We start from the raw sequence: 288,358 nt of genomic DNA, 5'->3' as shown, positions 1-288,358 counted from the left end.
AATTCACAGAGATCAGCCTGCCTCTGCCTACCGAGTGCCGGGATTAAAGGCGCACGCCACCATGCTTGGCAGTAGGGAGGATTTTCTTATGGCATTGTGACAGTTAATAGCTGGAAACCATAATCACATCTACACCGAGCCTGTGGGTATGGGGAACTGGTGTTCAGTCACTATGCTTATGACCTCGCCACTCCCAACGAAGAAGGAATAAATGCAGGCTAAGCCTGACAAAGCTTAGCAAGCACTTCAAGGATGCTGCACTCAGTGGAAGGCTGTTGGTCCACTGAGAAGCAGGTGTTAGGCAAAACCTACAGCTCCCAAAACAGAGGCCAGAGGGCTTCATACTGTAGTGATATTTTACACAGAACCCTTGTCATCCCTACTGAAATAGCTGAGGATGAAACAATAAAGTGGTTGAAATGTACCTTTAAATAATAAAAGGCTGGGAAGCAGGAGGCAGGTGGAAAGACAGGTAAATTAAAGGCTGATGCGAGCTGGTCATTGTTAGAGCATGGAAATCGGAGGGATCGCTATGCCAACAACGTGATGACTCAGAGCCCAAGAGTGCGGACAAACCAAGGTGACATCACCACTTCCTGCCCCAGGAAGTCTCAGGTGGGGGAGGGGACCTGTGACCCGTAAAGCAGATCAAAGACCCCGGGCATGTTTCTCCCTTCCCCTTCACGTGTGCCTTTTCTCTGCCACGAGCGTCAGAAACATTACCTGCCATTCTGTTGCTCCAAGGTTTTTCCCATTGGTGGACACAGTACTTCCTGGGTGGCCACGCCAGCTCTGGAGTCTCTTCCTTTGCCTGACAGCTCAGGTCCTCTCCATGGGTCCTCGAGGGAGAGCTGGAATCTGCAGCTCCTTCTCTAAGCAGATGAATCCACTTGCCATCCTCTTCTTGGGGATGATATCTATAGGCTGGCCAGAGTTTCCTGAACACAGAGGAAGCCTAAGGGAGCCTGTGCATGAACTGAAAACTGACTTTGGGTCCAGTCTTCTTAGTTCCTTGGGTATGATGGGATGCCCTGCAAGGATGGGGGAACATCCATACATATAAGACATTGTGGAGCTGAAGTTGGAACACTTGCTTGTCTGCCTCCTTTCTTTCTCTTTCTTTCCTTCCTTCCTTCCTTCCTTCCTTCTTTTCTCCCTTTGTAATTTTTCAAGACAGGATTTCTCTGTGTAGTCCTGGCTGTTCTAGAACTCGCTCTATAGATCAAGCTGTCTTCAAGCTCACAGAGATCTGCCTGTCTCTGCCACCCAAGTGCTTGGATCAAAGGCCTGGAATATTTGGCTTTCTATTGCTACATTTCCACTAGGAAGTCACTTCAACTGGTTTGCATTTTCCTTCTTCCTTTATCAAATTAATACAATAATAAGCACACTGGGCTGGAGAGTTGGCTCAGGGGTTGAGGGCTTGCCACACAAGCATGACGAATGGAGTTTAGATCCTCTAGAACCCACGAAAATTCTGGGTAGGCAAAGCATTCACCTGTAATTGCAGCCCAGAAAAGGATATAGGGGATCCTCAGAGCAGGCTACCAAGCAAGACTAGCATATGAACACATGTGCAAATGAACCCTCACACAGTGCACCGTATACATACAAAACATGCACGCAAACACTCATGTACAACACATAAACACACTTGAAAATGGAAAGAGAAAACATAACACATCATAGTCAGTTATAGTGGCACATACTTGTAATCCCAGCATTCCAGAGGCCAAGGCAGGAGGAGTACAAGTCCAAGACCAGCCTGTGGCACATAGTGATATCGTATATAAAATGTAAAACAGTCATCTCCACCATCATCCTCATAAGTACATTGCAGGGTTATGGGAAGGCAGGTAGTGGATGTTAAATGACAAGGTGAGTTCAGAGCACACACTATTATTGTTAGATCTGGAAAACTGCTCAGTATGATTGTATCTTGGTGCCTGGCATCTTATTCATTTTGACCAGTGTTTTGGGGAAAATGTCTCTTTTCTGCAAGTTTTAACAACACTTTGCTTTTCTGAATCACAGTGCACAGTGTGATCTTCGGTGCACTGTTGTCTGTGGCAATCGGGTGTTGACTGTGCTTCATAATGTATGTCTAGGGGCAGAGTTAAGGGGAGCAAGAGCTGGACTTTTCAAAGAGGAAAGTTTCCATACTTTCATCTCCGTTCGCCATCAGCCCAAGACCTGAGTCAGGGGTACCAGATTCCGCAACATTCCAGCCCCTCCTACTCATTACCTAATGGGTGTCTGGCTCTGATAAAGACTGTGTCCCTGAGCTAGGGTCGTATTAGTAGTGATGACTAATTCCACACTTTCCCTCTAGATCCATGGGCATATTCTTGCAATATTATCCATGCAATTAACTGTGCTCTCCAGAGGAGGTTCTCCCTACAAAGACAGGGAAGCACTCAGAAACTGAGCTGACTTTATGTTTATATTCCTAGATTAGTGATTAATTCCTAGATTAGAGAAGCTTTCTTGTCAAGCTGAAGGCAGCTAAGACAGATTCACAATGGGTCAATGTAGACACAGTAGATGTGTGGCCCTAAGTAAGACATCTGCATCATCCCCTCCAAGGCTCAGTGAGTATCACAGAAAGAGCAGGAAACAGGAGTTGGGGAGGTATGCAGCAAAATCATGTCCTGTGGACATGACATAGCCATTACATTTAGGAACTCAACATCAATCAGGGTTACCTTCACAAGACTGTACAAGACCCGGCCTATCACCACTTTATCCTGCATGGGGTAAGAACTCACAGGAGGAAGAGATCCTATCCCTCATTGAGGAACTATGGCAATTAATGGGTACTTGGGGGGATGTTGTTAAAGAATACACAATAAACTAGGGCCAGCAAGAAGATTCAGCAGGTGAAGAAGCTTACTGTCAAATCTGACTCACACCATGGGAAGAGAAGAACAACACATGGTGGTAGGAATCTAAGTCATACTTCGAACCTCTATTCAATGGCATGAATGCACACACACACACACACTCACACACACACATGTGCGCGTGTGCACAAACACAAAGACACACAAATAAGAATAAAAATAAATCTTAAATACTTACCATTTAAAAAGCCTACTTGAGCCGGGTGGTGGTGGCGCACGCCTTTAATCCCAGCACTTGGGAGGCAGAGGCAGGTGATCTCTGTGAGTTCGAGGCCAGCCTGGTCTACAAAGGGAGTTCCAGGACAGGCTCCAAAGCTACAGAGAAACCCTGTCTCGAAAAACAACAACAACAAAAAAAAAAAAACAAAAAAACAATAAAAAGCCTACTTGAGCCAGGTTGTGGTAGTGCACACCTTTAAGGTCAGCACTTGGGAGGCAGAGGCAGGTAAATTCCTGTGAGTTCGAGGCCAGCCTGGTCTACAAGACCTAGTTCCAGGACAGCTAGGACTGTTACACAGGGAAACCCTGTCTCGAAAAAAAGCCTACTTGTAGCTTGTTTGTCTCTTCATTACCATTTAATACAATATTGCTTTGGGAAGACTTAGGACACTGGTTTTACTGTTTTCTGTTTGTCCCCACTCTCCTATTTGTTCCCATTCCTCTGACCTCTTTTAGGGTCTTTGAATTTTCTTTCCTCTTCAGAATTCTATTTAAATACGTCTATTGAAGCTGGATGTGACGACACATGCCTTCAATCTTAAACTGGGGAGACAGAGGTAGACAGATCTCTGAGCTTGAAGCCAGCCTCATCTACATAGTGAGGTCCAGGACAACCACGGTTATATACAGAGATCTTGTCTAAAATAATAATAGTAATGATAATATTATAATAAAGGATAAAAACATTAAAATTGTCTCTTGGTCTTCAGCTGTGTTTGTCTATTTTGAGTTGTTGGCTTTGTTTTGTGTTGTTCTGGGGCTACAAATGGAATTGATGTTTACTATAATAATGTTTCTTTTGCAGTATCAGTTCATTTTCAGTTGCTGTAATAAAATGTTTCAGACTGAGTACTTTGTAAAGAAGTTTATGTGAACTGCTTGCCTACCACACACAAAGCCTTGGGGTCTATGCCCAGCCCCATGTAGCAGGGGGTCTAATGGTGTACATCTAGGAGGGGGATCAAAAGCTCAAAGTTATCCTTCACCTCATAGTAAGAACAAGGCTAGCCTGGGTTATATGAGGTGCCATATATGTCCATTTAGTTCACAGCTCTGGAAGTTCAAGAGACAGCTTCTGTTTGGCTCGTGTGGGGCTCACGACTGAAGGCATTACAATAGCAGAGGAAGCCACAGACTGGGGACAAGCTAGTTTAGATGTTCTTAAGCTGACTGAGAAATCTACATCAGTCACGTCTTCGGCCTTGCTTCCAATGGCCAACCACTGCCCAATAGGCCACACCTCTCAGAGGCTGCACAGCCCTTTAGTATTTCACTAGAGACAACACTTTAACATGAATTGTGACGTCACGTTTGAACCATGCCCATACTATTCCTTCTGCTTCTTGTAATTGCAGAATGCCTGCAGCCACAGCCGCCATCCCTTGTTTACCATTGTGCATAGAGAGCCTAGAGAGAGCCCTACAGATGATGGGGTCATTTTTATCCTTTAGACACCAAGAAATTCTAAGTTAATAGAAAAAGATACCATTGCTAAAATATCATTTCTCGGAGGAAAACATTCTTCATAAAATGCAGAAAAGGCCTGACCATTGGCAGCTAGCTCCTCATAGTACTGCTCCTTCTTATCCATCCACAAAGAGCTGGATTAACTTGTATTATTGTTAATGTTTACTCCTTTAGACCCAACTGATCTGATGCCATCCTGGGATCATAAGTGGTTTTTAAAAAAGAAACTCGGGGGGAAAAAAACATTCATTTCATTCTTGGTCAAAACATTATTCACTTTGCCAGTAGTTTCAAAGCCTCCCCTCTATCGGGCAGAAGACTTAGCATCTTCAACAAAGAAATAATTGGAATGCTGATCAGAAGATCGTCTTCAGTGCTCCATTGGCTCTTTCAATTTTATGAAAAACTCACTTGGAGGAGATTTTTACAACAACCAAAAGAGAATTGGAGATGCACCGAGTGTATTTCCAAGGATGCCGCTGTTATATAACTACCCTAGTAGTTATACATGTGGCTGGCTCTGTTAGGCCGCTTACCCAGCATGGATCTGCTCTAGATCCAGCCCAGGGAGCGGGCGCACGCCTGTGATCCTGCACCTGGGAGGGGAAGGCAAAAGGCTCTTTTCATTGGTTTTCTTTTCTTGTTTTCTTTCTGTTGTTGCTATTGCTTTGTTTTATTTTTTGAGACAGGGTTTCTCTGTGTAGCCCTGGTTGTCCTAGAGCTCACTCTGCAGACCAGGATGGCCTCGAACTCAGAGCTCCACCTGCCTCTCTGCCTCCCCAGTGGTGAGATTGAAAAAGCGCTTCACCATGGCTTGGCTTTTGTTGTGTATGTGTGCAGTGTACGCGTACAGGTGCACACATACGTGTAGGTAGACATGCGTAGAGGACAGAGATCAACCTTGGGGTCCTTCAGCTGTCATCCACCATTTTTAAAATTTACATTGACTTATGAATACATATGTGTATGTTGGAACCAGAGTAACAGGGACTCTGTGGCTCACAAAGCACAGTATATTCCTAATTTGTCTCCCATACAGAGAAAGTTTGCTGACCTCTGTACATATGTATGTATAGAACATTTTTATTAATTCTTCAAGTGACCTCTGATTTTGACAATGGGTTGAGATTCAGAGATTCAGTTAAAGATTTGTGTGTAAGACTGGGAAGGCGGCTCAGTCAGTTTTAATCATTTGCCTTCAGAATAGTGATGGTATTTCCTCAATCCGCTCAATTCTAGCATCCATCTCAAATGAGAAGTGCGAAGCTGCTTCTCGCAGTGAACTCTTTCTCGCTTTCTGGGAAGGGGAGAAGCATCTTGGGCCCAGGATTAGTAGAAAATCCCGCACTGATACACGCCTATCCTACACGGGCTTATGAAGGACATCCGGAAAGTCTTTCAGTCTTGCAATTACTGTCCTCTCCGGAGGCTTCGCAAATTTGTGACTTTATGTTCTTTTCCTTCGGCCGTTATCGTGCCTACAACAATCTTTTGTCTTTTATGTATTCTGATTGCTTCTCAGCTATAGCTTTATAATATCTGAAGGCATTAGTAATGGCTTTTAAAAATTATTTTACACATATTATAGTGTGTGTGTGTGTGTGTGTGTGTAGGCAGAGGAGAACCTCCAGGATCTGTTCCTTCCTTCTGCTCAACCTCACGTGGTCAGATTCATACAGCCCGTGATTTTTACCAGCTAAGCCTGCTGACTGACCGTCTTTCCTTCTCTTCTTTTTCTCTATAACCCCTCCCATTGTTTTTGTAAATTTCCCTAGGATTTCACTAGTGCACCCATCACTAAATAAGTAGGCTGACCTCAAAAAAGCAGGAATAGGAACCAATGGCGTGAGTAAGCGGGTGAATGTGCTCGGTGCCAAGCCTGATTGTAGCGATAGTTCATTTGTGTTTTAACAAATAAAGCCTGCCTGAGGATCCAAGTGCAGAGCTAAGTCACTAGATGCCAGGCGGTGGAGGCTCACACCTTTAATCCCAGAACTTGCGAGTCCCACGCTTTTAACCCCAGCACTACGAAGGTGGAGACAGAAAGGAATATGGCTAGGCGGAGAGAGGAATAGAAAGAGGGAGGAATTAGAAGCTCAGGGCAGTCTGAGAATTGGTAGAGACAGGAGCATCCCTTCAATGTGTGGATTTGGTAGAGGTGAAATGTCTCTTTAGTGACTGGCTGCTCTGTTTCTCTGATCTTTCAGCTTTCACCCCCTAACATCTGACTCTGATTTTTTTATTTATTGAGACCAATTAGGATTCGTGCTACACCTGTGACCTGAGTTCAAGCTCCGGAAATCATTGTGGAAGGAGAGAGCGGACTTGGATGCCTGGAATCCACCTTAAGAAGAGAAAATCAACTCCAGCAAGATTTCCCCTGACCTCCCCACGACCCATATCTCCCCAACCGATACCCACAAAAAAAAACGAATGACTGAAGGAATGATTAAAACATCTGCACCCTGATAACCTTCCTGTCTCTGCTTCCTCTGTGTGAGGATCACAGGCGCGCACCAACATGAACAGAGCTGCTTTTCTTAATACTCACTGTGAAAGTGTTCATGAAGTAAGTTCCATGTTTTGTCACCCATAGCCCCGAGTAACTGAAAGGAAGGAGAAAACATGTCTCCCACTGATTAGATTACACTAGAGCACTGCCTCTCACCAAAGATGGAGTCCGGTTTCCTTCAAACTAGAGAACAGACTAAATAACGGTTTAAAAAAAAAAAAAAAAAAAAAAAAGTCCTCACGGAGGTACGGCTCCCGAGGAATCCAAAAGACCTAGCAGGCTTAGCTAGAGAGAGGAAACATGGACTCGCTGGTGTAAACTGTTTCTGTACAGGCAGCCGGGGACTGCTTGTTTAAAAAGTCCGTGATGGGGGCCAGGAAGTGGAGCCCTTCTTACAAGCCGCAAGGGAAGAAGGCAATGACCGATGGAGATGGCGGGACCCAACTGGGCATCAAGGGAGGGAGAATGAGCAGCGGACAGTTAAAACTCAGAGGTTGATGCATTGGAAATCAAGTCATACAGCCACACCTGGCCAACTGGAACCTGGTGTGCTGTCACAAGTGTATCAAACGACCTTGCTTTGTTTAAGAAGAAACACTGGGGATATGTTGGAGCCCAGATAATCATTTAGTGGACCCAACAGTGGCCAGCAATTAAATTCCTTGTAGCTTTGAAAACTCATTGAGTGAACTTCTGTTGCAAATTATATTTCCCTTAAAGACTAATAAAGCTTAAAAATCAGCAGGCTATTCCGTAGTGCTTGCGTTATAAGCCTAGTTTCACATTATCACCTTATCAAAAATCCAACACCAAAGGCTATATCAATAACACAGCCCAAAACGGAAAACTGACCAGCAGTAGATTATTCAGTTGCTGCACTGGTTTAAACCAATTCACATGGCACTGAGATGGAATTATCTCTCTCTCTCTTTTTTTTTTTTTTTTAGTTTTTCGAGACAGGGTTTCTCTGTGGTTTTGGAGCCTGTCCTGGAACCAGCCTGGTCTCGAACTCACAGAGATCCGCCTGCCTCTGCCTCCCGAGTGCTGGGATTAAAGGCGTGCACCACCACCGCCTGGCTGGAATTATCTCTTAAGATGCCTTTTATTAGCCAGTAAGAGCAGTAATGCAAGAAAGGCTAAATTCTTCCGATGAAGTGGTAATGGTCTCACAAAAAAATTAAAATTCTCAGGGTTCTGTTGAGATGGCTCAGTGGTTAAGAGAGATAGCTATTCTCCTAGAGGACCCAAGTTTGATTCCCAGCACCAACATGGCAGCTCACAACTGTCTGTAGCTCCAAGATCTGACATTCTCACGCTGACATACATGCCCTCCAAGTACTAAGAATAAATATCTTAAAAATTGAAAATCTGAAGGTGAAAAACATACAAGAAAGGCCTACCAATCAAAGTTGGAACAATGACTCAAATACTAAAGTGTTGTATGTCTCTAAATACAACAGGACTGCGGCCAAGAATGGCGGCCAAGAATTCAAGCAGGTGGCTAGCACAAGGGAAAGAGTCAGTCAGTGTGGATCAAGACCCGCTTAAGAGCAGCCTATGAAGAGGCGAGAGGAACAGTTGAGTGACAGGAAGAAGCAGAAATGGCTTGTTTTGTCATTTAGGGACAACTTGTATTACAATACTAGGAACTTCAATACCAACGAGCTCTGGGAACCAAATCAAGAACGAGGTTCACAGGTGTAAGTTGGGGGCTACTTCATACAATTATAAATTTCAACTAACTACCCACGTCCTTGTTCCCAGAAGCCAGTAGCCAGGGCTGGGGAATGTATCATAGCTGCCCCATTGCTTCCTTTGAAGTCCAAGGCCTGGGTTTGATTCAGCCAGCACCTTATACTTCAAGCATAGTGTCACAGGCCTTTAATTCCAGCATTGGGAGGCAGAGGCAGGCAGATCTCTGTGAGTTTGAGGCCAACCTGGTCTACAAAGTAAGTCCCAGGACAGCCAAGAACTATACAGTGAGACCTTGTCTCAAGACAAAAGATTTATAACAATGATAATAAAATTCTTACAATCCTACCCCCATGCTGCCTTATTATTAAAAGTATACATTAGGAACACAAAAGAAACAATAAAAAGTATACATTAACTGATACAATTATCACAGTGGATGAACTAACACTGGCACACTGGAGATTTTGTAGGTTTCCTTGGCCTTCCCTTCCTCCACCTCATTTCTTGAGTCCGGTACTGGCCACCATGCCCAGTTCCCCCAGTCTTTACTCCATCATTGCTTTGGGATATCAGGCCTTACCCCTAGCTTCAGAGTGTCTTCCTGGCCTCGATAGTATTTTATAGGTGCTGCCTGTTGCCTCTCATGACACAGGAAATATATGTCCTAAGACAACAGGGGCAAATTTTATTTTTATCAGGTCATGATCACTTATCACTGCTGGTGTAGAACTTGGTCCCCTGGCCCAGGTAGTGTCCACAGAGTTCTCCACTTGTAGACATCCCCTGCCCTTCTTTCCTTACAGGAGGAAGCCAATCTTGCAAACCGCATTTGAGTACGCTGGGTTCCCTTCTTAAAGATGGAGTAACTAAGGGTAACTGAACTTCAGATCCTCCTGTCTCCAGAGTTGAGATGTGAGTGTGCACCTTCAATTGCCTGGTTGACGCAGGGCTGTGGCCGGAACCCGGGGCTTTGGACACATTTGCTAGGCAATCCACTCTATCAACCAAGATACACATCCAGTCTAAACTTCAATTCCTAAATAACTCCTGCTACATCTTCAAGGCAGTGTGATCCAAAGGGTTTTTCCTTTGCGGATACCTCACTATGTCCTTGAATTCAGCCCTGAGAGACTAGGATTACAGGCCAGTGCCTGCTGTGCAAACAGGTCTCCGGGCTTTCTCTAAGTCTTTCCATATGAGAATACGGAAATAATGCTCATTCTCTGCTATGGAAGGTAAAGAAGGCACCACAGAAATCTTTTAGGCACTTTTTATTTTCAAAAAAAAATTGTCGTTAATATATAAACATCTCATTCTCTCAAAAAATTCTACAACTATACAGCTGTTTGCTCCGATATTTGCATAGGAAATGACCACAATACAAAAATAAGGGACAAAGAAGCAAAACAGCAGCCGATTTACGCTTTTGATGTAGGTGTGTCCACGTATAAACATCTTGAAGCCTCTTACAAAACTATTTACACCGTTTGTCACCTATTTACACAGTGAAGCAACTTTTCTAACAAACAAAACTATAATTTATCAAGTTATGAAAATTGTTTTCTAAAAAAACTTACTATATTACCACAAAATAAATAATGATAAACAATATTTTAAAAACAAGAATTAAAATTTCAATTAAGACCGCTTTTGGCATTTTGCTTATGATTTCTGCCCTTTGGTTAACAGCATCAACGTCACATTCCTATGAGATTGCATATTGGTAAGCTTTCAACCTATCACTGATATTAAAAGCAGACACCAAGTCAGTATTAACAGATTAAACTACACAGCACTGTAATTTCAATAAAAAATTACTGTGTCTCACTGGATATTACATGCAAAAATCCACATAAATTGTCATTTAACCAACAGTACTGCAGGAGCAAACATCCCAGTCAACATGAACTGCACCAGATTCAATGCTTTCACGAGTGCAAACAGAGCCCGAAGGTCAACAAGGACATGTGCGACAGCCACACCAGCCCTCACCCACTTCAATGATACTGTTTAAATTATGGTAAGACCTTTAATGTCTGTGTATTCTAACTATCTTTAAGCTCTTCAGTTTAAATTCATATAAAAAAATCTTTCATATTTAAAATAAACAATCTTATTTCAATCAGAGAGCGAAATTTGCATTTTACTCATTCGAATGATTATTCCCTCCCCAAAGCAATGGATTTGTTAACTTTTTTGAGAGGTATCTTAACCACAAATTCTACCTTTACATGTATTCATAGTTATTTTCAAAAGAAGTGTGATATCCCCCCCCCCAAACAATCCTTAAAAACTTGTAATAAACCTATAAAGCTGATTTGCGTATTTACAAAATTTTGAATAGCAAATATAGGCAACTCATATAAAAAAAAACAAAACAAAAACAAAACACATTTGTTCAATGGCTATTTGTGAATTGCCAGGTACACTGCGTACCTCCGCTATGGAAATAATCTAATCTTAAAAAAAAAAAAAAACAAGTCCATGTCAAGTAAAATCTTGACAATCTGTCGGATGCCTGTCAACTGGTTTGTTTATACTAAACAATGTCACCAATGATAGCGTGTGCAGTCGGCATAGAAACAGCATACGCACCCCGTGCGCCCCCACCGGTTCCCCATGCTGAGATGTGGCTGCCTGTCTGGAGATGAAGTTTGCTGGACTAAAGCCAGCAGCGAGCACAACAGCAAGCTTCCAGGTTCTCAAAATAACCAAACACTTTGGTATGAATACAATGTATTCCCTGTGGCCTCAAATATACAAAATATACATTTCCAGTTCTTTTGTTTTTTTTTTCTTTTCTTTTCCTCTTTTTATATATGAAGTTAGGTCTGCGGTTTAAAGGGTGGCAGAGCAGACTGCGAGGCGTCGGGCGGTCAGCATAGCGCTCAGTTCTGGTGTCGCTTCATGTGCAGCGCCAGGTGGTCGGAGCGGGAGAAGCTGCGGTTGCACACCCCGCACTGGAACGGCTTGGCACCCGTGTGCTTCCTGTAGTGGCGGGTCAGCTCGTCCGACCGCGCAAACCTCCAGTCGCAGCCCTCCCAGGTGCACTTGTAGGGCTTCTCACCTACGGCAAGGAAGAGACAAGGCAAGGTGAGGGGCTGCCATAAGACCGGGTGCAAAGCCCGCGCTCTGATCGCCCCTGAGAACTGAAGGGCGCTGCCCCTCAGAGCATCAAGTCCTTCCATGGAGGATGCCACCTGTAACCCTCAAGATAAGGACAACCTATGTCTTTCAAAAGCTGGAGAATCAACTGGGCGTGGGCTACCTCACCTTTTATAGCTCTCAGTGCCAGCCTGGTCTACATAGCAAGTGGGAAGCAATCTAGCAATACATTCCTGAGATGGAGGTGAAGAGGAGGGAGGCTGAAGAATGGATATCTTAGGCAAATGCAAAATAAATCAGTGTCTCTATTTGGGGTAACCCTAAACCAATACATTCTTTTTTCTTTTTTTTTTTTCCTTCAGTTTTTCGAGACAGGGTTTCTCTGTAGCTAACCAATGCATTTTTAAAGTGAGCGTGTGCCTTTGGATAATGTCATCTTACAAATAAAGGTTCTCTGTGATCAAACAAAAATAATAATGGCGTATGCCAGGGAGGGCACCTGCTGCTCAGACCACACCTTCGCCACTAAGCTCATGTGCCGCGGGTTAGCCTACCCCTGCTCCTGGGTTCTCAGTGTAGGGCCGGGACCCACAGGCTGTGTCTTTTTTAGAAGTATCTCATAGGTTTCCAATTACTTAGGTGGGGATAACCTGGAGCTCCTGAAGCTTCCACCCCCACCTCCCAAGTGTCTGGACTACAGGTGTGTGCTAACACACTGATATCCTCAGTCTGCTGTATTCATGTCCACACGAGCACACACCTTGGCATATGCTTTGTGCAGGATGAAGCCAAACAAGCCAGAAAAGCTTTTGGTATTTAATAAATTCTTTGAGCAAATCAGAATCTGGTACTGATAAATTTGCACTGGTAAGTAGTCAGACCTTTTCTTCTGTGTGTGGGGTGGGGGGAGGTGGGGACTGTGGTTTCTCTATGCAGCCCCGGCTGTCCTGGAACTCACTGGCCTCAAACTCAGAAATCTCCCTGCCTCTGCCTCCCTAGTGCTGGGATTAAAAGGGTGCACCACCATTACCCAGTGGGTCAGACCATTTAGGCTTGTTGTTTTGAGTGCTGAGACTTGAACCTGTGTCCTTCAGCATGGCAGGCAAGGAGGGACCACACTACTGAGCCCTTGTCTACACCCTAGCATTTGCTGGGATACATGTTTATTGAACTTGTGCCTCAAGTGTTGTTCCACTAAGGTTATCAAATGTGTTCTGCAAGGTGGCACACACCTTTAATCCCAGCACTCAGGAGGCAAAGGCAGGTAAATTCCAGGCCAGCCTGGTCTACATAGTGAGTTCTGGGACAGCCCGGGCTATATATAAAAAGACCCTGTCTCAACCTTCACCCCAAATTTATCCCAGGAACAATTTGGCAATTGTTCAGGCCACAAAAACTTGTGGGATACAACAATTAAGAAAACGGCCAGGCCTTGGGGATCTCGGTTGATACTAAAAACCTGGCCCAATTTCAGTTCTTTTTTCCCAGTCCTTTGCATCCTTTGTATGATTCCTCAGGTTTCCCCCAAATTTACCAGCCACTTAACTTCCAAAATTACTTCATATTTATAATACAATTTTAATTAATTTAATTAATTTTAGAATTGATCCCACTTAAGATAAAGTATCTTCCTATGCAAACCCCCAAATTCCAAGCCTTTGAACACTAAACCTGGTCAAGACTGACTGCATTTATTTATTGTTTGTTTCGCTGGCATTTTCATGGATAATTTCCCCCCAACTTCTTCTAAAAGGGTTTTCGTCTAGCAGACCTGCGGCAGAAAGATTGCTAATAAAGACCAGCTTGGGCTGAAAAAGAACTACTTGGAGTAGTTCTGCCAGCAACTCCACAGCCCTTGTCTAACTTAGAGGTATCATCTTCCAGAAGCTGCGGCTGCTCAGTTGAATGTTAATGTCCACACCCTGCAGCTTCCACAGCACGTGGCCAGTGTACCCTTCACTGGTCCCGATTGCTATTCTGACCCTAAAGTCTCGAGGGACAAAGAAGCAAAGGCCAGAATGGAAGGCATGAAACTGGGCCGAAGGCATCGCACCTTTACTTAGAGGACATTCACCTTAACCTACTCTCTGCTCCCTCATCTGCCTCTGATGGAAGACACACTTACGACTCACTCTTTTTGGTTCCCAGCATTCTGGTTTTTAAAATGCCCATCTCAGCCAGGCCTGGTGGTAAATTCCTGTAACCCCAGTACTGGGGAGGCTGAGGCAGGGGGATTACGAGTTTGAAACTAGTCTAAACTACATACATGCTCTTTGAAAACTGTCAAGTCAAACACACATCTCTAGATTTCTCCTCCAGCACAGGTGCATGCACACACACACGCACGCACGCACGCATCTTTGGGATGGGTGAATTTGAAACTGTACTTTGCTCCCTCATAGTAAACTCAGCCTAGAAAGTTATGCTGACACTCGGGCTTTTAAGCAACAGAGAAGTCATTTCTCTTCCCTTTACACTCTCACAATGCTGGATTCACAGAGAACTCAACACTCGTGGTAACTCTGACTATCGGGCTCAGAGATGTGAAACAAACAGAAGGAAGAATTTCACACAGAAATGTCGAGTGAAAATACATTAGAGTAGCATGACTTTCCTGTTATTCGGTGGAGGAGAGATCTAATTCTGATGTTTAAATCAAGGCAAAAAAAAAAAAAAAAAAAAAACTTCCTCAGGAGTCCCAGTTTCAGAAGGATCATTGAAGCCTTTTGAATTTAATAATTACACACAGAGAACTAAGTTTTCAGAGTTTACTTGAGAAGCAGGGGACACTGGACTCTTTTTGTTCACTGTTTTTACTGGCTGCAAAGCAATAAACTGCACCAATATTTTGTAAAGTTGACTCTACTGATTGGTTGACACACAGTAGCCATTAAAGTTCCTAAAACATTTGGGGTTTTGCTCTCAATTTATGGGCATCTATAGCCTATTCAGCCAAGAATACTACCAGTGTCTGGAAGGGCAGTTACCAGGGCCAAGGCTTACTATAAAAGCAAGGACAACTATCCCCCCACTTGGGGCAGTTTCTATGGGATTTGTTCAAGTGTCAACACTGTTCAAGTAAAACATCGTAGAGGAAGCTGGTACCCCATTTCTGGCCTGGGAGCAGACTTGAGCCTTTTTTCCTCAGCCAGAAACACTACGGTCAGTACTTCTGGGAAAGCAAACTGACTTCCTCCAAGTTATATTTCAACAGGATAGAGCTTTCCAAAGTAATTGGATTTCTAAAGAATCTCTTTCCAATACCACCAATTTGAAATACTTAGTTAAGCCCTTTCAGCATCCGCTGTATTTTTAAGCCCTCGGCTGCTAGCGTCAAACTGCAGAAAGGCAAAGCGAAAACAGTGGCGAGGCTGTACGATGTGGAAACCTTTCTGCTTCATCTCCCAGTGTGCACTTTCTTCCCTGCCTTAGAGCTCGAAGGGACGGCTGAAGAATCCCTAACTTCTGAAAAATATGTGCAAGCTAAACACACACATGCCCCATGCTGATAAAGCTACTAGCATACTGTCTAAACCTTAGCAAAAACACCTACCCGGAAGAGACAAGGCTTCATGGGGCCTCCAGAAGTCGGCTCGAGAGCTAGGTTCATCTCTCCTTCCACTCTCACAGCAACTGCGGAAGTTAGGAGCTGAGCCACGGGCTCCGCATGAAGAGCCCTGGCCTGCACTTTCTTTAATGTCCCACTTAAGTCTCCATTAGCAAACACTGTTACACCCTTTCAATGATTCAAGAAGTGAACACATACGTGTTCAAATTCACTCAGATTCTACAGTCTCTCATGAGAATGGGATAGCTAATGGGATTCAGAGGCCCTTAAAGCCTAGACTGTGTGAGGCGCAGGGTACTCCGTCGCTAGACAGAGCCTCATCTAGGAGACTCTGAAGGCTGTTCCATCTCCAGACGTAACCTTAATGAGGTTTCTTCCACTGGGCTCAAGAACACTTTTCTCTTCTCGACAACTTTTCAAGAACATCCTCAGTAAGAATCTCTGATGAACAGATTTTAAAGATGACCTCTCTCCAGGCAGTGCTAGTACATGCCTTTACCCGAGGGGCAGAGGCAGGCAGATCTCTGTGGATTCAAGGCCAGCCTGGTTTACAAAGCTGAATTCCAGGACAGCCAATACTAGGGAAACCAGAGACTTCTGAACCTGCAATAGAATGGGAGGTTTCTCTGCTCTGTTGAACAGATTCAATAGTCGCATACCAAGGTCCTTTACTAGAAAGTTCTACATAGACTGTTGTGACAAAGGAAATAAGGTAGCTCTAAGGTTTATTACAGTAAATTTATCTGTTTCCTTGTCCATGTTGAAAAGTCATTCTAATCAATAAAGATAAAAGCCCCAAACTACCAGAACTGAAACCAATGTTAAGGGGGCACCACCTGCACTATTGCCTAGTATGATAGATAATTAGGTCCCTAACAATAACCGCCCTCCCTACCACGGACTTGCGGGTATTCACTTCTGAAACAGACTCAAGACCAGATTTGCTTCTAATAAGAAAAGGGGAAAAGAGAAACCATTGAAGGAATCATGGAAAATAGCATTTACATATCTAAGAAGTGATAGGGATTTGGGCTTACTGACTTTTTTTTTTTATTTATTTACTACAGAAAACCCTGCCAGTACTTTTCCATGAAAAGATTTTGGTGCCCTCACCATATAAGCGGGCTTTAACTGGGACTAGGGATGCGTCTCAGCGGCACAGACTGTGCACAGGGTGGAGGACTCAGTCCCCAGGATCTGGTTTTTAAAATGTACTTGAACTGTTTAACGCGGCCCTGGGCAGGGAGGCGAGAGTGTTAGCGGTGGGCTGTATGTTGTGTTCCTGGCTGCCCCTTTGTTCTGCACTCCTCCGCTACTGCCTCTCTGAAAACAATGTTTCAGCCAAGTCTGAGCAGTTATTTTCATAATGAAGATGAGGGCAGTAAGAAGGCTGGTGTGAGGTTCGAGACCACGGGGATCATCAACTATATTCAGATGACAACTCTTCTTCGAGATAAAAGATTAGAATCCCTTATCCTGTAGGTCAGCAGGATAGAGATTCTCTGTAAACAAATTTCCTATTATAGATCTGGAACAGCCCCCATAGTTCTGCAAGGCCACAGTGCTGGTCACAAGCACCAAGGGGTCTTATTCGGGGACCAGAGGGCATCCATGGGCTGGAGCAAAGCATGGAGCGTGACCTTGCTGTGGAGACTGAGGGACAGGCAGAGTGGATCCTACAATGGACCATTTCTCAGCCTCAACAAGTGCTCAGAGTTGACATGAAGCACCAGTTCTCAAAGCTCCTGACAGAAAGATGCCACTGGATTGGTTCTTTATTAAGGTCCCAAACTAACTTCAAGCAAAAACACCTAAAATGTCAGTGAAAGGCTGCCATCCTTTCATGCACCCAGCTCTTCAGCTGGCTCCCCTGCCCAGTAGCCCACCTGCTTCTTTATGAAGTAGTCAAAGGGAATTCATTCTTCGTAGATGTTTTTAGGCAAAACAAACAAAAAACTAGCCACTCTGTGCTTCTAAAGCAGTTCCTTGCCCTTAGTCAGACTAATTAGGTATCCACGAATATGAAGCGCCCAGGCAGATGAGAGTCATTTCCCCTCAAGTAGGAGGTGATTTTTGTTTCTAATCTTTCACCAGAAAAGATGTGGGCCATCAGGTAGAACTAAAAATACTCGGCAAAGGAAAATTCCTGGGTAATTAAAATATATATTTTTAAATACTGTTCTCTGCGTTCCTCCAGCCCTCACGCGGCTGACTGCCTCTCTCTCAATTTCAACAACTGTATTTGATCTACGTAGGAACTCTCCTCCCACTAGTTTAAAAACTAAAGGGTAAAATGAGATTAATTCTTTGGATTCTTCAGAAAACCAGTGAAAAAGTATCTGCTGAATTAAATACTTCTTAACCTTTGATAAGATTTATCATCCTGAAACAATGTTTGATCAATTTCCTATGTAAATGTTTTTCAGATGAAAGAACTCGTCCCTGAAGGGAAGTTTAGTCTTCTCAGTGAGTCATTAAAAAGAAATCGTTTCTAAGCTTTCATGCTCATAAGTACCTTTCCTGGGGTCTAAACCAACAATCCTGTACGCCACTACTCAAAAAAAAAAAGGCTGTAAAGTCAATGTAAAAAATAAATTTCAAAGCTCCAAGTAAACCAGAACACTGAAATACTAACGCCTATCGCCAAATGCTGAACTGTGAAGCTTTCCAATGTACTGTTTTTAAATACATGAAAATCACTAGATACTATAAGTACAAAATATTTCCCTCATGCAAATGTATCCTGACACAACAGGTTAGGAATCCAACTAATGTCCATCTCGTCCAGATCCAACCCGTATGACCTCCAGCATCCACTCTGGCCTGGAAGCAAATCCTTCCTGGTTCTTGTTTACTGCCTTTCACCCCTTTCCACAGTAGTCTAGAGTTCTTCTTCAGTGGAGGAAAAAAAATGCCTGTACTAAAAACATCTCGGATGCCAACAGTATCAAGACTGTGTCTGATAGAGCCTGTGGAAATTAAGTTCCCAGCAAAGACGGGGGACCCTCAGTCCCCACGTCAAACTTAGAAACTAAAGCAGAAGCCAAAATTGTGTACTTTTAAAAACACACGTGGAAGCCTGGTCTACAGAGTGAGTTTCAGGACAGCCGGAGGAGATACAGAGAAACCCTGTGTGTGGTGGTGGGAGGGGGCGGGGGGGGGGGACACATGGAAACATCTTACAAATCAATGTCACTGGATAATCTGGTTTCCAACAGCAGGTTAAGGGACAAGGTGGGGACTTGCCCTGTCACACTGAGGGACAGGTTACAGTCCATCCTCATCAGGAGAATACAGTACTCAAGAGTCCCCTGTGCTCTTGCTCTTGTTGCCACGTTGGTTGTGGGAATTTCTAATTACCCCTTTTCTTTTCCAACCCCTGCTCCCAGGTGGTTAATACAACTGCTAATTCTATATATGCCCTGCTGCAGAAAGCCAAGGACGAACAGTGGAATTCTACTGTCCTCCTAATGGAATTCTGGGACGGAGTCTGGGGTGTAGCTCATTGCTAAGACAGCCTAGAACGCAGAAAGTTGTCTTCTAAAACCAGTACTGAGCATATGAACACAGGAGCGATAAGCCGTTTACAGAAGACAGTTTCTCTATCTTGGTGGCTTACGAGCATAGAATTAGGCTAGGCATTCTTTGAAAGGTGGTCAGGCGAAGACGATGGCACCGTGTCTCTCCCTTGTAAACATCACAAGGCCTAAGAACTTCAATGAAATGTTATTTTAAATGTTATTCAAAATACAAATATTTTGATTTGGGAATAGACCGCTTACTAACCCTGTTGCCTAGAAGCAGCTCTAACTATTTCTAAACAGAAGCATATTAATTTGTGCACATGTATCACAGATGCCATTCACAATCACCCACTCACCCACATAAAGGATGCCTATGAGCCCACAAGCGTGCCGTCCTACGTACAGATAAACACAGAGAGTTACGTCTCGGATCTCGTCTGAACATACGCAGTAGAGCTTTAAGTTCTTTTAGGCGAGTTTCTCTCTAAAGACATCCAAGACCTCCGAACTTAGAAACCTTGACTTCTATGATACTTGGGACTCCAAACGCAGACTGGCATTTTACTGTTGTCCTGGTTTAGGAATAGCTGTGCTGCGTGTCAGGGTATTTGGTTAGATTTCCTCTGTAACTCAGGTTACAGAGTCACTACCTGGAACCCCAGAAATAAGTCATTAAACAGAGCATTGGGGAAAAGTTGTTTAATTGCTTAAATCGGTCGAGACATATGGTAACCTGACATTTGAAAGCAACTCCAATTACTTTCCGCAGAAATGCCGGGGTGCTTCCTTCTGCCAGCAACCATTAGAGAAGCATCTTTTGTCAAATACGCAACATTGCCACGTAGTGTTTGAAGTCCCCTAACAAGTTTTCCAAGTGGGAGGAAATGGGACAGAAAGAAAAGCAAGACAAGGTACTAAATCGGAGATTCTATTCAGAAAAAAAAAAAAAGAAGCAAAAACTGTTTCCTCCACCTGGGCATTAGAAGGAAAAGGAACAAAACAGCACACCAGTATCTGCTGGCTGCCTGTGCACTCACTGGGCAGGAGCAGAGGAAGGGAGGAGACAACGGCAGCCAGCGAACAGGGAATTTTAAGAGGCATTGTCTAGAAACTAGAAATGAGGAGAAAGCCTCAATGCTCTATGATTACCTAAGAACGGGTTTAGCCAGATGAGCGAGTCTGTTACAAACCCTCCCCAAGGCATTTGAAAGACTATCAAACAAAACTTTATTAAACGACATTACGTGGTCTTACTTATTAGACGTTTAAGGCCACGATATTTACCATCAAGTGAAAAAGTCCCCCGCATGGGACCCTAACTAGGCCTAGGTCCTCTGTCTCGGTTTGCTTTTTTATTAGTACAGGCATTGTTCAGACTACCCACTATTAAATTTCTTTGCCAGCAGGTCAAGTTCCAGGATACCAGGTTTAAGCATTCAGAGCAGTAAACCCCGACAGGGGTGGAAGGCTATTTAGATATGGCCTGACGACACCCCGCCAATAAGCAGGTGATTACTTCGTTATGTGCAATTGCACACTTCTTTTATTATGGGACTTTAACCTCGAAAATACATTCCCTCCTCCTTATCTCCCGTTTCAAGGACTTCTGATGAGGGACCAAGAGGAGAAAGGAGGGAGTGAAAGAGAGAGGGAGAACAATAGCTCAAATGTTTCTAAGCTAGTTCTATTTCCCCTTGACCAAAAGCTCAGTGTTTCCCTAATACAACAGAAGTCTGGAAACCAGATATTTTAGGTTTTTTGGTGTTTTTTTTCTTTCTTTCTTTTCTTTTTCTATTTCTACATGGAATCTTCTGGCACGTATCAACTGTATTTTGGAAATTTAAGATTAGACTTTCTTATCATGTGCTGGATTATTCTGTTTGCGATTACCTGCAAACACAAAATAACCTCAGGCCAAAACAATCCATTCCCATCACAGATAAAGCCAGGAGCCACCTTTTCTCGGAAAGGCCTGGTATCTAGCACATTGTCGACAGTACCATTTGGGTTTCAAGAAGTGTTTAGCATTCAGATATCAAGCGCACAAACGCCTGCAACCGCCCCCTCTCAGGGCTCCAGTTCAGCTCTGACCTTTGTTTCAAGGCTTTTACTTTTTAATGCAGCAGTTACAGATAACTACTTCATTTATCAAAACTCAATTTCCATAGTAACATCTAGCCTAGGGAGATTCAAGTCCTCACACTAATCCAACAACCCATTCAAAGGAACTGTTGAGTACTTTGGTTTCCATAGCAATGATGGAATAATACATTTTGCTAGGTCACTGCTTTTATTAGCAAACTTATTCTTTGAACTTCAGGTAAGGAGGCTGTCTTTGAGGGAAAACTGCAGCCACTTTTATCTGTTTTTTTCCTTTAGGGCTTTTTTTTTTTTAAAAAGAAAATTACAATAGTAACATTATCCAGACACTTGAAAATATTATGGGTATGTGGAACCCTTTAATAAAGTACGCTACCAAATTTCATGTTAAACGTGTTTTTTGATATGAGGCTTCAAAATTAATAGCTCCCACAAAGGGCTGCTGTGAATTTAACAAAACAAATCATTATAAAATTAGAGACTAAACTCAAAAGCATGCTTCATCTGAGATGAAACGGAGACTGACTTAAGGCGAGGACTCTCAACCCAGCCAGGGCTGAGGTTGGCCATGGAGTAATGTCAACTATCGCCCTTCACTCTGACCACCCTACTTTAATACCCGGCAGAAGGCCGGGCGATGGTGGCGCACGCCTTTAATCCCAGCACTCGGGAGGCAGAGGCAGGCGGATCTCTGTGAGTTCGAGACCAGCCTGGTCTACAGAGCTAGTTCCAGGACAGGCTCCAAAGCCACAGAGAAACCCTGTCTCGAAAAACCAAAAAAAAAAAAAAAAAAAAAAACATGGGGCAGGCATACATGTAGGCAAAACAGTCATTAAAAAAAAAAAATACCCGGCAGATTTCAGGCCTGTGTTTCAGACACAGCAAATACGCCAAACACAAATATTTGAAGCCACCGGTGTTAAGCACTACCACTTAACATGCTAAGTGGAAAAGTTTTTCAGCTTAAAGGGGTTTTATTAAAGCAAGATGATTTACCAAGAATTTTTCCTTCTTTCAAAACAGAAATAAGCATTGCCATTAAAGTTTTAAAATCCATTAGTAAACACTGCTGTTTACGTTCGGGGGGGGGGGGGTCATTAATTCTCTGGGAGGTGACAGGGCAAGGTCTCACTGAGGGAACCCTCAGCTTGCCTGGAACCAGGCTTTCTTGGGGAACTGAATTTTGAGCCAAGCCCTCGGTGAACAGGTAGGCCATTAAAAAAAAAGTCGACAGAAAGAGGAGATCAAACACGTGTTGGCTTTTAGAAGGGGTGAATGCTACTTATGCTATTTACACAACTCGCGGAATTAGCAAGAAAATTACCTACCCGTGTGAGTCCTCAGGTGAGCTTTCAAATGAGACGACTTTGTATAAACTTTAGTGCAACCTAAAATAAAGGAACAGAGAGAGGAAGAGCAGCTTGTCAATTCCAGGGCCTTGTGAAACCTTTACATCCGATGAGTCCCTGTTTAAATCTGGCTTTAAAGACAATATTGGGAAGCTTCGGTAAAGCAATTTCAAGGCGCCCTCCCCCATGATCTTATTAGGAGGTAGAGGGAGGTGATCCGACCTATGGATCACTTTGGGAGCATTGAACATGGGCAATCCAGCCAAGGAACAAATGGGAAATGTGTGCTTTTTGACAAGCTTCAGTGACTTGAGTTGTCCCAGTATATATATCTTTAGCTTAGTGGATGAGGCGCTGACCGTGTAAGTCCTCACCCAAGATGACTAGAACTTTCCACGCTCCCACTTTGGTTTTTTTGTTCATTTAGCATGTCACGCCACATCCCGCACCGTAGCCAGTAAACTGTGTCCTATATTAATCATAAACTTGCTTACGCCAGCAACCTGGAGATATATTTATTACCGTCAAATTATATTTTGGGTCATGTATCTCATTCGAGAATGTGTACACACTAACGGAACTCTTCCTCCAATCTGTCCTGCCAGCAGCCTTATACTTGCTAAGAGGGACCCACACCCTGAACTTCATTGTTACCACGCTATTGCCTCTCACCCTACTCAATCTCCAGGAGACGTTTTGCAATTGAATGACACAATTTCTTAGACTAAATGAAACCCAAGTTTTATTTACTACTAAAGAGAAAGAAATCCAAGTTAACTTATTTCCTAGAATGCTCTAATCATTAAAAAAAAAATTGTGGAAATTGTTATTTAAGAGCTATAATTGCTATGTAGCCCAGGCTAGTCCGAATGTGCAATCTTCCTGCCTCAGCCTCACTGCTGAAATTAAAGGCATGAGCCATCTCTGACTACATAAGACATAAATACATAAGACAAGCAACAGACCTAAGTACCCACCAGCATAAAATGCGGGACTAGAATATAAGAGAAACTAGGTGATTTATTTTTAACTGTCAAATACACCGTTACTATATATTTTCATGCCTAAGGTTCAAAACGGTGCGAACACACGTACACACGGTACACATGTGCATGCAGGCGAAAGCCCTTGAGCACACCCAACACAAAACACGGGCCATGCTGCAAGCACACAGACCACATACCGGGGTAATCACAGTAGTGGATGCGTCTTTTTTCCAGATCGGGGTTACTCCTCCTGTTGTATCGGACGGGTTGGATACTCGGTGAGTTGACTGGCAGAGTGGCGGGTAAATTCGGATTGTGAATTGCCAGTTTAGAAGCAATCGTAGCAGCATAGGATGGAGGAGGAGTTAAATTCTGGAGCATCTCGGCTTGTCTATCGGGACTCCCAGGCTCTGAGCTTGGTGGTGACGGGGGAAAGTAAGTGGCCTGCTGTGGAAGAAACTGACTTGGCATGGTGTATGTGCAAGGGGGCATGCCCTGGAACTGTTTCATTGCAGTCTGCGGGACAGCAGAAGTGTGTGTGTTGAGGCCTGCCATGGCGGCCGACATAGAAACATTCAGGGTGTCCATTACTGCCGTCTGGTTTGTAGAACTGGGCATGTCTAGATCCGGTGTATTCAATAGCTGGTACAGGTGGCCCTGCTGTGAGGGGACAGAGAGATGAAGATCTGGGGTAGAAAGTTCTTGTTTGATGAAGATGTTGTTCACCTCTGGAGCTGTGGTTTGGTGGGAACTGAATATACTGGTGAACTCGGGGAGGGCCTGGGTCGGGGCTGGAGGAGGGGGGGCCGTCGTCTCGCTCTGGTGGCTGAAAATGGTAACAGGTTCGGTCTTGATCTGTGTCACGCACGGTCTCTGGGATTTGTAGAGGCCAGTTCTCAGGTGAGTGATGTCGGGGAGGAAGACGTTCATGTTGATACTGTAAGGTAAGCCTTCACTGTCAGTGAAGAACTGGTCTACCACGGAAGCGCTGTCTCGTCGGTACTTCTTATGCTCTGGGATTATTGGAACTGGGGGGAGCTGAGGTGTCAGGTACTTCTCCATTTCACATCTCGTCTACAAAGGAAGAGGTACAGGTACACACTGAATCCACCGATTCATTCAGGAAGCACAAATAAACAGCACTTACTAAAAACTCCCAACACCAATCCGGGGGCCAACTCCTAAGGGTTGCTTATAAACAGAAGGGTTTATTTTGTCAATTGTGTAATTATTGGTTAACCAAAAGACTGTATGAGATGTCTTTAGTAAAATCACTCCCCCAAATCATCCCCAGACAAAGTGAAAGAGAGACAGGGAGGGAGGAGGGGGGAGGGGGGGGGCAAAGACAAACCGTATTCCCTTCTGATGCAATCAAGTCTCACCCCAGCCCAAGAAGGCTAAATCTGCAGTCAGTGAGAGTTCGGTACCAGAGTATTGTCAAGCTGCCTCAATTCTGTTCATGTCCGTTACATTTAACATGCTTTATTTGGAAACTAAAACCTTTGCAAATCTTAAAAATAGTATTTCAAAGGGCTTTTATGTGGGCAGAGTTAGGTATCTCAAGTCTGTCTAACATAAAATGTTCTCTAGCCATTTCAGTACCTTTTTTGATTAATAAAAATTTCAACGTTTGGAGCAAACCCTGGTCTGCACTAAAACCAAACAATTACAGCTTCAACACTGGATGTAAATGTTGGTTCTAACCAGCAGATTCGTTAATTGGTTAATGTAATAATGAAATGTTCCTATTCATATCCCTATCTAAAACAGATCTTTAATTATCAAGGAGAAAATCACTCCCTTGGTAGACTGGTGCTAAGACGCCCGTGGGTGGGGAGGCTGCTGGATTGCCAACACAGTCATCAGCAAAACATTTATCATGTCCTCTCCGTGGGCCAATGCTACATTCCCCCTTCCTCTGTAAAAAGCGCAGTCATCCCGTACCCTCTTGCTATCTACTAAGAGACAACTGCCAGAGCGAAAGAGCCAAATATCCCCCCAGGCCCTGATTGTTTAAGAATGTTCCAGACCCACCGCCTGGTCTTTTCCCAGCTCCCTTCTTCCCTCCCAACAGATCGAAAGCTTAATTTCTCCCAATTTCTCTTGACATTGAAAACCAAGTTGGAAAAAAAAAAAAAACAACAAAGCCCAACTAAATGAAATAGTTCACCGAACAATAAACCACTGCACCCCAATCGGCGAACAAGAGTGGTATTTCTGCTTCTAAATTCCAAAAGAATTTCATCTCGGACCTCAGATTATTAGGATCTGGTTGTGGACCAGGACGGACGGGATTTCCCGGATATGCACGACTTAAAAATAAAGATTCATGCTCAAGCCATGTGAGTCACATCTGACAAATGCCACTGTCCTCTCAAAGCACGACGACACTGGCAGACCCCGCGAAATAGGCGCTGGGTGCAAATACACAATACAGCAAGAGGCTATTAAACCAAGCGTCTTGAAATAAACCGAACTAAAACCCTTTCGTGCACTGCGCTCCCGCGGCGGTTAGTGGTTTCTGATTTTAGCTCTTCCAGCTGTTTGCATGTGGGTCTGTTTCCAATTTTTTTTTTTCCTTGGGACTAGCTGAAAGTCCCGGGAAGTTTTTTCTGGGCTATATGACTCCCATGCGTGGGCGAAAGAAACAGGCGCTTGCTCTAATTCGGCTGCTGGGCAAGTGTAAAAGCCAACTGCCAGCTTTCAACGCGACTCCGGGAGGAAATTTACGCGCACACTAAAACAACACCCCTGGCCTTTTGGGGCGCGTGTCTCTTTTTAAGGAAAAAAAAAGCAGTGTTCTAATACAACCTTAGATCCTCTGACTCTAGTTTCCCAAACGGGGCCCTACAATCCATTCTAAGGTGAACCACGGGGGTATGAAACCCCAGTACTCCTATCTGCATTTCGACTTCATCCCAGAGGACTTAGGCAGGTGGACTTCCTAGGCCAGGGCAATCGGGAGAGAGCGTCAAGGTGAAACAATTCAAGTCAAATTAAGTGTGGACACAAGCTTCCATTCCCACGCAAGAAAAACAGACAAGGTGCGCGCGAGCACCTCTGGGCCGATCGAGTGGGCCCCCGCCCCGCTCCCCCATCCACTCCGCGGCGCCCCGTCTGGGAGCGCAGGGCGGGGCTGCCCACCCGGGCACCGGCTCCCGCGCGTCCCAGCCTGGAGCGGCCCCTGTCGCCCGCGCCTCGCAGTGGCGGGACACGCCCGAGCCCGGGGAGGGAGGCCGGCCGCTCTGCTTACCTGGACCAGCTCCTCCGAGGGCAGCCGTGGGCCGGCGGCTGGCGGCGGCGCGGGCTGAGCAGGCGGGTGGTGGTGCGCGTGTTTCAGATCGTCTCCGGGGAAGAGCGCCGCGTCGCGGGCCGGGTTCGCAGCGCCCAGCACCGGCTTGAGCTGCGCGAACACGGGCTCGTCCTGCGTGGCCGGCGGCTGGGGCACGGGTCCCAGGCGGGCGCTCATGGTCAGCACCCGCGTAGCCATGGGCGGTCAGGGGGGGCTGCAGACGCGGGGCACGGGGCGATCGCGATTCCCACCTCGCCCGGGCTGGCTCGGGACGGCGGACTCGACGCGGGGACCCTTGGGCCGGCGGCCAGCGGCTCACGAAGGCGGGCACGTAGATCGGGACTCCTGGGCTCGGCCACGCGTCACCGCCGAGGTCCTCCGGCCGCCACTTTCTCCCGCCCCGCCCCAGAGCTCTCTCGCTCGGCCGGAATCCGCTCCCGCCACCTCCGAGCTCCACCAGCAAGCTGCGAGCGCGCGTACCTGCCCCGCGACTACTGACACTTGACGCCCGCCTCTATTTCACCCAACTCCAGGGAGGCAGGACCAGCTCACGCGACTGGCAGCGCCGTGGCCAATAGTAAGGCCCCAGAGGCAGCAGCTAGCCAATGGGAACGAAGTCCCACGAGGTCCCGCCTCCGACGGGCCGACCGCACCCCTCGCGGGCCACGAGCTTCGCGCGCAGGGCTGCGGCGCAGTTTGTACACAACTTCTCTGACAGATTGGGCCGGCGGAGCACAGGGCGGAGGGAAAGAGAGGAGCGGGCGGAATCTAGGAAGAGGGGAAATCAGGGTGGAGACGTGGAGGGAGATCTCTCCGAACTGTTCTCTGCCAGGATTAGGGCAAAAAAAAAAAAAAAAAAAAAAAGTATTGCACGTCTTAGGTGTTGTGCAAGGACCTGAAACTCGAAAGCTGAAGACCGAAGGCAGTTAGGTGGGGGAGCTGAGGTTTCCAGTCCTCTGCGATGAATGTGTCTTTTTAAGTATACAAACTGAAGTTCAGAGGAAAACAAGAGGCACTATGGTAACAAATGTAAAACGGGTCTCATTTCTGTGTTTTCAGCAGTGGGTCTATCTATCCTTTAGCAGATCCCTTATGCCCTGAATAAAAGCTGTAATGTCAAGCATTTTCTCAAATCCTTGCATACCAACCTTGGCGTTTTTCCCCCTACGGTATTTAAGCAGCTACAAGTTTCCACAGACCTTTCTACCTTCCGTCGCCGTACGTGCCGAAGAGGTGGGGTTGGCCTTATGAATTATGAAGTTTTTAATATTTAAACCATGTTGATTCTAGCCGGAGCATGGAATCTAACTTGAGAACTAACAGCCAGCTCAACTGGGTATTTAAATAGACATTACATCTTTGGCTTATTTTTGCTAGCACTGTAGTCTCCAGAGGGGGAAAGCGGAGTTTAATATTTTCAGATAAGTATAGCCCATCTACCTAATACAGTGGCACCTTTTCCTACGAAACGGGAACCAAAGAAGTCACAAACATTCACAGATAGTCAAGGGCTCTGAAAACTGGAAACCCAAACCTGTAGGAACGTAACAGCTAAATACATTACTACCCACAGGTTGGGTTGTTTTTAATGGAGGGTAAGTGTTTGTTTTTTAAATTTTTTAAATTTTTCCCAGCAATCACCAAAGGAAACTACTTCCCTTGATCCTTAATGGTCTTGTACAGGACTTTATGTGACTGATTACGAAGCCGGAACGATAAACTTTGACAAAAATGCCTGTAATATGACTACATATGCACATACATCGACAGCATATTATAGCAGCACACTCATGGAGAGCACACTGGCCTCTTCACAGGGCAGCACCGCTTAAAAGGCTCCTAGGGAAGAAATGCACCTCAAAGAGTGTATCAGGGGTGCACGTCCCCTTTCCAAATCCAGGTAAGTGAATATGCACAGAAAGTATCACATGCTTGCTTTTTTTCAGCAAAGATAAAATCATCCTGTGAACTCGATTTCTTTTCTCCCTTTTCCTTCCTGTGAGTAATGATTCATTTTTATAGTTGTGGTTGTCGCGTTCAGAGGACGGGTGATGTCTGCTTTCGTGACACCAGAGTGCTTTTTAATAAGTGTCTTTGCACCTGTGTCTCTAAGTGACCAATCTCGTGTGCTCAGCCTTCATCTTCAAAAATCCGGCCTCATTTTCTCTCTTATTAAACCCAATCATGCGATCAAATAGCTCAGAGGCAGGTCAGAGAATTGGTGTTGGATTTAACTTTTTTTTTTTTTTTTTTTTGGTTTTTCGAGACAGGGTTTCTCTGTGGCTTTGGAGCCTGTCCTGGAACTAGCTCTGTAGACCAGGCTGGTCTCGAACTCACAGAGATCCACCTGCCTCTGCCTACCGAGTGCTGGGATTAAAGGCGTGTGCCACCATCGCCTGGCTCTGGATTTAACTTTTTAAAAGAACAGTTGATTTTTTTTTTAAGACTTTTAGTTACTTAATGTTCATAATACAATCAAACCACCAAGTATGGTTTTGATAACACTTAATAGATTGTTTTTCCTCCATTTCCCTTTAAGTTTAATCCAATTTAAACTCAATACATCTTCGAATTTATGTTTATTTTAATTTGCTTTTAAACCTATCTAAACCTTTTCTTTTTTTTTTTTTGTCATTAGAGCTTCTGTGGGCCATGCCTTTTTACTGCAATAAGACCCATTTTTGTTTTTACACTAGAGATCCTTCTAAGTTAAACACTGGCTTTTTAACACGCTACCCTTACAAGGTTTTCCATTGCAGCAAAACAAAAGCCCACAAACTATTTGACAAGCTCTTCAGATCATATTTTTATAGTCTTGTCACTTCTTTATTTTCCCACGTTTAAAAAGACTATATATATGTATGTACGTATGTGTATACCTATGTATATATATACATACATATATATGAGCCTGACCTGACTTTGGCCTGGTTCACATAGCTGATGCATTTACAGTTTTGCTTTTAAAATATTTGTATATCTACTTTTTGCTCAAATATGGCAGGATTTATTTAAATTTCATTGCTGACATAAAGACTTGGGAAATAGGGCTGCCACTTTTAAGTAAGTCATGGTTTCTCTCAAATCCTCAGCTATGCAGTCTCACAGAAACTAACTAGCTTGGTCGTGTGCAATAGTACGGAAATTGGAAGGTAATCCTTTTCTAAGGTGTGTGCCATGCTGTTCTAAGCATACAGAAAACATGTTTAACCAAGGCAAACATGACTGCTGACAACCTGCCCCATCAGCTTCCAAAGAAGGGTTAAAACGTGATCAATATTTTTCAGATTTTCGAGGTTCTACGTTGGCGTGCAGCCAGCCCGTGTGAATGGACAGATCCTCAATTACTTTGAACTTTTTAGGTCTTTGCATTCCTCCCTGCTGAGTAGTCCTGTACCATTAAAGAAGATGGGAGAAAACAGAAAACAAATGTCAGGTTTCAGAAATCAATTAGTGGCCTGGCAGCAGTGTGTGAATTGAAGTGTGCCAAAACAGAGGATTCTGAGGGAAAGGAAGAAAAATGTGGTGTAGTCAAGCGGGCAAGGAGGGGAAGGATGGGGCAGCGTGAATGCTTAGGTCCTTAGTCACCGGGCAGCGCGGATTTAATCTTAGAATAAACCCAAGTGTCACTATCTTTACGGGAATAAATACGCCTGAATGTGTGGGGGCTGAGCCGGCATCCAGCTACGGGGGCGGGGGTGTGCAAGAGGCAGAGGAGAAAAGAGATAAAAACAGCTTCTGAATGAGCCGAGGAGAAGCCAGGAACGATCTGCAGGACAGTGCCACAGTATTCACGAGAACACACCACGACGACAGAAACGTAGCTAGTCAGTTGTTCATTAATCACAGGGAGTCACCCAAATCTCACTGTCACCCGGAGAATATCCACAGGATATTCCATTTCCGTACAGGCGGTGTTGAATTACCAAGTGATACCAGACCACAGAAAAAGGCACAAGAAAGAGCAAAACTAACTCCTGATAAGTGAGCACCCAGGGCCCTAGGATAAGACTATTTAATTAAAAGTGAGTTTTTTATGCACTGTGTATCCCTGGTAGGATCTGGATCAATGGGAACACAGAAGATATTTTATCCTCTAGAACACTTCATATCTTTAATCTTTTTAGTATTTCATTACTACATTTAAAAAAAGTTACCGAGACAGTAACACAGTCAGTCCAAGTTCCCACTGAGATGAGACAAAATGCGAATCACTATGATTCAAGAGCTTTAAAGACAAAGAGACGAGGCGCTCTTTCGTTTCTTTTGTGATGACAGATATGTAATTAAAATATTTTAAAGGCTTCATTTTTGTGAAATTTAAAACGACATATTCCCAAGAAAACAATTTAATATCTTGATTGTGCACTGTCTCCTGTCCCTTGTTTATAAGAAATACATATTTTTTAAGTTTTGGATTTCAATGCATTCTCTATGATATTTCTCAAGGCTCCCAGTGTGCACTGACAGAGTGCAATTTATCCACCCTAGTTTTAAAACACTAGTAGTACTTTTGGGGGAAAAAAATAATAGAGGTTTACCTTTTGGAGGGACTGAGATTGATTTTCCACCTTGTTGGTATGCTAAGCAGACAAAAATGACAAACGGGAATGCCCTAGACAGAGTTATAGGACAGGCCTAGGGCGGCTTCAACTGGACGGTATTTGAATTCTGACTCAAAATATGATAGAGAAGGTGGAGAGACAGTTCCTGGCCTGGAGCACTTCCAGACAACAATCTTTTAGAACATCAGGGTTGCTACCTCATCAGCATCACAATGAGCCAATTGCTAGCCACGCTGTGACAAAAATCAGTCAGGGCACCAGGCTGTGGGGTGCAGGCGGGACTGCTCCAGGTCCCTGTACGGTTCCCAGGGACCATCCCTGTGGACGTTGATTCGGGGATGAAAGGAGTAACAATGGTGCTGGACTAGTGCCACAATTCCACGTGCCGCTGCGGTCATGGACGCCTGGACAGCGTTGCGGGAGGACAGTTGGTCAACAAGTATGAAGAAGGCAAAACCTATGAATGACCTTAAGAAAATAAGTGAGGCCTGGTGGCACACTACTGTGATCCCAGCCCCCAGAGGCAGAGCCAGGAGAATAGGTACAAATTTGAGAGCAACCTGAGCTCATCCAGAGTGACCCAGCAAGAGCTCATCGAAAACGAAGACAGATAATGCTCCATCTAGAAAATATATACTATAAACATACATTTCGGTATAGTGTTGGAAATAACTTAGATATCCAACAATAGTATAGTAACGCATGTATCCTATGTATAGCATATATGTGATATATTTATACATTTACATATATATGTATATATAAAATCAGGGTTTGGTGGGCATGCCACCAATCACATCATTTGGGAGGTTGAGGCAGGAGATTTAGAGTTCAAGGTTGACCTGGGCTACACAGGACGATTCTTGCCTCAACAAAGAACAGTAAGGTGGAGAGGTGACTTGAAGAGTATATACTGTGACTAGAGTTGGGTTCCCGGTGCCTCTATCACGTGGCACACCACCACCTGTAACACCACTTCCCCTTCCCCTCTGGGGAATTGAATGCCTCTGATCTCCGCAGATGTGTGTGCCTGTGAGTGTGCACACACACACACTACACACACACACACACACACACACACACACAGGTGCACATAATTTAAAATAATAGCAAAAATATTTTTTAGGAAAAGAAAAGAAGGAAGGGGGGAAAGTCATGGCTGAGGAAGTAAAAGAGTTGTAGAGGAGAAGGAAATGAAAAACAGAGGTTTTATAAACCCGTGCCCACCGAGGTGAAAAAAAAGCGCAAAGTAGTGGATTTTGAAACCAGGCAAACAGCACATATCTACAGCTCCACTACTTAAGAGACTGAAGGAGGTCAGTCATGAGCACAAGGCGTCTGGATGACAGAGTGAGTCCCGACCACCTCTGGCTACTAGATTCCATTCATTTTGTTTGTTTGTTTTGTTTTTGTTTCTCAAAACAAGGTTTCTCTCTACTACACAGCCCTGGCTATTCTGGAACTTACTCTGTAGACCAGGCTGGCCTCAAACTCAGAGAGTTCCCTGCCTCTGCCTCCGGAGTGCTGGGATTAAAGGTGTGCACCACCACCAAATGTCTATCACTTGTAAACAGAATAAAAAATATTGTAAGAATATATTCTCTTAGCCGGGCAGTGGTGGCACACGCCTTTAATCCCAGCACTCAGTAGGCAGAGGCAGGTGGATCTCTGTGAGTTCGAGACCAGCCTGGTCTACAGAGCTAGTTCCAGGACAGGCTCCAAACCACAGAGAAACCCAGTTTCGAAAAACCAAAAAAAAAAAAGAGAGAATATATTCTCTTTTTGTAGTCAAGGGTTGGTTGGAACTAGGAATGAGCACATGACTTTCCATTTGAAGTCAGCAAGTATAGCCACAACTCGCTCAGACTCGCTCCTAAGCCCACGGACTTTAAGGGTTCACTGGAGAAGAGATTGGGTTGGAAGTCAGGAAGGTATAGCCTGGGAATGATTAATTGTAAATGCATACAATCCTTTGATTTGTGTCTTACACAGCCAGCGGGACCTCCTCCCTGCATGATAATTTTTTGCTCAGGCTGATTTTTGTCTGTCTCATTTTATTTTGTCACTTCGTTGTAATCATTTATTTTTTTGTATTTATTTATTTTTTTTAAATTTATTTATTTATTAAAGATTTCTGTCTCTTCCCCGCCACCGCCTCCCATTTCCCTCCATTTAAAACAGTGTTTTGAGGCTGGCCTTGTTAGTGCTTGCCACTAACAAGTCAGAGGCAGGCAGCAGATCTCGGAGTTCAAGGCCAGCCTGGTCTACAGACAGTTCCAGGGCATCCAGAACTGCACAAAGAAGCCCTATTTTGAAAAACAAAACAAATAAACAAACAAAACACAGACAACACACTGTTTTGAAAAGAGGCAAAAGGGATACAGGGAATCTCAGTACTTGGGAAGAGGAAGCAGGCAGGAATTTAAGGTTATCCTTGGTCATTTTGAGTCCTATATAAGAGCCTACATCCTCCCCCCAATGGCACCTAGAGCTAAGTAGAGTGGCCCTAATCATTAAAGAGGTGCTGTGTGAAACCCCTATCACGTTTTTATTGGTGGATGCTCACCGTCTTCTAATACCCCCTTTTCCCAGTCCCTAAAACTTTTTTAATTTTGAAAATCCAATTGGAGCCGGGCGGTGGTGGCGCACGCCTTTAATCCCAGCACTTGGGAGGCAGAGGCAGGCGGATCTCTGTGAGTTCGAGACCAGCCTGGTCTACAAGAGCTAGTTCCAGGACAGGCTCCAAAACCACAGAGAAACCCTGTCTCGAAAAACCAAAAAAAAAAAAAGAAAAAAAGAAAAGAAATTCCAATTGGAGGTGATTGTGATGACGGCTGCCTTGTAGAAACTGAGTGTTGGCAAACGCTTCTGGTTCTACAGCACGTGACACAGAATGACTCTGTGAGGAGCAGGCCTCCACCATCGTGGCCTCCGTGGACACACAGATGCCACATTTACCACTGACAGACACTCCCAACCTCCCAGCTGCGTTCTTTATCAAACACCCGGCTCTGGAACTTCTGTTGTGGTTCTCAAATCTTATTCACACAAAACATTACAATTCTCATCTCATGAACAACGCAATCATAACTCTGAGGCTGGTGAACTACACGTCACCAACCGTGTGGTTTATCCTTCTCTCGGTATTGTTTTTGGTAAGACATCTCAAATACCGTGTGGGCAAGGGCACCTCAGAAGGTAAAGTAATCTCACTCTGGCTCCTCCCCATGGTTACAACCCCTCTACCCTGACTCCAGCTTTGCCCTTTACTTGGACTGTCTCCTAGAGAAACTCTTGGAAGCGGGCAGAACCCATGAACTCACCCCTTCAGCAAGGTGCTGGCAGCTGTCAAGAGTGAACTTCATGTCCCGTTCTTTTTCTGCCCCCACTTTGCCACAGGTTTTTGTCATGGGTGCCATGGTGGTAGCATGGGAAGGAAAGACCAGCTCAGGTCTTTTATTAAAACCACAGTAAATGGACTAATACGCTATCCAAAACGTAGAAGACGTGAGTTACAGTCACCGTGTTGTGACCCTCATAGTGTTAATGGATTTGAGCAACAGAGGATAGGTGACTAAGTGACATTCTGAAGCAGAAGGAGCTCTCCTACAGAACCCCATTGTATTTCCATAAAGATTAGAGTGTTAAGTATAATGGAAGATGACGCTTTAACAACAAAAATCCTGATAGAGACTACCGTACATGAACAAAATCAGCCGTACCATCAGTAGAAAGAACAGGCCGTGGCCATCCTGATGAGAATTGACAACGGTATGGCATCGATTACATTTTGTTTACCAAAAATTCATACTCTGGGGCTGGAGAGAAGGCTCAACAGTTAAAAGTGCTGGTTGCTCTTCCAGAGGACCTGGGTTCAATTCCCAGCACTCACCTGGCAGCTCACAACTGTCTGTAACGCTGATTCCCAGGAATCTGGTGTCCACACATAAACATACATACAGGCAAAACACCAAAGCACACAAAAATAAATAAATCTTTTTTGGGTTTTTTTTTTTTTTTTTTTTTTGGTTTTTTGAGACAGGGTTTCTCTGTGGTTTTGGAGCCTGTCCTGGAACTAGCTCTTGTAGACCAGGCTGGTCTCGAACTCACAGAGATCCGCCTGCCTCTGCCTCCCAAGTGCTGGGATTAAAGGCGTGCGCCACCACCGCCCGGCATAAATAAATCTTTTTAAAAAAATCACAAGCTGGATTTAATCAGGAGGCACAACCAGACAGCTCAAACTACAGTGAACTGACGACGTCATCAAGAACGTTACATGTGGGCTGAGGGGACAGTGTAGTTGCTAAAGCCACATGAGCGCGAGGACTTGAGTCAGATCCCTAGAATCTACCAGAAAGCCTGGCATGTTGGGGCCTCAAGACATGCCTTTCTGGGGGAAGTCCTTGCTGCCAGGTGTCAGGACTGGATATCAGATCCTCCAGGACAAAGCAGTAGCTGTGTGTGTATGTGTGTGTGTGTGTGTCCTGTAATTTCAGACTCCAAAGGTGGACAGAATTTTCAGGGTGAGCAAGCCAGTCAGATGACAAAACATGACGTGCAGGTTCAGCTAGAGACCCTCCCCCAATAGGCCAGGGCGACAGTGACGCCCACTGTTCATATTCTCCCGCACACATCAGAATACACACACAGACGGAGTGACAAAGCAAGTTTCGGCTGAGGCCACGAACCAGCCTTGCTGAACCAGTGAGCCCAATATTCAGTGAGAGTCTACTTCCAAAGATAAGGTAAGACAATGGCTTGAGAGACACCTGACACACGCATGCCCTCTCAAGTGCACTGCATTCTCAAGTGAACATGAACAAAGCCACTGATATGTAAATGTGATAAAGGGCAGAGCATATCTCTGGAATATTCCTTTTTAAAGGAAAGTTTCTCTGTGTGGTGCCTCAGGCCTTTAATCCCAGCACTTGGGAGGCAGAGTTCGAGGCCATACTGGTCTGCAAGAGCTAGTTCCAGGACAGGCTCCAAAGCTACAGAGAAACCCTGTCTTGTAAAACCAAAGGGGGGGGGGGGGAGGAATGTTCAGTTCTTGTTTAATTTAGATGGAACGGGGCCAAACATTATTACTGAGGTAGTAATAAAAATTTAAGTATAACGTATAATGCTACAATCCTATGTGTTTGGACTTGCTTATGCAACTGAATATGTAAAAAGAATATCCTTTTATTTTAAGGATATGACACTTAAATATTTACAGGAGAAGAGTACAGGATCTGCAACTAACTTGCAAGTTAAGTAGGAGTGTGTGTGTGTGTGTGTGTGTGTGTGAGAGAGAGAGAGAGAGAGAGAGAGAGAGAGAGAGAGAGAGAGAATTACATGGACTGGGACAAGAAAGTAGAATCAGTTCAGCAAATTGGTAATTGAATTTGGGAGACAGGTACATGAGAGAATTTTAACAGTATTCTTGAATTTTCATAGGCTTGAAATAATTTTGAATCAAAAAGAAAAGAACAAAAAGGTCTAAAAGTGAGGAAGACTGATTTATTTCAAACATCAGCTCCTGCTGTCTAGGATTAGACATCCCAGATTCGTATCTGTCACAGTTCAGCTGACAGGAAGCATCAGCAACCCAGGAAGACGGCTGAATGAATCTCAGTTAAAAAGCTTCGTTTTCCTCAAGTGGTCCAGACCCTTCGTTTCTCTACTGTGCGGGGCAGCATGTTAATGAATTCACGTTTGCTATGTTCACATCTCCCAGCTTTGTCTCTACCATGCACGTCTGAATAAAGACCATGTGTATACATGTGTCTGTGCGCGCACACACACACACACACACACACACAGCTAAATCAAATGTCAGAAAGGACATTGTGGCAATCTTGTCTTTTTAAAGTAGTTGGAAATACTTGAGGTGGGCCGGGCGGTGGTGGCGCACGCCTTTAATCCCAGTACTCGGGAGGCAGAGGCAGGCGGATCTCTGTGAGTTCGAGGCCAGCCTGGTCTACAAGAGCTAGTGCCAGGACAGGCTCCAAAGCTACAGAGAAACCCTGTCTCGAAAAACTAAAAAAAAAAAAAAAAAAAAAAAAATACTTGAGGCGGTGTCTCCCACACAGCTTGAGCTGGTTTGAAGTCTACTTGTTGTCTAGACTGTGCTTGAACTCGCCAAGTTGATGTACTTCTGCCTCACGAGGACTGGGATTATAGACTGCACTATCACCAGACTTAATATAGTTTTCATTATATGTAACACTTTAATTTTGAGAAACAAGCAGAGAGTAATCCTAGTACCCTGCCATGGTAGAGCCAGCCTTCTTCTGGCTTTACAACCCAACATGGCGATTGTGTTGCTGACACCAAAGCCAGGATTATGAAGCAAGGCACACCCCAAGTCACAAGCTGGCCTTTCCAATTTGAAAAAGATAAAAATCATTCTCATGTCGCTAGACAATTTTCAGAAAATCTGACTTATTCCATTTTGTAAAAGACAGGGTTTTATGCTTTGTACAGCTGGTAGTCTCCTGCCTCAGCTTCCAGACTGCTGAAATTTCAAGCATGAGTCACCATGCCTTCCCAAAACAGCTAGATCATTATAACCGTGACCAAAGCGTTACTGTTGACGTTTAGAACCCCAGACACAATGAGTTGGGGGGTTAATGACAACTGTCAACAAAAGGCAGGTACGCAGAGATGACGGAAGAAACACGATGAATCTGTGATATTGTGTATGCATTGAGAGAAGGTGGGTTAGCTATTTCCCTGGGAAATAAGTGATTTTCAAAAGTACAGCAAGGCTTTTCCAGAAAAAAGTATCTGGTCTCATTGAAGGTAAAACACAACACACACACACACACACACACACACACACACACCACACACACTCAGAATACAAAGTAACTGTCATGGGGCAACCTACCCATGATGAAGGCAGAATGGACTTTGATGCTTGTGTTGGCCTTGAGGAGAACATGAAATTCTGTAAACTGAAACAGAGCATAGGACAGTTGAAGGGAACCGACTCAGGAAACTGACAGGGGCTTAGGGGAAAACACAAGCTGTAAAGTGCTGAGTGCAGCCATCCACTCCCAACTTGTACATGCTGTGTAAAGAACTGATGCATTAAAGTCAACCTCAGGGATCTTTTGAGCTCACAAGAGGGAAGCAGTCAAGATGACTCATCCTGTAAAAGTGCTTGCCAAGGAGGCCTAGAGCCTCACATTGAGTTCCTGGGACAGAAATGGCTCTTAGCAGTTATCCTATCACACACACACGTGCACACACACACAAATCTTAAAATAATCTGTCAAAATATGATGGTACAGGCCTTTAAATCCAGCACTTGGGAGGCAGAGGCAAGACCTTCGTGAGCTCCAGACCGTCCAGTGCTACATAGTGAGACCCTTTCTAAAAAAGGAGGGGGATGCGGTCAATAAACACCTGACTAATTTGTGTGTAACCTTAAGCTTCATAACAGCACAGAAAGGAGAAAAAAGGAGAAGCCTAGTAAACATGTCCAATTATGTGTTCATTTAAAACGTAACAAAAATTGCCATCTTAAAAAGTGGGAAAAGAGGGGAGGGAAAAAGAGGGAGAAGAGGTAAGGGGAAGGCAATGTGATTAGTGAGGCACTCATGTACAAAGATAGACCAATAACATGAGACTCCCAGCTTACCTGATACTAGGGAAATGCAAAGTAAAAAAGCTATGAAGCTATGATTTTTGAGCCCAAACACCTAAGATAAACAGATCACAGACAGGAGTGATTTGGTTTGGCTCATGGGTTAGAGGTTTCTAAGCCAGGCACAGTCTTGAAGTGCCAGCACTCTGGGGGCAGAGGCAAGAGGAACACTACTCACTCAGATCCAGGTCAGGCAGGGCTACAAAGAAAGACCTTATCTCAACACCCTCTCCTCTGACCCAAAAAGAGGGTTCAATCCATGCCTCACCCCAGTGTTTCTGGGCCTATGGTGAGACAGAACATTCAGTGTATAGTAGGGATGTCCACTCCAGTTAAGGCAGCAGAAAACAGAAAGAGAGAGAAAGAGGCTGGGGTCTCAATATACCCAGTGGTAGACCCCAATGACCCACTTTTCTATGTGCCACTCCCCCAAGTTTTAGTCACTGTCTAAAGAGCTTTGGGAACCAGGGACCAAGCCTTCCATACAGAAGCTTTGTTAGGGCCTTAAAACCCAAACTACAACATGAAGGAACTTAGAAACACACCCAGTCTTAGACTAATTGCTATAGAGATTTGTATTGGTATATATCTTGGCTTATTGATAAAAATTTAAGGTCTATCTTGTTACATGTATATTTCTGCTATTGGTTAAGGTATTGTGATTGTGCAGTTCATTTAAAAATGTTATGTATAATTAAGAAATATAGGTTAATACATGATCATCTATAACAGTCATATTAGTCAGATTTTCTAGATATATAAAGATATATTTCAGTTATATAGGTATTCTTCAAATCTTTCAGAGACCTTAAGAATAGGGCATTTAGGGGGCTGGAGAGATGGCTCAGTGGTTAAGAGTGTTGCCTGCTCTTCTAAAGGTCCTGAGTTCAATTTCCAGCAACCACATGGTGGCTCATAATCATCTGTAATGAGGTCTGGTGGCCCTTTTCTGGCCTGCAGGCATACACACAGGCAGAATATTGTGTACATAATAAATAAAATCTTAAGACTTTTCATGACAATGAGCACCAACTATTTCAAGAGGAAGATGGGTATTGAAGAGGCTCATCATGAAGTTTGTTAGCCATTTGGGCAAGACATTGCTCTTGCCTGGACTGATTGATGAACTAGACATGCAGGACCCCCAGAGAAATGACTTGTCTAAAGGTATGACAATCCTTCAGGGTTCCTGCTTCATGAAAGAGTCTGCCAGACATTCTACAGGACACAGAAGTGACTAACAAACTGCCAATATAGGTTGAACTGTCTTTGAAATTTCCTGCTTCATGAGTCTGCGGGATACTATGGGCGAGTAGGCTGAAGATGGATGCCCCAATGGTGCAGAGGAACTTTGGGTGACTGTCCAGGCAGCAAGATGTCTCTGTCAGTTCTAAAGTTTTAGAAATTGCTTACAATGTACTTCCTGTTTACTTAGGTAATATTATATCCTTCTGGAGTCTTTGATGGGGTTGAAGAATAAATGGTTATAGCTATAGTTTTCCTTAATTATGATAAAAGATAAAAAAGATATAAATATTATAATTAATTCTTATTTGATGCCTGTTTTGTTATACGTAATTTTACTATATTGAAGTTAAAGTTTTCCTTTTTGTTTAAACAGAAAAGGGGAAATGGTGTGGGAGGTCCTTCTGTCTATGTGTTGATTTTATTGGTTAATGAATAAAGAAAACTGGCTTGGCCTATAGCATGGGAGGAGGAAGACAGAGTTAGGAGAAGCCATGGATTTGCCACCTGAGACAGATGCTGGGAACTTTAGCTGGTAAGCTACAGCCACGTGGGGATGTACAGAGAAATAGAGATGGGTTAGTTTAGTATATGCGTTTAGCCAGAAATACGGTTAAGCTATTGGCCAAACAGTATTGCAAATAATAAAGTTTTCTCAGTGGTTATTTCTTGGCTGGGCAGCCGGGATGAACAAGCGACCCTTCCCCCAACAACTAACTATTTCCCTCCAACAAAGCACTTTACAAGTCAATGGTGAACATTCTTGGCTTGGATTAAAAAAGAGCTACACACCTAAAAACAAAACTAACTGAGCCCATAGATTCCACATGTCCCTTAAAAAGCTCATTTAACCTACAAAGGTAAAAATCAGTTCAGTCAAGTAATAAGGAGAACACCACAAAAGAAAACATTAATATCATATAGCTCCTGAGAAAAATGAAGTATCACTTCTGTGATCTAACAAAAATGTATCAGCTCAGGGCTGGTGTGGTGCCACAGTTGGTGGAGATACTTGCTACCAAGTCACATGGCTTGAGTTCAATCTCAAGACCCAATTCTTGGGAAGAAAGACTCAATCCCCCAAAGTTGTTTTCTGATGTCCACATGGGTGTATGACCATGTGTGTGCATACACACACACACACACACACACACACACACACACACAAATAACTGTAAAAAATTTATGTATAATCATAGGACAGAGGGTGGTTCAGTGATTAAGATGGTGCACAGCTCCTGCAAAGGACTCTAGCTGGGTTCCTAGCACTCCCATCAGGTGGCTCCCAACCACCTGCAACTCCTGATCCAGGAGAACTGACCCCCTCCCTCTCTGTACTCCAAAGGCAGCTGTACTCATTTGCTCACACATAGACTCCCAGCCATATAAAACAAGCATATACATCACTTATAATAAAAATGAATCCTTTTTTATTTTTTAGGTTTTACAAGACATGGTTTTTCTGTAGCTTTGGCGCCTGTCCTGGAACTAGCTCTTATAGACCAGGCTGGCCTCGAACTCACAGAGATCCACCTGCCTTTGCCTCCCAAGTTCTGGGATTAAAGGAGTGTGGTGTCGGAGAGGGTGCATGCCTTTAATCCTCAGAGACAGAGGCAGGCGGATCTCTGTGAGTTTAGAGCTAGGTCTACAGAGGGAGTTCCAAGACAGCTAGGACTATACAGAGAGACCCTGTCTTGAAAACAACCAAACAATCCCAGCACTCAGGAGGCAGAGGCAGGCAGATATCTGTGAGTTCGAGGCCAGCCTGGTCTACAAGATCTAGTTCCAGGACAAGCACCAAAGCTACAGAGAAACCTTGTCTGGGGTGGGGCAGAGAAAAAGAAAGAAAGAAAAGAAAAAGAAAACAAACAAACAAAAAAGACAAAAGTCGATAAAGAATTGCTGTAGGTTACAAAGATTAGAGATAAAGCAACTCTGGGCCAGAAAAAGACCATTGGCAAAACACCATGGAAAACCGAAATGAGGTCCCAGGTTAGATAAAACTATAGGATCCTCTTTTCCAGGTTTCAAACATCACATGATAGGTATGCAAAGTTTAACATTAGAAAAGCCCAGGGAAGAGCAGTGGGCGCTGTACACTACTTAGAACCTTAACATAGAGCCCTGTGATTTTCACCACTGGACCTGCAAGTTTCAATTATTACATTTATTAATTTTTGTAGGTGTGTGTGTGAGAGAGAGAGAGCAAGAGAGAGAGAGAAAGAGAGAGAGAGTGAGAGAGTCAGAACAACTTGTGTGAGTCCTCTCTCTCCTTCCACCACATAGACCCCAGAGATGGAAACCAGCTCTTCAGCCTTAGTGACAAGCACCTTTACCCACTGAGCCCTCTTGTCAGCCCCCAAACAAACTGTTTTTGTTGTTGTTGTTGTTTTTTTGGTTTTTCGAGAAAGGGTTTCTCTGTGGCTTTGGAGCCTGTCCTGGAACTAGCTCTGTAGACCAGGCTGGTCTCGAACTCACAGAGATCCGCCTGCCTCTGCCTCCCGAGTGCTGGGATTAAAGGCGTGTGCCACCACCACCCGGCAAACTATTTTCCACTTCCTTGTTTACTTAGTAAAGTATTTAATATTTTGGTGTCTGCCTCCAGGTATACTTCATCAATGGAGCTATACCGTGTCAATTTTTCCAGAATTATTTTTAAAAACAGGAAGAACCGAAAGCAGGTGTTGGTGGTGCAGGCCAGTCAACCCAGCATTCGGGAGGTGGTTGCAGGACGGTTAGGGGTCAAGGTCATTTTAACGATGAATCCAGTTCAAGACCAGTCCAGGCTACACAGGACCCTGACTTAAAAAACAAACAGACAAAAGTGGGGGTGGGCACGGGAGGGTGGGGGATCCATTAACAGAGCTGCTGTCTCAGCCCTGCGACACTCAGCGTGCCAGCAGCACACAGCATCCTGGTGTGTGACAGCATGTTCACCGCTCTGTGTGGGGACTCTGAGGCAAAGTCCAGTATGTTTAAGGAGGCAAGTCACTTCTTAGAAACTCATGTTTCGCAAAGGTACAGGCAATAATACATTTTTATGATAGCTTGGTCAATCTCTTAAAGAAAAGGGAGAGGTTTATGGCAGAAATGGTAATAAAGCTTTAACTACATGTGTGTGGTGAAGTCCACTGGGGCCATTCAAGTTAACTTCTACCTATATTTATGGGCTCGATTGCATAATACACGAAGCTTACAGGAAGTACCCAGGAGATAAGGGTACACAGAAAAGTTATTTAAGTTAGAAAAGAAACCGCAGAACATGTTGGGAACCTAGTTTCTGGGCACGTTGGTAACCAAGTGACTATGCCATTCATTTTCTTTTAATAATTTCCCTATCTTGTGGTGACTATGGAGCCAGTGACTAATTCTAGATTGAGTGTACATCGGAGTGGACAGAGAACTGGCTAAAAAGTCAGTGAATTACCCTCAAAAATAAATACAAACACTTGATGATGTCCAAATCATGTTAAGCATGTGGCCGGCTGAGATCAGGACATCCCACGATGCAGTCAGTGGCTTCTGTCCATGAGCTTCCCTGGGCAGCAAGACCTGTGTCTACTGAGAAATAGGACTTGAGCCCTAGACCTTGTATTTGCTACAAGAAATGGCCCCAGTGGTTAATGTGTAACAGAAAGCTGCTCTTCCTGGACAGTTACTGCATTTTTTCATCAGAGGGATACACCATGGACGCTTTGCTCCTTTAAGATATGGTTTCCCTCTACAGCATTCAAATGACTTTGATACCTTTGCACGGTGTGCCCATGTAGTGTTTTGGCTCTTGCTGGATGCACAGATATTTTACCATAGTATTTAGATTTTTAGGAAAATCGAGGCTATCCTTACAAATGAAGGGTTTGGAAAAGAGGTTAAAAACATTAAAAAGAAGTGGGGGGGAGCCCTACCTACAGTGGTGAGGGGCCCTGTTGAATGATAGTGTTGCAGAAGAGGGACTGCTTTCTCTAATGAAAGCAAATTACCCGAAAATCTCTGTTGTGGAAAATTAAAACTAATGACTCGGTCATGTTGCAATGCAAAATTGCCCAGAACCTCTTTTCCCAGGGTGAGATGCAGTTTATTTTCAAACGTAAATAACGTGCCCATTTCATAATTTGCTTTTCCCCGTTACTGCAAAAAGAACCATTTACGACAGGCACCTCTACCCCAGTCCTTGGCAAGGGCGAGCCAAAAGAGTTTTGTGATTTCCTCTGTGACATTAATAGAATGGAGTAACAGATTTAAAAAAAAAATCATTCATATGTAAAAAGACTATCCTCTCGGTAAACATAAATGCCACCTTGATTAAGTCTGAAACGATTTCTTACAACTCTCCCTCGATCAGTCTCCATGACAAGTGAATTAACTGTGCGAGGGAGGGCTTTTGAGACAGGCTCAGTCACACCAGTGTGTGGGATGACACCAAGCAGAGCTTTTAGATGGAACTGTCGGGAGAACAAAGCTAGGCACACACTCTCCAGCCTCGAGTAAACAAGGTGACTGTTTCTCCCCTCTGCTGTTTGGAATGAACGCCATGCGGTAAAGTTAATTGTGGCAGTAATTAGGAAAGGAGGAAAATGCGAAATGACTGTGAGCGAGGGAGCTACTCAGTAGAGCTGAAACCTAAATCTGAGAGCTCGCGTTTTCCCTAGGGGTAGCTTTTGAATGGTGGGTTTAAATGGGAACACAGTATTGAAAGAGAGACTGTCTGGGGTGGAAGGGTGTGGGCAGTACCTAGCGGAAAGGCTGATTGGTGTCCAAATGTGACTTCAGATGATGAAATGGACCAAACGCGACCAGCTGAAATGTTACCCCCTCAGAAGAGGCCTCCCTCTGCACCCAGGCTTCCGCACACAAACATTTCACAAAAAAACACCACCTCCCCGGGCCTGGTGAAGAAACTCTTCCCCGCATCTAGCATTGCCCTCTCTGCTGTGTAGCAATCCCCTTTGCCCACATCCTCAACAGCATCTCCTGAACCTGTACTGACATCCACCTCACAGAAACAGCAACAACGCCAGGCTAACGCCAGGTCCGCAGAGCATGGTTTGCATGGTCTTTCTTTCTATTATACCTACACACTGGGATTGGAATATTGAGCTAGTTTCAATTCTTAAGATGAGTGGCAGGAGCCCATGATTGTTTAAATCATGGATTATCACAAGGAAGTCCAACCTGAAGTCTTACAAAGACAGATTTTCCAGTCACAGGCCTAGTTAAAGCCGGCAGGTTAGCAAGCAGATGGTCCCCCACCTCAACTTGTACCATCCTGTGTTATAAGAAAAGCCAAACAGTCTAATGATTTTAATCCTATCCTTAAATATCATGTCTCTTGACCCCCATGAACATCCCTGACAACGGGAATAATTACAGTTTTTTTTCTGCTTGCACTAAAATATCTTTCTACTCTAACTCTAATTAGATTTAAAGGAAGAGTAAAGAAGACCTTCCATAAAAATGCCATCACAGATTCCCTCCGAGACTTCTTGCCTGTAATTAAGTCGCATTTACAGATCTGATAGTCATTCCTTAAAAGAGGCATTAACATTACAAAGACCAATTATTCATGGTCAAACAAAAGAGATTCAGATTCCCTGATCAAAGCAGTAATCTCGTTTACAATTGTTATTTTTGAAGTCTCTTCAAACAGAACAAACACACCTTGACTACGTAAACAGCTAGAGCTGTGGGCTAATTTGCTGCTCCTTGATCGGACGGTTCCCCAAAGGGCTCAACTCTAGTCCTGCTGTCTGTTCCCAGCCCCTGCACTTATGCTAAGAACAGAAAGGGAAAACTCACCAACACGGTTTTTAGTAACCAGAGTCTTGCAAGAGAGAGGTCAGACTATAATTTTCATAGAGCTGTGTCCTTTACCTAAAGTGGCTTGTGGGACCGTTGTTGGAAACAATGAAAGGCAAAACCCCAGACATACACATTACATAGGAACTTACTGGCTTTGGGGAGAGAAAATTGGAATTTGTGCTTCATTTGAAGTTCTCTTGGTAGCAGGCCCTGAGCAGACTGCTGACGACTTCATAGCTTTTTCTGTACATTTCAGCAAGCTTAACAGCGCCTCCCAATGACACTCCAGGACAAGAGGAGACCTTCTTCTGTATTGACTAACACACGAGATGATTGTGTCAATTTAAATCAGAATTCATATCTTTAAACCTGACTGGATTGCTGAACAGCCAAGAGGACCAAACAAAAACCATCAAGAAAAAAAATATAATACACTACCAAATTAAACAAATTTTTCGCCTATACCAAATAGGCACCATGAAGCTAATTTTGTGGCTCAGGGAAAGTTAGAACATTTTTTTCCCTTTGCCCAAGCTCTTTAAATCTCCAAGAGACTCAGGGAACAGTGTGTACATATGTTAAACACCTGACAGGAGAAATACCTTGTCCTGAGGCTAGTAGAGGAACTAGTTTGCTTTGAAAACACTCTCGGAATGTTCCCTTCTGGTTAGAGAGTACACACTTGGGTACACAGAAAAGCCAATTGGTTTTCTCCTGGATACATTTGGTACAAATGTTGAACAGCCGAGAATAGTATAATGTCCTAAGATATTATAGTTTAAGGAGTTTGTTTTAAAACATACTATTCTGAGACTATACGTTTTATCTCTTAAATCCTGTGCTATAGCCAGGAGGTAGAAGTGCACGCCTTTAATCCCAGCACTCGGGAGGCAGAGGCAGGCAGATCTATGAGTTCAAGGCCAGCCTGGTCTACAAGAGCTAGTTCGAGGACAGGATCCAAAGTTACTGTGAAACCCTGTCACAAAAACAAAACAAAACAAACAAACAAAAAACCCACCATACCTGTGTTGTTTTGGTTAAGGCAAAGTTTTTTACACAAACACGCACCTTTTCCTCTGTGTTAGAAGCATGTACTTCCTTAGGTTAGGCAACAGCTCAGGGGTGTCGCCTGGAAGGGAGCAGGTTTCTGCCATCTGCTCGCTGTTGAGTCTGTCTATACGAAAGCTCTAGAATAGATGGTTAAAGAGTTGGTTTTTGTTTACATGTGACACCTAAAACTGAACCCTAGGCTTTGAAATTGCTCATGCTAGGCAGCCACTCCAATTCCCAGCTTCAAGAGTTCATTTGTAAGAATCAAGGCAACAATCACCAGCAATCAACATCTTTTCATTAGTGACAAGTTAGGTTGAGCTAAGACAAACTCCTTTCCCCCCTCCTTGCTTCCCCTTCCCTCCTCCCCGCTCCCCTGCCCCCCTTCTGTAATGGTACTATTAGACTTGCAGTCCAAGGGAATGCCAGAGGTTTTAGGGGGTGGGTTGTCTTTAGTCCTCCTTGTGGATAAGATGGTAACAGATGAGCAAGTCCATGAGTCAGTAAAGTGATTTGGAAAAGCATTCTCAGGTAGACTTGGAATTTGAACTGCAAGAACTCGTCAGCATTTTTCTCTCTCACAGTAGGCCACTCTCTGTTAATATTCTTATTCATGATTTGAAAGAAAACACTAGAGGTACATAAAGTTCATTTCATTAGTTTGGCCAATCAATTTATTTTTATTTTGGCTTTTTTGTTTTTGTTTTTTGAGACAGGGTTTCAGGTAGCTCAGCCTGACTTCAAGCTGACCAGATGGAAGAGGCTGACCTTGAATCTCTGATTCCAGTACTCCACCCCACATTCCCAGGATTACAGGTCTGTGCCACCATAGCTAACTTCACACACAATTCTGTCTAGAAAGAACAGCTAGTTTGGTGGGAAGGCAAAATCAGGGAGAGGACCTGGTGTGGTGGGGTGTATCTTCAATCCCAGAGGCAGAGGCAGATGGACTCTGTAAGTTCCTGGCCAGCCTGATCTACAAAGTGAGTTCCAGGATAGCCAGAGCTACACAGTGAGGGCTGACCCAAAACAGCGAGCAGAGCCTTTAATCCCAGCACCTGGGAGGCAGAGGCAGGTGGATCTCTGTGAGCTGGAGGCCAGCCTGTTTTGCAGGGTGAGTTCCAGTCCAGACAGGGCTACACAGAGTAACCCTGCCTTGAATAAAACAATCACCTCCAAAACTTCGAGCAGAAATGAACCATAGTAAGAGAGAAAAGGGGGCCTTTTATTCTTCTATAAAACCAATTTACGCCGGGCGGTGGTGGCGCACGCCTTTAATCCCAGCACTCGGGAGGCAGAGGCAGGCGGATCTCTGTGAGTTCGAGACCAGCCTGGTCTACAGAGCTAGTTCCAAGACAGGCTCCAAAGCCACAGAGAAACCCTGTCTCGAAAAACCAAAAAAAAAATAAAAATAAAAATAAAAAAAAAATAAAAAAAAATAAATAAATAAAACCAATTTAGGATTTGATTCCTTTTTCAGCCTAGTGTCTTGGCTGCTCCGACCCCAGGGACGCAGATGGGTTGAAACAACACAAAGTAGCCCTCGTATATAGCGGGGACACACCAACAAGCTGTGCTAATAAGGATGGCGATGTTCTCGACACACCAGTAAAGGGTTCAGCAGGAAACATCTCAGCTGCTTTGACTGACCACGGGGTTAGCAGTAGTGAGCAGTTTGCCAGTGTTGCCAATTATCGACCTGGGTCTCAGCGGTTCTAGAACCTGGGTGTATTACATCCACGTGGAATAACACCGTTTATGTGTGACCCATTGGTGATAAAGAGCCGAGGAACCAAAGCACAGGGAAAACAAGTGACCTTGCCATGCATGGGGTGAATTCTTTTTAAATATGTCACTTGCTTTCATCTTCCTCCTAGCCTGTGATGTAGGTCTAATTATCCCGACTTCAAGGATGAAGAACTAACTGCGGCTCCAAGTGCTCATGGGTGCCCACATCTCTGCGGAAATGGTGCTGGAAGGGGGGGGGGGAGGCATAAAAACGGGATTTACTCTATTCACATAGCTTCGGGAGACAGGCAAATGCTGGAGGTGAGGGATCAAAGGGGTATTTGATGGAGGGAAAGTTTTACAAAATAACTGATATGAGCTCCTCAAAACAAGCCGCGGAAGATAAAGGAAGACCGAGGAGCTGTCCTAGATTAGACGAGATTGGAGGGTTTGGCAGGCGCTTTCGTGAATAATCTGGAGTTCTCTTGGGCAACAGAGGGCATCATTAGGACAATGGGTGAAATCTGAGGAACATCTTGATTAGATAATAGTATTGTACCGATGCTAATTTCCTGATGTCAACCCGCCTACGTGCCTGGGTAAGAAAAAGTCCCTTTTAGGAAATGTGCATTGTAACCTTTGGCAGCAGGTCTTGTGAGATGGCTCAAAGGATAAAGGCATTTGCCACCCCTTAATGCAAGCTTGATGACCTTAGTTGGATCCCTGGAACCCAGGTAAAGGTGGACGGAGAGAACTGATTCCAGAGTCTTCTTCCAGGAGTTCGCCATAACACACGCTCACCGCCCCCGACCCCACCAAAACAAAACAAAACAAAACTAGTAAATTAGAAAAGTAAAACCCTTTGGCAGAAATAGAAACGATGTCTGTGAAGTGCTCACTACATGCTCAAGGAAACAAAATCCCCACAGGATGCTGACATTCAATCAGGGCAAAGGTAAACAAGCATTGCTTACAAGGTTCTTCCAGCTTTTTGCGAAGTATGAAGTTGCATCAAAATAATTTTTTTATGGAATTACATGAGCTCTTGTTCCAAAAGACAAACAAACAAAAAAACAAAGGAGCAGAGCTGGAGGGGCCATTTCTTTCATCTAGCTGCTCAGAAAAATACTTGGAACTTAAAACCATAAACGATTGGAGCTTGTCAATCCTGCCAGTCGCTGTCAGAATGACGAGGACTTTCTGCTCAAATTGTTTAGTCTTTTAAAGTCTTCTGGGAGATGCGAGGTCTCTATGTTTGCACAAGGACTGGAGAGGAATCTCAGGGCCAGGAAAAGTAAAGGACGCATTTTTCAAGATTCCAAGATCCATACAGATCTCATTTACCACAAAAAAAGGCAGAGTATTTACAATGGTGGACACGTGAGGGGCTCAGCATGTCCCCTCTATCCTCTCTCTTCAAGAATCTGGGTCTGATTCATAGATAAGGACGATAAGAGAGAAGAGATTTACATACCACCTTCCTTAGTAAGAAGCCAGAGGACAGAGTTTTGCGTGAAGGTCAGGTGGACCTTAATCCTGTTCCCTTCCCTGCCCCCAGTGTCCTAGACTTACCTATCTAGTCACAAGGTGGTGAGTAAGAGGGGACAGGAACAGCAGGGACTTCCCAGGAATAGAATATGCTGGTTTTCTCTCTCCTCTCTCTCTCCTTCCCTCCCTCTTTCTCTTTCCCATCCTGAATTGTAAAACCAAGCTGCCTTAATAATTACATCAAAATTCTCTGGCTTCTGCCTCTGAAGCACCAGTGTTCCAGGCTATATAAGCTTTTTACCTTATTTTAAATTAATTAATCATTGAGACGAGATCGAATGTGTCCCAGACCTCCTGAAACAGGGTGACAGTTATGTGCCACGTGGTGTCGAAGACCTTTTGCATGCTAGGGGAGCACTCTAGCAACTGAGTTGCCCACGCGGTTTTGTTTATGTGGCTATTTACTTTGAGACAGGTTTCACCATGTAATTGAAGCTGACCTCAAACTTCAAATCCTCCAGGCTTAGCTTCCCGAGTGCTGGAATTGTAGGCCTGCACATATGGGGTTTTGGTTTTAGAATGTAACATTTTAATTAATTCTGTTGAGAATTTCGTGCATAAAACAATACATTTTGACCATATTTCTCTGGAACTCGTCTGAGTTCTACCCACTGCGCACACACGCACACATACGTACACACCTGGCTGGTTCTTTTGTGGAAAAAGAAATGGGGAGAAAGATGGAGACCTACTCAGACCCAGTTCCTTACATGAAACACAACAGTTTTAGGATCGTTAGGAGGAGGAAAAAGGCAACGAACCGGGGGCTCACGACAGAACACCGAAGGGCGCTTTCTCTTTGAGGTTGGGGGGATGCACAAGAGGGGCTCCGTCACTCCTCATGGCAGAACTATTTTAGCAATGGGACTCTTCAACAACCTGGCTCTCAGGGGGAAAAGAGAATGGGAGGGGGGTTCTGTGCCCTTGGCTGTCTCGCCTTTTTCTGTCCTCCAGTGTAGACCCTAGCACAAGCTGACCCATGCATGCATCTCAGGACCAGTCAGGGGCAGAAGTCCCGTCAAGCCAAGCACACAAAAGAGAAACTTGGTTTTTCCTTTTGTGAGCAGGTTTCTCTGTGTAGCCCTGGAAGGCCTGAAACTTGAAACACAAACCAGACTGGCCCCAGACTTAGAGCAGTCACACTGCTTCAGTCTCCAGAAGAGGCTATAGGCCTGTGTCATCATACCCAGCAGAACTTTGTGACTTTGGGACAAGATGTTATGTTTCAGAGGTATTTACGTACCCGGCAATGAGGAGACAGGAAAATGGCTCTTCCTGCTTTCTCAGATGCACGAAAGAAAGGTTTATTTAAGTAGTTATTAAAATTCATTTCCAGTGAAAATTCAGTATGAAGATATCAAAAAAGCGATTGTTATTTTTATTCTTTTCTTCCCAACATTGATCACAGGTTTGGGGGGTAGGGGTGAGAGAGGAGTGAACGCAACTGTTCCATGCTGGGCGCCACAGGCATTTTGGGGGGTGGGAATATAACAACAGCCACTTTCTAAATTTTTATTTCCTTGATGGTGGGGATGTAGCCTTCGTGGAACACATATTCTGTTTTGGAGGTATAGGCAATAGGAGCAAATAAAAGAGAAAATTTGGTGCAATGTAGTCAAGAAAATAAAACAGGTATTTAAAAATAAGTTTAGATGGCTTGGAGAGATGACTCAGTGGTTAAGAGCACTTGCCGCCTCTGTAGAGAACAGGGATTCTGTGCAAGCTCCCAGAAGGCAGGAGCAGCCTCTTTCATAACTCTATCTCCGACATCTAATGCTCTCTTTGGCCTCCATACATTCTCCATACATACGCTGCACAGGCAGAAAAGTTGGCAAAACACCCATAGCCAGGAAATAGAAATCAATCAATCTTGGCCAGGCATGGAGGCGCACACCTTTAATCCCAGCACTGGGGAGGGAGGCAGAGGAAGGCAGATCTCTGTGAGTTCAAGGCCAGCCTGGTCCACAAAGTGAATTCCTAGGATAGATAGGCCTGCTCAGTGAAACCCTGTCTCAAAACAAAAGAAAAGTAATAAATCAGTCTTTAAAACGCAAACAAATTTGGGTGTTGAAGAGATGGCTTGGCAGTTGAGAGCCCTTGCTGCTCTGCCAGAGGATCCAGGTTCAGTTCCGAGAACCTCCACGGTGGCTCACAATTCCTGTTCCTAGGTCTCTGCAAGGATACCAGGCACCTTCATGGTTCATATACATACATGCAGGTAAACACTCATATGCAGAAAATAAAACTAAATTTATCTCTGAAAAAATAAACAGGAGCTTGATTGATGACTGAACAGTTAAAAGCCCTGGCTACTCTTCTGCAGGGTCCACCTTTGGTTCCCAGCACCCACATAGTGGCCCACAGTCCCAAGAAATCCAACACTGTCTGGTTCCTGAGAGCACTGCACACATGGGTAGCTAGGACAAACATGGAAGCCAAGCATCCAAACATAAAAAAAAAAATCAAATAAGAAATTATAGATAAAAATAAAATAAATAAAAAACCTGGTAGAATAGTGCAAGCCTCCAAGTCCATCACTTGGTAGGTGGAAGCTAGTGGGGTCAGGGTCAGGAGTTCAAGGTCATCCTCAGTTCCAAAATGGGTTTGAGACCAGCTTGGACTTCATGAGAACCTGTATCAAAAAACAAAACAAACAAACAAAACAAAATAGAGGCATATGCACACACACACACACACACACACACACACACACACACACACACAAACCACCTAGATAGATGGACAGATAGATAGACAGATAGATAAGCAGATGATAGATAGATAGATAGATAGATAGATAGATAGATAGATAGATAGATTTTTCATGTTAGAATGCAGCTCAACCAGCAGACTGGATCCTGGATCCTTAATAACTCATAAAAGCAGGCATGTTGGGCAAACTCACAATGCTATCACTCATAAAACCTTGCTTACACAGTGAGTTTAAGGCTAGCCTGTGCAATATAAGATCTTGTCTGAAAGAAAATGTTCTTAATTAACATGTAAATAATGTTATTACTATGTATAAATTAATTAATGGCAACTATGGTGCCCAAGAAAGTGTAAGAATTTGTTTAGTTCACCCCAATCCATTGACCTCATATCCTCTAAAGCAACACACACAGAATCACTAAAAAATGGCCAAGCATGGTAGCACATGTCTTTAATCTCAACACTCAGGAGGCAGAGGCAGAGGCAGGTGGATCTCTGTGACTGTGAGGCCAGCCTGGTCTACACAGCACGTTCGAGGCCAGTCAGAGCTATCTGAGTGAGACTCTATATTCCAAATGAAACAAAACAAACACAAACATTAGAACAGAGAGCTTCCTGTCTGTAGAAATGTTTGCCCCATAATCAGTTTGACTTCCCTCTTTCCTTTTCTGAAATGACAGTTAATAACAAACCCATGACTAAAGTCCTTATATGATAGACGTTTTCTGCTGTATTTGGTTTTATAGCGATTTGGTCAACTGGCTGAACACAGAAATTAAGTCTACTGTTTTTCCTTGCTAGTGAGTGCACGGTGCTGGAGATGGAGCCATCAGGAGTCCTGTATGTGCTAGGCACACAGTCTTCCAACGAGCTGCATCTCCAGGGCTCCTCCACAGTCGATTAAAATACACAGTTGTGAGGACTATTCTGCAGAGAGGCCACACAAGACACGGCTGCCATTCCCGCTCACATGACTCAGCAGTCCCACAGGTCTGACCCCAAGGACTCCACCAGAGGAGACACAGTCTTTTCTCCTGAGCTAATGGACACAGAATGTGCCTTTTAGTCACTACAGGTAATAGGAATTATCTAAATGTTTTCTTTATTTGGTTTAAGCCCCTGTGGAAGTAGTTTGTGTTTGAGGTTGGTTTTGGTGGGGAGGGGGCAGCATCTTAGGGAAGCACAGGTGGGACTTGGACTTGTTCTGTACCTGATGGTGTTCTTACATTCCTGATCTTGGGTCTTGCATCTCCCATTTTTTTTTTTTTTGACTTACAGTTATCCACACCAGCATGCTCAACAATATAAGCCTTTTTTTTTTTCTTTTGGGACAGGGTCTTGCTGGGTAGCTCTGTCTGGCCTGGACTTGGTGTATTGACCAGGAGGGCCTTGGACCTTTGTCAGTCTTCCAGACTCTGCCTCCAGGATTCCTGGGATAATGAGCTATATACAATTTTGTTTTAGTCCTTTATTTATATTAACTTTTTGAGCCAGGATTTCATGCATGTCAGGCTGTCTGGGGATGACCTCAAACTTCTGATCTTCCGGCTTCCACTGGCCTTGTGTTATATTAGGGATAGTGCTGATAACCTAACTCAGGGCTTCATGTCTACTCTCAAAGTACCCCACCAACTCAGTTATGTTCCCTGCCTCTAGATATGTTTCCTTAAAAAGTACTTTTACTTTATATGTATGGGTGTTTTACTTGCATGTATGTCTGTGTACCACTTGTATGTCTGGTGCCCTCCAAGATCAGAAATGGGTATTGGATCTCCAGAACCTGGAATTACAGAAAGTTTTGAGCCTCATGTAGGTGCTGGAAATTGAACCCAGGTCCTCTGCAAGAGCAATAAGTGCTCTTAACCATTGTTCTTGAATCTCTTCTACCTACATCAGTAGTTGAGAAGGTCCATACTGTGTGGGCTAAGCATGTAGTCTGAACATTTCAGACCTGTTTGCAAGAACACGTCTACACATTTAGTGACATTCCTTCTGACTTTCATTTTATTTTTAAAGATTTACTTATATATACAGTGTTCTGTCTGCATGTATGCCTACATGCCAGAAGAGGGCACCAGATTTCATTATAGATGGTTGTGAGCCACCATGTGGTTGCTGGGAATCGAACTCAGGACCTCTGGAAGAGCAGCCAGTGCTCTTAACCTCTGAGCCATCTCTCCCGCCCCATAAAGACTTTCTTAACAAGGCACTACCACATAGCATCTAGAAAATAAAGAATGCTGTGAACTTCCAATATCTATGGGCTAAAAATTTCATTTTAGCTTCTTGGTGAATGTTTTTGAAGGTTTTCTAATTGTTCAAGAGGGTAAGCATGATTAAATATAGAAAAAAATCTATAATAAATGAATATCTGGTATAGGAGAAACAGAAACGGAGGCCTGTCGTGAAAAATTTCTTTACACGTGTGTGAAAATGTGTCACTGTGATTGGTTTAATAAAAGAGCTGAATGGCCAGTAGCGAGGCAGGAGGTATAGGCAGGACTTCCAGGGACAGAGAGGACTCTGGGAAGAAAAAAAGAGGAGTCATCAGTCAGACCGAGAGGAGACGGGAGCTGCAAAATGGAAGAGGGGCAACACAGTGGCAGAACGTAGCCTAGCGTACATGGTCAACTGAAGTTGGGAGAGCTGGTGTGGCCAGCCCACCTTATGGCTGAGCTTCTGTAGTTAATAAGAAGTCCCCACGTCATTCTCTGCGAGCTGGTGGCCCAAAGAGAAATCAGACTATGAAGCCCCACTCTTTTGATTAAAATAACCATTTATTGTGGCTGGTGAGATATGCCTGCTGGTAAAAGCACATGCCACAAAGCCTGGTGGCCTGAGTTGGATTTGGGGGAACTTTATGGTGGAAAAGAACCAACTCCTGCTTAGTTGTCCCCTGATGTCCACGAGTGTACCGTGACACGTGTGCACCCCCATCCATATGCGTGACCGAATGCATGCGCACACACACATAATAAAAACTAAAGTGACTATGCTGGCTGGGTGTGGTAATACACACCTTTATTCTCAGTACTTGGGGCAGAGGCAGGTGGATGTCCGTGAGTTGAAGGCCTACATATGGAACTCCAGGACGGCCAGAACTACATCATAGAGAAATCCTGTCTCAAAAAAGGATAACTATAAACTAATTAAAGTAAGTGTTTTATAAGCTAGAAAGATGAAGCGGGAGGAAGAGGGGATCAGACAGGTACAGTAGCTTGACTGTCTCCTATAGGCTCAGGATTTGAGCACCTGGTCCTGGTTGGCACAGTTGGCGAAGCTTAAGGAACCTTTCCAAAGCAGAGCCTTGCTGAAGGAAGAACGCCACCACGGGTGGCTTTGAGAGCGTCCATCCTTCCCCTACTTCCTCTCCACTGCTCTGCTTCCACTATACACTTGGCGGCTTTGCTCCGCCCATCCGCTACCATGTCTCCTTTGACATCTTAGAACTACCCGTCAGCCAAAAGCAACTCTTTCTTCCCTCATTTGCCTTTGGTCATGGTATTTTAATACTGCAATGAAAATTAGCTAATGCAAGAGAGGAGAGAGAAAGATGGGGAGGGGAGCCGCAGAAGGAGCTGAGACAGAAAGAGCGCTGGCTTCTGAGAATGCCATAGAATTTCTGAAAATTGTGTAATGGAAGAAAATGTCAGTGGTATCAAGAAATTCTAATTTTTCAGTTAATTTCTTTTTCTCTTTTTTTATTCATTCTTTTTTTTTTTTTGAGACAAGGTTTTGTTATGTAGTCCTATCTGGACTGACACTTGTTATGTAGACCATGCTGATCTCCAACTTATAGTGGTCCTCCAGCCTCAGCTCCTGAGTACTGGAATTGCAGGTGTGAGCCACCACACTTGCCTCCTAAGACCGAGAGACAATGTGTACAAAGTGATGACTGAAACGATGCTTATACTGCAGATGAACTTATTTATTTTTGTTGCTGTGGATGTAACCTAATGATAGTCTCACTATAGGAAGCCCTGGTTTCCATCCCCACAACGTCGATAACAAGCAAACCCCACAAAAAGATAAATTAAAAGGAAAACTAGTATTCATTTTGCCATGAGATGAAACCAGGGTTTTTTTTTTTAATATGTTGGGCAAACATTCTATTAATTTGCATGTATTTAAATGACTTTGATAATACTTGTTGTTATTAATTGGGATATATAGTTCATGTTGGCCTTGAACTCATTCTATAGTCCAAGTTGGCTTCAAACTCATGACCCTACTGATTCAGCCTCTTGGGTACTATGATTGTGGGTTATTCCACACTAAGCAATGTATTAGAGATCATATATATCTCTTAGAGAGGGATATCAAAATATCAGAATTAAATGAGGCATGGCAGCTCATGTCTGCAATTCCAGAACTAAGAGCCTGAGGTGAGTTGGAAGTTGGCCTAGGCTACAGAAAGTTCCAGGGTAGCCTGGGCAAGAATAAGCAACAACACCAACAAAACCACAGCAAGAACAGCATCTAATGCATGCTGTTTCGACACTCAGGATGACGTTGAGGCAGGAGGATGCTGTTCAAGGTCATCCTTGGTTACTTAGTGAGACCCCATTTCAAAACACAAAACCAAATAACAAAAGAATGAGGGAGAAGTAGGTGTAGGTATAAATCATTTGCTGGGTGTGTTGGTGTGTCTTGATTGTCAGCTGGGAGGATTGAGAATCACCATGGAAACATCTTGATTACCAGGTTGGTGGGACTGAGAATCACCATGGAAACATCTTGATTGTCAACTGGTAGTGTTGAGAATCACCATGGAAACATCTTGATTGTCAGCTTGGTGGGACTGAGAATCACCATGGAAACACCTGATTGTCAGCTTGGTGGGACTGAGAATCACCATGGAAACATCTTGATTGTCAGCTGGAAGGGTTGAGAATCACCATGAAAGCATCTTGATTGTCAGCTTGGTAGGGTTGAGACTCACCATGGATACAAACCCCTGGGCATGTCTTTGAGGAAGTTTTTATATTGGGGTCCTTGAGCTGAGTAGACGTTGGCTGGGTAAGGAGAAAGCAAACGGCATGCCCGTGTTCACACCCCTCCGCTTCAGGATCGTGGAAGCACTGTGACCAGCTGCCCCACGCTCCTGCCTTTGTTCTTGTCATAACCACAGAGGGACACTTTCAAACCTGGAGCTGAAACGAGCCTGTCCTTAGGGTGTCTTTATCAGTAGTAGAGTGAGAGTGTGTGAAGTCAGTGAGAGTGACTTCACAGGCTCCAAGCTAAGATCTATCTACGGGTGAGCTGAGAAAGAGAAACAAGAGAGACAAAGGGATGGTGGGCAGTGGCAGGGCTGTCCAATGAACCCTATAAAATGAACAGTTGCATTGGCAACGTGCATCCCGGAGACAGTGATTTGCAAAGCTTGATTCTGATCGGATGTGTTCTATGTCCCTTCTATTCTCCCATTCTGTGTGTGCTGGAACAGCCTGCGGCCACAGGAAATCAGACAGGAGGCAGAGGGTGGCATTTTCTGCAGAAGGGGGCTGAAGAACCCAGGGGAATCCAACTGGGGTGGGGGTGGGGTTAAGGAATGAAGAATGCAGAGTGGCTGACCTGGAAGGGGGCTGGGTTTCGAGAAGCAGGTTGTCTCCTTGAGCCCCGAAGCTGTGAGCTAGCGTGGAGTCCACTGTGCCCATCAGCGACCAACTCCAGATGCATAGCTGGATGCTGGTCATTGTGAAGGCCTTCATTCTGTCTCACCTCTCGGGCGGTGGCTGTCAAGCGTTCAGAAACACAAGTCTTCAGGTTTGATATACTTTTCTGTTAGGGTGAGAACCTGCCTCTACTAAGTACCCTCCCAAACTGAGTCTTTGCCCCACCTTGTTTTCTAAAACAGACCAGCCCTTAACACCAGTTCATTGTGGCTTCTCATTAGGAATGCTGACCATGGCTTCAAACAGAAACAGTGAGTCTGAGCAAAGTGGCCACTGGCCTAAAATTTTTGTTATCAGCCAAACGAACAATAATAGCTAACAAGAAAAGAGCCACCAGCTAAGAACAGAGAGACAAATTTGTAGAGCTTTACTTTGCAGTTTAGACCAAGAATGGCCCCGAGGCCCATCCCTTTCTTATTGTTTTGCTGACACACAGGCCCTATTCCTTCTTCTCAGGAGACTTTTCAGGCATAAGGGATTCCACCAAAAGAAATAAAGCTATGACACCACCTTATCTATCCACTGATGGAAGCAGATGGAGACCAGAGGTCACCTAAAACCCCCCTCCAAGAGGAGACTGGAGAACCAAGCATGGTCCACAGGCATTGCGTGTGAGAGGGCACCCACACAAAGGTGGTACCATGGCCACTGCCATCGAAATGTATTGAGTGAAAATATTATCTTGTTGAGTTGGATGTGTTTTTCTGGGAATATAATCCCCCCCCCCACCACACACACATTCTGCCTAGTAGGTTGGCTTACCAATAAATATGTAAGAACTCTTTTGGATAAAGAAAGAGTCTGTAACAGCTCACAGTAGCAATTGTAGCCCCCCAGGAAGCTGAGGCTACAGTGCCAGGTCATAGCCACTGCTGGGGCTGGTGGTACAAGCTTGCAATCCCAGTGCTTGGGAGGTAGAGGCTAGGGAGTCAGGTGTTCAAGGCCATCCTTGACTTTATAGAGCTTGAGGCTAGCATGGTCGATGTGGGGACTTGTCCCTTCCCTAAAGAATAGAAGAAATATGTAATTGAAGAGGGTTTTATGGATCCTTTGGGAAGTTATGACAAACACTCTTTACTGTCCTGGGTTTAGCTTCAGCTTGAATAAAATTCTGGGAACTGAAAAGCGTTTGGTGTATTTAGATAAAATGGCAAGGCTTGTGGTTCATTCTCTCTCTCTCTATCTCTGTCTCTGTCTCTGTCTCTCTCTCTCTCTCTCTCTGTGTCTCTCTCTCCCTCCTTCCCTCCCTCCTTTCTTTTATTTTCTTCTTTCTTTCTTGTGGAGTCCCTGGAGCAGATAATGGCAAAATGGCAACCAGGGCCTCTTACACTTGCTAGGCAAATGTTCTGCTACTGATAGCAGCCAAGCATATATTCTGGTTTTGGGAATGAATTTCTAATGTTCTCTTTCAATTCAAAGGGGAGGGGGCTATTTCCTAGAGGCAGAGCACCTACCTTGCATTCTCTGGTGCTTGGCTTTGTCTCCAGTATAGGGGTGGGTGGACAGCATTCTTTTAGTGAGTGTGGCAGTCCAGCACCTGTTACTTCTGCACTCAGACAACAGGAAAAGGGGTTAGAAGTTCGAGACCAGCATGACCTGAATGCAAGACTCTGTTGCATTTAGTCCTTTTGGTATGTGTGCTATTGATTTGTTTATTCCATGATAGCACTCGCCTTTCAGAGTCTGAGCAGAAGTGTAGTTACCACAGCTAGTACTTCACAGGAATGCACTGCCTTAAAGCGGGTGTAGGGGCATCCCGACAGGGCATTATTATAAACAAGAGGAAATTGTACTTTTAATATATATATTTTATGATATATATAATGCTTGAAAATTCTTGATATTTGTGGGTTCCCCACAACCCCACTTGTTTATTTGTTTTATTGAGACAGACTTTCACTATGTAGCCCAGGCTGGTCCAGTACCCAATATTCCCTGGCCTCAGTTTCCCAAGTGTTAGAATCAGCGTACGTGATTCCTGGCTTGCCTTCTTCATGGCTTGCTCAGCCTGCTTTGTTATCTATAGCACCGCAAACCACATGCCCGGGGTGCCACTACCCACAGTGGGCTGGGCCCTCCCACATGAATCATTAAGAGAAAGCCTCACAGATTTGCCCACAGGCCTGTCTGGTGGAGGCATTTTCTCAGTTCGAGTTCTTTCTTCCCAACAGACCCTGGATGGTGTCAAATTGACAAACGAGCCAGGAGTATAACTTTTAGAAATGAGTTCGAGTTTTCCTTCAGTTCTTCACCATTCAGCTCTCTCGGACAGCAGTGGACCAGTTCATTGCCATCCTCGACTGCAACACATCTTGACGCAATGAATCATCTCATTTGCCCTTGCTTTGGTTTTTGAGACAGTGTCTCACTGTCGTCCATGCTGTCCATGGTGCCAACTCACCATGGACTGAAAGCTCTGAGGCCGAGCCTAAGCCAACCTTCCTTCCTCTGAGCTGATTGTTCTCTGGTGCATGCTAAGCAGCCCCTTCACCACTGAGCTACCGACACAAACTTGGCATTTCTGTGTTCTGTTCTGCTCAAAGACTGGAAGTAATATCTGACTTGAAGACTTGATCTGAGCCAGTTTGAAACTTTATTTTGCAAGAATACTTACAAGCGCTGTTTTTGAGTTCACAGCATCCTACCAAGAGTCTTTTCTGGTCGTCTCCTTTCTACTGATGGATGATAAGATTGATTGGAAGTCAGATGACACAGAGTCTCTGATATCCTTTATCTAATTACTTTGCATTCCTGGTAATGGTTACCCAAATCATTGGCTTTGTCAGAACTTGCTAGATTGTGATTGCCCCAAGTACTTTCTCCTCTTTTGAAAAACATCCTCGGGAAGTAGAAAAAGACAAGATCTCCTGGAGTAAATTGGGAGCTTGGGGATCTTGCAAGAAGGTTGAGGGGGAGGGGAGAGACAGGGAGGGGAGCAGAGAAAAATGTAGAGCTCAATAAAAATCAATTTAAAAAATCCAAAGAAAGAAAGAAAGAAAACATTCTCATTGAGTAAAACAGTTAGTGCGCCTTTTTAAAAGGTGTAATTTAAGCCTTGGGGGCACACGCCTGTCATTTCAGTTCTTGAAAGAGGAAGGAAGGAATTCAAGGCTAGCCTCAACTAAGCCAGTCTGACGCGACCTAGTGTTACAGGGCTTGACTACTAGTGGGAAAGCCTAGTCATCCCCAGAGGCCTCCAGCTCAAACACCATTTAGTGAGCACTGATGGTTTTATACAACAAATATTACTGTAATTGAGATAGTGATTTTCTCTCTCCTCGGTTTCCCTTCACTCTCATGTGTATTTGGAAATATTCATTCATTCATTGTTTAAAAAACAAAACAAAACAGGATTGGGGTGCAACAGTTGTGAACACTTGCTGCTCTTGCAGAGGGCCTAGGTTTGGTTCCCACTATTGTGTGTTTGCTCAGGAGATCCTACACCCTCCAAAGAACTCCATGAAGAGCAGGCATGCATGTGGTACACATTCATACATCCAGGGAAAACACCGATACACATAGAACGAAAATAAATAAATCTTTAAAAAAAAATAACCGTTTGGCGAGATAGTCCATTAGGGCTTGGGACTTGAGTCCTGAGAGCTGGGGTTAGTGGGGGAGCTACAGGAAGGGTCAGGGGTGACGGCAGGTTGTGGATGCATTGCAGCTGGTGGTAGAGTGTATGCTTTATTGAAAATGACATCACCAGAGGACAAGCTAGGGGAGTTCAGCTCTGGACATGTTAAGTTTAAGGGACAATGGGACAGTGAACAGGACTGTCAAGGAGGCAGGTGTTAAAGGGGGCAGTTTGGATGGGAGACAATTATTTGTTAAGTACTGGCATATTGTACCTGAGCACAGGGCAGAAACTTCTCGTCTATGTATTAATTACAAAATGGAGAGAGAAAAGGCCTAGGGAGAGGGGGTTGAATATTTCTGGTAACTTCATGTTCGGATATAAGAGGAGAGAGAGACCGTGCATGGAGGTGCGCACCTGTAATCCCAGCCCTCCGGAGGCACAGGGAAGAGGATCGCTGCAAATTTTTGGCAATTCTTATCTGCAGAGTGATTTCCCCGCCAGGCAGGGCCACACAGCCAAAGCTCATTTTAAAGCAAAGAAAGAAACAAATGAAGACTCCACAGGGACACAGAGTATTACACTTCCGGTGTAAACTGAGGCCTGGCCTGTGGACTCAAACCAAACAAATGCTGCCCCCCTGAGGACTCCTGGTGGGTCCGTCCCTGGGTTTGTCCAGAACTTCAGTCTGCCTGTCTATAAAACTAACCATGTCTGTTCAGTTAATTGGAACATTGACTCCATTTGATAGAATAAAGTGGTCTATTTCTACAGTAAAAAGCAAAGTCAATCAAGGTCCATCCTCTAAAGCCAGGGAGGTAATAGTTGAATGCCTCTCTAGCACGCACAAGGCCCTATGTTCAATCCCCAGCACCTGAGGCGGGAAATAACAAAATCTTTGTTGTAATCTTGCCCTATGACATATCTATGTTGTATGTTGTAGGTTGGTGATGGAGCACAGTGCTGAACTCGTTAGCTCAACACCCTAGGTTCCATGCCCAGTGTGTTCTTCTGCTGCTGCTGCGAGTCCTCCTCCATGGTGCTGGAGTTGAACACTTCTTGCAGGCTAAGCCTTCATTCTACCACTGAGCTACTAACAGCCCCAGACCTCTCCTTTTCCCCACACAAGGGCTGGGATTTTAGGCATGCCCACATACCTAAGCGAACATGTACAATAAGATAGAACAAATCCGACTGCTTCCTTTTCCCACTGAACAGATGTGTGCCTGACACGGCCCCCTGATTAACAATGTTAAGACTTCTCAGCAAACTGTTACTTCACCACAGACAGCAGACTTTCCTGCTTAATGAGAATAGGAAATATAAGGGAAAAAGCCATGAACACCAAAACATGTGTTTTAAGAGCCAGGGGTGTGGTAATATACACCTTTAATCTCAGCACAGGGTGCTAGGTGAGTCTGAGGCTAGCCTAGACTACATAGTGGCCCACCACAGATACACAGGGAGATCTTTCAAAGACAAGCAAAGGGAAACCCCTCTTCACAAAAGAAAAACAACAAGGTTTATCAGTTTATACACTTTAGTGTGTTGTATGTAGCATGCTGTTCATATGTATGCAGGTGCACATGTGCCATGGTGCACATAACGAGAGCACAGGAGCTTTTGGGAATCAGTTCCTCTTACGTTTGGGTATCTGGCATGGATTTTAGATGGTTTTGTGGCCCCACAAATGGTTTTTATTGTTTGTTTTTTTAGACACAGGGCTTTTTTCCCTTTTTTTTCGTGTGTGTGTGTGAGTAGCTTTGGTTTGCTTCTTTTTTTTTTTTTTGGTTTTTCGAGACAGGGTTTCTCTGTGGTTTTGGAGCCTGTCCTGGAACTAGCTCTTGTAGACCAGGCTGGTCTCGAACTCACAGAGATCCGCCTGCCTCTGCCTCCCGAGTGCTGGGATTAAAGGCGTGCGCCACCTAGCTTTGGAACCTGTGTTAGAACTTGATCTGTAGACTGGGCTGGCCTCAAACTCACGGAGATTTGCTGACTCTGTGTCAAGTTCTGGGACTAAAGGTATGTACCACCACTGTCCAGCCACAAATGGTTCTTAGTGCTAAAGAATGTCAGATGTTTTGGTACTTGTATTACGTGATCTCAGAATTTATATAGTCCAGGAAGTTTATTCATCAAAACATTTACAAGCCAAACCCTTACGAAGAACTCTCTATTTATGAAAACTCTACAATCTAGTTAGAGGATAGAAGGCATTTATTTTATAACAAAATACATAAAACCAAAATATAAAGCATGTGACTATTTGTACTTTATATATTGATTATACTGAAATTTGTTAATTTAACATTAGTTAAAATAAACATTAAGTTACTTATATTTGAAAATGTCAAGTACATGATTAAAATGAACGTTTCTCCTCCAACAGAGACAGCGCTTCTGGAGTTCTGGAGTACACACTCTACTCCAAAGCAGGGGCCTGGCTGGGGGCGTGGTGTGGAGGGAGGGGCCTGGATGGGGGCATGGTGTGGAGGGAGGGGCCTGGCTGAGGGCGTGGTGCTGAGGGAGGGGCCTGGCTGGGGGCATGGTGTGGAGGGAGGGGCCTGGCTGGGGGTGCAGTGTGGAGGGAAGGGCCTGGCTAGGTTAGGGTTACATTCTGGCTTTTTCCAGCACCAAACACTAGGCCTTCATCTTTTGATTCTTGGACCATCCTTGTGCATCTGTTTTAGTCTGAAAAGAAAAAAAATGAGAAAATTAAATCAAATGCTTATAAGCAGGAGCGATGCAGAGAACTACATACCAGCACTAAGCATGATTAAGGCTGGCTTTGTAAAACAGGTTGGTAACTGCCCCCTCCTTCTTCTCCCTTCTCCAAGGTCTCAGGCAACCCAGACTGGCTTTAAACAAACTGCCCCAAATGACCTTGAACTTCTGATACTCCTGTCTTCTTTGCCCAAGTGCTTAGAAAATGGCTCTTCGACCATACGTGATTGGTGTGAAGCTGGGCCTGGAACCCAGGGCTTCCGGCATGCCAGGCAAACACTCTACCTTTCTATCGACCCCCAAATTCGAAATTGTTGCTACTTTTTAAAGAGAATTGGTGTGACTTTATCTGGAAAGGTTTGGTAGAATTTACCAGTTAAGTTTTTTGGACCTAGTATTGTTTTGAGAGCTATAAGTCAACTCACATCTTAAAAGATGTAGCGGTCCTGTTTCCTCTCTTGGTTTCCAGGTGCTTGTGAGCAGCCTCTTCAACCGTGTCATGTTTGCTTTAAGGGCCTAGGCTGGTACAGTGATAGGCTCCAGAGGGTGGTTAGGAGAGTCAGTGGCATAGTGCATGTAAAACACTTAAACCTCAACATAAGTACTCCGTATTCCCCGTTGTCCCCCTCTCCGCTATGTGACAGTTTGCTGTTAGGTTGAACTAGTCTCAAACTGGTAGCCATCCGGCCTCAGGCCACCGTTCAAAGCCGCCCCTACTCAGGATGCCTGTCCTGAAACCTCAGGATCTTGTTGGCTCCCTTTTAAAGACCTGGAGCCTTTATGATGGATTATTATTGCTGTTGAGACAGCTTTGCACAGTCCACGGGGGCCTCAAGTCATCTATGCTGTTGGGCTGGTGGCGTAGTCCAGCAGCTGGGAGGTGGAGCATGGACACAATGTGTGCTACATCAGACCACCTCGTCCTCCCAAGGAGGCACAGCAGGAAACAGCTATGCAGCTGAGGATGATCCCCACAAAGCCTGGACTCCTCCAGGACTAGGATCACAGGCACAGCCACTGTGCCTGGTTTTATGTAGTGCCGGGGCTGATTCCACAGGTTCATGCATGCTGGGCAAGTGTTCTACTAACTGAGCCACATATCCAGCCCCAAGCCTCTGTACTTCTCTAAGTTATTACAGTTGTTTACTTGAATCATCTACTTAATAAGCATTCTCTGTGGGAAGTCATAAAATGATGTTCAATAAGGGCTGTTTTAATGATCAAACAGATCTCTGCTGCTAACTTTTCATCTAAATGCGATCTATATTAATGAGAGTATTTGGCAGCTGGCCCCTATATAAACCCAACTTTTGACATTGAATAAAATTGGATATTGGATTTTTGGATATCTAATTAATATTTCTGAAAAAGCTTTAGTTTTTAAAGGTAAAACAGATTGTCTTGGAACTGTATTGATTGGGATTCAAATCACGCTTTAAAGATCACATTTAAAAATAATTTCTGTGCATTGTGGACATTTGATCATAACTAGTACTAGGAAGAACTTAGTTTTAAATCTATTTCTATACAATCTTATTTTCCTCCATATCTTCTTTTTCTTTTTCTTTTTTTTTTTTTAAGACAGGGTTTCTCTGTAGCTTTAGAGCCTGTCCTGGAACTAGCTCTTGTAGACCAGGCTGGCCTTGAACTCACAGAGATCCGCCTGCCTCTTAAGGGATGTTTTTATCTGGGGGCATTGTGGTGTACACCTCAGGAGATTGGGGCAGGAATTCTAGGTCAGTCTAGTCTACAAACTGAGACCCTGCTTCAAACAATAACAAAATAGGTATATTTGGGCTGGGTGTGGTGGCTCATGCCCACTGTCTCAGCACTGAGAGGCAGAGGCAAGAAGATCAGGAGTTTAAGGTTCTTGTCAGCCATGCACTGAGTCTGAGCAAGCCTGGGATACGTAAGACCCTATCTCACTAAGAAAGACAGAGGTATGTTTGTTAGGAAGGTAGTTAGTGCCAAGCATAGTGGTACACACCTTTAATCCCAGCAATTGGGAGCAGAGGCAGATGGGTTTCTAATGTGGGAAATCCTTTTGTATATGTGTTGCTTTTTATTGGTTAATAAAGAAGCATTTTCGGCCAATGGCTTAACAGAATATAGCCAGGATGAAAGAGATATATATAGAGAGAGTAGGTGGAGTCAGAGATGCCATGGAGCCATCAGAAAGGGAAGACACAAGCCGCCAGCTGTTTGGAACCTTGCTGGTAGTCCACGAACCTCATAGTAAAATATAAAATAATGAAAATGGGTTTATTCTAAATGTAAGAGCCAACTATCAATAGGCTTAAGTGACTGGCCAAGCAGAGAGTCTAGATTATGTATACTATTGTGTTTTCTTTGAATTTTTTTTGACTGTGAAGGAACTAAGTACAGAGAGACATTTCATTGTATGGGCTGCTAAGCTAAACCAACATATATACTTTTTTTTTAAAATTTATTTATTATGTATACAATATCCTGTCTGTGTGTATGCCTGAAGGCCAGAAGAGGACACCAGACCCCATTACAAATGGTTGTGAGCCACCATGTAGTTGCTGGGAATTGAACTCAGGACCTTTGGAAGAGCAGGCAATGCTCTTAACCTCTGAGCCATCTCTCCAGCCCCATATATACTTTTTTAAAAGGTTACCTTGGCTTCAAAATTTGGGTATAAGGATTTGTTGCTTTGGAAAAGAGGTTCTTCTTTTGTTTCCACAGAAGATGAGAACCTGTGGAATCCTTCTAGACTAATGTGGTTTGATGGAGCAAGAGCTTCTGAAAGGTTGCCATGAACACCACCTAAAAATACTTCGCCCAGCAAAAAGCAAGAAGCAATTTAGAGAGAACTACACCCAAATTCCCTAAATGATTGTTTATAAATGTTTGTTTACATTTAAAGGGTGTTATGCTATAAAGACGAATAATTTGCACTGGTATGGATCTTGATTTATTGATATAAATTTAAAGCCAATTTTGTTATATTTCTGCTCTTGATTAAGGTATTGTGTTTGTGCAGCTCATTTAAAAATGTAATGTAGCCGGGCGGTGGTGGCGCACGCCTTTAATCCCAGCACTCGGGAGGCAGAGGCAGGCGGATCTCTGTGAGTTCGAGACCAGCCTACAAGAGCTAGTTCCAGGACAGGCTCCAAAACCACAGAGAAACCCTGTCTCAAAAAACCAAAAAAAAAATGTAATTTATAAGTAAGAAATATAGGTTAATAGATAGTCGTCCATAATAGACAAGCTTGAGGTCATGTTAGTCATGTTTTCTCGATATATAGAGACATATTTCAGTTAGAGAGGGATTCTTCAAATCTTTCAGAGACCTTCAGAATACGGCATTTATTTATTTATTTATTTAAGGTTATTTATTTATTTATTTATTTATTATGTATTCAGTGTTCTGCCTGCATGTATGCCTGCAGGCCATTACAGATGGTTATGAGCCACCATGTGGTTGCTGGGAATTGAACTCAGGACCTTTGGAAGAGCAGGCAAAGCTCTTAACCACTGAGCCATCTCTCCAGCCCCCAGAATATGGCATTTAAAATGTTTTAAGAGGCTAGGACTTTTCATGACATGAGACAGACACATCTGCTTCTGGAAGCACCAATCTACTTCAAGAGGAAGATGGGCATCGATGAGGCTATTTATGGAGTTTGTTACCCATTTGGGCAAGAAACTGCTCTTGCCTGGACTGCTTGATGAACTGGACATGCAGGACCCACAGAGAAATGACTGCTGAACTTGCCTAAAGGTGAGATGGTCCTTCAGGGTTCCTGTTTCACCAAAGAGTCTGCCAGACATTTTGCAGGACACAGAAAAAGTGACTGACAAACTGCGAATACAGGTGGAACTGTCTTTGAAATTTCCTGCTTTGTGGAAAAGTCTTCCAGATACTATGGGCCTCTAGGCTGAAGATGAATGCCCCAACAATACAGAAACTGTCCAGGCAGTGAGACACCTCTGTCAATTCTAGAGTTTTGGAAGTTGCTTATAATGTACTTCCTGTTTACTTAGGTACTATTATATCCTTCTGGAGTCTTTGATGGAGTTGAGTAATAGATAGCTATAATTATAGTTTTCCTTGCTTATGATAAAAAGATAAAGTAGATATAAATATTGTAGCTATAATTCTAGTTTGATATCTGTTTTGTTATATGTAATTTTACTATGTTAAAGTTAAAGCCTTCCTTTTTATTTAAACAGAAAAGGGGAAATGGTGTGGGAAGTCCTTCTGTGTATGTTTTGCTTTTATTGGTGAATGAATAAAGAAGCTGTCTTGGGCCTGTCCATGGCAGAATAGAGATAGGTGGGGAAAACTAAACTGAATGCTGGGAGAAAGAAGGTGGAGTCAGGAGAAGCCATGTAGTTGTCGGTGTAGAAAGATGCAAGCTTCCAGCTGGAACCTTGCCTAGGCCATGAGCTTTGTGGTAAAATATAAAATAATAGAAATGGGTTAATTTAAGATGTAAAAGTTAGCCAGAAATATGCTTAAGCTATTGGCCAAACAGTATTGAAAATAATACAGCTTCTGTATGATTATTTCGAGTCTGGGTAGCAGGGAACAAACTAGCGGCCTCTGATAACAGGTTTCTGGGAGTTAGGCTTGCATGATCTACAGAGTTCCAGGTCGCCCAAATCTACAGAGAGACAGTTTGCTTGTTTTGTCTTTTGGGTTTGTTTGTTTGTTGGTCTAAAAGAAAAAAAGCAAGAAAGCAAGCAGTTAAGTGCCCTTCCAGCTTTCTTTATGACTCTTTAGCTACTTTCAATTGGCTGGCATGAATTCTTCCCCTATCCTTTTTCATGGGGAGCGGTCCCATCATCTCCAATCTATTCCTGTAGCTGTCAATTCTCCTCCATCAGTATCTGCTAATTTTGCCCTAAATTAACATAAAATCCCACATCTTCTTCCCTTCCAGTTCAGTAATTCGTCTTGCACTACTGTCAGCAAGAGTCGGGAAGACAAAGCTGACACTCCCAATATTCTGTACTTGTTTCTGTCTAGTGCATCAGGCTGTAGTGCAGACAGTTTCCCATTGCTACGCCATGGGGCACTTGGGCAGGAACCATGTGTATAGAATCAGGGTTTTTGGTTTTTTTGAGATGGGTTCTCTGTGCAACAGTCCTGGTTGTCTTGGAACTCATGGACCAGGCTGGCCTCAAACTCACAGAGATCCACTTGCCTCTGCCTCCCAAGTGCTGGGATTAAAGGTATGCACCACCACCACCCTGAGCCCTGTGTATAGAATAAGGTAAACCTTAGGAATAAACAGATACCTTCAAAAGAATGTGTATAGTTCTAAATGACAGTTATGGTTTGACTATGAAATGTTCACCAAGGGATCATGTGTTGACTACTTAATTCCCTGGTGATGGCACTACATGAGAGGTAGTGTTAACTCTGGAGGTGGGGCTTAGCTGGAGGAAGTCACTGGAGCCTACTTTTCCAAGTATCTGGTCCCTGCCTTGGGCTCTGCTCCCCGACTGCCATCAGCAGCCTTAGCCATGAGCCCCCACTGCTATGATTCTCTGCTTCACATGCTGGGAAACAGCAGAGTGGTCACAGTTAAAACCTCCAAAACCTTGAGCCAGAACATCTTCCTCCTGTGCTCCTGTCAGGGATGTGCACGACAGTGACCCCAGTGAGTAATGCAATGTCCTCTGAGATGAAGGCAGGGTCTCACTATGTGGTCTTCTTTGGCTTGGAGCACAGTGTGTAGATCAGGATGCCCCCAAACTCCTGGGTAATCCTGTTTCTGGTTCCCAGGGGCTGGGATTACAGCCATGGACCACCATGCTCAGTTAAAACTAAGTTGTTTTAGAGACAGACATGCATCTTGAGGACATTACACGGAGTGAAATAAACTAGCCACAGAAAGATTCAATTTAGTGAAATTTACAGGAGCAGAATGTAGAACGGCGAGGAGGAAGAAAAGGGAGTTATTTAATGGATCAAGGTAGAGATTGTGTATATTTGATACTACTAAACTATACATGTAAAGTAGTTAATATGGCTGAACTCATGTATATTTTATTGTTAGCAAAAAAGGGAAAATGGGAGTTTTTAAGCAAAATGCCTTGAAAGATGGGCTTGGTGGCATGTCTCTGTCACACCAGCATTAGGAGGTGGGGATGCAGCTCTGCTTGCACAGAGTCCTGGGTTCGATCCCCAGCACCATGTACATTGGAAGTGGCAGTGCACAGACATCTATGGCTCTCTTCTACACCAGTTCAGGCCATCCTCAGATCCCTAAGACCCTGGCAGTGGGGGTGGGGTCGGGAGTGATACTGGAACAATGTTCTGTTTCCAATGCTAGTTACGTGGACTGCTGTTAAACTGGTCACACATTTACTATATATTTCTCATTTTATAGCCTTCTGTATTTAATAGAGCCAGTTTTCACCAGAATCTAGTTTATCGGATTACTGCCTTTTAAAAATCACTCCAGGTGGTGAGTGTGGAGGTTCATGTTTATATTCCCAGCACACAGAAGCTGAGGCAGGAGGTTTGCTATGAGTTTGAGGCCAACCTGTGCTCCACATGAGGCTACCCTGACTATAAAATGGCACCCTATCTTAAAAACCCCAACACCAAACCAAACCAAGCCAAGCCAAACAAACAAACAAAACCCTCCTCAGTACTGTGCGTCCGGACAGGACGGAGAGAGTCCAGTTCCCGCAGAAGCTGGGCAGGCTTCGCCTTTTCAGGAGGTTAGACTGTCTCAACCCTCCTGCTCCTTTCTGTCTTGCTCTTCTACACCATGCTTTCTGTATTTTGTAATTCTGTACAGTAGTCTATTATGTGCTGTGTAGAAAGGGTCTAACTATGCACCCCAGACTTGCCCTGAACTGCAAGCTTCCTACCTCTGCCTTCTGAGCGATGGGATTATGGCTTATCAGGCCCAGCGCTTCAACATAGCTCTGAATTTTAGGCAATAAAGATAGATATTTTTTTTTTCCTCCGTGGTCCTGAGGATCAAATGCAGGCAGAGCCTGGTGCATGCCGGGTTAACACTCTACCTGTGAGCTATAACCCTACCCTGCTAGACTGTAAGGGATTGGAGTGAAACCTCTCAATATCAATATGTAATTGTGTAATGTTCAAATCAGAGTGAATCCCTTCAAATATTTATTGCGAAAAGAAGAAAGTTTCAATCTACTTTTGTGTGTTGATTTATAGTCTATCTCCATCTGGAATGTAAAGAGGAACAATAGCTTCAGAACCTACTGTGTATAATATTACTTGGCACAAAGAAATGAATGAATATGGTTTGGATGTGTCATGACAGAGACTGTTCAGTTCTATGTACTGGGCATGAGGTTTGAGGTCATACCTAAGTGTTTATACTAAGCAATATGAAAGAACATGTAAGAAAGTAGGGCAAGACCATGGCTGTAACTAATCAGGCGGCATGATTCTTTACCAGAGAGAACTATGGGCAACATTTACAATTCTAAGCAACTGCCCAATTAGCAAGACACAGAAATACCACATTTAGCTTTACGAACTTGAATGCATTTTTATTTTAGATCCTATATGTAGACCTGGTTGGCTGGGAACTTGTGGCAATCTTCCTGTCTGCCTCACAACTGATGGGATGACTGGCATGTGGGGCTACACCTGATCAAAGTCAGCGTTATCACCCAGAGACAACATGTATGCTGAGGCCTTTTGTGGATGAACTTATTCCTTCCTTCCTTCCTCCCTCCCTCCCTCCCTCCCTACCTCTCTCCCTCCTTTCCTGCCTCCCTCCTTCCTTTCTTCCTTACTTTTTTGGTTTTTCAAGACAGGATTTCTCTATGTAACAGTGCTAGCTGTCCTGGAACTCGTTTTGAAGATCAGGCTGACCTTGAACTCAGAGATCCACCTGCCTCTCAAGTGCTGGGATTAAAGGCACACCCCACCACTGCCTGGCTTGGATGGGGTTTTGCTGTGTAACCTAAGCAGGCCTTGAACTTGTGATGAGGTTCTCCTGCGGCAATTACAGGCATGCAGCATCATGTCTGGCTATTGGCAAACTTCTGCCCTTGGTCATATATTAATTGTAATTCATGCTCCTTTGAGCTACATTAGAACTGAATATGTGATTTCTCATCCACCCTAGTATCTAAGTTTCATTTGTTACCACCAAAATGTGAACAAATGCCAAGTGAATAACAGTGGTTTAGAAAGGTTGATTTCTGATTCCCGTAAAATGAGTAATTAGTAATTCATTTCCAGATATTTTAGCTACTGATGTGCTATTACTAGTTTGCTAGTATAGCTTTACCTTCTAGATACTAGAAGTTTTCTAATCCATTACTGATGTGGGAGTGTCATATATCAATCTGTTGATTTCATTGGTTAAGCAATAAAGAAACTGCTAGGCCCTGTGGGTGGAGTAAACAGAACAAAATGCTGGGAAGAAGAGGAAGTGAGGTCAGACTCCACAGCTCTCCTCTCAGGAGCAGAGAGATGCCATGCTCCGCTCTCCTGGGCAGACACATGCGATGAAGCAATCCGCCAGGTTAGACATGCTGAACCTTTCCCGGTAAGACCGGTGCTCACAGATTATTAGAGATGGGTTGATCGCGATGTGAGAATTAGCCTGTAAGGGCTAGAGCTAAAGGGCCAAGCAGTGTTTAAATGAATACAGTTTGTGTGTTGTTATTTCGGGTAAAGCTAGCCGTGGGGGCGGCCAGGTGCTGGGGACGCAGCCCGCCGCCCCTATTACTACACATTACCAATTCTTAGTTAGTATAACATGGACCACAGATCAACAACTGTTTGCATATGGGTTAGATACTGAAATAGATATTTTAAAAGAACTATAACAATAGGCAAAAGTGTTAGAGACTGTATGGGGCTCACAGAGGCATCCGACTCTTTATAAAGACTTTTCTCACATTAAACAGACAATGGATAAAGTGGGCCCAATAATTCAGATATACAATTAGCTAGTCTTTATTTTGGTAATTCTACCCTTAGATGCTTGAGCAGTACTATCTCTATTGGCCCTTCCACCATACAATGGTGCTATGTGTACTAAATTTGATATTCCTCCTTTAGTTATTAATACAATTAGCCTTTTAAGTGAGGAGAGTCCTTAACCATCCCCTTCCCTAACCCTTGTGAGACAGGGTCTCTCTGTGTAGCCCTGGTTGTCCTGGAACTCTCTCTGTAGACCAGGCTGGACTCAAACTCAGGTGATCCATCCGCCTCTGCCTCCCGAGACTGGACTAAAAACACAGGCCATCACTGCCCAGAACAGTCCTTATTTTAAATTCACAACTCACAGAGCTTCTTTCAGATGAAGCCAGTTTTCATTTATTTATGTAGGTAACATTACTGAGACATACTTAATGATTACCTTTTATTACTATGAACATTGCCATAATTATTATGTGCTCATTTAAGCTAATTATATTTATAATTTTATAGAGAAACAGTACAAACTAATAAAAACACTTTAATTGTAGTACAGTGTTAACAAGTCCCGAAACAAAGTACTCCAGATTTGTGAGGCACCCAGAAAGCTGCTGCAGAAACAATGAGAGATTAACTGGGAATCTACCAGATGTAATTCATTAGTTATAGGGGGACTTTGGAGTCGATTAACTGATAAGACAAAAAACCTTTGTGCCATCCAGAAGTAGTCAGCTAAAAACATTAATCTATAACGTGGGGATTCTAAGACATTGAGAAAGTCTGTTAACTAGAAAGAACAGTGACTGATAAACGCGGACAAAATACACCTGGTGGATCACTCCTGGGATCCAGAAAACTAGCTGGAGATCAAGGCTCCAGGAGTTTAACCAGCCCAGCTTCTAAGGAAGGGAAAGGCTGTGTTTAGTAGACATAATTACTCTGCTACAGCCTGGGACACAAATATGGATTTCTAAGTCTTCACAGGTAGGGCCCAACTTCAATGAGTTGGCAGTCGGTCTGGGTTTATAATGGACAAAACATGAGAATGTCTGGGATCGCTCGCCTCTCCTTCCCTCATTCCATACTCACTCAGAAGTTTTTTAATTCAAAGGGCCCACTGCTAAACTATATGTGGAAGAGGCTACAGTATTATTTCTGACTTTAGAAATACAAATCTAATCTTTTTTTTTTTTTTTTTTTTTTTGAGTCAAGTTCTCTCATCCGAATTCTGGGTTGGCCTGAAACTCACTATGTGAGCTATGCTGCTGGGCCTCCCAAGAGCTGAGCACTAAACTGAGGTGTCCGAGTGAGGGGCACACACAGCGTTGCTCGGTGCGCAGGTGCCGCTAACTCTAGGCTCGCACTGCCTCTTTTGCTTTCCAGAGTTTCAGTTCCCTACCCAAGTATTTCATGGAGTTTGAAGAGCTAAGAAGATAACCAAGTTGGAGAGATAAAGAATTGATCTCTTTCTCTTCAGCAAGTGTGTGCTGAAACAGTAGCTGTGGGGAGAAGGCACAGAAAGGCATGGAGACAAAGGGCTGAGTGAGAGGAAGGACCTAGAGCAAGCACAACTGGGGACAGGTAGAGCTGCTGACGTGCACGGGGAAGCTCATGGCCACGGCTGCTGGGACTCCCAAGCTGCCTGTGTGGAGACTGCTCACAGGAGACACCTATGGACCCTGACAATAGGTTTCCATTGTTTGACAGAGACTGGAGCTAAGGCTTTGCGGTGGCTCGGGTCTATAATCCTAGCACTGTGGGGGCAGACACAGGAATGGGAGTTTGAGGCCAGCCTAGCAAAGTCTTCTATGAGACTTTCTAAACACCCAAGGGCTGGAATTGTACCTCAGAGGAAGAATCCTTGCCATGAACAAGTGTGCAAGAAGGATGTTCAGTCCCTAGCATGGGAGGAAAAGGAAAGGGGGTTTGATTATATGATTATAAATGTCTTCCATATCACTGGTCTTGAAAGCCTGATCAATGTGTGTAAGGAGAAGGCGGGGGTCACAAATCCTGAACTTGTTTTTTTCTTTCTTTCCCTCCTGAGACACAGTTTCTCTGTGTAACTCTGGCTGTCCTGAAACTTGCTTTGTAGATCAGACTGGTCTTGAACTCACAGAAGATAATCTGCTTGCCTCTGCCTCCTCAGGGCTGGGATTAAGAGCCTGTGCCATCACCGCCTGGGTTCACCTTGTTTCCCCTCCCCCACAACTTGTTTTTATAAGCATCTAGAGGACTTAAGTTGAGGTTCAAGGACTTACTGAATTAGAATATTAAAATGTTTTTTCTGATACTGAGTCTTGTAGGATGGCAAGTTAATCCTCCCCACCCACCTTTTTTTTTTTTTGAAAACCATAATAAGGGCTGGAGAGATGGCTCAGTGGTTAAGAGCATTGCCTGCTCTTCCAAAGGTCCTGAGTTCAATTCCCAGCAACCACATGGTGGCTCACAACCATCTGTAATGGGGTCTGGTGCCCTCTTCTGGCCTTCAGGCATACACACAGACAGAATATTGTATACATAATAAATAAATATTAAAAAAAAGAAAACCACTATAAAGTAATCAAAAATGCCACTCGTTTTCTGTTGCCCTTTTATTCCTTTTTGTAGTATTTGTTGAAACATATACTTTTTAATATTTCCTAAAGTATTTTCTGCATATTTCTCCATCCCTTTCTTCCAGACAGGGTTCCACTAATTTCAGGCTGACCTCCAATTCACGTTGCAGCTGAGGTTGGCCTTGAATTCCTGATTCTCCTTTCTCCACCTCCCACATTCCAGGAGTACAGGTATGTTATCAAGCCCTTTTAATTTTATTGTAAAAGTTATTTCCAAATAGAGTCTCATCAATTTGAGCATACTGGTCTAGAACTTAACAATCTCCAGTCCTAAGCCTCCCAAGGTGGCTGATGAAGCAGGCGTATACTGTTCTATCTAGCTCCAGTTAATATGAACTGTTTGTATTCTTTATGGAAGAGCCATCATAGTATTTATAAGTAAGTGGGAGCAGGTGCTACTTTTCATCCTTTTATTCTCATGTAAATTAAAACATTATGGTCTGGGGAGACGGCTCAGTGGGTGAAGTGCTTGCCACACACGCGTGAGGGCCCGAGTGTGGATTCCTAGAATCCACTAATGCAGGACGCAGCAATGCAAGTCTAGAACCTCAGTGTTCTATGGATGGCATGGGAGGTAGAGACTGAAGACGCCCAGGAAGCCTGAGCGCCAGGACCAGCAAACAAGTTGTCCTCTAGCCCTGATGAGGAGTGGCTCACATGGTCCCTATGAACATGGACAGACACCTAAATCATGTGCCTATACAAGATAAAAACCATGCAGAATAAATTTGAGTCCCTTGTGATTGTTCCTGTCGATGGGAGAAGGAAAGGTGTAGAATTAGGAGAATTTCTAATCAAGTTCACGATGCTAATTAGAAACATAAAATGCAATACTCATATTATGTACATCTTTAGGAAAGGGATTAATATAGACATTGCAAGGCCTTTGCCTAATATTGCCCAAATTAATTTAAAACAAATACGAATGAGAAGAAAAATATATCTAGTGAGAACCAGAGCTTAAAATTCTAAATATTTTTAGCTGTACTTACAAATAGCGTTGGCTTGGGTATAAACACATTGTCTTCATGTTCTCTTGGCATGTTCAGAATCTTTGATGCTTGATTTTCTGTAACACCTTTTGATTCCACTTTAGAAAGAAGTAAGTTGTTCTCAGAATGTTTACTACACATATTAGTGATGATCTGTTTCATGGCCGCAAATTCCTGTTGAGAGATGAAAACAAGAAAGTAGCAAGTGTGATTTTTGGCAAAGAGACTAACAATGATTGACATGAAAACATTTATTTTAGGGAGAAAAAATATTTGAATAATTATAATACATATATGAGGAAAGTTGAGAAAACAAAATATTAATGTACAAGAATTGTGCACATGACTTTTAAAATAGTAAACATGCCATGACTTTCAGCATTACAAATGACTTTTCTAGGCTAGTGGTTGCTAGTTTTTCTGCATATTGGAGTCACACATGGAACTTCAAAAACAACTCATGGTGTGTGTTTGTCACATCTGTGACTGTGACACAGTGGAGTTCCACTGCAGTTTTCTGGTGTATCTGTTGAGTAGAGTATTAATAGCGATTATTATTCTATTGGTAGAAATCAAACCCAGGCCTTGTGCATGGCAGACAGCCTTAGCCTGGTAATCTTTTCCTCCCTCTTAAACCATCCTCTTACCTTATCAAGTCTGAAATGAAGAAGGCAGAGAAATAGAACACAGAATGGTTTTCCATGACGACTAATCACAGTTTACTTCAAACAGTGAGTTTAGTATAAAGCTTCAGCATTTATTTAGCAGTGGTATTTCTGTAGCCTTTTACAAATGGTAAATGGAGCTGGCTAGAGTTGCCATTTTTAATGTGTCTAGTCCTAGGGGATTGAGTCCAGGGCCTTGTGCACGCAGCCAAGTACTTTACCACTGAGCTACACCCCATCCTGTCCAGTTGCCTCTCCAGAATATTTATTTCCTTACTTGAGACAGCACTATGCTAGGATGTCAGGCTGGCTTGGCTTTTACTTTGTAGCCCAGGATGGCCTTGAACTCAGGACAGCCCCCTCCCTTTGGCCTTCACAGTGTTGTCACTTGGATTTTAATTTGCCTTTTGAGTGAAAAATTAATCTGCTGAACTTTTTGAAGAATGTAGAGTAAAATTTGCAATGATGTCTTCTCGAACCTATTATTTTTCCTCACAAATGTCTGGGTCTTCATTAGTGGATACTTCGATTACTTGCCAAATTGATGCAGCAGATACAAACCCCGGGGAGGTGGCGTGCTCCTCTACTTATCTGTAGAATAACAGTGGGCTCTGAACTAGGTATGGTTTTATCTTCATGCCAACACACCAACGTGGGGCCCTAGAAGGATGCCCTGTTCCATGCTGCTGATCTGTTTATAGACGGCAGCTCCATGTCAGAGCAAGTCCCTACAGGCTCTCTCTTCTGGCTGCCAATCGTTCTATTTAGAACCACCTAGCTGGAGCAGGTATTTTGAAACAGACTGCGGAGTTTGAGCCATCTACTAGATGCCTTACTAGAATCCAGGACACGGACGGGGGAGCAGTGTAATGCTGGACTCCTCCTTCCGACCTGCAGCGCCAATGTCTTGCTCAAAGCACAGACGACTGTGCACCAATACAGTCCTATGGCTATCTGGGCTTTATGAGACTCACTTGGCTTTCAAGATTGAGTTATTTAATCTGTGGTAAAGAATGCAGCCACTGATTTAATGCTAAGTTTATTCAGTTACAATGGATTTTATTTTGTAATTTTTTTTTTCTTGACAAGGTCTCTGGTAGCCCAGGCTGCTCTAATTTCTTTTGTCACCAAGGATGACTCTGGATCCCCTCAGCCTCCCCTGTAGTACCTGTAGTTCCCAAGATTGTCCAGATTCTTATTATGCTGTTCTTTGAGACTGCTTTTCTTTTCTTTTTCAGGTAGGGTTTTAGTGTGATCCAGGGTTAACTAGAATGTTTTACATAACTCAGACAGGCCTCAGGATCTGTTTACTTAGCTTTCTGAATACTGGGATTATACATACATACAGGCTTAAACACCAACCTTAGTTAACAGGATGGATGCTCTACTGCTTTTATGACTGATGCATAGCTAGTATCCTGAAATTTCTTTTATTGGGTATATTGGCAAGTTCTATCTTCTATTCTTTCTTTAAAGCCTGTTTTGCACTTATTGTATATATGTGTGCATGCATGCGTAATGCATGTGAGCCTCGGTTGAGGCTTCAGGGATCAAACTCAGGTCTCCAGAACTCAGTGGTAGGTGTCTTCTTAGCTCACCGAACCATCCCATCAATTCAGTTTTATTGTTTCTTGAAACCATTTGTTCTTCGATCACCTTTCAATAGACATTTTATTAATCCCAACCCTCTACTGTCTTTCTAACATTTTCAAGACTTTTTCTATTATTTAGTCCAGGCTGGACGTGTACCCCAGGCTGGTATGGACTCCCTGATGCTTGAATTACAGGTGAGTTTCATCCAACCTTACTTACTTTATTAATTTTCTCAGCATTATGGCGAAAAGTACTCTGCTTTGACAGTATAACTTCTGTGACTTAGAAATCAAACTTGGCCAGGCGGTGGTGGCGCACGCCTTTAATCCCAGCACTTGGGAGGCAGAGGTAGGTGAATCTCTGTGAGTTCGAGGCCAGCCTGGTCTACAAGAGCTAGTTCCAGGACAACCTCTAAAGCTACAGAGAAACCCTGTCTCGAAAAACCAAAAAAAAAAAAAAAAAAAAAAAAAAAAAAATCAAACTTGGAGTTGGAGGCATCGGATTCATCTTCCTTGAAAATGTCATTTCCTCTGGAATCTTCTGTCATTTAGTTCCAAGCTTTAACAGGATTCCTTCATGTTTCCTGTAGCTTTCTAATATAATTCAGTCATTCATGGTTTTTCTAGACATGGTTTCTCTGTGTAACAGTTCTGGCTGGTCTGGAACTTGCTTTTGTGCTTTTGTAGACCAGGCTGACCTTGAACTCGCTGAGGTCCACCAGCCTCTGCCTCCCAGGTGCTGGGATTAAAGGCATGTGCCACCACTGCCTGGAGTTATTTTTATTTAAAATAATTTCCCATCCCTGAATATTCTTTTTTTAAATATTTTTTTTAAGATTTATTTATTGTGTATACAATGTTCTGCCTGCATATGTCCCTGCAGGCCAGAAGTTGGCACCAGATCTCATTACAGGTGGTTGTACGCCACCATGTAGTTGCTGGGAATTGAACCCAGGACCTCTGCAAGAACAATCAGTGCTCTTATCCGCTGAGCCATCTCTCCAGCCCCTCATCCCTGAATATTCTGAGACTATTTCCCTCTTAGCTTGGCTGTCTGGGAACTGGAGATGTTCCAGCTGAGGGTACAGGAGAGCACTATGCCAGCTGCACTTCGGGATTCGATGTTAGAGGGTTTTTTTTTTTTTTTTGGAAAACATCACAACATTTTGCTGTTTACTATGTTATGGAAAGATTACCTTCTAAAATATTTCTGAAGAAATGAACTTTAATATTTTGCATGCCCTCTTCCGTTCCAGTTACTCACCACTCCTGACATGAGAGGAAGGAACTTAATATCTGTCAGTTATGAAGTCTTTGCTTTGTGCTATTATTTTTATCCTAGGTCCTTATGGTTTTTTAATTTTGATTTCTAACTTCAGAATGAAGTACAGCTTACATGGTTTCTTTCTGCTGCTGTTAGGGCTGTTTGCGAGAATGACAGGGTACATCTGAATGACACAGTTTATCTGAAGAAGACACTGGCTATGTATCCGTCCCCGTTCAGGTAGGTATGACGGACTTTCTAGCAGATCTCACTCCAGGGCCATCATGAAGGATGCAGGATTCTTCCCAAAGAGTTAGTGTCCCTTCATCCTTCCTTATTCCAGCTTATTCTTGGCTGACAATTACTTTAGGGGGTCATTTCCAAAAATTAAAAAATTCTGTCTTTCTGGTATATAAATATAAAATTAATATAATGATGGAAAGGAATAAATTAGCCAATGAAGAACTGTTTGACCACTCAAATAAAACTAAGGCCAAGTAAAAGATAAAACAAAACTGGGCGGTGGTGGCGCACGTCTTTAATCCCAGCACTCTGGAGGCAGAAGCAGGTGGATCTCTGTGAATTTGAGGCCAGTCTGGCCTACAAGGGCTAGTTACAGGACAGGCACCAAAGCTACAGAGAAACCTTGTCTCAAAAAACCAAAACAAACAAGCAAGCAAACAACGGACAAAACAAAACAAAAAAAGACAATATTGTAAGCTGGGTGTGGTAGCAATCCTAAGCACTCAAGAGGCGAAGGAAGGAGGACTGAGGATTCAAGGCCAGTGTAAGCTACCTGTGGAGGCCACCTCCACCCTTCCCCCCCCCCCCCGCCCCCCACAGAGATACTCTCTTGCTGTCTCTAGACTGGCAGAATGAAAGCAACAGACACTCTTATGACGTTTGCTATGATGGTGACTGTGACCGCACAGTCTGTGAGACATTGCTCCCTGGAATCCCAGAGCACACATCTTGGACAGAGGGGTGGCATGCTAGCACAGCTCATCCACCGAGCAGCTGCCTAATGGCACTGCATTCTGATGCCAATGAATTGCACACAGCTGTAAACTCTGCAAAGATGTTGGCAAGGGGACACATAGATAGCATTTCTTGATGAAAATAGCTCTGACAAGTAGAATGCAAACTATGTGCTCCCCTGGAGCACAAGGAAGTGTTTTTATACATGAGGAACAGCATGTCAGGACCAACAGGCCAGACAATTCTGTACATCTTTGGCCTTAGGTTATACAAGGTAGAATCCAACCTGGCTTTAAGTCATGAACATAGTTCATATAGCCGGGCTGTGGTGGCGCACGCCTTTAATCCCAGCACTTGTGAGGCAGAGGCAGGCGGATCTCTGTGAGTTCAAGACCAGACTGGTCTACAAGAGCTAGTTCCAGGGCAGGCTCCAAAACCACAGAGAAACCCTGTCTCAAAAAACCAAAAAAAAAAAAAAAAAAAAAGACTTCGGGTAGACTGTGTTTAATTCTGAACCCGATATGCAGCATAGACTCCTCTTCCTTCTCGCCACCACCTGTCCCTTCCTCCCCCCCCCCCCCCCAGATAGGGCTAGGCTGGAATCAGTTAAGTAGACCAGACTAACCTAGGATTCACCAACCTCTTGCTGCCTCATGAGTGCTGGGATCATAGCAAGCAGCGCCAGGCCTGGTGACAGGCACCACAGTCTTTGGTGACAATGGGCATTGGCTGAGAGTCACAACTCTCAGCCAGCTGTGTGGAGGGTCCTCAGGCCCAGTGCATTCTCGGTGTTCACGGAGCAGACTCACTGCCACTCTGCTTTGCACTTTCAGCACGATATTAAACTAATCACACGAGGGGCCAGGGCGATGGTTCAGCGGGTAAAGGTGCTTACCATGGAGCTTAAGATCCTGAGTTCAATCCTGGACCCACATGGTGGGAGGAGAGAGCTGATTGACACACACAAACTCTCTCTCTCTCTCTCTCTCTCTCTCTCAGCTAGAGTTTTTCTGTAGCTTGGGACCCTGTCCTGGAACTCAGTTGGTAGACCAGTCTAGCCTTGAACTCATGAAAATCCACCTGTTTCTGCCTCCTGAGTGCTGGAATTATAGGTGTGCGCCATCACTGCCCGGCTCATTTTTTTTTTCTTTTGAAGAAAGAAATTTGATTGCTGGCTGGGCATGGTGACATACAACTTTGTTCCAGTACTTAGGAAGTGGAGACAGGAGACCAGAAGTCAAGGTAATTCACGACTTCAGACCTCCGCATTACCTGCCTAGCATATGCAAGGTCTTGAGTGGGCTCCCTACCCTGTCCATGTAAATTTAATTAAAATTTATTTATTCCAGACTGAGTGTGGTGGCACACACCTTTAATTCTAGCACTGGCAGGTGGATTTCTGGTCAATTTCGAGGTCAATCTGGTCTACAGGGCTGGTTCCAGGACAGCTAGGGCTATATAATAGAGAGCCTCCCCCCCCCCCCCAATCTTAAGAAAGTTACATATCCCATATCCTAAGAGTCCAGTAGGAATTCTAAGTTACAAAAGGAAATAACAGGCAAAATAGCTTTTATATGACAAAGTGTCAGAAAACAGCATTAGCACTGCCATGGCAAACTGTGCTTCAGGATTCTTCAGCCCATGCTCTATGAACTTGGTCTCATTCCCAGGCCAGCTTCCTCTTAGCACTGGCTGTGCATCTCAGCAGTGTATGCAAGGAGGTGGAGGAAAGAGGGGACAGGGGTTAGCATCCACTGAATACTGACAACGTGCCAGGCTTCGTATTGTCTATCATGTAAAATTTAATTTTTTTCTTCATATAAAGAGAAGTAGATACGATCTCAGGTTCTAAAATGAGGATTAGTAGGCTGGAGAAGTCTAGTCAAATTCAGATTCTGAGAAATCAACATCCAAACGCAGGCCTGTCGGGTTCAGAGTGTCTGTTATGTACACAATAATAGGAGGTCTTCTGATACACAACACCAGGCTTGAAAGGTAGCTTCGAGTTATTTAACCCAGACACAACTGAATACCCCCTTCTCCCACACTGTTTACATGTACTGAGTTATCATATTGTAGTCCACAAATATGGACAGTTATTATGAGACATTAAAATAAAAAGTCAAAGACCAGACAGGCATGATAGCCCACACCTTTAACCTCAGCACTCAGGAGGCAGAGACAGGTGGATCTCTGTGAGTTCAAGACCAGTCCAGGATACAGAATGAGCTCCAGGACAGAACTACATAATAGAGAGATGCTCTTTCTCGTTCATCCCCCACCCCCAAAAGCCAATTACCAAGAAGAGAGAAAGGAAAAAATTGCAATCAAGACAGGAAGTGGCAGCTATGGTTGAGAGCCTGAGTGGACCCGAATCTCCATATGCAGTTTATATAAAAGGTTTGAGCTAAGTAATGAAACTGGCTTGCTCTAAAATATAGTAGAACTATATAAGCATTTCCACTGAGAATAGGAGGTATGAATCTAGCCAGTTCTAGAGCACAGTCCCAAGTTTCTGCCATTTTGGTAGAAAAACAGTGTTCATAATTTTTGCTTAGTTTTAATTTTAGTTTTTCATTTAGTCCTGACTTGAACCCAATGAAGTATATTATGGTTATTTTGTAGCTGAATAAATGTTAAAGACCAAATAAATAAATAAATAAGATGCTGGGCAATGGTGGCACACGCCTTTAATCCCAGCACTCGGGAGGCAGGCAGATCTCTGTGAGTGCGGGGCCAGCCTAATCTACAAGAGCTAGTTCCAGAACAGGTGCCAAAGCTATAGAGAAACCTTGTCTCGAAAAAAACCAATAAACAAACAAACAAGTAAAAAAGACATCTCCTCTGACCATATGGCCACTAGCTCAGGCTTAAAAAATAAAGACAAATTAACTATATCAATTTAGCTTTTCTCTGGTGAGCTACTAAAATGACCCCAAATCAATACCCCCTACCTAACAAGAGCCAAACGAAGTCAAGCGTGGAAGGCATCTCTAGCCTTGGATGAGCCACTTCCTTTGAACTGCTTGTTGCTCTTTCTGCTATATCTTTTCTGAGCACCCCCATTCATCCCCCTCTTAGGCGAGAGCAGCAATGTTTAATCATCTTGCTTTTGCTAGATTGTCTCCTAGTAGGATGTCTTAGCCTCTGGCTAATTAAAGTCTGGACCTCCTTATTCTAATGTTTTGAGATGACAGGAATGATGTGTGGGGCTATATTCTGCACATGACTGAGACGTCACCGAGAATTCCAGTGTCCAGTTGAGTGACAGTCAACGAGAGGTGTCTGGGCTGTTGACACAGTCTTTGGGACATAACTAACCAGAAACTTCCTTTTTGGAGCCTAGATGACTTTAGGGCCACTTTCACCAGAGATGGTGGTAGAGGATGCTAAAATAAATACACTGAAGTCACTGAAGTCTGAAGATAGTGGAGTGTGGACACGCTGAAGGGTGAACACACCAAACCAAGAACATACTGAAGTATGTATATAGTATATAGAAGTATGTATACTATGAATTATGGACATACCAAAAATATAAGTATACTGAACACACCAAAATATGGACACACTGAGAAGTATGGACACCTTAAAGAAGTGTGGACATGATGAAATATGAAAACCCTGAATATGGACACATTTAAGAACAGACATATTGAAGTGTGACCACAACTAAGAGTAAACATGCTGTATGTAAAACATATGGACACACTGAAGTGTGAACATGCCGAAGAGTAAGCATGCTGTATGGGAGAAGTGTGGACACACAGGACATATGGACACACTGAAGTAGCTTCTGATAAAATCTGCTGCCATTGCTACTTTGCTTGGCCTGTCCTAAACACTATTCATTTAGTTGCTCTCTACTTTCTGGTTGTTACTATTCTGGCAAAATCTACTAGATGTTTTTTTCCTCTGTGGTTCATAATCAGTATGACTATGAATAATACTTTAGCTATTAAACCCGATTCTCCATTGTGAGAACTGTATTTCAGAATGCAGCTTACTTCAGGGCATATGCTGCCTCTGAGTTCTAGTCCAGACATTCCATTCTTCTCTTAGTTTTATTTATTTTTTTAAATATTTTTATGGTTTAAACTTTATTTTATGTGCATTGGTATGAATTTGTCAGATTCCCCTGCAACTGGATCTTCAGACAGTTGTGAGCTGCCATGTGGGTGCTGGGAATTGAACCCGGGTCCTCTGGAAGAGCAGTCAGTGCTCTTAACCACTGAGCCATATCTCCTGCCCCCTCTTTTCTTAGTTTTAGCGTGTTGATATGTGAATAACAAGATCAATGGCCTGATAAGTGTACATTGAAATATCAAAAACACGGTTAATTCTGACTATAACCTAATATCACTGCTAGTATTTTCTCTTGGCCACTGCATATTTCAAGAGACTTAGAGCTTTTTAGGTGTGTAGTGTGTGTGTGTCCTATGTCCTGGAGTTCTTTGATTTGTCATAAGTGGAAATTTTCTGAAACTCAATAAGCCTCTCTGCCGATACAATAATCCGAACCAGACCAAATCAAACTGACTTAGAAAAATCCCAGGTTTAATAGATACCAATGTTCCCAGATGGCTTTCCAGCCTCCCAGAGAGGAGACAGGAAAGGAAGACTGGAAAACCATGTGTTTGTTCTCTGGGGGGCAATTTAAATACCCTGTGGGAGTGTTCTTGAGCATCTCTGGGGAGGGGTCATCATTTGGCGGGTTTTCTTGAGGACGGAGTCTGGACTGAGGTAACTCTAGGGAAGGAGGCTTGGCCTGGAGCCCCCACCAAAACATCCTAGACTCTTTGGGTATATGGATGCCAGGGGTTGGGGTGAGGCTTCTGCTTAAACATTCCAGACTCTTTGAATATGTAGATGCCAGGGGCTGGGGTGGAGCATCCACCCAAACATCCCAGACTCTTTACTATTATTCTAAGAGAGTCATAAAACTAGAGGGTTAAAAATGATTAATAAGAGGTTGTTTACTGACTTCTTAACAAAGACCAGGGATGGCAAATGGTTAGTGCAGAAGTGTCTGCTCTGCGATCCTGACAGCCCAAGTTTAATCCCCATAACCATGTGGACAGCTTGACACAGCGTGCACACCGGCAAACCCAGCACCCCATGCACAACGGGAGGCACATCTAGAGGCCTGTGCTAGGAAACTGGAGGGCCGGCCGGCCTGCAGCATGCAGTACAGCAGAAGTAAGACACTAGGCGGAAGGCAGCAGTGCTCTCCGAAATTGTCCTTTGACTTCCAAATATGCACATGTCATGTATGTCCCCCATCCGCTCACAAATCTTAAAAGAAGAAAAGTCAGACAAGTGTATTACTATTTAAAGAAAATATTTAGCAAACTCCTAAAATACAATGGGAATATATATATATTATATATTTCATTCTTTAAAAACAAAAGACACTCAGAAGTTGACTAATTTCTACAACACATAACAAATATGAAAGTTTGACAGAAAAAGCCAAAAGGGTATTTATACCCAGATAAGCTGTTTTTATGATGACATATTTTATTGCATCACACAAGACAGAGAGCTTTCAGTGCAGGAGACAGCAAAGATATTTAAGAATTTAAAGGAGGCGATGAAAAGACTAAAGGCGGCGAAACCAGAGCAGAAGAGCTCAGAGCTCCTTCTAGGTTCTCTACAGTGTAAACATCATGGCCCCAAAGAATCCAAGTGGCTTGGCATGCTGGTGCGTGTCTGTAATCCCAGCACATCGAGACTGAGGCAGGAGGATGCTAAGTGTGATGTCTGCCTAAAATACATAGTGAAGGCCTGTTATAACAAATTCAACTCATGCCACTCAATGCCAATTCAAGGAGAATTAACTCTGAAGCATTGAAAACGGAGATTAAGTTGTTGTTCCTGGGAAATGCGCACAAACCCATCACACACTCTTGTGAGGCCAGAGTGCAATGCACAAAGGCAAAGGGACTGAGTGGTAAGTCAGAAATATTAACATACTTCCATCAGGCCATGCTGGCTGGGCAGCAAGCCCCGAGACTGACCTGTGTGTGTGTCCTCAGCGCTAGGATTACAACATGTACTACCCTTGGGTTTTTACCTTTGGAGTGCCAGAGACCGACCTCCGCTCTTCAAGCCAAGTCCCTAAATATCAAATATGGTTTAGAAAAAGATGCCTATTTTTTGGGGAGGGTAATTTTTAGGTTATTATTATTATTTGGTGGTGGGGGGGTCAAACCTACGGTTTCATAGACACTAGGAAAGTGCACTGCAGTGTAGTGTGAGGTCTAACTAAGCAGCTTAGGCTGGCCTCGAACTCATTCTGCAATCTACGCAGGCCCTGAACTTGCAATCCTCTTGTCAATAGTCTTGAGCAGCTGGGCCTTCAGGCCTGTGCCGGCAGTCATGAACAAAAAGATTCAACTTTTGAGTTTTAGAAGGAATACACAAAAGGCTTGCCTTTCCCCTGACTCTTAGCCCTGTCTACTCTGTTAGAAGCAATCTGTAACTGTCTTGGAGTGGGACAGCGAGTACAATATCCTTGACTTGAAAGCACTTAAAACAGCACAGAAGAATTTATAGTCGTTCCAGATATATTTATCCCTCGAATACCCTCAGTTATGACTGCACAAAGCTCTATAGAGAACAAAATTTCTTTTTTTTTTTTTTTTTGGTTCCCTAACAGGGAAGAGAACAAAATTTCTAAATCTATATCGGGGCCGGCAGTAGCTAGAGTCAGTGCACACGCACTGCTCAGTCTCCTACCCAGAGCTGCCAAGAGAAGGAAACAGCAACAACAGCGAACCCAAACCAGAACAAACGGCAAAACTGAGCAAAAACAACCAAAGTAACCATACAGGCAAACATTAATGCTGTGTGGGTGTGTTTCTATGTTTTCATTATGACGATTCTTTCCTTGAAACTCATTTACAATTGTATTTAATTTTTAATGTTTTGAATCTGCTTTACCGCTGACTTAATATTTAACTTGTAAAGAGCACCACCACTACTGATTAGAAATAGACAAACCTGAAAAGCAATCACGTTTTCACTTAAGGAAATATTAGCGTACCTACTTAGTGGTCCCCCCGAGTCACGTCAAGTGCAAAAAAGTAACTGAGTAGGTATGTGAGAAAAAAATGTAAAAAGGTATTCTTAAGAAACTTTCCAAACAGTTAACTATGAACCAAAAAGGTGACACACATATAGAACTATGCAATCTGTTGGAACCCTTTATGAAGTGGATTGCCTAAGGGGTACTTGGGACGTGAAATGTCCCTGAAATCTTCCGAGAAATCAGAAAGAACATATGGGTTAGACTCCAGGAACATAAACAAACCATCAAAGAATGATAATTATACTGTGACTTCACTTTTCAGAAAGCTGCCTAACTGCAGGGCTTGTTTCCTTCTGCTGGTGATTTGCACTGCCCTAACAAGTGGTTACCTAGGCAAAGGAAGTCAGCCGGTGAGTGTGGCTTTGTACATTCTAAGGGCTTAGTAAGGGGTCCTTCATTAATTCAGGTTAAATACCAACTGAAGTGACCATGGGAAAGTGAACGGGACAGCAGATTGCTAGGTCTCAGAAGCAGATGTCCCCTGTTCTCCAAATGCTAAGTATTCCTCAGAGACTTGATAAGCAGAGGCTGCTGTTGCTATACTTATCAGGCCTCGGGTTTGCAGAGGAGCTCTATGCTAGACAAACCTTCCAGACATGACTATCTAGCAGCTGCTTTTAGATATTTCTTTGAAACTGTTCTAGGATATGGCAGTCTGTACTTTTCCAGTTAAAACGGTACTGGTAATCAGAAAGAGACAGTTTTGGTGGTGGCAGGGCGGGGGGAGGGGGGAGGTGAGATACGTATTAAATGCCAGTTACTAAAGCTATTTGATAGCTGGTAGTAAATTACTATGGAGAGATAGGAACGAGGTATAATGACTGTAATAGACTTTCGAATGGCTACTTACCATGTGCTAAGTACTGTAGGAAGTAAAGACGTGAAGAGGAATGTGGCACCTTATTGGGCAAGACAGGGGCATAACTGTGCTGGTAGAGGGGTGAGTGCGGACGGGAATCCTAGCAGTAAGGAGGTTCTGCCTGGAACCATGGTGCTTGGAAGGGTGGGTAGTATGATCAAGGTCAACAACTTGTCTCAGGGGAAAAATATTCAAGTTTTCCTTGTCTAGTTTTGGAGGGCTCTGTGTCAAAGAAAAGCATTCAAAACAGCTTTGAAATCGCATGAAAAGAACATTTATAACCCCCCCCCCCATAACACCATCTTTCTCTATTGGTGAGGAAACTGAAGGAAAAGAGTCTTCAGTTAATTTGTTTTTCTTGAGAATGTCTCACTAGGCAGCCTTATTGGCCCTGAATTTGCAACCCTCCTGATTTAGTCTTCTAAGTAGGAGATTTACAGGCCATGCCAACCACAGTTGACTCGAACCCATGTCTTGTTTACTGACTCTTAGCATTTTTTAAAAAACTGCATTTTAAAATACAAGAAAAAGAATATAAACACAACCTTACTCTTACAGTTTCTGTTTCAGACAGGAACACTCTGTAGACCAGGCTAACCTCAAATTCCCTAGCCCAGGCTGTCCCTGAGCTCCTTAACCTTCTCTATTTCTCAAGTGCTAGCATCACAGACATACGTCAACACATGTGGCCCAGCTTACGTAAGAGCAAGGAAGAATGTACGGACAGTTTCAGCAGGGCAGAAGGCAGAACGCAGTCAATGCCAACTGTCCATTGTCTTCACAATTTTACCTAGCATGCTGAATGCTGCTGGAGAAACATGACACATTCTAACACTACTATAAATACATAACACTTTAGCATGGCAAGTCTTTTATGCTGCTGTAACTAACACACAACATTCTTTGTTATGCAGCTATTTAACAATTCTCTTCTCTTTAAAACTCATACACTATTGTGTCTTTTCCATTACAAAACCTCATCATAAGCAGGCTGTGGGCTGGCAAGACAGCTTAGCAGGTAAAGGTGCTCTCTCTCTCTCTCTCTCTCTCTCTCTCTCTCTCTCTCTTCTCTCTCTCTCTTTTCTTCGAGACAGGGTTTCTCTGTAGCTTTGAAGACTGCCCTGGAACTAGCACTGTAGACCAGGCTGGGCTCGAACCCACAGAGATCCTCCTACCTCTGCCTCCCAAGTGCTGGGATTAAAGGTGAGCGAGCGCCACCACTGCCCGGCTCAGGTGAAGCCTCTTAACTCCAGGTTAATGCCCTGAGTTTGAGCCCTAGGACTCACATCCACAAAGCTGTTCTTTGACCTCCGAATGCATGCTATGTGCCCCTGTTCCAACATAAATGTTTCTAAGAAAGAGGCTGAGTGTGGTGCATGTAACCCTACAACTCAGAAGCCGTCTCAAAACCAGGCCACCCTGAGCTATATATGATAAAGAGTTCTAGGGTAGCCTGGGTTAGAGAGAGATCCTGTCTCAAAACCAAACTGAAACAAAATGTCATTAGACAGGAGCTTCTTAAACTCTCACTATCTGTTATGGTTTGGATGAATGTCCCTCAAAGGTCTACATGTTTCAATGCTTGGCTTTGGGATATGGGAGATGGAAGGTCTTTGAAGCCAGGGGTAGTGGGGGTTGCTTAGGTTAGTGAGGCGTGTCTCAGAAAAGGATAGTGGACCCTGGCTCTTTTCCTTACACGCTTTCACTTCCTGGCCATGAGGTGTGAGTGGTTTTGCTTTGAATTAACTCCCACTTGTCAAGGGCTCAAAAGCAATGTAATGAACTTACCATGGCTACACCTTCTAAAACCATGAGCCTAGCCCAAATGAGCACTTTCCTTCATAAACCGCTTATCTCAGGCATTTGTTACAGAGACGGAAAGTCATAACCATAGTCTACAAATGTGCTTTCTCTTCAGAGCAGAAAATGGTGGCAGTCTCTTCTAAAGCCACATGCAGGCCATGTGCTGACCTGAAGCCTGAAGCTGGCAGTTGCTGTGAGTGCCTCTGCTAACACTGGTGCCTAGCTGCCAACTGCCTCTCAGATTTTTAGCGTCTCTACCTGGCTTCGTCCTGGCACCCATCTAACTTCCAGCTTGGGGAGATAAAATATCTTTCAATTTTTTTCTTTCTTAGAGACAGGATTGTACTATGTAGCCTAGGCTAGCTTTAAACTTGAAATCCTCCTGCTTTGTTTAGCCTCCCAAGGATGTCAGATGTGTGCCTCATGCCCAGCGGAGACACTGTTTCCTCTGCCCCATAGTTGGACCTTGTACCACACACTCTTACTCACCGAGCTCAAGGCTTGCCTATTATTTTCCCCTCTGCCTTTCTGTTTATCTCAGTGTGATTTGCCTGTTGGTGCTTTTTTTTTGTTTGTTTGTTTGTTTTTTGTTTTTCGAGACAGGGTTTCTCTCTGTAACAGTCCTGGCTGCCCTGGAACTCACTTTGTTGACCAGGATGGTGTGGACTCACTGAGATCCACCTTCCTCCACAGTTTATGCCCCCTACCTCCCGCAGGTTTCTCTGTGCAGCCTGAACGTCCTGCATCTGCTGGCCTCCGCCTTCAGAGTGTCGGGACTAAAGGCGTGCCCCGGCCACAGTTCATTAATGCTGTGGTCTGGTGAGGCGGGATGCTGCTCCACTGAGGTATTTTCTAATGTACACACATGTGGCTGCTGTTTGCACTCACCTAGCTGCCTTATACAAGTGAGCACTTTTTGGTTTTGTTTTTTGTTTGTTTGAGATAGGGTCTCAATACATAGAACTCACAGCCATCTACCTTCCTCTGCTTCCTGTGTGCTGGAATTAAAGGCATCGACCATCATTTTGCCATTTCTTTCCCTTAGTTTTCTTTTTGTTTGTTTTTTTTTTTTTTTTGAGACTTGATGGTACTACGTGGTCCAGGCTGGCCCCAAACTCAATATGTAGCCCGTGCTGGTGCTGAACTCTTCCATTGTTCTGGCTCAGATTCTTAGGAACTAGGAGTGTAGGTATGTGCCACCATGGCCAGCTAACACACTGGCACTTCACAACTACTGAGTGGACAGCCGCCTTCTGTAGGGGATGATGTAACGGAGGGTGACATCATGGTGGACAGGAAGCAGCCCAGAGTCTGGCCTGACCAGTTGACGGTAAGCAGGCATGCCGACAACAGACCTGGTCTCGCAGTGGCTTTGCCTGCGCTTTCTCAGCTCCCCTTTCTTCTGATGCTCTTCACGGTTCACTGTGTGAGCTGCCTTCCACACGAGTGTTTCTCTCGACCCTGTCACACTGCTTTTGTTCTCATCTATACATTCTCATGAGTTAATCTATTCCCATGTTAAAATAATGCTATTGGTGGGGGGGGGGGGGCAGTGGTGCAGGCTTTTAATCTCAGCACTCGGGAGGCAGAGGCAGGTGGATCTCCTGGTTTGAGGCCAGCCTGGTCTACAGAGTGAGTTCCAGGGCAGTCAGGGCTACATAGAGAAACCCTGTCTTGAAAAAAAGAGGACAGACACAATGCGTTCACCCACAGTGCTTCCAATGTCCAGTTACTGCTAAGACTAACAGCAAATAGTCAGTTTGGTTCCTTTGGCTTCTTTTTGAAAAACTTAACTGTTTAAGGTTTTTATTTTATTTGTTCCATCAAGTATCAATCTTTGTGCAAGTGAAGACATTTAAGAGTAAAACAGATTGTCATCTACTGGAAATAGAAAAGGGTATTGTATGGCATCAAGAACAAAAGAAAGGAGAAAGGCTGTAACACCCGGATAAGACATTCATCTATGAGGGTTTTTGGCAACTAAGATAAAATGAAGCACACTGAAGTACACAGTTTTCATTTTTGACACAACATAAAGATATAAATTCATCACAGAGGCAAATTTTCCTGGAACTAATGCAAGCAATAACTCATAAGGAGGCTTTCCTTCCTCCCTCCCTCCCTCCCTCCCTCCCTCCCTCCCTCCTTCCCTCCCTCCCTCCTTCCTTCCTTCCCTTCTGTCTATAAAGCTGTAAGCATGGCAGATTCACTTCACATTGACCACAATCAGTTTCACCTGTACCATCGGGGTCAGCAATGACTAATGCAAGCAATAACTCATAAGGAGGGTTTCTCTCTCTCTCTCTCTCTCTCTCTTCCCTTTTTCCTTCCTCCCTCCCTCCCTCCCTCCCTCCCTCCCTCCCTCGCTCCCTCCCTCCTTCCTGTCTATAAAGTTGTAAGCATGGCAGATCTGCTTCACACTGACCACAATCAGTTTCCCCTGCAGCAGCAGGACCCCGATGACTACCAGAGGACCGCAGTAAAGACTGAAACACAGAATTCACGGCAGCACTTACATCCCTTCAGTAGTCGAGATTACATTGGATTTTGTGCTGCTCTCTCTCATCACAGCTAAGAGCACGACAATACATGTGCCTCAATAGAAGGAATTAGCTGAGATACCTTGTCTTTTACTGCAGTTTAGTTTCACCGAATACAGAAACAAACAAAAAAAAAGGAGAACACAGAATGAAGAGGTTTCTTTATACAGCCTTTGCCGTCCTGGAACTCCCTCTATCCACCTGCCTATCTGCCTGCCTCTGCCTCCCAAGTGCTGGAGTTAAGGTGTGCGCCACTACGCCCATATAGTGTGTGTGTGTGAGTGTGTATGGTTAGGATTTTATACACACACACACACACTGGATATATATAGCATATATATCTGCCTCCCAAATGCTGGGGTTAAGGTGTGAATCACTATGCCTTTACAGTGTGTGTGTGTGTGTGTGTGTGTGTGAGTATATATGGTTAAGGTTTTATACACACACACTGGATATATATATCTATATATATATCTATATATCTGTCTCTCAAGTGTTGGTGTTAAGATGTGGGCCACTACGCCTCTACTGTATGTGTGTGTGTACGGTTAGGGATGCACACACAGAGGATATATATATAAATCATATATATATATATATCATATATATACGATTTTTCAAGACAGGGTTTCTCTGTATAATAGCTCTGACTGACTGTCCTGGAACTTGTTCTGTAGACAAGGTTGGCCTCAAACCCACAGGGATTGCCTGCCTCCCTGCCTCCGGAATGCTGGGATTAAGGGCGTGTGCTCCATTGCCAGGCTCCAGTATACATTTTTATAACACTAACTCAGAAAATGAAACTTTGTATGATCAGACTCCAGATGTTTTAGAAATGACAATTTGGAATGCCCTACTCGGTGCCTTTTTTATTTACCAGCAATTGTCAGCATGTGACTTGGATCTAGCTCCCGTTCCAAACACGTACAGCCATGCACGAGAGAACTCAGTAGTCTGCTAAAGGCTGGAGCTGGAACCCTAACTCAGAACAGGATCTGAGGGGCTTTAAAGTGTTCATTTGTTTCCTATCTGAACCACTAACTTAAGCTTCTGGAATTTAGCTGATGAAAACCATGATTTACTTAAGTGATACCCCAGGGCCTTGAAGTAGCGTAAATAGCCAGTAGCCTTGGTTGCCTTTAGTTAGGTTTTTGTCACTGGGACAAAATGCCCGAGGAAACAACTGAAGGGAAGATGGATTATTTCAGTTCACAGCTTTTTAGTTATTATTTGGACTCATGAGTAATGTAGTTTTAAGTTTGATGTATAAAATGTATAAATACAATTGCTTTTATAATTTTCAAAGTGTAGCATAATCTTTTAGAATTAAATGAGATTTGCCATTCTGAAAAGAAAAAGTCTTATACAGCTTTATGATGGAAAAGAAATCTTTGGTTATGATCCCTTAACTGAATATATTTAAAAACATACTCGGGCTAACTCAGGTGCTCATAGTGAAGAAACAATTGCTGGAAGGCAGAATTCTAGGGCATAAGTGATGGCTGTACTGATGGAGATGGCCCAGAGTGAAAGACAGAAAGACTGAGTATCTGCCAAGGAGCTTTCCCTAGCTCTGCCATCTGTTCCCGAAGGGTTTATCTACCTCCAGTCTCCTCTAATCTGCAGTCCAGAGGCTCGAGATAGAGCTCAACTGAAAGCTTGCCTAGCACGGATGAAGTCCGAGTTTCGTCTCAGGATAATGGTAGACATATCTTGAAATCTTAGTACTTGGTAGGTGGAGGTAGGAGGCTCACAAGTTCAAGGTTTGGCTACACAGTGAATTTGCGGCTAATCTGGGTTACATAAGACTGTATTAAAAAGCAAGGGTAGGGGGCTGAGATGGCTCAGAGGTTAAGAGCACTGGCTGTTCTTCTAGAGGTCCAGAGTTCAATTCCCAGCAACCACATGGCTCACACCCATCTGTAATGAGATCTGGTGCCCTCTTCTGACATGTAGTCAAGTAAATATTTAAAAAAGAAAGAGAGTGAGAGAGAGAGAAGGAGGAGAAGGAGGAGGAGGAGGAGGAGGAGGAGGAGGAGGAGGAGGAGGAGGAGGAGGAGGAGATGGGCTGAGCAAGCCGTGAGAAGCACAAACAGCAGCCCTCCATGGCCTCTGAATCAATTCCTGCCTTCTGGAATCCTGCCCTATTTGAGTTCCTGTCCTGACAATGCTGAAGGGTTAGCCAAATAAACCCTTTCCTCCCCAGTTTTCTAAATAAATAAATAAAAATAAAAAAAAATTTAAAAAAGCAAGGGGAAAATATCAATTCAGTGAGTTTCACTATTTAGCACAGCCTCCGCCTCAGCATCTAGAGTGCTGTCTCAAGGCAAGCGTTGTCATGATTGCCCCCGCTTGACTCTTCTACCATGGCAGAAGAAGATATAAAAGATACCTCTAAGAGAATTCACCCCCAAAGCCATTTCTTTTTTTCCTGAATGTGATTTTAATTTATGTGTATGTGTGTGCCTGCTTGTGAATCATATACATGCCGTTGTCTACAGGAGCCAGATGTTATTACAACTCTTAGAACCAAGCCCAGGGTGCAACTGAGTGGTTTCTCCAGCCTTTCCCCTATTTCTAGTGAGGACAACCTTCCAGCCCCCCAACACCACTTCTAGGACAGGCACCTCGGAAATGTTTCTAGCGACAGTCCCCCAGCCAATCTCTCTCTCCAATATTCTCTCAGTGATTCCATCCCAAGCAGTTGACACACTGTTCCAGACCAGAAAACAACTTTAGTAGTCTCATAAATCAGGGATTTCTCTTGAAATGTTATATTTTAGAAATGAAATGATAGAAATGTGACCAGAAGAAGCAATGATTACGACAGTATGCTGGAAAATGCTCTGGACTGAAACACTACACTAAGGACTACCAACCGCCGGGGAGGACCAGCTCCAGGCCCTCCCATCACTGTCAAAGCTGGGGAGAACCAGCTCCAGGCCCTCCCATCACTGTCAACCGCTGGGGAGGACCAGCTCCAGGCCCTCCCATCACTGTCAACCGCTGGGGAGGACCAGCTCCAGGCCCTCCCATCACTGTCAAAGCTGGGGAGGACCAGCTCCAGGCCCTCCCATCACTGTCAACCGCTGGGGAGGACCAGCTCCAGGCCCTCCCATCACTGTCAACCGCTGGGGAGGACCAGTTCCAGGCCCTCCCATCACTGTCAAAGCTGGTGAGGACCAGCTCCAGGCCCTCCCATCACTGTCAACCGCTGGGGAGGACCAGCTCCAGGCCCTCCCATCACTATGAAAGCTGGTGAGGACCAGCTCCAGGCCCTCCCATCACTGTCAAAGCTGGTGAGGACCAGCTCTAGACCCTCCCACCAATGTCAACGCTGGTGAGGACCAGCTCCAGGCCCTCCCATCACTGTCAAAGCTGGTGAGGACCAGCTCCAGGCCCTCCCATCACTGTCAACCGCTGGGGAGGACAAGCTCCAGGCCCTCCCATCACTATCAAAGCTGGTGAGGACCAGCTCCAGGCCCTCCCATCACTGTCAAAGCTGGTGAGGACCAGCTCTAGACCCTCCCACCAATGTCAACGCTGGTGAGGACCAGCTCCAGGCCCTCCCATCACTGTCAACTGCTGGTGAGGACCAGCTCCAGGCCCTCCCATCATTACCAACCGCTGGGGAGGACCAGCTCTAGGCACTCCCATCACTATCAAAGCTGGTGAGGACCAGCTCTAGACCCTCCCACCACTGTCAAAGCTGGTGAGGACCAGCTCTAGGCCCTCCCATCACTGTCAACCGCTGGGGAGGACCAGCTCCAGGCCCTCCCATCATTACCAACCACTGGGCAGGACCAGCTCTAGGCACTCCCATCACTGTCAAAGCTGGTGAGGACCAGCTCTAGACCCTCCCATCACTGTCAAAGCTGGTGAGGACCAGCTCCAGGCCCTCCTATCACTGCATAGAACGTGCAATGGGACACTCACCCAGAAAAGCTTGGCAGTTTCTTACCAACACATGCTTTACCCTGAAACCCAGTATTTGAGCTCTAGTATGTACCCAAGAGAAACAGTGGCCCATATTTTGCACAAATATCTACATACAATTATAATACAATTGTCTAGAGTGGTGATATCTGTAGATTTAGTAATTTTTTATTTTTAAATAATTTATTTAACTTTATCTTATATGCATTGGTGTAAAGGTGTCAGATCCCCTGGAACTGGAGTTACAGACAGCTGTGAACTGCATGTAGGTGCTGAGAATTGAAACCAGGTCTTCTAGAAGAATAGCCAGTGCTCTTAACTACTGAGCCATCTCTCCAGCCCAATAATGTGTTTTAAAATGAAACAACAAATGACAAAAATCATCAAATAGCTATAAAATTATAACTAGTATATTACATTGCAATATTAATATAAGAGTAAAATAAAAAATTAAAAGTAGCATAGCATGACTCAAATAGCTATCAACTGGCAAATGAATTAGTAGACTGTGTTGAAGCCATATAACATGATATAAATACTCAGTAAAGTGAAAAAAGCCAGGTGTAAAAGGCTACATGCTGCTAATTTAATTTACATGATTTTCTATAAAAGGTCAAACTACAGGTAAAGAAAATAGGGAAGTTAATGTCAAGGCACGGGATGGGGGAAAAGGAAGCCAGCTCAAAGGAGGCATGAGAGAGTTTTGGGGGTGGTGAGGTTATTTTACATATTGATGGTGGTAATAATAATATTCAAAAGAAACAAGAGAAATTAATGTCCTCAAAGTTGAATCATACTGTTTATATATCTTTTTTTTTTTTTTTGAGGTAGGGGCGCATGCATCTCAGGCTAACCTCAAACTTACTAGGTAGGCAACCTTGAACTTCTGACCTTCTTGTTTCTCTTGGCTGGCTGCCTAAATGATAGGTGCTCAGCTTTATTTGGTACTTGGAATGAACCCAAGGCCTTGTGCATGCCAGGTAAGCAGGCTATCAACTGAGCTATATACCTGGCCCTGTTTATATTATCTAATAAATATGATTTAAACCACAAAATAATCAGCTAGCACGAACTGGACTAGATAGATTTAAAAAGGGAGGAAGGGTGGAAGGAAGGGTGGGCGGTCTGGGGAAGGGTGAAAGAGAACACAAAGGTAGTAGGTTGAGAGGTGGGGGATCTGAGGGAACGAGATGAATGTCATTAAAATATACTGCATGAAACGGTTTATAATAAAGTTTATAAATTAAAAAATTAAAATTTCAAAGAATTAAAAACATTTGGTGAGCAACAATTAAAAAATATAAAAGAGCCTTACAAATCTGCCCATGGTGGTGCACACCAGAATCCTGGCACTTAGGAGTTGAAGGAGGGGAAGAAGCTCACAGCTGTCCTTGGCTAGAGAGCTGGAGGGCAGCCTCAGGCACGGGAGACCCACCGCCAAAGCCCTTGAATTAAAGTCCACTATTGCACAGGAGGACGGAGTGCATGGTGACAGGTGAGACAGGGCACACTGAAGAAACTTAATGTCTTATGGCAGAAACAAATAAAGCAGGTAGTAGTCACACAATGTGAAAATCAGTGACGGAGACATTAGAAAGGCATTCCAGAAATGAGAGCTAGCTCTAGAAATACAAGACATCACAGATCAAATGAGGAACACAGGACCCCGGCAGCCAATCATCTTAGTGCAAACATGGATCTGGGAGTGCTCAGGAGGTGAGCACTGCACATGGTGGGAAAGTACCTCTCGGTGGTTTAGAAGCTGCTCCAGATCCAGTGCCATTTGATTCTTTGTCTGCAGCAGGGCTGACTTTTCTTTATTTAGATTGCTGGAAAGAAAACAAGTTTTAAAAAGTGACCATGCTGTGTGAGTTAAGAGACAGTAAACACAAAGAATAAACATACATTTGGTGGTCTGAACTGGAGACACATGGGGTTTGTAGTCCAGACACAGCAGAGCAGACACTGTAATGTTAACTGAGCGAGTGGCTCAGCTATTGTGTAAGAGGCGTGTGACAGCGCGACTCCTGCCTGTGTGGGTACACATCAGTGTTCCCCACTGCTCACTCCTGAAATGCTACAAGGAGGCAGGAAGAAAGGAGATGTACACACACACACACACACTACAACACAGGGCATTAGAAGTCGAATGGAAGCATTTATCCCTAGAACTTACAGTGGTTTTTATCTTGTCACATAGGAAAATTTTGAAGGACATAATTTAAATAAATCAGTCTTCTCTAAACTTTGCAAAATAAATTTGTCTCCAAATTCTTAGTTCAGTATTAAAATTCTATGACTACATTGTGATTTTCTCATTGGTAAGTTCTGATTTATGACAGAGTCCCCTGTAAGATCATAATAATCCTAAGAAATGATGGTGAACTGCTTTATATTATCTGCAATTTTACTATTTGATATACAGAAATTAATGGGAAGAATCAGATGAAATAGTTCATATAATGTCATTTGTAAAAAAAAAAATCTATGTGACCAGCTCTGTAAGAATTGAGAAAAGCAATAATAAATCAAAATAGCTCAGTTTCTCAAATGTTGAGACAAAAATCTGTGAGGGTGAAGTTAATGAGAAGCATTTTGTTGCAAGACATCTTCAAGTTAGTTAACAAAAAGTCACCAATCACAAAAATATTAGAAGATTTTTTTTTTAAACTTAAATATAATGAGCACTCTGGAAGAACTGGCGAGCCCGAGGACTCAAACAGAAAACATCCCACCTCCTCCCATGAAGTCAGCTTCCCTGCGAAGCACCTGTCTGAGGAGAGCAGGGCAGGTCTGCCTGTTTCCCACTGTGCCATTCACTCAGCTGTGCAGCCTGCAGCAGAACAGGGTTTCCACATCTGTAAAAGCGTAAGCTCCTCATGTATGTCAGAGGCTATGTGAATTACCTGGTGAATGATTACATAAAGTGCTGAACACATAAAACCCTACATAAATGCTGCACACCATTACTAACAGAGATGAAAAACAGGCTTCAGAGGAAAACAGTAATTAAATGCCAATAAAGGCGAGCAGCTCAGCAGAAAAACAAACTAACATGCAGCGGTAGGCGCCAGGGATCCTACTAAGCTGAGCAGCTGAAAAGAACAAAATGGTGTCCAGGACAAAGTGCCACGTTCCACCAGGCTCTAAGGCATGGCAAGCATCAGATGCTCCTGAAATGCTCAAATTCAAAGCTATTTGTATTTCATCTTAAGATGTACACTCCTCAAAATGAAAGTCAAGTCCCATAAACAGAACTAGGTCTTTTCAAGGAGTGTTTAGGTTAAATGTAAGTAATACACACACAACGCATAAACACTTGCTCATGTGCAGTGTGCGCGCGCGCGCTCTCTCTCTCTCTGTTTCTCTCTCTCTCTAACACCAACAAGCCCATTAAATAAAATACAGTGCAATGGGAATGGAATGTTGGAGCAATTAAAGGATTCTGACCGGATATTCTCTAGAAAAGCTTTGGCTATATTATTTAACTCTTCAAGAATAAAGCAAGTGTTCTACAGTTAAGCAGAAAACAGGCACACACTATGGAATCCAGGCTGGGTGGATAACACAGAAAAATAACTGTGCAGTCTGAAAGAGAGCAGTTTACCACATGTATCATGGCTGCTCCAGACCACATTTCTGTGACCGGAAGACCTGGGATATACTTTCAAAGTCTTAGTCTTTGCTATGACATATCTAATTCACAAGGGACACTACTTTTAACATGGGAATTTATAAAACTCCATGTGATGACTGTTAAATCCACAATCCTGATATTATGTACTTTCTCAGCAGAAATCTAGTCTTCATAAAGACATAGTTTATAACAATGGAAACTTACTTTTAAAAATATAAAGCTTCCAAGTGTGACTCATAAAGCTAGAAAACAAACCCCCTTCTGAGCACGTCTATCTTGAATGTTATATTACACCCATAATTGTTCAATTCGCTGTTAATTATTACTTAGGAATTCATGTTTATGGCTCTGCTTCACCTGCTATATGAAAACATATTCCTGATATATTGTACCTTAACTTCCTGGATCAATATACTCTGGCTTAGCCTTGTAAGAGAAGTTAACAATGTAATCTTTTCTTCTCTAACTACTAGTTAAGAATAAACTGAGAACTGACAGCAGGGAAAGAAAGCTTATGCTAATTATTCTCTTTCCATGCTCCCCACAGATCCAAAGTAGAGATCACACTGGACTTTCCAGACTGACTGTCTCCTGTGCGTGGTGGAGGGTTAACGTACTACTTTTAGACTAGATTACTACTTTAATGACAGGGGAATTCAAAGCAGTTACTAGCAACATCTTACAGTGAGCGTTCCAGCAGCTTCTGATGATTTTATTTCAGCACATATTGATTCTAACCTTCCTGGATACTAAGTGCACTGTATAGATAGGTCTGGCAGTGTGGCGTAGCACATTGGTATTGTGCTTGACTGAATAAATTGTATAATTGTTTAAACTTGCAAGGGCTAGCAATAGTACGAATGGCATTGTTTAATTTTAAAAGAAAATAATTCATTTCCGCAGTTCTTTTGATTGTTAAGGTCTCATGTATCCCAGGTTGGCCTAACACTCATACACAGCTGAGGATGACCATAAACAACCTTATTAACTTGTGTGTGTGGAGGCATGTGTGTTATAAGGGCCGGTGTACATGCCAATGTGGAGACCACAGGAAGATAGAAGGTTTCCTCTTCTACCATTCTGCCTTACTCCCTTGGGATTGTCTTTTACTGAATCTGGAGCTAGGCTGGCAGCCAGCAAGCCCCAGTGACCCCACTTTCTGCCTTACAGGTGTGTGTGGCCACATCAAGCCTTTTCAGTTGTTTTTTAAGTGGGTGCTGGGCCCTGAACTCAAGTCTTCGTGTTCACACAGCAAGTATTCTTCCCCTCCGAGCCAGGCTTGTAAGTGGCTTTTAAATGTCATCACCACACCTTATTATTCATACACGAAGAGGCAGAGCTTATGACAGAATTCTAATGCCACAATTACACTACTTTGACTTTTCACAATAGATGACAGTTGCTTCACCTGGCAACAAGATATCACATCCAATATTAGTTCAGAATTTATTAAAATATATTATGAATTTATGAAACACTATTTTGGTAATGCAAGCATAGTGGTGTACACCTTCAGTCCCGACATCAGGAAACAAAGGCAGGTGGATCTGTGAGTTCAAGGGAACCTGGTTTAAGTAGCCAGTTCCAGGACAGCCAGGGTTACAGTGGGACCCTGTTTCAAATAAATATTCTGATAGCTAATTCCACATTGACTTAAGATTACTGTTGCTATAATTATAGCAGTTTTACTTTTTGTCCAAATCCAACATCCTAAGAAATGTTATTTCTCATTTTTAAGATCATTATCGATACACAGATCTGTCAGGAGTCACATGAGTACCAACAACGACAACTGCTTAAGAGAGCCTATGATGTTTAGATGTTATGCTATACATATTAAAAACTGTATCTTAATCCTCAGACAACCAAATCAATTAGGTTAACACCACTTTCAGAGATGAAGAGGTTGGCTGATAGTTCAATATCATCGCCGTTAGTCAATATGACAATTAAAGTGAACATTAATTTAAATAGAACTAAGGAATTTGTTCCTCAGTAACATGTGGGAAGTGGCCATCATACTTAAGAGAGCAGACATGGACATTTTTATTGTTACAGAAAGTTTGACGAGATACTAGATTTACTGATTTGTTCTGGCTGCACTGTAATTCCCGCAGCTACTTACAGAGTCAGCATGCCGCCTCCCTCGGCTTGTACTTCCTCTTACTTCTCTTACTCTTAAATTCTGTGCACACGTGTGTGAGCTGTGTGGGTGTGTGAACATGTGAGCGCGGGTAACTGCAGAAACTAGAGGAGGGGGAGGGTACCCTAGGGTGGGAGCACAGGCAGTGGGAGCTACCACGTGCGGGTGTTGGAAAGTAAACTCTGGTGTTCTCTGCAAGCGCAATACTACTTTACTCCCAACTACCTATTCGTTTCTCCTGCCTGTCCAGTCTGCCCTTAAGAGGCTTTTTTATTTATTTATTTTTTTTTTAAAAAAACAAGTTTATTGGTTGGAGAGATGGCTCAGAGGTTAAGAGCACTGAAATCCATTCCCAGCAACTACTTGGTGGCTCACAACGATCTGTAATGAGACCTGGTGCCCTCTTCTGGCCTGCAGGCAGAATACAGGCAGAACACTGCATACATAATAAATAATAAATCTTACCCCCCCCCCCCGCCCCAGTCCCAAGTTTATTACTTTATTTATTAAGGAGTATTTTAAAAGAGGAAAGGAGAGTCGTATATATCTGTCACCCGGCTTCAACATTTATCAACGCAAAGTCTTACATTTAATAAACATTCTACTTGATCCCACTTCTCTTTCTTTGTTATATATTATTAAGAGAGAAACTGGCGATTTTCCAGGGCAGAACATAGGGAGGCACTATACTATGATGGCTAAGACTACAGAGAGCGACCAGGCAGGAATAAACAGAATCACATGTTATTGGAGGACAAGCTGCTTACTTTTTCAAGGAATAAATTTATCTATGTAATCTTTTCTAACAGCTACATATTATTTTTTCTATGTTAAATGTTTTTGGCCACTTTAATTTTTCTTTAACTTTTTTATTTATTTTACATACTAACTACAGTTTCCCCTCCCTAGTCTACTCCCAGACACAAACTTCCCCATTCACTCCTCCATCTCCATTAAGAAAGGCGCAGGCTTCCCATGGGCCTGCACAAAGCAAGACACATCAAGTTGAGGCAGGACCATGCTCTTCCTCCTAAATCATGGGCAGGCAAGGCAATCCAGCATGAGGTAAGGTCTCCCAAAAGTCACTTTAATTCTTAACAGAATAAGTATTTCAAGGCAAATGTAAAAGAGGTATTTTTCTCCAGGCTTTTATATCTCCTTTCTCAAGTTTATAAAAGTAAAATGATATAAAAATTGCAACTATAATAAATATATTACAAGAAGAAGGCCCATCTTAAGTTTCTTCCTCAGTTTCCCTAAACTAACTAATTTCATAATTAGTGATCATCCAGGGCAGAACATAGAAATTTCTGTTGTTTACAACATGTACCTTATAGTGAAATCCATCAATAAACGGAATCAATTTGTTAGTAATCACATAAGAAACATTCTATTTATTTATTTATTTATTTACTTATTTATTTTTAATTTTCAAGACAGGGTTTCTCTGTGGTTTTGGAGCCTGTCCTGGAACTAGCTCTTGTAGACCAGGCTGGCCTCGAATTCACAGAGATCCGCCCACCTCTGCCTCCCAAGTGCTGGGATTAAAGGCGTGTGCCGCCACCGCCCAGCATAAGAAACATTTTAAACTTTACAGTAATTTTAGAAATAAACTTACTTATTTTGATATTTACAATACATGTGACTTTATTTTATCATAACACCAAAAACTCAGAGCAACAATAGAGCTCTGGAACAATTTTTCTGGTGTGATAGGAATGGCAAGAGACAAAGATGATTTGCATTCAAAGAACCATCATATTTCAGAATTAAGTATGACAGTTCATTTTTTCACTTGTACATCTTAAAAAACCTATTTTCTAATTTTTCTCTTATTTCACATTCATGGTGGTTTAATGATTATTCAGAAAATTAAATTTTTATGTCAATCTTAAATTTAATAACTAAGCTGAATAACCAACTACTCATGATTCAAATCTTGTTCTAGTCATGCAGCATCACTTTTTCTGCCGTTTAAAAAACTGGAAGTGGTGGCCGTAAGAGGGCAAAGGGCACATCATGTAAGGCTGCTTGCTGCCACGTGCACACGCATAAAACAAAAAATAAAACCCCAGACTCATAAACGAACAGGTTAACAAATGTGAATGACTGGCTTGGTGTGTTGATGCATTCCTTTAATCCCTGCACTTGGGAGGCACAGGAGGGCAGATTTTCTGAGTTTGAGGCCAGCCTGGTCTACAGAGCAAGTCCAGGTCAGCCAGAGGTATAAACACTGTCACACACACAAACAAACAAAACAAAAAAAAAAAATAAAGAGTCAGAAAGAAAGAATGTGAGTGACTAATGAATGGAGCAAATCTTTTGCATAAAGGTTTTTTTTCCCCTTAATATAGATCCAGTTTTAAATAAAGGTGTTGGAAAGGAATTTATTTATGGACACTGAGGTAATTCACGGGTTACTTCATATAAAGGATCAGAGGCAGATAAGCCCAGAGTTTTCTTGGCAAAGTCAATACAAATCTCAGTAAATGTGTAAAGTTGACCTGTTTAAAAAGCCATCTTGACTCTCCAGATGACACGTGATTATAATCCTTTCCTCCTGGCCGCCCCTGGCTCAGTAAGGAATCTAGGAGGACAAGAAAAAGTTGGAGCTTGTGCCCTTAGCATGGGCAGTGTTTTGCTAGCAAGTATACCATGATTTTCATGCTCACCACTGCCTGGCTCATGCTAAGACTTCTGATCACAAGGTGAAATATGAGCACCTAATGTGATGATAACATGTTAGTACAGGTGTGTAAAGCCAAGCTGCATATGGTGGATGGAGGGTCAAGAGTCACTCACTGCTTTCTGTCTCGTTTAAGACAGGGCATCCTCCGGTCTCTGTGCCCCATCTCGCCCGAGAAGCACGGGGACTCCCGAGGACCAACCACCTGAGTGGGTCCTGGAGATTGAAGCTCAGGCCCACACACCAGCACACACAGCAAGCACTTTACTTAGTGAGCCTCTCCACAGTGCCGTGAAGTTTGAATCCTTAGATCACTGAAGACTATGTTCATGATTAAATTATTTAAAATGTACAAACCAAATAAATCTACAGCAGCAGACTGACAGTGTCTTTATTATTCAAATAAAAATGTGTAGATGGTTTACCTGATGTCTTTCTCAAGTTGAGCTGTACACTTCATCAGTGAATCAATCTTGGAATCCCTCTGCCGCACAGACTCTATGAGGTATCTGTAGGGTTGCTGAGTCTGATTTAGCAGTGAATTGGCTCTGTCACGCTAAAGAAACACAGATGTCATTAAACTGCAGAAAACGTAACAAACTGAAGTCACCCCAATGCTTCAGTCCTGTAGCAATTTTTCTCTTGACATGGCGTCTGAAACCAGGACTGCATGCCCGCACTGAGCTACACACCACATACCCTGATCTCATGCCCGCACTGAGCTACACACCACACATCCTGATCTCATGCCCGCACTGAGCTTCACACCACATACCCTGATCTCATGCCCGCACTGAGCTAAATGCTATGCCCAGGGTGTACCACAATTCTTGCCCATGAAATGCTAAAAAATCTGTATACATATGGAGGTTAAAAAATGACTAATCAATACAGTCATTATAAATAAAGTAATAATGATTGCAAACACTAAATGAAAATGTAAAATACTAATAGATATTAATTTGGAAGAATGGGCACCCACAGTTTCTATTTGTTCATCTGAGCAACCAAATGACACACACACACACACACATACATACATACATCACAAACACATGCACATACATATTATTTCTTTTAATGAAAATTCACTACATAAAATACAATCTTTCACTTAGACTATTTATTTGCTTGTTTATTTATTTATTTTTTGGTTTTTTTGAGACAAGTTTTTTTTTCCTGTAGCTTTGGAGCCTGTCCTGGAACTAGCTCTTAAAGACCAGGCTGGCTTCGAACTCCCAGAGATTCACCTGCCTCTGGCTCCCGAGTGCTGGGATTAAAGGTGTGCTTAGACTTTATTTTTTAAAATATGTAACAAGCATTCAATGATTATTTCTTCATATCTTCTTTAGTTTTTAAAACATAATTCATGTACCTGAATCATTTTATATGATTAAGAATTTAAAAAACTATAGTTAACACACTAAAAAACCAAAAACCAAACCTATAAAAGTTATCATTTAACCCCCCCCCCCCACCAAAGCAAGGTTTCTCTGTGAGGATCTAGTCACGGTTTTGTCTCTTAAGTGGGAGTTACAGGAATACACCACCACACCTGCTTACACTTTCTTCTTAAGTCTACTTTAGCATCTACACACTTACAAATTTTAAGCTCTATCTGCACTTTAGTACTTCACTATTTCTGAGGAAGGCAGTCTACTCAGTTTCTGAAAACAGTAAGTGAAGCCAGGCATAGTGTCCTCTGCCTTTAGTCCCAGCACTTGGGAGGCGGAGGCAGCTGGATCTCTGTGAGTTCAAGGTCAAGCAGAACTACAGAGCTGTGTAGGGAGACCCTGTCTCAGAAAAACTAAGGAGCCAGAAAAAGTAATCTGTTAAGTGGGCCAGTGAGACAGCTCAGGCAGCAAAGACCCTAGCAGAGAAAGGCGTGTGGCCCCGATGCAATGACGTGACTACAACAAAGGGAGAAAGAGAACCAACTCCAAATTTGCTGTGTGACCTCCCCATCTGTGCTGTGACACACACACATCTCATACTCATAAAAACATTGGAAACCCAAGAGAACAGTAGGTGACTAGCCTCCCTGACGGTGAGGAGAGAGGGTGCAGGGAGATGGGGAGGCGGTGCTAAATGTGCAAAGTTTAGAAAGAAAGAACAAACCCAGGCAGCAGGCAGAACACGGAGTAAGAGAAAATGCTTGAACAGTGGAGAGAACATCTTGGAAGGGCAAGTTTCCCCTTCTAGCTAGGGTTTTGGTGTACTTTTCTTTTGTTCTGATGTTCATTCTTTAAAATCCACTGTGACGTCACAGGAATCTTAGCTTACTAAATTACCTTAGAAACATTCAACTATGGGGCCCAATGAAGTTCTCCTAACCCGTTAAACCAGTTTCTTTAGTCAATTATATCAAACAATTGCCTTGACTTTGTTTTCACACAATTGACCCTGGCTGAATAAACTCAAGTGACAAGTGGCTTTGTGTTTCAAAGTGCAGTCTTCTGGCTAGGCCTGTGAGGTGGGCCCAAAGGCAGAGGGAAGGCTGAGCATTTACAAGAGCTAGCTAGTAAACTTTGCTTGGGAATGAGCAGTGTGAAACTTTCCGCCTCCTTCAGTTGCACAGACTACGGCAGGTACAGCAGCTGTCCTACGCGGTTTAGGCCACTTTGTTTTTCACAAGAGCAACTACACACATTTGATCTGAAGACAGCAAAACGAGCCAAGGTATCAAGTTCACGTGCTGGGACTTCCTCACACTCACAGAAGCTACACTATGACTGTTTTAAGGATCTATTTCTTTATAAATGTGTGTAGGGTCTCGAGTCTCCCAGACATCTGTCCCCCATCCCCCGTTCTCTAGGGCCTAGTCCATACTTGTCCTTGTAGTGGCAGGTGAGTTCACGCCCACCGAGCATAACCCCACTTTCTCCACCCCAGTCTATTTTCACTCCCTGGCGGAGAACAATACAACTCTTAATAAAAAGAGGTGATATTTTGTATTTGTGAAAAAGTTAATTGAACAGAATTTAATTCTTCTGATTAAAAAAATTTTCCCAATACAGTTTCAAGGCCTTTTTTTTCTGGTTACAGTAATAAGTGTTCAAAAAATTTCCCAATCCCTTGTTGCCTGTTGTTAGTGAGCGTTTCCTTATAGGAAGGCCTCAGTAGCCAATGACTCAGGCACCATACAACACTGGCCTCAGGATTCAGGTCATGACATAACAGTTTATAAGATTGTTGTTCTTCCTTGGTTTCAAACACTGGTGTATGACTCAGAGGAAAGTAGTACCTGCTTAAAACATAATTATACTTTGCATTTAAAAATTAATTCAAATTACACTGAGAAGACAATCCAAAATTATTTTTCTCTAAAGATTTGCAAAATATAAACATGACCACATTTTGTTGTGTGTCCTTAAGAAATTTTTTAGCACATTTTCATAAGGCCAAAAGGCGTCTCTCTCTCTTCTGTCTTCTGTTAAATCTTTCTAGAATACCTACTATGTTGTAAAACACCACACATGCTAAGAAGCACCTGGTGGATGCATTTGGCCCAAGACAATGGAGCATGCTAGTGAGCTTCAGTGCTCAGGTGTGTGAAAAGGTTCAAGGCTCAACACGGAAACAGCCAGCCAGAAGAGACTTGTGAACCTGGAAAAATACAGAGTATTTATGATTCTGTGCCTCCTCGAGTCCAAGTACAGATGTAATGGGAATGAAGGGCCCGCGAGAGCTGAGAGGAGGATTTCAACTTCGTCTGTTAGGAATTTCCTTCTCTTTCAAAGCTCCTCCTGAGAAAGTCAAGTTTGGAGTCTAAAAGAATTTTAAATTATTTCTTATACATACACCACATGCATGTTTGGTGTTTGCAAATGTCAGAAGAGGGTATGAAGTCCTCTGGAACTGAAGTTACAGATGATTGTGAACCATTATGTGGGTACCAGGAATTGAACCTGGGTTCTTGGTAAGAGCAACAAGAACTCTCCATTTCTTTCGCCCTCAAGAAATTCAATTTCCCCCCCAAGATAGGGTTTCTCTGTAGCTTTGGAGCCTGTTCTGGAACTAGCTCTTGTAGATTAGGCTGACCTTTGGATTCACAGAGATCTACGTGCCTCTGCCTCCCGAGTGCTGGGATTAAAGACATGCCATTGCCCGGCAAGAAATTCATTTTTAAAGTGACTCACCTGTATAGTAAGTTCAGACTGAAGTGTGAGTATGTGGAGAATCCGCATAGAGTTTTGCAAATGGTTCTTAGCATATTGCCTTGGCTTTAGAATAACTGATAGTTTTCAAGAATGGACCATAATCAAGATTACTGTTTTGGCACTGCTATTATCTTTATTTATTTAAAAACAATTGCTGAGCAGTGGTAGCACAACACTCAGGAGGCAGAGGCAGGTGAATCTCTGTGAGTTTGAGGCCAGCTTGGTCTACAGAGCTATTTCCAGGACAGCTAGGGCTGTTACATTGAGAAACCCTGTCTTGAAACGACCACCTCCACAAAAAAACAACAACAACAAACAAACAAACACAACAACAATAAGCAAAAAGCAAAACAAAACAAACATCACAAAGGACCTGAAAACCAAAACCCAACAACTGTCTTGCTATAAAAGCCAGGCAGCTGGGATTGAAGACAGGCTCCATCATGCTAGTTTGAAGACTTCTCACAAGGTTTGACACAGACTTACTTGTCCCTATAGTGCATTAACCACTCACATGGAAGAAACAGGTACATGTGCTGATCTTTAGTTTAACCAATAATTAGTTATTTTAAGGCAGGGTAACCCAGGCTGGCCTTGAACTTGGGATGGAACTGAGGATAATCTTGAACTCCTCCTCCTCTTGCTGCTACCTGCAAGTTCTGGGATTACGGGCTGATGCCACCATGCCTGGTTTACTTGGTGCTGGGGATCAAAGACAGAAATTGGTGCACATGAAGCAAGTATCCTACCATCTGTGCCCCATGTCCGTTTCTGTGGCTCATCATTAAAGCAAATGGTACTTTTTATAAAGTATCACAGCAAAGCAGCCTCCAAACACAAGAGGTAGAGGAACAATGGTTAATGATTATGTAACCTTGTTAAAAACTGGTTCTGGGGCTGCGTCACAGTTCCTGTGAATTTTGTTTGTCCTGACACCCTCTTTATTTCAAATTCTTCTTTAAAACTTGTCATGAGTCACCAATTTAATAGAGCACTCATATCCAGTTACATGACATCCTAAATGCCAGCTCCACAAAGATGAAGTGCCACATGCAATACGTTCAGAGAAAACCAGCTCCCAAATTCCTTCCTAGGACAAAAGCGGAAGTTCTGTTAATTTTGTTAAGATGGTAAGTTAGAATTTCTCTCTGGAAAAGTTGCTTTCCACATGCATTGGGGGAAAGTGGCAGCAAGGACTGTCAAGCTCACAAGTGACAGAAACTGGTCATGACTGTCTCCCCAGGAAGAGAATTATCACACCCCTGCCCCATCCTCTTTGCCCTCTCCTTCCCTTGTCTCTCTTTCTGCCTTTACCTACCGCTCTTACTTTCCTAGACAGTCTTACCCTGAGTGCTTTATTTATTATGTATGCAATATTCTCAGTATTCTGCCTACATACATGCCTGCAGGCCAGAAGAGGGCACCAGATCTCATTACAGATGGTTGTGAGCCCTGATGCAGTTGCTGGGAATTGAACTCAGGACCTTTGGAAGAGCAGGCAGTGCTCTTAACCTCTGAGCCATTTCTCCAGCCCCACCCTGAGTGCTTTAAATTTGTGGTTCTCCTGCCTCTACCATCCTGGTGGCAGCCCTAACCTTTTCCTAACTGTGTTCTTCAGATTCTATTTGCCATATCTCTCCAAACCTTCTCTCAATAGAATTTACATTATTTATGTATTTATCTCCCTCCCTCCCTCCCTCCCTCCCTCCCTCCCTCCCTCCCTCCCTCCCTCCCTCTCTCTCCTTTTGTCGGGTCTGAGGATTGAGCCCAGGGCCCTGTATTTCAAGTGTTGACCACTGACCTAAAACCCCAACTCCACATTTCTCTTTTTAAAGGCAGGGTCTCACAGTAGCCCAGGCTGGCCTCAAACTTGCCACTTAGCAAAAGACGAACCTCTAGCTTCTACCCTCCAAGTGCTAAGATTATAGGCACGTGTCACCATGACTGGTTATCTACTGGTCATAAAAGAGAGGACCTTGTTACGTTTCGGGTTAGACTCAAACTCCTGAGTTCCAGCTCCTTCAGTGTCAGGAGGAGGCAGGGCTGCTGGTGCCACTTCATTAAGCTTGGCTGTACATTTTAAACAGTTTCACATTGACATCAAAACTGAACAGAAAGTAGTTCTTTCTACATTGACACCTCAACACAGAATTTAGGCTTCATTTTACAATATTTGGACTGAGACAAATATATTACAATATATATCCACAGTTACTCTGATGAAGAAGACTTGCTCTGTCCTAAAAATTTCACCAAACATCAGGCTGGGGAGATGGCTGTGTGCTTGCTATGCAAATGTCAACATCTGTGTTCAAGTTCCCAGAGCACACAAAAGCTGGGAGCAGTAATATGTACCTGGAATCCAGTTCTTCCATGGCAAGACAGGAGAATCCCTAAAGGCTTAGGGCCACCTCACCGGGCATATGCAGCAATGGACAACAAAAAAGAGAAATGTGTCTCCAACAAAGTAGCAAAGTGAGGACTGACAACCAAGGCTATCCTTTGATATTCAGAGGTGCCATGGCATGCATACATCTGCACTTACGCACATATATGCACACAATGTATATATCATACATCTATATGCACACACAGATTTACTATATGCAATGAAGGATGGCAATATGATTCATGAAGTAAATGGATTTAACTGAACCCAACCAAGGAAAGACATAATAATAGAACTCATACACAAGTATATCTAAAACAATATTGCGATTATATTTATAGTTGAGAAAATGAAGTTTGAAAGTAGGCTATGGCTAGCTTTATGTAAGAATGGATAAAGAAAATGTGATACATTTACACAATGGAATACTACTCAGCCATTAGAAAAATGAGATCATGAAATTTTCAGGTAAATGGATGGAGCTAGAAAAAAAAATCATCCTGAGTGAGGCAGAAATACAAACATGATATGTACTCACTTATAAGTGGATATTAGCTGTTAAATAAGGGATAGCCATGCTACAATCCACAGACCCAGAGAGAGACTAAGTAACAAGGAGGGCTCAAGGTGGGGTACTTGCGTCTCCTTGGGAAGGGGAAACAGAAGAGATTTTGCAGGTGGACTTGAGGCAGGAGGGTTCAGACATGGTGGAAGAGTACTGGGAAATACAACTGGAATTGGGGGGGGCATTTGGGGGTTGATGTGGAAACCTAGCACAGTGGAAACACCCAGGAATCTACTAGGGTGACCCTAGTGAAGAGTCCTAGTAATGGGGAATATGGAGCTTGAACCAATTGTCTTTTTTTAAAAAAAAAAATATTATTAGTGTTCTGACTGACTGCATGCCTGCCAGAAGAGGGCACCAGATCTCATTTCAGATGGTGTGCGCCATCATGTGGTTGCTGGGAATTGAACTCAGTGCCACTCAAAGAACAGTCACTGTTCTTAACCTCTGAGCCAGCTCTCCAGCCCCCAATCATCTTTTTTAACCAGGCAAAGCTTCCAGTGGTGGGACTGGGACACCAACCCAGCCACAAAACCTTCGACCTTCAATTTGTACTGCCTGCAAGATGTGCTGGGGTAATGGTGGAACAGAACTTGTGGGAGTGGCCAGCCAATGACTGGTCCAACTTGAGGCCCACACCCTGAGAGGGAGACCATGGCTGACACTGAATGGCCAGGAATCAGAGGCTGGAAAGCCCAGAGACCTAGGATAGAACCAGACATATCTGGCAAAAAAAAAAAAAAAAAAAAAAAAAGTCAATGTAATGATTTCTAATGATTAATATTCAGCTATACTCATTATCAGTGCCTAATCCGACTGTCATCCAAGAGGCCTCTCTCAGCAGCTGATGGGAGCAGATGCAGAGACCCACAGCCAAATACTAAGCGTAGCTCAGGGGAACTCTGTGGAAGAGGGGGAAGAAGGATTGTAGGAGCAGAAGGGTTGAGGACACCATGAGAACATGGCCCACAGAATCAATCAAGCATTCAGTCTCTTACATAAGCATGCACAGACTTAACTGACAGTCAAGGAGCCTGCATGTCTGACCTAGGCCCTTGAATATATGTGATAGTTGTGAAGCTTGGTGTTCTTGTGGGCCTCCTTAACAGTGGGAGTGGATGGAGTGGCTGACTCTTTTGCCTGCTCTTGGGACTCTTTTCCTCCTACTGGGTTCCCTTGTTCAGACTTTATATGAGGTTTGTAGCTAGCCTTATTGTTAGCTTGCTATGCTATGTTCAGCTGATGTCCCTGGGAGGCCTGCTCATTTCTGAAGGGGAACAGAGGAGTGGATCTGGGGAGAGCGGAGGCTGGGGAAGTACTGGAAGGAGTGGAGGGAGGGGAAACTGTGGTTGGGATGTGCTGTATAAGAAAAGAATAAAAAAATATGAAATGGACAGAGAATTCTCAATAAAAGACACAAATGGCTAATGTTTAAGAGACAAACTACTTTGAGATGCATACTTCCCAGAGCAGGACTGGGATTCTATCTCACTCCACAGAGGAAATAAAGTGCCAGTGAGGACGCCAGGAAAGAGGAGCACTCACACACACTGTTGGCACAGACACAATGGAACCCTGTCTGGAGTTCTCTCCAAAAAGTAAAAATAGCACTACCATATGATCCAGGAGACTACTCCTGGGCACACACCCGCAGAAGTCCATACTGCATTACAGAGATAATCTTAAAAAGCAATGAAAAAAGGAGCTTGGCTGGAGGTCATCTACACAGGTGGATAATGCTGATCCGAGAACCTAGGAGATAGGAAATGAAAACCCCAGTACCAGATTAGGAAACTTGCCTGTGAGTTGTTGGCTAAGATGGCTTCAGAGGCCCCCAAATAAGTAGGCTATTATATTGTTCTGGGATGTCCATCAACCTAAATGGTAAGACCCTGTTGGTGAATACACAATACCTTGGTTGCAGGACATGGAAATGACCCCTGCCTTGCTGACTAGCTTTCAGACTGCCAGAAGTTACTATGTAGTCAGCTAGGGAAAAGAGCCAGCATTGTTCTTAGCCAGCTGTAGACCGTTTAAGCTACATCAGTGACTTGTAAGACAAGATCTGCCACTAGTACACAGTGGCTAGACGGTTACAGGAGGGTGAACAACTGTGCTCTGGGTGGGTGTGGGGCCAACTGCACAGTACGGCGTTCATGCTGGTGCTGTGGACCTGCTTCAAGGCCCACGGCTGGTAGCTTAGTTAGGATGACCATTGCTGTGATGACACCATGATCAAAGGACAGGGCTTATTTTGCTCACAGTTCCATGTAACAGTTCATCATCAAAATTAGTGAGAGCAGGAACTCAAGCAGTGAGGGCAGGAACCTGGAGGCAGAAGCTGATGGTTAGGCCATGGCAGCTTACTGGCTTGCTCCTCAAGACTTGCATAGCCTGCTTTCTTACAGACTCCAGGACCAGCAGCCCAGGGATGGCACCACCCACACAATGGGCTGGCCCCCTCCATCAATTACTAATTAAATGCCCTACAGGCTTGCCTGATCTTATGGAGGCATGTAATTAAGGTTCCTTCCTCTCAGATGACTTTTTTTGTGTCAAGTTGACAGTTGGGGCGGTCACTTGCCTTTGTTAAACAGGTTGATAACCCTTCACTTAGATATGACTAAGACATGTTCTCAGACACATCAGGGAAATTTCTTCATGAAGCCAACAGAGCTTAATGCAGACAGCTGGTCAAGGTGCTGAGACTTTCGAGTGACTTTTTTTCTTAAAACTGAAAATAGATTCCCCTCTCAGATCCCCACTCCATCTTCCCTCAGAAAGGAGCAACTTAAACACTAAACCAGAGCTTTATCACCTGCTCCAAAGTTCAGGGTAGGTCAAGGAAGCCGGAGCAGAAGAATGTAAGAGTGGGGGTGTGTGGAAGAAGACTGTGGATGCTGTGTTCTGGGCACAAACTCTCAGCAGCTACGCTTTCATGCCGAGCCTGCACAAGGCTGCGTAAAACAACCTTTGGTCACATCACGGATGGAGAAGAGGCTCGGGAATCCTGCATCTTCCCAAGGAGCTCTGGGTAATGGATGGCTAATGGGACAGGGAGTGCCTTGATCTTTAGTCACAGTCACTGGGTGAGTCACCCACATCCTGATGGAAAGCTCCCCGAAAATGCCCACGCAGGCAGTCATGGTTATACTTAGTGTGACACACACTTGTGCCTGTCCGTGCATGCACACACACACACACAGGCATACACACACGCGCGCGCACACACACACACACACAAGCACGCATACACACAAACACACACAAGATATGAAAGTAGGAAATCTCTGGCATAGAAAAGTGTCAGCAGGGATGGGAGCCGGTCAGGGGAACGAGTGTGATTCGAATGCTTTATAAACATGTACGAAACTGTCACATACTGACAAATTCTATTTGAATCAAACCTTCAAAGATAAAAATAAAGTGAAAAATTACGTCCCCCCCCCAAAAAAAAGGTTGGTTTGAGAATGTTAATTCGGGACTTACAAGCTTCACAAAGGTGCAAATTGGGCTTTCAGAACTGTAAGCTAGAATTTGAGTGAGAAGAGACTAGGTTAGATTAATGGCCATTTACAGGCTGTGAAGGAGCATTAGAGGATGTGACACCACAAAAGAAATCACATAAAATCAAAAGCAGAACAAGGACGGAAAACACACAGTGCAGCATTAGCTCCATGAGGACAGCTTAAAGCAGTCGACATGCCACCTGGAGTTCCCTAAAGAAATAGAGGACGGGGAAAAAGGGTAAATTTACTGACTTCACATAAAAGAAATTCAAGAGAACCCAAACACAGCAAATCTAAAGAAACCACAGCAGACCCACCACCATCAAATTGCTCAGGTCAACAACAGGGCAATCTGCAAAGCAGTTAAAAAGCTAAAAGAACCTCACACGACCTAGTGAGCCACAAAGGCCAGGAGAACATGTCCTATGGAGGGACGTAGGTCAGGAGAACACATCTGTACTGGTTGGTTTTGTGTGTCAACTTGACACAAGTTAAAAGTCATCGGAGGTAAGGAGCCTCAGTTGAGAATCTGCCTTGATGAGAGAGCCAGCTGTAAATTTTCTCATTTAGTGATCATGGGGGAGGGTCCAGCCCATGGTGGATGGTGTCATCCCTGGGCTGGTGGTCCTTCTAGAAGGTGGACTGAGTAAGCCACGGGAAGCAAACCAGTAGCTGCAGCCTCTGTGGTCTCTGCAACAGCTCTTACCTCCAGATCCTGCCCTATTTTAGTTCCTGTCCTGACTTCCTTCAAGGATGAACAGCAATACTGAAGTGTAGGCCAAATAAACCCTTTTCTCCCCAACTTGCTTTTGTCATGGTGTTTCATTACAACATAAACCTAAGACAAATTGGTACCAGGAGTGGGGTGTTGCTATGACAAATTTGACCATGTTTTTGGGAGGACTGTGGAGGGACTTTGGAACTTTGTGCTAGAAAAGTCACTGAGTGTTAACAGCTCTATGGGATGTTCTGTAGGAACTTGAAAAATAAGAATTTTGAGAGCAGTGCAGAAGATGTAGTAGGCCTAGCTTTTGAAAATTCTGAGGGAAGTTTAAAGATCCCACCAGGGCCATTTGTTATTCTGAATCAAGTTTTTGTGGTATTGTTAGATGGGGCTGAAGATTAACTGTGATTAACAAGATCCCAGATCCCAGAACAACTAAAGCAAAATTTTGTTTGGCTGAGATACTTGATGACGGTAGGCTGGAGCTAAGAAATCAGTGGTGATTAAGAAGTGACCAACATCATGGAGGTAAACCCTTCTGGGAAGTGTTTCCTGAGAGCACAGTGAAACTGTGCTTCAGAGGTGGCCATTGTTGTACACCTCATGCTGGCAGCATGAGGTTCAGATTGTGACAGTGCCCTGGTTCTTCCCTCTTGAAACAGGTATTTAATTTTGATTCTTAAAGGAGCCCCACAGGTGAAAGACTTGAACTTTTAAAAGAGATTCGATATATTTTTTTAAAGACTTATTTATTTATTATGTACAGAGTTCTGTCTGCATGCATACCTGCAGGCCAGAAGACACCATCATTACAGATGGTTGTTAGCCACTACATGGCTGCAGAGAATTGAACTCAGGACCTCTGGAAGAGCAGCCAGTGCTCTTAACCGCTGAGCCATCTCTTCAGCCTGAGATTGGATATTTTAAAGAGACTGAAATTTTAATGTGTTTGAGATCAGGAGAACATGTCCTGGTGATGGACAAAGGTCAGGAGAACACAGTGTTGGCAGAAATCATGGAAACTGCATAAGAGATAAACATAGGGAGGCCAGCCTCACACTGGCCCACTTCCCCAGCTCCCTTCTCCTGATTTCCTAAATGGGAACAGAACTTGGGGCCTTGCATATTTTAGGAACATACATTACCTCTGAATTGTATTCCAGTCCTCTTTTCATTTCTTTACATTTTTCAGACACAGTCTTAATAGTTGCTGAGTCTGGCCTTGAAAAAACTCTCTAACCTTACAATTCTTTCCTGAGTAGTGAAACTATATGAAACTAACTTGACATTTTACCTGGGCAAAACACCTTTCCAAAACCAAAAATGAGCCCAGCAACTCCATTTCCACTGAACAGAAAAGGGGATTCAAACATTGATTGTTCCCAAACCATAAACCACAACAGCTGAACAGTAAAGAGAACCCAAGTATTTAGCACTGAATGAACAAACAACCTATGGTAAATATATAAATGTACGTAAGATAGTATTATTGATAAAAGTACAAGGAATATTCTACAATGCAGATGGACCTATAAAATAGTATGTTCAGTAAAAGAAACGAGATACAAAAGGTCAGATCCTGTATGATTCCCTTTATCTGACTATGCTCAATAGGCCAATGCATAGAAGCAAGTAGAGGGCAAATGGACTGAGTGCTGTCAGAGCTGAGGGAGAAGTGGGGGAACTGATTGCTTAGCTGGTACAGATTTTATTATATAGTGATAAAAATGTCTTAGAACTAGACAGAAGTGATTGCATCATACCCTGAATGATGACTCACTTTACAATGATGAATTTTATGACATGTAAGTTTCACCTGGGAATTAAAAACTAATAATGAATCATAAAACATAAAAATGATAAATTGGACTTTATCAAAATAAAAAAAATTATACATCAAGGAACAGTCACAAGAGGGTGCAAGACAACATGCAACCTGATAAGATATTTGTAGTCATTTATCTGCTAAAGATCTGCAGTCCAGAATACGCAGAGACCTCCTCCCAAATGACAATAACAAAAGATGCAACTAAACCGCACTGAAAGTGAGTTGAAACACATTCCTATGGTCGAGAGCCCCTTGTAACTCATACTGCAATTAAGTTGTCACTGTGACTGGACTGAGAGGTAGGATCTGGGTTAGAGATGTTGCTCCTGGTAGAACTTTTGCTAGGTTCTAGCCTCAGCATGGTAAAGTAAACACATGAATAACACCACCACAAAGGGGTAGGGAATTTAAGAGGTGCTGAGACCACAGAGCATTCACAACACATTGCAGTCCCTGTCCCAGGAGTGGCAGAGACAAATGAGAGAGTAAATATGGCTCCCTTCTAGCCTGTGATGCCTTTAGACACACTTCCTAGCCATGGCAATTATGAGCTACATAGACCTTTATTATTTATAAATTATGCAATCTCTACTGTCCTCAATGTGGAAAGTGACTAAGGCAGGCATTTATGGGCTATTTTGAGATAGTCTCACTATGTGTCTGTGATGTCTGATCATGGTTGTCAGCTTGATACACCTGAGAAGAGGGAACCTCAGCTGAGCAGCTCCCTCCATGAATAAACTGGCCTGCCTACAAAGCTGAGACCATTTTCTTAATTCAAAACTGATATAAAAGGCTCCAGCCTACTGTGGGAGGTAGCATCTGTAGGCAGATGGGCCTGGGCTGTAAGAGAAACGTAGTGAAGTAAGCCTGGGAGCAAGCCAGCGAGTGGCTCTCCCTTTCCTTGAGATGGGGTTCTCCTAGTACCCTAGGCTGACCACGGACTCTTAGTGATCTTTGTGCCTTTGCCTACTGAGTGCTGAGGTTATATGTGAGCCACTATAGCAGGTTCCCCTTGATTATTTTATTCCTTTAAGTTTATATCTAGGAGCGTGCAAGAAATGGTTTGTAGCAACAGTAAATTTGCAGAATTTTGTTAAATGGAATCAAACTTAAAATTTAAATAAATATATACAAAGATCAATTCTACTAAAGACAAAGGAACACACAGTCGAATGTTCACCAATACTTATTTTATATTGCCTCTGTGTGAGTTCATAAATGTGTACTGAACCTAGATGATGTATGTGGTGGTTTCAAAGAAAATGGTACCCAAAGGGAGTGGCACCATGAGGAGGGGACGCCTCACTGGAGTAGATGTCATCTTGTAGGAGGAAGTGTGTCACTGTGGAGGCAGGCTTTGAAATCTCATATATGTTCAGACCATGTCCAGTGAGATCAGACCACTTCCTGTTGCCTGCACTATGTCTGCCTGCATGCCACCATGTCTCACCATGATGATAATGGACTGAATCTCTGAAAATGTAAACCACCCCAATTAGATGTTTTTCCTTTACAAGAGTTGCTATGGACATGATGTTTATTCCTAGCAACTGAAATCATAACTAAGATAGAAGTTGGTTCCAGGGACTGGGGTATTGTTTTAATAGACCTGATCATGTTTTTGTTTGAAGAAATCTGGACTCTATTAGTATGGGTTAGGAAAGCTGGGAAATGCTTTAAGAATTTGTAATGGGCCATACAAGTAGGAGCATGGAAGACAGTGGTGCTGATTATGATTTGAATTGTGGGGGGCTGGCTCAAGAGCTTTCAGAAGAGAAGAATATTAGTATGTTGCCTAGAAATTATTCTTGTGATATGTTGGTGAAGAATATGGCTGTTTTTGTCCTCATCTGAAGAGTTTGCTCAAGGCTAAAGTGAAGAGTTTGGATTAATTCTGTTGGCAGAAGAAATCTCAAAACAGACTGGTATAGACTCTCTCATATAGTTATTGGTGGTAACTCTGATAAAGATTTATAATGAAAAGGAGCAAGCTGAGCAAATGAAAATACAGAAGGTACACATTGAGACAAGGGGTACAGGGAGTAGAACAAAGCTAAATCCAGTGTTCAAGGAGAGAAACGGATTAAGAAATGGAATAATGGAATAATGGACCTCAGGGTAAGATCCCACCTACCTAAGTTTCTAATTTGTAAAAAGCAATTAAAGAAAAGCTTAGAGCCGGGTATGGTGGGGTACATCTTTAATCCCAGCACTTGGAAGGCAGAGACTGGTGGATCTCTGAGTGTGAGGCCAACTTGGTCTACAGAGCAAGTTCCAGAACAGCCAGTGAAGGAAATCATTGAAAACAGAAATGGTGAAGATATAACTAGAAAGGAGGTCATGTTCAGCCCCAGCAAGCAGCAGAACGTGATAGCTTTGGTTCTATGGTTCTGGCTTTAGAGGTAAAGACAGAAGAAAGAGTCTATAGAGCTTGCCTGAGACTAAGGGAAGCCGCTAAGGCCAGGCATGTGTCAGGGGTGTCCCTGAATGGAAGTCTAGAAAGGCCATTTCGCAAAGCTGTGAAGTTGAAGCCTGGATTTCCCTGGAGATCCCAAAATACTGGAGATGCCAGAGCCGGGGGATATCTGTTGAAGAAAGCTGCTAACAAAGATTGAAACCAGTCCAAGAGAAAGAAGTGTGTTGGAGTCAAGAAAACTGAAAGGAGTTGGAGATCTGAGGAAAGCTTTGACATCAGACATAAAGATACAGAGTTTGGAGTTTGCCCAGCTGGTTTTCAATCTTGCTTTGGTCCAGTATTTCCTCACTATGCTCCCATACCTGTTTTAGAATGATAATATATATTCTGTGCCATTATATGTTGGAAGTATGTGATCTGTATTTTGATTTTAATTTTATAAGGGAATATAGTTAAGAAACTACATGAATCTCAGAAAAGACTTTGAATTTAGACTTGTAAATAAATTTGAAACTATTATAGACTCTGGGACTTTTGAAGTTGAACAAAATGCATTTTTGCATTATGATACAGCTACAAGGATTTGGGGGCCAGGGAATGGAATGTGGTGGTTTGGAAGAAAATGGCCCCCAAAGAGAGAGGCACTATTAGGAGGTGTGGTTTTGTTGGAGGAAGTATGTCACTGTGGAGGTGGGCTTTGAGGTTTTATATGTGCTTAAGCCAAGTCAATGACACAGACTTTGGCCTTTTGCCTGATTTTCAGATGTCGGACTCAGGTCCACCCCCAGACATGCCATCATGCTGCACTGTGGTGATGATGATAGTGATGATGATGATGATGGTGATGACAACCAATGATGTGGAAGTGTAAGACAGATTTCCTTCCCAAGTTGGTTTGGGCATGGTGCTTCATCACAGCAATAGTAACACTAACTAAACAGGGTTCCAGTTCCAGTGCTAAGCAAAAAACTACCTGCAGCTGATACACTCTGGCAAAAAGAAGACAGGTTTTCTCTAGTGGGGTCTCACTGGGTAGACCAACTGCACTCAGTGCAGGCTCTATGCCAGGAGTAGCTGCCAACACAAAACAAACCCAATGGTAATTTTTGTGGGCTGTTTTGACATTTTTTTTTGTCTTTGTGTCTGATTTTTTTTTAAATTTTGCTAGACCAAAAACATAAAATTGGATGAGTAGGGAGGTGGAGAGGATCTAGGAGGAACTGGGGGATGGAAAAACATTATAAAATATATTGTATGAAAATTTTTCTCAATAAAATAAAAAAAGGATTTTTTAATCAAACAGGAACATAAAAGAATCAAATTGTCTGTGAGAAACTTAATGTCAATCAAACCTGCCAAACGTGTTTTGTCAGTGGCTGGTCTCAGAAGTTAGTTTTGTGTGTCTGTCTCATTTACACTTCCTCATTCTGGACATCGAGTCCCCTTCTCTTCTGTTTTGCCACACTAAGTTGTTTCCGAAGAGTTTCAACATTCAGTGAATTTCAGAAATTTGAAATCATTTTGCAACCGGCTTATTTTCAGACTGCTCAGCAAACAGCTCTAGGCATTAGCAGAGAGTGCACACAAGCAAGCACTCTGATGCTCCCGTGTCTTCGGATCCAGCCACTCACCTCTTGGGAAAGCTGTCTTACTTGGTCCTTTTGATGGTCCAGATCTTTTAAAATTAATGAATTTTGTTTTTCTAACTGAAGAACTCTTCTTGCCAAGTGGACGCTAGGTGAAAAAAATGAAAAGTTTTCATGCATATAAAAGTAGAATAAAAGCTACCTACACTCAATAGATAACTGTGTACTAGAAAACCCACGCATCATTTCCTAATAACATATATAGCAACAGAGAAAACGACAATACAAAGTTATAAAAAACACTGGAAGAGCAATACTTCACCATCTCTGAAAGTAACAACCCTAATTTCCGCACGATAATTGTGATATACCGATCACAGTGATCTTGGTTTATTACGTTATGCTAGTAGCTTGACCGAAAAAGCTATCATTTTAACAAGTTTCCCAGTCACAAATCCGCCAGGAAATTAGCTGAATATTATGCGCAACAAATTTACATTTGGATAAGTGTTTACACAGACCAATATTATGAATTTTATAAAAAAATATAATCAAACGGGTTTCCTATTGTAAAGGGAGGTGAAAGAGATGTGCAAAATATGAAGAATAACTACAGTCCAGGCTACACTACAAGAACCTCCCTTCCTTCCAATGATTTGTATTACCACAATACACACCCCCTCTCTTGACAGGGTCTTAATCTGTAGCCTAGGCCAGCCTCAATTCATGATCCCCGTACATTCTTCAGGACACAGCAGATAGTGACTAAACTGTCTTTAAAATTTCCTGCTTCATGGAAAAGTCTGCTGGATACTATGGGCCTGTAGGCCGAAGATGGATGCCCCAATGATACAAAAAACTTTGGATGACTGTCCAGGCAGCAAGATGTCTCTGTCATTTCTGGAGTTTTGGAAGTTGCTTACTTCTCATTTACATAGGTAATATTATATCCTTCTGGAGTCTTTGATGGAGTTAAAAAATGGTTAGTTATAGTTATAGTTTTCCTTAATTATGATAAAAGATAAAATAGATATAAATATTGTAATTGTAATTCTTGCTTGATAACTGTTTTGTTATATGTAATTTTACTATGTTAAAGTAAAAGCCTTTCCTTTTTGTTTAAACAGAAAAAGGGGAAATGATGTAGAAAGGTCATCTGTCTGTGTGTTACTTTCATTGGTTAATAAAGAAACTGCCCTGGCCTTTTGATAGGCTAGCCCTTAGGTAGGTGGAGGAGACCGAACAGAGTTCTGGGAGGAAGAAGGCAGAGTCAGGCAGACCCTTCCAGAGATGGACGCTGGCTAGAATGAATGCCAGTAAGCCATGACCTCATGGTGGCATACAGATTATTAGATATAGGTTAGATATGGGTTAATCAATATGTGAGAGTTAGCCAATAAGAGGCTAAAACTAATGGGCCACGCAGTATTTAAATAAATACAGTTTCTATGATTATTTTGGGTGTAAGCTAGCTGGGATCTGGGCGGGAATGCAGCCCACTGCTCTTTCTACATAAATATTTTTTAAAAAGAGTTAATAAGAAGCCTGAGCTAATAGCCCAATCAGTTTATAACTTATAAAAACATCTGTGTGATTTTTGGGGGGCTAATTGGCTGTGGGACCTGGGAGGCCGGAAACCAGGCAGGACAGATACCCCATCAACATGCAAAGGTAAGATGATGGTGACCTGGCGATGTCAAGTGCAGTACAGTACACTGTTCATTGCTTTGGGTAATTGTTCTTAGCATAATGCTCTTATGCAGATATGGTGACAAAATGAAAAATAGCACATGGCATACATACTGAATCAAGAAATTCCATGTCAGTATTTAGTGTTAACACAGGGACAGTATCCTAGTAGGAACGTCCCTGGGTTTTAATTAAGGCGTTTGGAGATAGAAAAATAACTCAAAACAGAAGCAAGGCCCTACAGCGTGGGTATGACATGCCTGAGAACTGAAGCTGTAGTTCCAGGGATCTCACCCCTTGTGACCACCACAGGCACTGGGCACACATACACAGCATACACATATGTGCAGGCAAAACTCTCACATGCATACAGTAAAATAATACATTTTTTTTAAAAAAATTCCATACTAGGTAGTAAATTTTACAGATTAAAAATGTTCTAAACATATCTTCCAGCATCCAGATAAGCCCAATCAAAGAGGTACACACCAAGACAACAGTGCTTGGGTGTCGCCCACATGGTACAGAAACATGAGCAGTACATGCAACCAGAAAATCCTGTCTGCTGTTTCCAAATAGTTGCTACTCAAACAAAAACATTACTTCAGATTTTCAAGTTTTATCATGTCAGGGTGCTAATTTTATTTTAGTCTACTTCAAGTATCTAAGCCCTTTTTGGCTTTCCACAGTTGTGTACCAGAAAGAGTTTGAAGAAATTTTAGCAATTTATTTATGCGTATATGAAACTTCAAAGTGTGAGTACCTTATTGTATACTTAAATGCTGATCAGAAATTTTAGGGTCAGGGGGCTAGAGAGATGGCTCAGAGGTTAAGAGTATTGCCTGCTCTTCCAAAGGTCCTGAGTTCAATTCCCAGCAACCACATGGTGGCTCACAACCATCTGTACTAGGGTCTGGTGCCCTCTTCTGGCCTGCAGGCATACACACAGAATATTGTATACATAATAAATGAATAAATAAAAACAAACAAACAAAAAACCAAAACCAAAAGGTATGATGGTGTATGCCTTTAAAAAAATAAAAATAAAAAAATAAAATAAAATAAAAAGAAATTTTACGGTCAGCTGGACAGTGGTGGCGCATGCCTTTAATCCTAGGACTTGGGATGCAGAGGCAGACGGATCTCTGTGAATTTGAGGCTAGCCTGGTCTACAGGAGCTAGTTTCAGGACAGGCACCAAAGCTACAGAGAAACCTTGTCTCAAAAAACAAAAGAAAGAAAGAAAGAAAGGAAGGAAGGAAGGAAGAAAGAAAGAAAGAAAGAAAGAGATTAATTTTAGGGTTATATTTCAAATGAGAAACACAAAGCTACTGCCACTTCTTCACAGGGAACTGGCAATAGAGTGAGTGCCTGCAGAAACGTTTCACAGCAAAGAAAGCAAGGGCCCACATCTCATGTACTTAAAAATGCTTCATTAAAAATTTACAGCAAAAATTTAATTGAATTATTTTAATTGGTGTCTAGGGAGAAATTCTGGAACCCTAGCTTTTCTTGCTGTGCAACTGACTTAAGAATGTGCTAACTGATACAACCCCCTAGTGTTTACTGGACACTTACTCTATGCTAAACACTGTGAAGTGATCTTCATAAACATTTTCTCAGTTTAATGTTTAAAAATTCTTTTGGGAGCAAGAGGCTTAATTCTTTTTCATGAGATTTAACATTTTTATTGACAATAACATGGCTCAAAAACAAAAACTCTAAAAAAAAGCCCCACAGATTTAGGCAGCTATTGAAAATGATTTTGAGCGAGGCATGGTGGTGCACATCTTTAACCCTCTCACTTGGGAGGCAGAGGCAGGTGTATCTCTGTGAGTTTGAGGACGGCCTGGTCTACAAAGAGAGTTTTAGGACATGAGGGATGTTACAAAGAGAAACCCTGCCTCAAAAACCCAAGGGGGAAAAAAGAAAACGATTTTCAATGTTAGTTTTAAGGTTAGCATACAATGTAACACATTTCATCATGACGTCACACACATGCCGCCATGCCTTATTTTCACGTCCATATCTCCTTTCCCAAGCCCTCTCCCCATTCCAACTCTTCATTATTCATTCCCCAGTTACTGTATTTTGAAGAATAGTCATTGATAGAAAAATATTCATGGTGGAATAGCAGGTTAAAAACCAAACTACTAAAAATGTATAATGTACAAAAATTACAAGAAAATTAATGTTTATATAAATTTCTGATTGCTTATTTTGAATAATGGGATTATCAGCAATTTAACCAATATTAAAAATTATATAAATATTTATAATCAATTAAATGTTAGCATAAAATATTCATTATTGGCTGTTAAATATACAAAATTTTAAATCAAATTAAGTATGAAGGAGATACATTATTATAGCAGTTGAGAAATAAGTTCTTTTGAATTTTTAATACACTTTTGCATAAGCTGATAGATAATGACAACTTTATTATGCAAGCACTCCATTTACTGCTATGAGTCATTTTATATAACTCAGTTTAAATTTGCATTGCTTTACTTTCCAATGCCTAGGACTAATAAGTATAGACTCTCTAAAGACTGCATTGCTCATCTTAAATAAATTTCAAGAAGGTACAAGGCAATTGCTTTCTATATAAACAGCTCTTAAGAGACCAAATGTTCACTGCATAATCTTCAAAAGTACATCAAATCCTGTACTTTTGGATTAGGTATCAATATTCAAATTGTGCACATAGTAGGCACTCAATAAAAGTTGTTGAATGAATGGGTGTAGGGATGCATACATGTCCTCTTTGGATGTCTAGACTTACACTCTCTCTCTTCCCTCAGTTTAGATGACCTGAGAAGCACTTCCTCAAAATAGCCCTTTGGCTCACCATGAGAAGAATGCCTGGCACCAGCTGGCAGGGGTATTAATAGCACACCCATTAGGCACTTGTTCAGGGCTCACAGATAGCTCAGCGATAGAATCTTCAGAAATATTTGGACAGTTAAGATCATCTGGACTATGAATCACTTGTGGCTCTTTAAATCTTTGGGGATTAAAAACCAAATCAAATGAAACCAAAAAATCCTATCTTATGACTTTAGAAACTTCTTTAAAAAATGAGAGGCAACAACAACAACAATGTTCTGGGCTATTGAAGCGCACAGCTGGGAACTTCTCTTTCCCTATAGAGACTGTCTATAGGATTCAGATGCTTGGCATTCTTCCATAAGAATTCAATTTTGATTATTCTACCAAACATTTTATACTGATAGAGAAGTCTCTTACTCATGAGTTAGTAATTACTCACATTTCTATTCTTTTCTAGGGAACAATGGACTAAAAAAAAACAGATATATTTATAAATTGCAAACATATCCTAAGTCAGTCATATCAGCCTTTGGGAGCACCAGAAGGGATAGGATTGGCAACCAAGTTTTTTTCAAATAATATGTAACTTAGAAGCACCTGAACCTCTACTAAACAGAATTAATCATTCTAGCTACAAATTGATACTTTATTCATCTATTTGTGATCTATATTTTTCAAATATTCAATCAGTAAACAACTAAGTTCTTGAGCATTTTCTAACTTCCTTTAATGATAGTCATAATGATGAAATTTTCTCTTTATGCTGCTCCTGAGTCACTTTGGAGAGGCGGCTCAGTGGTTAAGAGTGTCTACTATGCTGTAAAGACCCACGTTCTTTCCCAGGCCCCATGATGGGCAGCCGACAACCACTGTAACTGCAGCTCAGCTCTGACGCTCTTTCAGATGTACACATGAACAGGCACACACAGAGATCTGATGTCCTCTTTCCTACTCTCCAGGGACCTGAGCTCACATGTGCAAAAGACACTTGCATAAAAAAACATGTGTGCACACACATACACTTAAGAAATAAAAATTTAAGCCAGGCGGTGGTGGTGCACACTTTTAATCCCAGCACTTAGGAAGCAAGGCAAGCAAATCTCTTGAGTTCAAGCCCAGCCAGGTCTACAGAGTTAGTTAGGATAGCCAGTGTTACACAGAGAACCCCTGTCATGAAAAAGAAAAACAAAACAAAAGAAACAAAACAAACAACATCTATTTTTTGAAATTTAAAACGCCTTAAAAGGTATCACAAGATAGATTTTCTTATTTTCTGTATTTCTGAATTTCTAACTTAGCCCCATAAAACAATTAGACAAACAATTAGACTATCAGTTTTGAAACCTTAAGCATTCAGATAAAGAATGTTTTTAAACTAGGTATTCTGCACCGAGCTAAGGAAAGTCAGAGAATAAGATGTGGTTGCTGACCATGAAGAACTTCTGTCGAGGTGAGAAAATTACAAGAAATGATGGCTGAAAAGAACAAAACATGTTACTGTGGTGATGGAGGAAGGTCATTGGCTAATCAAGGAACTGCCTTGGCCCACTTTATTGGTTAGAAGATAGGTGGGAGGAGTAAACAGAACAGGATACTGGGAGGAAGAGGAAGTGAGCTCAGAGAGACTCAACAGCTCTCCTCTCGGGGAGCAGACGCCTGAGAGAGACACCATGCCCCGCTCCCGGGCAGACACACGCCATGAAGCTCCGACCCAGGATGGACTAGGCTAGAATCTCCCTGGTAAGTGCACCTAGGGGCGCAACACAGATGATTAGAAATGGGCTAAATTAATATGTGAGAATTAGCCTAGAAGAGGCTAGATAGAAATGGGCCAAGCAGTGATTAAATGAATACAGTTTGTGTGTTGTTATTTCGGGGCATAAACTAGCTGAGCAGGCGGCTGGGGTGCTGGGAACACAGCCCCACCGCCCTTACTACTACACTGTGGTGTAGAGAGAACAGATGTTTACAAGTGGAGATGCAGTATTACTGTCATTGTGAGTAGAGAGGCAAATAAGGTTGCTGATACAGGGCCACATTATGGAGGGGTTTGCAAATCTGGCAGACGTGTTCAGATTGGAGGTGGTAAAGTGGAGCCGTTGGATGTTTCTGTACAGCAGGATGCACTCAGGGAGGAAGAGCTAGCAGCACTGACCAGCGCAGGTGTCTGCTGTGCAGTGGAGATAGCTTTCAAGCAGAACTGCACCGTACAGCAGGATGCACTCAGGGAGGAAGAGCTAGCAGCACTGACCAGCGCAGGTGTCTGCTGTGCAGTGGAGATAGCTTTCAAGCAGAACTGCACCGTACAGCAGGATGCACTCAGGGAGGAAGAGCTAGCAGCACTGACCAGCGCAGGTGTCTGCTGTGCAGTGGAGATAGCTTTCAAGCAGAACTGCACCGTGTGCCTAGCACATCCTCCATCACTTCTTTTGGTCTCCATGGAGCCTTAGCTGCAAATGCTCTTCTTTTCTTTTTCTATCTCCTTCCACCTTCCTTCCTCTCCCCCTTACCTGCCTTTCCACCTCCTTCTCTTCTTTTTCTATCTATGTAGACCACAGACTAGCCTAGAATTGACTACATGGCTCAGGTAGAACTCAGTTCTCAAGTTTTAAGACCACCCTGCCTGATGGTGGGGATTAGGAATGCATCATGTCTTGTGGCTAGCCTTGTGTGGTTTATTTTTTATATGAATTGGGATCTAGAAACATCTAGGAGACAACAAATGCCTTACAGACATCTCAGCATATCTGTAGGAGATTATCTAGATGAGATGAGCCTGCCCAAAATGTGGGTGTCACCGTTTCAGGAGTAGGTGTCTGAAAATGAATATAAGAGAAATGGAGCCATCAATAGCAATCATCACACTCTGCTCCCTTCCTGTGATCACAAGGTCACCAGCCACCTCAAGCTCCTCTTGCCACAACTTCTTCATGACGGACTGCGCACCCTCAAAGCGTGAGCTAAAATAAACCTCCTGCCTTAAGGAGCCTCCTTCCGCTGCTCTGTCACAGGAACAAGTAACTACACTCTGTGGATTTAAGTGCAATACATATGCTTTCTCCATATTTCCCCCTTGAATATATTTGCTATATATTGTTATAAATAGCACATACTATACATATTAAAATATATATAAAGGAATATAGGCAGATGAATAACAAACAAGGGATATAGGAATTGAAGGTGCATAGTTAATTAGTTCCAACCTGAAAGTTACTGCTACAAAGCATTTATATTTACCTGAAATTAGTGTGAAAATAAAATGGCCTTTAAAAAGTTACTGCATCTACCACCATGAAAGTTCTAATGTTCACATCTACTAGTCATTAAATTCACTTAAATATAGATGAAGCTCATGGTTATTACCATGTTCTACTTTGTGAGCAATTTAATATTTATGAATATTAAGAACAGATAACTTCATCATTCAACTCAGTACATTATCAAAATGTACTATGCAGTTACACTTAGCTTGAGTAGATAAGATAGATCTATATTGATTTACCTTTGCTGTAGTCGTCTCTTAGCTGTTGTGGGAACATTAGCACCATAGCCATAGGAATAAAGAATCCTCTCAGCCTCATCTTCATTTTCAACTGAAAGATATTAAAATATGTGCTGTGAAATAGTGTTTCTCCTTAAAAAGCATAGCTAACGTGAAAATAAAAAATTATGATAACAAATTAAGAATCCCAAGAACATTTGAAAGGGCTCATGCATAATTTGAGAGAGGTGAAGTATATTAAAGTGTATCCTTGCTTGGAGTTGCTGATTATTTTGAGAAGATATTAAAGGATCACATCTCTTGAAAGGCTATGTTTCCTATAGAGCACAGCAAGTCAGGTTTGTCATTCTGAAGGGTCCAAGGGCTTCCTACCATTAAGTATAGATTATAATTCAACAAAATTATAGATTTGATTTAATAAAGGCTAATTTTGTTTTGCTTTGGAGACAAATTCTCATTTAGTCTAGGCTTCCCTTGAACTTGCTAAGTCAAAGATAGCCCTGAGGCTTGATCCTCCTGCCTTCACTTCCTGAGAACTGGGATCACAGAAATATACAACCATGCTGTGTTTCCATGGTGCCAAGGACTGAATCCCAAGCTTCTTAAATGCTAGGCAGAAAATCTCCCCTCAGAGCTGATCTCTTGCCCATGAAAGACATGCTGGGCATTCATTTGTAACTGCAGAACAATTTCAGGGAAATAATTTAAAAAATATTGCAACTGTCATAAAACTACATATAATGGATCTGAACTAATGAATTAGCTTCTTAATGCATGAATGTTTAAATGCAATGCCATTTTTTTTTACTGGTGTGTGTGTGCATTTGTGTACTCTTAATATTAACAGGCAAAACTAACATTCAGATTTAGAACAAAGCCAAATATATATTGTGAGTGAAGCTTGACTGTGCGTGAGTATCAGTGTATTATGTACATAACTCTGAGAAGTACTTGTGTGGCAGAGTTTTAAAAAAATTACAGTTGTTTTCCTTTAATTTTGTTAGTACTTCTCATCGTAAGCCAGGCCAAGACTTTAGAGGCAGGATTATAGTTAGGAGGGCACAGGAAAGAGATGCTATCCCACTGCCGTGTCTCAGCAATCCCTATGACAGAGTCTAGATCATCTCTAACACAACACTCAAATAGAGCTATCACTGGATACATATTTGATTCCTGTCTGTCTTAAATGGCTCTAAATTCAGAGCAGAGAGAGGTAAAGCTAGTTGGTATAGTTAGATATTGATACAAGTGCTAAATCTGAGTTTAATGCTTAATGGTTAACACCTCATGCAGTAACTACCCTAGGATTCTATTAGAAAAACAGAGGCCCATACAACATGGGAAGTGATACAAGAGAGACTGAATGTCAGTATGCCATAGGAGCAGAGCAGAGCGCAAAGCAACTTACATGAATGCCAGCCACTATTTCTTCTCCTAGAAGTCATTAGCAAGACGTGGAAATTGATATTCAAGAGAAGGCACAGCAGAGAATTATATTTGCAGAGGCATAATCTTGTGGAGTATACAGTGTTAGTAAATGTGACAAATATGGCTAGATTTAACCTGGAAAGTGTTGGTAAAAGGAGGCTTAGCTCTAATAGTGATTGGAACAAAAATCTTTATAGGCTAAGGATTTTGTTCCATGGTAAATAAACTCAGGTCTGTGGCTTGGGAACTCATTTATTAATCATCTTTTCTGAATGATTTTGATGATGACTTCCCTATCTCTCCATAGCAATTGCTTTCGGGCCCTATCCTCAAGATCTTATCCTACTCCAAGTGGGGCTGATTCTTTCCTTTTCTGCAGAAGGTGCACAGCTTCAGGTATTCCACAGAGGTCTCTATTCAAGTTGACACTGGTATGCTGAGGCACACTGGCCTTAGGATGGCCAAGGTTAAGTACCATTATTGGACAATTTCTTTTCTCGTACTGACTGTTTTGTTGCTTTTGTTGATGAGCAAACACAAGTGCACATGGATCTGTTTCACTGTTGTGTCTGTCTTTATATTACTGCTGTAATATAGCTAGACACTGTACCTTTACAAACAATATTAAAGTCAGAGAAAGCCATTCTTGCAATTTTGCCCCTTTGGTTCTTCTTTTACAATCTTTGGATTTCCATAAACAAAAATATAGAAAGAGCATGTAGGAATTGGGATCAAGACAAAGTCAGATCAAATGGACAGAATTCATGATAAAGTTCTTGGCAGTTAGGGAGAGATTCCTTATTTCTCTTAGTATTTTGTCTTTTTAGTGTTGGTAAGCTGACTCCTAAGAATTTATTTATTTTTTGACATTACTAAAGAAAATTCTTATTATTATTATTAGTTTGGTTTTTCGAATCAGGGTTTCTCTGTGTAACAGCCCTGGCTGTCCTGGAACTTACTCTGTAGGTTGACATCTAACTCACTGAGACCTGTTTGCCTTCTGGCTCCTGAGTGCTGGGATTAAAGGCATGCACCACAACCACCCAGCTAAGGAAATTAATTTTATATTATTTTTTCAGTTCAGGGTTTTAAATTTATATGTGTATCTGTGTGTATACTTTATATTTTGGTACATTTATTTAGGTTTAGTAGTCATTTCATTTGAAAATGAAAAGGCCATCTTTTGCTTTCTGGTCTCCTTCCTCGCACCCTCCACCCACGCCTCAGAATCTTAAACTTGGAGTCTGCCTGCTCCATCTTCCTGACCAGTGTATGCAGTCCTGCACTTGACTCTGTCCAAGAACCTAAGTCCGAGTTACACCCCAGCTCTCATCTTCACAAGATTGTGCCTTCCCTCTGGCCTGACTTCATTAGTATGCTCAAACACAGTTTACTGTGCTGTCAAAGTAGAAGCCTGTGCCCTGTTCTCTCTAGTGGGGAACACATTCAGCATTCACTCCACTTGTTTAACAGTAGCCGTGGGTTGTCTGTAGCTATCCTTCAACAGAGAAACACTTCGATTACTAATCTGCTTAGACAAGATGACATATGTCAAGTAAAACAATTATAAGAGTATGGACATTTAGATAATAATGTGACAAAAAAGGGCAAAGTGAAACATGAAAGCTAGACAGATAAACAGGACTCATCATAAAGTCATACAAGCATGCCTGACGCTATGTATTTGGCTGTTTTTGAAGAGGGTTTTGTTAAGTAGTCTATACTGGTCTTGAACATGTGACCCTCTTACTTAAAAGGACTGAGTACTGGACTACTGACGAGTGTTCAGCTCCCACCCAGTACTGTGTGCTGATTTAGTAAAACAACAGAGAGACATTAAGCAGGCACACGTAGGGTCAAGCCTGGGTTTCACAAAGGTCATGTGGACACAGTGAAGAAGCTGCAGCTCACTCTGGGATCTACTGCGGTCGTCAGACACTGACAATGACAGAATGAGATAGCACCTTTAAATAAAATGTAACCTGACATGAAGAGCATCGCAAACCATCAGGACCTTACCTAGATTCTAATTCAGTTCAAGGGAAGTTCCAAACCACTTTTATAAGAAAGCCAATTCTAAACTTTGAACAGAAATAAGGTACAGCCATATTAAATGCTAATTTAAATGTTAATTTAAAACATCCCTTAAAATTTCAGATAAGACAGATGAATATGGTGGCACAGCCCTGTCTTCCCAGCTCTTGAGAGGCCAAGGCAAGGAAGATCACAAGTTCAAGATCAGCCTGGGCTGGTCTGGGCTGTGAGCAATCTGTCTCAAAATTAAAACTTACAGGAACAAAAAGAACAAAAAAACGAAAGAGTCAGTTGCTAGAGTGTTGCATAGAGCCCCAAAGTCAATATCCAGTCCACATAAGGTAAGCAAGGTGCAGCTATAGTAATCCAAGCAGCCGGGGCTGGAAAGGAGGGGGTTCAGCTCAAGTTCATCCATTATACCAAACAAGTGTGAGGCCCAGCACGGGTGACACAAGAAAAGAAATAAAAAAAAAAAAAATCAAGGTAGGATGATGGGAGGGCAAACACATGAAAATTAAATATCGAAGATTATAATCTAGTATGCTATTGAATTCATGTATCACCTCCCCTTTTAGTTATTTCTCATCTCAAAGGTTTGATTAATACAGAGTTGAGGCTGGTTTAGAACTGGACATCGTCCTGCCTCAGTTTCCTGAGTGGAGGATTACAAGAGTGTATCCCAGTGACCACTATCAGTTTCCGGTTTTCACTGCTGTGCTAGGGGCTGAATCCAAAACTTATAAGCGTGGACGAGCACTCTACCAGTGAGCTACATGTCCAGTCTCAAGACAAAAAATTTTTACAAACTTTGTATTCCTAGCTCTTGACAGAAAGAAAATTTAGTACTTATAGAATGAGTGAATTAAACATAAAATCTATTAAATTTAACCTATTTATTTTTTTAGTCTAGCTACTGAAAACTTATATCAAGAAATACTGAAAATAGAGAGTATTCTTTTAAAATGATCATCACTTATATTTTCAATATATATATATTTATGCCAAGGTAGTTTTCGAGATGATGCTAGCTTTCCTCTGTAGCCAGAGGAAGGAAAACTGTCCACAGTGTAAGCAGAGGGGGTGGGGCAGACTTACTTTCTGCTGTCTGCATTATTATTTCGTCAAGCTCTTTTTCCAATTTCTCGTAAATGTCTAACCTTGCCTGATGATCAGAGTTCTGCGCTTCGAGTTCAGTAATGCGTTTTTCAGAAGAGCTTTGGAGATTATAAAATTCTTTAGTTAAAACCTAAAGAGGAAGAAAAGAATGACAAAAGCCCAAAGAAGTCAGAATTATTCAGGTTCCCAGCTAAAAGATGACGCAGAGATATATTAAAGCCATTTCGCCTTTCAGCTATTCAAATGTTAAGAAAAAGTAGCTCAACTCAGAGGACAAAGGCGAAAATGACATTTATTTCTAAGGTAAATAATTCTGATGCTTTAATTCAAAGAACTGAGGGGCAAGGTTAGCATTTGCTTGTTAGAGTTCACAGAGATACAGCAGTGTGAAATCTACCTGGGGTCCCTTCTTAGGCAGCACAAAACTGCATAAAGGCAGTGTGATGAGCTCTCCAGTTTTCCACTGGAGTTACTTGACCTGCCCTGGCCACGCTTTTAGCATTTTTGGTTTCCCAGCAGGCTTGAGTCCAAGTCAAAAAGTAAATGTAAATCTCACATAGGGCAGTAGCAGAAATGCCTTTGCAAAGAAAGGGTTTCTTAAAAAATTCTTTAAAAAGGATTAAGAGATACAAATTCTTTGACTGTTACTACATAAATGCACGTACAACCTGCTGAGTCCATTTGCTGACTTTTTTCTTTTTTAAAAAGTTTGGGGCTTGCCAGACAGCTTGGCAGATAAAGGCACTTAGTGCATTAAGTCTGGTGACCTGAGTTCAATCTCTGTGACCCACGTAAAGGTGGGAGGGAAATAATTCTTTAGGTTTTCCTCTCACCTTCCTGTATGTGCAGTCGCACATATGCCCACACATCAGCACATCATTCATACACACACAATAATAATAAATCAAAAAAATTTTATGGTTATTTTATGGTATTGGAGATTGTGCATGCTAGGCAATAGCTTTGCCACTGAACTACATCCTCAACCCAAGCGCCAGTGTATATAGTTAAATGAGGGTCTATGCATCTACTCTGAAAAAAGTATATTTTACACACTGTAAAATCTTAAAATATCAATTGATACTGTAACACACAGGTGTTTTGAATGGGACCATAGTGAGATTTTCAGTGCCACGTTCGCCACTATTGTAAATAACATTGTGATGAGCAACTGTGCATGAAGCATTTTACATATTTAAAATACAGCCCAACCATACACAGTGCCAAACTGTTTTCCAAAAACAATATGTTCATCTAGAACACACAGATGTTTTAAAGTAGTGTTGAAATGATAGATCAACAAATGGCTACAAAATTATTTTAGTATTTCATACATACATACAAAATCCATACATTTTATAAGCTAGAAAAATTCTATAATTGATTCACATTATAAGTGAGATGTTATTTTTATATGTGTGAGTGTATACACCAGTGGAAGCAGAAGAGGGCAATGGATCTCCTGGAACCGGAGTTACAGATGCTTGTGAGCCATCATGTGGTTGCTGAGAATACAACTTGGGTCCTCTGGAAGAGCAGCCAGTACAGTTAGCTGCTGATGAGACATCCATCTCTTCAGCCCCCAGAAGAGGTTTTTAGTTGACTAATTTCAAGTTTCATTATCTCCCATTTTGTATTGACCTATAATTGCATGCTTTTGTAACCAAGTACATTCATATGCAGAATTTTTCTAGCTTATAAAATGTATGGATTTTGTATGTATGTATGAAATACTAAAATTATTTTGTAGCCATTTGTTGATCTATCATTTCAACACTACTTTTAAAATATCTGTATATTCTAGAAGAGCATATTGTTTTTGGAAAACAGTTTGGCACTGTGTATTGTTGGGCTGTATTTTAAACATGTAAAATGTTCAAATTTAGCTGACATCTAAATATCATGTTTTTAAAAATGTAATAAATGTTTTCTCATTTCTTTAGTAATCTTACAAATATTGACTATTCTTTATCTATTCTTCTACTTTGTAATCTTAAAAAAATATTGATTGTTCTCTATTCGTCCACTTGTACCACAGAATTACTGTGCTGGGTTAAAGATATGCTGAAAATTGGCTCTAGTTTCCAAGCTCCATACTGCAGAAGGGAAGAACTGACTACTGTGAGTTGTCCTCTGACTTCCACATGCCCTCTACCACATACACAAGCATGCATACACATGTGCACAAGAGTAAGCAAATGTAAAATTTTAAATGCTAAAATATTAGAAACAGTTTTCTTAATGAAAACTGAAAAACATAAAATACCAACCTTCTAGAAGGACTGTGTTTTGTCTTATATACACATTATAGTTCTACTGTTTTCTTCACAGTGACTTCATTTTTCTTACAATAAGTATTCCCAGCAATCATGTGCTTTTGGTTGTCAGTATTAATAAAACCTTTGCTAAATTCTTTTGAAAAACAATTTTAGTCACTTTTGGTCACATATGCTGCTATTCATATATCTTTTCGTTTACTGCTCTTTTGGGTTTGAAATGGGCTCGTTACATAGCTCTGGCTGTCATGTGGACCTCAGACTCATCACCTGTCTCAGCCTCCAGCGTGCTGCAATTCCAGCTGTGCTCGACTACTCCTGGCTTTTTCCTTCCTTTCTTGTGAGGGAGAATGTGGCTCTACATAAGTGTCATACTGAGGAAGCTTACACTCTCTGCTCACACTGAAGGAGAATAGCACAGAGGTACCTCCAATTTCTTCTGATACTTTTCACATTCCATCTGGCACTGTGTGAGGTTTCTTGCAGTTTCCTCCTGCAGGAGTTGAACGCGTTCACTCTCGAAGGCCTTCAACTTACTCTGATGGAGAAATTCCGATACTTTGCTTTCGGCGCTAAGCTGGAGCTCTCTGTACCTGAAAGAAGAGAACGTGATGGGCCTTCTAGAGCAGGTGGAAGGCTGATGGATGCGCAAACCTCATTTCTCCTTTCCACATCACCATATTATGATTACACAATTAATAATTTATCTTTATTCAGAAAAGCTTTTATAATTTAGTTAGGCATATGTATGGTAATACATACTAAAATATCTGCTTGAATAGTACAAGAAAATTATGTGCCAAATATCAAATAGTATATTTAACACAGAGAGGAACATTCTCATTATTTCATAAGTATAACTAGGAAAAACATTTCTAATTAACATACAAATCACAACATAGTCTAACTTTGAAAATATTCCATGTTGTGTTCTAAGAGAAAGCAAAGCAGACACAATGTATTCTTTTCATACAGCCCCTATGAGCCCATTAAAATGTTATGTATGTTATTAAAATTCATTTATTCAAATATTGAGCTAGTAACTATAAGCAATAATGGGACTACATTAGTCAAAGAGTTGTTCTTTTTCTCTTAAGAAACTTACAGTCTTCTGGAGAATATAGGAAAATAAAACATGAAAATCCAAAAGTGGTAAGTGATTCAGTGTGTGTGTGTGTGTGTGTGTGTGTGTGTGTGTGTAATCTAAGAACATGCTAAAGGCCACCTCACTCGGCATACTTATCTTTGGCAATAGTGTCTCACATGCAGGCTAGAGAGGGTTCCAGGCAGTGCATATGATACACCTTGTAATGGCAAGTGCTTACAATTTCATTAAAAATACTGTGTTAGGGGTTGGAGGGATGGGTCGGCAGATAAAGTGCTGGCTGCATGAGCAAAGGGCTGGAGTCCACAAAGTCATGATGGAATACATTCCTAGTCTCAGAACTGGGGAGACAGAGACAGGAGGATCTCTGATGCTTGTTTGCTGCCCAGTGTAGCTAAATTAATTTCACGTTCAGCAAGAGACCCTGCCTCGAAAAATAAGGTCAAGAGCAACTGAAGAAGACACTTGATATTGACCTCTGGCCTCTATACCCAGTGCACACCGTGCCCTCAATACATGTGTAGACAAACATGTACACACATATTCTTTATACGGAAAAGCACATATTGGCAAAATTATATGTTGAAATATAATTCATAAACCACAAATCTCACCATTTAAAGGAGGACCAATTCAAGCGTATTTAATAAGTTCACAAAGTTATTCACCACTGCCACCCGATACAATATTTTTAGTGTGTATACACGTGTGTGCAAAAGCATGTGAAGGCCAAAGGTGAAGCAGGGGTGCCATTCCTTGGGAACTGTCCATCTTGTGCTATGAGACCAGGCCTCCCTGAGCCCTCTCACTGGTCAGGCTAGGCTGGCTGGCCAGCAAGCTCCGCAGTCAGGAGTCTTCTTGATTCCTCCCTAGTGCTGGGGATGACAACGCATCTCTGCATGCCTGGCTTCTTGGTGTGTGTCTTTTGAGTTATTTTCTACCCATTCTTCCTCTGGCCTCGGCAACTATTAGTCTTTTTCTTTTTTAAATGGATTTGCTTACTGTGAATGCCTCAAATAAATGGATTCCTAGCAGGATTTGATGTTTTCAAGGTTCCCTCACATTGTAGCATGAATCAATACTGTATTTCTTCTCATGTCACTTTATGGATATACCCGATCTGCTTATCCACTTAACAGCTGGTGAACAGTTGAGCTGTTTCTGCTTCTGGACTATTATATGATGACATATGAACATTTGTATGCAAACTTTTGGAAACGTGCTTCCATTTCCTGTGCTTAGAAAGGAACCCTATTAACTGTTCGAGGAATTGTCAGACATTTCCTAATACAGTTGTATCATTTTACACCCCGCCAGCAACAAAGGGCGTGACAGTTTCACCACATCTATTTGAACCCTTATCAATGTCTACTTTATTACAGATATTCTAACTGGTGTGGAGTGATACACACTAAAAATTTATTAATTCAGTATTTTATTGTAATGAAAATGCCTCTTTACTCTTTAGGTCAGGTTGTATTGCAAATTTAAACGCATAAAACACATGAAATCATCTGGCATGATGTCACACAACTGTAAGCCTATATCGGGGAGGTGGAAGCATGAGGTTAGGGTCATCTAACATTACATAGCAAGTTCAAGGCCAACCTAAGATTTTTTGAGACTGTCTCAAAAAAAAAAAAAATCAAACCCACCCCATTCAACCCCAAACCAAAGGCTTAATGTCAATATTTTCTCTGAATGCTAAACTGCAGGCCATATATAAACTAAGTAGATTTGGTAAGTAATTGAGAATGTGGTGTTGACCTTTAAGGTAATCGATTTTGGAAAGATTAATCTGAAAAATTTGCCTTTTATGGGTCTAGAACACTTTAGGTGTTTTTGACACCAAGGGCAACTTCATCAAGCAATTAGACCAGCTCTCAGCATCACGTGCTCTTCCTCACGACCAGGCACCCGAACGTTTAATTCAGCACTCATGTTCTTTCTATATGAAACACAAAGCTGTAGACAACATTCAGACACCTGGAATTTGAAAAACTATCCAACCGAAAACATAAATGTCTCCTACTGTCCAAGTGTAGTTAGTAGAGCAGTTTCCCTAAAGCTAAATGATAATTCTCAACACTAATTTATTGTCACATTGTTTAACCAGGAAAGAACTTGCCTTCAGTCATCATGTGTTTGTAATAGTCTTGATTGTTTTAATTTCCTAAATTGAACTGTGAAGTGCTGAGCAAACACAATGACTACTAAAGCAGGTCCAACCGTGGGGAACGGATGCCGCCAGAGCTCAGCCCGCAGTTTCAGGTAACTCCCTCCCAACTTGTTCCGAGCACAGAACCTGCTGCCTTCTCCACTGCTGACTCAGACCTCTCAGCTCGTCCTCTCAGGCTGCACACTGTGCAAGTCTGTACTGTCCACACAACAACTTCATGTTTGGTGTTCTACTTCAGCAGGGCAGAAGCTTGGGAGGTCAAATCGCTAAGGAGCTGAATCAGAAGGTCTACTTGGCCTTGCAACCATCTTGTCCTGGGCTTGGTATTGGGCTACATTTGTTGTTATGATGTATTTGTAACCAGCCCTAGTTTTCATAAGAGCCACCTAGACATCAGACACTACTTTAAACAAGAACAGAAAGTTTTAGAACAAACTATTTGAACTATTTAAATATCCCCTCCAACAGATTTAAGAGTTAGAAGAACAAAGAAGAAAAAGAAGAAGTGAAAATTTGTTACTACATAGAAAGTTACACCTCAAGAAAGTGCTCACAGGAGTAGAGGGAAGGGAGGAGGAGCTGAATCGGTTAGTGTTTGCTTTGCAGGTGGATGGCCCATGCTTATAATCCCTGTTCTGGAGAGGCAGAGACAGGCAGATCCCTGCAGCTCCGTGGTCAGGCAACCCAGCACACTACGTGAAAAACCTCATGTCAGAAAAAAGTCAAACAAAACCCACAGTACACCACAAGAACAACACTTGCATCTTTCCTTTAACTTCCACAAGGGCCTGCCTACCAGTGTGCACAGAAGCGCGCGCGTGCATACACACACACACACACACACACACACACACACACACTACAAATTAAGAAAAAAAGGGAGGGGGGGGGAGTGCCAGAAACAAGGTCATGATGCCAAGTAACATTTTTTAGACCTTTCTCCCTGCCTTTTTTTGGGGGAGGGAGGGGCTCTGCTGCCCCAGCTCTTTGAGATAGGCTGTTCTCTAGGTTAGACTGGCCCTGGGGCTCACTTTGTAGGACAAACAAGATCTTGCACTGCTGATCCTCCTGCTACCTCCCCCGTGCTAAGATTATAGGGGTATGCCACTCCACCAGGAATCACTTTCCACTCCTGCCACTCCCACTTTTCCTTCTTCCTTCCTTCTTCACCCTTTTCCTTCCTGTTGGCAACCGAACACAGACTCAAGTGTCTGCTCCTAAGGCTCATTCTTCCCACTATGAAACTTTTATTTAATCTCAGTTCATTCAAATGAGAAATAACTGCTTTTTAAATTTTGTCTACAAAATATTTATGGCTTTCACTACATTAAAACTGGACGTGTAAGCCGGGCGGTGGTGGCGCACGCCTTTAATCCTAGCACTCGGGAGGCAGAGGCAGGAGGATCTCTGTGAGTTCGAGACCAGCCTGGTCTACAAGAGCTAGTTCCAGGACAGGCTCCAAAACCACAGAGAAACCCTGTCTCGAAAAACCAAAAAAAAAAAAAAAAAAAAACAAAAAAACAAAAAAAAAACAAAAAAAAACCCCAAAAAACTAGATGTGTATTTGGAACACAACTACCTAATCTCATTTTGTAGACAAGCAGTGTATGACAAACTACCCAAATGTATTGTAGTCAGTGGTAATGCTCATGCAATCTCCAGAACCAGGAAATGATTGTATATTAGGAAATTTACCAGCTGGTCCAGTTTGGAGGGAGGACAGTGAAATGGCCGAGGCGGAGCACTTGTTTGTATTCAGTAAGATGACTGAGTACAGAAAAGGGAAGGATGGATGCTCCTGCTCCAGGCGGTCTGGCAGCACGAGGGAGGGGATCTCAGGAGCTGCAGGAAAGCACCTGCAGACTAGGGTACCCTGCCTCCCCCCACCTCCCGGTGCTTTAAGATGGGCAGTACACAGAATCCTAGGGCTTCCCAGTCTGGGCTGGGACTGGGAAATCCTGACTGTAGTTTGAATTCTACAAGCGACTGAGGGCAAAGGCTTCTGGAAGACATTCTGTACTTAAAGGCAATGCTTTGTCACAGAAATGTCCCTGGATATCCAGTCTTTGGTGCATTAGCTGTAGGGAATGGGAGCTGACAAGGGCAGAAACTAAAGAATCTAATCAGTTTGTTTTTTTGAATCACATTTGAATTTCCAAAAGCAAAATACATGTTTTAAGGAGTCAGGTTGCTCCAAAGGCCCTATTGAGCAATTTAAAGTTTATGGCCACTAATGTTCTACTGTGGTAGAGAATATTCTTACTTGTTTCCTCATGTTCTGATAATGCTTCTTTTCAAAGGAGAAGACTGAGTCATCCCCTTCCCACGTATTTAGATACTAGCCATGGCTGCCGTTCTGCTCCTGAGAGTTTATGTCATGGGAAGGATGGTGATTGTGAGGGGAGGTCTCGGAAAAGGAGGGAGAGGGAAAGCTTACTTTGCATGGTTTGACTTAGAAGTGATTTCACCAACGGCAACTCAAATTTGGTAAGGGAAATTTAAAAAATAAAAATTAAGTACTTTTTATTTAAACCACACATGTATTAGCCTATAAAAATAATTAAAAATAAATTTAATATTAAAAATAGTTATTAAATTATAAGAACTTATTATTTGACAAGAAAGATTTCCTGTTGTTCAGATTCTATACTAGCTTAGTGCATTTTGTATATAATTTTGAATTTTGAAGGTTAGGGAGCAAGTCTGAGGCTCCATCAGCACACGCTGTCCCACTCAACTGCACCCTAGTCCTACACAGGCACACCATGTCCTCAATTGGGACACTCTTGGGCTCCAGGTACAATTACAGTTACATGTGACAAGAGAAGAAGTAATGAGTGTCACACATGTGGAAGTATTCAATGGCGACAACTTAAGAACAGTTACTATGTATTAGAAACCAGTCGTGGTGGTTCACACCTGTAGCTGCAATACTTAGCAGGTAGAGGAAGAATAGTACTATGTATTAGAAACCAGTCGTGGTGGTCCACACCTGTAGCTGCAATACGTAGCAGGTAGAGGCAGGAAGCTCTTTAGCATTGTAATGAGTTGAAGGCCAGCCTAGGCTATCTAAGATACTAAAAAAAAAAAAAACCAAAAAACAAAAACCTCCCAAGCCAAAACAAAAGAATAATTACTATTTATTAGAGACTAATTCCATGTTGGTGTTAAAATAGAAAATGCTATGTGAGATTGTGACACACATACCTACAAAACTAATCTAAACCCTTTTAAATGAGAAGTGGTGGAGCAATCCAGGAACTTAAGTAGACCCACATAAAGGTACACACAAAGCTCCTGTCAAAATGGACTTTCCTTCTGCACTGTGTGTTTTCCAAATTGAAAAGAAATCGAGTATGGAAAACAGAAAACTCTCATCAATGTGGCAACAATGATTACCACAGGGCACGAGAAAAGAATGTAAAAGGCAGTTGGATATTCGTGCAAACGTTTCTGTCATTTACATTTCTTCAACCAGTTAGTTCTCAGCTGCAAAACGACATCTGTCATTTTTGGCTTACAAGCTAATTCTTAAATGAATGTGAGAGATGTTTTTTTGCAGAGTTAAAAACGCTGAGTATGTTTAACAACTGTACCATGGATTTGTGAGAATTTCAAGCATGTGTTTAGAGTAATTCAATGCAGCTATCATATCATGATCAAATAAAATTGTGAGGTTATTAATAAAATAAACACTATGTAGCAATATTTGGCAACTATGTTAAGGCAAAAAGTAGATTTTTCTAGCTATGCACTTAACTGATAAAGTAAAAGTACTTAACTGAAAGAAATACAAGAAAGGAATGCTGTCTTAAAATAAACCAGAGCATACAGGATAGAGTAAAATATTTCATAACAGTGTTCGAATGGTGTTGCTTTCTGTTTTTTCTTCTCGGGAAACATGACAACACTTAAAATTCAGCTGGAACGATCTTTGAGCCATGAGTACTTACGGTATTTGTGCTTCGCCGCACGCCAAACTCCATCCCACAATCCTGTCATTGCTTATGTGTAGTAGGCCATACAACGAAAAAGAATGGGATACGTGAACCACACCTACAAACATTAGAAGAAGCACCTTTTGTTGTGTGTGGCAGCATAGCCTATGATCTGCCATATCCAATGCTGTGTCTTAGGTTCAGTCCTTAGTACTCCCCATCAGAAGAGAGAAAGGAAGCACTTCTGGAGGCTGCTTGACCACAAACAGCATGAAGCAGAAACAGAAGCAGGGTGAAGGCAAACCATGAACACAATGTGCTGTAAGATTTAAAGGGAGTAAAGAAGTCACAGATGTGCTCATTTCTGGAGAAAATTTATAGACAGGTCCAATAAATCTCACCTTGCAAGAAATGACTTAGAATTTAAGGGGAACACTCTTCAATGGGGGCGGGATTTAGCAATGGGTTTTTAAACCTCTTAGGGCTGGTAACCTGGATCGTTCACAAGCCTTCCAAATGGAAAGGACGGCTCCGGAGCTTGGTTTGATATAGCCTAGCCTGGGAAGACAGCTGAACTATCTCTACAATTGCTAAGAATTAGAAATATCATGGCTCTGACTTGGCCAAATAAATCAAAATCTCTAAAGACTAAAAAAAAAAAACCTACTTGAGTTGGGGGCAATTAAATGAGCTCACACAAGCAAAAGGGCGACAGTGGTGCTTTGCACTATGAAAACATTTGTTTCTGTGAGTACACAGTTCTTGTCCAGTTCAGATATGGGTGCCTAGCATCTAGTATATTAGTGGGAATACTTGAAATTTATAATGAATCCTTACTGAAAGAACAGTGACATTAACTAACAATTTCTGGTGTTGTAAATTTTAAATGTCCAAATAAGTTAAAAGCAGGCCACAAAACTAAACCTCAGAAGCCAATCTGATAAAGAACAAGCTTTTTTTTTCTATAGGATGACAAAGGCAGCGAGTTAAGATGACTATTTCCAGGGTTGGATGTCAGGGTAAGATAAAACAAATTATAGGGAAAGAAAAAAAGAGAAGCAAAAATAATTACAGGTTAGGTATGACTGAGCTATAGGAAAAATAAAAGTTTCTAAAAATGTAGAGTTTGGATAATGATAGTGGTGGTGGAAAGAGCGTGACAACATCCCAGAAACACTGAACAAACAAAATGCAAAGAAGGAACAACGAAATCTGATAGAATCTGAGTTCTTTAATGAGTTAAGATTATTACAAAATTGAGACAATTTTAGGAACCGAAGTGGCCTCTTCACAAGAACACAATGTAGCCTGATATGAAGACATATAAAAACAACATAAAATCAAGAGGGAGAAGGAAAACAGAGCTAACAAGAGTTCAATTACTTTGGGTGTCACATTGCTCATCTCTTCATTTTTCATACTAGAATGACAGGACCAGCCAACTACTTCTCAGCTACTCTGAGACTTTCCAACAAGAAGACAGTAGATATACCATGCCAGCAGGCATTCAGTGAACAGAAGCACTCCAACCACATAGTTATTTTTTCCACTGTTCATCAAATGAAGGCAGTTTATTAACATTACAGGAAAAATTTATGTACCTACTATCTATACATCTATTTATGGCTATAGGCAATTGAGATTGGAAATGAAGTACCTCATATAATCATATGAACCAAAAATATGGAATTAAAAGCAAACAGTTAAAGTGACCTATATTTCATTATTTTGAAAAAATAACTTTGTAAACATTTCGGGGGGGTCCCTCTTTTTTTTAATAGAGTCTCATGACTTCCTATGTAGCCAAGAATGATCTTAAATTCCTGATTCTCATGCCGCCCCTCTCAAGTTCTTAGGAATACGGGCCCTCAATATGATTTTCCTGTGTTCATACCCAGGGTGGCTTTCTTTTGCTCTTTAGGGTGGAGGAAAGTTGATGTATTAATCACTATTGTCTTCTTTCATGTGTTACTGTAATCAGACCCCAAGTTATGGTTATACACAGCATATGCTAAAGCCGTATCTCCAATCTCCAGCAGTATTAAGTATGAACAGAGACAAGCAGAGTAAGGAGATTATGGTGTGGAGGTGCAGAACTGAAAGGTGAAGGAAGACAACAGGAAGGGTGCTCCACAAACTCAGGAGTAGCTGGCCATACAACTGAAATTCCATGGACTTCTGTGCTATTTAATATATAGAGGAAGAACATGAAGTTGGGTAGGTAGGGGTATGGAAAGGTCTAGGAAGAGGTGGGAAAGGGGATAGAATATGATCAATATATATTGCACAAAAAGATTAAAGAAAAAGAACAAGCACATAAAAGTTCTCCACAGGAAGAGAAAAAGCTTGATTTGGGGTTAGGAGTTGAAGGTTCAGGTCACTAGAGTGCGGTAATAAAGGACTAGAGGGTAATAACGGACTAGAAGGAACAGCACTTCCCTTGCTGTGAACAAAGACAGTTCCATGCTTTCCCAGCATTCCCAGTCTGTACATGAGCAGAAGAAAATGCCTACCCTGAAATAACCCTTAAAGAGGATATGCCACTGCTTATTGATGTCGTTTGGGTCCTTCCCACTGAGTATTCATTCACCCTTATTTTGAAAAAAAAAATAGGAGAGAAAATGCACAGCAAAGATGACATGTGATGGAAATTCTGAATGTTGACATTGTTCGCTTAAAAACTAAGGCATTGGTAAAAACGGAAAGGAAAAACACACTGACTGGTTACTCAATACAAAATGGTCAACACTGAAAACATACATACAAGCAGCACTATATGACTGAGCAGGTTGTGTTTATGTATTTAGGAATATAATGTATACCAACAATCAATGAAAAAGAGGCTATGAATTTGAAAGAGAGAACAGAGGGGTAGGTGGGATATTTTGAAGGGAGGAAACGGAATGAGAAAGAATGCAATTACATTACAATCTCAAAAAATATAAACAATTTAAAATAAAAAAGTGAAACAATGGCATGTAATACAATGTGATATATCTACAATAAGCCTTGCAACGCCACTGAAAATAAGTTTTGAAGATTATTTTTACTAAGAAAGCTTAGCAGTTACAGTTTACAGTTCATAAACACACTAGAAAAAACTACTTGAATGGCTCCTCATGAATCTCATGAATACATAGAGAATTCAGTCCCAGCCCCAGCTGGAGGCGGACACAGAGAACAATAAAGAAGCGAGGCTGGCCCAGTTTAAGAAGCCATTAGACAACTGGAAACTCCTCGTGCCGTCTTTCAGGTTGATGAGTCTGAAGTACCGCTTCATGTCATATGATTTTAAATATTGATATGTTACTATATTAAGCAAGAATGCTAAGAGCTGGACTGTATGAATCTACTTTACTACCAATATTACAGTCTAGATTTATAAAGTGAGAATAATGACAGCAATAATATTGCTAGGTTGTGGGTAAGATTAAATGAGTTAATATTAGCAAAATTCTTAAGAAAGAATGAAAAAATCTGAACATTCAAATTTGCCAAGACCTTTTATAAAAAATAAAAATCTCTCATGGGAAAACTACATGGAACTTTTATATATTTTTCTGGTCACATAATTCCAAGTTTTAGTTTGGTCAACATGTTTCATCCTATATTCTTCCTGGATGGAGAAAGTGTGTAAAGAGGGGTGGGCTTCGAGGTTTCAGATGCTCAAGCCAGGCCCAATGTCTCTCTCTTCTCTCTCCCTGCATATCCAGATGGAGAACTCTCAGCTACCTCTCCAGCACTGTATCTGCCTGCACGCTGCCATGCTTCCCACCGTACTGATAATGGACTAAACCTCTGCACTGTAAGCCAGCTCCAATTAATGTTTTCCTTTATAAGAGTTGACGCGGTCATGGTGTCTCTTCACAGCGATATAATCCTAACTAAGACACTTAATACTTCAGTGAGCTGTAGATGGTAAATAGTTTTCTACAAATAAGAGGGACATTACTGGCTAAATTGAACTCTAAAGAACACAGTAACTATCAAGATGGAAATCTGGCTGACATAGTTTTCCTTTAAAAGCATTCATTTCATAGCTTCAATTTTCAGAAATGAAAAATTTGGTGTTCCTTGTTGAAGAATTTAATTTATGTTTATAAGTGTTATTTCTTTTGGCTTACAAAAGTCTATACTTAACAATATACAATCTGAATTCATAACATGCATTTCTCATTTAATGTCTCTTTACTTACTTGTAGATAAAGTACACAATTTAACTAATGGCAAAAGAAGACAAATAGGAAAGAAGATGTTTTGTGGCACTGGTAGACAGAACAGTCTATTCTTGCAAATGAGAGGCTTCTTGCCATAGCTTGATTTTCCTGTCAGCTACTTCTATAAGCTATTTCAAGGCTCACATTTCATTGTGCAATATATGTATATGAATTCTTTACAGGCTTCCTTAGGAACAGATTAGTTGATTAAGAAGACCAGGGTGCACGCTTTCATGGAGTCAAGGAAATGTATTTCTGGAGGTACCTTTAGTCTTGATGACTTTAAACAAAAATAATTTTAGACACGAGGGCTAGCAAGGTGGCTCAGTGAGTCAAGACTCTTGCTGCCAATAAAGTCAATATATTTGCCTCAAAATTCATTTTAGTAGTGTCTGCTCAAAAGGTCTGACTCTGTTTCATGAATTCTTGGTACTACAGTCATGAGGTCTGTAATAAATGCATTAAAAGCTATGGGAGATGGGGTTGGAAATGTAGCTAGCATGAATGGCAGGCATGCACAAGCCCTCGGTTCAATCCCAAGCACTGCACAGAACTGTCTACCAGACAGTACATGCTTAGCACTTGGGAGACCAGGGAAAGAGGATTAGAACTTCAAGTTCATCCTCAGCTACAGAGAAAGTTCATGGTCAGTATAGGATACAAAAGACAACCCCCAGTGAAATAAAAAGGTGTCCTGTGGAACAATCCTTTTGTATACAAAGATATATTGCTCTCATTGTTAATAAAAAGCTGATTGGCTGATGGCTAGGCAGGATTTTTGGGGTAGAGGGAATGGTGGGAAGTAGGAAGGCAGAGACTGAGTTGCCAGCAAGACACAGAGAGAAAACAGGAGGTGCAAGATAAAAAAGATGTAATGCCACATGGGCAGAATGCAGAGGATATAATGGATTAACTTAAGTTGTAAGAGTTAGCTATTAACAAGCCTGAACTATTGGCTGAGCATTTATAATTAATATTAAGTCTCAGATTGGTTATTTGTGAGTGGCTGCTGGGACAGGAAAACTACACCTATAAAGTTGACTTTATATATATATAAAATGTTTTGTGGCACTGGTAGACAGAACAGTCTATTCTTGCAAATGAGAGGCTACTTGCCATAGCTTGATTTTCCTTTCAGCTACTTCTATAAGCTATTTCATAAATACCATAAATCACATGAACTGGAGTCAAGTTTCTAAGGTGGCATTTTTTTCAAGGGTTAATAAATAATTTAAGAATTAGATTATTAAAGTTGAGAAGATAATTTATAGAAATATGTAATTTTAATAACTACTCAAATTATTTGATTAAAAATCCTGGTTAAATTTAAAAATAAAATAAAATGTTATTACAACTAATGGACCCATCTAAATATAATTCATATATATATTTATTTTCGTTTTTAAAGACATGGTTACTGTGTGTATTTTTGGTGTCCTGGAACTTGTTTTGTAGATCAGGCTAGGCTCAAAATTCTGGTTAAATTAAAAAACAATGTTATTTCAACTAATGGGCCCTTTTAAGTGTAATTCTTGTGTATTTTTTAGGGTTTTTTTTTGGGGGGGGTTGTTTGTTTTTTTGAGACAGGTGTATCTTTGGCTGTCCTGGAACTTGCTGAGTAGATCAGGCTGGCCTCGAACTCAGAGATTTGCCTACCTCTGCCTCCTGAGTGCTGGGATTAAAGGCATGTGCCACCATGCCCAGACAATTCATATGGGTGAGTTGAATGGAGGCTTCTTGAAAGTTCTATCCTGTCCCAGCTCCCAGAATATGTGCATACTGCCTTATTAGGAAGAGATCTTTGCAGATGTGACTAAGCATCTGAAGAGGCCTCTGTCACTTTAGCAGACAATAAATGCCATCACGAGTATCTTATAAGTAGTACGGAAAGGCAAGAGCAGAGACTGGAATGATGATGTTGGCACAAGCCAAGGATGCCAGGATCACCAGTGAGAGCTTCCGGAAGGAGACGCTGGCACAACACTTTTTCCGAATTGCTGTTTTTAGGACGTGTATTTGAGATACGGATTTATCTACTGGTGTTTATGACACTGTTAGGGTCCTGGAGATGTTCCACGGAAGAGCACCATCCACGTATGCAATCAGCACGAGAGTTTTTATTATTCCAGCATGCTGAAGTGTCACTGCATACAGAAACAAGATGGCGAAAGACGCTGAGAGGGAAGCATGGGCTCCTTAGCTGAAGGGGAGCTCCTAAGGCAGTTAGATCATTTTAGATATGATTGGCTTAAACAAGTGGCAATCATATTACTGCATTCTAATTGGCCAGGACTAGTCAGGGGCTGGTCAGGGCTACAGTTTTCAATTTTTGGGCAGGCCAGGCCTTGTCCTTGAGCTGCTAACTGTGGCTTAGGCCTAGTCCGGTACTGCCCGCACCAAGCCTCCTCCTTGTCGGGGGTGGGGTGGGGTGGGGGGAGGTGGGGGGGTGGGGGGTTGGAGATTGTGCTTTGTTCGTGGCTCTTTCAGAAACTGCCTGCTCAGTCTCAGTGAACGGAAACTGAAGGCTGGTCTCAGAGAGAAGCATCTGCATGGTCCTCTCAACACCATCAGCTTTGCTTCACACACGCTTACATGGGCATAACAAAAGAGCGGGAGAAACAGAACAACTCAGCCAGAAACAAAAGGAGTATTTCTTTAAGAAGAAGGCAGTGGTGCAGAGGGATCAGGAACTTAAGCAAGTTGAGTCCAGCCTGTGCTATATGAAACAGTGTCTCAAACAAACAAAACCAAACAACAAAAGCAACAAATATCAGACTCCTTAATCCCAGATCTGCTTCTAGTAACAGTGTAATTTGGGACAAGTTACATAATCTCTTTAAAGTCTTCTATCTTTTGTAAACTGAGAATATATTCTTTCTTTCCTTTTATTTAAAATAGTTTTTTTAACCTAATATATACTGCTTAGTTTCTTCTCTCTCTACTCCTCCCAGTTCCTCCTCACCTACCCTTGCATTCAATTCATCTAAGGGACTATATACTATACTATGATAAGATAAATAGAAAACTAACAAATCTGAATAGAACTAAACAAATAAGCAGCAGGAGCCCACAAGAAGGCAGGAAAAACAGACACAGACACAGAGATGCACTTGTTCCCACATTCAGGAATATCCCATTAAACACTAAACTGGAAGCTATAATATATATGCAGAGGATCTGGTGCAGACCCCTGCCAGGCCCTGTCCATGCTGCCTCAGCCGCTGTGAGTTCATATGATCTTTGAACTACTTTCAATTACATGTTTTTTAAACTTTTATGACCTTGAAATGTTAAAAATAAAATAATATAAAGGTCACAACAAAAGTATATTATTAAAAATTAACAGTAGATAGGTGAGTCAAATCAAATATGTTAGAAGATTCATATGGCTCCAATAAATGGTAATTATAGAGTGAATTCTAATTGGTATCAATAATAAAAACCCAGAGTCATAGCTTAGGGGGTGAAAGCTGAGAGAACGGAGAAGCAGAGCAGCCAGTCACTAGAGGGTTCTTACTCTACCACCAGTGCTCAGACCAAACGGGTGATCCTGTCTCTATGAAAGCTCAGACTGAATCCTCAAACTGAACCTGAGCTCCTGTCTCCTCCTGCCTTATATTTCTGTCTCCACCCAGCCATAGCACTCCTGTCTCCACCTCCCTAGTGCTGGGATTAAAGGCGTGGGATCCCAAGTGCTGGGATACCTTTGTGTAAGCTGTTTCTCTTTTAGACAGAGTCAATCTTTGCTTAGCCCAGGTGGCCTTGAATTCACAGAGATCCCTCAGCCTCCGTCTCTTGAGTGCTGGGATTAAAGGTGTGTGCCACCACTGCCTGGCCTCTATGGCTAATTAGTAGCTCTGCACTCTGATCTTCAGGCAAGCTTTATTTGTTGGATTACAAACAAATGTCACTACAGGTACTTATAAAATACAACATGAGTTAGAAACATAAAAATGATCATCTACATACTCATTGACTTTCTTTCTTTCCTTCTTTTTCTTCTTCTTCTTCTTCTTCTTCTTCTTCTTCTTCTTCTTCTTCTTCTTTTTCTTTTTTTAATAGGGGCTCACTGTGTAGAGCAGACAGGCCTCATACTCAGATCTACCTGCCTCTGCCTCTTGAGTACTGGCTCAGTCATAGCTTTAACATTTATGTAGCCATGTAGGTTCTATGTTTTGTAATCAAACTGGGGCATGAACAAAAACTAAACTATTACCTCCAGTGTTGTTAGTATTAAAAAATTAATCCATGTAGAACAATTAAATACTGTTAAGCATAGTAAAGAGTTTAATAAATCTTACCCAAGATAAATTATACCTCTTAGACTTCTTCTTTCACAAAACACAACCACACAAGTCACAATTACAGCTTTTTCAGATAGCGCTTAGCTATCTGAAATGTGTATCATGAAATTTAAAACTGATATTTTTCCTTCTATAAAACATACAGTTCCTATCAACCCTGCCTCCTTCTTACTGAAAGAACTCTTCATGATGACTGCAGAACTGAAGTAGAATTTAGAAGCAGCCTCTAAAACTGGAAGTAATGTTCATCTAAATATGCCTGCCAAGTTTAAAAATGTATTAGGAGTTAAACTGAAACATGTTGAAAATGACTCACGGTGGACCAGAATACACTCTGTAGGAAATAAGAGCCCATTCACAAGTGGGAGAAATACACTCACACTTCATCTGTGGTAATTCTCTGGACTTCACTTCCAGTAAATAACATATTTTAAAATAATTGTGGAAAATATCTTACTTTTAACTTTAGCTTTTATGAGTTGATTTAGTCAGCTGACATTTCAAATTTTTATATAATTTTGTGGTAGTGGGTATATTTATCAAACATAAATCTATAAAAACTTCTCTGAAGCAATGAAGCAGCAGCATTTATAATGCGAGCTACGTAAGTACACGCTCGTCTTCTCTGGTTTAGTACAATCATAACCAACAACTCTGACTCTTGATTTCTTAGAAACACCCAAAAAATGAAAATGTGTACACAAACCATGTGCTGCCTTGAACTTTTAGACACACGCTTAAATACACACACACACACACACACACACACACACACACACACATAGGTATATCTGTAATTATCTGCTCTTAAGCTGCATCCAATAAATAAATTCTGATTAATAGCACTGGTCCATGCTGCTTCAGTTTTCTGAATTAGTTTTTCTAGTTTTATCAATTTTTATTTGAGCAAGAATTGTAAAACAGTTCATGAAAGTATTCAGTATCCAGACAGATAATTAGATCAATAATAACAAATAGATAATCTAGATAATTCCCTTTTCCCAACCCATTTTTATGTTTTTCTTTTCTTGAGAGTGGTCTTGCTAATAGCCCATGCTGGCCTCACTACCTCCCGGTCTCAGTCCTATGAATGTCTTCTGAGTGACAGGTGTGTGCACCACGTCCAGCTTCAAGCCATGGTTTTCAAATGTGATCATCTTCTCTGGAAACAACTGAGATATTCTGGCACATCTATGCCACCCATTCATGGACACTAACTACTTTCTTGGATATTAGCCATATAAGGCCCCCTCTTCCGTCTCTGCCTTTTGGCAGTTCTAGGGCTCTAATCTAGTGTTTCTTACATAGTAGGCAAGTGCTCTACCACTGAGCTGTGTTCTTAGGCCTCACTTACTTCCTCTGGAGCATATCTTTACTGCATATACATTGTTAACAGAAAGGGAGAGTCCAATGCACTAAATTATTATTTAAAACAAATATTAAACAATTTTAGAATAGCTTTAGATCTGCATTATTCCTGCTTTTAAACTAAGTCATTTTTTTAAAGATCTCATGTCGTTTACATACATAGAAAGAAGAGTTTCTTAATCTGTATTTCTTTCCCACAGATACCCAGTGAGTGTGCCACATGCATGTCGTTAGAAAACTTCTCTGTTCGGTCTTTCTTTTTAAAAACACCTTTGCTAGCAGACTTTTATTATAAGATCACAGCTTGCTCTTTTCCCGTTCTCTTTTGGTTATATGCAAACTATGAAGGTTATAGTACATTGCTGCACAGTAGTTAAGGCAGCAGGACAGGAAGCAGCTCCTCATAATACACTCATAGTTGAGAGCAGCCATGAGGGTGGCCCACGTCTTTATTCCCAGCTATAGTAGAGACTGAGGCAGGAGGACCGCTTGAGTCCAGGAGTTCCAGGATGTAGTGTGCTACAAAGATCAGGTGTCTGCAGTAAGTCTAGCATCAATACTGTGATCTCCCAGGGATGGGGGACCATCAGACTGTCAAAAAAAGGATGTGGGGAGGTTGAACCAACCCAGGTTGGAAACAGAGGCCACAGTCAGGAGCAGAGATCAGTGAATTAACATGCAGCATGCCTGTCCTCAGCTTAACTTCTCCAATCTTAACCAGTTCAGAATGCCCCACCTAGGGAATTGTGCCACTCACAGAGGGGATGTCTTCTCACCTAAACTAGCATAATTATGGTTATTTCCCACACACATGCTCATAGGACATGTGATCCAGACAGTTTTTCATTGAGATCCTCTTCTCAGGTGATTCTAGACTGCGCCAAGCTGACAATTTATGTTAACCATCACAGCCTAGGACATACTTAAAGCATAACCATTGATGTAACTACGGGATATATAATATTTCACCATGTCCTCCTTGCCATTGATTCCCTAAGTTTAGTTGCAATTTATATTTTGTCTCTATTTACATTAAATTAATATGCTGATATTCTATGATACCTTATCAATTACACATTATGCTTTGTAAATAAAATAAAAATGGCAGTTAGGGTTTAATTTTATACTAAAAGTTCACTGCCTGTTCTTTCATACCTTGACATTTTGATTTATGAGTTCTTAGATACTTCCTTTGGATGGTAAAGTCACAGTTTTAAGCAGTGTTTTCAGGGTAATTGGCTGCCTAAGTCCTCACTAACTGGTCTCTTCTCATCACTCAGAGTACAAACTTCTCTGAATTAGTGTCTGATTTACATCTTTTTAAATGTTTATATTTATATACTGCTTATTTGTATATTTTCTGATTTGTACCATAGGAATGTTGTTACAAAGACAAAGACTCTTTCATTTTATTAAACACAAAGTCCTAGTGCCTAGAAACAGTGCTTGGCTCAAAGAGGATGGCAAATAAACCCCGCTGAGATTAAATAAAGTGTACTATGGGGGAAATTCCACACAACCAGATTACTTTAGGAAAGGACTTGCACAGTCCGGGTATTAAGTCCTGTTCCCTTAACATTCATGCTCAAGTTACAGAATAGCTGATTCCTGTCTTCTCCTGCACCCCATCCTTGACTTCTTGTCTCAGAAAAGCACTGTCTTTGGCAACAAGTTACAAGTCTTTCTCTAATGGAGGAAGGTCATTGGCTAATAAAAAAACTGCCTTGGCCCATCTGATAGGGCAGAATTTAGATAGGCGGAGTAAACAGAACAGAATGCTGGGAGGAAGAGGAAGTGAGCTCAGAAATCATGCAGCTCCTCTCAGAGCCAGATGCGATGAAGCAAGCCACCAGGTCAGACATGCTGAATCTTTCCTGGTAAGACTGGTGCTACACAGATTATTAGAGATGGGTTGATCGGGACATGAGAATTAGCCAGTAAGGGCAAGAGCTAATGGGCCAAGCAGTGTTTAAAAGAATCCAGTTCCGTGTTGTTATTTTGGGGCCTAAGCTAGTCAAGCGGCCAGGAGCCGGGCTGTGGGAAGAGGCGTGCGGCTCCTACATTTTTCACTTTTATTTCAGTGCTTTTGTTTCCCCCTCATGCCCTAACTGTCTGCACATGGACACATGCTGTTGAGTCCCTGTGTACAGTGCCTTTCTCACGCTGTCCTTTTATTTGCTATTTTCTGTTTATAACATCTTTCTCTTACCAATTTGGTTTCCTGTGTCCCTGTACCTCACTATTTCTCTTTCACTACTTTTAAAGTTGCATGGCCATGCTTCTGTGCCATGTATTTTAACATGATCAGTTTTTCTATCTTCTTCTATTTTTCTGTTTTTGGTTTTAGAAATCTTATGCTTTCTAGGAGTTTCTTTAGTTGTGACTATAGTTGTGAGTATATGAATACTCTAGTTCAGTCTGAATTTGGTGGATCTAATGGAGAAAAAGAAAGACTACAAGGAATAAGAGAATCAAGTAACAAAAATAAACCTTGCAAACTCCATAAAACTGATGAAAGTGATTGGCCCAGACATGGAGAACTTCATAAAAAAGCAAATATAAAATTCAGACACTAAAAATTTCACTTAAGAATGCATTAATGTAGATTTAACAAAGTGTTAAAGTATTTTGTGTCCTTTAGGAACAACACAGATTAGCAATTTCTGCATTTAAAACAAATTATGTGAATTACTTATAGACATGAGAATTAGGAATAATATTATAAAATGATCCATTTTATACAAAGTTTAGATGTGATACTACCTTTTCTAGCTCCCATCCTAATAGGCTTCAGTCCACTAAGTTCATCTAGTATGCCGCACAAACACGTCCTTGCTGACATGCAGGAGCAGATGAAAGGACAGATGAGCAAAGGCAAAGCACACAGAAATAGAAGAAGAGGGGAAGGAAAGCACAGCTAATATCTTCCTCTTGTGAAAGTGGGAGCTGTTTCCATATCAACTGCTGAGTTTATTTTGTTTTTGAGACAGGTCTCTTGTGGTCCCAGGCTGGCCTCAAACTCACAATCTTGCTTCCATCTTCCAAGTGTTGGAATGCAGGCATGCCTGGCTATACTAACTTTTAAACTAGCTCAATATGGTACAAATGTCACTCCGACCACCTACTTTCCTACTTTCCTGCACACTCTATCCTGTATCTTCTACCGTTATCAGAGAAGTTGTGGGGTGGAGACTGAAAACATTCAAATTAAGTCCTTTGAAAGTACTTTTAGGTAAACTAGATGCTCAAAACACCCAAATCTCCCCCCACCCTCTTCTCAAACATGCATTACTTTTACTTTTTGAGATAATGTCTTTTGTCCCTCAGGTGGACCTCAAATTTGCTATGTAGCTGAGGAATAGTCTCAATCTCTTGATCCTCCTGCCTCTACTTTGAAAGTGCTAGGATTACAGGGATATGCCATCATGAATAGCCAGGAAATATTTTTTTTTTCCTTTTTGGACAGAGTTTCTTTGTGTAGCCTGGCTGTCCTGGAACTCACTCTGTAGACCACGCTGGTCTCAAACTTGCAAAAATCTGCTTGTCTCTGCCTTCTGAGTGCTATGATTAAAGGTGTGTGCCACCACTGTCTGGCTCTTTTCCCTTTTTAATTTATTCTTCTCTCTATGCTACATTCCAACCACAATTTCCTTCCCTCTTCTGCTCCCCAGATCCACGCCTCCTCTTCTCCCTTCAGAAAAGGGAAGGCCTCCCAGTGCTATCAACCAAACATGGCATAGCAAGTTATACTATGACTAGGCACAAGCTCCCGTATCAAGGCTGGACAAGGAAATATTTTTTTTAAAAAATAAACTATAGCTGAAAATATTTACAATGCAAATTTATTTGAAATTGTGCGCTCACACTGGAGCTCCAGACTCAGGCTTCTGTCAAGAGTACCCATCTTTTCCAGCATTCCCATTGACTGACTTCTAACGTTTGCTCCTGGTGGGTGGAACCCTCAGAGTAACAGAGATTCGAGACAACAGGACTGGAGCTAATGTTCTGCTTGTGTTTTCAAGTGCCAGGTAGCTGTTACTTAATGTTAGAGACTTTTTTGTGCTAGAAACCAGAACACACATAGGTCTTTCATATACCTAAGAAAAGTTCTTTTCTTTGTAGGCAATTGAAGCCTTTGAGTAGAAGCCTTTTTTTCATTCATGTTTGAAAAAGGCACACTGCTTCCTTATGCTTTTTTAAAGTAATGACACAGGTTGTTTAATCATAAAATGAGGCATTTGATAAAACCTTCTCATATAAAAAATGATGATACCAATTATACATGACGGGAGCATGTTGGACGCTAGACTTAAACATGATTCAGCAAGGCCACATTCATTGTAAAGATCAACACACATTCGCTTATTCTCATTTTGAAAAGAAGGAAGCCAGATTTACAAATCCAGGTATTAAAAAGCCAATCTCCAAAGAATAAAAAAAGTTTTACCTTTGCCTTTTACTTCACATACTAATATAACATATAGCAATTCCCAGATATGCTAGGAGTATATCTCACTGGTAAAGTATTGCCGTGGCATACACAGGGTCCTGTGTTTAATAGCCCAGAATTATAAAAACTATGTCAAAGTACATTAGATCAAGCATCTTGGAATCCACAATGAAAACTTTCAGTAAATTAAGTATATATATATTAATGCACTATTGCTATGCTAGGATGAGGTCTAAGGCTTCACACTATACACAAACTCAACCAATTCCTTCATTCCCAACTCAAATGCCAGCATTCATGGTGATGTGGACATAGATGGCAGCATCCTCTTTAAGTCACAGTCCTAACCTTTCAGGATTTTTGGAAGAAAAAAAAGAAAGAAAAATGAATGTGTAGATCCTCAAAATAATACTGTCAAATGAGTGAGCTTATCATTCCTTCTATGTGGTAACTTAACCAATGTATCATTCTTATAAGCAACTCTCACAGGTAACATAAGGATAAAATAAGGGACTCCATGTATTAATTTACATTTAATAAAAAATAGTACATTTAAGATTTTTAAAATGGCGGACTTCACATTCCTCAAGCCACCCAACTGAAGCCTCAATCAGGACATATGCATTCTGCCTGGATTCCCCGCCATCTTGTCTCAATATCTTATAAGAGAATTACCTGATTAAGTACAGCATGTGGAAAAGCCCCATTGGAAAGTGTTCCTTTACTTTTTATGAATGACATTTACCCAGAAATCTCAATTTTGCTGCTTCAGGTACTTTCAGGTATAAAAACCAGCTTTTACATGTGAACCATTCAAATATCTGTCAGCAGCTTTAATTTGCCACTAAAAGGTATCTTTGAATTTTCCTAGTTTGGTCACTTTTCTTCTGAAGGTTTTCTGGTTTCAAGCTCAGGTGCCAAGATCCCAACAGGATTCTGAAGGAAAGGCCATGGCAGAGCACATCTCCATCTGACACTGTTAGCTCCAGCTATTTTCAGATGTCATTTTAACCCTATAAGTCAAGTCGAACATGTGACAGAAGCCCAGGGGTTTATATATATTCATATTAAAATTCACTCAGCTTATCAATGGTCAATAAATCAAAAGATCTACTAGATTTTAATTCTGATGTTCAATTTCTATTATTATTCTCTGCCTTATAACAATTTTTTAGTGAGGCTTTTTTTGTTTATATTTTTTTTCCTAGGGCTATAGATCCAGTTTAGGGCCTTTCAAATTCTCTGCAATGCTCTTCCACTAAACTACATCCAAATTTTAATTGCATGAATTGCTTAAATTACAAAACACAAAAGGTGCTCACACATACATATACACAAAACATGTTCTCACACATACATACACAAAATGTGCTCACACATACATATATACACAAAATGTGCTCACACATACATACACACAAAATGTGCTCACACATATATAAAACATGCTCACACATACATATACACAAAACATGTGGTCACACATATACAAAATGTACTCACACATATATATACACAAAAGGTGCTCACACGTACATATACACAAAAGGTGCTCACACATACATATACACAAAATGTGCTCACACATACATATACACAAAACGTACTCACACATACGCACACAAAGCTTGACTAAGTATGTTCACAGCAGCTTGACTTTGGTAGCTGCAACTGAAAAGAACCCCATTTTTTTTTCAACAGGAGAATACATTAACAAACTAGTATATTCAGAACGTAAATAAGGAATGACCAATATGCTAAATCAAGAAAATTAGATCAAAGAGAGTCAATAAAGTATGATTGTATTGGCATTTGGTCTAAGAAGAACAAGGCTGATGACAGCAGTAGAAATCAAGGCTGCTGCCTCCAGAAGGGCAGTAGGTAAGATGCACTGAAAAAGTACAGGAACTCTCTGGAGCTACTTAATTTCAACATCATGGTTTTGATATATGTTAACAATTATTTAAATTGTATTGCAACTTGAAATGAAAATCATAGGCCAATTTCCAACTTCGATACATTTTCCTGTCTCACTGCTAGAATTACAGGCATGCTCTACTATAGCTAGCTTTAAAATAAATTTCTCTAAAGGAAAAATGCAAGAGGAACAAGCACTGGAGAATTTTAGCATTTCCATTTCCTTCTTACCTGTCAAGGAGCTGCTCATGCTTTTCTAGAGCATCTTTTTCGGCTGTCACTGCTCGGTTCTTTTCAGCGAGAGCATTATCCCTGGCTTCTCGAAGATTTCTAAAATTCAAACATGCATTTCAGTTATTTTAAAATGCATAAGTACCTATCTTTTAAGGATTCATGAATTTGTTCACAATGTGTAGATGATGATCTTAAGGACTTCGTAGAGGCTAGTGATGCCAACTACACTGCATGAACTGCCTGAATTGGAGACTCTTCTGACAGTAGACAAAAATATAGGTGCAAACAGTCTATTTTTAACCAGAACTGGGTTAGATATTAGAATTTAGTTTCTTATAAATGTGGCACAATACAAGATTAACTCAAAAAAATCAGTAGCCTTCCTATATACAAAGAGTAAATGAGCTGAGAAAGAACTCAGAGAAACATCACTCTTTACAATAGCCATGAAAAATAAAAAATTTCTTGGAGTAACTCTAACCAAACAATTGAAAGACCTGTATGACAAGAATTTTAGATCTTTGAAGAAAAAAATTGGAGAAGATATCAGGAAATGAAAAGATTTCCCATGCTCTTAAATAGGTAGGATCGACATAATAAAAGTGGCAATTTTAACAAAAGCAATCTATAGATTCTATGCAATCTACATTAAAATCCCAAGATAATTCTTCACAGACCTCGAAAGAATAATACTCAACTTCATATGGAAAAACAAAAAATTCAAGATACCTAAAACAATCTGGAGGCATCACCATCCCCAACTTCAAGCTCTACTACAGAGCTATAGTAATAAAAACAGCTTGGTATTGACAAAAAACAGACAAGTGGACCAATGGAGTTGAATTGAAGACCCTGATATTAATCCACACACCTATGAATGCCCAATTTTTGACAAAGAAACCAAAATTTATACAATGGAAAAAAGAAAGCATCTTCAACAAACAGTGCTGGCGTAACTGGATGTCAGAAGAATGTAGAAGAATGCAAATAGATCCATATCTATCCCCATGAACAAAACACATGTCCAAGTGGATCAAAGATCTCAATATAAATCCAGTTACACTGAATCTGATAGGACAGAAAGTGGGAAGTAACCTTCAATACAAGGGTACAAGAGATCACTTCTTTTTTTTTTTATTTAAAGATTTATTTTACTTTTTTTTTCTTATTGCTTATTTACTTTATTTTATGTACACTGGTGTTAGATCCCCTGGAACTGGATCTTCGAACAGTTGTGAGCTGCCATGTGGGTGCTGGGAACTGAACCCGGGTCCTCTGGAAGAGCAGTCAGTGCTCTTAACCACTGAGCCATCTCTCCAGCCCAGTAGCATAGACACTGGGAGTACCAACTAGTAATAAATAGGACCCCCTAAAACCGAGAAACTTCTGTAAGGCAAAGGACATGGCAAATAAGATAAAATGGCAGCCTACCAAATAAGAAAAAGATCTTCACCAACCCCACATCTGGCAGAGGGCTAATCTCCAAAAGATATAAAGAACTGAAGAAACTAGATAGCAAAATACCAAATAATCCCATTAAAAGTAGAGTACAGAGCTAAACAGAGAATTCTCAACAGAGGAATCTCTAATGACTGAAAGACATTTAAGGAATTGTTCAACATCCTTTGGTGTGGGACAATTGTCTATATTATGTCAATTATGTTTAAAAATAAATGCTGATTGGCCAGTAGTCAGGCAGGAAGCATAGGCTGGACAACCAGACAGGAAGTAGAAGCGGGTCAATGAGAACAGGAGAATTTTGGAAAGATGGAAGCTCCCTCTGCAGTCCTGTCCAGACAGAGAAGAGGCAAGATGTAAGTATGCCACTGAAAAAGATACTGAACCATGTGGCTAACACAGATAAGAATAATGGGCTATTGTAAGTTATAAGAGTTAATAAGAAGTCTGAGCTAATGGCCCAATCAGTTTATGATTAATATAGACCTCTGTGTGATTTCCTTGGTACTTAACAATTGTGGGAACTGGGCAGGACAGAAAACCCTCAGATAACAACCCTCTGTCACCAGGTAAGGCAAATCAAATTGACTCTAAGATACCATCTTAAACCTGTCCAGAATGACTAAGTCAAAAACACTGATGACAGCTTATGTTGGAAAGGACGTGGAGTAAGGGAAACACTTCTCTACCATTGGTGGGAGTGCAAACTTGTACAGCCACTTTGGAAATCAGTATGGCAGTTTCTCAGAAAATCGGGAATCAACCTACCTCAAGACCCAGAAGTACCACTCTTGGGCATATACCCAAAAGATGCTCAATCATATTACTAAGACATTTGCTCAACTATGTTCATAGCAGCATTATTTATAATAGCACGAAAGAACCTGAACGCAACCTAGATGCCCCTCAGTTGAAGAATGGATAAAGAAAATGTAATAAATTTATACAACGGAGTATTACTCAGCTGTAAAAAACAATGACATCATAAAATTTATGGGCAAATGGATGGAACTATGTAAGTGGATGCTGCTCTTTTGTTTCCCGGCTGCCCAGGCCCTAATAATCATACAGAATATATATTAATTACAACACTGTTTGGCCTATTAGCTGGGACTCTTTATTAACTAACTCTTGCATCTTCAATTAACCCTCATCTATTAATCTGTGTATCACCACAAGGTTGTGGCCTACCGGTAAGGTTCTGACATGTCCTTCTCCTTTGGCAGATACATAGCATCTCCCTGACTCTGCCTACTCTCTCTAGATCTCTTCCAGCCTGGGATTAAAGGCGTGCGCCACCAGCGCCAGGCCTCTGCTGACATTCTTTCAGTCCTCTGTCCTTTCTCCCTCGTCCTCCTAATTCATTAGCCTTTTTGTGTTGACTTGCTCTTTGCACAGTAATGCTCTAGGACCCATTGCCTCAGCTGTTCCTTTGCCAGTGTCTCAGACGTCATTCTCACGTCAATTCTTGTGACTTCTGCTTGTATATCTTTCACTTAAAGTAGTTTATAAAGCGTTATTAACTGCCCTTAACCTCAGTTTTCTTGTGTATATTACATCTGCCTGATTGGATTATGGTAAGGCTTAATTGAGATAAGCATATCTACACTGTTTAGCCTACCCTTCAATCCAGAGGGGAAATGCTATGTTTCCAACTGACATTCTCTACAAGAAATTAAAAGTAACTAAAATCTTTATTTTTTGTTTAATTTCTTAAATTTTTTATTCATTTTACATAGCAAACAGTTCCCCTCTCTCTCCTCCCCCCACTCCCCTCCCCACTCCCCCACTTGCCATCCACCTCTCAAAGGGTAAAGCCTCCAAAGTCTGGCACATCAAACTGAGGCAGGACCAAGTCCCCTCCCCCCAAGCCACCCCGTATCAAGGCTGAACAAGGCATCACACCATAAGGAATGGGCTCCCAAAAGCCAGCTCATGTACCAGAGATAGATCCTGGTCTACACTGGATACAAATGCCTAGCAATTACACTTGTTATACCCACACCCATACAGCCTTTCAGCAGTGACTGAGTAACAATTTCAGATTTCAAACAGCCAATCACCACAGAGAGACTCAGCAGCCAAAGTTTATGAGTAACAAATAAATAGTTGTAAAAATCATAAAGGTTATTCTTCTCAAAAAAACAATAAGAATATTTTTGTTCATTATTCTCTAAGTAGAATTGCTAGCCGGGCGATGGTGGCGCACGCCTTTAATCCCAGCACTCAGGAGGCAGAGGCAGGTGGATCTCTGTGAGTTCGAGACCAGCCTGGTCTACAGAGCTAGTTCCAGGACAGGCTCCAAAGCCACAGAGAAACCCTGTCTTGAAAAACCAAAAAAAAAAAAAAAAAAGAATTGCTTTTATTGCAAAATTATTTTTTGATGTCATCATAATTGCAATGACCTTCAAAACTATTCTATTATTAAACCATACAAAACATGAAAAATAAAATTGAGAGAACACAACTGCCTAAGTATCTTAAACATTTGTATATTTTATTCTAAGATGCCCTATTTTAGTCAGAAATCACAAATTAGTTCCAATTTTCCTTCCTAATGATGGCTTCATTATTTTAAAATGTGACTTAAATAGTAGAATTCCCATAGGTCACATTTGCAGTACTAGTTAAATACAAACGCTTAGTCCTTAACTATACTTCCTTTCTAGTAGTCACAGTGAGTATTAGAAATAAAGCCAAGCCACCGAGAAGCAAATAACAAGACGCATTATTAGAGAATAATAGACAGTTTGCCATAGACAGCCTGCAACAACCAGTTAAACAAAATTCCAAGGCCATGGGAAGAGGAGATAACTATTTTTTTTTTCAAGACAGGGTTTCTTTGTAGCTTTGGATCCTGTCCTGGAACTAGCTCTTATAGACCAGGCTGGCCTTGAACTCACAGAGATCTGCCTGCCTCTGCCTCCTGAGCACTGGGATTAAAGGCGTGCGCCACTTCCGCCCTGTGAGATAACTATTCTTTACTGTAGTAAGTGACAAGAAAACAAAGGGGATATTTTTCTAAAATGTGGCAGATACAATGGAAATCATAAAAGACAAATACCTAACACAATTCTGAAGAAGACCAAAGTAAGCAGAAGTTCTAGAAGCCCAGGCTTTTAGCATTAGTATTTACCCTAGGTGTTTGCAGGTAAGTTTTCCCTGTAAATTTGTTCTCTTGGCTGTCATACCTTCCATAGCTAGTCTACAACGGGCAGACCTCCTTGAAGTATTACCAATTCGCATGCTTCAAATTAAGTTTGAGAGAGAAAAACCTGAATATATTCTTCTACTGACATGGGTATTGACAGCAAGCATACAGTGCTCAGCACACATCAGGGGCTGCTTTGACTTCATATACAGCAACTGTGGCAGAATGTGAAACGTCTTCATAACCTAGAAGGTTGCACTGCTGGGGAAGGTTGTGGAACCTTCAGGAAGTAGAAGGTTGCTGGAGGAAGTGGGTCGCTGGGGGGTGGGGATCTTGAGGTTTTATGGTGGCTCAACTTCCTACTTGTGCTCTGCTCTCTGAATGCAGATTCTCAGTGACCAGCAGGCCTTCTGCTCTTGCTGCCATGCCATGGTGGTTTGAATTAGAATGGGCACCATGAGCTCATATGTGGGAATAGTTGATCCTCAGGTTGGTGGAACTGTTTGGGAAGGATTAGCAGGTGTGGACTTATTGGAATGGGTGTGTCACTGGGGGTAGGTTTTGAGGTTTCAGAAGGCCCACATAGCCCCAGTTAGTTATCTCTGCCTTCTACTTGCAGATCAAGATATAAGTTCTCAGCTACTAGTCCAGCACCATGCCTGTTGCTACGCTCCTTGCCATGATGATCATGGACTCTAACCCTCAGAAACTTTAAGTCCTCCCAAAATTCTTCCATCTTTGGCTTGGCAATGGTATCTTATCATATATATCATGGCATCTTATCAATGGAAAAGTATGTCTCCTGCTTCCTGTTATGTCGTCTCACCGCAACAAAATGATCCCTTGGCACAGTAAGCCAGAATATGTCCTCGTAAATTGCTTCTTGTCAGGTATTTGGTCACAACAATGAATAAGCAAAGTAACTCAAATAGGAAGTTGTCACAACAACTCTATCAATCATATGTTGTATCATTTCCATTTTACAAATATGTTTCAAGACTGAAATACAAAGACTCAGTTCACAGTCACATCATAAGATACACTGTGGAGCCCGAGTGTCAATCTATTCTCTATCCAGATTCTCGGCTCTGAATCATACAATGCTGCCTTTCTCAGGTTTCTTCTTTTTCACAGACATTTCCCCTTTGGGATATCCTGACATTATGAGATTTGTATTGCATGACCACACCATAGTGCAAACAGATGTCAAAGGAGAATTATCCTTAAAAGGATTGTGAACTATTATGTATTTGTTTCTACAGGCAACAGTGTATATGTTCTTTTAAAAGTGGACTGGTTTGACCAAACACCAGATGCACTGCATCCCTGATAAAGATACAAGAATAAGTTCCACATAATTAATGAATAATCCATTTCCAAATTGTAAATACATTAGAAGATGTAATAAATATAATTATAGAACAAATAGCAGAAATTCAAATGTTCCTCAAAAGAGAAACTTGAAAAATTGGCAGTGGCTATCTATAGCATGTATAAACTAATGGGATTGAGATTTTAAAAATCCAAACTGAATATATTAAAATATAATTAGAGTAACACTGAAATATGTCAGGAACTGCCCAGCTGACTAATCTTCAGGAGCTTGGTTCCTGAACATCCTCTACTGGCTCCATCCACCAAATCCAGCCTGCACACCCAAACCAAGGATACTAAAACCATGAATATAAAATGACTTTAGTACAAACACAATCTGCTTTAAAGTATTTTTTGATCTGCAATTGGATTTGATCTGCAGGCAGGCTATTCCAACAACCCCCAATCCATTGGATCCTGTTACCTACAAGTCCCATTCTTCCCCCAAACCCACCTATCCTCTGTGACATCAGCAGCTTTCTGAGGGAAAGGCTGTAACTGCACAGATGGGAACAAGAGGTGAATAACCAGTTCCCCAACTGGAAAGCCCAATGTCTAGGCCCTAGTCCCTGGGCCAGAACCATGCATGGGCTCTGTCTCAGCTGAACTAGTCAGCCATCAGGCAAGTTTCCTTCAGGCAGGCTGCTCTAACACTGCCCATTGATCAGACCCTGTAATCTACAAGTCCCACTCCACCCCCAGACACCTCAGCAGCTCCCTGAGATCCAGTGACTACACAGAGTGGGCCAAGAGTGGCTCCCTAAGACACAGACTGAGTGCAAGGACTGGACCAAGAGGCAAAGACCTTGCCTGCACCAACTGAAGGTAGAGATGGATAGGCGTCAACACAAGAATACATTCGACAACTTAAAAAGCAACATGGCAACACTAGAACCCAGCAGTCATACAACAGGAAGAGCTGCACATCTTAATCCAGAAAAAGCAGAAGAAAACAACCTTAAATATAACTTTATGAAGATGACAGAGACCTTAAAGAGGAAATGTAAAATTCCTTTAAAGAAGTGGAGGAAAAGTCAAATTAAAAATTGAAAAAAAAAATCAATAAATCTCTTTAAAAAACCCAAGAAAATGAAGGAAAAACAAACAGGGGAAGCAAATTGTTCAAACAGTTCAAGACTTGAAAACTGAAATCGCGGCAGTAAAGAAGACACAAACCAAGGGAATTCAGGGAATGGTAAATCTGGGTAAATGAACAGGAACAACAGATGTAAGCATAACAAACAGAATATAACAGATGGAAGAGAGAATCTCAGATGTTTAAGATATGATAGAGGAAACATTCATTGGTCAAAGAAAATGTTAAAGCCAACAGATACTTAATACAAAACATCCAAAAAATCTGGGACACCATGAAAAGACCGAACCTAAGAATAATTGGGGTAGAAGAAGAAGAACTCGAGCTCAAAGTCACAGAAAATATATTCAACAAAATCTTAGAAGAACACTTTCCCAAACTAAAAAAAGGATATGCTATGAAGGTACAAGAAGCTTACAGAACACCAAAAGGACTGGGAAAAAACAAAAGACAAAAAACAACAACAACAACAAAAAAAAGAAAATGTCAACTAAAGCGAAATACGTGGACAATTTTCATATAGTAAGGAGTAAATATATTAAGTAATGTACAATGCCAAATAAATTATCTTTGAATTTAAAAAAAAAACAAAAAAGTCCAATACCATATAGCAATCAAAATAAGAAGCATACAGAATAAAGAACATTAAGAGCTGCAAAGAAAAAAGGCCAAGAAAAATATAAAGACATATCTATCAGAATTACACCTGATTTCTCAATGAAAATCCTGAAAACAAGAAGGTCCTGGATAGATTGCTGCAGGCACTAAGAAAACACAGATGCAAGCCCAGACTAATATACCCAGCAAAGTTTTCAATCATCGTAGGCAGAGAAAACAAGATCTTCCATTGACAAAACCAGATTTAAACAATACCTATCCACAAACCCAGCCTTACAGAAAGTACTAGAAGGAAAACTCCTCTAAGGAAGCCAACTGCACCCATGAAGACGGAAGTAACAGATAATTTCATACCAGCAAAACCCAAAGTGAAACACACAAACACTACCACTGAAAAATAACAGGAATTAACAATCACTGGTCTCTTAATATCAATGGATTTGATTCACGTATAACAGAATGGATATGAAAACAGGATCCATCTTTCTGCTGCATACAAGAAACACACCTCAACCCCAAAGACAGACACTATCTCAGAGTAAAGGGTTGATGATGTGGGACTCTCCTCTGTATGCTATAAATATGTTTTATTGTCATTGGTTGTTAATAAAGAAGCTGCTTTTGGCCAATGGCTTAAGAGAATAAAGCCAGGCTGGAAATCCAAACAGAGACGTGGAGAGAAGGTAGGGTCAGTGAGGAGCAATGTAGCCTCCACAGAAGACAGATGCCTCTGTTGGAGTCAGCTGAAACTTTGCCAGTAGGTCACTATCTTGCAGTGGTGCACAGATTAATGGAGATGGGTTAGTTTAGAATAGAAGAGCTAGCTAGAAATACACTTAGGCTATTGGTCAGCAAGTATTGCAAATAATATAGTTTCTGTGTGATTATTTCAGACAGGTCTAAGAGGCTGGGAACAGTCTCCTGACTACAGATTGGGGAGCCAATGTGGGGCTGACTACATCCATGTAAAACCACATAAAACAAAGGAATTATAGACAAAAAAAGAACAGAGTTAAGCATAGCTTCTTGGTAGCCGGCATTTTTTTTTTTTTTTTTTGGATGGGTTCTGTTTGCTGGTGGGCACTGCAGCTCCTTTAAGAGAGGTCTTCTTCAAGGTAACAGAAAAAACAAAAGTGCAGTTACGAAACAGTGGCTTCCTGATTCCTGGTTTGTGTTGTCAGCATGAACTCTAGCTCCTTCAGGAGGCCAAACACTTAAATGGGGTCTGTGAGCAGTGTGTTACAAATTGCTTAATGGTGACACAGACCTACTGCAACCCTGGATCTGGGGCAGAGAGAATGGCTCTCAGAGCAGTGAATGTGCCTCTGCCATGTTGGACTGGCTGGAGCAAGCAGACAGGATAGCTGAGTTAGTACCATGCCCGCTTGACATTTTAAAAAAAAAGTGATCCTGGCCAGAAAATAATTACAGATATGCAAAAAAAAAAAAAACAGATTCAGATTTAAAAAAAAAAGACCTCTGAATGGGTCACAGTGTTAGATGAATGTACACAGGCTTGAGAGAGAGGAGAAAAAGAATAAAGAGACAGTAAAAGTAATTTAAAAGAGTATAGTCATAGATTAAAGAAACTTAAAGATAATAAATAATAAACTTATAGAAAAATTAACAGATAAGAAAAATAAGCCACATAAAGATGGAATACACACACAGCTGTGGCATCGAAGAGACTCTTCATAGAGTTTGTTAGCCATTTGGGTAAGAAACTGCTCTTGCCTGGACTGCTTGATGTTATGATGTATAAAATGGATATGCAGGACCCACAGTCTCCAACTACAGATTGAGAAAAGATTTTCCAGTCTAATGAACCTAAGAAGCAAGATATAAGAAAATAGACTTCAAACTAAAATCAACCAAAAGAGATGGAGAAGGACACCTCATACTCATCACAGGAAAAGCCCATCCAGATGAAGTCTCAATCTTAAACATCTATGCCCCAAATACAAGAGCACCCACATTTGTAGAAGAAAGATTACTAAAGCTTAACTCACACATCAAACCCCACACACTAATAGTAGGAGACTTCAACACCCCACTTTTACCAATGGACAGGTCTACCAGATAAAAGCTTAACAGAGAAAGAAGAGAACTCAGAGATGTCTTGACTCAAATGGACTATACAACATTTTACCCAAACACAAAATATACCTTCTACTTAGCACTGCTTGGAAACTTCTCTAAAATTGGCCATATACAAGGTAACAAAACATACCTCAACAGATACAAAAAAAAAAATTGGAATCATACCTCAACAGATACAAAAAAAAAATTGGAATAACTCCTGTATCTTATTGGTTCATCATTGCTTAAAGTTAGAATTCAACAACAATGCGGATTACAGAAAGTCTACAAAATCATGGAAATTGAAAGTGCTCAACTGGATCACCCCTGGGTCAAGGAAGAAATAAAGAAATTAAAGACTTGTTAGAATTCAACAGAAATGAATGTACAACATATCCAAATCTATGGGACACTATGAAAGCAGTGCCAAAAGGAAAGCTCATAGCACTAAGTGCCTACATAAAGGAAGTGGAGAAATCTCACACTAGTGACTTAACAGCACATCTAAAGTCCTAGAACAAAATAAGCAGACTCACCCAGGAGAAACAGACAACTGGAAATAACCAAATTTATACTTGGAATCATTAAAACAGAAACAAAAAATACTAAGAATCAATGAAACAAAGAGCTGGTTCTTTGAGAAAATCAACAAGATCGACAAACCTTTACCCAAACTAATTAAAAGGCAGAGAGTGAACATCCAAATTAACAAAATTAGAAATGAAAAGGGGACATAACAATAGACACAGAAGAAATCCAGAGAATAATTAGGTCATAATTTGAAAACCTGTACTCCATAAAATTAGAAAATCTAAAAGAAATGGACAATTTTCTGGATAGGTACCACATGCCAAAATCAAATCAAGATCAGCTGAACAATTTAAATAGACCTATAAACCCTAAGAAAATAGAAGCAGTCATCAAAAGTCTCCCAACCAAAAAAAAAGCCCAGGGTCATATGGTTCAAAAGCAGAATTCTACCAGAACTTCAAAGAAGAGCTAATACCTATACTCCTCAAATTGTTGCACACAATAGGAAAACAGAAGTAACATTGCCAAACACTTTTTATGAGGCTACCGTTGCCCTGATAACCAAACCATACAAAGATTCAAGAAAAAGAATTACAGACCTCATGAACATTGATGCAAAAATACTCAAAGTACTGGCAAACTGAATCTAAGAACACATCAAAAAACAAAAATCATCCACCATGGTCAAGTAGGCTTCATCCCAGAGAAACAGGAATGGTTCAACACACAAAAATCTATCAATGCAATCTGCCATATAAATCAACTGAAAAAAAAATCCATATGATCACCTCATTAGGTGCTGGAAAAACATCTGATATGTTTTAACACCCCTTCATGATAAAGGTCATGGATAGATCAGGGATACAAGGAACATACCTAAACATAATAAAAGCAATATACAGGAAGCTGACAGCCATCATCAAATCAAATTAAATGGAGAAAAACCACCATTGACTGGCTTCATAAATTTTCTTAAGAAAAACTGTGTATTTTAGAAGAAGAAACATTTTGAGATCCCTGTTGACTAAAATGCTATAATGTCCTATAGAATTAGTTCTATGGTTTGAATGCTTATCCTTTGCAAAAGCCATGTTCAAATTTAATTACTGCTAAACAACAATAATAAAACTTAGAGATGAGTGGGCTCTGAGGGGGAAGCCTTTCTGAGTGGAGCTGACGCTGTGACCACAGATAAGTAAGCCTGCCTGTCTCCTGCTCTCACAAGCTCTCTGGCCTTCTGCCAGGTGAGAATGCAGGAAACAGGCCCTTGCCTATTGAACTTCCCAGCTCTAGAGCAGTGACATAATAAATTCTGCTCATTACAAATTATCTAGTCTCCAGTCTTCCGCTATAGTAGGGAAAATAGGCTAGTCAGCCAGCACTCACTTGGACTCTTTCATTTCTCGCCGTGAATATAAACTTGAAGTAGATAACTTTCCAGTTCACATGAAATTAAACATACAGACAAGAGAAGTCCATATGCATGAGAAATTTCCAAAACTAAATACTTAAGATCCATTAAGATGCTGAGGTTTAAAAAGTGGCAGCAGTTACTATCAACATGAAACTGAATAAATAGTGTGGATGTTCAGCTAAGTAACTTCTGCAGCATGCTCTAGGCTCAGCCCCATCAGTTAGAAATCTCTGCACAGGGTTTATTCTAACAACCTGGCCCCATCCTGCTTTCCCAGCATCCCCCACCCCGAGAACTACGTACAAAGCAGGTATATGTAAACTCTTGCACCCCGGAACTGACTTCCAGCCTATGTGGGGCAGCCTACACATCCAAAGTACTTAAGTAATAATGATGCAAAGAACAACACAAAGGACTACAGGCAATAACAAGAGAGCTGCGACAAAACCCATCTAGAGCTTCTTCACAAGATACCCAGTTACCTGCAAAACCACCTACTTCAGAAAAATCTAGTCAAAAAGACCCAAAAATTAAAAAGAAAAGAAGACTTAAATACTTTCAGAAGGAATTTAAAAATTGCACAGATTATCTGGAAAGATATGAACAATAGAGGACATAAACCGGAGTACTAATGAGGACATTTGCTTCCAAAATGTGGACTGGAACCTCTGTTATCCAGCTCCACGTTCATACTGGGATGGATCAGACAGATTCAACTGATCCCCAGAAGTAAATCCAAATCCAAGATTTAAAGCTGTTTGATGTCACTAATATTCTGTGAAAATTTCAAGTGTGTCACTGAGGCTTCTTGCGTACTGTGGGAGACAGCACATTGTGATCGAGACAGCACTGGCAGGGCAGGAAGTAAAATTATCAAAGCACTGCAGCACTAATGGCCCCACTTAAAAGCATTTTCAGTCTCCTTTGTGCTGCTCTGCACTTCCTTCAAACAACTGCGAAGCCGTTGAGTTTCCAGACTCTGCAGCAGGAAGAGCCTAATGAAGGCTTCCAACGACTCACACTCCGGATCACAACAGTTCTGCTCCGTGCTTAGGAGGCCATCTCACGCTAAGGGCAGTTTTGTTCTGGAGAAATTCAATCACCCGAGTTTACTTCCCCTTTAGTACCTCTCAGAAATGCTTAGGGAACAAATAAATTAGACACGTTAGGCCCTCTCCATTTTATAACAGTGACCTTTAAGGTGATAATCCCATGCTGTCAGTTAGCCTTTATGTAATAATGATTTTATGCAAACTGTCATCATACAAATAAAATGATTTTGACTCCACATAGACAGTGGTATAAAGTAACTAACTATTAGTAACTATTGGAATGCACTTGTCACAGGTACTATCTAGTTCAGACCACACGGGCCTCTCTGAAGCATTACTATTAGTTCATTTTTGTAAAAGAGAAAACTAAACTCAGGGATATAAAGTGGTTTCTCACCCCACTACCAAGTGGTGGAGACAGGATTTAAGATTAGGTTTTTTTTTTTCTCAAAATCTCTTAAAATATACATTCACTTACAGAATTTTGCCCTGTCTTTTTTTTCAAGAAAGAGCCTTAGTATAGAAAGCAGCTCTGGCTGGCCTGGAACCCGTGATGCTCCTGTCTCAGCCTCTTGAGTACTGGTATTGCAGGTATGTACCTAGCTTTGGAAAATGTCTTATTTCTAAACACTTAGGAGGGACCACACCCTTTCACACAGACCTACTAAGGAAGTCATTTATATGTTAATGTTCGACACTGACCTGAGTTTTCCTCATTCTGTCCCCAGTTCCCAAGGAATCTCTCTACTCTTAGCTTCTTACTCTCTTCTGAAAGTGCTCATATGCAAGTGTGCTCGTTACAATTTAACTCATAATGCGAAGAGCATACCGATAAAATATACAGGATAACATCATGTATCTAACTACAAAGCAAGGTTATCTCACACAGATCCAAGACAAAACTAAATATATAAACAGTCTTTGAATTTTGTTTTTTATATGGAATAGTAAACCTTTCTTGACCCATTCTAAGTTGTAAGATTCCAAAAGAACTTCCTATTTATGTTGTGAAGAATGGAAGGGGACAGAAGTTATGACTAAATTTCAGATCTGCCATAATGAAGATTCAGTCACATAAACACAGCGACAGAAGACTGAAGTGAAAAATAAGAAAAGCAAGCTTGTACCAGTGCTACTTGTATGACCCTGTGCTGGCACAGGATTGGGCTGCAGTTTGGCGCCATCTGGTGGTAACTGTCTATCACAGTGTTAATATCTAGGGATCAACCTAACAACCCATGGTTGAACGAAGCACCTACGTCCAATCCTAAATTTTCTGGTTTGGTGTTATGACAGTTAATTTTAATTGCCGACTCGACAACGCCTAGAATCACTTGGGAAAAGTCTCCATGAGGGATTGTCCAGATCAGGTTGGACAGTGTGGGGTTGTCCTGATTGCCTTCACTGATGTGGGAAACCCAGCAGAAAGGGAGGCAGGTTCCTTGGTTTACGGCCCTGTACTATTTAGTGGAGGAAGAAGGCTGAGCACTAAACAGGCAGAAGTTTATTCTCCTCAGGCTCTCAACTCTGGATGTGAGCACTTGCCTATGGTCCATCCCTTGAGTTCCCAACACGATGGGTGTGTGAGCAGAAAGGAAGCTTGAAATGGATGGTACCCATTGTGAACATGGGTCCAGAATAGGACTGGGGAGAAGCAAGGCTGCTTCCAGCTTTCCTGCCTCGAGAAATGGTTGTTGCCCATTTTCCGACACAATTCCGCCATCCTACCTACACTACTTGGAGAGGGAGTTTACACATCTAAATTTACGCTATGATGGGATGTATTTTAAAGGATTCTCTTTGTTCTTGTTTTTTAAGATGGACAACTGAAAAACTGGGAAATGGTCACAATGATTACACAGCAAAGTATAAGCAGTAATGTAGATATCAGTGGTTAAATAATATATATATTACTATTTGAGCTTTTACAAGTATCTGAGATTCCCCACTGTATGCTGTGAATATGCTTTATTATCATTGGTTACTAGAAAAGCTACTTTGGCCTGTGGAAGGGCAGAATAGAACAAGGTGGGAAAACTAAATTGAATGCTGGGGAAAAGAAGGTAGAGTCAGACAGACACCATGTAGCCACTGAAGGAGACAGATGCCAGAACCTTACCTGGTAAGCCACAGCCTTGTGTTAATATACAGAATAATGGAAATGAGTTAAGATATAAGAGCTAGCTAGCAATATGCTTAAGTGATTGGCTGAGCAGTGTTATAATTAATACAGTTTCTGTATGATTATTTCGGATCTGGGCAGCTAGGAAATGAACAAGCAGCCGCTATCTACAAGTATCCAAGAGAAATGGTTGGTAAAACTATTGCTATCTTAGTACCTTCTAAATTTTCTCATATTCTTGTCTTCAGTCTTTACTGAGGAAACAGGAAAGAGATATATTACCAGAGTAAAAAGACCTACAGTATGATAAGTGCTGTTGTAATTAGCTATCAAATTTATAATTTTAACATTCTCATTTATATTTACAACTATTAAAAAACTCATCTCAGAAATGGCATTTAATTTCAGTAAAACTCTTAGGATCGTCAAAGAAAAATATAACTTTCTCAATCGCGCTCTTCTTTACCTGTTTTCTCGTTCATACATTTCCCTAGAGGCATTTCGAAGCTGCTCAATTTCCAGATTAGTTTTCAATCTGATTTGTTCCAGTTCATCATGTAGTTTATTTTCATATTCTGTTTTATAATGGTCTCTGCAAAGACAAAATAAATAGTCATGGTTTTCTTTCATGAAAAAAAAATAAACTATTGTTTTTTAGGTAATATTTTAATCTTGTATGAAATATGTTTAGAAAACTTGACCATTTTAGAAGGGCTTTGGAATCTCTAAAAGCACTGCTCCACACTAGTACCAGACTTGGACCACATCACTGCTGTTGCTGGGTGATCCCCTTCCGTGCCCTGGGTAACGTACAGGCTGAGGCCTGAAGACTCATGTACTCAGATGCTGCATGTTCAGACACAAAGAATAAAATGTAATACCAGATCATCCTGACTCGATAAAGCATTTCCTTCTCAGCACGGCAGACAGAGTCAAAGTGTGGAAAAGGAACAACCCTTGCCTGGATGACACGTATTTCTCGTACATATCTTCTCTAGCCTTCTTGCTCCCCTCCAGCTGCCCCTGCAGCCTCTCCAGGCGATCCTCCTCGTGCGCACAGCGTACGCTGAGCTCCATGTTTTGGCGATTGAGGTACTCTTTATCCTTCTGCAGGAGGGTGACTGTCTGTTGCAAGGTGGTTACCTATAGAAATTCAGAGACATGTCCAGAGCGAGCTGTCACTTCTCAAGGTGGACTTTCCCTGTGTGTATCACATAAAAATTCTCTTTAAAAAGTGATAAACTTGTTTATGCAAAATTGCCCACAATGGTATAGTATTTGTGTTTTAATAAATAAAGCTTGCCTGAAGATCAGAATGCAAAGCAGCCACACCAGTCAACCATACAGGTCAGGCAGTAGTTACACACACCTTTAATCCCAGCAGCTACACTAGTTAGCCATACAGTGTAGATGGTGGTGCACACCTTTAATCCCAGCACTAGAGAGGAATATTAAGACAGGAGGAGACAGGTTTCAGTCAGTCTCAGTCTGAGTACTCTTGGAGGCAGGAGGTAGAGGTAAGAGCCAGTGGCTGGCTGCTTTGCTTTCCTGATCTTAAGCTTGAACCCTAATATCCGTCTCTGGGTTTTTATTATTCATGCTATAATTGCCTGCTAAGTCTCTCTCTCTCTCTTTTCCTGGCAACTACATAAAAAGGAGAAAAATATGATTTTTCCATAATTTTATCCTGGGCTGTTTGTCCACTAAGATATAATAAACACGAGTGAGTTTACTGGGAGCTTACCTCTTTTGATAATTCACTTCTTTCTTTAGCCTGAGCTATGTGAGAGGCTTCAAGTATTTCATGTTTTCTCCGAACTTCAAGTACTTCCTGTTCAAGAGCATCGCGTTCACTATGAAAACAAAATCAAATACACATGGAAATACAGAAACCTCTTTCACAGTTGAAAGGGGTTGAGTGGCAAGAAGCTGACCAAAACAGTGGGGCTTTTGTGTATCTACTTTTCAAATTCAGAAGGTTCAAGACCTTGTTCAGATAAGTAACTATGAACATTAGTGTTACATAAATACATAAAGTACACTAAGCAGTAAATTACACAACTCTTTCTACGGTACAAATTCATTCTCCCCAACTCTATTTTTGTTTTGTGGTTGCTGTTGCTGTTTGGGACATGATTTCACTTAATCCACACGCCCCAAGAACTCACAGCATTTCTGTCTTGGTTTCCCCACGCCATGATTACTAACGTTCACCTTAGGCTTCACTCTTACCTTGAAGTCAAAGATTTTAAATTAAATATAGATTCAGGCTTTATTAATGTACAAAAAATCTATTATAACTTCAAATAACATTGCCCAGCAACACATAGGCACGCATTCAGGGCACTGCTCCAGTCCCACGTGGCTATGATTTAGCCAAACATTTTAGATTTCTCCATCAGACTAGCCTCTCCCACCAAGACCTGGGCCAAATCCTTCAATGGGCATCTATTTTTTTTTTTTTCAAGAAAGGGTTTCTCTGTGTAGCTTTGGAGACTGTCCTGGAACTTTGGACCAGGCTGGTCTTGAACTCAAGAGATCTGCCTGCCTCTGCCTCCTGAGTGCTGCTCAGCTTCAACTGGCATCTCTAAAACTGAGCAGAGAAATACGTATGCTTCTACCCTCCTTTCCCCAAGTCAGAACAGCCTTGGGATTTCACGGACTCCTGAACTGCACAGGAGAACTGTTTTCTTTCCACTGCTTTTTCAATGCCACGAGATGAAAGATGCATCCTGTTCTCTGACATACTTCACCCGAGGCTGCAGATTCTATTGATGATGCAGGATAAAATATGATTAATGAAGCATAGAGCAGCCACCCTGCCACAGAGATTTAGTTGAGATGGTACTGTTCACATCTTCTTTCCCCACTTAGTGCTAGTAAGCCCTTGTAGACAAAGTCTTTTCCTATCAATGGGCTATAACTCATAATAGTCAGCATTTATTTCTATACATAGGTTGTACTATATTATATTTAGGTGCCGGGAGGTTTTTCAGTTGACTATTGTGGTGTTAACTGGAACTAAAAGCATCAATATAATTTTATGCAGTGTGTCCTGCTCTTCTGTCTTCCCTCTCTCCTGTCCCTGTCAAGGAATAATGGCTGATATAGCAATGATCACAGCCCAAATATTAATTTTGAAATAGCACTTCCTGCTCCTCGAAGTCAGAACTCTTTAGAGAAAGGTCAAGGGGACTTCATGTCATGCCAGGAGCTGTAGAGCCGTGCAGCAAAAGTGGCTCCAATCTAAGTTAGTGCTTTTTTAACTGCCACATACAATTTTATGGAGAAATAAATTATTCAGAAACATTTGAATCCTAGAGATGATTTAATAGCTATATACCCATTAATTTAATATAATTGTGAGAACTTATCAAGGGGCATATCCCCAGGTTACCTTATATTTCCATGGCTTATCCTTCTCTTTTTATTCTGTGTAGTGCTGACGATTGAGCCCAGGGTCGCGATGCTACATACAGTAAGTACCAGGCTGGGATTCGGAGTCAGGATTTTTGTCAGAGTCCATGCTGTGTTCAGGAACTCATCATCCTACTTCCTGCTTCAGCCTCTCCAATGCCAGCCGGGATTGCAGGTCTGCAGCCACCATACATGGCTTGTCTATTTTTCTAACTTATTCATGAACCAAGGATTCAGTTGGAACCCCCCCTTTTCTACTGTCCTATTTTGAACATATGGAAGTGCTTATATTTTTTAATAAAGGTTATATTTTTTCTTTTAGTTTTTTTATTATAAAAATAAAAAATAGAAAATACTATAATGAACATACATGATTCTATTAAGCAACCTTGATAATTATCAACTATAACTTGTCTTGTTTCATTTGCTGATGAATGAATCAGGGAGTTCTAGATTATTTTGATGATTATAATTTTTCTCATTTTATTTACTATTTCTGTAGATTTAGAAAGGAAAATAACATCAAAATATGAATTATAAGTATCACCTTACATCTCATTTTATTTTATTCATTATTATTAAATTTATTTAAACATTCTTTTCTCATTTTACATGCCTATCCCAGTTCCTACTCCCTTCTCTTCCTCCTGCTCTCCCCACCTTCCCGCTACCTTCCCCCGACCCCAGTCCCCCATCCACTTCTCAGGAAGGGTAAGGCTTCTTCCCAAGGGGGGTCAACTTTGAGGCAGGACTAAGGCCCTTCTTCCTATATCTCAGCTGAGCAAGGTATCCTTCCAAAAAGAATGGGTTCAAAAATTCCAGTTAAAGCACTAGGGATAAATCCTGGCCCCACTTCTTGGCGAACAGTTGGAGGGAGTGGAAGGGGACAATAGAGTGTGGTAAGGGATGCATATGATCAAAATATGTTATATATATATGTATGAAAATGTCATAATGAAACCCATCATTACATATTAATATATGCTAATAAAAACTTAATTAATAAATAAAATATTTCTGTTGGGTGGCACATGCCTTTAATTGCAGTACTCAGGAGGCAGAGGCAGGCAGATCTCCGTGAGTTCAAGTCCAGCCTCATCTACAAGAGCTAGTTCCAGGACAGGCTCCAAAGCTACAGAGAAACCCTATATTGAAAAACAAAACAGCCGGGCGGTGGTGAGCACGCCTTTAATCCCAGCACTCAGGAGGCAGAGGCAGGCGGATCTCTGTGAGTTCGAGACCAGCCTGGTCTATAAGAGCTAGTCCCTGGACAAGCTCCAAAGCCACAGAGAAACCCTGTTTTGAAAAACCAAAAAACAAAAACAAAACACAAGTGAATAAATAAGCAAATGTTTCTTTCAAAATTCAGCTTTACTCAGGCGCTCACTGAATATAACTCTCATAAATTTCAAGATCAAATATTTACCATATTAGGGAATAACAATAAATACTATTACATACCACATACCAGTCAAAGTGGGAATAGAAATACCAATATATTTCCTAAATTTTTGTAAATTCACTTACAACATTCTAAGATTCATTGACACTACCGAATTTCAAGAATCCTAGCTATAGCAGATATAACAAATGAACAAGTAAAATGAATCTGCCCTATCTGCAAGGATATAGTACTTACTCAAAAATGTGACAATCGTCCTAAAGTTAATCTTTTTTGTTGTTGTTCTGTTTTTTAGAGACAGAATTTCTCTGTAAACTGGCTATCTGTGAACTCAACTGTGTAAACCAGGCTGGCCTTGGAGAAGTGCCTGTGAGTGCTGGGATTAAAGGTGTGCACCACTACCACTTGGTCTCCTTTGCCTAATCTATAGGACAAAACTCAGGTTTAAATGAGATTTACCAAGGGACACATCAGAGAAGCTCATTAAATACAGAACGCTAGAGAGGTCCATTCTAGGTAGAGGGAGAGTTCCCCAGTGCTCGGCAGCAGCACGCTCGGAGAGCGCCCTTACCACGTGTTGTTTCTAAGAGCGAGAGGAGCAGCTAAGAATCACGGGAGAAAATTTAAACACTTAAGCTGACATTACATGAAATTCATCAGATAACACCTGGCACATATTCATGAGGCATTTAACAGAGATTCTATCTTCTCTTACATCTTAAAGGGTGGTGGCAACTTCTATAAAACTAAAGAACGCCGATATAAAACCGCAGCTCATGTCCACCAATGAAGAAGGCAATGGAGAAAGAGCTCTGTGGGGGATACAAAGTCAGGTGACTGTGGTGAGCACTACAGTGAAAACCCCATGGCCACCTACCTCTTGACTTTGTCATAGTTCTCTTGACGGTAGTCGCCTTGCTGAACTAACTGTTTGGTGTCTGCCAATTCCAAGGCCAGGCGCTGACATCGGATTTGAAGTTCCGAGTTGTTTCTTCGATCTTCCTCATATGTCTATAAATCAAAGGAAGAATTACACATTTCAAAGTGAACATAGTAGACCAAATTCTGTATTGAATTTTTCTGCTAAGCTATGAAATGACCTTATAACTTAACTAGAACATGTCCAAATTACTTATTTATAATTGTTACTCAAAGATAGGTCATCTTGAATTTACAAGATTATTTGTACAATAAATCCAAAACTAATTATTACCATGGACTGGTTTGGCTAGATACTGTACATGCAGAGATGAGTACCACAATTTATTCCCTCTTGAAAACATAAAATACAACACTGAAATAGTAGGCTCCAAATTTCCATCAAGAGCTGTTTGAAAGGCACAATTGTGGGAAATCTGAAAACAGTGTTTTGTTTGGTTGAACATCATGGCCTCCTACACTGGAGTTCCTCTTGAGAATGGAAGGCTACTGAGCTCATTATAGGCTTTAGTTGAGAATGCTCTGTACTTCCCAGGGGATCATCCTGTACGTCATTTAATACCTATATCCTAAAAGAAGACTCAGTTCTGCCAAAGCATGCATCATCCTTCTAAACACTATCAATCATATAGCTGTCTTGGGAGAGGGTACAGTTCTGTGATTTAGGAAGGCGGCTTCCAAAATTTAGTTCCAACAAGTGAGTAACTTAAAATATAACATTTGTCTAAACATCAGTGTTTACCTCATGGAATTCTTGTAAAGTTTATATCAAACAATACACGTCAAGTGCTTACAGAATTCACAACACATAATGATGCTCATTAACTATACATTTATATGTTTATACTGCTTCCTCTTGGCTTTGAATTCCTGAAGGACCACAGACAAATCTCTAGTTTCTAACTGCACAGAGACTATGACATAATCCAGAGGAGCATAAACATGAGGAACAAACATTTAAAGGATTGGTAAAGATAACACATCCGAGGAACATGCAGGAATATCAAAGAAGCAAAAGGATAGCAGATGTGAGAGTCAGAACCTATAGGAAATGTCACTCTAAGGACATAAGCAGAAAAGCAGCAAAATTCTGCAAGAACTCAATGGTAGGGACAGAAGACAGAGAAGTGGACACTGAAACAAATGTATCTGAGTGTGTATTATGTCACTATTACTATTATTATTATTGGTTTTGAGACAGGGTTTAATTATATAGTCATAATTGGCCTACAATATGCTATGTAGATCAGACTAGCCTCTTTTTAGCTACTGACTGCTGGGATTAAAGTTATATACCACCACCACCACCAGTATTATTATACACCACCATCACCATCATCATCATTATTATTATTCTAACATAGGTTCTCATGTATAATCCCATTGCTGACTTTGAACTCAGTATTTTTCTAAGGGTGAACTTAGACTTCTTCTGCTCCTGATTCCACATCCAGAGTGCTTGGATTTACCATGATGCCCAGTTTATATCATGCTAGGAATTGAACCAGGGGTTCCTGCATACAAGGTCAATATTCTACCAACTAAGATATATAAATGCCCATCCCATTTTGTGGTATTTTATATACAACAAGGCAGTTTTCTTCTTTCTTTTCCCCCCTCAGTGGGCACACAGACGTATTAAAAACAATTTACTACAGCCCAAAGATTAGCCCTTACCTCAGTGTTTCATGTTCTTTTATTATATATATACTTGGTTGTTGTCCGGGCTAGTTTTTATGCCAACTTAACCCAAACTGGGGTCACCTCAGAGGAGGGAACCTCAATTGAGAAAATGGCTCCATAAGATTAGGTTGTAGGCTGCTAAGGGGTGGTGGTGCACTCCTTTAATCACACACTCGGGAGGGAGAGGCAAGCAGATCTCTGTAAGTTCAAGGCCAGCCTGGTCTATAGAGCTAGTGCCAGGGCAGACTCCAAAGCCACACAGAGAAAACATGGCTTGAAAAACAAACAAATAACAACAACAGATTGGGTTGTAGGCAAGCCTGTAGGACATTGTCTTAAATAGTGATTGATGTTGAAGGGACCAGTCCATTGCGTGAGTTCAGCCCTGGGCTGCTGGTCCTATGTTCTGTAAGAAAGGAGACTGAACAAGCCATGGGGAGCAAGCAATAAAGTAAGTAGCATCCTTCATGGCCTCTGCATCTGATCCTGCCTCCAGGTTCCTGCCCTGTGTGAGTTCCCATCCTGACTTCCTTCAGTGATGAACAGTGATGTGGAAGTATAAGCAAAATTAACCCTTTCCCTCCCCAACTTTGGTCATCCTTTTACACCACAGCAATAGTAACCCTGACTATTCCTAGACAGTTCCTAAAGGTGTGTGTTTTCTACTCCTTCTGGGTCCCTTTCCAACAAAACCAGTTAAAACAAACCAAAACCAGAATGGGTACAGGTACGTGTTTATAGTTTCCTGACAGATATTGTAGGGCTTCTCACCTGAGGATTTCCGTTTTCTCTATGAATGAAGCACCAGGCGATACGATGAAGAAATGGAAAGCTGGAGATGTGTCGACAGGGAGGAAGGCCTAAAACAGCTTCCAAGGAAAAGAAAGGACTAGAAAAAGAGAGCACAAAGGTGCTCAGTGGGAGCTGGTGATGAAGAATGTGAAGAGCTTACTGCTGCTTCTGTGATTTTCCTCCAGCAACACTCAGCTAGAGAAACAGAGCTGAGGCACTCGGCCGAGTTTGATGAAAAGAAAATTGAAATCAGAAGCTATCAACAGGAGAGAGGTTGAAGACGGATAAGGCAGTGAAGAGGAAGAACATACCTATCGGGACTGATGAAATCATACGCATTAGGAATTTAGTTATGATTAGAAGCAGACAACTGAGAACTGTGGGTGAGTGTTCACATGACGTGCACATGCAAAGAAAGAAGCAGTTGCTCCCGTGAAGGTGGATGTATGAAGGTGTAAAAATCCACTGCTTTGGAAATCAGTATGGCAATTTCTCAGAAAATTAGGAAACAATCTAAGACCCAGCAATACCGCTTTTGGGTATATACCCAAAGGATGCTCAATCCTACCACAAGGACATGTGGTCAACTATGTTCATAGCAGCATTGTTTGTCATAGCCCGAACCTGGGAACAACATAGATGCCCCTCAACTGAAGAATGGATAAGGAAAATGTGGTACATTTACACAATGGAGTATTACACAGTGATAAAAAATAATGACATCTTGAAATTTGCAGGCAAATGATGGATCTAGAAAAGAGCATATTGAGTGAGATAACCCAGACCCAGAAAGACAAATATATGTACATACTCATAAGTGGCTTTTATACACAAAGCAAAGAAAAACCAACCTACAAATCACAACTCCAGAGAACCTAGACAACAAAGAGGACTCTAAGAGAGACATACATGGATCCACCTAGGAAGGAGAGAAAGACAAGATCTCCTGAGTAAACGGAAGTGTGGGGGTCATGGGAGAGCCTAGAACTGTAGTGGGGGGAGGGAGAAGAGTGGAGAAAAATGTATAGTTCAATAAAAATAAAAAATAAACTGTTAAAAAAAATCTAAGAATCTCGAGCTAGGAATGCAGCCCAGGAGAAGAGCACATGTGAAGCTCTAGGTTCCATCCACAACACAGAAAGAACTATAACCAAAAGAGTGAGAAGGGACAGTCACATCTGAATGTGACTCTCAAATATGTGACATAAGGCACCTGTCATGGAGAACAGTTTGCATATTTGTTTACACACATGGTGTTGCTTTTATTGGTTAATGAATAAAGAACTGGCTTGGCCTATAGCATGGGAGGAGGAAGGTGGAGTTATGGAGCCACCAGGTGAGGCAGAAGCTGGGAACTTTGCCGGTAAGCCACAGCCACGTGGTGGTACACAGATTATTGGAAATGGGTTAAATTAAGATGTAAGAGTTAGCCAATAAGAAGCTAGAGCTAATGTGCCAAGCAGTGATTTAAATAATACAGTTTCTGTGTGATTATTTTGGGTCTAAGCTAGAAAGAACAAGCAGCCTCCCTGCAACACATACACACATACACATACACACACACACACACACACACACACACACACACACACATGCGTGCACACACGTTTTGTGTTTAGTATAACTGCCACATGAGCAAACATAAGAAATTCCATGCAGAAACACACACTTTATATCAGGAACTTCTTATTTTGACTTTTGAAGTAAAAAATGTCCCCTTAGATCTATGCAGAAGAGGAGGCAGAAAGATTTGTAAGAGTCAGATGTGATGAATGACTTTCAGACACAACAGGATGTTTGCACATATGAAGTCATGGAGACGGTGGCAGCACTCACACATTCTGCAAGGGTTAAGTCAGATGGGGTCCCAGCAACAAGGGAGGAATGCATATGTGCTCTCATTTTAACCAAGAAGCCATCTGCAGTCAATACCCACTGAAAAAGGAAACAACAGTTTGATTCTAATGAAGTCTCAGTGGGTCTATTAACCACACTTCAGGGCAGGCGCTATGCCTAAGAGTAGCTGTCCAATAAATATGAACTTAGTATTTTTTGTAGACTTTTTGTCTCATTTTGCCTGTTTGGGCATTTTTTTGAATTTTGTATTATTTATTTTTTATTTTTGTGTATGTTTCTATTTTGTTTTTTTTTTTTTTGTTGTTGTTGTTGTTGACTTTTTAAGGGGAGAGAGAGGAGGGAAGGAAACCCAAGTTGGATGGGTAGCGAGTTGGGGAGGTTCTAAGAGGGATTTGGGAGGAGAAAAAAAATAAACAATATAATGTATAATATTTTTCAACATAAAAGGTTTCAAAAAATCTCCCCTTAAGTTGTAACTTGTGTACTGAAGGATAGGAATCTGCTTGGTTACTCTTAGAGCCTCAGGGAAGAGCTGGCTATGTGGGTAGAGCTTGCAAGACTAGGACCTGTGAGGCTGAGGCAGCTGAACTTCAAGCTTCAGGTCAGCCTGGGCTTTGCAGTTAGACCTCATTTCCATATTAAAGGCACAGCACTGGAAAATGGAAAATAGCATATTGCCTCAAAAAGGAACCACATTTTATGGCTGTAAAATTTTGTGAATCAGGCAACTGCTTTCTTCCATGTCTTCTGTGGAAAGACACTGAGCTCCAACTCTAGAGTGATCAAGTCTACCTTATGTTCTCCCACTGTTAGAAAGTTGATGACATGTGTTATGAGTTGCCTGCCATTCCTTACCTCCCACAAGATAAGCAAAAGATCGAGAAAGTTTCTCATAATCCTAGCACCTATTACCATGGCTTTTTTTTTTTAAAAAAAAAAAAACAGAATGTTTGTAGGTAATGTTTCTGGAAAAGAAAAAGTAAGACTGGGCATCATCATACAGACCGAAAGAGATTCAAAAAATGTAAATCTTTTCATATATAAAAAGGCAGATTCAAACTTTGCATTTACCACCCCTTTCAAACTGGAAATTTCTAGGCCAGGCGGTGGTGGCGCACGCCTTTAATCCCAGCACTCGGGAGGCAGAGGCAGGCGGATCTCTGTGAGTTCGAGACCAGCCTGGTCTACAGAGCTAGTTCCAGGACAGGCTCCAAAACCACAGAGAAACCCTGTCTCGAAAAACCAAAAAAAAAAAAAAAAAAAAAAAAATTCTAGATTACAGTAAGTGAACCAACAGCCAAGTATCAATTTCTCTTTTGGATCGAGAAAACAATCACATGGGAAAAATAAGTGCAATCTGCGGCGCCGTAGCTTTACTGCTTGACAGCTCTATGGACCTAGAAGAATAAGCATTCTCACTGCTGGGGTTAATGTTATATTGTTTTCCACTTAAGTCATTTGCTATCTCTATATAGAAAATAGTATATCTATAATTACAACTGCATGCTTTCATGTCTTATCTATGACCCTCCCCTTCCCAATACCCACATATGACTTTGAGCTCCTTAAAGACCCGTCTTACCTCTGCAGATCCAGTAACCCTAGTCATTACCCTAGAAATACTTGAAGAGTAAACTAATTATAAAAGATGGACTCTACAGTCTTAACATTAAAACAGGCAGCACATTGACACATTTATTTCAAAATTAATGTGCCTAACAAATACTAGTTTTCCAGCCAAATTTAAAGATCAACTATCACCTCTTAAGCAATATTATATGAAACATATATGGTGTGTGCGTTTGTGTACGTGTGTGTGTCTTAGAGAGGCAGTATGCAGAAAATTTCTATTTCTTGATCTGTTCTTAAATGGGTAAGGTTTGTTTCAGGAAAAATAGAGCTGTATTATTTCAAATTTCTTTATGTATCATGAGCTTTTAAAAGAGGCTTCAATAGGGAAATTTTAACTGTGCAGAAATTGCATGTATAGGAATGGACAGGGAGATACGTGTAGGTGGTCATAAAAAACTACATTTTTCTTTACATATTTCCCTACTGTTTATTTGACCCCCCAAAAAAACTGAGGAAAGTCTTTTCCTACAGTGCTTTCTTTGTCTAGTTATCAATGATCTTCCACTATAATATCATTCATCCTCATCGTCCATTTCTCTTGATTCCAAACAGCAGTTCTTTTAGATCTTAGCATTTCAGAGACAAAATACAGTGGAGATAACCTACTCAAATCTCATTTTCAAGATAAGGGCATGCCAACGCACCACATTCATGTTCATAGCTTCACTATTTACAACGGTTAGGAAATGGAACGAGTTTAGATGTCTATCAACATGTGTGTGTGTGTTTGTATCTATGTGTGTGTAGGGGTGTGCACCACGAAACTAGGAAAAGAGGAGAGCGCAAAGGCTGTGGGAAACAGGGTAATGTACTACGTGATTAGAAAGCAGAAGCAAGTACTAACTTGGGGAAGAAAGGAACCAGCTGGTCAAGACAGGAGGGATCGTGGTGACAGGAAACAAAAGAAACAATGAATGACACAGCTGGATGACAATGCCATGATGAAACACAAAAACCTAATAAGTTCAAAATGAAACAAAATAAGGTAACAGAAACCTAGAAAGGCTGGATGGCTTGTATAGATTCCAGGTTGAGAATCTATGATCTTAAAATCACACGCAGTTTTTCCTTTTCCTTATTTCAAGTTATTTTTTTAAGGATCGGTTTTGCAATAACTGTAAAATCACTAAACAGAAGTCAATTTAATTTACTGCTCAAATTCAATTTTAATCATAGGTTTCATGGCTTCAAATATCACATGTACATAAATCAAAGTTAATTTTGAACTCTCTCCCTTCAAACAATCATTACAATTATCTCTTGAACATATTAAAAAAATCATTTGTTACTTTACAACTGCAATACCAGCCCTTGGGAGGCTGTGGCCAGAAAAAGTTCAAGGACAGACTAGAATACACAGACACTGTTTCAAAAGCAAACCTAAATAAAAGAAAATTATTTGGTAAAGTGACATCAAGTCTAAATGTTTCTATGAGAAGTTAAAAAGTACTCAATGATGAAATGAAATGGCACATTTTAAACAGCAGCTGTGTAACCAAATGGCAATTAGCCTGAGTAATAATGAATTCCCAAGCATCTGGGCAAATGTGCAGTCTCTCACATCATGCAAACTGAAAGGGAAGTGGCATCCTACTTGTCAAAGTAAATGGTTACCAAATAAGTACTCTCCTAGCTACACAGAGCATCTAAGGAGGCTGGGAAGACTACACCATCAAAACTGCCTTGAGGTCAGCGATCCAGTCAGAAGCAGTTTACATCAGAAAGGCATTTAAAGAATGACAGAATCCATTTTAACTGTTTTAGACAAGTGGGAATTCATTCCTCAGAATTCCCATGAGTTTCACATGATCAATACTTTAATTCAAACAGTTAATCGATGAGAAGAACAAGAAGCCCAACTCATCTTTGACTGCTATAGACTGCCTTTTTACCAAGGACCTGCTCTGCTGCCAGAGTCTACTCATTGTCCTTGCTGAGTTCTTTATTATTAAAGTTGAAGACATTTTTAAAGCAAAAACAACCTAATGAAAGAAAGACACTTTCATCAGATGCGGACACTGGGTTATAAGAGTTCAAATCTGTGACTGCTCAACTTTTTTCCACTTAACTAGCCTTGAAAAATGAGTACAGGAACTATCCATAGCTCATTCACTATTGGGTAAGTTCTAGTTCATAGGTCTGGCAGAATCTGCATGGCAAAAACATATTGATGTATCGAATGACAAATTTTATATAGCCAGGTTGCATACAGTTGAAACAAATCCAAAATCCTAGCTTTTCAACAGATACTGATCCAAACATAATTTCTTTTCCCCCTTGAGACAAGGTCTAAATACAGAGCCCAGGCTAGCCCTTTGGCCTCCTAAGAGCTAGAATTACAGGCATTCACCACCATACCCAACTCAAATTTCATCTTAACATTTAAGACACCAAGTTTAATATAATAGCATGTGTCAATTAAAGAATGTGAGTATATCAATGCAACAGAAGTATGGCTTTTCAGGCCGTCTGTGCCTTTTGACTCATCGAGATCAGCAGCACTACACATATTAACAAGTGTAAGTAGGAAAAAGAAAGAATGAAGTTCATCCATCGTTGGGAGTAGAGACAATGATTTTTGCTTTGTTTTGTTAGGAATTTCTGAAGCAAATGAGAAAGCATGGAGCAATGGCAGATGACTGACTGTCAGCACATGGGGTCATGTCTGCTTCACCAGTAAACTGTCATGATCAGATAGTCAACATTTCATTTACACAAACATGGCTTACATAAGTGAATATATGCACACACGCAAGTTATCATGTACATGGAATTTACAGTAAGGATTGAAAATAAAAACCAAATCTTTCTTCTTCTCCTTCCCCCTGACCCCCATTCTTAGGACACAAGCAAGGGTTTCTCCACATTGACACCCATACATGCCTCCAGACTCACAAAGGCAAAGGTGTTATTTCCCCTCTTAACAATAACAACAAAATAGAACAGGTATGGTTTGTTTTGTAAAGCATTTAGCCATACATGTGGAAATCCGAATGCTCTCTAGTTTATTCATGTTTGAGGTTGCGTAATGTTTCATAGTGTAGCCTGTACCCCAGCTTATGCAACCATTTCCTTGCTATTGTATTGCTGGCTCTTACTTTGGTTTTGGCCTTTTCCTCCTTCATGTTGTACAAATAATGTCACAGTAAACCTCATAACCCATAATACTACAAACTAGTACTTTATGGCCCACAGGTGCAACAGGAGCCCCCTTGTTGAAGGATGTTTGTTTCCCATTCAAATCAGCATTGCTGGCTATCTGTCCACCAGCCCGCATCAGTTCACAATCTCACCAGATACAGGTTTATGTTTTTAGTTATAGTCATAATAGTTACTGGATCTTTTGTCTTTGGACAGTCTCAGTTCTCACTGTTATTTTAACTGTATTTCTCAAAATGTTAGTGTGCTAGATAGTCTTTATCATCCTGACAGAAGTGAAGTCATTGGGGAAGAGATGGAACCTCAGTTGAAATATTACCCCCATCAGACTGACATCTAGGGAAGTCGGCTAGGACATTTCCTTGATCAATGCTCAATGTAGGCGGGCCTAGCCCACTGTGAGCAGTGCTATCCTGGGCAGGCGGTTCCAGGCTCTGTAAGAAAGCAAACTGAGCAACCCCTGGGGAGCAAGCCAGTAAGTAGTGCTCCTCTGGTCTCTACTTCAGTGCCTATCCTGAACTCTGGAGGAAATGAAAGTCAAAGCCTTTTTCCCCAAGTTGTTTTTGGTCATTGTTTTGTCACGCAGCAGATTTAAGATTCTGCATCTGGACATGCGTGGTTTCCTTTTGTGTAACGCCCCATGTCTTTATCTATTTTTGTCTAGTTGTCATTAGAAGAGAATTTCAAAATGGTACTGGCATCACATCTTATCATTTGCATTCCAAATAGCCCCCCAAATTTATACTTTAAATATCCAACTTTATATGTGGAATCTTTTGTTTTTTTTTTTCTTTTAGTTTTTTGAGACAGGGTTTCTCTGTAGTTCTGAAGCCTGTCCTGGACCTAGCTTTGGAGACCAGTCTGGAATCTTTTTTTGATCTTTCCGTTTAAAGCTTTTGGGTTCCTATGTTTTGCTAAAAAGTTTACTCTGACCTCTAGAGCAATGCTACCCAATAAAACCTTCTGAATGAGAGACATGTTCTATATTGGAATACGTATTACACTGATGGCGAACCAGCTGAATTTAATTAGTTTGAACGTAGATGGCCGCAGGTGGCAGTGACAGCTGAGCCCAGAGCCTGACTACTCAGGTGGCCTACGGGCTGTCACAGACTGAGACACAAATATCTGTAGTGTGTAAAAAATAAGCCGTCTTTGATTCCTACCAAAATATGTGCATCAGGCCTCAGGGTCAACAAGATCTCTAGAAGTCTCACATTCGCAACCATTTCGAGCTTGTTATTAACAGCACAGAATGAGGGATTCTTAAAGGTTTTTTTTTGCAGGAAGTAACATGGATTCCACTATCATTCTTCACTGTCTGTGAACCTCTTTTCAAAGTATTATTTCTAAAGGCTGATGTGAAAACATACAGCATCACAAAGCAAATAAAACTACCAAAACATTTTAATTATGCATGTCTTCTTTGTAAATGCATAAAGTTAAAACCTAGTGATGTCTAAAGTCTAAGAACTATGGTAATGTTCAAGTAGCAGTGAGCATAAATTCTAAGCATTTAGCTTACTTCCAACCATTAACAGTCATAAGAACTGCTAATCTTTTGGAATTTTCTTCTTATGGTTAAAAGAGAAAGAAATCCTCAAGTCTAGTTATAAATGAAACAATTTCTTTCTTTGATTTCCGAAAAATGTTGACTGTAAGTTCAAAACCTCAGCAACTATTAAAGTAATTGTAATTTTTTTCTTCTAAAATTTTTAACTTACATGGAATTAATTTTGTGCTCTCATAGAAAATGTACAGACAAATTTTCTCCCACTAACAATCTGTTTGCATGCCAACACCACACTTAGCGTCAGTTTTAAGGTTTACACTGAGTTCTTGCATGGTCTACCATACCTCACATTCCCCTAACTATATCTTCTTTTTCATGCTCCTCCTGGGATCCCGGGGCACTTACTTTTCCCATCCCTCAGCTAAAACAAGTTACCCACGCTTAGTTCTGTAGTATATTTTTTTCTCTGAATCTCCCAAATGATCAAGAAAAAAACTGGAATATAATTGAACTGCTCTTGCTTAATATTCTAATCACAGAGCAATACTTTTAGAATTTTGGAAGCTTTCTAAGATATAGTAGTTCCGTGCTCAACAATACAATTTCAAGCTGTTTTTTTTTCCTTCTTTTCATGTGTCTGTGTGGTACGAATGCATGCGTGTATGCATGCCTGTATGTGTGTGGGTGCATGGTTGACTTTTGTGCGTGTACGCATGCACACTGGTAAGGAGGCAGCAGGCTGATGTTGGCAATCTCCATCGACTGCTCTCCCACTTTCTTCCTCTGAGGTGGGAGCTCTTAATTACGCCCATGGCTAGTGGACACACACAGACTCTAATCAGCTTGCTGGGGAAGCCTGCCTTAAGCTTCGTGGGCTACTACACCCACCGGACCTTTACATAGGTTCCCGGGTTCTCTGGTTTGCACAGCAAGTATTGGAACAGCTGAGCCACTGTCCATGACCTTCCTTGCTAGAGACGCACATGAGGACAATACTGCATTCAAAAAGAAGGTGGGGGAACTCATCAAGCACAAAAGCTGAGCTCTACCATCAGTTGCTACAGAAACTGACATGTTCACACAGTTGTTCTCTTCAGCCTGATAATTCATTGCTCTCTGTGTCTGGAGTATACTTTAATCATATAAAGTGTCATTACTGAAGGGACTCTACCTAGCTCAACGTTGGCAAACATGACTCCAACAGCTCTTGCTCTCCCCCATTCCCTCTGTCTTGCTAAAAGCCATTAGATTACATTCCTAACGCTAACCACCAAGATCTAGTCCCTTATTTAGTCAATCCCTCCTCCTAGGGCTGACTACTAAGGTCCAGATATCAAAGTATTGAAATTCAGCAATCAAAAGCCCCTTTGGCTCACCTAATTAATATGCCCAACTAAAACTAAACACCTCAGCCTAGCACAGACTTTCACTTTCCCCTTTCATGTTTATAAAATGGCCATGTGCCACTTCTTTCTCCTCTCTATCCTTTGTCTCTTTAGGGACAGATAACCCTGCACCCTCTCCCTTGTTCCCTTCCCCTTCTCCTGTGTCCTCTATCTCCTGTCCTTGTCTCTTATTCCCTGCCTTTTGTCACTCTGGGGCAAATAAATCTCCTTTGTGCTGATGAGAACTTGGTCTTGGAGGTCCTGAGCCAAAACCCATCCTTCCAATTCTTTTGATATAATGGTAGAATTTCAGCTGGAGAGATGGTCAGCCTTTTTGAGCATTTACTGCTCCTGCAGAGGGCCCTGGTTTAGTTCCCAGCACCCTCACTGTGGCTCAGTATAACTCCAGTTGGTACCTGCATAGATATAGCACACATATTCAGGCACGTGCGTGCGCGCACACACACACAATACATAATAGTAGAATTCATTTGTGAACATTTCATTTTGAATTTTTGTTTCCATAGGATAAATAAAATGAGCTTATAAATTTACTTTGTTTTCTTTTACATTACTCAGAATTTTCTACTGAATTTTCAGTACTCTGGAATACTAGCTGTAACTGTTCTGATGGAAAGCAACTGTGAACCCAGCTGAGTGAATGCCTCTCTGGACCTGGCAGAAGGAGGCTAGCATGACACTTTGGACCTCTTCATACGATTCATGGCAGAGCTTTAAGGACTGCACTTCTGTCTACTTGACCAGCTACATTCTGTTGGCACACTTCACTTCCAGTTTCAAGCTTGTTTTACACTTACATTTACACACACATACACACCTTAATTTCCAATACTTTATTTCTAGTCATTTTTGGTTTTGTGTTATTTTAGCTTTTTTTTTTTTTTTTTTGAGACTGTCTTGCTAGGTAGGCAGTCTAAGCTGGCCTCAAACACTAGGGGTCCTTGGCTTGAGCTTCTTGTAGGCATGTCCCAACCACTCCTCGCTCTTCTGCTTTCTTCAGATGAGGAATGCTTATCTTTATTTTTGTCTTTCTGTGTAGTAATAAAGACATTTTTTTAGGGCCATAGATTTTTCTCTGGTATAATTTTAAATATGCCTTGAGAACTCTGACATAAAATATTCTTGTTTCCATTGCTTTCTTTAAAAAATTTTTTGAACCAAAAGATGTATTTAACTGTCAAGGAAGTTTAATCCCCTTCATCCTCTGTCTTTGTTTTACTAACATGATAAAAATAGGAACTATAAAATGTGTACCTAAAAATATATTTGTTTCCTATGTGATCAAGTCTACACAGTAGTCTTGCAAACTTTCCACTGATGTTTAAAAACAGCATTTTCTCTGGTTAGGGCAGTTGGGCTTTCTTTACAGCAGCTACACCAGAACAGATAATTAGTTCTTCTAGGCCTCATTTATTTTATCCACAACATCCCCACCCGTTCTCATGGAAGCAAATCAAACTTCCCAAACCTTACTGGCTTTTAAAGCTGTCAGGCCATTTACTATGTAGTTTCTGTCTACAACATCAAATTTTTCATTATACATTGGTTATTTTGTTGTATGGTTTTCATTTTAAATTCTATATTACCTGATATTAGTATTACCCTTCTACCAACTTTCCCCATAATTCTTAACCCCTCCTTTTTTCAACTTTTGCACCAAGGAACTTACGTTAAGCCTATTTTCAGCTGGTTTATTTTAGCCTGACCCTGAGGTCAATTTTCAGACTAACTTTCATCATGCAGCCTAGGCTGGCCTCACACTCACCAAACTTCTGCCTCAGTTTGGACACTGACCTCAAAGTGGTAGAACAAATTCTCTGTCCACAACACTGAACATAAAAATCTGCTGGTAACTGAAAGGCTAACTGGATTAAATTATAAAATTCAGAAAAATCAAAAAGGACCAGTGAGATGGCTTGTGGGTAAAGGAGCTTGCTGCCAAGCTGACCACCTGAGCTGCATCCTGGGACCCAGCTGGTGGTAGGAAAGAACTGCCTCGTGTTCTTTGACCTGTTCATGTATGCACACTTGCATATACATGCACATACCATAAATAATGTAATAAATATTTCTTAATGGTATTTCAAAATATGCTTTCAGAGTCTTGAAGAAGAGCTTGTAAACGAGTAGCCATACAGGACTTAAATAAAACAGTCACCAGGGAAACGCTCCAAAGTGAGAGAAGGTTTGCCAGATCGGCTCAAAAGCAGACTAACTAGGTGGGCTGACAGCTGAGCCCAATTCACTACTCTATACCTAGTGAACGAGGTGGGGTTTCAAGACCAGTGGAATCAAGTGGTCAGAGGATATCGAGGTTAGTCCAAGGTATGCATCAGATCTCTCCAGAGGGTGTTTCCTGATACAACATGATGATCATCTTCTTGGCCACTGGGTCCAAAATTTCATCTCAACATCAAATAAACTACTCACATCCTGCCCCTGGAATTAAAATTCAAAAGCACTGATGGGTTTACTTGAGATGTAAAGGAGGAACAAATGTAAGCACAAGAAGAAGACATGTTAATCTTTAAAAGCTGTTCCCTCATATCACATGGATGAAACAAAGAGCTAAATGAGGCTTCTAATCTGATGACAAACTTAAAGCTGATATCATGCTAGCTACATGAGTGTTTCCCTATGTAGGCACTTCTGTTAAGACATTGCATTACATGTAAAATTTCAACAGGTTTTAGAAAAAAGAAATAGATTTTAAATGTATAGGTAAGAAATGAGATTTAGTAATAACAAACTATACAGTGTGACTACAACCTTATCCTCACGTTAAATAGTAAAATATTCAAGATGTTACTTTTATATCAGACAAAAGTGAAAAATATGAAACCAAAGCACTGACACTTGACTTTAAAATGCAAAGATATTATCAATTAATGAACAAATGACACCTCTTACATTTTCAAATGACTCATGTTCACAATCACATACCTGTCTCACTAGACTCATGTTCAAGAACACATACCTACCTTACTAGACTCTTGAGTTTTATTGAAAATGAGATCCTTAGTTCCACTTCAGACTAGAATTGGAATCCATATGGCTGTCCATGAATTGAAAGTTTAAGCAATTAATTTGTGAAGAGGCAAATATATTATTGTTTCCTAATGAATGTTCCATATTCTACAATAATTGTGTCTGATTGGTAGTGTCTTAAGAAAGTATTCCATAAAGGAAATTTAAGCTTATAAACCAAACAGAATAAAAAAGAATTTGAGAAGGCAGTTTATCATCCCTGAAACATAACACTGAAACAAGTATGTATCATTAATGAAACATCTCACTTCCATACAAATTAAATTAGCTATCTTAATCATCTAGAGATACTGATGATTAGCCTCTAGGTAACATTGTGGGAGTTTTTCTCAAGAAATGTAACCAAGGTTCTAAACAAGGAATCTGTGTTTAACAAAACATATTTTTACTTCCTAGTTACAGAACTCTCATGAGATGTGTTTCACTATGTCTTCATGAACTTAGGGCATTAGTGTCAACTGCTGAAGGAAGGCCTTACCTAGTACAGTTCACACTGCCTCCTTCGGAATGAAAGAAGCATGTTGCATCCACTCTATAATAGCAAAACGGCTGCACACACCTTAGCTGCACTGCATATGGCTCACGGGAAAAAGGGGTTTTCTGTGCAAGCATGAAGACCTTGGTCCAAAGGCCTAGTAACCACATAAAGAGCTGACATTAAGTGTACCTTCAACCTCAGTGGTATGAGAAGCAGAAGACAGAGGATCACTGGGGCTTCCAGGCAGACAGTCTAGTTCTAGGTCCAGTCAAAGACCCTGCCTGAAAGGCATGATGCATGGAATGACAGAGCAGGACTCCCAACATTCCCTTCTGGCCCGAGTGCTGTACATGCATGTGTTCATACACCAATCATAGATACACACAAGGGAGATTTATAATAAAAATATCTACAAGCACTTACACATTAAGTAGCACAGACAAGTTTATAAATATAGCACAGCTCAAAGCAGGGTTGAATTCTACTACACTTAGAAATGACAGACTTAAAGTAAAAAGTGAATTGCATTTTGCCCTATAGTATCTACGTATTCCAAATAATTAGAGATCTAGAAAAAAATACATGATAAAATCCCATTAAAATTGGCATAGAAAGTTAATAGGAAGTTATTCCTTTTTCTTTTCTTTCCTTTTCTTCTCTTCTTTCCTTACGTCCTTTCTTTCCTTTTGTTCTTTTGGTTCTTTTTTAAAGATCAAGAATTTTATTTTATTAAGTGCCTGGAACTTTTTTCACCTTCTACCTGCTACAACTTGCAGTTATGTTGCTTTAACATCTCTCAGTGTTTTGGTAGGGACAGTTATGAAATTGGTGTAATGACTGAAGGATCTTTAATCTGAAGAGAACATATTATGGAAGAAAGGTTTTTGTTGTTCATATTTCTCATAGGTATAGAATTACTGAACTTTATTAGGAAAAATAGCATGTTTGATGCTGTAGGCAGATGACTGGAAATATGAAATACAAATAAAAGGCAAGTTAGTTCAGTGCTGGTTTAAAACCAAGATTTTTCAAATATCCTAAAGTAGTTTTTTGTTTGTTTTGTTTTTTGTTTTACAGATAGGTGGGTTTATACTGCCACCATGTGGTTAAAACACACACTAAGACCATTTTGAATCAGGCAAGTTAACAGTTTCAAAACAACAAAAGTTTAATTCCTTAATTACCAGTCTCAAAATTCATAGACGTAGCAAATAACGTCTGAGCTTCTCTTAGTAAGTCACTACCAAGCTGTTGTTGAGATCTCTATTTTTCAACTGCTGCCTTCACTTAGAGGTTTCCCTGGGCATCAGTTGCTAGAAGAGATTTTGTATTTGAACTTGTATTTATATAGAAGGCATTCTCTTTCAAGTCAATAACTTCCTTGATATTTTTTCAATTTCACTAATTTTTATTAGCTATTGGTGTTCACTTATATCACAGCCTTTCTGTATCTTTGCTAAGCTCGGCTTCCCAGTGACCTGCCTTTCGTTTCTAGGCTCCCAACTCCACCTCTTCCTCAGGGATGAAGACTGACTAAGGGTAAGAAGTCAAAACTACTAAAAAACCAACAATATTCTAAAACTTCATATTTTCTTCAAGTTCTGGGAGCGGTGCAGGGGAGATAAAAGAGACGTGAGGGGAGGGTCAGCAAAAACTAATGATATAAGAAAATACTATGAGGCATTCTGATATTTGATAAATAATCAAAAATTAAAAACAACAGAACAGCTTTGTGGATGGATAAAGCTGCATCCAGAAATCACTGGTTACTAGACAAAAATCCCAGAGCTACTTCTGAATGAGTGTCTGGCCACAGAATCCCAGAGCATGCTAGGCAATTGTCACTGCTGTTGCTGTCCATCAGAACGAGATGGTAAAAGACCTTATTGCTGATAATGGCACAAGACATAGGTCAGGCTGGGACTGGGCTAGACCCTTCCTTCCTGCTCAAAATCCCAAAGGTACAGTACTAAAAATATATACTAACATAATGACTTACTTCAGGGTAACAGAGCTTTGAAAGTCGTACCCTTGAAATACGACACATCCTATACATATTTGCACAAAACTTTGTAAGATAACCATTTACCATCAAATAGAAACATAGGGGATCCAATGAAAGAACAGGGCGAACTATTTTTCTTCATTTGAAAAGAAACGTTAAATGACTTGCTCAAGATCACAGAATAAACTAGAATGTTCAAATATGACACTTGGGTGTATTAGAATTTAAAGTCTCTGAGGGCAGTCACTGTCTCTCACTGTTGCTGCCATGCACACTGATGACATACAGGGCAAACACTCGTATCAGTACACATGCTGGAGAGAATTGCATTTGCTGAGGAGTGACGGACACGTTGACTGTAGCTTCCTTTCCATACCACAGACAAGGCTAACCACTAATGAACAACTGCTGTACTCTACTTGTAAACTATAAGCTTGTTTTCCTTCTGGTCTCATGAACTTTTTGGAGAAAACAGCAATCCTATTTTTTTGAAGTTGTTATAGAGTACAATGAATCAGTCCATCACTATTTTTCATTTTGCCAGTAAGTACATGGTGACACTCTGGGATATTTGGGCAGTGTTGTAATCCAACTAATGATCAGTGCAGCCTCTGTAAGTGAAGGGTTGTAAGCACACTAGCCTTATAATCCACCAGCCAGAATAAGATACTTCTAAAATAGCATGGCTGTTACTAATCCTTACATGCCAGCAATAGTGAGGACTGTCCTGCCAAAAGAGAATGCAGGAGTCTCTAAGAAAAAAAAAAGTCAAATACATTCTTTTTCTTCCTACTAATGGCATCCATATTTTATACATTAAAGCAAGGAAAATTATATAGTTCTGTGTGCATGTTTATTGCACAAGAACATCAGATATGGCTGGTTTTGTGGTCTCGAAAGCACTTGCTTATGAAAATGAGTACGACAACAAATGTATACTGTGGATTATGGGCTAAAGCATCTTTATTGTGCCAGTTTTGAAGAGAGATGTGCAACTAGCTCCTGCTTAGCCTCACTAAGAGCTGCAGCAGTCAGTATCCTAGCCCCTGTTCCTAGCACTTTCACGCCCCTTCCCACAAACGCTGACTAGGGCCTTGTGGGGAAGCCACAACATCTTCCCAAGAGTAATAGAAATCAAACAAACCTCTGTCAGCTGCTTCAGTTGGCTTTTGTTTGTGCTGAGTTCTTCAGACAGTTCATTCTTTTTCACTTGTAGTTCATAGATTTCTTTTCTTAATGGATTGACTAGCTCATAGAACCGAATCTTTAAAAAAAGAAAAGAAAAATAAGCAATCCGGAACCCAAACCACAATTGGGCTCTGCCAGTCTGCAGTGGGGCAGGCTGCCCTGGCTGCTCTCCCTCTGCCCTGTATTTACTCTCAGTCCATTGTGGTAAAGATATAAACCGGAAAATTCTGGGAATCCATCAAGAAATTTTATGAAGGCATATTGTTATAATTGTTTTTGTTAGCTCTGTTGCCAGTATCTCCTATAAAGCTCACCACAGATATACATATACAGGAAACACTCACCACAGATATACATATACAGGAAAGACAATAGGCCGCCAAGGAGTCATACTATCCTCTAGCAGACTTGGAGTACTTTCCTCACAGATACATCGTTAATAAATCAAATTGACTTTAAATAACAACATAACCTACAGTTAACTGAACTCCTTATTCTCCACCCTGCTTGTTTTCTCCAAAGCACTTAGGAGACATTTTACATACTACACTTTAATCTGTCGCTTTTTAGCTTCTACACAAAGCAAGCTCTATGAAGGCAGGAATTTTATCTGGTTATATACTGCTCTATCAACTGAAATATCAATTTGATGAAGAGATACACGTTATTCTTTGCTCTTATTTCAGGCTCCTGGCAACATTCTACAATGTTGCTTTCCCCGCAGTGTTAAGAGGTCTAGGGGATGAATCAAAAAGTACCTTCCCATATCACTATTTCCACTCTTCATTTTCCTGTCTTAACCCAAGTGCTGCAAAATACAGGTTCTAAGAACCTAAGAAACCATCAACAAGTCAGGAGCGAGCAATTAGGGATTACTTATTACAAAGGCATATAAACTAAAGTCCTTGACATAAGACTGTACTGCAAAAATACTCTAATAAGAAGTCAAGTGTTAGGTTGGTCCCTAAGGCAGTGAAATCTACATCAATCAGTTAGAATAATATTTCATGCAAAAGTGTGAAAGAATACTAAAACCGGGAAGGAAAAATGTATGTACTTTATTTGAACTATGAATGAAGCTCCAATGATGGCATTTAGAATATTTGTTTTAGACAGTATGTGTTAGTCAGAAAAACTATAACTGACCCATTTCAATCATCAAAAGCCAGGAAGAAAGCTAATGTCTGGTTTTCTTTCAAGTCACTGATCCAGAAACCTCAGTCCATTGAGACCCGAGAACAGCTCCCACTCTGGCGGACAGTAGGGAGAACTGACATCAGACACGCAGAGCACGGTGCTAGGCATTTGACGTGTTTTACATACCCACAGTTAGGATCTATTTTATAAATGGGGAAAAGAGAAGGCTCATAGGGTAAAATCCCACCTAACACAAAATGCAACAGCTGTTAGTGTTCTAGGGACTCCTGGCCCTTGCCCTGTTTTCACTTCTTTTAGGGAGTTCACAAAATAAGAAATATTCCTAGTTACAGTAGGGATTATTTTCTTCAATTCAATTCTTATTTTCCCATTCTCTATATGATGTATGATAATGACAATGTAATTTTTAAAGCAAATAGAGAATGCATCTAATTTTGTATTTTTATTTATGTTTTTAGATAAAGTCGTGCTTTATCTAAACCCTTAGTTTCAAGAGATGCTCCTGGTTCAGCCTTCTAAGTACTAGGACTTCAGACAAGCACCATTATAGCACATCGTACCCAACCCTTCTTGTACATAAATTGTTTCCTTAAGGTTTAATTTCAAATATTGCAAATATACCCATATCAAAAAAACACTTTAGGCCAGAAGGGGGTGCTGATACCACAGTGACTTGAGACTCATACCAAATATTAAGCCTAAGCCCAAGTTCATTTAGGAATATTAGATTCTGAACTAATTAATCTATCACCAAGAACTCTGCCCCACCTTTACCCCTTAACAATCACAAAAGGTCTACTCTCTCTGCATTATTTCTAGTTAATCCCAGACAGTACTAATGCATTTCATCCTCAGTTTCCCCTTAGAGAATATTAAAACCATGATAAAATAACTCATTTTATGGACTATGGAGTCACTGAGATTTTGGTCTTAGAGGTACTTTCCATTTTCATGGGGGTCAAAAAACACTACCAGTTGGGTGTTTCAAAAGTAATACCGTTGGGTATATAGGTCTGAACTTGGTTCTGGATGAGCTAGAGAAGGAGATTCAGTGAGATAAACAAGACAACCCCAAAGGAGAAACAGGTCGGGCGCCCATAAAGGAAATTAATGGATACTGAAAGGAGCAGGACAAAGATGGAGCATGGACTGGTAGGCAGTGAGCTGAGGGGCTGGGAAGACCACAGTCAAATGTCTCCCAGAAGCAGGAGGACTGGAGCTGGATACCCAGAAGCCATGTAACAGAGGCAGGTGTGGCGGCTCATGATTATTATGTGTGCTGAGGAGGCAGGGCGAGCAGATCCCTGGGGTTCACTAGTCTAATTAGTTGGCAAGTTCCAGGCCATTGAGACTCTGTCTCAACAATGAATGAGTAAATTAATAATAAGGCTAACCTGAGTAACACCCAAGGCTGTCCTCTGGCCTCCACATGCATGCACACCCATGTGCACATGAACCAGTCACATAGATAACACATACAAGGTGACTCGAGCAGGAGAGGGTGGGGGACCAAAAGGTCTTTCAACAGGTGCACCAAGTAAATGCTAACAGTTCTACCCTCAGGATAAGCCCAGAGTCCTCGAGAACTTCAAATCCAGTTAAAGGTTTCAGCGGGACACTCATCCCTACCACAGTGGGTCAGTGGAGGGAGAACTCACTGCTGTCTTTCCATAAGACTCAGTGGGTGGCAAGTAACAGTCACTTTGAGACAGGCCACTATTGCAACTTTAGGGGCCTAAGAACTCCAAACAATCATAAGTCACAGAGTCTCAGTTTGGTCTGCAACAACACAGGATGAGGAAAAGCCCCAGGGAACAGGCAGTGAAGATTGGGGTGACTAGAAGTTGACCAGACATGGTTCAGGATGAGAACTATACAGAGCAATACAGTCTTACACCCCCCACCTCCCAGTGACCAGGACCCAGCTCACTGTCTCAGCTAGGACCAGTCCTAGTGTTGGCAGCTCTGGGCCTGATGTTGACAGATGCATCAATCGACTGCTAAAGCCACCAATGTCCCACTCACTACTGCAGAGCCCGAGAGTTCTGAAGTTTTCGCAGTATGACTCATTCCCACAGCTGGATCCTGCCAGCAGGATCCAGCTCTGTAGGTTTGGCAAGTACAAAGCCAGGTTCTCACCTACACAGACCTGCTGGGGATGCTGCTCACATTACTAACACCCCTGGGCGAGATCTCCAACCACTAGACTGTGGGCCACACCAAAAGACTATAAAGTTAATTATACCAGCAAGGATCTTTGGCACACAAAGCGACCAAAGTAAAGAGACACCTGGTATGTGTCCGGTATAATGTCTCAAACAGCCTAAGCCACAGGAAAGCCTAGAGCCCACATGAGCAAATGTGTTTCCATGGCTATAACTGACAGTCTCCAACTTCTGAGGCCCAGCAAGAAGCTACTCTAACACTTCATTTTTCTTGTTCTTCTTTTCTCTTTCTTCTTTTGCTTTTAAACTTTTTTTTTTTTTTACTATTATTGATTTTTTTCCCCTTTTGGTGCACTTTTTAAATTTTTAATTTAATTTTTTTTTTTTTTTTTTTTTTTTTTTTTGGTTTTTCGAGACAGGGTTTCTCTGTAGCTTTGAAGCCTGTCCTGGAACTAGCTCTTGTAGACCAGGCTGGCCTCGAACTCACAGAGATCCGCCTCCCTCTGTCTCCCAAGTGCTGGGATTAAAGGCATGAGCCACCACCGCCTGGCAGCATTTTTTAATTTTACAGTACTAAAAATTTGTTTTATATTCCACAAATATGCATCTAACTTTGTTTACATATTTTTTTCATTAGGCCATAAACTTTCTTTTTCTTATTTCCCCCCATATCTCCCTTTATTTTTGTTCTACTCTGATTACACCTTGCTTAAAATTCTTGCATCTCTCTATTTCTACCCCTTCTTACACTTACCTTTGCTTTTAAACTTCCTCATAACTGAGAAATCTATTTTCTATTCTACCCTCTCACTCACTTCTCTTCCCCGGTAACAGTCTTCCACTGTCTCCTTTCTTTTATTTAGGCTTGCTTCTCCTTCATGCATCTCCTCCTGCCTCCTTTCTTTACCCAGCCAGACTCAGAAGACAAACACTACGCTTTCTCTTCTGTGTTGGACCTAATTTGAAATTAAACGTGTAATCTATGAAGCCAGGAAAGGGAACATGAGGAAACAGAGAGGGAGGCCACCTGTGACATGAAAGAGGAAAGCAGAAGAGGGGACTACTCGCTACAGGGAGGACAGGAGGCATAGGGGAGACTTGGAGAGAACACATAATGGCCACGTACATAATCAAAAAGGAACTCATTACTTTGTATGCTAATGTAAAATATAAAAATAAAAAAAATGTATAAAGAGTGCCTCTATATAATGCCAGTTTCAGTCTGAGAATGGATGGAACTTTGTGTATTTTTTTTGAGATGGGGACTCTAATAGTACAAGATGACTTCCAACCACTACATAGGTGTAGGAGCTGATCTCCACGTCCCCATGCCCCGAGGATGAGATTACAGCATGTGCCACTATCCCCAGCTGCAGTGTTACGGAAGATGCACAACACTTACAGACACATATTCAGGGATAGAAAGCTGGTCTTCAGGAAAGGATTTTAGCTTCACATACTGCTCTTCCGTCGGCTCCAAGTCACGCAGGTTTCGACGGACATCTCCAGCTTTCTCTCTTAGCTGATGATTTGTCTCTTCCAGTTGTTTCTGTCTCAATAAAATGGTTTCCATTTCTTGTTTCATTAGTTCTTGATATTTCCTACATTGAGAGAATTTATGCCAAGTTTTAAAATTACTGAGATTTTTCTCAGTGTTCCATATAGTACTCTTGGCTATCATTAGTGTTGATTTATCTAATTAGTTAATCTTGAAGTGACACATTCATATATATCAGTAAATGTATCAGCCCAAAAAATATTGAAACCAACACTCTTAAGTTGTAACCAAAAATTCAAATTACAAATAAACATTTAATCTGCTACAGTCTTAAACCCTTACATATCAGCTTTGGACTCTAGCTACTACTTTTAATTTTTCTTTAATCCTGTACTGCAGGACATATCTCTTTAATACAGTAACACTGAACCCCATAAGGTATTCATTCAACCACTGACACATCCTAGCAGCGCAGAGGCCAGAAGCTGATGTCAGAATGTCTTACTTAGCTGTTTTTCACCTTTTTAGTGGAGGCCCACAGAAGTGGATCCGTTCTCAAAGTCACAGAGTTCAGACCTATTCTTGCTCCTTCGAGGTTACACAACAGAATGTGTGCCTAAGGTGTGGTTACTCGGTGTATTGTCTAGACAAGATGACTGACCAAAGGTGTGGCTACTGGGTGACTCTTCAAAGGTCGGTCAACAGGACATTTTGACTTAGGGTGTGGTTACTTGATGTTTTGGGTGTTAAGGTAATTATGTTTGTTTGTTCTTTGCAGCCTGGTAAGAAAGTCTTTTGTATTGCCCCCCCCCCACTTTAATTGGAGTATATAAGAACTTTGAGTAGTAAACTTGGGGCTGATCACGGTATCCGCTGGATGCCCTCCTGACTCTATCTTGGGTTTCTCGTCTATTTCTCTCCTTAATCCTCACTCCTCTTTTCAAGCACTGATGGACAGGTCTGCTGGACCGGACACTTTTTAAAAACAGGAGCATACACTGAATCTAGAGGTCACCATGACTGGACCGGCTGGCCAGGGAGCTCCTGGGATCTGCTTACCTCCACCCTTGCTGTTCTGAGACTCTGGGAATATACCACCAGTCTCAGCATTTACTGGGATTTCAAACTCAGGTCTTCCAGCAAACATTTTACCTCTGAGTCATATCCCTAGCCTAGAGAGGAGACCATAAAAAACACCGACAGAAATCTGAGAAGATGGTGTTCATTCATGTTTTTGCTTTGTCTTTAAACCTATCTTGCCTCTGTTGACTTGTTATTATTGATTTATTTGTTTATTTTCAGACAATTCTTGCTATGTAGCTCTAGTTGGCTAGAACTCATTCTACCAGACTTGGCTCATAGAGACTTGCCTGCCTTTGCCTTTCAAGTGCTAGGATTGAAGGAATGAGCTACCATACCTTTATTTTTTATGTATACAGAAGCTTTGACTGTCTGTATGCCTGCAGACCAGAAGAGTGCATTAGATTGTGAGCTACTCTGTGGATGCTGGGAACTGAACTCAGGACCTCTGGAAGAGCAGTCAGTACTCTTAACTGCTGAACCATTTTTCCAACCCTTGCCATTCATTTTTATTGAGTTGTTTCCAATTAATTTCTTTTGGTTTTTATAGAAACAATGCACATTTTTCTACTAAAATGTCATTGTTTATATCACTTTAAATTAAATTACATAGGTATAATTGGCATAGGTACATGAGAGTAAACAATGAATACTTTGTTTCTTTGCCTGTTCATTGAGACAAGGTCTCAACTAGCCAGGGTTGGCCTTCAACTCACTAGCCAAGGATGACCTTGAACTCCGTTGTTTTTTTTTATTGTTGTTGTTGCCTTGTTGCTATTGTTGTTTTGTTTTTCCAGACATGGCACCCTTGTGCAACTCTGGTGTTGTAGTAAGAGCAGCGGGCTGCTTCCTGCCACCTAGCTAGCTTTATACCTGAAATAATTACACAGAAACTGTATTCTTTTAAACACTGCCTGGCCCATTAGTTCCAGCCTCTTATTGGCTAGCTCTTACATATTGATCTAACCCATTTCTAATAATCTGTGTAGCCCACTAGGTGGCTTACCAGGGAAGATCTTAACCTGCGTCTGTCTGGAGTGGGAGAATCATGGAGACTCACTGACTCAGCTTTCTTTCTCCCAGCATTCTGTTCTGTTTACTCCACCCACCTAAGGGTTGGCCTATCAAATGGGCCTAGGCAGTTTCTTTATTAATTAACCAATGAAAGCAACAGATCAGAAAGAAATTACTCCCACACTCTGGATGTCTGTAGACCAGGCTGATCTCAGACTCAAGAGATTAGCCTGCCTCTGCCTCCCAAGTACTGGGATTAAAGGTGTGAGCCACCATGGTCAGACATCTTTAACTCTTAATCATCCTTCTACCATCTCCCAAGTGCTGGGAGTAAAAGTGTGTGCCACTCCACCAGGCTCAGTTCACTCTTGGTAGGTACGTATCCACTTCGAGAAAATACACAGGCATAGTAATTGTCTCCTAAGACAGCAAATCTGGACAGCTGTGACAACACAGAATGGTTTATAGAGTGAATGAAGAAAAAGGTCAGCTAGATACCAATTGTGGGCAATCCAGAGAGCTCCTCATGTAATGTATGGGTTACTTACAAGGCCAGTATTTGTTGAATAAATGTTGAATGTTAACTGTGCATTTGTATACTGTCATAAAGCAACCTGGCCTTTGGTGGTCTGGATGTTAGGATAATAAGCATATCTAACTTAAAATTTCTCTATTATAGCCTATAACAACATGCATAAACAAGAATAAAATTACTTTTAGTTTGAAAATAAATGTTAGGGTTTTGTGAAAAACATATCTTACTTGGCATCCTTCTGTTGAATAGTCAACTGATTGTCTAATCTCAAAGTTAGCAGCTGCTTCTGGTGAAGGGCATCATTAAGTTTTTCCTCCAACTCTTCAATCTGAACAGAGAGAACACAGTTTCCACAGTCAGCTTTCAGTGAACATAACAACAAACACTTAAAAGAAACAGAGGGGGCTGGAGAGATGGCTCAGTGGTTAAGAGCATTGCCTGCTCTTCCAAAGGTCCTGAGTTCAATTCCCAGCAACCACATGGTGGCTCACAACCATCTGTAATGAGGTCTGGTGCTCTCTTCTGACCTGCAGACACACACACAGACAGAATATTGTATACATAATAAATAAATAAATAAATATTTAAAAAAAAAAGAAACAGAGGAAGAATCTTTAAAGATCTGGGTTGAAACTACTGTCTTGTAAATGTTCATGCTAGGCTATCTTGAGATGGCTTTCCCTTAATTCACATGCAAAGCTCACTCAGATGGGAGCTTCATGTAAGCCTCTGCTCATATGGTTAAGTTATTAGTCTGAGCACTGCACATCTTCATCTGCTGCCAAATGGCTGGCTTCAGAAACACCCAAGACAAAATGAGTAACCCCTAACCAAATCACTCACTAGCCCTGTAGCTTCTGATTTGAAAAGAAAACAAGTTTCTCATGACATGCTTGCCTGGACCACTTTAGGTTCTTCACTAATTTCCTTTCCTGGTCAGAAACCTTCATATCTCCTTTTAGCTTACCTTTAAAATGTGCTAACAAATGTCCACCAGTTTTAAGTAACCATCTTCGCAAAAACTTCTACACTGTAGCAGAGGACACTTAGAGACCTTTGGCCAACAACTTGCTTTGTGACTAACCGAAGAAGACTCCTACTGTAAACCCCTACATACTTGGTCCTGTGCCTGTCTATTCATTCCTTTTCCCTTCCTTTCCTTCTTTCTCCTTTAAAATAGATAACTCTAACTGCATCTTCTGCCTTTTCTAGAGAGGCACTGTTTAGAAAGTGCTCTAGCTTCCTCATGGGCAGGACACCTGTGCAGCAGGTGAAGCTCTGGGTTTGATCCTTAGCACCTCAAAAATAGATAAATATTAAAAATTTAAATCAATCTTGTATTGTAGACGGAGACTGTTCATTTGTTACTGGCTACCCAGACCCAAAATAATTACACACAGGAACTATATTAATTGCAATACTGTTTGGCCAATAGCTTAAATGTGTTTCTAGCTAGCTCTTACATCTTAAATTAACCCATTTCTATTGTTTTATATTTTACCATGAAGCTAGTGGTTTACTGGTACGGAAGTCTTTCTCCTCCTGTGGAGACATGGTTTCTCCCTACTCTCTCTTCCTTTATCTGCTTGGAATTCCCACCTTGTCCTATTCTGTCCTAGAATTGGCCAAAAGCAGCTTCTTTATTAACCAATAGTATTCTCAGCATACAGATGTGAATCCCATATCATTATATTTTATGATTTACTTGATTTTGATGTGTGTGAATGTTTTGCCAATGTGTATGTTTGTGTACCATGTTTGTGTCTGGTTCCTCACTAGCCAGAAAACATTACTGGGTCCCCTGGAACTGTGGGCTCGGGAATTTGAACCCAGGTCATTTGTAAGAGTAGTAAGCGCTGCTAACTGCTTAGTCATCCCTGCAGCCCTTCCTTTGTACTCTAAGCTGTGTGTATGTGTGTGAGGGTGCAGGGCAACTTTCAGGAGCTAGTTCTCTCTTCACTATGCAGACCACAGATGGAACTCAGGTCCCGAAGCTTGCATGGTTAAGTATCTTTACCCAGCAATCATCTCATTGGCCCAAAGTAAATATATTTTTCTAGCAGGTCACTGTAGTAGCTTAGTATACATACCACAGAACTAAAATAGGAGAGCAAGATAACAAGACACAGTATAAATGAAACAAAAATACACTTTTGGATGGAGGGACTAAAGCTGGAACAGCTGAGAACAACAGTAAGGTTAGTTCACTGTCAGGAGGAAATCGTTTTCCTAGGAACAGAAGTAGCAATACCAACGCAATGTGTCTCGCAATCACTCACTATTTATTATGGCTAATGGTGTAGGAGGTCTTTTTTTCTATGTATGGTTTGTATTGGTTAATGCTTTGGCTTTGATAGGGCAGAACTTGGGTAGGTGGGGAAAATTAAATGGAATGCTGGGAGGAAGAAGGCAGAGTCAGAGAGCCACCATGGCGCTGCCAGAGTCAGACATGCTGAATCTTTCCCGGTAAGACACTGGCACGTGTTGATATACAGATTAATAGAAATGGGTTAAATTGGGATGTAAGAATTAGCCAATAAACTGGGCGGTGGTGGCACACGCCTTTAATCCCAGCACTCCGGAGGCAGAGGCAGGCGGATCTCTGTGAGTTCGAGGCCAGCCTGGTCTACAAGAGCTAGTTCCGGGACAGGAACCAAAAAGCTACGGAGAAACCCTGTCTCGAAAATCCAAAAAAAAAAAAAAAAAACAACAACAAAAAAAACCCACCTGATTTTCAATATGCAAAGTATAAAAAGGTAGTACTGGAAAAGCAATGTCATGTATACTATTTACAGTCTGACATATCCCTTTCTTTCTTTCTTCTTTTTTTTTTTCTTTTTTTGGAGGCAGGGTTTCTTTACATAGCCCTGGCTGTCCTGAACTTCACTATGTAAATTAGGCTACCCTAGAACTCACAGAGATCTGCCTCCAGAGTGCTGGGATTAAAGGCGTAAGCTACCCCAACTGGCCTACATACCAGCTTCTTAATTATCTTGTTTAAATACAACAAGGTAGGAAAATCAACAAAGTTTGCATCTGTTCTTACCTTTGTAAGATAATCCATTTTCAAATTGTCGATCATCATATTTTTTTGGGATAGCTCGATTTTCAGTAGCTGAATATTATGAAGCATTTCTTTTCTTTCAATTAATTGCCTGGTGATTTTGACTTTACCCTCTCGCTCTTCTGATGAGGAAATGTCATCTGTATGAATGGTTGTTTCCAAACTAATATCTTCAGACTCCAGAGAACTAGAAATGTTTACTTTTTTTGACTCCTTGGGCATTTTTCGAGACATTTTATTATTCTGGATCAATCTTCTGTAGAGTAAAAGGAAATAAACTTAAATATACCGAAAATTGACTACATAACATATAGTGCATTGATGAGTTACTAAAGATTGCTGAGATCACTGGGCACTGGAAGATGCCAAATCTAAGCCCGATCACTACTATGAATTAGTGCTCAAATCAAAGTTAGATTCACTAAATCCTATCATGAACTCAGCCCTTTGGTCAATTTAAATAAATATGTGCATATATATATATATATACATATATACATACATATATATGTATGAATGTGCCTGTGTATATACATTCAGACACACACATAAACTTGGGGCAATAATCTTTGTTTGTTTGCTTTTGTTTTTTGAGACAGGGTGTGTAGCCCTGGGATGTCCTAGAACTCACAGAGATCTGTCTGCCTCTGCCTCCTGCTGGGATTAAAGGTGTGCACCACCATGCCTACAAAGCAAGAATCTTAATTTGAAGGAAAAAGAAAAATAAAGTCGTGTAAAAGAGAAAGGGTAAAGCCCATTCATACCAAGAACTCCAAGCTCCAGGAGAGAATGACTCTGATTTTGTCCGTGTAAGTTTGTACAGAAGCAGTTAAATCTGGAAGGATCTGTGAACACATGGGACAAGATTTGGACGGAGAAAGAGGATATATAAAACAAGAGCGGAGTCGACATCAGACTGTCTGGGGATACACATGAGGTTTATTTAACAAGCAAGAAATCACTGGAAGTCTGAAGACAAGCTCACATCGAGACAATAACATTTCTAAATAACTTGGAAAAACAGAGGAAAAATTCGAATATTCTAAATAGCACATCTTAGCCTTCCGAAGAATTTTTACTAACTCCTTTGTTTAAATAGTACACGATTTGGTAAAATGTCCATAGAATTAGACATTTCAGTTCTTCTAAAAGGAACGGTGAGGAAGGAGGTGTGCGTGGTGGGGGACAGGAAGAGCTACAGTACGATCCACCTCTTTCCTTTTTAAAGGAAGGCGTGAAGAAAGGTGTAGCCAAAGAGAAATCCTCGCCCGAGTTACAAAGGACCAGGGACGGGCTTCTCCTTCTTTGGCTAAGAAATTTATAAATTCTAAACTTGATGCATTTTAGCATCTTTGTAGCACGCGTGAAAGATAGGGAGACAGATTCCTGGAAGCTACCTCTCCAGCGTCAGTAACTCCGCATACAAGGCTAAAACCAGCCTCACCTCGGACACTTGGAGGAACCACGGGCGTCTTCAGGGCTGCAAACCCTCTACAAGTATCTCGGGGTCACCAGACCGTTAGGGAGCAGTCACCAAGACAACCACCCGCCCAGTCAGAGCAGAAGTCGGAAGAAGCAAGGGCGCGTAGGTGCCTAGGCCCTCCCTTCCCGGAAGCCAGTTCGAAGCGGTGCACTTTGGGAGTGGTAGTCCGGAGACGAACCCCGCCCAGCTGCGGGCGGAAATATATACCGTGGCCCAATCGCCTCGATAATCAAGGGACTAACACGACCACTCAGGCGTGGCGTGTTTTCTCGCGAGACGTGCGTATTAGCAGCTCGCGGGAAGAGGAGGAAATGCGAGGGGCGGCTTGCTAAGGCGCCTCCGCTTTTGACCTGACGTGTCTTCGGCCAGAGTTCTGTAGCGGTCGGGATTCCGCCCGGGTCCGGATTCTACGCCGGGAGCCAAGATGCTCAAGTCCAAAACGTTCTTAAAAAAGACCCGCGCGGGCGGCGTGGTGAAGATCGTGCGCGAGCACTACCTGCGGGATGACATCGGCTGCGGGGCCCCGGCCTGCGCGGCCTGCGACGGGGCGCATGCGGCCCCGGCCCTGGAGTCGCAGCCCGGCGACCAGGCGAGCAGCCTCTGCCCGTGGCCGCACTACCTCCTGCCGGACACCAACGTGCTGCTGCACCAGGTGCGTGGGCCGGCGGGCCGCGTGGTGACAAGGGGGCGTGGCAGATAGGGAAACCGAGGGTGGCGGGTCTCGGGGTGCAAAGGCAGGTACCAAGGCCACCCTCGCTTCCAGTTGTCCAGGCCGAGGTACATTTCTCTAACGTTGTTGTTTTATTTATTTACATGTTTTTTTTTTCGGTTCTTGGAGTCGTAGTTTTCGACACGTTAATTTTCTAACTCCTGGTGTCTCTTCTACTTTAGATTATAAGTGCCTGGAAGCCGGGGACCTGGGCTTCTGTGGCCTCGAGATTGCGACCCCCAGGCAGCTTGTAAGTGCCTACGAACAAAAACTGTGTGGGCCAGCAGATTTATTCGTTAATAGTTTTAATACTGCAAACTTTTGTGGTCCGTTTGCGGGTGCTCTTCTCAAGCCTGCAGGGCCGAGTTATCACTTGTTCTACAGCAAAGTGACACTTTGGCCCAACGGAGAGCTGGTGTATGAAACTGTCAAGATTTTAGGCTTGACAGAAACAGTTTCTACGTGAACATGGGGAAAATTAACTTTTTGCTTTTGTCTTTAAGATTGATGTTCTGGAAGACCCAGCTATCAGGAATGTCATTGTGCTCCAGACAGTCCTGCAGGAAGTGAGAAACCGGAGTGCCCCCATCTATAAGCGGATCAGGGATGTGACGAATAACCGGGAGAAGCATTTTTACACATTCACTAACGAGCACCATAAGTAAGTCTCACAAGACCGTAGGCTTACCGAAAGTTATAAGAAAGTGCCTGGGCGCTGGGGAGGCAGAGGCAGGCGGATCTCTGTGAGTTCGAGGCCAGCCTGGTCTACAAAAGCTAGTTTCAGGATAGGCTCCAAAGCTAGAGAGAAATCACGTCTTGAAAAAAACAAAACAAACAAACAAACCAAGAAAGTGCCTGGGAATTCATTTGTCAAAGCTGATCTGTAGTTCCGTGTGCTGTTGGGTTGTTCTTGGCTGTGTGGTGCCTGGGAATTCATTTGTCAAAGCTGATCTGTAGTTCCGTGTGCTGTTGGGTTGTTCTTGGCTGTGTGGTGCCTGGGAATTCATTTGTCAAAGCTGATCTGTAGTTCCGTGTGCTGTTGGGTTGTTCTTGGCTGTGTGGTGCCTGGGAATTCATTTGACAAAGCTGATCTGTAGTTCCGTGTGCTGTTGGGTTGTTCTTGGCTGTGTGGTGCCTGGGAATTCATTTGACAAAGCTGATCTGTAGTTCCGTGTGCTGTTGGGTTGTTCTTGGCTGTGTGGAAGACGCTGCTAAGTGGGACTCAGATAAGGTCACAGTGTTAGTGGGCTCCCACCTTAAACTGGATCTACTAGCTATCACAGTACTTATGTCAGAATCCTCGTGTAAGTTGTGTATATTGAGCTGAATGATGGCTCTTTGGAGATGAGATGAGATCATTTGGGCTCCTGCCATGCCGTGTATATAAATAGCATACAGCTGGCACAAAATGAGTGAGTCTGCAAAAAAGATTTTTAAAAATGAACGTATGATTAATAAGCTTTAAAATTGCCGGGCAGTGGTGGCGCGCGCCTTTAATCCCAGCACTCGGGAGGCAGAGGCAGGTGGATCTCTGTGCGTTCCAGGCCAGCCAGGTCTAGAAAAGCTAGTTCCAGGACAGGAACCAAAAGCTATGGAGAAACCCTGTCTCGAAAATCCAAAAAAAAAAAAATAAAAAAATAAGCTTTAAAATTTAAACTAATATCTTAGAGCTGATTTATTAAATTTGGATTTCAAAAAGCAGTCCTTTATTATAATTTAGGTTCATGACTTTTGAATTAAATGGGTGCTTTCAGAACATATGGGATTTCCCATTATCACAGATAGTGTACAGTGGTTATCTATGACACTTAAAGTCACTTTCTCGACCTTGACATTATTGACATTGTGGACTAAGTAGTTTTTTGTTGTATGAAATCTATCTTACAGGTTGGAGGTGCTTAGCAGCATGTTTGGCCTATGCCATGTGTATACAAGTAGTGCCAAGTTTAATCATCCACATGTTTTCGTACCTTGTCAGATGTAGCTCTTTCTTGTATCTTGAAACTAAGTATTGCTTAAACACGCACGTGCACGCATGCACACCCATATACACAGAATAAAAGTGTCTGTGGGCTGCTCAGTCATTGCATCGCCTTAGACTCCATAGACAGAACCACTTGTTTCCTGGAACCAGACTGAGGTTGTATGGAACATGTTCATCAGATTCCTAATGGAGGCTTAGCAAGATTTCTTAGTTCAAGTGCTTTGAGTAGGACTTAGCAATATTGGAAGACTTTTAGGACACTAAGCAAATCTCATATGGATTTTGTTTCTTAAGTCTGTCACATTAAAACCAAATTCAAACTTAATGACCATTGCATTTACTGATAAGCTTAGATTTATCAGATTTGTAACTAGAGGAGCCCTGTGCACCAGAATGTTACATATGTGGCCCAACGCATTTGTAGATTCACAAAATTATGTTGCAGCGTCAAAAGGTTGGACGCACTGTGGAAGCATTAGTAATACAGTTAATGGTAGGGAGTAAAGTAGTGCTGAGAAGATGGCTTTGAAGAGCATACCTGAAGAAATATGAAAGTGAACTCTCATATTTGAGAGCCGTGGCCTTGTGCGGTCTACCTAGGCTTTGCTATGGATTTAGTGTTTACCACGAATGATCAAAAGGATCATGTAGTGAATGGCCATTGAAACACATGATCACACAGTGATCTACAGTCACTGTAGAGCCTAGCAGTTGACTGGTAATCTGTGGTTTGTTGAGTAAAGTTTTATTATCTGGTCTCCAAAGTTCTATTAATCCCTCTTACCCAGTGAACTATTAACGTCCCTGCTGGGGAATACTATTTTAAAGTGTGTGACTTTTGTTTATGTTGCATTTGTTTAACTCTGTGAAGCTGTGATTTGCTTGTCTAAAACACCTGATGGTCCTAATAAAGAGCTGAACGACCAATAAAGACAGGAGCAAGGATAGGCAGGGTTAGCAGGCAGAGAGTTTAAATAGAAGGAGAAATGAGGACGAAGAGCAAGTGGACAAGGAGAGGAGGCCATCAGGGGTCAGCCACCCAGCTACACAGCCAGACACGGAATAAGAAGAAAAGGAAGGGATACAGGAATAGAAAAAGATAAAAGTCCTGAAGCCAAAGATAGATAGGATAATTTAAGTAAGAAAAGCTAGCAAGAAATAAGCCAAAAGGTCAGGCATTCATAAGTAATAATAAACCCCTGTGTATTTATTTGGGACCTGTGTGGTGGGTCCCCCCCACAAAAAGTAAAACATCACACAACATTTACACAGCACATCTCCATTTGAAGTCTAAATTCCTTTTTTTTTTTTTTGGTTTTTTGAGACAGGGTTTCTCTGTGGTTTTGGAGCCTGTCCTGGAACTACCTCTGTAGACCAGGCTGGTCTCAAACTCACAGAGATCTGCCTGCCTCTGCCTCCCGAGTGCTGGGATTAAAGGCGTGTGCCACCATCGCCCAGCTTCTAATTTTCTTTTTATGAAATCAAACTATTTGAACCTCTGTATTTTCCAACTAATAGCATAAATTTCATCAAGAGAATTGTCTTGAAAACTTCAAAGGATCTTAACAGAATTTTTCTGACCATATAAATTTCAACCAAATATGTATACCACTGGCTTTTTAGCTGCTGTCAAACATTTATGTCTCAGAAGTTTTTACACATTTTTGTTTTTGCTAGTTAACTTTTATTTCATGGTTTGCCTCTTCACATTTAGAGAAACCTACATTGAACAAGAACAGGGAGAAAATGCTAATGACAGAAATGACAGAGCCATTCGAGTAGCGGCAAAATGGTACAACGAACATTTGAAGAAAATATCAGCAGAAAACCAGCTGCAAGTTATCCTTATCACAAATGACAAGAAAAACAAAGAAAAAGCTGTAGAAGAAGGAATCCCAGCTTTCACGTGTAGGTCTGAATGTAAACACTTCTATGCATATTTGCAACTGTATATAAAAATTAGTATTGGGCCATATGTTCACATGACTCAGAATATCATTTTCCTGTATAATTGAATATTATCTTTAAATGTTTTTCAATTTTTAATATGTGAATCTTTTGCCTGCATGTATGTATGTGCATTATGTACATTAGGGATGGTTATTAGCCACTGTATTGGTGCTGGAAACTGAAACCAGGGCCTTTGCAAGGACAGCAGGGGTTTTTAATTGCTGGACCATCTTTCCTTTTACATTTTATTTTTTTTTAATATTTTTTATGGTTTATTTAACTTTATTTTATGTGCATTGGTGTGAAAGTGTCAGATCCCCTGCAACTGGATCTTCAGACAGTTGTGAGCTGCCATATGGGTGCTGGGAATTGAACTGGAAGAGCAGTTAGTACTCTTAACCGCTGAGCCATCTCTCCAGCCCCCCATTTTATTTTTATTTTTTTTAATTATTTTTATTGTATTTATTTTTAGTTTCTCAGGCAGGGTTTCTTTGTGTAACAGCAGCTCCAGCTGTTCTGGGACTCATCTGTAGACCCGGGTCGTCTCCAGTTCACAGAGATCTTCCTACCTCTGCCTCTTGAGTTCTGAGACTAAAGGCATGCACCACTGCCGCCCCGCATTCTTTTTACATTTTAAAGTTGTCAGTGAGCTTAATAAGCAGTTGTAAATAGTGGCTGTTAATTTTCCTCACTATTTGCAGTTGACATAGTAAAAATTCATGTACGTTGGACCCATTTTCAGTCATGATTACATCAACAGATTGGTTTTTGTTTCATGTATGAAAAATGGCAGATGTACTATCAAAACAAGATCATTCATCTTCTCTTGTGCCTAGATAAAATTAGATTCTTGAGTTTTAAAGCATTGACTGTTTTTATTTTTTTTCAGGTGAGGAATATGTAAAAAGCCTAACTGCTAACCCTGAGCTTATAGATCGTCTTGCTTGCTTGTCTGAGGAAACGGTATGTTTCAGTATGTTCTGTTTTTGAAGAAAAGAAAATAGAAAAATAGCCATCTAGGATATTAGGTTTATAGTTACAAAATATTTAAAAATTAGAACATGCCAATAAGCGAGAACAGGAACAGAGTTAGGTTGTAAACAAGGTAACTGTGATTGGCTTATTGAAATAAACTCTGCTAAATACATCAGCTTTGTATGTAAGCTAAATAGCAATAACTATACCATTATTAGGACTGAATGAAGTATAATTGTAAGCATTCGTGTAACTCTTGTTGCTTATCATATCACATAGCTATGATAAGTGTAAATGGTAGCTATTTTAATTTATTAAAAATTTTATTTTAAGACCTCACAAATACGCAGTGTTGTTGTTGGTTTTTTGTTTTTGGTTTTTTTTTTTTTTTTTTTTTTCGAGACAGGGTTTCTCCGTAGTTTTTGGTTCCTGTCCTGGAACTAGCTCTTGTAGACCAGGCTGGCCTCGAACTCACAGAGATCTGCCTGCCTCTGCCTCCCGAGTGCTGGGATTAAAGGCGTGTGCCACCACCGCCCGGATTGCAGTGTTTTTAATAAAACCCAAAGCCTTATTGGATTTCTGTACAGTTAGCAGCCATGCTGAAGCTATGGAACTTCACACTGAATCTCATACTTTAACTGTCAGATATATTTTTAAATGGTTAATCTACCACTATCAAAAAAAAAACAACAAAAAACGGTGACTTTATATCTTCTCTCATGACAGCTGATACCAAAGCAGCTGTATCTAATAGGACCAGATATGTGTATTCATTCTGTTTCTCTAACAGTTGTTCTCCAGTCCTGTTTGTCTTTAACTATTTTGCAAAACTAAAAGAATTCTAAAAGATGCAACTGGGCTGACTTTTTGGAATACATGATTTGGAGCATTCTATCTGATAACTAATTACTAGTTCATGTAGGTGCTTAAAAGTAATTTAAATTTTAAAATCCATTTTTCCCATCTGTATTATACATATCCAGCTAGTCAACAGAATTTGTACTTAGTGGCTGCCATGTTGAGCATCATTAAAAAGATGGCCCTTTCATTGCAGCGAGTTGTTTAGACGGTGGTGGTCTAGAAGATACACCACTCTCAGTTTAGATTCAGTTGTATATTCTATAAAGTAGATTTAACTTGTATGATACTCTTGAAAGCAGTGCATTAAATAAACAGACTTTTGATTTGCTTATTTCACAGAATGAAATAGAAAGTGGAAAAATAATATTTTCAGAGCATCTTCCCTTAAGTAAGCTCCAACAGGGCATAAAATCTGGCTCATACCTTCAAGGAACATTTAGAGCTAGCAGGGAAAATTATTTAGAAGCTACAGTGTGGATTCACGGAGACAAAGAAGATGAAAAAGAGGTAAGTAGGTGTACCAGCTGGTTTGTGTGTCGACACAAGCTAGAGTCATCAGGAGGAGGGAGCCTCAGTTAAGGAGACACCTTGACATTTTCTCAAGTAGTGATCAGTGAAGGAGGGCCCAGTCCATAGCAGATGGTGCCGATCCTGGGTTCTATAGAAGGTGGGCTGAGCAAACCATGGGAAGTAAGCCAGTAAGTTCCCCTTCCTGGCCTCTGCATCAGCTCCTGCCTCCAAAATCCTGCCTTCTTTCACTTCCTGTCCTGGCTTCCTTCAGTGATGAACAGCATTGCTGAAGTGTAAATCAAATTAACCTTTTCCTTCCCAACTTGCTTTTAGGTCATGGTGTTTCATCGCAGCAATAGAAACCCTAACTAAGACAGTATGGAAGCTTGCCTTTTAAAGTTTTTAAAAATTTTATTTTTGTGTATATGTATGCATGCACACTATTAGTGAAGGTTAGAAAACAACTTGGACAGGGTTTGGTTCTCTCCTTGCAAAGAGAGACCCAGGTATTGAACTCAAACTCTCAGGCTTAGTGGCAAGCCTAGGATTTCTGATGAGCCGTCTTGCTGGCCTCTGTATAAACCTTTATATCTTTATATACGGAAATATTTGGTGTAAAATTTTTGTATGAGAATTTAAATTTGCCTCACTTTTTAATTAGCATGTGCATGTATCTACCTGTGAGTATATAGGCCAGAGGAGAGGTGATGCTTTAGAAGTTTGGTGTATTTCCTTGCAGACTTTCTTTTGTCTTAGAGTTCAGCAGTTAGGCTGGATTAACTGGCCAGTAAGCTCCAGAGATCCTTCAGTTTACACCTGATTAGGGCTGGTGACAGGCGTGGAACTACTGTGCCCAGGATTTTTCTTTGGTCTTTAGGCTTTTTCAGATCTGCATGTTTCCAAGAAAAACTTTATGATAGCCATTTCTCTACCTTACCTTCTCTTTCTAGTTGGTAAGAGTAATAAACACTATTATAATAAAGGACTTCCCTTCTCCTCCTGTTTTTTTGAGACAGGGTTTCTCTGAGTAGCTTTAGAGCTTAGAACTAATTCTGTATATCAGGCTGGCCTTGAACTCACAGAGATCTGCCTACCTCTGCCTCCTGAGTGCTGGGATCAAAGGCGTGCGCCACCACCACCAGACTGCTGTGGTGTTTTTGAGAAGGGGTTTCTACTTGTGTAACCAAGCTGTCCTTGAATTCAGTCTGTTGACCAGGCTGACCTCTAACTCAGAGATCGCACTTGCCTCTGCCTCTGGGATTAAAGGCGTGTGCTGTGCCACCATTGCTCAGCTAATAAATTAATTATGAGACTGATTATTTAAAAAATTTCTACTAACTTGCCTTTTAAGAGAAATATCAAATACTCTAAAATGAGATTCCTGTTTTATATATCTGCCTATAATAAATAACTGCACAGCAGAAAGAAGGCTTCACATCACATGATAGCAGCTTTTTGAGTGTTTCGCTATTCATCAGATTTGTCGGACTTGTGGCTTGCTGCGTTTCACCAACCCCAGTCCGTGAAAGTAGTTGAGTTTTCATTTTCACCAACCAGGATCTTGAGATTTAAGTAGTTTGATTTTTCCCAACTATTTAATCGCCATTGTTTATGGTGAAGTCATAAACAAAAACCATATTTCTTGAACATTTTTCTCCTTAAAGTTTAAAAATTAAGACTGTATAATGAATAACAATGCCATTTTTTATGTTAATTTTTAAAATGGTTAAGATTGTGTTATGTGATGTGGATATGTGGGTCAGGAGTGCATCACCAAAGTATGATGGGGAAATTAAGGGCAACTTTCAGAAGTCAGTTTTCTTCTTCCATCATGGGTTCTGGGGACCAAATTCAGATGAACAATGTTTGTGTAGCATGTACTTACTTACCCAAGAAGCCTGGCTCAGATTATTATTTTAAAATAGGAAAACCATTAAGAGAATTAGGTATCATACAGAATATTGCCCTCTATTAGACAACTTTTTCATTACTGCCATTTAATCTATTTTAACACATGCCATTTGCTGGTTTGGCCAGATACTTATACAAGGACTTAAACATCTAAATAGAGCTATTCATGAAGACATTGTGGCTGTGGAGCTTCTGCCCAGGAGTCAGTGGGTGGCACCATCTTCTGTGGTTTTACACGATGAAGGTCCAGCAGAAGATGATGTGGAGAGAGATGAGGAAAGAGCACTCATGGTATGAGAGAATGCAGGTTTTGTTTGTCCGCATTGCTGTGCTATTCAACGTGCATTGTTTTCATATGTGAATGAGATCACAGTTCAACATTCTTCTTAAAGGGTTATTCATTTTTATTTGATATGTATGGGTATTTTGCCTGCATGGATGTCTGTGTAGCATGTCTATGCATTGCCTGCAGAAGCCAGAAAAGGATGTCACAGCCCTGGAACTGGAATTACTGACAGTTATAAACTTCCATGTGTGATTTGGGAACAAACCAGGTTCTCTGGAAAAGCAGCCAGTATTCTTAAATACTGAGCCATCTCTCCAGTCTCAAGTCTACTTTTAATTAAATACAAGTTATGTGTGTAGATAATTTCTGTTCTAAGTATACAAACTCATCTTTTAATGACATTTCACTCAATGAGTTTAAGTATTTAATTTAGAATTGTTTGAGTTTGGAAGTGAAAGTCTGTTAATATTTGGGATATGGTCTGAATTTATGAAGTTTAAGTAAATAGAAATGTAAAATTTCCTGAAATTTTTTTTGCAGTATTAAAATTTCCTTAGAAAATGTGCTTCTGAGCCGGGCGATGGTGGCGCACGCCTTTAATCCCAGCACTTGGGAGGCAGAAGCAGGCGGATCTCTGTGAGTTCGAGACCAGTCTGGTCTACAGAGCTAGTTCCAGGACAGGCTCCAAAGCCACAGAGAAACCCTGTCTCGAAAAAAAAAAAAAAAAAAAAAAAAAACGAAAATGTGCTTCTGTATCTTTGTCTTTGTACATGCTTAATTATTCCATTTCTACTAATATGCTTATAGGGAGATTGAGTTACTCCATATGTGTTGTTAAGTCTATTAGAAATGACCTACTTACCTATTTTATGAGGTAACACTCTTGTATTAAATTAAAAGGGTAGCTCTTTTATTGGTTACATTTAATTTCCTGAAGTCTGACTATAGCATTCATGCTGAATCTAGTCACTGGAGGTAAAATTTTATAGGATCTATTTCTCATGATTTACATTCTTTATTTGACTTTTAATTTGAGATAAATTAATTTGAAGATGCATTTATTTTATAACTGACTAGATCCAACATGACATGTTCACTGTAATAAGTATATAGTAACTAATTAGTAACTACATGTATCTAGTTAGTCTAAACTGCTACTAAGTCTCAGTCTCAATTCCTATACTTAACATGTGTTTTTTTAAGTCCTCATATTAAATTGGAAAACACTGAGTTCTAACACATTTATCAGATACATGCTTCTTGATTTATCATTTATGGAGTGCTTTGTTATGGAACAATAAGCATTGTTCAGTTGGTAAGCTCATGTCTAGAACTTTGAGTCATAAAGGTTCTGAGTGTCATGTCATTATTTGCAACCTGAATGTATTAGTGTCCCTGTGCAGAATCTAATTTGGAAGAAAACTTACTTAGAAGAAAAATAATTGAAGATTTTCATTTTATATTTCAGCTTAAGACTGCTGTAAGTGAAAAAATGTTGAGGGCTACAGGTAGAGTTGTAGGAATAATAAAAAGGAACTGGAGACCATATTGCGGCATGCTTTCTAAGTCTGATATTAAGGAGGTGAGTAGAGCACTTATTAGCACTATTGGAAAATGATTCTCACCGACTGGAACTTAGCACTTCTCTGCCGGGTTTTTCAAATTGTGTACATACAGTCATTTCTCCTGGGTTAGAGTGCAGTAGTACAGTACTTACGTAGCATGTGCTGGAACTGCTAGGATTGATCCCCAGACTGCAAATAATTTTTTTAAATTCTTTTCTAGTCAAGAAGACATCTCTTTACACCTGCTGATAAGAGAATTCCACGAATTCGAATAGAAACCAGACAGGCTTCTGCACTAGAAGGACGGAGAATTATTGTCGCTATTGATGGTTGGCCTAGAAATTCTAGATATCCAAATGTAAGCTTAAAATAGTAATTTTGCCTTTATGTGTTTAATTAAATTAATTACTGTTGACTTTTAGTGAAAGTGTAATAGTTTTATGTACACAAATATGGTTTACCTAGGATAGTAGTATAGATGAATTTTATATAATTCTAGTATAAGTCATGTGGCTAATTTTACTCAAGTCACCTAACAACATTTACTGATAAACTTTATGGAGGAAACATTTGTGCCCTGAATAAATTTTAATCAAATTTTGAAAATATTAAGGTTAAAGAGTACTAAACATTGATAGGCATTATGGTCTAAGAACCAGGCTTTTATATGCAGTTGAAAAATCTTTTCATTTTCACCTTCAGTTTTCTAGAGGCTTGTTTGCATTCTTGTTTGCTTTTCTGTTATGGACATTTTGCCTATGTATGTCTTTGTACCACAGTACATGCCAGGTGCACAGGGAGGCCTGCAGGGGCTGCAGCCAGATCTACTGGACGGCAGTTACAGAGAGTTATAGGTCACCATGTGGGTGCTGGTAGCCGACCTGGGCCCTCTGCAAGATCAACAGAGTTCTTAACCACACATCCTTCTCTCCAGGCCCAAAGGGTGGTGTTTCCTTTTTGGTTTTTCTAGACAGGGTTTCTCTGTGTAGCCCTGGCTCTCTTAGAACTCACTCTGTAGACCAGGATGCCCTCCACCTGAGAGATCCATCTGCCTTCCAAGTGCTGGGTTTGAAGGTGTGTGCCACCACTGCCTGGCCAAAGGGTTTTTAATTTGTTGTTAGAGAAAAATTTTGAAACACTGAGTAAAAATCCTGGAAGATAATTAGTATAATGAAATATTATTTGCAAAGTGTGCCTTTCTGATAATACCTTTTCATTTCAGGGACACTTTGTTAAAAATTTAGGTGATGTTGGAGAAAAAGAGACAGAAACAGAAGTTCTGTTGCTTGAACATGATGTTCCTCATCAGCCCTTTTCCCAGGCTGTCCTTAGCTTCCTGCCCAAGATGCCGTGGAGTATTACTGAGAAGGTGAGTTGAAAAGAAGTCAGTGACTTTATGGGTTATCTGTTATCCTAGGGAGTTTCTGTTCTGTGCTGTTTTCATTAGTGCCTGAACACAGGGCATTTTACAGGTTAGTTAAGCACTCTACCACTGGACTGAGTCCTCAGCCCTGTTTTACCCCGGGGTCTTAAGTTGTCCAGGCTGGCCTGGATCTTATTCTGTAACCCAAGTAGACCTTGAACTTTTATTTCTCCTGCCTCGGACTTCTGAGTATCTAGGAATATAGGACTGAGCCACCAGATCAGGGTGTAATTAATGTAATTTCTCCACGTTTTTAAATATATAGAAACCATGGCTACTTGTTCACATTTAGTTACATCATTTTTAGGTGTTTACTGCTCTAAAAGGAGTGGAATCTGGGAGAATAGAGCCTAAAAATGAGGCAGACTAAACTCTTATGCAGTAGACAACTTTATTGAGAGCATCAGACAGTTTATACTCGAGTGTTAAGTAGAGTCACGTAAGTAAGGTGTACAATCACAAGAACAAGCTGAATGCGGCAAAAATGTGTTTTCCCATAGAGGTATATAAGCAAATAACAATAGCAGTTGTGATGGGTAATCCAAAGTAAACTCAATATCCACAATACCTGGGAGGGGCATGAAAGCATAATCCAAGAACAGTTTATCCCCATTCTTGGACCATGCTCCATCAATTAGGTGATCTGCAAATATTTTGATTTTTTTCTCTGAGAGATGACATCTTCCAGACTGTGGAACTAGTGGCATATGTCAAGTTTCCTCATGGGAATCTAACTTATTTTTGTGGGGATATTTATTTCCTAAGAGCTATGTTGCTGTTGTGTTACTCAAGTTAATATTTTTTCTTTTTAACATGGTATTTTCTAGGACATGAAAAACCGAGAAGACCTGAGACATCTGTGTGTTTGCAGTGTCGACCCTCCAGGATGTACTGACATAGACGATGCCCTGCATTGTAGAAAACTCAGTAATGGAAATTTGGAGGTATATTTTGGCTCAGTACTCTTAGCTAAATGTGATTCACTTCTAGGGTTCATTGTTTCTTCTTATTGAGAAAAGAATATAAAATTATAGCTACAGAAACTAATGGGAACATTAGAGGTTGAGTTAGGAGCTGTGACAGAGTCCATTTTCAGTTTAGCCACACTTTTTCTCATCTAAATTCCGTTGTTAGTCTGTGCTATTAATAATGCAGATTGAGCCGGGCGGTGGTGGCGCACACCTTTAATCCCAGCACTCGGGAGGCAGAGGCAGGCGGATCTCTGTGAGTTCGAGACCAGCCTGGTCTACAAGAGCTAGTTCCAGGACAGGAACCAAAAAAACTACGGAGAAACCCTGTCTCAAAAATTTAAAAAATAAAAAAATAAAAATAATAATAATAATAATAATGCAGATTGACATCCTTTCATTTTAATCTTTTTAAGGTTGGTGTTCACATTGCTGACGTTAGCCATTTCATCAGGCCAGGAAATGCGTTGGATCAGGAATCAGCCAGAAGAGGAACAACTGTTTATCTTTGTGAAAAGGTAAATGTATTAAATTTACAATCTTACTGATCAGAACACTTTGGCATTTTGTTTTGTCTTAATGAACACTGGTTCTTGATGTGTTGGCCAGGACTAGCCTCGAACTCTTGATTATTCTGCCTCATCTTTTAGAAGGCTAAGCCAGGAACTTTTAGTTTCATGAGCAATCACAATAAATACATGATTTATTTAGCTAAAACTACAAGAATACACTGCCCTCTTTCCTGCTCACGTGATGCTATTTGTAGATGGAAATTAAGATGTGTGAATGTGGCTGAGTAACCTAAGGTCTGTTGTCATCTTTTTCAGAGGATTGACATGGTTCCAGAGTTGCTTAGCTCTAACTTATGCTCCTTAAGATCCAATGTTGACAGGTATTTCTGCATTTTTTATAAGAGTGTCTTGTTAACTATATTAATTAATTCCCATAAACAAATAACCGTCTCTTTTTTCCTTAAGGTTGGCATTTTCCTGTATTTGGGAAATGAATCATAATGCTGAAATCTTAAAAACAAGATTTACCAAAAGCGTAATTAATTCAAAGGTTAGTTTTATGATTCATATCTGACATTTCAAATTTTTGGTGCTTTTAACAAATTCTTAGATACTTTTGAAAAAGTTAGGTTCAGCATTGTAGCAGTCCCTAGTTTGTTTCAGAATTTAAAATTTGCTCAGTTATTGATCTATTCAGAATTACTTTATGTAGTAAATGTCCTGTATCCAGGAACTTAGAACCTATGCACCTCAAGTAAAGGTAACCCTAGTAATTGAGTCTATTCCTATTTAAAAAGAGTAGTGTTGGGAAAATTACCATGGTGCATCATGGATAACAATAAGTTAGAGTTAGATTCCAGTAGAACCTGAGATGTTCAAACAGAATGGAGCCAAATTTTTCTTATTTTTGTACCTCTCCCCATATTCTCTAACATTCATCTTCATTTTGTGCTAAATTGTCCTCTATTCTAGACCCTTTTTCTTGTAATGTTTTCAGAAAGTTAACCAATTGTTTTCTTCCAAGTCAGTATCATTCTGCTCTATAACTAGTCTCCCTCTGCTCTATAACTAGTCTCCCTCTGCTCTATAACTAGTCTCCCTCTGCTCTGACTAGTCTCCCTCTGCTCTATAACTAGTCTCCCTCTGCTCTATAACTAGTCTCCCTCTGCTCTATAACTAGTCTCCCTCTGCTCTGACGACTAGTCTCCCTCTGCTCTGACGACTAGTCTCACTCTGCTCTATAACTAGTCTCACTCTGACGACTAGTTCAGGAACTGTTAACAAGCAAGTGGTGTGTGAATTAGTTCAGCCTTTAGAGATTCATAATTTTAGAGTACATTGAGGTAATAATTTAACAAAATATTATGAATTGAAATAAAAAATTAATAAACATAATATTTTTCTAGAAAGGGAACACTTAATATTTAGTAGATAAAGGTGCTCCCAGAAACTTGACTTAACCTGTATTAGGTTACTTTATTCTGTTTGTGAATTTTAATTTTTTATCTTTTAATTTGAAAAAATACTAGTTTTCCCACATAGAAGCAGAAGCAGCTATTTTCATATTTGGATTATCTGTTAACTAGAGATTGCTTCAAACTTTTCTTATCATTTTCACTGCATTTTGAGGACTGTTTGTTGGTTGGTTAGTGTCCTATAAAATATATCTAGACTCTTCTTATTTGCCAGTGAGAAGGGGAGTAATGACCTTTTGCAAAGGATTTTAGAAAATAGCCAGAACCTGCTTTGTGATTTATTCAAGTAGTACCTAAAATATACAAAATATGAAAGTATTATGAAATATTCTATTATTAAAAAATCCTGAAAATGTAAAAAAACTACCATTTCCTTTATTTTAATGGAAATTTGCTTATGTTAAATAATGAATATCTGAGTTAAACTAGAAATCATGGTATAAAGTTAAGAATCTATAGATTTCTCTTGTTACTTATTTTAGGCTTCCTAAAAGCATGGAATATGAGATAAAAATACTACAGTTTAGAGGTGGAGAGGTGGCTGTGTGTGTAAAATGCTTTCTGTGCAAGTCCAAAGACTCACGAAAAGGCTGTGTGGTAGTGTACATGTCTGCAGCCCTAGTGCACTCCGATAGGGACTTAGGAGCAGAGACAGGAGACTCGCTGATGAGCGAGCTATCCTGGTTCATCAAGTAGGAAACACGAATTAGGAAGAGGAGCTAGCTCTTTGACCGCCATACGTGCATGGTGGCCTGCACATTAAGAGTATGGTTCAAATAGTAAATACGTTTGTGTTGGTTGTGAGAATTACGTTAACCTAAGGTTTCTTTCTTAGGCTTCTCTTACATATGCTGAAGCACAGATGAGAATTGATTCAGCAGCCATGAATGATGATATTACCACTAGTCTCCGTGGACTAAATAAACTAGCTAAAATTCTTAAAAAAGGAAGGATTGAAAAGGGGTATGTTCTTAATCTACTAAGACATGCTTTAGTGTATGATTATGATTAATATCAATTATACTGAGATAATATTTGTCTTTAGAGCATTTTGTTACAATTTTGTTAGCTGGTAGACTGTACTTCATAGATTATATCATGGCATTTACCTAACCATAACAGGCATAAGAGGAGGAGTGTCAGCACAAACTTGTTAGGAAGAAAGCAGTTAGAAATAGCTTCAGTGTTGAAAGACTGCTGTGTGTGGAGACCAAGTATGGAGCCTTTCAGAGCTTGGAGCCTGGGCTCTCACTATATTTTGAATGCTACAAGCAATTACAGAAATGCTTTTGCTGATGATGCAAACGCTGGCTCTGGACTGTTCATACAGAGTGCCTGAATTAAGTTCCTGAATGCAAGTGACCATCCTTCCAAACTCCTTGCAGCCACAGATAAGTATGCTCAGCAGCAAGTGTGACCAGTGACTACCATATTTGAATAATTAAATAAGAAATTTAAAACTCTTTACAGATTAGGTATGTACACAAAAGCTGCTGCTCAAAGTTATCATTATTTTTTTTCCCTAATTTCTCCATGATTGTCCAGTATCATTAAAGTTACTTCCAGATCATGCAGAGTCTTTAATCTCTGCACTCAGGAGGCAGAGACAGGTGAATCTATGACTTCTGTCCTAGGCCAGCCTGATTTAAATAGCCAGTCTGAGTCTATCCTAAAAGTGAGACCCTGTCTCAAAAAACCCGAAGAAAAAGAAACAAACTTTGAGGTTGATGTGGAACTTGACGAAAGTAGCATCACATCTAAAAACACTGTTTATTTATATAACCTTCGACTCATTAAGAGCCACACATATAAAGCCCTTAGCATAGCATATTCTGAGTCACAGCAGTCTAATAGGGAATAGCCATCAGTCCTTACGATGTATGAGTGCTAGTAATTTTATCAGTCTCCACTCGGTTGCCTATACATCTTCTCTCATTAACCTACTTATATAAGAGCTGCTCTGGTCCTCCCCATTGTTGCCCATCACAATATATTGTTTTCCATGGAAAGTCAAATACCAGTCTGCCTGTTCATTTAGCCACTTAAAGTACTTGCAAATTTATGTAGCTTAATCAAAATGTGAGAGTTAGGCTTTATATGAATATAGACATCTGATATGGGATTCCCCACTGTATGCTGTGAATACCTTTAGTTAATAAAAGAAGCTGTTTTTGGCCAATGGCTTAACAGAATATAGCCAGACTGAAAGATATATATACAGAGAAATAAGGCGGAGTCAGAGAGAAGCCATATGCCTCCACCAGAGCCTACTGTAACCTTGCTGGTAATACACAGCCACATGGCAATATATAGATTAATAAAAATGGGCTAATTTAAGAAATTATATGCTTAAGTGATTGGCCAAGCAGTAATTTAAATAATATATTAGAATATAATATAGTTTCTGTGTGATTTTTTTTTTTTAGTCTAAGCAGCTTCCCCCAACAGACATTAAACTTAGTAGATGTCATAAAACCTCCCACGAAAAATGTTTATGTACTTGATATACTCATCATTTAAGGGAATAACTTATAGAATGTTTTCTCTGTCCTTGGTTCATCTGACTAATTGCTCTCATTTTTACTCAGGGCTTTGACTCTGTCTTCTCCAGAAGTTCGATTCCACATGGACAGTGAAACTCATGATCCAATAGATCTACAGACCAAGGAACTGAGGCATGTGATTTTTTTAAAAAAAATAATTGATATTAAATATTAATTTTAAATGTAATATGTTGTGTATTACTAATCACCAGAGTATTTATACCCAAAACAGTTGTTACAGTTTGTATAGCTATGAAATTTCCTGGTTTATTAACGATTTGCAAAAGTAAATGTGATCTTTTTAACTTTTCTTATATAAAATTGGGATAAGGTAGTAGAAAAATTTCAAATTTACCTTGATTGGAATTAATTTATGTTAGAACTTAAGTGGTAATAGTTGCAAAAATAGAAAGATGGCACTGATTGACTTCTCAAGTACTTAACACAGTATGCAGAGGTACGAGGGACCCCAGGCATTGCATCTGGAGAGATTGCTGCCCTGTGAGAGGACCCAAGGTTTGTTCCTAACACCCACATATGATGGCTGACTTGTAACTCCAGCTTCAGCGAGATCCCCAGGCCTGCAATCTTGTGTACACACACGTGCCTACAGTCTTAAACGCACACACATTCTACAACATGCACATAATTGAAACATTAATAAATCTTTAAAAAAATAGAGTTTTTGAAGCTAAACTCTTAACTTTGGATCCTACTGTTACAATTTATACAACTTGAAGTACCCGGTCATTTGACTTCCCTATGTGGAGGGTTCTAATACTTGGAAAGCTAATAGAATTTACAAATGTTGAATAACTGAAACATGATTAAAAATTAATGTGTTCCATGATTCCAGAGAAAGGAAGCAGTAGATACAGCATGCAGATGGTTTATTAACTGGCTTAGAGCTTAAAGGAAAGACTATGCAGAAGGAAGGCATGTCATTGTCTTAAGGATTGAGAAGTCAAACTGAATTCAAGGTTTGGCACTGGTGTAACAGTGACCTCTATGAAGAGAATAATATTGCAGATTTGTCAGCTAGGAATCAGAAGTGTCTGTTGTGTGTGTTACTGTGTATGTGGATTTACAGCAGAATGCCTCACCTGAAATAAGCACCCAAATTAGTTATTGAAAATATATTAGTGATATATTGGTAAAATTTGGGGGAGTTTAGATAATACTATGTGACCAAGCTTGTACTTCTCTCAGTAAAGTTTATCTTCATAGCTCTATTTCTGTAAGAGGAGATAAACGTAGTGGTTTTGTTTTATGTTAGTAAAGTTAGGGATGTTTCCTTTTTTTTTTTCCCTTGAGTACAATTTGAAACAATTCTAGCATGCTAGAATTTCCCCGGAGAGACACAGGTAGTAAACCATTAGTATAGGAGCTGAGAAATTAGAGAAATATGAAGTACTGAAAATAGATATGTGCTGCCTGCAAATTTTCTCACTGGGAAATATTTTATCACTTATAAAAGCTTTGGAGTAAATGTGATGATAGCTGTCTCAGCTTCTCTTTCCTTATGCTTTTCCACCTGGCAGAGAAACAAATTCCATGGTGGAAGAATTCATGTTACTTGCAAATATTTCTGTTGCAAAAAAAATTCATGAGGAATTTTCTGAACATGCTCTGCTTCGAAAACATCCAGCTCCACCTCCCTCCAATTATGAAATTCTTGTTAAGGCAGCCAAGTCCAAGGTAAAGTCTTAAAGATTGAAAAGTCACTTGCATTTGTAGCATAATCTACCCATTACACTGAAAAATTAATATTCATGTTTTCATAAAAGTTTAGTTTATGTATACTCTACCAGTAGCTCTTTTTGATATTAAAAAATGTGGTTTGGGGTTTGGACATCTCTTCCTACATATCCATTGACACCAGCTACATATGAACATCCTTTATGTCCAGTAAAAAACACTCAGTCTTTTTTTTAAAAAAGATTTATTTATTTATTTATTTTGTATACAGTGTTCTATCTGCATGTCTGCCTGCAGGCCAGAAGAGGGCACCAGATTTCATTACAGATGGTTGTAAAGCCACCACGTGGTTGCTGGGAATTGTACTCAGGACCTCTGGAAGAACTATCAGTGCTCTTAACCTCTGAGCCATCTCTCCAGCCCAAGGAGCACTCAGTCTTAAAGACAAATGATTTAAACTAAGTTATCTACAGTATCATAGACATAGCTTGCTCTTCCATCTCTTTCTTTTGTACGTGGTGGACTGGCTATTTTTTGTTGCGGTTTTTGTTCTTTTGTCAATTAGACACAAGCTAGAATCATCTGAGAGGAAGGAACTTAAATGCCTCCATAAGACCTCTAGTTGGCAAGCATTTGGGGCATTTTCTTGATTAATGATTCTTTTCAGTCCATTGTGAACGGTGTTAGCCCTAAGCAGGTACAAGAAAACAGGCTGAGCAAGCCAATAAGCAGTGTCCTTCCATGGGTTCTACTTAAGTTCCTGCTTCAGTTTCCTGTCTTGGTCTCCAGACTTGACATCTCTGGATGATGAAATGTGGTAGGGAACTGTAAGCAGAAATAGACCCTTTCCTCCCAAGTAGTTTTTGGTCATGGTATTTTATCATAGTTATAGAAACTTAAGACCCATGGCTTCTATGAAATCCATAGCTTTCAGAGATTCACAAGTAATTTGTTTTCTCCTTAGGTCACCCCAGTTCAGTGCTCCCTGTATCATATCCATACAAAAGAAGGTTATTTATGGCATGCATGGAAAGGGGGACTTTTCAGCCGTTTATACCCCTTTAATTTCTTCATACTTAGGCTTGGCATGACTCTGACTTATTTGGTTTTCCTTGGATTTTGTATAGGCTAATTTTTTCCTATTGTGAAAGCATGTAAGGAATGTCACTATTTGAATAGTATGCTATGAGTTTCTGATTTTATAGTTCATACGCCATCTTTATCCATCTGAACTGCCCCAGCTTCCCAGCCCCAAGGATACTACATATTGGGGGATTTTTTGAGGTTGTCTTATTTCTTACCAAGACATGGTAGCGGAAGGAGGGGTTTGTCTTGCTAAGATAGAGTTCAGCAGAACATTATTCTTCCTGAACTTTAATTGACTTGCTTGCTGCTGGCTTTTACTTCTACTTTCAGTGGAAGGAAAGAATCTGCAGAGGAGCCAGCTATACTGAAAACACTGTATCTTCATTTTCTTTACCGCCTCAGAGATTAGCAAGCATAAACTGGACTATGTCAAAGAAATGGCACTACTGCCTCCACTATTGTTCTCTCCCTTGGAACTTCAGGATTCTTGCTGTTTTGGGACTTTCAGATACATTCAGGAATTTTCAAGCTTTAGTACTGCATAAATCAGCCATTATCTAAAGTTATTTTTAGTGCCTCTAGTTAACAGATAAAATGGATGAATGCTTACTATCTGTACACAAACACTATTTTTATTTGATCTATTTATATTTTAAAGAGAGGATGCTAATTCTGGCTGGGCATGCTAGTGCATGCCTTTAATCCCAGTATTTTGGCGGTGGAGACAAGCCAATCTCTATGGGTTCCAGGCCATCCAGGGCTCCACAGTGTGACCATTGTCTCAGGAATAGGGAGAGGGAGGAAGGACAATACCACTGACTTTGTGATGTTTCATTTGGTGCTTTTCTTCCTTTTATTGACAGAATTTGGAAATTAAGACTGATACAGCCAAGTCTTTGGCTGATTCTTTGGACCGCGCTGAATCCCCTGAGTTCCCGTACCTGAACACTCTTTTAAGGATATTGGCCACTCGCTGTATGATGCAAGCTGTCTACTTCTGTTCTGGGATGGATAATGACTTCCATCATTATGGCTTAGCCTCCCCAATATACACACATTTCACTTCCCCCATCAGAAGGTATTGTGTTTTCCATATAAAACTAAAGGAGGGAGAAAATGGTTAACTTTTTTTCTTCAGTTTTTCAAGACAGGGTTTCACTGTTTAGCTCTGGCTGTCCTAGAACTCACTTTGTAGACCAGACTGGGCTCGAGCTCAGAGAGATCTGCCTGTTTCTGCCTTCCAAGTGCTGGGATTAAAGGCATGTGCCACCGCCACCCAGTGAAAATGGTTAACTTTTAATATAGAAATTTTAAAATTAATTCGTCATTGTTCTTATTTCACCTTTTTTATGTAGATATGCGGACATAATTGTTCATCGGTTGTTGGCCGTGGCTATTGGGGCTGATTGTACTTATCCGGAGTTGACAGATAAACACAAGCTTTCAGATATATGTAAAAATCTCAATTTCCGGCATAAAATGGCTCAGTATGCTCAGCGTGCATCGGTAGCTTTTCATACCCAGGTATTTGCCTTTTGTTTGTAGTGGGAAATTTTGTTTATTGGTATTTTCAAAATTATTTTTGTAAATCTCAAAGTAAGATTTCTAACAAGATTGTGTGTATTTTACAGCTGTTTTTCAAAAGCAAAGGAATAGTAAGCGAGGAAGCCTATATTCTCTTTGTAAGAAAGAATGCAATTGTGGTGCTAATTCCAAAGTATGGCTTAGAAGGTACAGTTTTTTTTGAAGAAAAAGATAAACCAAAGCCAAGGCTTACTTACGATGATGAGGTATGGTATTGCTGATTCTTGTTTTCTTGGGGAAGAGAGGTATATTTTCTCTGACAGTTGGCCAACCATAACTATAAATTGTTAAAATTTTTCTGTATTTATGTAGGTGTGACTCTGCAGCCACCCCCAAATAACCACTCAGATACTTACTAATGCTTCTTATTAACTAGCTCTTACAACTTAAATCAACCCATGTTTCTTATCTAAGTTTTACCATGTGGCTGGCTCATGGCTTGTTACTTGATTTTCTACACGTCCTGTTTCTTTTGTATCTGGCCTGTGACTGACTCCTCGAACTCTGACCTTCTTTTTCCTGGTGTCCTTAGTCTGGTTTTCTCACTCAACCTTACCCTGTCAAGCTATTAGCCAATCAGCTTTATTAAACCAATCACAACATAGTTTACAGTGTACAGAAGGATTAGTCCACAGTAGATTTATATATCTCAAAATGCATGACAGAAAATCCATATTTTATCCCCTAAACTTAGAGAATATTTAATGATACTTTACTACAAACAACTAATTCACTAAGATGAATGATGTCATTCAGGATTACCTTAGTGACAAGATGAAGTGTGCACAAAAATAGACTATATTTGAGGCTATGAGGTTTAATGTGGGTTTTTTGCTTTTTATATTCAATACCTAGAAGCTTAGTAATATTGTGGATTTTTTATTCCTTGAAAATGTTATATATAATGAAATATATCTTGATCATATCTATCCCTCACTGCTCCCCTCCAACTTCCCCCAGAACCCATCACATCTCCTTCCCAACTTCTTGTCCTTAATTTTAAACTTTTAAATTACTATGGAAGGTAAACTGGAAGTAGGATTGAGATTCATATTTAAGAAACGATATTGATAAAATGTTTTTTTTTTTCAAGATACCTTCACTCAGAATAGAAGGTACAGTGTTCCATGTCTTTGATAAAGTTAAAGTAAAAATCACATTAGATTCATCAAATCTTCAACATCAGAAAATCCGCATGGCCCTTGTGGAACCACAGGTGAGACCAAACTTAATTTAATGGTGTGGAAAAGTTAACATCTAGTTTGTTAAGATCTTAGGTATTCCAAATATTGGCACTGGATTCCAGGCATCAGAGAGATTCTAGAGGTCCTTAAGACCATTCCGTTCTCTTGCCTATTTCTTTACTCTAGTTTATAGTATACAAGTTAACTGCAGGTGCTCCATTTAAAATCCTGAATTTTAACCTTTTGGCTTTTGGTGCTTGCTGTTTACTGCAACATAAATCCAATATGGCAAATTGGACACAAGAAAGAGCTGTTACATTACAAACACATAGGCCAAGTTGAAGCTTCTCAGTTTTCTTGCTATGTAGACAAGGCTAGCCTTGAATTTGCAAGGATCTTCCCAAGTGCTGAGATTGCAGGTGTGCACCTCCGTTCTGGCTTACTTCTGAACCATGGTTACTTCCTGTGCATAACTGTGTGTGGTGCACCCTTCTAACTCCATCCCCTCCACTGGAAAGTCTATTTGAAGTTGACAGTGATAGTGCTAAAGGGGAAGGTGAGATACACATTTCTTATCTGATGCTTTTAATCACTTCATTTTTCCCGTTTATACTTTTAGATACCAGGAATAAATATTCCTCCTGATGTTTCAGACATGGATTTCAGTGGGCCAGGAGGGAAGAAGAGGAAACTTGAGAAGTAGCTACATGCAACAGAGAACTTCAAAGACTGACAATTACCGTAGACAACAACAAAATTGAAAGCATACTTACAAACTGGTGTGCATGATAGTTACTTTCAAGTACATTTCAATAATTTTAAGAAATTTGCATTTTTATTGAGTTACTGACTAAATCTTAGACTGTGCTTCTGCAACAACAAAAATTATGCCGAAAAATTCATTTGAATATCCATCACTTAAATGGTGACAGAATAGCAACTTCAGGGATCTGTGATGATCATTTAAATGGAGTACTCATCTGCTCATTGACGAGCGGATTAATTTTTATATAAGTGCTTATTTAATATAGAAAAAACGCAATTTCTGAGGAAAATTAACATTTTAGAAGCAAAGAACAAGCCTTTCTAAATCTTGAGCTGTCAGTGTTTGGCATTTGATCATTTTGCCATTTTAATTTGCCTAATTATATAACACTGTATTCACACATTTTGAAAAGCCTCCTTACTTTACTAATGGTTCTTAGAACTGAATGTTTTGGGATTATAAGAAAACAAAAACTCAGGTATGTTGGATTGGGAACATTGTGATGTTGTTAACAGGTGATAAGTTTCTTAATCTATGTTGCCAGTGTTTCTCTCAAACAAGGCATTATACTTTAGAGAAAGAATCAAAGTAGAAATGTCTGCTTTCTTACAAAAACAGGTAATAGCTTTTGAATTTTAGTTATACCCAATTATATAAGAGAGGAGGGATTGTATTAGACATATTAAAGGAACAAATGAAGTCTCATTTGTTGTACCAGTTTGACTACCTCGTGCCTTGCAAATCCCAGATTAATGATGACATTAGGAAAATTTTACCATTTGACTTTGCTTAATCAGTTTCTGGTCTAGTAAACTACTTTTGTGGTAGTAACCAGCTGAAAAGTCCCAGGCTATAATGTAGGTACAGCTGTATCCCAAATACAAATACACATTTAGTGCTGTTTTCCAATTTCCTATTACAGCAGATAATATCCATGTTAAGGCAGAACTTGATTTAACTGAAGGAAGACAGTCTTAAGCAGCATTTGGCCCATAGCATTGATGATATTACTTTAAAAAACTGAAAAGTAGCCAGGGAGGCTGTTCATCTTAGAACTCCTGGATAATATCTCTCTTTAGATAAATATATTCAGTTGGCCAGTCAACTTCACAACATTGGTTAGTGTTGGAGCATGTGACATGAGCACCGTGTATGTCTGTAAGCAATAAACATACTAAGGATGGAGTACCATATAGAACAAGAATGAAAATGACAAAATAATAGTGCATCTTTATTTTCTAGGACTAATGATGAGTATGCCAGTTTTTACAAAATAAGTAAACACAAAAATACAGTCTTTGATATTTCCAAATACATTTTATCCATCTTCTAATACAGATTTTTTTTAAAAAATATTTAGCAATTTTTCCAATTGTTTCTTCATGTCCAAAGCCCAAGGGGAATTCCACTGTTCCCCAATGATTCTGATTCTCCCATGTTCTGTTCTGTTCATCTCCCTAGCCAAGACTGAGAGAATACTACTGTGGCATCCCACACTCACCCCATGGATGGGAGTGTATAGGGCTGCCCAGTGGGTAGCACCTTTCCAGCATTTACACTTTAGTATTGACTAGAGTGCTAATGCCAGAAACTAAGTCATTTCCTCACAGAAATGGATTTTTAGAGAGTCCATTTTATTTCCTTTCTACCTCTTTAGTAAGTTTTATATCTCAAGATACCTTTCACAGTTTTCATTTAAAAATGTATAGTGCATTCAGTTTTAACATTTTTATCATGATCTAAGAATTGGTAATTCAGGATTATCATTACAAGTTTTCACAAGTAGCTCCGTGATCCTGTAGGACAAGAGAAAGCTATCAGCTGGCATCATTTTTTGTTAAACAAACCACTCAAAACAAATACAAAAATATTTATTGGTTAAAAAATAGCTTGTAATTAATAACTTGGAGCTTCTGTTCCTGTCACTAAGTTCCTTTGCGGACAGACTGTTTTTTTTACATTACGGAGGGAGCTGGGCATATGACATGAAGCAGTTACCCCAGTCACCACCACGTGAGATCATGTACGTAAAGACACGGGCTACTACTGAGTGTGGTCTGTGGTCTTGAGACTATGGGCTGCTGCACTGCGATGGGCCAGCAGCTTTCATCCAGCACCTCTGCACCGTGTGCTCTTGCTGTGGAAAAGAAGAAAACACCTGCTTTTCAGTTTAGGGCCATTCAAAAGTACAACTGCTACCAACTGTTTTGAAATGGGGATGCAGATTTCCTGGCTTGAGAGGGCTAGTGAAGATAAGAGTTTCTGTTGGGGGGGGGGGGGGGGTCCCTCTCTCCCTCTCTCCCTCCCTCCCTCTCTCCCTCTCTCTCCTGCCTCCTTCCTCTTTTTGAACCTAGGATGTTGGGCATGCTAATCAATGCTAGTCTAAGCTTCAGCTTAGATTTTGAGGGATAACTGAAATGAGCTGGATTATCAGGAGCAACTTCATTGAAGTTACTAATATTAGAATGAGACTTGGTTTTGAGACTTCCTTTGATGCACCAAAGGAAAATATGGTGCATTTCTTACTGAACTTGCAGAGAGGTTTATATAAATAGTATCAAATAAATAGGCATAAAGAGTAAGATTATCGTGTCTCGTTCCTAAGATGATGGATTTCAAATGTGAATGTGTAGTTGTAATCATCATATCAAGGTTCATGAAATGTTTATATCAAAAATATATTAGTACAAATATTTGACATACCTAAAATATCTACATTTATTTTCCTTAGAACAATGAAAATCTTTAATGGCTATTGAATTTTAAGAAATACTTCAGGAAAGAATAGGAGAGGATTAATACTGTCCAAATGCATAATATCCAACAGTGATAATACTGAGACCATTATTTTGTATGGCTACACATACAGAGTCTTTAAGTGCTTTTAACCTTTGATTACTATTTTCCTCTCTAGTAGTAATTATTTTCAAATTTATGTTTGAGCTGTTTGAAATATTTCAAAGACAAAAATCAATTTTAGAGGCAAAAGTCTCTGCCTTTCCCGTTTCCTTATGGATGTAACTGCTTGTTGCTTAGAGTAGAGCTGGTTCCCCCTCTAACTCATCCTCTCCCATTTGTCAGCGAGGAACTTTGGAGTGTCTGCTTTTAAAATATCTACTAATGACAAAACAAGATGAGCGCATAAGCATGGTAAAACTATACAAAATGGTGAAGATAGGTTGAAAAAAGCCATTTATTAAATATTACAGCCTATATTATTATCAAATTGTTTTCTCCATACCTTTATATTACAACCTTGAGATTTTATTTCTACTTCAAAGGACTGTGTGACATTTTCTTTGCAGCAGCTTTCTGTCCCAGCATTATCAGTGACATTGCTTCCACAAGTCTGTGTGGTGTAGCCACTGTCCATCTTGGAGGATGAAAAACAAAACACCGACTCATAAAACTGCAAACTCATTCATTGTTCTAATTTACATGAAATATTGTATGAAATGCAAAGGCTAAGTGAGCATATAATTCACTACATCTGAACAATGTAACAGTGATCACAGTAAATGAATTTAATACATGATCCTAAAAGCTCTACACGAAATTGCTTTTCCCTGCAACACTTCATAGGATATTTCTTGGGAAGGAACTATAATTTCTTTAGCATCAGTAGACAAGTCACCAGGTGCTTTTCTGCTCTTTCCAAAATGAAAATAAAGACTACAATCAGTTTTCCTTTCCAGCTTGCTTTCCTAGCTCATCTGTAAATGCCTTGCTTGTACAGTTTCTAAATACCATTGGAGTATTAAAAAATAGGGGGCTGGAGAGATGGCTCAGAGGTTAAGAGCACTGGCTGCTCTTCCAGAGGTCCTGAGTTCAATTCCCAGCAACCACATGGTGGCTTACAACCATCTGTAATGAGATCTGACGCCCTCCTCTGACGTGTGGGCATACATGGAGGCAGAATGTTGTATACATAATAAATAAATCTTTAAAAAAAAAAAAAAAAAAAAAAAATAAAGATAGCCTGCATAAAGCTCATACCCAGTTGTTCATAATGGCACACACATAAGAAGAAAATGGTTACATTTTAAAACATACTGGCTTGCCCCAAAAGTGAAAAAGATTTACACATTTTTAAGTTGGTAATTCTCTTATTATGGAGGATACCTTCCAAGACACTTCAGGTAACACCAAACGCTGCATCCTCTGTTTGTCCTACCTACACATACCTGTGATAAGATTTTTACTTATAAATTAGACACAGTAAAAGTTCAATAAGAATAGAACAACTATAGCACATTTCTGGTTATGTAACACTATCTAACCTAGTTTGGCTTCAAATTCACAGTTTTGCCTCAGACTCAAAAGAGTGCTAAAATTACAGGCATGTGCCACTATGCTTGATTTACAAATATGTCTATAAAAAGTTACAGAATATGATCTTAAAATATTTATTGTACTTTCAAGAATTTTTTTTGGCTCTTTGACATATGCAAATCGCTAGAATTATGTTAGTGCTTTTAGTCAATATTAAGTTTTAGAAAAGCTCTTTAAATACAAGTGACAGGTTAGCCTAGTGGTCAGCTTGACAGCTGAAATGGCTGCTGTGTGAATGATTGGTAGAAGTACGGGCAGTGTGGGGACATGAGTCAAAGGGTGTTTGACATCCCACTGAGGGTCAGAGTTTAAGATATGGTGCTCAAAATAGCATGAATTTTGAAGCAAACTTTATATTTTAAATTTAAACAATTTTGGACCACAGATATCTACTGTACTATAAAAAGCATTTACTGAATAAAAATGCTTGGTCATTTGTAGCGCTATAAGGCCATTTTTATTTTGTCCTTTCAACATCTACTTTATAAGGTGAGGAAGTGAAGGTTCAGAAAGATTAACTCAGTGTTATACATTGACATCAGAGGCTCAAGTTAAAGTTATTTTCATTTTTACATCTGCACAGGGCGGTGGTGAATGCCTTTAATCCCAGCACTTGGGAGGCAGAGGCAGGTCTCTGTGAATTTGACACCAGTTTGGTCTACAAGAACTAGTTCCAGGACAGGCTCCAAAGCTACAGAGAAACCCTGTCTTGAGGGTCGGGGTTGGTTGAGGGCCATTTACTTGTAATATTGCTGAGCACCAAACAACACCACCCAACACACACATAAAGCACTGACCTAGCCCTTCACCTTTCCTTACAAATCAGGAGTAGGGAAGTCTGTGCTGCTTTGATCCCCTGACGGACATCTACAATAGTGTATAAAGTCATACTGTTTGTCACCCAGGTGATCACAAGGAAAATACTCCCTAGTTTTCATGTCTGTATACCCACTTACTGGTTCCTGGGAGTCACAAAGCAAAACCCTTGGGACAAGTACAATAAAATTGAACAGCACATCCCAAGGGAAATCCCTCGTTCTGTTACCAGTCGATAGGTACTTGATCAAGACTGTAAATATCAGATTGCTTACAAAGAGTCTTCTTTCTGATATCACTGCCAAGTGACTGGCTTATGACTCGGTTCCAATACATAACTGATTTCTCAGAAAATTAGGAAACAACCTACTTCAGAACCCAGCAATAGCACTTTGGGGCCAAAGGATGCTCAATCCTACTACAAGGACATGTGCTCAACTATGTTCATAGCAGCATTTTTTATCATAGTCAGAACCTGGATGCCCCTCAACCAAAGAATGGATAAAAAAGATAATGGCACATTTACACAATGGAGTACCACACAGAGGAAAGAATTAATGACATCTTAAAATTTGCAGGCAAATGGATGGATCTAGAAAACACCATATTGTGTGAGGTAACCCAGACCCAAAAAGACAAAGATAATATGTACTCACTCATAAGTGGCTTTTAGACATAAAGAAAAATCAGCCTACAATTCACAATCCCAGATAACCTAGAGAACAAAGAAGACCCTAAGAGAGACATACATGGATCTAATCTACATGGGAAGTAAAAAAAGACAAGATCTCCTGCGTAAATTGGGAGTGTGGGGATCATCGAAGAGGATAGAAAGAGGGGAGAGGAAGGAAGACGAGTGGAGAAAAATATATAGCTCAATAAAAACAATTTTAAAAAAAGTTTTAAAATGAAAGGTTCCAGTTCCATTTTCAGTTATTTCGGCATCAGCATGTCCAGGGTCAATCAGAAAACACGAAGGCGAGGCATCGAGAGCCTCTCAGCACACTGAGTCCGCAGAGTCAGCTGCTCCTGAGTTGGCATCAACTCAGTTAGAGAACATGGACTTGGGATGCAAAGCTGCTGGAGTCCATACTGGCTCTGCTGTTTATTTCCTTTTTAAACTTCAGGGAACCTACTTAATCTCTGATGCACAGCTTTCTTAGGAAATGTAGGATTACACGAAAAAATGTTGACTGTTTCAAGTATATAAAAAGTTAAGACATAAAAGTGCTCTAAGTTTTCTTTCTCCCCTAAAGGACATTAAGGCAAACCAAACCCATTCAAGTTTTAGCATACGAATCCTATGCTAGAAACTGCATTCATTCTTCCTGTAGCAGATCCCAGGACACAGCTGTCTCCTGAGATGATGTCTGAGCCTGGCTTCTTTTCTGCTCATAATTTACTATTCCCAGCAGACAGTGGTTAATAGAAATATGAAATATGAATAATTAATCCTCCTGATTGCTTTTGGTTATTTTTTAATACTACGGTGTCCTAGTTGGTCTGAAACTGGCTTTGTAAAGCTGACTGGCCTTGAACTCACAAAAATCTGTGTCTGCCTTCCAAGTGAGCCCCAAGTGCCTCCCATGTGCGCCTAACAATGTGCGCCATCGTGCTCAACACTCCTGGTAACTTTTAAACTCTCCAATGCTATAGTACTCACATTTAGCCTTTACCGTTCTAACTGTAAACACCTCACATTTAGCCTATTAGATTTCTCACCCTGTAACAGCCAGAGTCAATGACTATCAAATATAAAAAGCCTTACCTGGATATTGCTAAAGACTATCAAATACAAAAAGCCTTACCTGGATATATTGCTAAAGACTATCAAATACAAAAAGCCTTACCTGGATATTGCTAAAGACTCAAATACAAAAAGCCTTACCTGGATATTGCTAAAGACCCAAATACAAAAAGCCTTACCTGGATATTGCTGTTTTCACACGGCAGAACACTGCTTTCCGCGAGAGGCGACATGCACATATGAGAGCTTTCGATATTGAAGGCAATTCCACTCACAAAACCAGTCATGGCTGAATTCCCATCACTCACTGGCTCCTTTATCCAAGTGCTCTCATCTCCTGTGTCTACAGGGTCGAACATATCCACAGTGTCATTTTCCCTCTCACTCTCGACATCCTCCAGCGGCGCTACATCTTTCTCAGAACTAGACTGGCTCCGAGTAAGAGACATGGCAGTGACCACCGAAAGCTCGCCACACGCCAAAGGCTCACAGTTCAAGGGCGGGAGGGATACTGGCGCACTTGGGCCTGGTGGAGAGACATCTGTGGAGGGAGCCTCATCTTCTTCGCTGTCACTGTTGTTCTCAAGAGTAAAAGGGACCCGAATCAGTGAGGACAAGTACTGAGTACCACCTCTCAGTCTCCGAGGAGACCAGCTTTTAATTGGTGAGCAGCCATCTATGTATGGACTCCTGATGCTTGGATTAATGATCCCGGTAGATCTTGCTCCGGATGAAGCTTCAGGAGAATGAAATATATACTTCCTTTGTTCTGAAGGAGAGGAGGAAAAAAAAAAATCACATCACAAAAACTCAGAAAGGGAAAAGTCATTTTTAAGTGGTAATCATGTTCATGTCAGAAAAAAGAAAAAAAAAAACAGTAACAGGTTTGTATATACTGAAGTGAAATTTTAGTGTTAAAAATAACAGAAAGCTAGTATGTGCCTCAACAGACTCAACCTCAAAGCTTGTTTCTATGGCTCTTTCCAAATTTTAATTAAAATATTTTATTTCTTGTAGTAATAAGGGGCGGCGGGGCTTCGTCCCCAGCCGCCTACTCGGCTAGCTTATGCCCCGAAATAATTACATGGACACTGTATTCTTTTAAACACTGCTTGGCCTTTTAGCTCTAGCACTTACAGGCTAATTCTCACATCCCGATCAACCCATCTCTAATAATCTGTGAGCATCGGTCTTACCGGGAAGATTCTAGCCTATGTCCATCCTGGGTCAGAGTGTCTGCCCCGGAGCGGGGCATGGCGTCTCTTCTGAGGCATCTACTCCCAAGAGGAGAGCTGTGGAATCTGAGCTCACTTCCTCTTCCTCCCAGCGTCCTGTTCTGCCGACTCCTCCCACCTATCTTTCAACCAATAAAATGGGCCAGGGCAGTTCCTTTATTAGCCAATGACCTTCCTCCATCAATTTCTTGTGAATTATTTCTTCATAAGTACATTGCACTATATCAAAGTTGTTCATATACAAAGAAGTCTCCTAACAAGTTGGCTTTTAGAAACTGTAACTTAACAACTATACTTGACAAATGTGTTGGACTTATGTAACACACTTGTAACAATACTAAAAGGCAAACAAAAACTAGAAAATAGTATTTTTTAATAGTAAGGAGCCTAACAATACCCAAAATGATAAGCATGCTTTAGTTTAACAGTGGTAACAATAAAAAATTTAATTGACATAAACATTTATGAAGAGGTTAAGTAAATTCCAACAAAATCCTTAAAACTATGGGGCAGGGAACACAACTCAGCGGCAGGAACCTATATTCAATCCCCAGTTTAGCAGAGGGAAAAGAGCCTTCAAATTATCTGTCCCTTTGGATGAAGTTTTACTTCGGAAAATTAACCTAGGTATGGGGTTTCATCCCCACAACCATAAAAAACAAAACAAAAATAAGACAAATAGAATGATACATCTATGAAATGGTTCAGAAGTATGTTTTTGAGGTAACACTAAATAATCTGAATAACTTACAAAAGAAATAAATGCTTTGTAAAAAAATAAAGAACCATGGATAAAAATGTACAAATTTGTTTATCTACATTCCCATATCCCTACATACAAAAACAGTTTTTCATTTTCCAAAATTTTACTACGAAATGATTTCCTAAAATATTAGCTTTTCAAAAATTGGTAAATATTTTTTTTCCAAGAGTACATACATTTCTGAACATACTTATTTTAACAACCATAACCAAGTATATTTTATAGGGTTTGAATACCTGGTTGTCAAAATCTATTACTGTAAGTAAGAAGGTATATAAAAATCAACTTATCTCTAAACTGTGATCTCCTTGAGAGAGTGCGGTAAATACTTATTAAAATAGATTAGAAAAGCTTTCTGAGAATTCTAAACGTTCAGGATAAATTATCTCTCCAACCTTTGCTGTAGTGCGAGGAATTGAATGCAGACATCACACAGCATAGACAAGTATTCTACACTTTCTTTTTTTTTTTAACTATGGCAGTTTTATTTGATAAGGATTCAGTTTATGAATAGGGGTTCTGTGTGTGTGTGGAACCTGATATTCTATTATATTTTATATAATTTTTTTCTTTTTTGTTAAATTTTTAGGGTCTAATTATATAATTGCCGGGCTGGAGAGATGGCTTAGAGGTTAAGAGCATTGCCTGCTCTTCCAAAGGTCCTGAGTTCAATTCCCAGCAACCACATGGTGGCTCACAACCATCTGGAATGAGGTCTGGTGCCCTCTTCTGGCCTGCAGGCTTAGACACAGACAGAATATTGTATACATAATAAATAAATAAATAAATAAAAAATTATATAATTGCCCCTTCCCATTCCTTCTTACAAACACTCCAATGTAGTCCCCTCCACTGCTTCATTCAAGCTCATGGTTTTTTCTTTGTTACATTCCTGTGTGTGTTCCTAAACACGTAAGTACCACCTGCTCAGTAGGATGTTACTTTTATATGTACATGTATTTCAGGGCTCACCACATTAGTATGTCTACCGGTGCTGTCCTGGGTCAGGTCATGTTTAGGCAGCCATGATGCCTAAACATCTAAACAGCTTCATGGATGTAGCTTCTGACATTTCTAGGAGACACAATCTCACATCACAGCAAACTCCCCGTACCTCTGACCACTTTTTTTTTTTTGATGGGGTCTTTGTTTTATTGCTGTGAAGAAACACCATGACCACTACCACTCTTGTAGAAGAAAACATTCAACTGGGGCTTTCTTAGAGTTTCGGTGTTATCAGCACTGTGGCATGCATGATGCTGAAGCGTTGGTCTACAACATCCTGACATTATGATTGGCAGGCCCAGGAAGAAAGAGAAACTAGGCCTGGCAAAGGCTTTGCAAACCTCCATCAAGATCACAACTCCTAACCCTTTTAATCCTTTCAAAGAATTCTACTTTCGGGTGATTAAGCATTCAAATATATGAGCCTATGGGGGCTATTTTGTTCAAACTACCACAGCCTTACGAGGTAGCTCAAGCTAGTTATAAATTTACATATTCCCATAGTGCCCCTGAACTTGTGATCCTTCTGCCTCTGTCGCCCAAGTATTGGAATTTATAGCATAAGCTACACATCTGACTTACACTGCTACTTTTGTTTTTTAAAAAAGAAAGTATCTACAAATTAATACCAAACTATTCATTCCTAACTGCTAAAAGAGCCCCTTTATTAATAAATGTAGATAGTACAATTTTAACTGTATATATTATTCTGAGACGTACCTGAGAGTGGTGTCTTTCCTGCTTCAAGTGCAATTGGTGAGAAAGTGGGTAAAGAAATAGTTGGTGGGCTAGCTATGCTCCCCAAACTGTATTTTCTTGTACTGTTCTCAATGGGGCTAGAAGAAAACTGTCCCTGTGATTTAAAAAAAAAAAAAAAAAAAAAAACTTAAATTAGAAAATCAAAATCGTCATTACTTAGTAAATACATGTAATTTCTCTGTGTCACAGTTATCTTGCCATTATTTGTCTTTTTCACACATATTTACAAACCAGGAATTCCCAAGAACCCACCAATGAAAGGCATCTTGGAACAAAGACAACAAAGACTGCTAGAAAAATCCTGAAATAAAATATCGAAGTATAATGAATTGGGCTCAAACAAATCATTCATTCTATTTTATACCAAGTAGCTGTCTGTGAAAATACCTATAAACTAATTTATTTACGCCATCAATGCTAACTCAGTTACACTGCTAATCTTTGGGCAATTCAGTAAGTAAGCCAGACTGTGATTCCTTGAGACAAGGATCAATTCGCTCACCCTGTCTACCTTAAAAACAAAACTGACGACTGACAAAAATCATACCTACAAACTGACTAAAATCATACCTACAAACTGACTAAAATCATACCTACAAACTGACTAAAATCATACCTACAAACTGACTAAAATCATACCTACAAACTGACTAAAATCATACCTACAAACTGCGAAAAACTGGGTGACCTTCCCGGATGTGATCTGAGTATCTGCATCCAAGCAAATCTACAACACACTAACCAGCCACTTGCTAACACACTTCTTATGGTCCATGCCATCGACACAGGGCCCCTAGGCTACACGGAGACAAATCAATCAGATAGAACACCTCAAGAGATTCTCGGGCAGTGCTAGGAGGACTTCTGGGAGAAGCTGAAGGTAAGGAGTCAGAGATGCTCCCATTCACATCCAAAAAGAGCTTTCTTCTGAGAGACGAGGAACTGAGGTTCCCAGGAGATTGGTCCGCAGCGTCATCAGCTCTAAAATAGTCTCCTGCGTTTAATAAAAACACAGAGAAAGTTGATCACTGTAAGAAGGAACTACACTTATAATACTGATTTTCCAAAAATTCATGAAACAGCCGAGCAGTGATAGTACACGCCCTTATTCCCAGCACTCAGGAGGCAGAGGCAGGCAGATCTCTGTGAGTTCGAGGCCAGCCTGGTCTACAAGAGCTAGTTCCAGGACAGGCTCCAAAGCTACAGAGAAACCCTGTCTCGAAAAACAAAAACAGAAACAAAACAAAAGGTCATGAAACATGTTTGAATTTTGTTTCAATACACGTATGGGTAATGTTTAAAATGTTCTTTATTTTTGGAGTGTTTGTTTATTAGCTGTTACTGACGTTGTGAGTCAGGGTCTCACTATGAACCCAGACTGGACTGGAACTTGTGGTCATCCTGTCTCAGTCTGCTGACTGCCCCCACACAGTCATTAGCAGTAGACCTGCACCAGTAAGGTGTTTATCTTTCATGCCCACAGTAAAGTTCACAGCGATAAAAACACTAACTCAGGCCACGTTCAAGAAACAGGAAAATGTAGGGCAGCTTCCCGTTTAAAGGACGGCAACTGCTGCACGACCATTTACAAACAGCCGACCAAACGAGAAGCTTTGTGTTCTTAAAGGGTCAAGTCACACAGCATTTACCCAATATGGCTTCCAGATTGAAATCCACAGGAAGAGACAGCAGAGTCTGGCAGGCAGCTGGGAATAAGCAAACAGATGTTAAGTACACACACACCAGTGAAGGCAGGTGACATCAGTTCAGCATGTACCTGCCAACCACCACCTCCCAGCATGTTCCAGGATAAGCAGTCATTCTTCAGGGGCACTCTATTATATCCCATGCCAGCTTCGTGATTGGAACGCACTAATGATGGAAGCTAGCTGCCCCTGAGACTTATACTGGAAGTGAACAGGGTAGCCGCAGACACTAGGGGATTCCTCAGATTAACAGAACTTTGTGTTTTCTTTAAACCTTTCCCTGAACCAGAGATCAATTCACAAATCACACACTTCAAAGTGGAAAGCAGCACACAACTGCTCTTTCTAAAATACCACTTTCTAAAAGTCAGTTCTCTTGGCATACAGCTTATCCACAAAGCACACAATGTCTGAATTGAAAAGGACCACACTACTGTATGAACTATGCTTGAGTTGAAGTAGCTTGACCCAGTTCATACCCACCATTGCACTTCTCGGAGGGAAGCGTCAGCTTCTGCCCAACAGGAGAGTCGCCGTTGCTATTAAGGCCTGTGAAACATTTTCAATAGAAAATCATATTTTTATACTCATGGCACTGGGTACAGTATTTATCCCTAGCGTTTGTACCGGGTTTTTGGAGCCCATTCTCTTTGGAGGGAGACCTTGCTCAGCCTAGAAACAGTGGGGAGGGCATTGGACCTGCCTCAAAGTGATGTGCTAAATTTTGTCGATTTCCCCATGGGGCGCCTTCCGTTCTCTTGAGGAGTGGATTGGGTGGGGTAGAAAGAAGGTGCACGGAGCAAGGCGGGGATGGGAACTGGGAGTATGTAAAATGAGAAAAGATTGTTTTAAAAAATAAATTTAAATAAAAAAATGGAAAACCCAAGCAATTTCAACTAAGGTTTGCTCCTTACTGGAGAGGGAGCTAATTGTGCCATGTGGAAACTGAACTTGCAGCAGGCTCCTGACCAGCGCCAGCACATGGAGGCTCCCCTGTGCCGTCCTGCTGGCCCTGCTTTTGCGAATACTCACATTTGCTTACAGACCCTGGGTTTTGCATGCTGAGTACTCACATTTGCTGGGGTGAAGCTCTACAGGCTGTTTCCCATCATGCTCAGTCCAGGGAGAGGGGACAATGACATCTTTAGTGAAAAACTAGAAAAATTCAAATTGTACAATTAGGCGTAAATGCCCCACAAATGGGAAAGAGTACCGTCATTATTTCCATATTATTTCATTATAACCACCATGAATGTCACATATACTAACTTACATTTATTTTAAAATGTTCATATTCAACATAACTGATCAAAGTAAATTTAAAGGTGAAGAAATATATAGAGACCTCTTAATATTTTAAATCAACCATTTAAATTTAAAACTTATAAATAAAGCTAAGAGTATTATTCATACGTCAATTGCTTTTCACTTCTCTGCCAATTTGTCTTGGGATTGGCGACCAGTGTAAGTTGAGGAGGAAAGGAACACATGGAGATAAAGGTACACACAAGAGTAAACTGTGGGATGGACTTAGCCCTTACTGACTCTCGAGATTAGCAGTTTTCAGGAATTTGGATAACCTCTGTTAAAACCATAATGAAAAATAAAATTATATAAATTTACAATTAAATACATTATATTGAATCACTCAAAAAGTAGTACTTATAAATTATTTTGCATTTGTCAATATCTATGTTCTTGGAGTTAATTACACTTTGTGTACACATGAGGTGAAATCTGTCTCCCCGGGGTGTGTAACTACACGTTTCCCCTTCAGAGATAGCGTAGTGGTAGCTGGAAGTTGGAGTATTTACATTATGGGTAGCAGCAATCACAGAAACCATAGTAGGTCTACAAAGAGAGACAGCTGTTACACATGCACCTTCCACACTACCCCGTTCTACTCAAATGAACAAAACCCAACTGTATCTATCTATCCATCCGTTATATGTCTATCCATCTTTTATCTGTCTGTCTGTCTGTGGCTATGTCTTTTGCTTCTAATGCAGTGGACTCATAAACTCATGACATATGGCTAAGGAGTAGCACTCAACATTAACTAGAACCCAAATTTGATGGCATTTAAAATAATAAGTAGAACAGACATTTGAAAGTTTGGTAATAATCAGTATTGCAGAGAGGAAAAAAACCAAACAGCACCATGATAAACAAGGAGCATAAAAGGTTCTGCCTCCTAGGAAGGCAATGTGGCAAAATCCACTCAGACTGAAAATCCACAAAGCTCTGGCTTACCATCCACCAGAAGAACATAAAACACATAACAACTGCAACACTATGGTGTTTATGCATTCTGACTAAAATACAAACATCTATACAGGTGATTATTTAAAAAAACTAAGAAAGATCAAGAAAAAAATAATAAAAACAAGATGCAAAACCAAATGAGGATAAACCTACGTGTCTAACATGTTTAAAAGATGCTATTGTGTATATAAAATTAATCCCAGCTGCACAGGAAAGGCTGCAGCAGTTCCTTTCAGACTGGTTGAGAATGACAGCTTTTGTGTTCTCTTTACATCTGACAGGTCTGGCTTTGACATGTGTATATAAAATATATTTTGGATATAATTACTAATCCTGACCTTCACTCTGATTTTATTCCCTACGAATGCTGCTGAGCTTTCCTTGAAACAGCTTAAAGGATTCTAAACAGAGACAGTATTTTCTAAAATGTTGGAAAGTTAGAAAGGACCTGAGCTATTCAGCTGGGGAAGGATTAAGCGATAGTGTACCAGTGGGAATCAGAGCTGGAGATGAAGAGGGAAACAAGGTTTGTCAGGATTAGAACACCATATTTTCTAAATAAGGTTGTATGTAATCTTAAGTACAAGGGACAGACAATGCCTATGTTAGCAAAACCAAGGAGGAGCCAGTCACCAGGCTCCAGAACAAACCAGTAATGTGAATCCTTTGGGGTACAGTAGAGCCAAGTATAGCTAAAGAAAAGTAACGTGTAGTGGAGACCAGAAAGAAAAGGGACAGCTCAGAAACTGTCATTACGACACAAAGCCTCTCTGGCTTTACTGATTTTACTAAAAAAAGAAGAAAAGAGTGAAGAAAAACCTTACCTTTGTACTTAGGAGTAAGTCATTTTATGAACTATATTCTAAATCTTAAAAATCCTTAAGTACTAACTGCAAAAGACAAAGTCACTGTGAACGTAGAGGACACCAGTCAGCTTCCTTTACCTCAACTTCAACCTGAGTCAGAAGTTTGTGCTACTCAGTATTCTGAATGCACAAGGAAAACAAGCTGTGCTGGGCGGAGAGGGAGATGATGGACAGGGGACAATACTGTTGTAATCTAACAAAAAAAATCTTGCCTGAAGATCAGAGTGCCGAGTTAAGCCTCTAGTAGTTAGACCTGTAGGTCAGGCAGTGGTGGCACACACCTATAATCCTAGCACTCTGGAGACAGGCAGACTAAATCTGTCTAAAAGAGAAAACAGAGCTCACCCTTGTGCTGGGAATCCCACGCCTTTGATTCCAGCTCTAGGAAGGTAGAGTCAGGAGTGATCTGACTGGGCGAGAGAGGAATATAAGGTGGGAGGAGACAGGAGCTCAGATGTAGTCTGAGGATCCATACAGCGGGATGCAGTCTGAGGTTTTGTAGAGAGAACAGCAGTCTGAGGGTTCATAGAGATTCAGTCTGAGGATTGGTAGAGACAGGACTGCCCCTTCAGTCTGAGCAGTGGTAGAGGAAAGAACTCTCTAGTGACTGGCTGCTTTGCTTCTCTGATCTCTCAGCATTCATCCCCTAGCATCTGACTCTGTTTATTCGTAAGAACAATTAGAATTCGTGCTACACCAAACCGTATTAGTCTAGGCAGGAAAGAACCAAACCAGTGAGTTTGAGAGCAAGGGAGCAACTGAGACAGGGGAAAACTATGGGTCTTGTAAACGGCTCACAATGGTGGATAAAGAGAAGGGAGGGGGGCGCAGAGGACCAGAAGGGGCACGAAGAGTGCTAAGGACCAGAGGGGAGCTGTGAGAGTGGAGGAGTTCAGCAGTCTTCCTAAAGGGGAGGGCACACATGCAAATCGCACTGTTGGTTGGCTTAAGGACTGTAACAGTGTTAAGTTACCTCTTCGATGGCTTTTTGTCTTTTGTCTTCCACATCTTTATCTGTTCTATACAGAGATAAAGGAGAAAAATAACTAGGCCATTACTTCAGCTTATGGAACATCAAAAATAATAACCTCTCAAAGAAATAATTTCTCTCCATTGAAAGCTGACAAATGTTAGATTCATTTCCAAGAAAACTGGCATCTTATACCAATTAGTTAATGGCAGGATTCTGAAAAGTCGCCATCCGCCGTTGGTATCTCTTTCCTCTAACCTGAAGTTAAATGGAACAAAACTTGCTTTTCCAAGGCTTGTGTTGATATATCAAGTTACCACCAACAATATAACTTAAATAGTATTTTAAGCAATAGAAATGAAGTATTGCATCTGGTAGAAAACTAACAAATGTCCAAATTCTCTTTTTTCAATTATAGCAATATCATTATAGTAGTTATTTTAGGATAACTTTTATTTTGAAAGGAAATTAACAACCTACTCTTCTCAATAGAGAAGTAAAAATATTAATTCTGAAATATAGTGACAATATAAAATTTTGTCCAAATATATGATTTTTTTTCTATACAATACAGAATTACAACACAAATCTCTCCGCTATAAAATTGAATACAAAATGTCGGGTCCCAGGCACAAGGCAACAGTTGCCACGGGCATGGCAATTAGCCTTGTCAGACCACTTCCTTACTTTGTTCCAAGAAAGAGTTATTGCAATCCATCCAAAAACTGGTAAATAAATTTAAAAACACAATTTCAAATTATTTTCCTCAGTCGCTGTTCATGCATTGAAGGAAAGAAAAAAAGGGAAGCTTGTATGCATTTCGGAAATTTAATTTAAATGAATTTTAAATAAGGGAATTATGAGAAAATAGACTATAATGTTCACCCCCAAGTCCTGGCTTGGATGATAGGCATTTTGAGTCTAACACCTCAGTCCCTTCAACTAACATGGCCATAGCATAACCATATCAGAATGACTGTGCATGCATTAATTTTAGTTCACAGTGAGTTCCAACCTAGCCTCATCCCATTCCAAACCCTCCTGCTAGTTCATCAGAAGAGCTTGAGCCTGAAATCTGCAGCTGATTGCTGGAATCGAAAACCCTAAGGTGACAGTGACAGAGAGGGCAGAGTACCCTGGCCAGCACACTGCTGCACACCAAGGGTGCACACAGGGGGCGAGAGCTCTGAATACTGATGCGTTCGTCCTTTATTCTAATACCCCTCTGTGTGCTCCAGATAACAACGAAGGAAGGCTGACATGGCTCTGGTTAGTTGAGCAGTATCAAAGGCCAGTGCTTTTCCTAACAACGAATCAACACACTCTGCTGAGAGTGGTTTCACTTTCTCTGGTAGAAGTCTTATAGAATTACATCAGTAGGATAACAGTAGAATATATTCCCCCTTTTTCCTTATATATATAAAAAAATCTATCTACTAAAATGCACCAAAATTCTTTCTAAACCCCGATAACACACACCTTATTTTTGTGAATCATATTGCACTGTGCTCTGATTGTCCAGTTAGCTCTTAGGGGCAAGAATAATATACAGTGCCTCGTAGAGCCTGGGATGTATTTTTTGACTGATGGTGTCATTATGTTCATTATATTAAAGAAATAGGCAAAAGTTAAGATATATACTTTGTGTGTGTGGGGGGGAGTTATTCATGAGTTCATTTGATTTTTTTTAATCTTCTCTACAGAATTAAAATTAAAATCCTGTATGCTTTGTCTTCAGCCTATCCCCTTCCAGCTGTTTAGGAATTTAGGTGAGAACTAATTATTAGTGAATCGTCATTAGAATACCAAGCAGAGAGAAAGGGAGTAGCAATATTTGCATGAAGATCTCAACGTGTATATTTCTGTGCATGAGTCCTAAAGTCAAAGGGGAAAAGATTCCACTGCTTTGGACTAACAATACAGCTATCTTACGACAGAAAATTAAATACTGTATAAGCCATGTATTTGATTTTCATGTATTAAACAAATCAGACTGTAAGCCTTGCTCAGCCATCATCAGAGAAGTTTCCTTCTGAAGTAGAGAAAATACAGAGCCCACAGCCAGACTTGATGTAGAGAATGAGAGACCTTGGAGCACTCAGACCTCAATGGCATGTGTCCATCAAATCCCTCCTGTTAGGGCTCCTGCAGGAGAGGAGACAGTAAGTGTGTGAGGACACAGAGAGAATAAGGAAGGCCCTCTAAATCAATATGAGCAAAGCTGTATGAACCACAGAGACTGAAGCAGCGTGCACAGGTCCTATGAGTTTATATTATGGCTTCCAGTTCAGCATTTTAAGGTATTTGATGTGGGATGTCCTCCAGTATATGTGTTGCTTTAATTGGTTGAGGAAGCTGTTCTGACCAATGGTTTAGCAGAGTAAAGCTAGGCGGAAGTCCAAACAAAGATACAGAGAGAGAGAGAGAGAGAGAGAGCGAGAGAGAGAGAGAGAGAGAAGGCAGAGTTGAGGAGATACCATGTAGCCGCCCAAGAAGCAAGATGTGAGGTAACAAGTCACGAGCTTCATGGTAAAATATAACCTATAGCAATGGGTTAATTTATAGTGAGTGGTAGTCAGTAAGAAGCCTAGTACACTGGGTAGACAACTGGAACTGATAATAAGACTCAAAATGGCTATTTCATAAGTGGCTTCAGGAACAGGTGGGCAGAGAAAAATTGGCCATGGGGGGGGGGATCAGCGGGACAGAGAAGACTTCCAGCCACAGTTGGTGTCCAATGTGGGGCAGGAATTCATGGAAAAGCTACTTGCCTGTGACTTTATAGCCACCAGCACAGGCTGGAGCTGCACTCAGGACTCCTGCCCAGTCTGGCTAGACTTTCTTTCCTTTTTTTTCCCAAGCCTCTGCACGACTTTGGGATTTTCCTATTGTAGTGACTCTGAACAGTCTCCAGCTGCCACTCAAACTCCAGAAGCACCTGGACTTACCCACCCTAGACTGGCTGGCTCTATCTTTAGGCTCTCTACCCTTCCTCTTCTCCTCCCCCACACACATGCTTTTCGCACACAATCTCCTGTGTGTTTTGCAGACAGTCTACTCTCCCTCTCTCTGTATCTTTGTTGGGACTTCCAGCCCAGCTTTATTCTGTTAGCCATTGGCAGAAACAGCTTTATTCATCAACCAATAAAAACTACATATATACTGAAGGACATCCCACATCAGCGATTCCTGTGTGTGCAAGAATGGGCCTCTGATTCTTGTGTCTTTTCCTTCTGTTTGTTTGGTCTAACCCCCATGTGTTACGTTTTGCTTCACCCTATTATATTTTATTATCATCTGTTAGAAGCCTGTTTTCTAATGGGAATGGAAAGGGAGGGGGACCCAGAGGGGACACAGGGTAGGGAGGAACTGGGAGGAGCAGAAGGAAGGGGAAAACATAGTCAGGATAGATTATATGAGAAAAAAATATCTATTTGTAATAAAAAAATACAAAAAAAAAAGGACTATAAAACAAAGGTTTTTTAAACTATTGGTAATACTGCCTAGCAATCTGATAATTAAAATCCAGCTCTGGCCCACTAGCTAAGTGTATGCTGTCACTATTGAGGATCACTGGACGGCACAGACGAACCAGTGTTTGCAGACTACGCAAGGGATGAGCAGACTGGGCAGGTGACAGGAAGAGTCAAAGGAGACCGTGTACAGGCCCACAAGATGGCTCTGTGGGGGTAAGCGCTTGTCATGGTATACCTCACTACCTGAAATCAACTTCTGGTCTCCAAGGGGGAACAAGAGACCACTCTCACAAGCTGCCCCCTGATCTCCACGCCCACACCATGATGTGTGCTCTAGCATGGACACGGCTTGATTCCTTGATGATCTGTGTTAAAGCTCAGTGATGCCTATAAGGCTCTCTGTGGCCAATCAATATTATTGCATTAGGTGAGTCTTAACTTGTTAGGGAATTCTAGACTGCCCCAGATAGGCAGCCACGGTTAGTGTTCTCGGGACACTAACCAAATCTATCAGAAACCATAACTATAGAGAAACGTACAATGTTAAAGCCAGGGAGACTGAAATGTTTAGGGTAGTGGCGGTAGAGGGATTGGGGGGAAGTGTATGTGTGCAGGCACATGAGTGTGCGTGCACGTGCTAGGACAAGAAAAGGGTTCCTATATAGATTGGAATTTTAAGTCAAGGTATATTTCTAGACAAAATACTTTAAACTCGCTTAGAAAGGGAAAATAGCCACATTAAATCTCTTCTTTCTTGACATACTTACACATATAATCAGCTTTTAGAAGTTCTTATTTCTCTTTAATTAACCGTCTGTTATGATACTTAAGCACTAGAAAGGAAAACTTACCGAGAATGACTTAAGTAGGAGGCCTGACGATGAATCTCCTCCGGGTCTATTTCTACAGGGTTCATTATAGCCAGCTGATCAATAGACCACCTAAATTTCCCTGGTGTCTAACGAAAGAAAGTAAACATCTATGTGAAGTCAAATTAAAATAGTTCATCAAAATGCTACCCAATGTTACCTTCAAAAATGCAGATAGCTATAACCAAATAATAAAACCAGATAGTAAAACCAAAATAATAAAAAACAAAACATGAAATTGCATTGAAACTATTGCACCTTACCACTGTGTGCGTATCCACATCCATGCTTATGTGGGTACGAGTGTGTGTGTACACATGCACAAGGAGGCTGCAGGCCAAGCTGGGGCGTTATCCCTCTTGTTACCCGAGACAGGGTCTGTCGCTGACCTTGGTGTATTTATCTAGGCTGGTTAAGCAGTGGGCCTCAAGGACCTGCCTGTATCTACTGCCCCTACAGCAGGACTGTAAACATCCATCACCAGTGGCGTTTGTACATAGCTCTAGGGATCCAGCGCACGCCCTTGTGTTTGCACGGCACATGGCCAGCATGCCACCAGTTGAGCTATCTTCTTTGCCTCCCTTATTTACTAAAAGATGCAAAATTATTATCACGAATCAATTGATACTGGGAGGCCAAATCAGATATGATACCATAGAAACTGTATATGGCTCCTGCACACCTTCTCACGGTCCACGCTGGTATAACCTGTGCAGAAACAGTCACCTGGTGTCTATTAGGGTTACTACTGCCATGATGAGACACCCGGATCAAAAATAAGCTGGGGAGGAAAGCATTTACTCGGCTGACCCTTCCACATCACTATTCACTACCGAAGGAAGTCAGGACAGGAACTCAAACAGGGCAAAAACCAAGAGGCAGGCTGCTGCTTACCAGTTTGCTCAGTCTGCTGAACCCAGAACCACCAGCCCAGGGATGGAACCACCCACAATGGACTGAGCCCTCCCACATCAAGTGCTAATGTGAAAAATGTCCAACAGGTATGACTGGTGCCTAGTCCTATGGAGAGGCATTTTCTCAGCTGAGGCTACCCCCTTTCAACTGGGTCTCTGAGACTCGAGCTTGTGTCAAGCTGACACAGAAGTAACCACCACACCTAGTTTTGCAGTTTTTCTAGGGAAGTCTGGTTAACAAATCACAAGAACGTTGTCAGTAACAAGTAACGGTAAAATCAGCTAAAGTGACGAGGCCTTCTCTAATAACCTAAAGAGCACAGGTCACTTTGTGTATTTCACTATTTTGAAATGGCTCATTTTGTTGGATTTATTCCAGTAGCACAGGAGATGGCTCCCGTTTCTGACAACCTGCAAGCTTTAATAGGGCTTGGAGTTTTTAAATGGCTGGGGAAAAGGAAACAGAAGTCTCAATATTTCGTGCCAGAAAAGTAACATGAAATTCAAATTTCGGTGCCCATAATTCCATACCAGAACACGGCCATATGTATCTCCGCACTGTCCCTGGTTGCTTCTGTTGACCTGAGGGACATGAGTAGTGCAGCTGGGACCAGGTGACTTGCAAAGCCTGTCGGGTTCCTGACTAAAAGTGAGTCGCTTCTGTGTTGGTGTGGGAAGAATTTGTACCAAGAGACCCTAACTGGTCCACCGTATCTGATGCCTGAGAGCATTCATATCCTGCTTTCTGAAAGAACCATGAGAAAAGTAGGTGGCATAGCTTCTGTAAGATACTTACATTTAAAATCATTTACAATTACTTCCATTTAAAACCTCTTGTAAACATTAGCCAGGAAAAACTTACTGGTAGTTTTGTGGCTTTAAAGACAGAAGGACTTGCAAGGGTTTGTTTATGGAGGTCAGAATAATCACTAGGACTTTCAAAGGGATTTAAAACAGGGAGCCTTCCTGGAGTTTCCGGTGTTATTTGCATTTTTAACTCGCTGACATCTCCCATAGCCCAGGAAACAAACTAAAAAAGAAAACAGAAGTATACATATTAAAGTTAGTAAGTATCACAGGTATTAATCCTTACAAAATATACCTAACATTTCACAAAGAGTTCACTCCATACCTAATCATTTTGGAGATAGAGTTTACCAGAGAGCATTCTATACGTTTCCTCAGATGATCTAAAACCCTTGGGACTCACTTGGGAAGCTGGAGTGGTAAGGCATTGGTGCTAACATTTTTCAGAGGCAGGAACACAAACAAGCAGGGCAGTTAAATACACTCCGGTCAACTCTGAGATCTGGCCCAGTGAGAGGCAAGTAAATTACACTAAGCACAAGGACCTTTCCAACCAAACGAATTCTATTCGCCGTTTTCTTTATTCATGATCTCAAGATTAAAGAGCACGAACATCTCCAGACACCCCGGCAATTCTAGACAGAACTGCAATTATTCCTCCTGGCACTTTAGTCCTCACTAGAGCAGAGTGATTGACAGGGTCCAGGTGGGGCTTTAACTAGTTTCCCCGAAGACCTCCACTCCTCCAGCACACAAATCCACAATGCATTCCTTCCCAAGAGGGTTACAGCCAGGGGAAAAAGAAAGAAAAAAAAAAAGGAATTTACTTCTGGCAGATCCAAGTTGAGCCGGCTGCCTCGGGAAAGATCAGAGACGTCACTTCCAGCGACCATTCAAGTTTCCAGGTGCCCCTGTCCCTGCTCCCTTCTTCACCTCTGGGCGAGCGCGCAGGCACGGCCTGAGCCAGGAACCCAGAGGTGTCCAGCTCCAGACAGGGGTTCAGGCCTGAACCTCCACGGAGGACGTGCCTACACCCGCGTGGGGGACGAGGAAGTTGCAGCATGCCCTGCACAGTCCAGCACAGGCGCCGACTCTTTAACTCCCTCCGCGCTGTCTCCGGCCAACCAGGGCACGGGGCGGGGCGAGGCGACAGGCCAATCGCGTCTCGCCGCCGTCCGCGAACCAGCCAATGGCGTCGAGGCGCTGGAGCGAATTCGAACGCTAACTCCTCGCTCGAAGTTCCGCGCTGGGGAACGAGGCTCCAAATTCAAATCAACGCCGCCGTGCGTCGGCGCCCTGCGCGAGGGGGCGGGGCCTGGCCGGCGGGGGCGGGGCCTGGCCGGCGTGAGCGCGGCCGCGCGGTAGAAGTGCGGGCCGGAGAGGCGGGAGCTCCATTTCCGGGTCAGGTCCTCTCCCGCCAGCCCGGGCTTTCTCTCCTCCATGGCCAGTGGCAGCGGCGCGGGTGCGGCGGCCTCGGCCAACCTGAACGCGGTGAGGGAGACCATGGACGGTGAGTACGCTTCGCGCTCGCTTTACCCGGCCCGCGCTTCCCAGCGCCGAGCCCCAGATGGAGGAGTCGTGGAGGGGCCCGGCGGTCCCCGCGTCTAAACCCCCGCGCTGTCCTGCGAGAGGGTGGGGAAAGGGGACCCGCAGCCGCCACCTCGAAGCTGGCGACCCGGTGTCTGGAGCGCTGGCCTCCGCGGTGGCGGAGTTTGGCGCGCGCGCGGCGTTCTGGCCTCGCGGCGGCCCGTTACGCGCCCAGCCCGGGTCCCGGCGACCCGCCCCACGGCGCCGGAGAAGCTGGTGACTGATGTCCCCGGGCGAAGGAAAGGAGTCGTGGACCCTTCAGTCACCCCTCAGCCTCCGGGCCCGGGCATCTCAGTAAGGAGCTCTGTGTTTCCAGCAAATGAGCATATCTCCCCGTCCTCATCTCCCAGCCCTGTCGTAGACCAGGTGACACGGGTGGCCGCAGCTGTGGGTGTGTCCGCACGCACGTGTCCAAGGGTCTCTGAGTTGTCTTCGGTCTCTTGGACCCAACACTCATCTTCATAAACCGTAGTCGTCTTATTTGTAAAATAAAGCTGTAGCTGCGGGGTCTGATGTGGGCTAGGTAAAGTGTGTATCAAAAATGATAAGGTTTGTTATTTGCCTTCTCATTTGCATTAGCTGACATTCTGTTTGCACGTACCTGCCTTCGTTTCCCTGTACTTGCGGTGCTTCAAGTCTGTGTAGGCAGTGGCCTTGGTGGTTTCAAGGGCTTAACCCTCTCAGCGTCTTTCGTAAAAGATAACACAAGGTGATGTCAACCCTACTTCCTTGGTTTCCTTCACTAAATGCCTGCCGTCTTATCTTACCCCTTCGCCTTCTTGGAATGGCCTGCACGGGTCATTGCTTTCATATGCTAGGAATGAAACTGCTAGAATCTTTACATCCACTTTTCTTTCCCACCTAGCTGCTGTTTGCTACATTGCTCCTTTTCTGAAAAGTCTGTTATCCAGCCAGTTTTTCATCCTGTGCATTCCGTGGCTTATTGCTTCTTAAGGTGAATTTATGTAGCCATGGAGTTTATCTGTCTAAACACATCACCATCTTGCCATGGGTGCCATTGGGAGTTTGGGGTGGGGGGTGTTCTGAGAGAGGGTCTTGCTGTGTAGTCTAGGGTGACCTCATTTACATTCCTGATCTTTCTCTTTCTGCCTCTGGTGTGTCCTTGGAATGCGGGTCTCTGGTGCACACCCCTTTGCATCACTGTATTTTGAATTCTGTCTGAAGATAAGGCCTTCCTTCCAGCCAGTTTTCTTTGAAAGGAAGCTTCTGGTGGGACTGCTTGCTGTAAGAATTAAGCTCTGGCATTGGTTGCATCATCACCATCTTTTCTTGAGAGGACTTGGTATAAAATGAAAATTAGAGAACATAAGAACACGTAAAAGTGAGGACCAGAGGTGTTTTTGTTTCTGATGGAGGAGGAGTATGTGTGAGGTTTCATTGCATTTAAATCAGTAGGTGCGAGTCAACATGACATTTTCATGCATTTTGAATCCCATTTCTTTCCTCAGTAGCAGTTTTTCTTCAAGATCTATTGTCTTTTTCATCTTCTCCCTCCTCTCTGTGTTACCTAACAGTGACTTCAGCGTTTGGTGTCAGTGGTTTGCTAGAGTAGTGGGACCCACCCCGTAAAGTCTTCATTACAGTTGTCAAATGAGTAGACTTTGTAAAAGCTAGATCATGCGGGGGGGGGGGGGGGGGGACGGACGGACGGACGGACAGACAGGAAAGCTTTGCAGCTTCGAAAGGAGCCCAGTGTACCCCAGCCCAGACAGAGCGTAAGAGCTATGGGATCAGGCACTCCTCTCACGTCCCTGTTACACAGTCAGCATTCACTTCCAACATTTCCTCCTAAAACAGCCAGATTTCAACTACCTTCTGCTTCCCTTTCAGTGTGGCTCCTCAAATTTTAATTTTACTGCTAGTAGTTATATTTCTGATCATTTTCTTTCCAAAGACTTCAGTGTAGAAGCGAGTTTATGTATCTGGTAGTAAGCTTCCAAAAGCTTCCTCAAGAAAGGTGTTGAGAGCCATCAGACTAGTCAGTGACACTAATGCCATCCATCCCATTGCTCATTCAAGAAGGAAGCCTGGGGTCCCTCTGGTTTTCTTGTGTCGCTCCTGCCTCCTAGTCGCCACAAAGGCCTTACAGTTCCCCACTAATTTGGTATTTGACAGCGTCACTGTTTTCTTCAGTCTAGCCCATTTACCAGTCTTTTCCCAGAATTACAGCAGTGTAGATTGACTCCATATCATATATGGCCCATTCGAAAATTAAACCCATATTTAAACTCAAGTATAAACTCCCATTTTATATCTACCAATAATGCCTGAAACTTCTGAATTCCTTAGTAGGTCTTACTGCATTCACGTGTCTCCTCTGTTTTCTACTCCTTTGTCCCTTCCTAAGCCCACGTTGACACCGGCTGTGCACATTAGTGAGCTGAGAAAGTTCCCTCTGCTCTAGAGCCATCACACAAGGTGTGCTTCCCGCTGCCTCACTTCCTCCTGCCTTGTGGTCTTCTCACACTTAAAGTCAAAGGTTTTACTTCAGACAAGTCTTTCTCAAATACTTCTTTTCTTTTTTCTTGGGGGTGGGGGGCAGGGGTTTTAGACCGGGTTTCTCTGTAGCTTTGGAGCCTGTCCTTGAACTAGCTCTTATAAACCAGGCTGGCCTTGAACTGCCTGCCTCTGCCTCCTAAGTGTTGGGATTAAAGATATGCACCACCACCTCCCAGCCTCAAATACTTCTTTTCAAAATCGGTTAAGTCCCCCTGTCATTCATTTTAGATGTATACTGTTCTCTTATTTTACACAGAGTGTGAATCTAGCCTTCCTAGATCAGATTACCTGAGTCTGTATAAATTAAAGAACGGGGATTTAATGTTTATAGTTCTGGAGGCTAGCAAGTCTAAAGGGGCTATCCCCAGAGGACCTTCTTCTCCTGGGAAAAGAGCACATGTGCCAAAGAAAGGGAGCGGCGGAGTGGGGGGAATGGAGGGGAGTTTATTTTATACCAGAACCTGTCGCACACAATTTTAGATTTTATAAATTTTCTATCTGCCAATAGCTTCTCAAACTTCTGAATTCTTTAATAGGGTCTTCCTGGATTTATCAAAAGTAACCTTGGAATCTATAATGTTTTCTTAAGAAAACAATCAAAGTTAAAGTAAAGAAATTCCATGTGTTAGGGATATAAAAATTAGGAAGTAATGTTGAAGTATAATTATTAAATATAGCCATGTTCAAAAACAAGAAAAGAAAGTCTCCATTGATGAAAAATGGAGATTCTTCCGCATAAGAAAGCCGAAGGGAACGACAGAGGGGTTTTGAGGATAGAGCCCAGGGAAGTGTTGCCTACCAGGCAGAAACGTACCATCTGCTGTGACAGAAATGGAGACACATCATCCGTGTGATCTCTGAGTCTTGTCTTGAGCTAAGATGCTTCTATAAAGCTGCACCCAGAGAGCTCGAGGCCAGGGTGAAAGGTGTGTCAAAGAGCTTGTGAGCAGACGAGTTTCCCACAGGAGTCACAGAGTACCTTAAGTAGATGAAAAAAAGAGAAAAGCTGTAATAGGTAATGGCTAAGCATTTACTGAGTCCTAGTTTATGTTAGGGACCGTTCTAAGTGATTCCTTAGTCCTTACACTAACCCTATAAAAAAGGACTGTTGCCTAATATTTACAGAATGGTAGTAGGCGCAAATTGAGATTGGTTCATTATAAGAATAAAGGTGGAATTTGAACTCAGGTGGTCTGCTCTAGAGAGCTCACTGCTGACCATCCTCCTTCACTCTTGCTATTTTGGAAGTCACAGAGCACTCTCCAGTACACAAACGCCAGAAATAGACCAAATTATGTAAAGGCAGATACAGCAGACAAAAATAGTAAATCATTGGAAGTAAACGTTCAGTTAGAAAGCAAGAACAAGTGATTGTAGCACAAATGATAAAAACGCAGAAACAGAAATTGAGGTTCAACCTGAAAACCAGAAAAGCAAAGCTGCCAGGCCACTAGAGAAGTCTTATCTCTACCAAGACTGAGCAACCATAAAATTAAGCAGACAAGCCTCTCCTACCATTTTATATTCCCTCTAGTGTTGGGATTAAAGGTGTAGGCCACCAGCACCTGGATTTGCTTCTGCATTAATTTTGTGGAGCCCAGGGTAACCTTGACCTCACAAAGATCCATTTGCCTCTGTCTCCCAAATTCTGGATTAAGAATATATGTCACCATTATCTGACCTCTGGTGGCTCTAACTTTGCCTCTGGTCTTCAGGCAAGACTTATTTACTAAAATACAAATACTATACCACTACAAATGATCTGGAGGAAATTGAAGTCTAAAAGCCCAGTCACTAAAATCAGCAGGTAACATGAGTAACACTTATGTCACGGAAGAGCAAAGTATCAGTAGCTGTCAACCCTGAAAAAGTAAAACTGAGTACTTCTGCACAAAATGGAATCGCATACTGAGCATACACTCCTACTTTGACAAAACAAAAGCCCATGCAAAACATACAAAGAGACTGAGTATTAGTCACAGGAAATACACGAAGTGATGCTTCTGTCACCCCAGCTCTGTCTTCAAGCCTCATTGCAGCACAGACACGCCAGGTGGGACCCAGTGGACAATTGGGTTGAGCTAAGGAGCAGTGCAGGAAGAGTTAAAACATGAAGGCGGGGAGGGAGGGAAGAAGAGGGGATACCTGAGAGAGCTGCAGAGGAAATTCTGGAGGTCAGTAGCATAGATCAAAGAGCATTGGCTAGTTAACACATTTACCAACCAGAAAATGGAGGGACAAAATACACAGCATATTAGAGGAACACAACACGATGCTTCTACAGAGCTAAGGACTATGTTGTTCTGTAAGTCAGAATAGAAAAAACAATTTGTGCAATAATTAGCATATTTGAAAAGGGACTTACCTTAGTAGCTTAATCAACTGTTCACTGTAGGACTGTGATTCTGCCCAACTGATTTGAGGATTTAGACCTGAAAGGATCAGTTTCCAGGTAACTATATTTACTATTAGCTCAAGAATATTCATAGGAAGATAAAGATGTCCAGTGCCAACAAAGTAGAATTTCCAGTACCTGGCCACTAATCACTGGGTATGTATGAGTTAGGATGAGAAAAATTCAGACCATAGAAAGAAAGAAAGAAGCCGGGCGGTGGTGGCGCACGCCTTTAATCCCAGCACTTGGGAGGCAGAGGCAGGCGGATCTCTGTGAGTTCGAGACCAGCCTGGTCTACAAGAGCTAGTGCCAGGACAGGCTCCAAAGCCACAGAGAAACCCTGTCTCGAAAAATCAAAAAAAAAAAAAAAAAAAAAAAAAGAAAGAAAGAAAGAAAGCAACCCACAGGCATTAGAATTTAGACTAGAGATTGAGAACTGTGCTCCATATACTAACATAGAATGTATATTTTTAAGATCCACATTGAACTATGAGACATGAAAATAAATAATATGAAAAGTGGAGAAAGTTGCATGTTGACACGAATACTATGGCAGTGTTAGTACTCCGAGTTAGTGAGTGTCTTAAGTGTTGTTTATTTTATGTATCTGCGTGTACGTCTTTATGCCAGAAGAGGGCATCAGATGCCACTACTGCAGATAGTTGTGAGCCACCATGTGCTGCTGGGAATTGATCTTAGGACCTCTGGAAAACCAGCCAGTGCTCTTGACCTCTGAGCCATTTCTCCAGCACATGACTAAGTATTGTTAACTTGTCCATTTCCCCCCAAAATTCCATCCTTTCATGCAGTTCAAGTAGGAAGCCCAATAAATTTTTCATGGAAATTAATGAAAATGTTTGACTTTAACCTGAGAATAAAAAGGCTATTCCTTACTTGAAAGTGGCAGAAGAATATTTAACCTGCTGTGTGCAGTATAAATTAGTAATTAATGATATGGCTATGAAAGAACCATGCTGTGTAGATCTCTGGGAACTTCTTTTTTTTAAATATTTATTTATTTATTATGTATACAATATTCTGTCTGTGTGTACGCCTGCAGGCCAGAAGAGGGCACCAGACCCCATTACAAATGGTTGTGAGCCACCATGTGGTTGCTGGGAATTGAACTCAGGACCTTTGGAAGAGCAGGCAATACTCTTAACCTCTGAGCCATCTCTCCAGCCCCATCTGGGAACTTCTTATGTGGTAAAGGTAGCAATAGCAGTCCAGTGACAAAAGGATGTGTCATTCAATAAATTACATTGTATCTACTGGCTTATTTCTGAGAAAAGGATCTTTTCTTCTATATACACTCCAGGAATCAAATATTTAAATGTTTGTGGAAGGGAGAAAGCAATTCTCAAGTGCTGGATGAGAATAATGATAAATTAACTCTGCATGGGAAATACTATCCTAAGCATGATGCCAGGGGAAAGTATACAGCAGGTAATATGTTATCAGTTGACTTGAATTCTAAACACATTGTGGGAAACACCACAATTTAACAAAGTCAATGGAACTGTCCTGTAAAAAAACGGGTTTCTGGAAAAGCACTTATTTACCTAGTTGCTCAACGCTGCTTCTTTTAATGTCAAAAAGGTACTTCAATGAACTACCACGAAATGAAGGTAAGTATGTGACACTCATATATACCGAGAGGCGAAGCACTCATGCACGTAAAATAAAATGTTTGAAAGTGAAATTAAAGTGTATAAGCTTTTATCAATAAAGTCAACCGATGCAATTACTCTATCCAGTTATTTCGGAAGGTTCTACAGCTTTAAATGCTCTTGTTGCTGAGTAGTTCTTTTAGAATTTGTCTTGGAATATAATTTAGTATATACATATGTATCGCAGTTAATCACAATAGTGTTTCAATGGGGGAAGTGTAGGAGCACCTTAATCTTACAACAACTGAGAAGTTAAGAAGTTGGCATTTCCATGAAAAGGCTGTTATGTAACTATTCTTAAGTTTTTAAAACTGAGACACTGGACTGCAAGATCAAGATGGTTCATTAGGTGATGTCCTGAGTCTGATCTCCAAGACCTATGTGATGGAAGGAGAGACCTGATTCTGTAAGTTCTCCCTCAGACCTCTGTGCACTGTGGCCTATGGAAACCCACACGTAGACACACATGCATTAGTCAGTCAACCAGTAAGTGTAAAAAATAAATAAGCTGAGAAGTACATGCTGTTTCTGAATCCTGAAGTGTTGACTCCTTAACAGATCAATGCCCTGCTCCGCCATCAGAGAGAAGCTTCCTTCTGAAGCAGATGGGAAAAAATAAAAAACACCACAGCCAGTCACTATTCAGAGAGTGAGAGAGCTTGGAACGCTCGGTCCTAAATGCAATGTCTCCAAATCCCTCTCTTCCAAGCTCAAGGAACCCCTTTAAAGAAGAGGCAGAAAGATTGTTCAGAGCCAGAGGGACAGAAGAAACACAAGAAAACAAGGCCCTCTAAATCAACATGCTCAAAGGTCATATGAGCTCAGAGACTGAGGCAACATGCACAGGACCTGCGCAGGCCTATGCCTTGTCCTCTGTGTGCATACCATGGCTTCCAGTTTAGTGTTTCTATGGGACTCCTGAGTGGGTATCTGATTCTTGTGCCTTTTCTTGGGCTTTTTTTCTTCAGTTTGTTTTGTTCAACTCTGATGTGTTAGTTTATATGATATTAATTATATTGTATTATATATATATATATTACCCCTTGTTTTCTAATGAGAATGGAAAGGGAGTGGGATCTAGATGGAAGGGGAAGTGGGGGGAACTGGAAGGAGTGAAGGGAGGGGGAACCGTAATCAGGATATATTGTGTGACAAAAGAATATTAAATATTTTTAAAAGTATGTGAATGGAAACTGATTTTCATGTGAAAGCTATTATATCAAAGTGCTTTTCCCCAAATTCTTTAACTCTGCATTGTTTTTAACTTTTGAAATTAAAATGTCTCTCTTCTTTTCTTTCCTTCATACCTTGCCATGTTCCCCTGTTCTTCAAATTTACGGTCTCAATTTTTTTACTAGTTGTTACTGCATGTGTGTGTGTGTGTTTATACACATATATATGCCTAAAAAAACCCGTTCAGTCCATTAAGAAGTGCTCTATGCATTTTTTTTTTTTTAGTTCTTAAATGCTTTTTAAAAATATGTCTATCTTTTTCAGTTCTGCTTGAGATTTCAAGAATTTTGAATACCGGTTTAGATATGGAAACGCTATCTATTTGTGTACGACTTTGTGAACAAGGAATCAACCCAGAAGCTTTATCGTCTGTTATTAAGGAGCTTCGCAAGGGTTCTGAAGCACTAAAGGTTAGATTTGCATATTAGGGTTTTTTTTGCTTGTTTTCTTTCTTTTTACTCATTTTTGTGTCTTTCATATCATGCATCTGATCCCGCCCATCTTCTGTCCTCTCGCTTCCACCCTCTGCCCCTGCAACCTTCTCCCCCCAAAATAAAGCAAAATTTAAGAGGAAGAAAAAAGAAAGGGAAAATCTCGTCATGGAAGCTGCAGTGTGACAGTGAGTCATGCGGAAAACCCTTTATCTATACAGGCTTCCATGCAGGCCTTCATGGCAAAGAACCATTGATCTGGGCTCTCACGGGGACTTCTGGGCATTCTGTTTCTGCCCTGTGTCATGGTCATGGAGACCCCGCAACCCTGGGTCCGCAGGTCCTCCACTCCCATCCCCATGCTCCAGCAGATCAGAGATGGAGTGGATTTTGGAGTGAGCCAACACATAACCATGGTTCTGGACCTGGGTGGTTGCAGTGTTGGTCAGCCTCACAGCTGGGAATGACTAAGAGGCTATGGGAAAGATGCTAACTGAACCAGTTAACTAACTTAGTCATCAGGAGAAAGTCAAGACCAGAAGCTAAGTTCAGATCACAGAAATTCTGACAGGTCATGTTATCTTTTCTTAGGAATCTGCCCGAATTTTTCTGTGTTGAGTAGAATTGTACCTCCTATGAAAAACTCCAAGTCCTAATCCCTAGTACCAACGAATAACCATATTTGAAAATGGTTTGTTTGTCACAGATTACAATGAGTTCATACTGAGTTAGGGTGGCTTCTAATCCAGCAACTGGGGGTCGTTATTCGATATTTGAATACACATAAACAGAAACAAACATGTGAAGACAGGAGAGAAGGCTGTATGTATGTTGGTCAGGAATCCCACTGACCGTGAATATTGAAACTTCAAGTGATGACGGTTATTGACCAACAGCAAAACAGCTTGTTTTTCAGATTGTTGTTTTTCAGAGCAACTCAGGGGTTTTTATTTTATTACTCTTTGATTGTGAAACCTAACAAAACATACTTACAGGGTAAATATCAATTATAAATATTAAAAGGGCTGGGAAGTCCTTACCACACACAACATCACAGGTGAATTTGATCCCCAGCTGGGTTCAGGAATGCATGTCTTTATTCCTAGAGCTGGGGAGGTGGAGATGGAGGTTCTCTGGGCCAGCTGGCCAGTTAGTGTAGACAAAGCAATAAACTCCAGGTCCACCAAAAGAGTGCTCTCTAAAGCTAAGGTGGAAAGTGTCTGTGGAAGACATCCCGTGTTGACCATACACAGACACGCACACACAGAATTAAATACCATATGATTATCTCTGCCAGCACCTTAGAAAGCCCTGTTCCCGCCACAGGCCTGCTTCTCCTCCGTCTTCCTTCCCCTCTAGTCTCCTGAGTTCTGTAGTAGACATTTACCAGTCTCACTAACTGAACGGGATGTCTAAAAGCTACTATAACTTTGTCAAAATTTTAAGCTTCATTTCAATGGAATTTTACTAAGTGGGTTCTTTCATTTAGTGGCATGTTTTGATGTTTGCTTATGATGAATGTAACTGTGCTATGTTTCTTTTCTTGCAAATAAGTTTGCTTCTACAAATACTACAATTTGCCCTCTCTACTATGAGTAGATACAGAGTTGTTTTCGTTGTAAGACTGTTGTAAATAATGATACTTTGAGCATTGTAGTCCATGTCTCCTCATGCTTACATATGTGCATTTGGTTTAGATATGTACTTAGACATAAAATGATTGGGCTGTAGCCTGTGTGTGTTACCAACTTAATAGATGATTACAGTGCCAAGCTTTCCCAAAGTGGTTGTCTTAATTTATATTTCACCAGTGTCATAGGAGTTTCCTTTGCTTCACGTACATCAGTGTTCATTACTGGGAGTCTTAGTTTCAGCCATTTCTCATCAAGGGGCATGCATGGGTCCTCTCTTTTTATTTGCACTTCTCTGTACCCTTAACATTGAATGCATTTCACAGGGTTTTGCCCAGCTTCCTTTCAATTCATTTCCCTTCTTTGTCTTTTTAAAAACTCAGAATATAGCTTTCACAGCAGAATGAAAAAGAACTGAAAAGGAAGACTAGATGGTGGTTAAGTGAATACTTCCTAGTGCTACAGTAGACATTGGCTCAGGCTGCACTGGCATTCCCCCCCACTCCCCGCATACAGTGGCAGGTACTGCTGTTGCTATTGGTAACATGCTGCCAGGGAAGCAGAAGCTGTAGCAGTGTAGCCCAGCTGTTGAGAGTTCAGGAGTTGACCTGGCTTTTCATTTGCAAAGATTGACAAAGAATATGTAAGCCAGATTTTGTTGTTGGTTTTTTTTTTTTTTTTTGGAGACAGAGTTTCATTATGTATCTGTGGCCTGCATCAGACTCACAGAGATCATCCATCCTACCTCTGCCTCTGGAGTGCCACCATACCTGGCAAAAATATTTAAACTCTGTTCTAACACTTTTGTGTGGTAAGTCTTGGAGAGAAAAGCAAGGAAAACAATGTCTTTTGCCTGTGAGGGAAAAGGTTATACCTTTTATATTATTGCATTATTTATAATTTTCCCAACATTTTACCATATTTTCTTGAAATAACTAAAGGGGAAATTTTAATTAATAAGTAGAAATAGAAGTAAATCATGTATATTTCTAAGATTAAATTTATCATTTTCAGGGCTGTGTGAAATTTTCAGGGTGGTGCATGCCTTTAATCTCAGCATTCGAGGTACAGGCAGGCGGATCTCTGACTTCTAGGCCAGCCTGGTGTACAGACTGAGTTCCAGGACAGCCAGAACTACATAGAGATACCATGTCTCAAAAAGCAAACAAAATTCATCATTTTCATATTGGCATTAAGAAATTGTATAAATAAGTCTCTGTTTCATTTTGTCCCCGGTTTTTTGAAGCAGGGTTTTCTCCCCCATGGAGCAAAGCTGAACTGTAGCTCCAGCTATCCTTTCAGTCATTCCAGAAGTACAATCAGATCAGGTTTTGGTGAATGATCAGACACACCTGGAAGGGGAGGTTACCCAGTATTAGAAAGAAGAAAACCTGAGCATTTTCCTTTATACGCAGATCCTAGCCTATAATATGTGCATGTTAACAGCTGTATGGGGCACTTTATGCTTTAGGAAGGAGACCAAGGAAAATGAGAGAGGACAAAAATGCTGGCAAGGGACAGGTGAGTGTGTGTACATAAAATGCAATTGGTGGTGATATATAAACCCTAGATGAAGGGACGTTCTAACTGTCGTTGATGTATAAAACCCTAAATGAAGGGACGTTCTAACTGTCGTGATGTGTGGAGTTTGGTAGTGATATATAAACCCTAGATGAAGGGACGTTCTAACTGTCGTTGACGTTTGGAGTTTGGGACTGGGAGCGCAAGTGTGATGTCTTTTTCTGAGTTCATTACAATAAAACAATTTTTATCTTTTTAAGTAGATAATATCACAAACAATACCTTTTAGCAAAAGATAAATGAAGAGGGAGATTAAAAACATGTTCACTGTTCTTCTGTTGCTTGTGCTCTGCCTACTTTGTAGCTTAATTAGTCTTTCTCATTTTTAATTCTGTCTCTGCACTGCAATAAAACAAACTAATAAAGATCTTGGAAACAAGGTCATGAGTAGTAGTTTTACATGCTCTCTTTATTATGATGATAGAAATAACTTTGTAATCTAGCAGTGAATTTTAAGAGACAATTTTTTTTTGTTTCGTTTTGTTTTCCAAGACAATGTTTTTCTGTATAACAGTCCTAACTGTCCTGGAACTCACTTTGTAGACCTGGCTGGCCTCGAACTCACAGAAATCCACCTGCCTCTGCCTCCCTTAGGATTAAAGACATGCACCACCACTACCTGGCGAAAGATAGTCTTTATAATACAACAAAAGTAAAAACCGCCATATTTTCCCAATAAAAGCAATTCAGTTTATTTTGGGGAATAGCTAGCTGTTTGTTCAGTATAATATAAAACTGACAGATTTACCCATAGTGTCTCTTCTGAAATCACAAGTCTTGCTTTCTTGTTCTTAGGCTGCCGAAAATACAAGCTGACTTCTGGAGAAGTCCTGAACAGATATGTCAAGCTCTGCAAGACAATTTGAAGATTGCATTGTAGTCAAGATGTACAGTGATATTACTGGTTGCTGTGTAGAAAATGTTTTCTTTTAAAAAGAATTGTAAAGCCATGGCTGTGTAAGTCAGTGGGAGGTGGCTTAAGGGAGAGCTAACAGGCGTGTTTCCATCACAGCCATCTTTTGTTATGCCCCCAATTCCTTGGTGTTGCCGTGCTCCTATTTATGTATTCCTTATTTATAGCTCTGCTAGCTGTAATTTTCTAAACAGGATCTATCAGATGTACACAGCTGCTGTGCCTGGTTGGAGTTGGTGGAACACATCAGAGGTGATGAATAGCAGTTATGACTTGTTGACATTTCCATTATAAACCTTAATTTTGAATTGTTTATGCATAGTAACTGGCTATGTGTTCCATTGGGCTGGAAGTTGATGGGATTTCAGCTGCCATTTATGAACTTGGCTTTTTTGTGTTTCACATCTTGTTTTTTAAAAAAGGATCAAAAGCCTGTCTTCTAATCATCTCAACAGAATATTAATATTTTAAGTAGTGTTTTTGGCAGTTAACCTAACCAAAAGTGTAAAGATCAATTTTTGTATTAATTAAAACTTAGAACTTTTAGAAACTTAGATTTTAAAAGTAATGCCTGGGCTTGACTTAGCATTATCTGTAGTTTTGAACTTTTAAATCTAAAGAGAGTAGCTGAGAGTGCTTTTCTTTCTAAATTTTATACCCAAATGCCTACAAAATAATGTATAAAGTAAAAACAGCAAACATGCAAAAATTTCCTTTTAATTTTATTGCATAAAAATAATAGGAATGCTTACTATTTAATCACGAGTGGCTATTTAATCAGTATATAGGTGGTGTTTTAACAAATTGGTAGGGTGTCCACGTGTTAGTAAAAGCTAATGAAATGTGTACTAGTAATTATGACTGCAGAAAAATTTTGTCATTTATACCATTAAAGCTTAAACTAAATTAAAAATAAATTCAAAGAAATTTTTGATGGTATTGGTTCTGTTCCTGTTACAGAATCTCAGTGGGATATTTTCACAAGCTTAATATGGATTTAATCTGAATTTTTTTATTTCTTAAATTTTAATTTTAGTTCTCTGACATTTAAATGATATACAAGCATTCATTTTTCTGTACCTTTTTTTATAGTTCAAACAAGTAGAAATGGTTTTTAAAAGATTTAATAACCAAGTAGCTACCCTCTCTGCTTCCCTTAAACTAATCTCAACTATTGATCATTATTCCCTTCTACCAGAAGACAGGGCAGAGGAATTGTGCACCGCAGTCTGCCTTGGTCTATATAGGCAACATAACGAGACATGATGTCAACAAACAAAATCTGAGCTTATAGCTATTTTGACTTTAAATGCATGACATCTTTACTGAGTAAATTGAAAGGTCTGTGGTAGGCAGCTCTCCCAAGTTGGGAGACAGAACTTGTGAGAATCGTATGCTTGCTGATGCACGTGATGCATATGATTTATAAAATCAGAAAGTACTTCCTCAAACTCCACAGTTTGTATTTACTTCTAGGACAAAGAGTTGATAGTTTTATTTACGATGTAGATTAAGTTATTTATGTGTGAAACAAAGTAGGAAAATATATTAAGAAAGGATTATGTTTATAGAGAACATGTGTGTCTATTGTTTATAGAGAACTTCGTGTTACATTTTTAAATGTAAACTATATTTTTAATGAGCTCATAAGGAATATTTAAGAGACCAGTGGTACAATGGCAGTATCATGCATGTTGTCAGTGACAAAAATAAAATGATTTTTGCATTATTGGCATGTCCCTTGATATAATATATGCTTCTGTGAGTTCAGTTCGGTTTCTGAAGGTAGTCTATAAATATTAAGGCATTTACTATGTATAAAAATTTTAAGCTAGGTTATATGTATTTACATTATATAAGTACATCTTAAATTAAGCTTTAGGTAGGAGTAGAATTATTTTTTCCTGATAGTGAGAGGTGATAATCATATTAGAATTGACTTGGTTTTAAAACTAAATTGACAATTCAAATAAATGTAATATTAATTGTTTCTTCCCTCTTCACATAAGATAATTACGTGGAAATTATTATAAATTTAATTGTATGTTGTTCATATATGTGACCATTTACTAATAACTGAATCAAATATGTTTCAAACTATTAAGAACTTGATGGCCTTGGTCTCATTGACCATTGTCTATTATAGTGAAAGATAAGATAAAAAATTATGGGTTTTAGTGGTTGAAATTGAGCAGCTTGGTGCCATGAAGAGCCTGCCATTGTTTGTAACTCTGACCGTCCTTAGAGCTTTGCCATCCTCTCAGACTGAAACACTGTGCTAGTCAGTGACTCCCCATCCCTTCCGCTGACCCAGCAAAGCCATTTTCTGCTTTCTGTCCATGAACTTAATTCTAGGCCTCTCCTAGAAGTTGAGTGACTTCGTATTTGCCCATTGAGTCTCAATACCATTGCAGTCAGTGTTTATGCTGTGTTTTCTTTGTTCATTCACCGGCCACCAGGGCTGTTGTGCAGTTTTCTGTTCAGCCTCTCTTACTCTGAGGCACATAATCCACAAATGGAAGGATGGGTTACATACAGTAAGGAGAGACCAGAGAGGAGGATGATAGCAACATAGTCCTCTAAGTGGTCAAATCAGGATAGAACCCAGAGGCATTAGAAAAAGGTGTGGAATTTAGTGGAGCATTATGTGGGAAATGCACTGGGTTTCTAAACATAGAAAACCAAATGGGAACCATGTTTTCTTTAAAAAAATATGTTTTAGCAAAGACCTTAATATATGTATTAAGCTTCATCCTTGCCTACCCTGCAGAGATCTCGCAACTGTGTCTGTTTTTCATTGTGCAGCATTTATGCATTTATGACTATTTTCAAGTATAGAGAGTTTAGTGGTTGTTAATTCCCGTCCACCTCTATTTGAAAAAGTCACACAAGGGCAGGAGTTTTTCTTGATTTTCTTCATTGATGTACCGCTTATATTTTGAGCAGTGCATAAGAAACACAGTAAATGCTCAGTAAATACATGTCAGACTGAATAGATAAACTGGGCATCTAAAAGTGCACCCCCCACCATATGGCTGAAAAATTGTAACTAATGTACAGAGAAATTGCTACTTAAGGCAAAGTCTTGGTATTATAGCACATCTAATTTAATTCTTTGCCTTCCAGTAACTGCAAGGGGTCACCCCTTTAGCCTGTAACAGATAACTCAAGAGACAAGATGTAGCTTAATGAAGCTAAAATACAGAGTAAGAAAGCCAAGATGGGAAGGCAGAAAGCTGGCTGGAGCACCCACAAACCTTGCTTAGTGCTCTCACTGAACAGCCAGCCCTCTTACCGGGTGAGAGACGGGTGCCCATAGCTGTAGTACAATAACAGAGAGGCTTACCTCCCTCAGGCTGCCGAGATGAGTCTACCATGGCTGGTGATGAGCTCATGCATCTCTGTAGCATCTCAGTAGATAACAAAGAAACAAGCTATGCCTGATGGTGTAAGCCTATATCCTGCTACTTGGGAAACTGAGTCAGGAGGATAGCAAGCTCCAGCCTGCCTGCCTGCCTGAACAATTTAGCAAGGCCATTTCTCAAATTTTAAAAAGGAAAGAGGCATTGGGCATTTCGGTGTCAGGCCCTAGGTTCTATCACCAGTACTGCCCGACCTCAGAGAAAGGGAGGACAGCCTGAAACATGATGAATTGCGTTGGATAACAGCAGAACAAATACAGTCAGGGTTGAGTTCGTATATGTCAAGTTAAGTTTTTAAAGTAATCATCTTAAAAAGGTTTAACTCCCAGCTTCAAATGGCAGCGTCAGTCTCTAAAAGTCAGTGTCCATTAGAAGAGAGCAGAATATTGAGGTGTCTTGCGAATGGAGGTGTTGAAAGCAGTCTGTGTTGTCACGTGTGACCCCCGAAAGCAGTAAATCAGATGGACCATGCAGGGCTATATCAGGTAGGCTTTATGGAGGTTTTTCAAATTATACTAGCAGAAAGTAAATAAGACTTGAAAACTATCACCTGTTGGCTATTTTAGAGCGCGGCCTTCCCTCCCTTCTACCAGCAATAGTCGCAGTTATGGCTTACACTTGAATTCGCTGAACATGATACATTGGGGTATTCAAGTAATGTAAGTATATAAAATTTCATATTTAAGTTAATCTGACTTAGTCTAAATACCCAGTCAAACTCGTCTAAAATAGCACCCACTTGAGTGTTAAACCATTCAACAAGAAACAGCTACATGGCTGCTCTAGAATGGACATAATTTTGGGATTCTGTAATTTTAATCTGCATCTGTTAGTTAAAAGGTCTGATTTCTCTCCAGGAAAATCAGGAGCAGCAGAGGTAGCTAACTTGTTTCTGAAGAGATCATTCACAACTCAGACCCCTAGCACTCGTGAAAAGCCAGTTGATATACATGTAACCCATTGCTAAAGGGTGCTCTGGGGTAGAGATGGGCAGAACAGGGCTGGGAGCTTCCTGGCCAGCCAGTCCAGTCTAAGGACAGTCCCCAGGTTCAGTGAGAGACCACGGCTCATAAAGTACAATAGAGGAAGATATATGGTGTCATCTGGCCCCAAATAAGTGTGCACAGGGAAGTGCACCCTGATATGTGTGTGCACACAAGCACAAATAGAGAACCAAGTCACACCTTGACATTACCAGAAGAATGAAAAGAGGATTGCACAGAAAGTAACTTCACTGTGGATTTTTTTTTGGGGGGGGTGCCCATTCTACATGCTTGTAAACCACTAGGATGGTCTCATTTAGATGTGTCTGGGTTTAGGTTCACAGATTCTTTCTAAATCTGCAGGATAAAGATAACACACAGCTCACAGTGTTATGACAATTAAATGAAGATAAAAGTGGATGTTAAATTCATACATGCCACCGGGCACATTATAGGAACTAAATTAATGGAAAATTCTATGTTTTGTGTGAAGGGAACAATTGTAGCAACTCAATTTTAGGAGTGGCCTAGTGATTTGGTGGCATATCCAGTGCATATCCTCTGTTTCCAGGAGCTCCGATTTTATAGGCTCCTTTCCAGAAACAATGTATTTAAATACAAGCATATGCTGTGTTTGTATGGTGACGATCAAGACCCCGTACTAGTAAAGATGGGAGATTAATATGTAGCTGGGTTTTAGTGTCGAGGCTTGCATAGCTAACTAGAGAAAGGGACCCGCGGGGATGAGAATGTGTTGAGAGAAAAAATAACGATTATGAATAAATTTTAAGTCTCTTTTCCACATAAAAAGAGCCCATTGTTCTCAGTTGCCTCTGATGGACCCAACGGGAATATCAGTGATCTTTGTTCTTGTTGAACACGGGGAACCATCATGTAAAAGAGGAGCAAACAGCTGCTAGATGAAAGCTTCCTTGGCAGTCTAGTGATAGAATGCTGTGTGGGAGGAGGGCAGCCTGAGAGAGAGAGCACTCCAAGGTTTCCTTTCAGCTCTTGGATAAACATCATCTCTGCTTTACCTAATAGAAATAGAGGGTTATGCCAACTAAGTCAAAGTTGAGAAAGCAAGAAGAGGTAGAAAGGAAGAGACTGGCACTCACACACAAACGTGTTTTAGAGCCCCCAAATGACTCAGGATTGAGCTGCCTTTATACTGACCTTGCACTTTGACCCCAGGCCCAGCCCCTTAGGGAAAGTTGCCATGGACCCAGCCAGGTGAGGCATCAGCCACTAGCATGACTTCGGTATAAGAGAGCTGATGTGATCTTGTGACCATCACCTGTCACTTTGTCCAATGGAGAGCTTTCAGTTAACGTGGGTACCTAGGTAGCCTAACGTGAGAGAATATGTGGAAGACGATGCTATCTCATCTGGGATTTCTCAAGTCACGCCTTCTCACACTCTGTTCTCATACCATGTTTCCTTATACAGATGTGGAACACACCCGGCAGTCCTAAGATGTTCCTCGTCAGACATTTCTCCTAGTGACTCCACTGATCTCAGTTCAGCCAGCTAGGCAGCCCAGGCTGATGGGAGAGGGGAAGGCTGGTGAGTGGAGGGTGCTTTTAGGTCCCTTGTATCATTGACCTGCTAGATCCAGCACTCTAAGTCATCCAGTGGAAGGTCAGTTCTTCACATCAGCCTGCCTCGTGATCCATGAATAATAGAAGGCAGAAAGAGCACCGCTTTGGCGTTGGCTGCATTTCTGTGTTCTTCTCTCCCACTTCAGATGCAAGTCGTGTCCGTCTCTTGTTCACTCACTTCATGCAGCTCACACCGCTGCTCATCCCTCACTAGCTAGCCAGGTTCATGGGTTCTAGACAAATACCCGGCACAGAAAATAAAGTAGGTGGAGACAAAGTGCTCTTACCATAATGCTTTCAGGAAATCAACTGGAGTGGTCTTTCCTAATATTATCCTAATGCATCTAATTTAATAGAGTGGTTAAATTTTCAACTCGCGTCACCACAGCAGGGATGATTTTTATAACTTTGTCACTCAGAAGAATTACCATTTTATTTCTGTAAGATCTGAAGCATATATGTAAGCTGTAATAAAGCAAATGGGATTGTATATAGCTTTTATAGATTAAATGAACAACTTGAGCTGGGCATGGTGAAATGCGTTAGTAATCCCAATATTTGGAAGGTGGAGGCAGGAGGATGAGAAGTTGGGAGTTATATTTGACTACAAAGTGAGTTCGAGACCAGCCTAGGCTACATAGCACCATTCCAATCATGCATACATCAGTGTGAACGCTGGCTTCTGACAAAAACCAGTCCTTGTCTCTTGAAGATGACCTACCCTCAAGGGAATCCTTGCTCTTGATTCTCAAAGTTGTTACACCTATCATATGCATAATATGTGTTAATGCTCAAAAGTATCAGATTCATGGTTAATAACAGATGAGGAGATAATGTTCCCATGAAATATTCCTGCCGCTGGTATTGATACTGTATTTTCAGTCTGATCTGGAAAAACACAATGTCTGCTGATCCTTGCCTCTTATATTTTAAATGTTTGCCCCTTACGGTACTGTTATTCCCTAGCCTCCTAATCACATGGAGTTGCAAACTTTGGGGATGTACACTCTGAAAAGCTTATGTTGCAGACACAAGACAATTCCCTCTACATCTCCCATTAAGTAAGCTTCACACAGGCAGGACTGCAGTTTAGCCTAGTGACTGCCCGTGGTAAATGCTCAGTGTATGAGTCTGCATGGATTAAATGTTCTTCCCTTTTACTATCAGGGCATTCTATATGTCGCAGTCTGTGCTCAGGAGGGAAGAAAATGAACAATACTTTAGCACCCTCTAACACTAGGCACGAAAGTGAATGCCAGAACCCATTAATTGCATAGTTTCCATATCCTGTGAAACATTAGTAATCCAATTTTATAGATAAATATGACTCAAAGAATACATCATGGCATAAATATATGTACAAGTTCATTTTTGGAATATCTCTTGTTAGGAAAAAATGAGTCTCACTCAGCTTGTGAGATGGAACTTTTGGACTGTCGTGCCTGGTCCTCTTGTGAGGAAGGCCACTGGTAGATTTGTTTAGGGGGGGGCATTTTAATGTTTATTAAAAACAAGCGTCCAGGAAACAAGTCTCCCACCATCTCACAGGGCAGTTTGTTTTCTGGGCAGACTGTTAAGGATAATGTCTCCTTCATAACAAAAGCCGACGGTTTCCTATCAGCTTCTGTCTTAGCGTGCCTATTGCTGCGGTGAACCACTATGACTCAAGAGTAAGTTGGGGAGGAAAGGATTTATTTGACTTTCACTTCCACAGCACTGTTTATCAGTGAAGGAAGTCAGCAAACAGGAGGAACTTGCAGACATGAAATGGTGCATAGGCTGTAGAAGGATGCTGCTTCCTGGTTTGTCCCCCATGGCTTGTTCAGCCTGCTTTCTTAGAGGACCCAGGACCACCAGCCCAGGGATGGCACTACCCACAATGTCCTACAGGCTTGCCTACTGCCCTTTTTTTTTTTTTTTTTTTTTTTTGGAGATATTTTCTCAGTTGAGGTTCTCTCCTTTCTGATGACTCGAGCTTGTATCAAGTTAACACAAAACTTTCTAGCACAGTTGACTGCCTGTTAACTTGGCACACAAACATCACCATTAAGTTAAAAACCTTTCCTTTCTCATTCACCCCCAAAGTCCCACATTAAAGACAAAATAAATTCAAACACATTCAAGGTTCAGTTCCTTTAAAACACCTAGTCTCCCTTTTTTTTAAATTGGAATCTTTTTTTCAAAAAAAGTTCAAAACTTCTCAACTGTAGGCTCCTATGAAAATCAAAGTTAAATACTTTGTTTCAAAAAGGAAGAACAGGACACAGTAACAATCATTTCAAAGCAAAACCAAGGGTGTAAATAATTCAATATCCAGTTTCTGGAATCTACTCATGATCTGGGCTCCTCCAAGGGGCTTAGGTCACGTCTCCAGCTCTGCGCCCTGTAGCACACAGTTTCTCTTCTAAGCTCTGGCAGGCTCCACCCACCACTGCTTTGGTACTGGTGGTGATCTCATGGTTCTGGCAGTGTTGCAGCTGGGGTGCACTTTCACCAATAGCCTGTCGTAGGCTCTCTTCATGGTGCCAAGCTTCAACTTCTCTTTATGACCCCTTCAATTCTGGGTCTTCAACTGCTTCTAAAGCTGTGCCTTTACCAATAAAGCTATACCTCCCCGGTCTCTCACAGTGCCAAGCCTCCACAGTTCTCCAAGACCCCTTCATGCCTTTAAAACCAAGACTATGTGGGTGACTCTTAACCTATCAAATTCTGCTGCCAGAACAAAGTACAATCTTGACCATCTCTGAAACATGGCTTCTGTGTGCTGACTCTTAAGAAAAATGTCCCAGAAGATTTCACCTCTGTGATGCTGGTCTCTTCTTTGTTGTTTTTGTTTTTCAAGGCAGGGTTTTGTTGTAGTTTTAGAGTCTGTCCTGGAACTAGCTCTTGTAGACCAGGCTGGCCTCGAACTCACAGAGATCTGCCTGCCTCTGCCTCCCGAGTGCTGGGATTAAAGATGTGCGCCTCCACTGCCCAGCTAATGGTGGTCTCTTCTTGATCACTACTAATTCCTCAGCTCCAGCTAAGCAGCATAGCTGTCCCAGTAAAGCAAAGGTTTCTCTTCAGTGGTTCTGATCTTTTAATCATGGTTAATTCTTCAGCTCCAGCTGACCAGAACCACAGCATCTTAATGCAAAATAATAAATGACCCCGATAGAGTTTTTAAACTCTCCTCTGAAATTTCACAAGCCAGGCCTCCATTGTCTGCATTGCTTTCAACAGTCTTTATTATCCAAGCTCCACAGAACAATTCACCGAGCTCTCAACCCTCAATGACTTTTCTAGTCCAGAGTTCAAAAGTCCTTCCATAATCCTCCCAAAAGAAACACGGTCAGGTGTGTCATAGCCATACCCAACTCCTGGTGTCATCTTGTCTTAGGGTTTCTGCTGCTGTGACGAAAGAAACACCATGACCAAAAATCAAATTGGGAAGAAAGGTTTATTTGGTTTCCACTGCCACAACACTGTGCATTCCTCGTTGAAGGAAGTTGAGGCAGGAACATGGAGGCAGGAGGTGATGCAGAAGACGGGAGGATGCTACTTACTGGCCTACTCCCTATGGCTCGCTCAGCCTGCTTTCTTAGAGAACCTGGGACCACCAGTCCAGAGATGACTTCACTCACAGTGGGTCGAGCCCTCCCTTATGAATTACTGATTAAGAAAATGTCTACAGGCTTGCCTACAGCCAGATCTTATGGGGACATTTTCTTAACTGAGGTTCTGTCCTCTCAGATAACTTTAGCTTGTATCAAGTTGGCATAAAACTGTCCAGAACAGCCTCCCTAGAAATTGGGGTTTCCCTAGCTGGAGAGTGCCAAGCTGTTAAATAACTCACAACAGGTGTGGAATCTCAGGGCTGATTTTAAACACTTCTATCAGACCGAAGGATGAAGAGGAAAACGTAGCCAAGAAGCTCATGGTGTTGGCTGGGCTGTAGTGATCTGCTTTGTCTCGTGATGCAGGAGTCTCAGTTTTCATCAATTTTTATAAAAATGTGGTTGGTTAATGTTCAGCTTCCAAGGAGGGGAAATGTTAGACTGTTCACAGTTCCTAAAAAAAACCCTCGACCATTGGGAAGAGGGTTTTGAGGGTTTTATCAGCTCACTTTACCATGGTATGTCTAAGACCTTTGGCAGAAAACACAGCTCCATGAGCAATGTTAAGAATTTGTAAGTATTTTTATTGCTTCATACTTGATTATATGCCCTCAGGAGATAGGAAATTATTTGTGTTTCTTTATAAACATTTAACACTTTTTTTTCTGGAAATAGAAATCAACTCTAATTTCATTAATTCAACAAAGATATATTCAATGTCTAATAAGTGTAAAACATTATAATAAGGATATTCATGTAATTACTTCCTTAAATGCTGGATATGCTCCTTAAGCATGGACATAATATCTAACACTTCTTTTTTATCCTTTGTAATTGTTTCTCAAGGCAAGTCAACAAATACTTATTTACATCTGCTATATGCAGATGTTATGTTAATTGCTGAGTATACAAATGAATAAAAGGACTCCCTATTCAAAAGTAGCTCATGAAGAGAGCCTTGCCTTCTGAGGAGGGAGACTAGGAAAAAAAGGAAGGACTGACTACACAGAAATATGGGGAATGGTCGTTGTTAGGGTCCTCATTGCACAGTTTTGTTTTTTAATTTTTGGTATTTTCAGCATCATATAACACACAGTCTAAAAAGTGATTAGGGTAGAATGATAACCCAAATTAGAAAGTTTGTTGGATCCCAACTCTGAAACTCATGCAAACAACCCGAGATAGCTATCTAAGACTTAATTATTTATATTTTCTGTATTAGAAATAATTGTTTTACTGAGCTCTGACTGTGTATTTAAAAATATATGATCATCAAGTCTGTCCAAGTGAAAGAATGTGTTGTCAGCGTCACACTACAGAATATGTCTAATGTGGGGGTTAAGGAGATGGATCGCTGGATAACACATTTGCTGTGCAAAATAAAGGACTCGAGTTTGACATCCAACACTAACATTAGAAAGCTAAGCATGACAGCTGTAGTCTGAGTTAAGGGGGTTCTTGGGGTTCCCTAGCCAGACAAATGGCTCTAGCTAGAACCTGATCTACCTGAATTGGGGAGCTCCAGGTTCAATGAGAGACCCACTCTCAAAAGATAAGATGAATATCCATAAAGGAGGATATTTAGCATTGACCTCTAACCTCTACATGTTGGATATACACCTGTATGCATACACACTTAAATAAAAAAAAAATAAGTTCAATACATGCCCCTAGCCTTATGGTGCTGACAGTCAAGTAAGATGGATATGTTGAAATATTTCAAAATGGCCAGTTGGTATAAATACTGGAAAGTGAGTTCCAGTTAACAAGCTAAGAATTCATGCCACTTGGGATCCAAGGCTGTCTTGCAAGGGAATTGCAGTTGAGATGGCGTTCAGAGAATGTCCACAGGAAGAAAGATGAATGGTAGGAAGAAGGCTCCTTGGTGACCTTCAAAAACATTAAGCACCTACTGGGGCAAATTAATATATAGAAAAGAAAAAGAGACAAGAAAAGTGAAGAGAACAGAAGACAACAATATAGCTCCTCCTGTTCATAACCTAAAAGTGAGAGCTTCTAAAATAATTTATGTTCATATTCTCTCTCTCTCTCTCTGTGTGTGTGTGTGTGTGTGTGTGTGTGTGTGTGTACATGGTCAGATTACATTTATGGGAGTCCTTCCATTATATGGATTCCATGGATGATATTCAGGTTATCAGGATTGATGGAGTAGAGTAGCAAGCACCTTTACATGCTAATCCATTTTACAAGGTAAGGTCCTATAATTTTACCATCATATCATTTGAAACAAGATCTTACTATGTAGATATGGCTGGTCTACAATTAACCATATAGACCAGACTGGCCTCCCAAGTACTAAAATTTAATTTTAAAACAGTCTAATGAAGAACAAAATGAGGATGGTCTTGAATGCCAATTTAGCAGCTTGAACTCTATTTGTTGGACAGAGACTGTGGTGAATGATGCAATCAAACCTGTGAGAAGGAGGAAGATTCTTGGCAGCTGTGGAAAGGACAGACCAAAGGGGGAAAATAGGGTCAGAGAGAGCAAGATGGAGGCTACAGTGATCCTCAAAAGAGAAAACAATGGACACGGACAATAGAGATGGAGATGAAGAGGGAGAATAAAAATGTGAGATGTGGCTGGAAGAGAATGGACAGAACTCCGTGGCTGACTTGATGTGAATAGATGATACTTGTGAAGATGATTTAACCTTCTGTTCTGGAGAAAGGAGGATGCTGACAATAGCAGCAAACAGCCCTCAGATACTAGAAAACACCCTAATCTGAGAATTTCTAATCTTTAATGCAATCTTAACCTTTCATTTTGATATAATTTCAGACTTACTATCATGTTTTATTTTTAATGTTGAAAAATTTATTAGTATCATTTATTATTATTATTATTATTATTATTATTATTATTATTATTATTATTTTGGGGGTGTTGAGAGCAAGTTTCTCTGTGTAACAGTCCTGGCTGTCCTGGAACTCACTTTGTAGACCAAGCTAGTCTCAAACTCACTGAGATCCACCTGCCTCTGCTTTCCAAGTGCTGGGGTTAAAGGCGTGTGCTGCCACCACCTGGCTTATTTTTAATTTTTTCTTACATCTGAGTGTTTGCCTACTTGTATATTTGTGCATCTCATGTATGAAGTGCATTTAGAAGCCAGAAGACAACATCAGATTACTTGGAACTGGAGTTACTGATGTTTATGAACTGCTATGTGGTGCAAGAAACTGAATCCCAGCTCTCTCCAAGAGCAGCAAGTACTCTCTCTACCTTTGATCTATCTTCAAAGCCCCCTCCCCATAACAGGTTTTTATTTGGACTGCCAACTCCCAAATAATGACACAGCGACTTCTTGTGAATTATGATAGATTGTCCTTAGCTTAGGCTTGTTCTCAACTTGCTCTTAAAACTTAAATTAACCTGCTTATATTAATCTCATTCCACCACGTGGTTCGCTCCTGCTCTGCAGTAACAAATGTCAGACTTCTTCTGCATCTTGCTGGCAAATCCCCTACCTCTCAGATTCTTTCCAGAGTTCCCATATCTGTCAGGAAGTCCCGTCTATGTTCTCCTGCCTGGCTATTGGCTATTCAGCTCTTTATTAAATCAATCAGAAGGTACCTTAGGCGGATTAGGTAAAACAGAGACACATCTTTCCACAATGTCATCAGATATCCTTCTACATTTCCCCTTTTTTTTTGTCTATATAAAAAGGAAAAGATTTAATTCTAACATAGTAAAATTACATACACAACAATTATTAAATAAGAATTACATTCACAATGTCCAATTCATGTGAATTTGGCAAATTTAGAGAAAGTACACTATTATATCTATCCTATCTTGGTGAGTCCAAAGTTTTATATCTAACCACTTTCTACCATAACTTGTATTACCAACCTAAAAATATCACTTTTAGACCTTAAAACATTTTCTAAGATAAACAACTTATGTCTTTTATGTTGCTCAATCTTATAAACTTTACATCTTTTGTGACTTTTTAATTTTTAATTTTAATAAATCATGACTACAGAGTCCTCATGACTCATCCAGTCAGAGATGTTCCCATGCAGAGAGATCAGCATGTACTTTGCCTGCCTTGTAGTTTTTCTTGATTTCTTCATTCGTGTCTGTAGCCAAGATTTTCAGGAGGTCTCCCCCAGTCAAACCTCATCTTTGTTTTGTAGGAATCCATAGCTTTTCATTTCCTGTGGAAACAAAGGCATAACCTCTCCCTAACGAAGTTCATTTTCTGACTTCTGTTCTGAAGTTAAGACATTCTTAAAATATTCAGAATGGTTTTATTCAGCAGTTTTCCCCATAATTCCATGTCTCTCAGCAGCTATCATTTTTGTTTATTAGCATTTAAAGTTAATAACGCACTAAATAGGGTCCAAACATTTGTTATATTTCTCATCCTTATTTGGATTATT

The 288,358-nt window shown here is 41.2% G+C and overlaps 5 protein-coding genes and 1 long non-coding RNA gene across 12 annotated transcripts; 3 read left to right on the top strand and 3 right to left on the bottom strand.

Annotated features, from left to right (window-relative positions):
* Positions 1 to 10,052: 10,052 nt before the first annotated feature.
* Klf5 (Kruppel like factor 5) lies at positions 10,053 to 27,240 on the bottom strand. Its single transcript, XM_041668515.1, has 4 exons — positions 26,682 to 27,240; positions 23,626 to 24,502; positions 22,422 to 22,481; positions 10,053 to 11,863 (listed from the first exon to the last, which is right to left on the bottom strand). The coding sequence occupies exons 1-4, from the start codon at positions 26,916 to 26,918 to the stop codon at positions 11,685 to 11,687; spliced, it is 1,353 nt and encodes a 450-aa protein (XP_041524449.1). The 5' UTR covers positions 26,919 to 27,240; the 3' UTR covers positions 10,053 to 11,684.
* A 202-nt stretch (positions 27,241 to 27,442) lies between these two features.
* LOC121462495 lies at positions 27,443 to 36,998 on the top strand. Its single transcript, XR_005976331.1, has 3 exons — positions 27,443 to 28,315; positions 28,404 to 28,620; positions 36,725 to 36,998. It is a non-coding gene; the product is annotated as an uncharacterized LOC121462495 (long non-coding RNA).
* A 27,463-nt stretch (positions 36,999 to 64,461) lies between these two features.
* Pibf1 (progesterone immunomodulatory binding factor 1) lies at positions 64,462 to 213,952 on the bottom strand. Of its 4 annotated transcripts, XM_041675467.1 has the most exons (20): positions 213,831 to 213,952; positions 213,151 to 213,231; positions 212,369 to 212,642; positions 209,550 to 209,650; positions 206,598 to 206,796; positions 201,829 to 201,948; positions 183,050 to 183,183; positions 179,098 to 179,206; positions 178,315 to 178,496; positions 177,820 to 177,945; positions 162,456 to 162,554; positions 145,984 to 146,034; positions 139,174 to 139,339; positions 136,450 to 136,600; positions 131,893 to 131,983; positions 123,913 to 124,015; positions 107,113 to 107,243; positions 99,966 to 100,050; positions 77,492 to 77,665; positions 64,462 to 64,946 (listed from the first exon to the last, which is right to left on the bottom strand). In XM_041675467.1, exons 3-20 carry the CDS (start codon positions 212,618 to 212,620, stop codon positions 64,896 to 64,898), a joined length of 2,325 nt encoding a protein of 774 aa, XP_041531401.1. In that variant the 5' UTR covers positions 212,621 to 212,642; positions 213,151 to 213,231; positions 213,831 to 213,952; the 3' UTR covers positions 64,462 to 64,895. The 4 variants fall into 4 exon arrangements, with proteins under 4 accessions (XP_041531401.1, XP_041531419.1, XP_041531410.1 ...); XM_041675485.1 differs by lacking the exon at positions 145,984 to 146,034; XM_041675476.1 differs by lacking the exon at positions 213,151 to 213,231 and having other exon boundaries at positions 213,831 to 213,950.
* A 224-nt stretch (positions 213,953 to 214,176) lies between these two features.
* Positions 214,177 to 239,124, top strand: Dis3 (DIS3 homolog, exosome endoribonuclease and 3'-5' exoribonuclease). 2 transcript variants are annotated; one of them, XM_041668556.1, is made up of 21 exons: positions 214,177 to 214,521; positions 215,082 to 215,239; positions 218,277 to 218,470; positions 219,402 to 219,475; positions 220,688 to 220,855; positions 222,896 to 223,060; positions 224,524 to 224,637; positions 224,841 to 224,978; positions 225,843 to 225,989; positions 226,871 to 226,987; positions 227,428 to 227,529; positions 227,839 to 227,903; positions 227,989 to 228,073; positions 229,834 to 229,961; positions 231,587 to 231,673; positions 233,083 to 233,239; positions 235,189 to 235,403; positions 235,681 to 235,849; positions 235,957 to 236,115; positions 237,003 to 237,125; positions 237,713 to 239,124. In XM_041668556.1, the coding sequence occupies exons 1-21, from the start codon at positions 214,294 to 214,296 to the stop codon at positions 237,794 to 237,796; spliced, it is 2,877 nt and encodes a 958-aa protein (XP_041524490.1). In that variant the 5' UTR covers positions 214,177 to 214,293; the 3' UTR covers positions 237,797 to 239,124. The 2 variants fall into 2 exon arrangements, with proteins under 2 accessions (XP_041524490.1, XP_041524499.1); XM_041668565.1 differs by lacking the exon at positions 215,082 to 215,239 and adding an exon at positions 214,761 to 214,828.
* Positions 239,125 to 239,867: 743 nt separating this feature from the next.
* On the bottom strand, positions 239,868 to 261,483 carry Bora (BORA aurora kinase A activator). 2 transcript variants are annotated; one of them, XM_041668575.1, is made up of 12 exons: positions 261,217 to 261,483; positions 260,445 to 260,612; positions 258,651 to 258,757; positions 254,327 to 254,372; positions 251,296 to 251,377; positions 250,706 to 250,771; positions 250,166 to 250,222; positions 249,347 to 249,510; positions 248,478 to 248,610; positions 244,934 to 245,523; positions 241,101 to 241,232; positions 239,868 to 239,996 (listed from the first exon to the last, which is right to left on the bottom strand). In XM_041668575.1, exons 1-12 carry the CDS (start codon positions 261,280 to 261,282, stop codon positions 239,931 to 239,933), a joined length of 1,677 nt encoding a protein of 558 aa, XP_041524509.1. In that variant the 5' UTR covers positions 261,283 to 261,483; the 3' UTR covers positions 239,868 to 239,930. The 2 variants fall into 2 exon arrangements, with proteins under 2 accessions (XP_041524509.1, XP_041524516.1); XM_041668582.1 differs by lacking the exon at positions 261,217 to 261,483 and having other exon boundaries at positions 260,379 to 260,448.
* A 201-nt stretch (positions 261,484 to 261,684) lies between these two features.
* Positions 261,685 to 276,081, top strand: Mzt1 (mitotic spindle organizing protein 1). 2 transcript variants are annotated; one of them, XM_041677711.1, is made up of 4 exons: positions 261,685 to 261,899; positions 270,059 to 270,204; positions 273,272 to 273,377; positions 274,233 to 276,081. In XM_041677711.1, the coding sequence occupies exons 1-4, from the start codon at positions 261,830 to 261,832 to the stop codon at positions 274,301 to 274,303; spliced, it is 393 nt and encodes a 130-aa protein (XP_041533645.1). In that variant the 5' UTR covers positions 261,685 to 261,829; the 3' UTR covers positions 274,304 to 276,081. The 2 variants fall into 2 exon arrangements, with proteins under 2 accessions (XP_041533645.1, XP_041533652.1); XM_041677718.1 differs by lacking the exon at positions 273,272 to 273,377 and having other exon boundaries at positions 261,702 to 261,899.
* Positions 276,082 to 288,358: the final 12,277 nt, after the last annotated feature.

The sequence above is a fragment of the Microtus oregoni genome, unplaced genomic scaffold (genome assembly GCF_018167655.1).
Source record: "Microtus oregoni isolate MIOR12 unplaced genomic scaffold, Mior012 000001F_ref0000356, whole genome shotgun sequence".
Taxonomy (NCBI): Eukaryota; Metazoa; Chordata; class Mammalia; order Rodentia; family Cricetidae; genus Microtus; species Microtus oregoni.
Note: the sequence above shows the minus strand (reverse complement) of the source record. Positions and strands in the feature narration are given on the sequence as shown.

Coding starts and splice junctions, on each gene's coding strand:
- Bora (XM_041668575.1), bottom strand. CDS start 261,282: ATGGTCGCTGGAAGTGACGTCTCTGATCTTTCCCGAGGCAGCCGGCTC. Junction 254,373..258,650: donor TCCTACTTAAGTCATTCTCG/GTAAGTTTTCCT, acceptor ATCTCTGTATAG/AACAGATAAAGATGTGGAAG. Junction 249,511..250,165: donor CAATCTGGAAGCCATATTGG/GTAAATGCTGTG, acceptor TATTAAACGCAG/GAGACTATTTTAGAGCTGAT.
- Klf5 (XM_041668515.1), bottom strand. CDS start 26,918: ATGGCTACGCGGGTGCTGACCATGAGCGCCCGCCTGGGACCCGTGCCC. Junction 22,482..23,625: donor CCACTACTGTGATTACCCCG/GTATGTGGTCTG, acceptor CCTTTATTTTAG/GTTGCACTAAAGTTTATACA. Junction 11,864..22,421: donor TCACCTGAGGACTCACACGG/GTAGGTAATTTT, acceptor TCCTTGCCGTAG/GTGAGAAGCCCTACAAGTGC.
- Mzt1 (XM_041677711.1), top strand. CDS start 261,830: ATGGCCAGTGGCAGCGGCGCGGGTGCGGCGGCCTCGGCCAACCTGAAC. Junction 270,205..273,271: donor AGGGTTCTGAAGCACTAAAG/GTTAGATTTGCA, acceptor CTTTATACGCAG/ATCCTAGCCTATAATATGTG. Junction 273,378..274,232: donor AAAATGCTGGCAAGGGACAG/GTGAGTGTGTGT, acceptor TCTTGTTCTTAG/GCTGCCGAAAATACAAGCTG.
- Pibf1 (XM_041675467.1), bottom strand. CDS start 212,620: ATGTCTCGAAAAATGCCCAAGGAGTCAAAAAAAGTAAACATTTCTAGT. Junction 139,340..145,983: donor TGCGGCGAAGCACAAATACC/GTAAGTACTCAT, acceptor CTCTTCTTTCAG/GTACAGAGAGCTCCAGCTTA. Junction 136,601..139,173: donor AGTATCAGAAGAAATTGGAG/GTACCTCTGTGC, acceptor CTTCCTCTTTAG/GTTTTAACTAAAGAATTTTA.
- Dis3 (XM_041668556.1), top strand. CDS start 214,294: ATGCTCAAGTCCAAAACGTTCTTAAAAAAGACCCGCGCGGGCGGCGTG. Junction 224,979..225,842: donor GAAATTCTAGATATCCAAAT/GTAAGCTTAAAA, acceptor TTTTCATTTCAG/GGACACTTTGTTAAAAATTT. Junction 228,074..229,833: donor AAAGCGTAATTAATTCAAAG/GTTAGTTTTATG, acceptor TTTCTTTCTTAG/GCTTCTCTTACATATGCTGA.